Genomic DNA, 288,358 nt, shown 5'->3' on the forward strand with positions numbered 1-288,358 from the left:
TTTGCACCAGTTGCTGGGGAACATGGGCGGGCGGGTGCTGTTGCACCATGTCCTGCCTTGTTGGTCCCTGGCTGATGGCTGGTTGGTCACTGTGTGAACCGAGTGCTGGACTAGGTGGACCATTGGTCTGATCCGGCTATTGGGCAGTATAGAAATGTAATTAATAAATAATATAAATAAATGAATAGGTGGATGAACAGATATTGTGGGTGGCATTATTAGGACCTGTAATAGTGTTGGCAGGGTATTTATGGGGACAGAGTTGGCATCTGATTCTGCATCTCTGCTAGCAACAACAGACCCCACAACAGGGCATAGTTTAACCATGTCCTGTGTGAAGAGGCACTTCCTTTCTCACTCCTGAATCTCCCACTCTTTGGATGGTCCCAAGTTCTAGCCTTATGAAGAGGGAGAGGATTGTATCAAGAGGATCAAAGAATCTCAGCCCAAACCTGCTCAGATTTACCAGGAAGAGGTGATCTCTGTAACAGAAACCCTGCTGCCTATTCCCATATGACTCTCAGGCTGTGGATACTCAGTGGGGTGGGTGATGTGCACTCTGCACATGCTCAGTACTATAGCCAGCATCATCCTTTTACACGTTCTAGTAACTGAACAAATGATTCATTGTTCTGGGGTTGTGTTTATTGGTTCCTGGGCAGCCGTAATCATAAATCATAGAATAGCAGAGTTGGAAGGGGCCTACAATGCCATCAAGTCCAACCCCCTGCTCAATTGTGATGTAAAGTGCTTTCGAACGGAAGATCCTTCTTCTCTTTTATTTCCAAGGGCAAAGGACCTGACAGCTGGTTGTACACTTCTTCTGCTGCTGCTGGAACAAACAGGCTGGAGGCAAGGACGGGCCCAAGGTGAGCCCCTGACAAAGGTCGGACTTAAATCCCAAGCGCTCTTCCATGGTCCGATGAAGGGTTGTCAAAGCTGCAGGCCTAACCATAATTACCCCAGGGAGGAAGGATGTTCCTAGCAGTGGCACACCTCTCGTGTGGCTGACTTCTGAGTAAATATGTTTAGGATTGGGGTGCTGCTGAGTCTTTTCCTCTCACCTTGGCCCTGTAGCAACCTCAAGGGCCTCCTGCTAGATCATCTCAGGGATTCAGCGTCCCGGAAGTCCACATGCGTGTACACACACAGCACACACACACACACACACACACACACTTCCCCAATCCATCTATCTCAGTATTGTTGACACTGGCCTTCAGCAAAGATTCACCAGGATTTCAGGCAGTTTCGTTTTTCCCTCCTTTCCCTCCGCAGCTTTACCTGGAGCTGCTGGCACCTGAGAGCCTCCGCAGGTAAAGCAGGTGTTCTACCGCTGAGCTATGGCCCTTTCCCTAAAAACATTGCAAGAGTCTGGTGCTCACGGTTCTGGCTAGATGAAGCATTTAAATGGGAGCCAGGAAAGCTGCCTTATTCAGCGTCAGACCCTTGATCTGATCCTATCCCAGTACTGCCGGCTCTGACTGGCAGCCGCGGCTCTGCAGGGTACTAGGGCGGGATTCCTTCCTAGTCCTTCCTGGAGATGCGGGGGGGGGGGGAGAGCGGATCGCACCTGGAACCCTCTGCGTACAAATGCAGCTGCGACGCCCCCTCCCAAACTTCTGCAAGTCCCCCCACCTTTACTCCAGGTGAACAGCAAAGACGCGGGGGGGGCATCTCTCGTTCTGCCTCCCCCCCTTAAAAAAAATAGCAAGTCGAGCCGACCCCTCGGGCTCCGTCTTTTGCCGCCCCCGCCAGCCAGCCGGCCCCGGTTCCTGGGCAGACAGCAGGGGGAGACCCCGGCCGGCCTCGGCCCGCTCCTGCTGCCTCCCGCCCCCCGCGACGGACGGACGGACGGCCCTGCCCGGCCCCTCCTCCCCGCTGCCTCCCTCCCTCCCTGCCTGCCTGCCTGCCTCCAGCGGGGGAGGGCGAAGCAGGCAGCCAGGCAATGAAGCGGAGCGCCGAGGCGCGCCCGGCCCTTTAAGGGCTGCCGGTTCCGGCACAGCCTCAGCTGCAGCCCGGGCGCGCGGGAGAAGGTCGCGTGGCCGACGGAGGGGTCGCCGCGCCGCCGCCGCCGCTGCCGCCGGGAAAGAGACGCTCCCCCGGCCGGGCCGGGACAACCCCGCCCGGCGCCCCGCAGCGCTCCCGAGTCCTCGCCGCGGCGGAGAGAAACTTCGGCGGACGACTCGCGCTGCCAACCCCCCCCCGGCCGAGATCGGCCCCTGCCTTCGGGGACCCGCGCACCGCTCCGCACCGCCCCCCCCCCCGTAACGCCTTGGAAGCCCGCGGCTGCTCCGACTCCCCCCCCCCGATGTAGTTGCGCCCCCCGCTCCGTCCCTCCCTGGGCTTTGATCTCTTCCCCCGCCCTCCAGAGGCTGCGACCCCCCCCCCGGGCCCCGATCCTCGACGGCTCCCACCGCCCCCAAGAGCCGGGCGAGGATGGCCCCCGCGCTGCTGCTGCTGGCGGCGCTGGCGGTGCTGGCGGCGCCGGGGGCCGGAGAGGCGTGGGCCTGCCCCCCGGGGCCCGGGCCGGAGCCCCCCTTCGACGCGCTGTACGCGGCCGGCGTGGAGGCGCACTCGCGGGCGGACTTCGCGGGCGCCGCGCGCTGCCTGGAGCGGGCGCTGAGCGCCGAGCGCCGCCTGCGGGACGCGCGCCTGGGCTGCGGGCTGCGCTGCCGTCGGGAGGCGCCGCTGACGCCCGCCGATGCCCGCGCTCACGCCCACGGCCGGCCCGCCTGGGACCTGCCCTCCGCCGGCGCGCTGCTGCGCCGGGCGCGCTGCCTGCGCTCCTGCCGGCGGGCCGCGCCCGGCCTCGGCGCCGACTCCCGGCACCTGGCCAGCGACGAGGTCCGCGCCGATTTCCAGCGCCGCCTGCCCTACAGCTACCTCCAGAACGCCTACATCCAGGTAAGGCGCCCCCCCCCCCCCGCGCCCGCGGTGGGTCGGCTTCCTTAGACCCTGCCCGAGGGAGGGGGGAGAAGCCCTCTGGGGTGATGCCTTCAGCCAGCCACCTGCCGGCCCTCCGGCTGCCCTCCTCCCTCCAGCTGCCGGGGAGGGGGGGGGGAGAGTGAAACCGCCTCCCTCGGCGTCCCCGGGCCGGCTCTTAGCTCCCTGTAGACCCCAGCTGCCCACTCCTGCCTCTCCCGCAGCAGCCCTCCCTCCACCGCCACGAGTTCTCGGCAAATCGACGGAGCTTGACCACGAGGAAGAGAGAGATGCCCCTGGCCCAGTATTCCTGTCCAGGTGAAGGACTCCTTCTCTGTGCCCTCACTGCTACACTGGAACCCCAAGTCTCTCCTCCCCTCCCCCTCCCAGGGTCCCCACACCTACTTGCAGGAGGCCTCCATCCATCCCACCCCATTCAGCCCCCCACCTGCCCTGCCCCACCCCCCTGATGATCCAGGAACATTGCTCTTCTCTCACCCAGCCCTGTCCTTCCTCCTTATGGACATTTTCTCAAGCCCCTCGTCTGTGGTCACCACCGTCCCTCTGTTGGGCAAAACAGCTCCCTTGATGTCCCTGTGTTCACCTACTGGGCACCTAGGAGGTACACCTGTCATCCATATGCCTCTCCCCTGCCTTCGAGGGCCTGTGCACTGCCCCCCCCCCCCGCTATCCCCTCTAATCATCCTGAGAACCAGGGACTCCGTTACTATGCATAAGAAAGTGAAGATTCCCCATCATTCTTTCCCCCAGGGTAGGTTGCACTGAAGTTACCTGCAACCAGAGGGGCCCTGGCTGTGCCCCCTGATTGGCTCTCCAAAGCTGGTGTGGCGGCATGGCCCACCCTCGACCCTGGGGTTGTATCTCTTCCTGGAGGCATCCTTTGCCCCGGGTCCTCCCATCCATCTGTTTTGCAGAAACACTGGTCACCGTGACTCTGCAGTGTGTCTTGATCTATCACGCGCCTGGGCTGAGGATGAAAAGTTAATGCACTGTACAGTAATTTGAACTGTGAACGGTCTGTCTGAGGAGAGAACCTGAACATTGCCATGCTGGGAACTCTCTGTTCTGTGTCCTTCATGGTTGCTTGTGTCGCTGCTGCTGCTGCACTTTCTCCGCTGCCAGACGCGGGACCTTGCTAAAGAGATTCCTGTCTTGTTCAAAAGGAGGGGTGTGTGGTGGGAAAGGCAGCAGGGTGGAGGCAGGACGGAGGATCAAACCGCGGAAGCGTGCGGTGTTAACTCAGAAATTTAGGGACTCCCTATCTGTGCCCTCGCTCAGATAAGGCAACAAGACAGCCGTGCTGCTTTAAGTGCAGCTAAGCTTTAAGTTAAAGAACAGAACACAGAGAGTAGGAATAAATGGTGAATTCTCACAATAGAGGGATGTAAACAATGGGGTCCCACAGGGGTCTGTATTGGTTTTCAACTTGTTCACAAATGATCTGGAATTAGGAGTGAGCAGTGAGGTAGCCAGGTTTGCTGATCACACCAAATTATTTAAGGTGGTTAAATCTAGGGCTGTGCACGGACCCCCCGATCCGCCCCGCCACGATCCGCCTGTGGCCTGGTCTACTTCGTTACGGAGCTCCAGATCCAAATCGGAGCTCCGTTTCCCCCCACACACACCCATAGACTTACCTGGCTGCACCACCGTTGCCACATGAACTGCGGCAGCAGCGGCAGGGCCAGGTAAGCCCCCCCTCGCGCACACCACTTACCTGGTCCGTCGCAGCCCGTCGCCGGCTTCACTTCAGCCCGCAGCTCAACCCAGGGCCTACACTTCCGGGTTGAGCCACGGGCTGAAGTGAAGCCGGCGACGGGCCGCGACGGACCAGGTAAGATCCCCCCCTGTCCCCTTACCTGGCTTTGCTGCCATCACCGCACGGGTGGCAGCAGAGCCAGGTAAGGCCCCCTTACCTTTTTTTCGGAGCTCCGGATCGAGGCAAAGGATCTTCCTTCATCTCGATCCGCTCCTTGATGCTCCGCTGCCCCCCCCGATCCTCTTCGCCTCCACCTTAAGGGGAGGTAAAGCACCCCGATCCGCTTCTGCTTCTCCGACCCGAAGAGAAGCGGAGCACAGCCCTAGTTAAAACAAAAAAGGATTGAGAACAGCTCCAAAAAATCTTTCCAAACTGGGAGAATGGGCATCAAAACGGCAAATGCGGTTCAGCATTAACAAGTGTAAAGTGATCTATGTTGGCAAAACCCGATTTCATGTTTAAATGGATGTGATCTTAGTGGTGACTAATCGAGACAGAGATCTCTGGGTTGTGGCGGATGGTTCGATGGAAATGTCAACCCAGGGTGTAGCTGCTGTGAAAAGGGCATAATTACAAAAGGAGGTGGAAAACCAAAACAGAACCCTGCCACAATCACACGGCCCTTATTTAAATCTATGGAGTAGCCCCACTTGGAATACTGCGTACAGTTCTCATCACCACACCTAAAAAAGGATGTTCAAAGTATCCACTCAAGACGACTCATTAAGAAATCTGCTGCCAATGACTCAAGGACCTCAGTCTCGGCTAGCCCAACTCTGACACTAAGCACTACGTGGCCCCATGGAATCTTCCATTCATGACTGGACTTGAGTGAAATGTATACCTCGTCAGCAGATGTTCAAAATGGGCAGGCTTGGGCAGAAAGGATAACCAAAATGATCACAGAATCATAGAATCATAGAATAGCAGAGTTGGAAGGGTCCTCTAAGGCCATCAAGTCCAACCCCCTGCTCAATGCATGAATCCACCCTAAAGCATCCCTGACAGAGGGTTGTCCAGCTGCCTCTTGAAGGCCTCTAGTGTGGGAGAGCCCACCACCTCCCTAGGGAACTGACTCCATCAGTGAGCTGGAGCAACTCTGCTGTGGGGAATGGTTATAATGTGTGGGTCTGTTTAGATTAGGAAAAAAACCCATTAAGGGGAGACCTGATAGAGGTGTACAAAATTATGTGTGGTGTGGAGAAAGTGGATAGAAAGACATTTTTCTCCCTCTTTCATAATACCAGAACCCAACAGGAGCTGATTAGAGGGAGATTCAGGACAGATAAAAGGAAGGACTCCTCCACACACAGTGCATAATTATTATTATTATTATTATTATTATTATTATTTATATAGCACCATCAATGTACATGGTGCTGTACAGAGTAAAACAGTAAATAGCAAGACCCTGCCGCATAGGCTTAAACCATAGAATTTGCTACTGCAAGATGTAGTGATGGCCACCAATTTGGATGGCTTTAAAAAGGGGGTTGGATAAATTCCATGAGGAGGAGAAGGCTATCAATGGCTACTAGCCGTGATGGCTATGTGCTATCCCCAGAATCAGAGAATGGGCCTGTTCAGACAACATGCTAAGCTATGGTTAGGGCACTAACCCTTTTGCAGCAAAGGGTTAGTGAGCATGTTTAAACCATGGTTATGTAGCCTCCATGATTAGGAATGGTTCACATGACACGTGAAGCCATAACGTTTAGCTCAAAATACTTATCCATTTGGCTTAGCATGTCTTCTGGGCCAGATCTACACTAAGCAGGATATGACACTTTGAAAATAGTTTGAAAACTGTATATGCAGTGTGTCCTGGGCCCGAACAGTTGTCAAAACTGTTATAAACTGTTATAAAGCAGTAGTGTAGATCCTGCCCTGGACAGGGTTGCAGTAAGCCTGTATACACCAGTTTCTGGGGAACAATAGTGGGAGTGGATTCTTGACCTCCAGTCCTGCTCAAGGGCTTCCCATTGGGGCATGTGCTTGGCCACTGTGTGAACAGAATGGTGGACTAGAGAGGTCTTTGGTCTGATCCATCAGGGCTCATCTTATGTTCTTGAAGTGCACTAAACTCGTAGTTATTATGATGTCATCTTTCAGAGTTGCATAGGCAAAATAGACAATTGGGAAAGTAAGGCAGGGAACGGATTGCTAAGCACGGGTCGTGAGTGTGGACAGATGCCATCTCATGGACTTCAAGCTTGCTTTGGAAATGTTGAACTTGTCGTGCTGTTGTTTGAGGGAAACAGAGAATAATTCAGCCCTGAAGGGAGATGGATGCATTTGGCATTACAGTTGCAAGTTGGAGTGTTTCAGGATTGTGCTCAGTCTGCATTTCAAAATGAGCCAACCTCATCTGTACCTTCTGGACTAATGTGAGAATCAGAATGCAGCCCTCCTTTGGATTTCACACTTCTCTGGACTACAATTTTTGGCTCAAAAAAAGTACCAAAAATGCATATAAAATCTGTGTTTTGGGATAAACTATATTTAGAAAAGCATGACTTGTTGGAGAACATGTACAAATACATTTATATTTAAATCGACATGAACTTTTGTGCAGATGTTTATGAAATTTGCAGATTAATGCAGAAACTGGATTGAACAGATTTATGAATGAACACATCTGAATCTGACATAGACCAGAAATAGATTGTCCTGTCCATCTCTAGTTGCACAGGGTAACCTCTGCTCCTACGGCTGCAGTGCCATGAACAACCACGCCCCAGGAACACCGCGTGAGATGGACTTCTTTTAGAGTTGGATTAATATAGTCTTTAGAGTACTGCCAATGAATGGAAAGATCCCAGTTCAAGTCTTACATTAGCCATGAATTTCCTAGGTGGCCTCAGACAAACCACTGTCTAACTTGATAGAGGGTAATGCCTGCCTACTTTACAGGGTTGTTTAAAGGGTGTTGGAATAAGGTATGGCAAGAGTTTTGAACCTTTAGGAAAGGTACTCTGGCACAATTAAGTTATTCTCATCACCACTAGTGAATGCAAACCTTTTGGCTCCAAAGAGGAATACCTTTTATACAAGAAATGTTTCCTATCTAGTTTGAGCAGCTATTTTTCATTTAGATGATAGTTCCTAGAAAAGAGGCGATTCAGTTTGATTTCAGCTGGGCCGTATGTTCCACCCAGGCAAATTCCGTGGCTTTTGTTGGTCGTTCTGGAGGAGGAAAAACTCTCCTGTGGGGAAGGGCAGATGTTCAGATGTGTGGAGAAATGCTTGGTTGATAGTGGTCACCCAAGAGCGTCTTAATTTCCTCCTTTTTTCCTAGCATTTAAAAGTTCTTTGGAGATATGGCCACCAAGGCCCCTGGGAAGAAGTTCCATGATGAAACATTGTATAATTCCCAACGTATTGCCTGGGTAAAAATGGGGCAATGGAAGCTAACTGATACTGATTCTGACCCTTGGTCCATGTAGTCCAGTATTGTCAACATGGATTCATAGCAGCTTTCCAGAGTTTCAGGTGGGATTCTTTCCTAGTCCAACCTGGAAATGGCAGGAGATGAAACCTGGAACCTTCTTCATGCAGAGCAGGTGCCCTTCCCTGGCTGCTTGGATAGGCATTTCTAAAGTACATGAGAGTTATAACTCTTCATTGCAGGTGCTCAGCCAAGCTGCAGTGATGCTTTTAAAGGATAGAAAAGGGGTTGTTATATAAGAACACAAGAAGAGCCCTGATGCTGGATCAGACCAAGGGTCCATCTAGTCCAGCACTCTGTTCACACAGGGGCCAACCAGCCATTGGCCAGGGACCCACAAGGCAGGACATGGTGCAACAGCACCCTCCGACCCATGTTCCCCAGCAACTGGTGCACACAGGCTTACTGCCTCGAATACTGGAGGTAGCACACAACCATCAGGGCTAGTAGCCATGGATAGCCTTCGCCTCCAGGAATTGACCCAACCCCCTTTTAAAGCCATCCAAATTGGTGGCTGTCACTACATCTTGTGGTAGTGAGTTCCATAATTTAACTCTGCACTGTGTGAAGAAGTCCTTCCTTTTATTTGTCCTGGATCTCCCACCAATCAGCTTCATGGGGTGACCTCGTTGGGTTCTAGTATTTTGAGAGAGGGAGAAAACTGTCTCCCTCTCCACATTCTTCACACCAGGCATAATTGTGTACACCTCTATCATGTCTCCCCTTAGCCTCCTTTTGTTGTTCTGTTGTTGTTGTTTACCCAACTTTGCAGAGTTCTTCATATTTGGAAGGGAAAGAACTTGAGATTTTAAAAAATCTGAATGTGGGAGAAAGCAGAACTGTCCGGTTCATCTGTCCTTATCAGAAAGCTCAAAAGCAAAACATAAAGTCTGTTGCCTTCTCCAGCCTAGTGTCCTCCATAGAATCATAGAATCATAGAATAGCAGAGTTGGAAGGGGCCTACAAGGCCATCGAGTTTGTGCTGGGCATCCATTTGTGCTGGGCATCCATATTGGCTGGGAATGCTGGGTGTTGTTGTCTAACGCATTTGCAGGGAACGAGGTTGTGGGAGGCTCCCGTAGTGTCTCCCTGTTCTGGTTTGCCGAAATGGACTTCCTTTGAGCAGAGAGGTTCTGTTTAGCGTTGATGGCGAATCACAACTGATAGATCCCCTCCATGGATTTGTCTAGCCGTTTGCAATAACCGCTAAGACAGCGGACGAACATCTCTTGCAAAAAAAGGGCGAAGAGACAACATGTTCTGGAACGCTTTACAAAACCCACAGGGGACATTTGCACCGGGATCATCTCATTTCCGTTATTCACATTGCAGATGATCCCTTTGCAGAGAAAGGGATTATGACTTTATTTTCCCTGTAACCGACCTGCAGCAATACACCCGCTATTGCACAGAGCATGCAAGCTGCATCTCGACCCGGGGTTTAACTTCTGGAAAGCTGTAAAGGAAATGAGGTTAGGCCAGACTTCCTGTCCTGTATCCTGAACTGTCGTTCCCGAAGGGGTGGGGGTGGGGGGGCACTGTGTGTCTGCACTTTTGCTTTCTTTGTCTTGTAGGAGAGAGGATTGGATTTTGAAGTCACCAGCGTCCCCGCCCCCCACCCGAGGGGAAGGGACTGTGTGGAATGTACTTTCTTACCCTTCCTTGCACTGACCTTTCCCCCGCTCACTTACTTCCAGGGTTGGCCAGACTACACGAGAAAGCCCGCTGGCTGCTTGGGATGGCAAATAGGAGAGAGAGAGAGAGAGAAATTAAACCCGGGCCTTCCTGCTTTGAGCTGTCATGAATAACTGAGACTGATTTCTGCTCCTAAAGCCAGTGCCACGTAGGCTGAAAGCATGTATGCATTTACCTGGGAGTAAGTGTCATTGCATTCAATGGAGCCTATGTCCAAGTAGACATACCTAGGTTTGCTTTGTCCGTTGCAGTTAAGTGTCAGGATTGCAGAAGTATTCTCAGACGAATGTTGGTGGTAGTGGGCTGGGGAATGAGGTATGATGTGCCATAACTATCTGGTTTAGCGGTTTGAATGGCAGGACACGGAATAATAGGCTCAAGTTAAAGGAAGCCAGATTCCGGCTGGATATCAGGAAAAACTTCCTGACTGTTAGAGCAGTACGACAATGGAACCAGTTACCTAGGGAGGTGGTGGGCTCTCCCACACTAGAGGCCTTCAAGAGGCAGCTGGACAAGCATCTGTCAGGGATGCTTTAGGGTGGATTCCTGCATTGAGCAGGGGGTTGGACTCGATGGCCTTGTAGGCCCCTTCCAACTCTGCTATTCTATGATTCTATGATTCTATGGTTGTCCACCATGTGAACCGAGTGCTGGACTGGATGGACTCTTGGGCTGATCCAGCATCAGGGCTCTTCCGATGTTCTCATGTTCTTAATAGCCTGTCATGATGTAGAATAGCCAGTTTATGATTTGAACAGGAAAGGCTAAGCAAGAATGAAAAGCTCACATTATCGGTGAGAATTGGCCTAAATGCACAAGGCCAGTATTTACGAAGGCAGAACCATCTGCAAGAGAAAAGCGAACAGGCTTTTTTTGCACCTCTGCGCCCGTTATCCAAAAGTAAGTGGTGGCAACTCTCTGGTCTGCATTTCTCTTTCCTGAAAGCCACACCCGTGGGTTTGATCCCCAGGCATCGCTGTATTGTGGGATTAGCTGTGCTTCTCATTTATTGGGGTCCCTTTTAAGAGTGGGCGGATTTGGAAGGAGATGAGACTCGCCCAGTGCCCACATCAGTGACGCAGCTGCAACGTGGGCAGTTCTACCCTGTGCTTTTGAAAATTAAAGGGCAGCTGAGGAAAATCTCTTGAAGGAGATGTGTCTTCAACATCCCTGCAAAAGAGCTTCTGCTTCCTCCCCCCCCCCCCCCCGGGCATCATGCAGGCTCCAGACAGGGCCAAAGCAGCTGGCCAGGCGCTCTCTGCCTGGGCATTGTGGCGCTGCTGCGGGGTTCAGTTGTCCGTGTCAGCTTGAGTGAAGAACTGGGTATGCAAGGCCATGCGTCGCAAAATGGCCACCGGGCCGGGAGACCACCGCCTGGAACACGCCAACGGTGACTAAGGCTGTTTCTGCACCAGCCGCCAAATGCGGGCTGGTCACGGCTGAGTCCCTGGGCATTCCAAATGATGCACAGGGACTCCCAGGAGGAAGGAGGGACAAAAACGGGTTTTCTCAGGGATAAGTACTCCCTGGGAAAATCCGATTCTTCCCACGGTCTCGGGATCGTCCTGAGACTGTGGGAGGTGTGGCTGCCTGTCCCGGCTTCTTCCCTCCTCTCCACGAGTATTTGATTAAACGGACTGTTCGTTGGAGCGCACATGCGCTCATCTCCTTTAAAAAAATTTTTTTAAAAAAATGGCGGGCCACCACCCTCCTTCCTCCTGGGATGTTGTGCAGCGAGAGAAAAGTTTGCCATCGCTAGTAGTAGTATATTTCCTGTTTTGAAGGCAGGAGTTAAGTTTATATGCTTTGAAAAATATATATAAAAATAAAGTTTTTATATTTATGTTTGTTCTTGTCTGACCTCTCATAGGGAGAGCACACACACACCCCAATTTCACGTCATTAGAGAAGACAGTCAAGGAATGCAGCAGATCTCTATTTTTATAAACTGAAGAAGCACAACTGTGCATCAGCAAAGTAAAGGATAAAAGGTCCTGCACAGTTTTGGATATGTGTGTGTATGTGTGCATGGGGGGAGGGGGGAGAGCATAGAATCATAGAATAGCAGAGTTGGAAGGGGCCTACAAGGCCATCGAGTCCAACCCCCTGCTCAATGCAGCAATCCACCCTAAAGCATCCCTGACAGATGCTTGTCCAGCTGCCTCTTGAAGGCCTCTAGTGTGGGAGAGCCCACCACCTCCCTAGGTAACTGGTTCCATTGTCGTACTGCTCTAACAGTCAGGAAGTTTTTCCTGATGTCCAGCCGAAATCTGGCTTCCTGTAACTTGAGCCCGTTATTCCGTGTCCTGTACTCTGGGAGGATGGAGAAGAGATCCTGGCCCTCCTCTGTGTGACAACCTTTCAAGTATTTGAAGAGTGCTCTCATGTCTCCCCTCCATCTTCTCTTCTCCAGGCTAAACATGCCCAGTTCTTTCAGTCTCTCTTCATAGGGCTTTGTTTCCAGATGCATTTTCCCCTTTTCTCAAAGGTTGAAATGCTGGTCCCAAGGCTTAGTCATTGGCAGTAAGAGCTTTAAGCTAAAATATGCTGGTGTTTTGGCTCCTCCCCTTTTGCCTTTGGCTCCACCCACCACTAGAACACGACCCTCTAAGAGCTTCTCCAAAGTGGAACGTGGCCCCTGGTTCAACACCCACAGAGTAAGGCTTCAAGACAGATCGGAATACCAGCAACTCTGACCAGATGCCAGATTCCAGCTGGACATCAGGAAAAACTTCCTGACTGTTAGAGCAGTGCGACAATGGAATCAGTTGCCTAGGGAGGTTGTGGGCTCTCCCACACTAGAGGCCTTCAAGAGGCAGCTGGACAACCATCTGTCAGGGATGCTTTAGGGTGGATTCCTGCATTGAGCAGGGGGTTGGACTCGATGGCCTTGTAGGCTCCTTCCAACTCTGCTATTCTATGACCTTAAGAATCAGATGCAGTCCTTAGTTGTTTCTTTCTAATCCCAGATGCTGTCCAAATTTGAGCCCCCCCTCCCCCCCGCTTGTTCTGCCTGTCATTCCAAATCACAGGCTATGCTTGAAATAAAGAAAGCCAAGGAGTAATTGCTGTCGGAATAAGGAATCTGAGCTATTTGTTGGCATCTAGTTCTTGAATAATTAGGTACAAGCAGTGTTTGGGGAGGGTGGGGGGCAGAGTGCAAAGCTTCTGGGTGGCTTTGGGCGGCTTCCTCATTGCAGAGCTGTCACTCGGTGCTCTTGGCCTTGGATAAATATCACCATGTGCAGGATGGTTAAAATTAACAGGGGACCGAAATAAACCGTGAGGGACTAAAGATGCTTTAGCCCGGCTGGATGAATCGAAGAATGTGGGCCAGTTGCGCTGAGCATCCCAAAAGTTCAGAAAATGTGCATTGATCAGATCACACATGAAATTGCCACGGAAACTCTAAGGAAACAAAGCCCTATGAAGAGAGACTGAAAGAACTGGGCATGTTTAGCCTGGAGAAGAGAAGATGGAGGGGAGACATGACAGCACTCTTCAAATGCTTGAAAGGTTGTCACGCAGAGGAGGGCCAGGATCTCTGCTCGATCCTCCCAGAGTGCAGGACACGGAATAACGGGCTCAAGTTACAGGAAGTCAGATTCCAGCTGGACATCAGGAAAAACTTCCTGACTGTTAGAGCAGTACGAAAATGGAACCAGTTACCTAGGGAGGTGGTGGGCTCTCCCACACTAGAGGCCTTCAAGAGGCAGCTGGACAAGCCTCTGTCAGGGATGCTTTAGGGTGGATTCCTGCATTGAGCAGGGGGTTGGACTCGATGGCCTTGTAGGCCTCTTCCAACTCTGCTATTCTATTCTACGCTTCTATGATTTGCATAGCCTAGCTGGATGAGTCAAATGATGCTGGCCAGCTATACTTTGCATCCCTGAAGTTCAGAAATTGTGAATCAGCCAGGCGTCTGACAGGAGACTGCCACAGAAATTCTAAAAAGGTGGCATTTACAACTAGCGGCATGTGGCATTTACTTGCCAGTCACCTGATTCCTCAAAAAATGTCTCTTCTTCCACAGGAATTTTGAAAGCCCCTCATGCACCCATTTCTTGGCACATTCTGCTTCCGAACCAGCTGTCAAGAGAAGCAAATTGGCAGCAATTTAATCCCAAATTATTACTGGGCAGATGTGAACGGCACAACTACCAGTATTAGAAGTGTCTGAAGCCCCTGAATTGTGGGCTGGGGTGGATTTTAGTTGCTTTCTAAAGTAGCGTGCATTGTTTATTTATTTATTTAAAATATTTTTATCCCGCCCTATATCACTAAGATCTCAGGGTGGTGTACAGATAAAAACATAACAGTATAAAACAATATGCACAGTTAAAAACAAATTAAACCATGATCCAAGTTAAAACAATATATAATTTAAAAGCAATAGACAGTTAAAACAATGTGCCAGTGAGTTTAACCATCAAAGGCTTTGTTAAAAAGCCACGTTTTTACTTAGCGTCGAAATGAAATCAACGTTGGCGTCAATCGGGCCTCCAAGGGGAGGGCATGCCACAGTCGGGGTGCCGCCACAGAGAAAGCCCTCTCCCGTGTCCCATCATAACGTATATGTTGCATTGGTGGGATGTGGAGAAGGGCTCCTCCAACAGATCTAAGGTCTCGGGCAGGCGTATATAAGGAGAGGCGTTCTCTCAAGTATCGAGGTCCCAAGCCATTTAGGTCCCTGCATTGAGCAGGGGGTTGGACTCGATGGCCTTGTAGGCCCCTTCCAACTCAGCTATTCTGTGATTCTATGATATGAAATCCAAGCGATTTAGAAAACAAACAAACGCATATTGCCACGGGTGGCAGGCAGGAGTGCCTGAGTACAAGTTTGCACAAGGGGGAAGGGAGCGACAGCAGATTCCTCAGCCGTGCGCCTTTCTGGAACCAAACTCCTCGGCAAGTAAGTCATTAGCAAGCCCCAGGGCAGCACATGGGCAGCAAAGGCTTTTGATGTAGCCACTGAATAATTACAGCGGTTCAGAAGGCGGCCTGCGTCTTCCCTCACTGCCCTGCTGTGCTGCCCAGCTCATAAAACGGCCCTTTTCTCTTCCTACTTCGATGGCCGTGCCAGGAAGCCACACTTTTACCAGCCAAATGTGGCCGAAGGCAACGTCAGTCCATGGAAGGTAGAAGAAGGCAAACGTTTCCCTGGAGCTTCTTGTTCCAAATATATACAGTCAAGCCTGTTCCGCACATCTTCGTAGTAGGATTCCACTTGTGGAATGTGCACACTTGGCCAGATCTTTTGGGAAAGCGAGTTTGTTCTGTTTTTCCTACTCCAATTGGTTTGTTTTTGAGCCTCAATCTTTAATGAGGTGAGGAGGGAAAAAAACCCTCGGGGGTGCGGTGGAGGTTGTTCCTGGGGAGTTGGCCCCCGGCCCCTGCATCATTTGCTTGACGGGGCTTGGGCAAGGCAGCGAGCCATGAACGCAGGGCCGACGCAGGCGGTGGGGGGGGGAGGAAGAAAGAACTGCACATGTCAGCTGTTTGGTGCTGCGCATGACTGAGCATGGTGAAAATATTGGAGCCCGAGTGGAGGCAAATCTTGCAAAGACGTCTTTGGGCAGAACGAGGCAGACAAGAGGTGCTTGAGGGGAAAGGGCCAGGCCTAACCTGGCAGGAACTGAACAAATGGAGGGTTTTAAGGAGTTAGAAAAACACACACACACACACGAGTGGTTGGAACGCCAGCTTTAGAGCGAGGAGTGTTTTACCATGCATGCGCATGCAGAAGGCACATTGTCTTCCTTCTTCTCTCTGCTGTTTGGCCTCCTGCCATGACCGTTGCCAGCTCCCCACCTGCACGGCTGCTCCTGCCTGGTTCACAATTGCCCAACGGGCAGCATTCTAGCAAGTGATGTTTCTGCTGAAGCAAGGAAATCTTCGCCAGCTGAATTTCTACATTGCACGCAGCTACCTATTGCTCCTCCTCTCCAAAGGCAAGGGCCATAACTCATTGACTGAGCCCTTGCTTGGCAGGCAGGAGGTCTCCGATTCGACCCCCAGCATCTCCAGGTAGGGGGAGGAAAGAATTCTGTCTGAAACCCTGAAGAGCAGCTGCTGCCAGTCAGTGTCAACAATACTGGGATAGATGGACCAAGGGTCTCACTCAATATAAAGCACCTTCCTAGTTCCTCTCTTACCAAGGATCAAGGCCCAGGAACACACACGCACCCCGCCAGAAAAATCTGACAAACGGCCCACCCTCCCATGTAGAGGATAGATCAGTAGCTTGATCACGGGAAACCACATCACAATCTTCAGTTGAAGAGCAGGACGTGCTTGAACCCTTTGAGCTTGTCAGTAGCTGCCTGCCTCTCTGTGCCCCCCTTCCTCCTTGTTTTGGGCCCATTAGTTCTCATGGGACACAGCAACTTATAGCCCTCCTCAAGTACATTCCCCCCCTCATCAGTATTCCTATATATAAAGGCGCCTTGTGCTGGATTCAGACCTTTGGTCCATCTGTCTCCACATTCTCTCCACCAGGGGTTGGCCATTGGTCATGCCGGCTTGGACATAGGAGAGGTGTCAGCCAAAATACTCGGAGGACGCTGGTTTTCCCACCCCTGGCCACAACTTTCCAGAGCAGGGTGTTTCTCACCCCTATCTGGAGATGTCTGGGATTGAACCTGGGATTTCTGCCTACAAAGCACGGCCTCCTGAAACTGTTGCTCTATGAGTGACTCTAATAGTCTAACTCAACCTAGTTCATCTTCTAGATCTACAGCATTGTGCCCATACTGGCAGACCTCTTGCTTTGCACCTGCCAGGCTTCCCGGCCCTCTCGGTTTTAATTTTGTTCCTTAAGATTCCTTAAAATTAATTTTCGTTAACTTCGGAGGCTGGCATGCTGCAAAGCCAAGTGCTGCCTTCCAGCGCCATCTTTATTTGGGTTCCAAAGAGAGGTTCTGTGTTTCAGAGCTCAGACCCAACCTCTGCCTTGTCCTTAGATTTTGGGCATTTTGCTTTTCTTTTAGCCTCACCCATTTGTCTTCTGGGAAATGAGTATTTTGAGACGAGCCAAGCCCACTATGACAGCCATTTTATGAATGGGCAACCCCTCCCATGGCAGCCATTTTGTGACAGTACCCATGACATTCTTAAAATTCCAAATGTGTCCACTGATCCCAAAAGGTTGAGGAACTCTGTTCTAGGTCAACTTTTAATAATGATAAGCAAAGCTAGGCTAACCAGACCAGATGCTGGCGTCTTGCTTGTGTAGCCGGCATCAACGAAGCCCTTTCTTTACACCCAATGGGAAAGAGTTTGGTGGGATCCAAAATAGTCAGGGGAGAAGTAGCTGTAGTTCCTTGTGCACCTTTCTTATGTACTTCAGGTTGTGCTCCAAGCAATTCTTGATCTCTTGTTTGCACTATATAAAAGAGGATTTATTGTGAGTATTTGGCAGGGATTCCTGATTGATTAATTGATTGATTGATTGATTAAATACCCCACCTTTCTAATATAGGTGCATTATTCAAGAGCTTTGATCAAACAAATGAACAATTAGGGTAAGATTAATTACGGGAGACAGGAGACAAATTCTGGATCATAAACAGAAGCAGAAAGCCGTGCTCTAACTAATATACCAACTTTGAGATGAAATGTTAGAAGCCTTAAATCAAAGCCTGGCGTTTTAATAATTGCAAGAAGTTCATAATGGTCATATCATGCTTGGAGAGCAAAGTTCTTATCTGTCTCTCAGGGGTTGGAAAAATCTGGTCCTTCCAGATTGAAGCAAAGACATTCCGATCCCCTTGTTAGCTGAAGAAAAATGGCTCTAGGAATTAAAGTTTTATCATGACCCCATGTTAGGGCCGAAGCTGATGCTGCAATCTTTTAAAGCCTTAAGCTTCCAAAGTGCCATTAGGCTCTTTGTTGTGTTTGCCTAACAATTGACAGTTTAGGGAAGACTAATCTCTCTGGCTTTTGAGGGGAAAGAAATGTCATTCCAGAAATCCAATTAGTTATTAACAAGACTAATGGAGGTGCCTGACTGATGGAGGTGCCTGACGGGTGTGTGTGTGTGTGTGTCCAATGTGAGTTGAAAGGGTGAGGAGACAGAACAGGTATGAAGTCCTTTCGGTTAGTGCTGTGCCAAAAAATTCTCTCACATTTTTTTAACCATCCTCACTCAATTTGATAGAAAAGAAATTGCTTTTGAAAAGAAACTCAAAGGAGAAGAAAACATTGGAGAAATCTTTAGGGATTAGGGTTTGGGTTTCTTGAAGGTAGCTCACTTATGAGGTCGTCCAGGAGTGTGCACGGGTCTCCCGTCTTTCGCTGCACGGTCATTTCTTCTTATACAAAAGGCAGGAGCCCCACGACTGCTTTATAGCGGTATTGAAGTGCACTGACAACTGTTGGGGCCCATTGACACATATACCATATACCGCTTTCATACCACTTTCATAGTGCTATATTCTGCTTGGTGTAGATGTGTCATGGGCCCCAACAGTTGTCAGTGTACTTCAGTACCATTATAAAGCCCTATGAGGAGAGACTGAAAGAAATGGGCATGTTTAGCCTGGAGAAGAGAAGGCTGAGGGGAGACACGATAGCACTCTTCAAATACTTGAAAGGTTTTCCACAGAGGAGGGCCAGGATCTCTTCTCGATCCTCCCAGAGTGCAGGACACGGAATAACGGGCTCAAGTAACAGGAAGCCAGATTCCAGCTGGCCATCAGGAAAAACTTCCTGACTGTTAGAGCAGTACGACAATGGAACCAGTGGCCTAGGGAGGTTGTGGGCTCTCCCACACTAGAGGCCTTCAAGGGGCAGCTGGACAACCATCTGTCAGGGATGCTTTAGGGTGGATTCCTGCATTGAGCAGGGGGTTGGACTCGATGGCCTTATAGGGCCCTTCCAACTCTGCTATTCTATGATTCTAAAGCAGTAGTGTAGATCCTGCAGTGCACTTCAATACTGCTATAAAGCAGTATTTATTTATTTTTTATTTATTTATTTATTTATTACATTTTTATACCACCTAATAGCCGAAGCTCTCTGGGCGGTTCACAAAAATTAAAAACCATGAAGCGCATAAAAACAACCAACAAATTTAAAACACACATATGAAACACTATAAAATATTGTATTAGTGGTTCCTGCCTTTTTTTTATACCACTTTCATAGTGAAATATTCTGCTTGGTGTACATGAGCCCCAGGACTTTCTCCTGAGTAGCAGAACTGAGTGGAGCCCCACGGTCCTTCTGCATCGTTATGCCAGATTTTCTTCATTTCAGCAGCGCAATGGGAGGAACCGTTTTGTTGTTCCTGTTAGTCAGACAACCTTGACAATCTGCTGCAAATCACCCACAGATTTGCAGTAGATCCAGAGGTACCTGTACCAGCCCACAACGATCCAATTACAATATATCCAAAGTCAGGCTTTTCTAACATTGCACTTGACTAGTCATTTCAGATTGGAGTTCTGCAGGTTTGGCCAAGTTTTGTATTTCTAACTTTCCCTCCTCCAAGCTTCCATTCCAACCACACCTTGGGTACAGGTTCGGATTTCAGGACCAGTAAAGAACCCGTCATGGCTCAGCTTTGTGCCCCAACATGCCAGGTACCCGGAAAGATTGATGAAGACCCAAGGCGCGGGGTGTGCACCAGCATGTCTGGAAGCTCTTGGCTGCTGAAATGCAGAAACACCTTTGAAGCCCTCTGTCCCTGGTCCACAGATGGCATTACGCAAGGTGTGCACTGAACAGGTTGATGGTTTGATTTATATCAATTGGTGCTTGGCAGACCGAGGATGTACAGTCGGAGGGCGTAGATGGGGAGGCGAGGAGGCGCTCTGGCACGCTCAGGCCGAATGCCAGCCTACGTTTGGAAAGGCCCAAACCTGTCTCCTTTTTGAGAGCACCAGGACAGTTTTCCCCAATCTGGTGCCCTCTAGCTGTGCTGCACTACAACTCCCAGCATTGCAGGGGAGTGCTAGGAATTGTAGTAAAAAATCCTCCTGTTCCTTGTGATATTGAGAGTGAAATGAGTATTTCTTCTGTTTTTTGTTCGAGCTGTATGTGTGTTTTCTTTAAGTGCTATTCAAGTGTTCTTGAGACAGAGACACAATGAAGCCCAGGTCTTGCGGAGCGGCTCAATCTTTGTATGATCTTCACACCTTCAGACTGCAGGTGGGGGTTTGCATGATGAAATGCTTTTCCATATAAACCCCCACCACCTCACTGCAAATAAATCCTTCCCCACAGGAAGCTAGCATGTCTGGGGAAAGGCTAGGAGCTAGCTTTCTACACACAGGGATTTTTAAAATGGGTACATCTTAAATTATGTGAGGTCTAAAGTGGTATGGTACTGACCTAGATTGACCACTACAGTGAAAACGAAGTCTGATATGTTCTGATATAAACCTACTGTGTAAAACCTACTTTATCATGACCTTTTAGGTGCTGGGTGAACACTGTTTTATTTTCCCAAACTTTAAGTTGTACTTGATCGCTAGCTGCCAGGTTTATGCCTTCAGTGCTGGTGCAATTGATTCCTTAGCTGACTTATCCTATGTTAATGTTTTTATTCCATTTGTATGTGTTTGAGTTTGCTCGTACGTCACACAGGACTCTGGGTGCCAAAAGGCGGGGCATATAAATGAATAAATAAATACAGGTCCTGTCCATGTCTGTCCAGAGCCTGGGAATAAAATGTTTGCAGACCAAATTTCCCTGGAATTGGATCCTGAGCGACCCATCTCTAGGGACACATTTCTTCACAGGCTTTGGTCATTCTGCAAAACACACACTGGAAAATAACTTTGCCCTGGAGCACGGGGTTATCCGTGGGCTTGTTTTTAAAACTGCTATTTTAATCAACATATTTCTCTTTTCCATGGCTATTTCCAAAACTCTTCTGTCCTGGATGACTTACAGATCTGCTTTATGAAGCCCTTTGAAGTTTTCTTGGTTCTGAAAGAAAACACACGCATTAAAACTGAGCCCCAAATGACCATTTTGGCTAATTTCTAGCCTCACAAGCAAAGGCATTTGCGTCTAGTCCATTCCTCGTGTATGTAAGTTGTACAAACGGCCACTGTAGACGAAGCCTGAAATGAGAGCCTTGAGATAAGGAATTGATGGTTTCCAAATTTCAGGCGCTTTTTGTTTTGGCTTGCAATCCTTCAAGAGCTACCAGGCATCCGTTCCTCTGCATAAACCCAAGACTGTTCCTGGATCCTTCTTAACCCAGTAGCGTGGTGGGGTGTGTGGTGGGGTGCTGTAATTTGGAGATTGGGTCTGAGAAGAGGTTCGGGTTAATCAAAGGACCTTGCCTTGGGTTAGCTGGGGATGAAAATGAGAGACCAAACCATGTGGGCTAAACGTTTGCATCTCTTAAAATGTTATATATTTCTGCTAATTGCCATTCTCTGGACTGAAAGAAAATCTGTCAGCTATGTAAAAAGGCGAACGTTGGGCCAAGAGGCTGCTTAACCAGATATAAAGTGAGGTTATTGTTATCTTTGTACACAGCTGGTTCACACAGTCACAGCGTTGGATGAGGATTTGCACAAGGAACTCCCGAATTGCCCCCAATTAAAGCAGATCACTGTGCTTGAAGTCGCTCCTCGTTCTGTGCTGCTCAATCTATGCTAGCTGTTCCACACATGCACGGCAACACATTGTCTTTGGAGTTGTCAGCTGAGGAACACGCACGCATGAATTTCTGCAAAATTAGAACAAGGCTGTTCTGGTGTTATGAGAGAGGGAGAAGACGTTATCTCTTGAACAGGAAAAAACATCCACCACCAACAGATGCAAGGGCAGACGTTGCAGGAGGCAAAGTGAGAGCTCAGAATCCCATAAGTGCCACACCAGACTTCCTGGAGCTGAAAGAGGAGAAGGCTCCAGGGTGTAAACCTGAGAAGGCAACGCGGGGACAAGGGAAACAGACCCCCCCCTTTTCTGTGTCTTGTGCATGCCTTCCAAAGAGAGAAAATCAACGGAGGGATGCAGGGGGTGGGGGAAGCAGCCCTCTGCCCAAGAATTTGCTGCCGCTTCTTTTTTCTTTGTTTTTTTAAATGGCCCAGATTGCAAACTTGGGCCAGGCCAAGCACACAAATAAAAGAAAGGTTCGAACACAGTCCAGGGTTTTTAAAGCAGTGCATAGCTTTTGCTCCTTCTTGCTCTCTCCCATCCAGCCGACAATGTCCCGGTTTGCACATCACAACAACCCAGGTTTGTTTGTTTGTTTAAATCCTGTGTTGTTGTAAACAAAGTGGGAATACGCAGACATACTGGTTCCCACCACCCAATTGCTCCTGCTGCAAGCAGGAAGAGCTGAGCAACCCAGTTTAATGTGTGAACTGGGAATTCTGGGTTAAACCATGGCTTCCAACTTGGGGTTGTCTCTTCCTCAGCAACCCAGAATCACACAATAGCCCAGGGAGGGAGCATCCCTGGGGCGTTAAGCCCCAGTGGGAGAGAACGAGTGGTGAGAACCAGCTAGGAGGTCTGGCGTTGCGCTTCTGGGACACTGAGCTTTACTTTGCCTCCCACAATGTTTAGTCTTGCATCAGCTGTTGTTTAGGGTGACCCTATGAAAAGGAGGACTGGGCTCCTGTATCTTTAACAGTTGTATAGAAAAGGGAATTTCACAGGTGACATTTGTATATACGGAGAACCTGGTGAAATTCCCACTTCATCACCACAGTTAAAGCTGCAGGAGCTATACTAGAGTGACCAGATTTAAAAGAGGGCAGGGCTCCTGCAGTTTAACTGGTGTGATGAAGAGGGAATTTCACCAGGTTCCCCATATATACAAATGACACCTACTGAAATTCCCTTTTCTATGCAACTGTTAAACATACAGGAGCCCTGTCCTCCCTTTCATAGGGTCACCCTACTGTTCTTGTTGTTTTCCTGCTCAAGAGATCACTTCTTCTCCTTTTCTCATAACATGGCTGGCTGGGGCAGGCTGGGAGTTGTAGTCCAACGCATGTGGAGGACACCACATGACTAAAGTCAGCCAATGAAATGGACCGGCAGCAGATTCAGAACAGACAAAAGGAAGTAATGTTTCATTGGGCGCATGGCTACCTGATGGAAGGCCCTGCCACAGGATGTGGTGGCAGCTTCTAGTTTAGATCCCTTTTGGAAGGACAGATTCATGCAGGACAACTAGTGTGCCAGTCTGATTTCTCAGCTGCTGTTCTCTAAATGAGGAACACCTGTCCATCAGGTCCACAAGCTAATTCCCATCCACCTGGCGCTCCAACCTGCCCCTCTGGGTTCTGAGTTGGCCGCAGAATTTTCTCCTGACGGCTGATCATTTGGTGGCCTCCTATCTTGGGTGTGTTTTTCCCAAGGAGTTAGTGCTGTGCCATTTCCGTTTCTCTGCCTCTTTTGTTAGGATGTAGAGAATTTTGGGGAAATTTCTCCGTGTGCAGGGCTTCAGCACCTGCCTTACCATAAGGAGGTGGCCAAGGGGTGAATGAGCTCTTTCTTTTGCCATTCTCTCCCACCCACCCCATTCTGTCTGGCTGCTTGAAGTTCTTGGAAAACCCTTGGAGAACTTAGCCGGAACTTCCTCTCTTGGGGCTTCCATGTGCTGCTGCATGAAAGTAGTCCTTCTTCTTCTTGGTCTCCTTCTTGGTCATCTCCTCCTCCTCCTCCTCCTCCTCCTCTTCCTCTTCCTCCTCCTCCTCCTCCCTCCTCCTCCTCCTCCTCCTCCTCCTCCTCTTCTTCTTCTTCTTCTTCTTTCCTCCTCCTCCTCCCTTCTTCTTCCTCCTCCTCTTCTTCTTCCTCTTCTTCTTCTTCTTCTTCTTCTTCTTCTTCTTCTTCTTCTTCTTCTTCTTCTTCTTCCTCCCTCCTCCTCCTCCTCCTCCTCCTCCTCCTCCTCCTCCTCCTCCTCCTCCTCCTCCTCCTCTTCTTCTTCTTCTTCTTCTTCTTCTTCTTCTTCTTCTTCTTCTTCTTCTTCTTCTTCTTCTTCCCTCCTCCTCCTCCTCCTCCTCCTCTTCTTCTTCTTCTTCTTCCCCCCCCTCCTCCTCCTCCTCCTCCTCCTCCTCTTCTTCTTCTTCTTCTTCTTCTTCTTCTTCTTCTTCTTCTTCTTCTTCTTCCTCCCTCCTTCTTCTTCTCCCTCCTCCTCCTCCTCCTCCTCCTCCCTTCTTCTTCTTCTTCTTCTTCCTCCTCCTCCTCCGCCTCCTCCTCCTCCTCCTCCTCTTCTTCTTCTTCTTCTTCTTCTTCTTCTTCTTCTTCTTCTTCCTCCTCCTCCTCCTCCTCTTCTTCTTCCTCTTCTTCTTCTTCCTCCTCCTCCTCCTCCTCCTCCCTTCGTCTTCTTCTTCTCCTCCTCCTCCTCCTCCTCTTCCTCTTCCTCTTCCTTCTAATAACAACAAACCAAAAACAAAAATGCCCCTCTCAGCTTTCAGGGGAGGAAGTCCTGGGTAAATTCCAAGAAGCTCAAGCAACTGGAGAGACCGCAAGGGCAGAAGGGTGGGTGGGGGGACCATAAAAGAAAGAGCACACCCACCTCTTGGCCACCTCCTTCCAGTAAGGGAAGCCCTGAAGCACCCTGAGACACTTCTCCAGAATGCTCACCCTTCCCACAATGTTCAGGTGCAGTTTCTTTTCACTGCTCCCATCTCCATGAATGGTTGAAAATAAATAGATCGAAATATTCAGCACAGTGCTGGCTGCGATGCCTCTCCTAAGGCTGGGGTATTGGCAGAAAGAGCTTTCAGCTGTTGTATGGTGGTGTTTTGACCCCACCACTAGGCTGACCCTATGAAAAGGAGGACAGGGCTCCTGTATCTTTAACAGTTGTATTGAAAAGGGAATTTCAGCAGGTGTCATTTGTATATATGGAGAACCTGGTGAAATTTCCTCTTCGTCACAACAGTTAAAGCTGCAGGTGCCCTGCCCTCTTTTAAATCTGGTCACTCTAGTATAGCTCCTGCAGCTTTAACTGTTGTCATGAAGAGGGAATTTCACCAGGTTCTCCATATACACAAAGGACACCTGCTGAAATTCCCTTTTCTATGCAACTGTTAAAGATACAGGAGCCCTGTCCTCCTTTCCATAGGGTCACCCTACCCATCACACACCATTGGGATGTGGCCCCCAAGAACATCTCTGAAGCAGAATGGGGCCCTCAGGCTGAAGGGGGTTTGACACTCCTGAACTAAGAATTAAAACCATCTCACACTACATGTGGAAAAATTTGGCCAAATAAAAATGTCTTTGCCTGGATTTGAAATGACATCACAGTTGGCACCACGATCTCACAGGCCTGGTTTCTCTATGGAAAACAAGCACCTCTCTGGTCCCCACATGCCTCATTTCAGGACTTGGGGGGGGGGCGGGGGCAGAAGAAGGCTGCAGACTATTAGCAAAATTGCTCCTCCCTATTCTGAGGCAGCATATTTTTGGACGCCAGGTAGTGGGGCCAAGGACCAGTGGAGAGGGTCCCTGGCTTCACACCCTGAATGGTGAACCTTCTGGAGGCATTTGGCTGACCACTGTTGGAAACTGCATGCTGGGGTTGTCTGATCTCATGGGGCTGCTTTTATTGTTTGGGCAAATGTTCTGAAGGGCAGTGTATAAGAGCTTTATCACACCAGCGTTATACTGTGCAATTACTGCGAATTGCATGCAAAAGAAGTTTTTCACCTTATAATCTGCTTTTATTGTGAAGGACTCCCAGTGCTATAAAGCCAAAAGAGTCGCCGTATTTAGCCCCTACTTTTTGAGCGTCTCTTCCGAGCCGCCGCTGGGGTGCAGGAGCAGGATTTTAAACAAATGCTTACATCTGCATAAGCTTTAAAGATAAAGACTCCAAAATTGGCACAGTAATAGATATTAGGGAGAGCTTTAAGTATCCCAAATTTGAATTGAATTGGATCATCCGTTGATTTTTAATGTTTTTTTTACATTTCCCCCCTTCAACTCACTTCCTGGTATGCAAAGGATCGCTGTCGCCCAGTAGCAAAAACAACAACAAACGTGAAAGCTTAGTGCTTCGGGGATAATCCGAGGGAAGTGGATATGTGGGATGAAGCTCTAAATGCCTTAAATGAAAATATTTTTTTAAAAAAACTTGCCATGACCCTCTCTGACCTGGAAATAACATCCGGTGCGGTCAGTGAGGCCTTGGGACTTGTGAATGGCATTGGACAGCAGCTGTGAACGGCCCTGGGGAACTTGGCTTTGACACATGCAAATCGTGGCCGGGGATGAGTGGGTGGAGAGGACATTGGGTAAATCTGCAACAGATTCAAATGAGTTCGGATTTCTCTGAACCCGACCTGTGGATTCTGCAGCGGAGTGGCTTTTCCGAGTCATACAGAATCCACGGTGTTGCGCACAAGTGCAGGGTGGGTGGGGGTGGGGAGTTATTGGCCCTAACCCACATGAATGAAAATGCACTCTTGTGCTAGTGTGCTGTAGCGCTAACGGAAATTAGCACAAGTAGAACGAAATCCTGGTTTAACAGTTCTATCAATGAGCAGATGATGGAACAAACGCCTGATAATCCATGAAACACACAAGGAACGGGTTTGGATCTGTATCCCCTGTAGTCATGTTTCATTGTGGTTTGGATCATCGAGCATCTACAGGGAGCCAGCGGGTTGTCAGCACCCAGTACGCCCTAGGCTTTTGTTTCATTTTTACAAAGAATTGCTGCTGGGTCCAGCCCTGCCTTGCAGGTCACATGCTCCCTTCCCCCAAAATCTGTGCCAGGAGGCTGTGATGAGGCAAATGCACCCTCCGCATGCTCAGAGGCAATGTTGCTTATTAAATCACCCAGAGAGCTTCGGCTATGAGCAGTATAGAAGTGAAATAAATAAATAAATTTGGCATGTGGCCTGGGACCCGGCCCTGGAACCCGGCCCTGGAACCCAAAAGCCACAGCAGAGCCAAACTCTGGCTCCTGTTAACCTCCACCAGTTCTGTGTTTGCACAAATATGCAGAGCTTGCAATCACAGTCAGAAAGAATGTGAATTTTCTTTGTATGCAAATTTGATTTCGAGATGGGGGGGTGCTGATCTGTGCATTTGCAATTGGAATATTTGCATCAAGAAGGATGCAGACAAGCTGGAGCGTGTTCAGAGGAGGGCAACTAGGATGATCAGGGGTCTGGAAACAAAGCCCTATGAAGAGAGACTGAAAGAACTGGGCATATTTAGCCTGGAGAAGAGAAGATGGAGGGGAGACATGACAGCACTCTTCAAAGGCTTAAAAGGTCGCCACACAGAGGAGGGCCAGGATCTCTTCTCGATCCTCCCAGAGTGCAGGACACGGAATAACGGGCTCAAGTTAAAGGAAGCCAGATTCCAGCTGGACATCAGGAAAAACTTCCTGACTGTTAGAGCAGTACGACAATGGAACCAGTTCCCTAGGGAGGTGGTGGGCTCTCCCACACTAGAGGCCTTCAAGAGGCAGCTGGACAACCATCTGTCAGGGATGCTTTAGGGTGGATTCCTGCATTGAGCAGGGGGTTGGACTTGATGGCCTTATAGACCCCTTCCAACTCTACGATTCTATGATTCTATGATTTTATATGTGGATGGGAACAGCCTCTACTTCGTTTAGCGGGGCAACTGTGCTACCGCTTCTTAATGCAAATCTTTTTAAAAGGCAGGTAAATTAATGTCCCAGTTCCCCCCTTCCCTAAAATGCTCCCCCCCCCTTTTGATTGAAAAATCAGATATTCGTCTCGCAATAATTTCAAAACTTGGACGCTGAGACCGGGGCTTCTACACATGCATGAAATATGAGATTTGAATGGAAATTCCAATCCCATCCCTGCTGTTGTTTATTTACTCCCTTGCTTTAAGAAAGGGAACAGTGTGTGATGGGATGTATCTATTCCACGCCAGCCTTCCCCAACCTGGTGCCCTCCAGATGTTTTGTAGTCCAGCACCAGGTTGGGGGAATCTGTTCTGCACACACTATTTTCAGTCCTTATTCCCAGCTTGTTTTGTTGTGCAGTCCCATTAAAACTGAATTGTCAGAAATCAGAGGGAGCACTGACACTTTTCAGGGTTTGGACACACACACTCACACACACACACACACTCACACACACACCCCACTCCTCAAGACCCAAGACTTAATTGCAAAGTTGAGATAAGCGCCGATTCCTGACTTCCCAAATAGAAAACATTGCAAAGATCCCAGGGTTGCTGAATCAAAAGCATGACGCAGCCTGGCATGAGTCAGCTTGCCTTCAGCTTTGCAGGAGGTTGGGAGTCAACACAGCCCCATAAAAGGAGGCTGGTGGGGAGCGCCCTGCTTAAGAGGTGGGCTTGGTGGCCAAACTCTCCAATCCAGAGGAACCGTGGATTGCTTTGCTCTGCCCCCCCCCCCAGCTGTGCCTCTCTCCCAGTCATCATGATGGCAACAGCTGGGTTTCCCAGTGCATTTTCTGGTCCCCAGAAACTCTACAAATGCAGGTTTTTCTGAAACGTAGAGAGACCGTAGTCCCCCGACTGGCGTGTGAGCTGTGGTCACCACCATGGGAAGCAGCAACTGCTGGGCATGATTAAAAGCAGCGAGATGGGCGGGGGGACAGACAGATTTGGCTCATAGGCAACACTGTCTTTCATTGTAATGGGGCCTGGGCAAGAACATGCTTCGATTAGGGATGCCCCGATGAGGGAAGGTGGAGGGTGGGTGTGTCCATTTGGCTCTTCCACCTTGGGCACCAAGACAGCTTGGGTTGGCCCAATTTGGAAGCATCGCATAGTTAAATTATGGAACTCACTACCACAAGATGTAGTGATGGCCACCAAGTGGGATGGCTTTAAAAGGGGGTTGGATCAATTCCTGGAGGCGAAGGCTATCAATTGCTACTAGCCCTGATGGTTGTGTGCTATCTCCAGTATTCGAGGCAGTAAGCCTGTGTGCACCAGTTGCTGGGGAACATGGGTGGGAGGGTGCTGTTGCACCATGTCCTGCCTTGTGGGGCCCTGGCCGATGGCTGGTTGGCCCCTGTGTGAACAGAGTGCTGGACTAGATGGACCCTTGGTCTGATCCAGCATCAGGGCACTGGATCTTAAGTTCTTATGTTTGTCCATTTATTTATTTTTAAATGTTATTTTCTGGATGACGAATGCCCACAGGTGTCAAAAGGAGGACGTGCCGTTCAGCACTCCACTCCCTTGACAAATTTTTCCGCCTAAGCGAAGCAGGATTGCTTCACCTCCGAAACATGCCTGCAAGCCATCCAGCAGCATTGCGCGGCTCTAATTGTTCACAGCCCTCGAGACGTTAGTTCCTTGCAGGAAAATTTCCTCCTGGCAAGCGCTCCGGAGCACTGACAGACGGGCTGTTGTGCATTAGTGCGAAATCAGTTTTTCTCATCAGCAAAACTCTATTAAGACGGTTGTTTGTGTTTCATTTGCCCTCACTTACTCGGCGGAGGTCCTGGACGCTGTTATCGACTTTGCTTATAAAAGGGAACGCTGCTTCTGACGGCTGCATGAGCTGACTGTGCGTGTGGAGGGGGCGAGCAAACGCACGGGAGCCTTTTCGCCGCCACAGTGCTGACCTGCAACAAGCCTGAGCAACTTTCTCATCCCCCTTTGGAAACCCAGGTCAGCTAGGCTTTCATCAATCCTAAAAGTGGGAGACCTGGGCAGGTTCTTCACTACTGCTTGCTAACGGTTTATAATGGTTTTGACCATTGTTCAGGCCCAGGACACATTCCATGTAGCATTTTCAAAACGTCAAAGTGTTATAGAATCATAGAATAGCAGAGTCGGAAGGGGCCTATAAGGCCATCGAGTCCAACTGTTAGCAGAACCACCTCCATTTTTAACAGGAAACTGTAAAATCTCCATTGCACACCAAGCAAAATGTCATAATGCCCTGTATGAGAATGTCTCCTTGTGTGCGTCCTTGCATCCTTGATTACTAATATAAACAAGAGTCCTGGCTCCAGCTGTCTGTGTCGAAGTTAACTCTCTGTAACTTACTGTCAGGCCAAAGGTATTGTTTACAGGACTGTTTAGCATAATTAGCTATGCCTCAGTGTTATGTTCTGATCGGTTAATGCTGCTACTGGGCCCTGCCCCTTGAAAGCTTTAATACTGTACCATATTCCCTATGTCTTTTGTCTGATTGCTCCCTTTGAAGAGACCAGGCCTTGATTACTAATCAATAAAGCGCTTTTGAACCCTCTGTCGTTGGAATGGTGGAGTCGTGCTTAAGGGCTGTTTGGATCTCGTCCTTGGGTGAAAAGAACATTGATCTAACACAACCCCCTGCTCAGGGCAGGAATCCACCCTAAAGCATCCCTGTCAGGTGGTTGTCCAGCTGCCTCCTGAAGGCCTCTAGTGTGGGAGAGCCCACAACCTCCCTAGGGAACTGATTCCATTGTCGTACTGCTCTAACAGTCAGGAAGTTTTTCCTGATGTGCAGCTGGAATCTGGCTTCCTGTAACTTGAGCCCGTTATTCCGTGTCCTGCACTCTGGGAGTATCGAGAAGAGATCCTGGCCCTCCTTTGTGTGACAACCTTTTAAGTATTTGAAGAGTGCTATCCTGTCTCCCCTCAATCTTCTCTTCTCCAGGCTAAACATGCCCAGTTCTTTCAGTCTCTCTTCATAGGGCTTTGTTTCCAGACCCCTGATCATCCTGGTTGCCCTCCTCTGAACACGCTCCAGCTTGTCTGCCTCCTTCTTGAATTGTGGAGCCTAGAACTGGACGCAATAGGGGAGTTCTCCCAGCCATTTGGGTCACCCTTTTCTGCCCAGGCCTGCTCTTTTTGAATGTTCGCTGACAAAGAATACGTTTCACTCAACTTCAGTCATGAATGGTAGATTCCATGGGAGCACTGGGCTGTGGCTTGCGGGCTGTGTGTTCACTCACGCAGTGTTTGGTGTCAGAGTCGGGCTAGCCAATTCCAGCGGCTGCGGCCCCTTGAGTCATTGGTAGCGGATTTCGTAATGGTTTGGATACTTTGCATTCCTTCCGCTTTATGGCATTGTGTGAGTTGCTGCTGGGCTCTCCTTACCTCATTAACCACAGAAGTACAGCTTGCGAGCGAGCGAGCAGGAACGTTTCCCACCAAAGGGTTGGCCTTCGCTCTCCGCTTTTGATTGCAGAGTCCAAATTGAGGTAGCCTAAACACAGGACAGGAATCCAAACGGAGCCGGGGAGTTTCGACAGTAGGCTGGAACAGACCTGATAACTCTGATCATAATAATTAGAAGAGGGAAACGTCGCTTTCTTTTTCAGCAAAAGGGAAAAAAAGAGCTGTGTTTTGCATCAGTGAAGTGGCTCGTGGGAATGTCAGTTGGCCTTTGCAGCTAAGCACAATCCTCCTCCTGAGTAATCACACCTCAGAGACTGACCATGTGGACAACCAGTGCACGTAGGTGGGGTGGACGCATCAGAGCATCAGGGTCTGCCCCCAGCTAGAAACCTTGACTGCCATGTTGGAGCACGGTTGCGTGCCTTGACTATCCACACGGTGAACATCGGATGAGGTTAGGCCTCATCTAGAGTACTGCGTCCAGTTCTGGGCTCCACAATTCAAGAAGGACGCAGACAAGCTGGAGCGTGTTCAGAGGAGGGCGACCAGGATGATCAGGGGTCTGGAAACAAAGCCCTATGAAGAGAGACTGAAAGAACTGGGCATGTTGAGCCTGGAGAAGAGAAGATGGAGGGGAGACATGAGAGCACTCTTCAAATACTTGAAAGGTTTTCTCACAGAGGAAGACCAGGATCTCTTCTCGATCCTCCCAGAGTGTAGGACATGGAATAACAGGCTCAAGTTAAAGGAAGCCAGATTCCAGCTGGACATCAGGAAAAACTTCCTGACTGTTTGAGCAGTACGACAATGGAATCAGTTCCCTAGGGAGGTTGTGGGCTCTCCCACACTAGAGGCCTTCAAGAGGCAGCTGGACAACCCTCTGTCAGGGATGCTTTAGGGTGGATTCCTGCATTGAGCAGGGGGTTGGACTCGATGGCCTTAGAGGCCCCTTCCAACTCTGCTATTCTATGATTCTATGATTCTATGAGGGGTCCGATTCACTCTCCAACCAGCCTGTGAACTGCAGCATCCTAGAAATGCCTCTGAGACGTCCAGGTCTGTTGAACGTAGTACACATTCAGACCAAATGCTTACTCCTCTGCCAGCACAACAGTTGAGTCGTGACTCACGTCTGAGAAAAGAAAGGGAGAACCCCCGGAGAGACAAATAAGTGTATTGTAATGGTAAGAGGCAGTGTGTTGTAGCAGTTAGAGTGTTGGACTAGGACTGGGGAGATCCAGGTTCTAGTCCCCACTCTGCCAAGTGGGGCAGCCTCATAAGGTTGTTGTGAGGATAAACGGAGTGGGGAAGATCATGCTGAACTTCCTGACTGTTAGAGCAGTACGACAATGGAATCAATTACCTAGGGAGGTGGTGGGCTCTCCCACCCTAGAGGCCTTCAAGAGGCAGCTGGACAACCCTCTGTCAGGGATGCTTTTGGGTGGATTCCTGCACTGAGCAGGGGGTTGGACTTGACGGCCTTGCAGGCCCCTTCCAGCTCTGCTATTCTATGATTCTATGCTCACCACCTTAGGCTCCTTGGAGGAAAAAATATATATGGTGGGATTATTATTATTATTATTGTTATTATTATTATTTATTACATTTTTGTACCGCCCAATAGCCGAAGATATAAATGTAACAAATAAGTAAATAAGGGGATTCTCTTTTTGTTAGTCTTTTACCAGGTTATAATAATAACCTTGAGATGTTTCTTTGATGTGCACTGCTGGTCCAGCGGGGCTTGCTTCACGGGCTGTGGTGGCTGGTGACAGCTGGTTGTAATGTGCCCCTCTTAAAGAAAAAGTGTTTGAGTTGAAATCTTCTCTGGCTCTGATTGAAAACACCACTGTGTGCTGCCGCTGTGAGTTGCCGCTTGCCACAAACAGAACTGGCAGTTTGGCACACCGCTCCAAACCTCAGTTCTGGGCTGAGTGGCATAGAAAATTGCAAGTTGCGCGTACAAACCAGGCGCGGGAATCTGCATTCGCAGGCACGAGGGATGGGAAGGCGACCAGGGGTGGGGAGGGGGAGAGAAAAGGGAAGAAACAGGTGCTATGGGCAGGTGGGTGCATGCTAGGCTCAGGTTCCTGACCTGCAACTGTGGAGGTCCCAAACGGGGGGGGGGGGGGCAACATACTTTAGGAAGTTCTGTGCAACTTTGTGGCAGAACTCTGGGAATATATACCCTGTTTTGCTTTTAAGGAGAGCCTCGTGTGGCGCAGAGCGGTAAAGCAGCAGTTTTTGCAGCTGAAATTCTCCCCACGGCCTGAGTTCGATCCCAGCGGAAGCTGGTTTCAGGCAGCCGGCTCGGGTCGACTCAGCCTTCCATCCTCCCAAGGTCGGTAAAATGAGTACCCAGCTAGCTGGGGGAAAGGTAATAACGGCTGGGGAAGGCAACGGCAAACCACCCTGCTATAAGTGGGGAGAATGAAACAACTGGGCATGTTTAGCCTGGAGAAGAGAAGATTGAGGGGAGACATGAGAGCACTCTTCAAATACTTAAAAGGTTGTCACACAGAGGAGGGCCAGGATCTCTTCTCGATCCTCCCAGAGTGCAGGACACGGGCTCAAGTTAAAAGAAGCCAGATTCCGGCTGGACATCAGGAAAAACTTCCTGACTGTTAGAGCAGTATGACAATGGAACCAGTGACCTAGGGAGGTTGTGGGCTCTCCCACACTAGAGTCCTTCAAGAGGCAGCTGGACAGCCATCTGTCAGGGATGCTTTAGGGTGGATTCCTGCCTTGAGCAGGGGGTTGGACTCGATGGCCTTGTAGGCCCCTTCCAAATCTGCTATTCTATGATTCTATGATTCTAAGTCCTGCCATGAAAACGTCAGCGAAAGCTGGCATCCCTCCAAGAGTCAGTAATGACTCAGTGCTTGCTTTCCTTTCCTTCCTTGCTTTTAAGGGGAAAGGGTCCAGCCTTGGGTCACTTTCACCATGGCACGCAGACGATCTTCTTAAGAAAGCAAGAGTCCTTATCGGCTGTGGGGCTGAATGAACGCCCCACCGTCCCATCATTTGGAGAACGTGGGGGGCATCCCTCTCTGTGCGGAAGAACAGACGCTAATTCAGCAGCTGCCCTTGCAGCCTCTGGCGGCATGGGCCAAGGCTAATAATGCATGGGGCAGGGGACGGGGTGGGATAAAAGAGCAGCGCTAGATATCGTTGGATATGTGCGTTAAAATAAAGTAGTCACGAAAGATAAAATGAGGCCTGCCTATTTTAATCGGTTGAATTGGTAGATCAATCATGTAACGCTTTCATGGATTTCAGGCACAATCCTATGTATATTTAGACTGGAAAAATAAGTCGTACAACTCCCAACATGCCCTAATCAGCATGGCTGGCTAAAAGGATGCCAGGAGTTGAAGGACTTTTTATTTCTAATCATGCATAGGATTGTGGCCATGGTGTCACTGAACTGATGGAGGCTTTAGCTGGACCTAAGGTTTAGACCGGGATCGTCCTGGGGTCATCCCTGTTCATGTAAATGACACACAAAGGATCCCAGTCAGGGCCGGCACTGCCATAGAGGCCAGTTAGGCGGCCGCCTAGAGCGCCAAGGTAAGGGGGCGCCGAACGGCGCGCACGGAACTCGCCCTCCCACTCCCAGAGCCACTCTGGCCAAGTGAGGGCAGCTTCCGGGCGCGCCGTTACAAAGCTTTCCGCCCCCCTCCCTCAGCGTCCCTGGCTTGGCTTCAGCTGGGCACCTGCCCAGCAGCCGGGCAACCCAGGACACTGGGGGGCGGGGGGGGGCGGGCGGCTCCACATTCTGACTTCCGGCGTGCGCTGGACATCAGAACGTGGAGCCGTCTGACTGCCCTCCCCCCCCCCAGCATCCCGCCAAGCCAGGAGGACTTCAGGCGAGGGATAGGTAACGTGGCCTCATCCCCACCTGTCTCCGCCTACCTGGGGTGGGGTGGGGGTATGGGGGGGTGGGGGGGTGAAAGCAGCTCACCTTGCCTAGGGCGCAAAAAAGCCCGGCACCGGCCCTGATACCAGGAGCAGGCAGGGTCGACCGCGGGACGATCCTGGGATAAACCTTAGGTCTAGCTAAGGCCGGAGGCTAATTTCAACCAGTAATGTTGAGAATCAAGAGCATAGGACGTATTCTGTTACGTTACTGTAAAAGGTAACTCGGAGCTTTATCGCACCAGCGTTATACTGTGCAATCACTGCGAATTGCATGCAAAGGACTCTGAAGTTTTCCACCTTATAATCTGCTTTGATTGTGAAGTACTCCCAGGCATCCTGCCTTAATTGTGCAATAAAGCCAAAAGATTCGCCGTATTTAGCCCCTGCTTTTTGAGCGTCTCTTCCGAGCCGCTGCTGGGGTGCAGGAGCAGGATTTTAAAGAAATGCTTACACTGCGTAAGCTTTAAAGATAAAGGGCGTTACTAGACGAGGCTCTAGCGCGCGTTACCTTCCGCAGCCACGTCGAGGCTTCCAGATGACGTTCACGAGGATCCGCCGTTATCCTGCGGTGAAGCCTCTTTCTCCCGACTTTAAAAAAGTGAGTTGTAGTGCGCCTTTTCCTGCTGTCCCGCGGTAATTTGGAGTACGTGTGGGAGGATGTGAGGTCACTGCGGTCGGCACTGCTCAGGAAAAGGCGTGCTAAGGGGGAGTGGTCAGCGGCTTCGGTCAAGCCGCCTCCGCCATTTGCGCGCAGTCCGGCAGCTGGGGCAGCGCGGCGGAGCGGCTTTTTTTTTTTATTTCCCCAGTGACAGTTTGCGCAGGAACGGAGGACCGCAAAAGTGGCTGGTGACTCCTTGCGGTGGGCAGCTACCGTGGCCGCATAATGGCGGTGCTGTACGCTGCCTGTTAGTGTGGGTACCAGGCTGGCAGAGGGCAGAGCTGTTTGTGGGCTGCTGCCATGGCTACGGCCAGATGTGGGTTGGCTCCTTGGGATGGGGCACAGGGCACAGAGGCGGTCATCGCCGCCGACACCTCAGAGGCATGATGGGAGATGTAGGCACAGTGGCCATGCAGACGATTGACCTCGGGTCATATGACACCCGCCACGACCCCCATCAGGAAGTGAGCGCATCAATGTTGACCCTCAACAGCACCAGCAGCACTTCAGCTGGCACTGGCACTGCCGCCGCTGCCGCCGCCAGGGCCGGCGGCGGCATCGCTGACGGCTGCGCAAGTTTGCGGTCTTTCGGACGTGCGCAAACCGTGCAGCGAGCGAAAAAAAAAGCCGCGGCAATCAGGCCGGTGTGGCTGCGCAACCGTGCTCGCGGCGGCAGCAGCACAACCGGCGCAAACTTCCGCCATAAATCGAAGGCAGGTGTGGATCATGAGGCGTCACGGCTGAACGGGAAAAGCCGCTTTCACCGCTCCTCAACGACGGAACACCCGGTAGGTCTAGCAACGCCCAAAGACACCAAAATCGGCACAGTAATAGATATTAGGGAGAGCTTTAAGCATACCAAATTTGAATTGGATTGGGTCATCCGTTGATTTTTATATCATTTTTTTTACATTCCCCCCCTTCAACTCAGTTCTTGGTATGCAAAGGATCGCTGTCTCCCGGTAGCAAAAACAACAACCGCGAACGCTTAGCTCTACGGGGATAATCCGAGGGAAGCAGGTAGGCGGGATGAAGCTCAAAGAGAGAAAAATAAAAAATGACCTCTCTGTTTAAGAACAAATGACTGTTCATTTTTCGCTAAGCTCTCTCTCTCTCTCATCCCCCCTTCGCCCCTCTTTTTAATAACGCCTGTTTTGAGGTTTTAGCAATAGTGCAGGACTACGCAGCTGATACAAGTTCTTCACATATTAACAGCTCTCCTCTTTTGCTTTAATTCCAATTAATACTTCTGTGCAGGCAATTTATGTGTGTATCATCATTTGTGAAGTATAGTATAAATATTTTTCCTGCCGTGAAAAATAGAAGATGTTGTTCCAGGGGAACGGGTTCACGACCTCATTCCACTTACAAACCACTTGAAAATTGCTGGATCGTCTTGGCAAACTAATTAACAACCTTTTCGTTCGTTTGTTTGTTTGTTCTACAAATCCAAGCGCACGCAGAACTTGTATTTTTAACCCTTATAACTCGTACAGCAAACCATCTAGCCTGTTGAAGAGTTCTGGAGAACTCAAAAGCTTGCACCTTATTTTGTGACCGAATAAAGGACAATAGACCCTAATAAGTGTTTTGGAAAGTTTTGTTACCTTTGATGTTACATCTGTAGTTAAAAGATGCTTTTCATGGTAACTTTGTTTTAAAGGTTGCATATTAATGTCGGGTAAATAATGTGGGTACATGTGAACATGACATGAACAAGGAAAATTTACAGCTTTGCGTTTTCAGTGTATGCCCTCCGCCTCTTTAAAGGGAAGATTTAATAACACCCCTGTGCACCAAAGACTCTGCATCTGTGAGACCATTTCTAGATGAAGGTTTAGCCTGAGCTGATAGCCGGGCTCACCTCTGTGCGTCCAGATGATGCACAGGGGATCCCGGGGTCACCCCAGGCTAAGCCCTCCCTTGGCCCGGGATAACTGGCACTGGTTGTGGCCCGGTATTTCCGCAGCCCAGGGCTGCGGAAGGTCTAGCTAGTTCCGCAGCTTTTCCCGGCTATGCAGTTTACTCGCGTAGGAGTGCTGTGCCCATCGGGCCGGGGGGGGGAGTCACAGGGGGGGGAGATGGGGGCTGGGGTGGAAGAACAGACCCGGCGGGAGAGATGGGGGTGAAGAGCGGAGCCAGGGGGGGAGATCGCAGCCAGGGGGGGCAGAGGCGGCATCGGACATGGTGGGCGGATGATTGGGCGGGCGGGTGATTGGGCAAGCATGTCGGGCGGGGGTGCGATCGGGCGGGGGGGGCATCGGACATGGCGGATGGGGGAAGAAGAACAGGGCCAGGGTGGGTAGATCGCAGCCGGGGGGAAGGAGAACGGGGCCAGTGGGGAGATCATGGACGGGGTGGGGAGGAGAACGGGGCCAGGGGGGGAGATCGTGGATGGGGGGGAAGGAGATTTTTTTTTAAAAAAAACCACAAACCCACTTACCTTTCCTGGCTCCTGTGCTGCTGCTGCCGCTTTAAAAGTAAAAGAAAATGGTGGGCGCGACGGCTCTCCTCCAGAGCTCGTCGCGGCTCGCGTGTGAACAAGGGCGAGATCTCGCATTCTTCATAACGCGAGGTCTCTCCTCCTCTCCCCCGGATTTCCCACCAGGTCTAGCAAAGGCCTGAGTCAGGGGAAGTGGGGACATTCAACATTATCTGTTGTGATGCCCTTTATATACATCCCCTAGACAAAAAAATCTCGATTTCACTCTTCACGACTTTTCTAACTGACCTTCCCTTGAGCAAATCTGCGTCTTGCTGGCTGGCAATAATGTATTTATTTCTGCTCTGGTTGCAAAATTTGCTTTGGCTGCAAGTAAGTTGAGAGCGAGGCATCAAGACCATTTACAAGTATCGTAATGGGGAGCTGGAGATTTTGCCCTTCTTATATGTGTTAATTTATTTAAATATAAATTAAGCTCTTAATTTATGTAAATGTGATTTTGTATTTTTATATTCTTGTGGTTTTGTTTAGCTTTTTTATTTTATTTTAAATTATCTATTTTTATTCCATTTACTTACAGCTCATCTTTTTTCTTGTATTTTATTTTTCTAATTGTGGCCTTAGCTAGACCTACCTGATAGTCCATGACGGAGGAGGGAAGACCTCGCATTGTGATCAACGCGAGATCCCTCCTCCGTTTACACGTGAGGCGCGGCGACCTCAGGAAGAGAGGCGTCGTGCCCGCCATTTTTGTTTTGTTTTAAAGGAGCAGGAGTGCACGAACGGTCGTGCGCAAAGGTATGTGCTTTTTTAAAATTTAAATTAATTTCCCCGCTCCCCACACCCTGCCCCCGATGGGCGCAGCTCCTGGTCCTGCGCGAGTAATCGCACGGAACCAGGTCAAACCGCGGCAACGGGCCGTATGTTCCAGCCCGAGACCGCAGAAAAACCAGGCCCAAAGGGGAGGGCTTGATCCCAGGGCAAGGGAGAGAAGATCCCTCCCTGATCCTGGGATCCCTTGTGCATCATGTGGACGCACAGGGATGATCCTGGGGTTCGCCTCATGATAAAGCCCTGTCTAGCTAAGGCCTGTGTTAAAGTGTGATGACTTATCGCTCTTAGCAATAAAGATTTCATTCATTTGTTCTCAAGGAAAGAGAAGAATCCTCATCCCTCTCCTGCCTGCTGATTCTTCCCTACAAAGGCCTCCTAAGGCATTAATTCTTTCTGGCTTCCTCCTGCCCACCCTCTACTCCTGCCACTTGCCCTTACAGCTTCGGAGCCCAGTTGGGGAGACAACCTTCTTAAAAGAACTGTCAGGAGAAGGACGTTTGTATGGTAAAACTGGCAGGCAGGAAAAGGGTGTAACTAGTAGTAGAGATGGGGTACACACATACACACGGTCTAGGTTTGGATTGGCCGTGGGTAGTACGATTGAATTCCTCCCAAAATGGAAAAAAAAAAGAGAGGTTGTTCTCATCCCAATATTTTTGTGAACTGCAAAGAGAGTTATGGCTATAGGGCAGCACAGAAATATAATAAATGAATGAATGAATGACGAATATGGACCCGTCCCAGGAACGTTGAGCGTCCTCCATCAACACCCCCCCTCCACCCCAAGTCCAATCCTGCTGCACCATTATCTTTATTATTATTATTATTATTTATTTATTTATTTATTTATATAGCACCATCAATGTACATGGTGCTGTACAGAGTAAAACAGTAAATAGCAGTAGCAGGAACAGTAGCAGCAAGGAGGCCTTTGCCAAATCTCCGTTGCTTCCCTGCAATCTGGGATGGCCCCTGCCTGGCACTGGGGACTCAGGACATGTCACTTCTGGAACATCTGATGGACCTACAAGTTATTCCGGTGCTTGGAAGTCCACGTTGAGCATTCCAAGTGCCAGAGAAGAATGGAGGCTGGGTAGACTTTGCATGGGCCTTTGCCTACCTCTAGGTATGTTCTGTTGGAAGGGATGGGGGTGCCTAGGTTAGGGTGCAATCTTATGTAGGTTTAGGCAGAAATAAGTTCTATAACTCCCAGCATTCCTCAGCCAGCCCTGCTCATTATGAGCCAGGCCTGAACTTCAGGGGAGGTTGGGCTCAGATCATAATAGGTGTGCGGCTACGTGTGTTTGAATGTTTACATCCCCAGTTCAGCTCTCCCAGTTCAGCACCATCATTCATGATCCTTCTGTGCCAAATCCTGCCCGCCTCTGCATCCCACCAGCACAACACATTTGCTATGTTGGGGCAAGGGAGAGGGCTTTCTCTGTGGCGGCACCCTGGCTGTGGAAGGCCCTCCCCTTGGAGGCCCGACTGGCGCCAACGTTGATTGCATTTCGACGCCAAGTAAAAACATGGCTTTTTAACAAAGCCTTTGATGGTTAAACTCACTGGCACATTGTTTTAACTGTTTTAACTGTATCTATTGTTTTTAAATTATATATTGTTTTAACTTGGTTTATGGTTTAATTTGTTTTTAGCTGTGTATATTTACTGTTTTTATACTGTCTGCTTTTATCTGTACGCCGCCCTGAGATCTTATTGATATAGGGCAGGATATAAATGTTTTAAATAAATAAATAAATAAATAAATAAATAAATTAGCCTTATGGGACAAATAGAGGGTGGGGAACCCAGTGTTTCCAGTTTAACGTTTCATTCTGACCAACTACTCTTCCACTGTTAGAATTCACAGACATGTTTTTAAATTTCTGCTTTGGCGGTAGAAGGAATTTTAGGTTCTTTTTCGTGGTCTCTGTGCATCACACTATGGGCTCTGCGCTTGCGCTGAGCTTTGCCTCGGAAATACTTCTTAGCTGAGAAAACGTTAATTTAGGCGGGAACCCTCCCCCACCATCCACTGCGCATGACTGCGCGTGTTCCCGCCTTCCCCTCAGTTCCTTTGCGACCGCCTTAGCTGCTGCCTCGCAGGAATGCTTCTCCTCCTCATCCAAAAAGTTTGAGTAGCTGAGTTACCTATATAAATCTTCTTCTTCTATCGTTCCCTTTCTTCTATCGTTCTCTCTCTTTCTGGACTCTTCCTCTTCCTAAAAAAAAAAAAAAAAAAATCTTGTTAATAATTTCTCTTACTTCTACTTATCTTGTATGGCCCTTAAGGCACCCTTTCGAAAGTGCGTCCGTTGTGGCAACAAACTACCTGCAGCGGACGGCCACTCACTTTGTCTTTTGTGCCTGGGTGAATCCCACATAGTGGAAACGTGCCACTTTTGCCAAGGTTTCTCTAAACAAACCAGAAGGCACAGAGCAGACAGACTAAAAGCTGAACTCTGGAAACAAACACTCCAAAAGGTCCATAATCCAAAAACTATGGCTTCCTCTACTACACCCGTACAAGACGCGATATCGACCGAACCCTCAACATCGGCACCACGCAACAATCCATCGACATCGAAGCGCTCCCTTGCCGTATCAACGGCAAAAAAGCTAGCAAAGAAAGCAAAAACTGCTAAGTCTCCTCCTACCGTACAAGACAAACCAAAGAAAAAGAAACTCAAATCCGCAAAATCGGGCATGCCTCCGCCACGCCCAGCGGCTACAACAGAGAGTTCTAACCCAGCAGAATTCCCGGCTGTTGAACTACTCTCGACAGTTTCAGAAGGGGAAATTCGAGAATTACCGACACCTACTCAGCTATCGAATATTCCCCTAACTCAAAGGGACCCGCCCGACTTAAACACAAGGCGCGGCCGCTCTCCTCCACATCGATCTACATCCCGACCTACATCTAGGGCAAGATCAAGAGAACACAGTGAAACCTGCTCCCGATCGGAACGCTATGAGCGAGATAGACGCCTCTCCAGATCACGGTCTCGATACCGATCACCGTCAGCCTATAGCGATAGATACGCTAACAGACGTCGACACTATTACCGTAGCAGATCCAGATCCCCATATCGTGATCACGATCGCTACTCTGAGTATTCATACCCTCCGAGGCATTATGAATACTATTACAACAGGAGACCATCTCACCATGACGATCGTAACTCACATCGCCCTCTTCAGGCAAAAAACCTGCCAACGACATCGACTAATACAGACGCAGGTCGATTACCAACCCAACCAACACGCGAGGAAACACGCGCAACCTCGCCAAGGTCTCCAATACTCGTTGACGACTATGAGTCTGACGCCTCTTCGACATCGGATCAACAACCTTCTCTGCCCTCACCCGACAATAACCTCGGCCCCAAAGAAAGAGGGTCACCTTCCGAAGAGATGGGCTCTTTCGCAGAACAGATACTCTGTATGGCTCAAGCCCTCGGTGTCGATGCACAGCAACAACAAGAACAACTTACAGACCCTATCTTCGAACCAATATTCACTGAGGCATCAGCCCCAGTAGAAATTCCATTTGCACCTACTCTACTCCAGGCTATTAAACAGACTTGGACCTCTCCCTCTCTAATGACGCCGACATCACGTCGCTTAGAATCAATGTACAGGGTTCAAAAGAAAGATGTAGAATTTCTCTTTACTCACCCACGCCCGAACTCGATAATAGTCGAATCATCCCACTCAAGGTCTCAGAAGCTCCACTCTTCCCCTGTTGACAAAGAGGGTAGAAGATTAGATTTCCTTGGCAGAAGAGCTTACTCCGCATCAGCTCTAGGCTTACGTGTCACAAACTATCAAGCCCTCATGTCTCTGTATCAGTTATTTCTTTGGGACAAAATCGGCTCATTGTGTGATTACTTACCGGAAGACCACAGAGAACTAGCTCGCGTATTCCAATCAGAAGCCTCGCGACTTTCAAAACTACAAATCAATACGACTCGACACCAGACAGATTGCTTTGCAAAACTGATGATGGGCTCTGTAGCCCTTAGACGCCACGCTTGGCTTAGATCGGCAGGAATGGCACCTGAGGCACGTTCTAGAATAGAAGAATTGCCTTTTGATGGCGATGGACTATTTAATGCTTCCACAGATGAAAAAATGGACACAGTCCAAAAAGCCAGAAACAATGCAAAAAAGATGGGATTAGGCCAGCAAAACCAACCCCAACAACAAAAAGGTCGTAAGTGGTTCCGCCAATATCAAATGTACCCTCAAAGACCAACGGACAAAACACCAAGATTCCAATCTTCACAATCTTTTCAACGGAAACCATATCCTCCAACCAACCGTTTCCGACCTCAACAGAAACCGGACAACTCACACAAGCGGCGTCTTTGACTCACCCATACACAACGACCAATACCTTGCATTCAGCGATCGTCTATCCAAATTTTACCACGCCTGGGAAACCATCACCACAGACACCTGGGTACTCCAAATCATCCTCCACGGATACAAAATCGAATTCGAGACCCTCCCTCCTCTCGGTACAGTAAAGATTACAACCCCCTCTGTCACACTCACCCAAGAAACTACCGCTCTTCTCTCAAAAGGAGCTATAGAACGCACTCCACTCGAATCCAGCCACACGGGGTTTTTCTCCAGATATTTCACCGTACCGAAAAAGGATGGGGGTCTCCGACCCATATTAGACTTAAGAAATCTAAACAGCTTTATTCGCCCCAAAAAGTTCAAAATGACGACGCTAAACAACATCTTACAACTTCTAAGAAGGAATGCATGGTTTGCGGTCATAGACCTAAAAGACGCTTATTTTCATATTTCCATTGCCGAGACACACCGCCACTACCTCCGATTCGCCATCAGAGAAGACATTTATCAATTCTGCGTACTTCCCTTCGGACTCAGCACGGCCCCACGAGTATTCACCAAATGCATGGCCGTAGTCTGCGCCCATCTCCGCCTATCCAATGTCGAGGTATATCCATACCTAGACGATTGGTTACTGACATCGGATTCAAAGGAAACTCTGTACCACAACATTTCCCTCATGCTTCAAACTCTAAACACTCTAGGACTTTATGTAAACATCGAAAAGTCAATCCTACAACCAACTCAATCCATAAAATTCATAGGAGCAAGACTAGAATCTCCTTCAGGAAGAGCATACTTACCTCAAGATCGAGCGTACCATCTAATCTACAAAACAAAAGCTCTCATCATGAAACCACGCACATCAGCTCACAAGATCCAACGCCTCCTCGGTTACATAGCATCAACTACCACAGTCGTACAATGGGCCAGGTTCCACATGCGCCCTCTACAACTCTGGTTTCTTCAGCACTACGACAAAGATCGCGATTCAAAAACACACTTCCTCAATGTCCCTCCCATCGTTATCAACAGCCTACAATGGTGGACAAAGCCACATCACCTTTTAGGTGGAGTTCCTTTCCAACAACCGGCCCCATCCAGAATACTTACCACCGACGCATCCACAACAGGATGGGGAGCCCATTGCGGATCATTACAAATCCAAGGCCAATGGACGGCCAAAGAGGCTACCAACCACATCAACTTCTTAGAACTAGAAGCAGTCCGGAAAGCCCTCAAAGCATTCGAGCCATACATCAAAGATCACCATGTCCAAGTACTCACCGACAACACTACAGTGTTATGGCACATCAACAAGCAAGGGGGCACAAGATCCCCAAAACTAGTCGACCTCACTCTTCAAATCCTCAAATGGTCCATCCCCAAGAACATTTACCTGTCCGCTCTTCACATAGCAGGAACCGACAACACTCTCGCAGACTCCCTCAGTCGCACATTAACTCTTCACCATGAATGGCAGATGTCAAATGCCATACTGCATCAAATCTTTCAAACCTGGGGTCAACCAACAGTAGACCTATTTGCTACAGCAGAGAACGCTGTATGCGAACGGTTCTGCTCCAGAGGAGGACTAGGTCACAAATCCATGGGAGACGCATTCATACACAAGTGGACCAGCACCCTCTTCTATATATTCCCACCTTTCCCACTATTAAACAGAGTAATCACAAAAATCATACAAGACGAAACGAACTGCATTCTAATCGCACCGTGGTGGCCCAGACAAACATGGTTCTCACAGCTGATGCGCCTTGCCAACGGTCACGCCTATCGACTACCTCTGACTCCATCACTTCTATCATGCAACCACGGCCAAATCCTCCACCCCGATCTACACAGACTCAAACTGACGGCATGGAGGATCAACCACAATCACATCTAGACAACAACACGCTACCCCTACCACCTGAAGTCCAACACGTTCTATCCGCATGTGTAAAACAATCCACCAAGACATCTTATGCCAAAAAATGGGCATCCTTCCGTACATTTGCAATGGCAAACTCCTTTCAATCTGATCAGTGCTCCATCGCTGACATATTAACTTTCCTACGACAACTTTACGACAAAGGACTAAAATATTCCTCGATTCGTGTCTACCTAGCCGCTATATCTGCACATCGAGGAGAGATTCAGCATAGATCCATCTTCTCCACTCCAATAATAAAGAGATTCTTAAGGGGTCTCAAAAACTTAATACCTCCAGTTAAACCTATTACCCCCAACTGGAGTCTATCTGTAATTCTGAATGCATTGACAAAAAGACCATTTGAACCTCTTGCTACGGCTCCTATACACCTTCTCTCTTGGAAGGTAGCATTCCTAGTAGCAATAACGTCAGGAAGAAGAGCAAGTGAGCTCTCAGCCCTTCGCATCGACCCTCCCTTCACCATTTTCCATAAAGATAAAGTTGTCCTAAGACCAGACATCGCTTTCTTACCTAAGATAGTGTCGGATTTCCATATCAACCAGAACATTGTCCTCCCAACATTCTTCCCTTCTCCATTGACGAATCTAGAGAAAACATTACATTGTCTCGATGTCAGGAGAGCACTGGCATTCTACAAAGATAGAACAAAGACATTTCGAAAGTCCCAAAACCTCTTCATATGCTATGGGGGCAAACAAAAAGGACAAACACTCTCCACTCAAAGACTTGCTCAGTGGATAGTGCAGACTATCTCTCTAGCTTACCGTCTAGCTAAACTACATCTCCCACAGGGAGTGCGTGCACACTCCACCAGGAGCCTAGCCACTTCCACTGCCTTCGCAAGAGGAATTTCACTAGAGGACATCTGCAAAGCAGCGACATGGTCACGTCCTCTAACTTTCGTCAAGCACTACAGCATTGACATCCGCTCTCGCAGAGACTCTTCATTCGGCAGAGCAGTGTTATCAGCTGTACTCCAGTGACACCTCCCCACCACCGGTGAGTGTTAGCTTGGTAATCGCCCATAGTGTGATGCACAGAGACCACGAAAAAGAAATGCATGTTGCTTACCTGTAACTGTAGTTCTTTGAGTGGTCATCTGTGCAGTCACACAACCCTCCCACCATCCCCACTTCGGTGTCATACACTGAAGGATTATCCTCTCGGTACCAAGATCGTTAGTCGGTCTCAAAGGAACTGAGGGGAAGGCGGGAACACGCGCAGTCATGCGCAGTGGATGGTGGGGGAGGGTTCCCGCCAAAATTAACGTTTTCTCAGCTAAGAAGTATTTCCGAGGCAAAGCTCAGCGCAAGCGCAGAGCCCATAATGTGACTGCACAGATGACCACTCAAAGAACTACAGTTACAGGTAAGCAACATGCATTTTTTCATTAATTTCTTCCTTCCTTTCCCTGAAAAGCATTTATTTGATGTGTCTCATTTCCCAGAAACAAAACTATCCCACATTTGTCGTTAACCCTTAATGTGGGACTCCTCCTTCTCCTCCTCTTCTTCTTCTTCTACCCCCCCAAACCAAAAACTTCCTGACTTGTTATTATGCAGCAAATTGCCATAATTGTGGAGCTACTTGTATGTTGCTGTTTTCATTAAAAGAGAGGTGGGAAAGTATGGTAACTATAGTAGCTGCTCTGAATTAGCATGGAACTTGAATACAGAAAGGCCTCAAGGTGCTCTATCACCTTGTAATAGTCAGGGGAAGGTTCTTCCCCTGGCACCAGTTTAAGGGGCTATTCCGCACTATAAAGCCATGACGCTCTAGCCGAGGAAGCCGGCCATCCCTTCACGTTTAGGCAGGAGGAATGGGGTAAGCCTTGGGGCTGTATTTTTAAGGCTCCATTAAAAGTGCACAAGTTGTAAGCCTGAGGTCAGGACTTGCCACATTATTAATCGTTATAATTCTTGAGACTTTTAGAGCTGAAGAACAGGATAAAAATATTGTAAATAAATAAGAAGGCCAATTGAACTCCCCAGGGACTTACTTCCGAGGAAGATCGCATAAGCTGGCACTGGGGCATTGCAAGGCCCTTAAAAGATTCAGAGCCCGGGCACACAGGACGCATATCTGCAAATGCTAATTTTTTTAAAAAATGCTAATTTATACATAATAGCACTCTTCAAGGACTTGAAAGATTATCACACGGGAGGGCCAGGATCTCTTCTCGATCCTCCCAGAGTGCAGGACACGGAATAACGGGCTCAAGTTAAAGGAAGCCAGATTCCAGCTGGACATCAGGAAAAACTTCCTGACTGTTAGAGCAGTACGACAATGGAAACAGTGACCTAGGGAGGTTGTGGGCTCTCCCACACTAGAGGCCTTCAAGAGGCAGCTGGACAACCATCTGTCAGGGATGGTTTAGGGTGGATTCCTGCATTGAGCAGGGGGTTGGACTCGACGGCCTTGTAGGCCCCTTCCAACTCTGCTATTCTATGATTCCATGATTCTATGATTGAGCAGGAGGTTGGACTCAATGAACTTAGAGGCTCCTTCCAACTCTACTATTCTATGATTCTACGATACTGTCTCTGATAGTGGTGTTATAATATGTAGCCAACATGAGCAGTAGCCATTGATAGCATTAGGCTGTGTGGATTTGTCAAATCCCCTTTTAAAACCATCGAAGTCGATGGCCATAACTACTTCTTGTGGCATCAAACTCCATTGTTTCATTACGTACATCGTCATTATTTTTGACTCTAGTTCTGCAGGTAGTGTCAGGATTGAGCATCTCCTGGTTCAGCCAAACCACTTGCTGAAGGTTTCTGAGGATATGTTGAGTTTAGCAGCAATCTGGTTATGTGTTAGTTTATTGACCAGGGCCACATCCAACCCTCTTCCTCCTGTCCTCCAGCAGTCAACTCCTGGTGATGTCACCATCTATGCACCGTATTAAAAAGTGTTCATGTTCCTTGGCTAAACATCTCTTACATGTACATTTTAAAAGCTCTCTGATGAAATGTCCTGGCTTCGGGAAGTCTTGGGCACTTTTCCCATTGACTTCACTCTCAAACTCCAACTTAGAAACGCACGCAATGATGTTCCCAGTGCATCCTGGGACAATAAAGGTTGCTGTCCAACCCACAGCGCTTATAAATCAAGACACTCTTAGGCAACGACAGAGGCAGGGACTGCTTGAAACTGGTCAGGTGCGAGATGTCAAGGAAGCAGGTGGCCATGTTGCCACTACAATTGGAGAGAGAACAAGCCAGTGGGGGAACGCCCCCGAATCACTAGTAGTACCCAGAAGAGAGATTTGTTTCAGAAGACTCCTTTCACAACCTTGGCGAGAGCACAGGCATTGTCTGGATTTATAGTTGGTCTGCATGACGGATGCTTGGAGGCCTCGTCCAAATGCTGACCTCTGGAAAACACAGAGGAATGATACAGCTTCCTGTTCCAAGGTCTAGTCCTCTCTGCTCTGCATCCGGTAGTTTGCTCCCTTCTTTAGTAAAGGCCCACACGTGGACGAAGAACCATTCCTATCAGCTAGAACAGGGGTGGGCAACTTGTGGGCCTCCAGATGTTTTGGCCTCCAGCTCCCATCAGCCTTTGCCACCACGGCCAATGGTGAGGGAGGATGGGGGGTTATAAGCCCAAACATCTGCAGGGCCACAAGTTGCTCAACCCTGTTAACATTCTGCACATCTGCAAGGCTGTCTGTCTGGTGGTGTCTCCATCCTCTGCACCCTCCTAATCGTGATTTACTAGTAGAAAGCTTGAAACCTAGGAAGCTCTTTGGTCTTCCTAGCCCAGGACTGTCAACACTGACTGGCAACAAAGGTTTCAGGCAGGAGTTTTCCAGCCCTCCCTAGAGAAGCCGGGGACTGAACCCGGAATCTTCTGCATGCAACGTGGGGGCTCTTACCCCACTGAGCTACAATCGTTCCCCTAAGCTAAGAAAGTCCAGATGGCCCCATTCACAACTATTGGACCAGGTGGCCGTTTTTCATAGTGGAGGATGACACACACGCGGCACATGCTGGTTCCAGGTAGGAGTTACTTAGGCCTTAGCTAGACCTAAGGTTTATCCCGGGATCGTCCCAGGGTCATCCCTGTTCATGTAAATGACACACAGGATATCCCGGGAGCAGGCAGGGACGACTCCGGGATAAACCTTAGGTCTAGCTAAGGCCTTAGAGAAAGGGTGGCATTTTGGACTAAGGAGATCTGAGCCAATTTCCTGCATGGCAGTGAAACCCTCTCGATGGTTTAGGGCAAGGCCCTTTCTCTTATTCTTGCCAACCTCAAAGGACTGTTGTAAGACAGGCTTCCCCAACTTGGCTATGCTGGCTGGAGAGTGGTGGGAGTTGTAGTATAGCTCTTTGGGTGATTTGGAGAAGGTCCTGTAAGTTTAAACTGGGGCCTCATCTACACCAAGCAGGATGAATGTGTTATATAAAAGGCAGGAGCCACATCAAGCAGGATATAGCAGTATGAAAGTGGTATGTGGTATATGTGTCAATGGGCCCCCACAGTTGTCAGTGCACTTCAATTCTGCTATAAAGCAGTCATGGGGCTCCTGCCTTTTCGTATATACCGCTTTCATACTGTTTTCATAGTGAAATATCCTGTTTGGTTTAGATAAGGCCTGGGAGTTAGGGGTAAATATAGTAAATTAAAATAAAGTCGCTTCACGTTATCATAAGACAAATGCTTGTCTACATGGATCCTAGACAGGGTTTCCTTTTAGGATGTGTGTGTATGTGTGTGTGTGTGTGTGTGTGTGTGTGTTGGGGCTGGGGGGGAGGGGGAGGGAGAGCTGGCCTTCTGAGGGCTGGGGATGTATGAGAATTGCATTTGTGGGGATGAAAACCCGACGGATTTCCCCCCCCCTCTGATTTGGCCATTCCCCCCACTGCTTCTGTGGTGAATCAAACAAATACACAGATTCCTTTTTTCCTTTTTCTTTTTAATGGCAGCAACTTGTGCAATTTTGGGGAAAGGGCCTTGATGCCAGAAATGATGAGGCGGCACTATAAAAATGCTTTAAATAAATAAATAAATAAATAAATGCTTTAAATAAATAAATAATAATAAATAAACTTGAAATTTGTGCAAATCGTGTTGTCATTCCGTTTTGTTTTTTATGAATCGTGATGTTGTGCAGTTGCACATGACCGCAAGTCTGACAGTCCATCAGGGAGCCCCCCTAGAGGCATATTCTCGCCTTGTCAATATCTTTGCCAGTTTCACCATCTCCACACACTACTTTGTTTAGCCCAGCAGAGCTATATTCCATATGTGTCAAAGAACTTGTCAATGGAAAGGATGAAACTGACATGGAGACTGAAAAGAGAGGAATATGTCCTCTTGTGTGGCTGCAGAGTGGACAGGCGGACTTGCGATTGTGCACACTTGTGCAAGATTGCCATTTTTAAATTAAAAAAAAAGACACCATTTGCACAAATTTCAAGACCCCTAAATTAAAAATATTTGCGCAAATTACAATTTGTGCTAATGGACGAACACCCCAAACTTGTGTAAAATATTTCCAGATTTGGGGTGGGGGGTGGAATCCACTGCAGTACACTGCTGCTTACTGGGCTTAAACAGAATGGAATTCCCAGCATTGTGTATCCCTACCAAGGACACTTATTTTTAAAATTGTTCTTGGCATAGCGTTAGAAAAGTTTACAACCCGTGTGTGGAAAAACCTGGCGGTCAGGGAGCGGATTAATCTCTTTAATGCACTTTTTAACTGTCTGAGCATGAATGCAGTCCAGATGTGTCAAAAGTAAAAGAGGGGACTTCATTTTCGAAAATTGCTGAGCTCTTGGTTTTTTGAAACTGGGCTCGATTTAAGCATCGCACATTGAGCGCCCAGATGTGGAGATTTCCAGGAGACTCTGGCATTGGCTGGTGCCACACTCTGAAACCAAGACAGCCTACTTGGAAGCAAGATTCCCAGGGAACATACTTCAAAGTAATTGTGCTTAGTCGTGCTGCCTTAGCTATTTAAATACTTCTTCCTCTTTTAGGCTGTTCACACAACCAGGAACTATGGGTGTTTTTTGAATATATATATATATATATATATATATATATATATATATATATATATATTATTATTAATTATTGCATTTATATCCCAACTTTTTCCCTCTTGCAAGTTACCCAAAGTGGCTTACATGGTCTTCCTCCTCTCTATTTTATCCTCACATCAACCCTGTGAGGTAGGGTAGGTGGAGAGTCAATGACTGGCCCAAAGTCACCCAGTGGGCTTGATGGGTGAGCAGGAACTTGAACCCAGATCTCCCGAGTCCCAGTGTGCAGCATTCTCCCTGCTGCACACACTGGCTCTCGGTTATATCGGTGTTGTTACCCTGACAACTCTGCTTTGACCAGGTCCGGGTGGGCGGACGATGAAGCAATGGAGGGTCCCTCTTTCACAAGTTGTCCTTTGCTTTCCCTTGTAATGATACATACAAAGAACGTAGGAAGCAGCTGCATTATTGAGTCAGACCAGCGATTCATTCAGCCCCTTTGCTTTTCACCCTGACTGACCCGGTCTCCAAAGTGCCGCACCTCAGCCTTATGTATATATGTATTCATAGAATCATAGAATAGTAGAGTTGGAAGGGGCCTAGAAGGCTATTGAGTCCAACCCCACATTATACATACCCCACATTCCTATCTGATAGTGCCAGATATTGACTGCTAGTATTTTAGGTTATAATGTAATCACTGAAATTAACCTTGTGACTTAGGCATGTATGTTACTGTTGCGATAGCAAAGGGTAGGTGCTACAAATAAATGGTGCACCCCTAGAGTGACCCACTGACTGACTCCTTGGTTGAGCAAGGACTGTACCTTGAATATTTTGAATATTTCAAATAATGTGTGTTGCTATATGTGAGCAATTCTGTATTTTGTAATGGTTTTTTGTGCTACAAACAAATAAACTATTCATTCATACCCCACATTTTTACCCTCCCCCCGAAAATGGTGTTCGAGGCAGCTAACAGTAATAAAACAAAGAATAAAATAAATGCAGCTAAAACAATCATAAAAACTAATAGATTAAAACAATTACAAACACAACAGTAAATATAATATAAAAGTAGCAACCAGCCCAAAAGAACAACGTTACATGAACAGAACAGCTTACATGCCCAAAGCTTGTGTAAATAGAAATATATTTGCCAGCTGGCAGAAGGGGCGAAGCACCACCTAGGTTCCCTCGGCCTGGAGTTCCAGAGCCTGGGAGCAATCACCGAGAAGGCCCTGTCTCTGATGGCAGTGGAACCGAGAGAAGGAACTCCCTAGAAGATCCTAAAACTGGGCGGGCTCATATGGGAGAATGTAGTCTTTCAGGTATTCTGGTCCCAAATGTTTCCTATCTAGCTGGCAATGGAGACCCCTGAAAGTACTGGCAATACTGGAGATGGCAGAGACTGAACTTGGGACTTTCTCCGTGAAAAACAGGTGCTCTGCCATGGAGCCATGGGGCTCGTTTACACCAAGCAGGATATTCCACTATGAAAGAGGTGTCAAAGCAGTATAAAAGTGTTGGGGCCCATGACACATAACATATACCACTTTTATACCACTTTCATAGTGTTATATCCTGCTTGGTGTAGATGTGTCATGGGCCCCAACAATTGTCAGTGCACTTCAGTACCACTATAAAGCAGCAGTGTGGCTCCTGCCTTTTACGTACCGCTTTCATACCATTTTCATAGTGGAATATCCTGCTTGGTGTAGATAAGCCCATGGCCTCTCCCTGCTTCAGCTGTGACATCGAATATTAGAGCAGTACGACAATGGAATCAGTTGCCTGGTGAGGTTGTGGGCTCTCCCACACTAGAGGCCTTCAAGAGGCAGCTGGACAACCCTCTGCCAGGGATGCTTTAGGGTGGATTCCTGCCTTGAGCAGGGGCTTGGACTCGATGCCCTTGTAGGCCCCTTCCAACTCTGCTATTCTATGATTCTATGATTCTACTGGAGTGGAGGGAAGACCATGATGTGGGTGGAGCAATTGGACACGGCAACCGTTGACTTGTGATTTGGCCCAGCACTCCTTTCAAAGCGGCCTGTCTGTGAACCTAGTTGCTGACCAGGAAGGCTGTTTTCAAATGTAAATGGCTCATGAAAATATGGCGATAGATATCTGGACAAGGCAGCCCATTCAGTCTCATTCTCCCTATGTAGCAAAGAGTGGTTTTGCACATGATACCTGCAGCACTTTTGATGTTCTTTGTCTATAGTGATTCAGTTTGACGTGTTCCTCTTTCAACTCCACATTGAGAGCAATCACTCATGTGCACCACAAGTAGCCACAGAGAGGTTCAGAAGCCTCTTTCAGCCCATCCTGGGGAACCCTGTTATGTCCTTTAATTGAGGAGGAGGCAGCGGCGGTGGCCAGGGAAGCTGTTCTCCATGTAGAGAAGCGCAAAGTGCCCATTTGTTGCCAATGTCCTGCCGAACGCATGGAACTCAGACTTCACTCAGAGCCGAGGCTGATGGAACATTTCCTGCTGTTCGACTTCCAGTGGAAATCCCCTGGAAATGAGAGAAAGGCCCAATGATCATACTATGTTCCCACTGAACGCCAGTCGGTAGCAGACTTTTAAAACACTGCTGGGCAAAGAAACGGATGGATTTCCAGAAGGAGGTGGTGGTGGAAGAGATGGAGAGACAGATGAGATTCCAAAAAGCCGGCGAGAATTCAGCGCTGCTTTGCCAGGCCTCAGTGCCCAGCAGTGGCATGAGATGAAGTCTGGATCAAGCCAAGCCTCATGACATCACCGAGGCTGGGCTGGTTAATGTGCAAAAAGGCCCAGAGCTCCAGAGAGAGACAGTAGCTGCGGTTGAAAACCGGGGACTGTGAAACGCCGTGCCAAAGCTGCTTGCTGTGTCCAACACAAGCAAAAACTCCAAGCGAGAAGGATCCGTCTCTGGGAAACCTCTTCTTGTTTTGAGGTAGCTCCTCCGATTCTTTGGAAGCGCAACTTCTTTGTTTATGGAACGAGAACCCCAGGATGACTCCTGCTCTTGAATGGTCAGGCCCTTTGCCAAAGTCCGATGTAGTCAGTGGAAAGAAACGTGTGTGTGTGCGCGCGTGCGTGTGGTTTGAATTTGATCTGTTCTTCCTACAGAGCCAGTTCCCTTTCTGCCAGCATCCAGATGGGGTGATCAGCCTGTCTGTCTCTGTATATTCCCTCGACACCTTCAAATATCAACACGGCATGGCCAAGCAGCCCCCTCCTCACTACCTGGGACGGCTCTGCCAGTAAGAACCACTCGCTGAGCAGCGCAAGGGTCCTCAGGTCCTGGGAGTGTAGTTCTCCTCCCCTCCCAAAGTGCAGGACTTCATTTATTTCTCCTACAAATATATATACATATATTTGAAAAGTCTGGACTCAGGTCACCTTGGAGAGGGAGCCTTGTTGGCCTCCCACCGCTGAAGTTCTAGGCTGGTCTTCAGAAACCGTCCTCTGGAGGGGGCTTTGAAAGCAGAACACACAGCCAGGGCAGCTAGAAACATAGAAAGTTGCCTTACACGGACTCAGGGCCTCACGCTACCATTTCCAACACTGACTGGCAGCGGATCTCCAAGATTTTAGGCAGGATTCTTTCCTAGCCTGACCTGAGGGTTGCTGACCTGAGATGCTGAGAGTTGAAGCCAGGATCTTCTGCATGTAACGCAGGCGTCCCACCCCCGTGCTACGGCCCTCTGTCACACTGTATGGGGCCATAGCTAGACCTCAGGTTTATCCCTGGATTATCCAGGGGTCAAACCTGTTCATCTAGGTGACGCACAGGGGATCCAGTGCTCAGGCAGGGGCGAACCCTGGATGATCCCAGGATAAACCTTAGGTCTAGCTGTGGCCACAATGTAACGTGCATTGTTGGTAAGAATTCATTGTATTTCATAGGAATGTCATTCCTAATTGGCTGTGTATGCTGACTATAAGTGATCAGCAACAGATGTGATGAGTTCTGTGTGCGTGCTGAGATAACCGAGTAGTGGAATGCGTTCTTGGAAATAAGAGAAAACATTCTCGGAGCAAGGCCGCCACAAGCGGGTTGGTCAAGTACTGGAACCAGAAAGCCTCTTAGCTTGGCAGGGATAATAATAATAATAATAAATTATTATTATTATTATTATTATTATTATTATTATTATTATTATTACCCGCCTCTCCACTTTGATCGAGGGGCGGGGAACAACAGTAAGTATAAAATACATAATTTTATACTGTATTTCAAAATTGTGTTTTTAACCTGTTGGATGTTTTTTGTGGTTTTAATTTTTGTGAACCGCCCAGAGAGCTTCGGCTATTGGGCGGTATAAAAATGTAATAAATAAATAAATAAATAAAATATAAAATGCCTTCATCCAGGTGTTACTGGTGTCAGTGGTACACCTGGCTACATTGAGGCCTTAGCTAGACCTAAGGTTTATCCCGGGATCATCCCTGTTCATGCAAATGACACACAGGATATCCTGGGAGCAGGCAGGGACCACCCCGGGACGATCCCGGGATAAACCTTAGGTCTAGCTAAGGCCTGAGAGTAATAGGAGTAGTGGTGAAACTACCTCTTCTTCTTCCTGCTCCATCCGACTGGCTAGCTTCCCAAATTTGGATGGGTGTATCTGCGATTCACCATATCACCATATCAAGAGACACTACAGTGGTTTTAAGGACAGACCCCACTCGGTGATAGATTTGCAAATCTTTACTGAGTGTTTTGGGCTTCAAAACAAGGGTGCTTGGCTGGAGGACGTGGTCTTGCACGTACTCTGAGGCGGTGTCGAAAACGTTCAGCCTGAGGGCCAAATTCTGTTTCGCAGATGCTCACGGGTGCTGTGTTCCAATAGTGGGCGGGGCTGAAGTCACTAGAGGTGGAGCGAACCCACCCCTTACCCCCAAATACCAGCATATTTTAGCTTGAAGCTCTTAGTGACAGGGCTTAAGCCTTAGGGGAGACATTTCAACCATTTAGGATTTGTGGTGGGGGAGCTGTGCAAAAGCCGGGGAACTACCAAATGCTTGGAGTCATGGCAAAAGGGTGTAGCCACCTGGGGAATACCCAGAGGGCAGACTTGTGGGCCCAGGTGGGCTGACTTTGACCCCAGGCCTGAACCCTTGAGCTGTAGCATGGGAGATTTCCCCTGACAACGCCGAAGCCAAGAATGCGATGAGAACTGTTTTGTGATATTGGGATCCACTGAACCTCATTTAAGAACATCTTTTGTGCACCAGTTGGCTTAGCTTTTTTATTTCTGGACAGGCCAGTGAGTCCCTCCATTTGGTGGCGGTTTTTCATTCCGATGTTTTGATCTTGACAAGGGGTGCTAGATATATACCAATGGCACCTCCTGATCTCACAACCTGCATGTAGTGAAACCAGCTCTACTAACACCACGTTTTGCCTGGTGTACCACCTTGTCTACACCCCTTTAAGCCAAGCTTTTGGATAACAAAGCCCTATGAAGAGAGACTGAAAGAACTGGGCCTGTTTAGCCTGGAGAAGAGAAGGCCGAGGGGAGACATGAGAGCACTCTTCAAAGACTTAAAAGGTTGTCACACAGAGGAGGGCCAGGATCTCTTCTCGATCCTCCCAGAGTGCAGGACACGGAATAACGGGCTCAAGTTAAAGGAAGCCAGATTCCAGCTGGACATCAGGAAAAACTTCCTGACTGTTAGAGCAGTGCGACAATGGAACTAGTGACCTAGGGAGGTTGTGGGCTCTCCCACACTAGAGGCCTTCAAGAGGCAGCTGGACAACCCTCTGCCAGGGATGCTTTAGGGTGGATTCCTGCATTGAGCAGGGGGTTGGGCTCGATGGCCTTGTAGGCCCCTTCCAACCCTGCTATTCTATGATTCTGTGATAGTCTGAACATGCTCTGGGTTGCTCTCCTTGAAGCAGGCTTTGGTTCCTCTTCTTTTATGTCCGGAGCATTGATGGCCCAGCTTTCGAACATGGGGGTTTCCTTTACAAGCATTGCTTCCAGTTTCCATTAATTCTGGGAATAATGCCATGGCCAATAAGAAATGTAGCCAAATGACCCAAATGTCATTGGCCAGCTTGAGAAAGTTGGCACTTGAAAGCTCTCTCTCTATGCCTTTGCTGGTTTGTAAGTTTATATGTTATTTTACCCTGTAGTATTCTGAGGAATATATGGAGTAGCGCCTGAGGAAGGGTCTTTGAATTGGATCATGTTGTTGGGCTATAATATTAAAAGCATCTGGTTCGCTACAAGAGCACGTCTTTTCCAGGGACCAAACTAGATGAGATACTAGCGCACAACTTTATGATGTAAGTCACAGTTTCAGGGGAGTAGCATTGGGCCACAACGGGCCGGGGGTGGGGGGGAGAGTTTATTTAATTTTAAACCCACCATTCCAGAGAGAGAGAGAAAATACTGCCATGTTTCTTACAAAAAGCATCTGGCCAGCACAAGATGTATTGATTGGTTGATTTGTACCCTGCCTGTGTCTACCAAGAAAAAGGTCACTCAAGGCAGTTTAGGGTTATAAATAAAACAATTAAAAGAATAATAAGACAAATGCATTAAAATCCGATTAAAAACACAGCAACAACAGAGTAAAAACAGCATACAGCTCAGCAGATCTGCTTGCTCACCAAAGGCCTGCTGAATATGAGCCAACAGTGCGATATGGCTGCAAGAAAGGCAAATGCTAGTTTGGGCTGCATTAATAGAAGTATAGCTTCCAAATCATGTGAGGTACTGGTTCCTCTCTCTTCGGCCCTGGTTAGGCCTCATCTAGAATATTGCGTCCAGTTCTGGGCTCCACAATTCAAGAAGGACGCAGACATGCTGGAGCGTGTTCAGAGGAGGGCAGCCAGGATGATCAGGGGTCTGGAAACAAAGCCCTATGAAGAGAGACTGAAAGAACTGGGCATGTTTCGCCTGGAGAAGAGAAGATTGAGGGGAGACATGATAGCACTCTTCAAATACTTAAAAGGTTGTGACGCAGAGGAGGGCCAGGATCTCTTCTCGATCCTCCCAGAGTGCAGGACACGGAATAACGGGCTCAAGTTAAAGGAAGCCAGATTCCAGCTGGACATCAGGAAAAACGTCTTGACTGTTAGAGCAGTACGACAATGGAATCAGTTACCTAGGGAGGTGGTGGGCTCTCCCACACTAGAGGCCTTCAAGAGGCAGCTGGACAACCATCTGTCAGGGATGCTTTAGGCCAGGATTCCTGCACTGAGCAGGGGTTGGACTCAATGACCTTGTAGGCCCCTTCCAACTTTGCTATTCTATGATTCTATGACAGCAGAGAGGAAGCCAATCTCTCACCAGGGAGACCCTCAACTGGGGAAGCCTCCCTTGGCCATCGTCTAAAACAGGGCGCTGGATCAAATGGATTTTTTGGTCTGATCCAGCAGGGTAGGCCGCCTCTTGTGAGAAGGGCCAGATCTACGCCTTGTGTCAAATCATTACAGATGTGGAATGAAAAGCAGGATATAACACTTACAAAAGCGGTATATGGCGTGTGTCCTGTGTCCCAACAGTTATCAGTGCAATTTAATACTGCTATAAAGTAGGGCTGTGCACACCCTCCCCGAACCACTTCAGATCCTGATCCAGACCTCCCATGATCTGCTCCAGAACTGGATCCGGAGCGAAATCCTGAGGTCCGGATCGATATTCTGACGCCATTTTGCCCCCTTCCCCACTTGTCTCCACGGTGGGCAGTGGAGGCAGGTAAGTGGGGAAGGGGGGACAAAATGGGGGCCAAATAAGCCCCCCTCCCCCACTTAACTGGCTCTGCTACTGTCGCTGCACGCACCGTGGCAGAGGCAGGTAAGCTCACCTCCCCATTTACCTGGCTCTGAAGCTTTGGAATGGTCCAAATGGCTTCGGACCGTTCCAAACCGCTTCGGGCCGATCCAGACCTCTCCCGCTCAGCTTCGGAACTGGGCTTGGGAGGTCCAGTTCAGCCCACTCCGCTTCGGATCTGGGGATCCGTAACAGAGCAGAGCACACCCCTACTATAAAGCAGTAATGTACTGTGGGTCTAGCCCTGGTCTCCCATACAGTTTGATTCTGATCCTGACAAGTGTTTGTTCCTAGGCAGGGATTGGAGCGAGAACAGCCAAGGCCACTCCAAGCAAAACATGTCAGACAAGGGGAATCAATGGAGGCGAGGGAGGGATTATCTTTAGCTGAAAAAAACTGTGTGTGGTACCCTGCAGTAGGCACCAATAAGGACTTGTTTGTTGCTATTGTCTGTACTGGAACTTGGAAATAGCCAGAGCTGGAATTCTCTCTCTCTCTCTCTCTCTCTCTTGTGGATTGGGAAATGTTCCATTAATGGCCATCCCTAAAACATTTGCATTATGTAAATCCTCCAAGGCCATATGTTGATGAAGAACAGATCCATGTCTTTGCTCTATGCATCTGGATTTTGGTAGCTGTAGTGGAGAAGATGTCTTCGTATAGTATTTGAGTTGGAACTGGTTGGGTCTCGCTTCAGCTTTGAGTCAGAAGCCAAGTGAGCCCCGTCGTCGGTCTTCCATGGCTTCCATGCTCTTGCCCGGCCCCCAGAGGTGGGAGGAGAGACCCCCAGTGGGGTGGGGCTGCGGTAATTACTGTCAAGCTCCACGGTAATTAATGACAAGGCTGTTTACATGTCAGGATTCCTTGTTTATATCCCTGGGATCTTCTACGTGCAGTGAACTGCCAGTGGACAGCCCTGCCAGCGCTTTCTGACTTGTGACACTGAGCAGATGTGAGGGGGATCTTTTAAAACAAAGTCATTACATAGTTTGTATTGCTTAATTAATGGAGCTTTGAGGCCGTTCCTGCTCCGCCTCCCCTGGCCTTTGCAGAAGGGCCATGCGGAGAGCTCTCTGATTAGACCTTTGCTGAAGCCCTTTGCTTTGAACTCTAGTTGAGGGTTTGGGAGTTCCCTGCTTGTGGAGGGGGCGGGTGTGGGACGTTTGGAATTGAAAGGGACACGCGGCGGCCCCATTCTATGCATGCTTACGTGGGGGCCAGTCGCACAGCGCTCCGTGGTGCTTACGTCCAAGTAGGTGTGCACAGGACTGCAGTCTGAGAGAGAGAGAGAGAGAGAGAGAGAGAGAGAGCGCAGGCATCAGAACTGATTTCCGGAGCAAAGCTGCAGTTTGGTTCTGTGAATAAGTGGGGTTTTCCAAAATTTCAAACCTTGCCATTCAAATTTTGCATAGCAAAACCGTATAGCAAAAATCCAAAAAAAAACTGTATCGTAAAACGGCAAACTTTGCACATTTTATATTTCAGAACTCTTTGAGAATTTTCTTCCCCAAACTTGCTTCAGTTAAAATATTGGGGTATCTAGCTGATGGGAGTGGAAGTCCAGAACACCTGGAGGCCGCCAGTTTGGGAAAGCTGACACCAAAAGGTCTTTCCCCTCCCCTCCCCTCCCCCCACCCCGCCACTCTTTAGGAACAAGGCAGTGGAGTCCGATATCAGTGGATTTGCTCTGGGTCTCAGTCACCTTGGATCACTCTTTTGGAGTTCTGACCGATTTTGACTGAAACCCAGGCCTTAACTAGACTGGGCTTTATCAGAGGGCAAACCCTGGGATCATCCCTGTGCGTCCACATGACGCACAGGGGATCCCGGGATCAGGGAGGGATGATCCCTTCCTTGCCCCGGGATAGAGCCCTCCCCTTTGGGCCTGCTTTTTCCGCAGTCCTGGGCTGAGCCGGACACCATGGAACATGTGGCCCGTTGCCGCGGAGCCAGGAGCCGCGCACGGGGCGCAGCGCTCCTCAGGAGCACTGCGCCCATTGGGGTTAGGGTGGGGAGAGCGGGATAAGTAATGAAAATTAAAAAAAACCTTACCTTTAGCGCACAAGCGTTCGTGCGCTCCCTCCTCTTTAAGAAAAAAAATGGCAGGCGCGACGCCTCTCCGCCTGAGCTCGTCGTGTCTCATGTGAAAACGGAGGAGGGATCTTGCGTTAAACACAATGTGAGATCTTCCCTGCCTCATCCTGGATCGAAACGTAGGTCTAGCTAAGGCCCCAGAGTGGATTTACTGCCCCACTGGTATCGGAGACAGCAGCCCTCGCTGGAAATAAAAGCATAATTCTTTGTGCTTTCTGGGAATATTAGAATGGCAGAAAATCTATTTGTGGTTCCAATTCATGTACTGGACAAGTCCAAAACTCAACGCCCAAATCCTTGTCAAAACCTGAGATCTGACATATATGCAGACTCGACCGGCGGCTGGCAGTTTTCCTCCAAGCCTCCCACGGAAAACTTGACATGCCACATTTCAATACAGCGGTGAGAACCCTTCCACTACTTTCAGCTGCTCAGCTTTGGTATTTCAAGGTTTTTGGCCTCGTGGGCCCCTGGAATGCAACGCTCCCCCCCTCCCCATGGGTCTTTAGGCATTTCTCTCCCTCTCCTGTGGAAGGATCCCCTTTGCCTCTCTTAGCTCATGCAATGCTCACCACGCAGACTTCACGATTCTTCAACAAGGTAAAATCTTCCATCCAAAACATCCCTTAATCCACTTCTTATTAAAGAGCTTTGCCAGTAGGAGCATAATAAATTAATATAAAGAATTGTACAGGGCTGAAACCTGGGACAAAGTGATGAAGAGTCAGGCCACTGTGCAGGCCAGGTTGTTTCCAACGTCTGTCTTGGCCTGAGATATTTCGTAAAGGGAAGAGGCAGCCTGGCTGGCAGAAGGCCAGGGCCGGTGCCAGGCTTTTTTGCGCCCTAGGCAAGGTGAGCTGCTTTCACCCCCACCCCCACCCCAGGTAGGAGGAGACAGGCGGGGATGAGGCCATGTTACGTATCCCTCGCCTGAAGTCCTCCTGGCTTGGCGGGACGCTGGGGGAGGAGGACAGTCAGACGGCTCCACGTTCTGACTTCCGGCGCGCACCGGAAGTCAGAACGTGGAGCCGTCCGTTCGCCTCCCCAACCCCAGCGTCCCAGCTTGGCTTTGGCTGGGAGCGCCCAGCCGAAGCCAAGCCAGGAAGCTGGGGGAGGGCGGTCAGACGGCTCCACGTTCTGACGTCTGGCGTGCGCCGGAAGTCAGAACGTGGAGCCGTCCACCCACCCCCGCCCCCCAGTGTCCTGGGTTGGCTTCGGCTGCTGGGTGGGTGCCCAGCTGAAGCCAAGCCAGGGACGCTGGGGGGGGGGCAGAAGGCTTCGGAATGGCGCGCTTGGAAGCTGCCCTCACTCGGCCAGAGCGGCTCTGGGAGTGGGAGGGCGACTTCCGGGCGCGCCGTTCGGTGCCCCCTTACCTTGGCGCTCTAGGCGGCCACCTAACTGGCCTCTATGGCAGCGCCGGCCTTACAGAAGGCGACAACAGCCACCAACCCCAAGTAGCATAGAAACAAAATGATTAGCCCTGAAGACCAATGAACAAATGTGAAATGGAGCCTCCACTTTGAGTGGTAGTCTATTAGCTTCATCCCACGTACCTGTTTCCCTCGAATTATCCCTACAGCGCTAAGCTGTCGGTGTTGTTGTTGTTGTTGCTACCAGGCGGCAAGACCCTTTGCATACCAGGAAGTGGGTTTAAGGGGGGAAATGTAAAAAAAAATCATTAAAAAATCCACAGATGACCCAATCCAGTTCAAATTTGCTATGCTTAAAGCTCTCCTTAATATCTATTACTGTGCCGATTTTGATGTCTTTATCTTTAAAGCTTATGCAGATGTAAGCATTTGTTTAATTTTTCTTCAAATCCTGCTCCTGCGCCCCAGTGGCCGCTGGGATGATACGCTCGAAAACTAGTATCAAAATACGGCGAGTCTTTTGCTTTTATAGCACAATTAAAGCAGGGTGCATGGGAAAACTTCGGAGTCCTTTGCATGCAATTCGCAGTGATTGCACAATATAACGCTGGTGTGATGAAGCTCCATCTCTGGCCGCAGCTAGACCTAAGGTTTATCCTGGGATCATCTGGGGTTCGCCCCTGCCTGAGCACTGGATCCCCTGTGTGTCATCTAGATGAACAGGTCTGACCCCTGGACGATCCAGGGATAAACCTTAGGTCTAGCGATGGCCTTGTCTGCATCCAAGCTTCTGGGGAAGGAGAGCTGTTGCCTTCGATCCCTACCTGTGAGCCGAGCAGGTCAGAAACAGAGTGCTGGGTTTGGTGGACCCGGTAGGGCTGTGCCTTCCCTTTGGATCACTAAGGCTGGGAGAATGCATCGCCCACCGCTAATGATTTTGTACGCCACTCTGGTCATTTCAGCCGTGACTCTGGTGAAATTGTTTCAAACCGAGTCTAGGAATGGTGTCAAATTGAGTCTAGGAATGCCCGGGGGTGGGGGTGGGGGTTGGAACCAGGAGGCGGAGCTGAGCTCAGAGTAATCCGGATTAGCTTGGAAGCGGGGCAGCACTTGATATGCTGAGGCCTCGCTTCCACTTCAAGTCGTGGAGAAGAGGCCAGGCAGGGGCGGTTGACCACAGGGGTTCGAGAACAATAACTGTGCCTATTTTTCCAGCTGTCAGCTATTTAATGCTATTTAACGTCTCCTTCGCCTCTCCCTCCCCCTGCTTCCACAGCTGTAAGGGAGCCAGTTCCTGGGCCAGATTCATGGCTGTGGCTTCCCAGCGGATGGAGGGGGGTGTTTTGGGGGTCTCTTTGGCCTTTTTTCAGCAAGGAAGCAAAGGGCGGTGTGTGCGGTGGTGGTGGGGCTGGGCTGGGCTGGGGGTCTGGACGGGACACTGAACAGCCATCCTTGCAAAAAAAAGACAGGAGAGTGGAAAGCCACAGTGCGTCACTGCTGCCTGCGACTATCTTCAACAGGCTGTTTTGCTCCCTTTTCCGATGGAGAATAAGATTTTGGATTATGGGGGGGGGGGGGGGCGGGGGGGAGGAGAGGGTTGCTGCTTTGGGGTGTAACTCTTCTTTGTCCTGCTCAGAGCCAACCTCAGATTGCACCTTCTCTCCCCTTTCCTAATGCATTAACAGCCTCACGTGCAATACGATATCCCGCCCCCTGGGTCGTGCAGAAGATCGAAAGGTTTGGGGGGTTTTGTCTGGAGAAACCCTTGGGGATTCCATGTCGTTCTTAGCTATGCTCAACCAAATGTGCTCCATCACGGCACCAGCGAGTCCTGCCTTCCACCCAGAGATCAGTTTGTGGTGATACACTTTGGGCCCATGGCTTCCTGGCTGGGGGATACAGGGACCACGTGGGAACACGTGGCATCTCACAGCGGAGTTTTATGGGGTCATCTTGGTCTGAGTCAGCCAGGTCCCCTCTGCCCCGCTACCGTTTCTCCTCCACCTCTGCTTTCTGGGACCGATCCCTCCACTTTATTTTATTTTTTATTTTATTTTATTTATTACATTTTTATACCGCCCAATAGCCAAAGCTCTCTGGGCGGTTCACAAAAATTAGAACCATAATAAAACAACCAACAGGTTAAAAGCGCAAATACAAAATACAGTATAAAAAGCACAACCAGGATAAAACCACGCAGCAAAATTGATATAAGATTAAAATACAGTTAGAACAGTAAAATTTAAATTTAAGTTAAAATTAAGTGTTAAAATACTGAGAGAATAAAAAGGTCTTCAGCTGGCGACGAAAAGAATCCTCTCTGGGGAGCTCATTCCACAGCTGGGGCGCCACAGCAGAGAAGGCCCTGCTCATAGTAGCCACCTGCCTCACTTCCTTTGGCAGGGGCTCACGGAGAAGGGCCCCTGTGGATGATCTTAAGGTCCCGGCAGGCACATATGGGAGGAGGCATTCCTTCAAATAACCTGGCCCCAAACTGTTTAGGGCTTTAAATGTCAACACCAGCACTTTGAATCGGGCCTAGACCTGGACAGGCAGCCAATAAAGTTTTAAAAGGACTGGCGTAATGTGATCTCGCCAGCCAGTCCCTGTTAGTAAACGGGCTGCCCTGTTTTGTACCAGCTGAAGCTTCCGGACCGTTTTCAAAGGCAGCCCCACGTATAACGCATTGCAGTAATCCAAACGAGAGGTTATCAGAGCATGGATAACTGTAGCTAGGCTATCTCTGTCCAGATAAGGGCGCAGTTGGTATATCAGCCTAAGCTGATAAAAGGTGCTCTTTGCCACTGAGTTCACCTGTACCTCAAGTGACAGTTCTGGATCCAGGAGCACCCCCAAACTACGGACCCGATCCTTTAGGGAGAGTGCAACCCCGTCCAGGACAGGGCAAACATCACTCGCCGGACAGATGAACCACCCGCTAACAGTACCTCCGTCTTGTCTGGATTGAGTCTCAGTTTGTTAGCCCTCATCCAGTCCATTACCGTGCCCAGGCACTGGTTCAGAACAGCCACTGCCTCACCTGGGTTTGATGAAAAGGAAAGGTAGAGCTGGGTGTCATCCGCATATTGATGACACCTCAGTCCACATCCCCGGATAACCTCCCCCAGCGGCTTCATGTATATGTTAAACAGCATAGGGGATAAGATAGAGCCCTGTGGAACCCCATGGATCTCCATTTACCTGGCTTGAGTGACATCACATTTTCCAAAACTCATTTCATAGCCTTCCTCGAGCGAACAGGGGAGGAGAAGAGGGCTGGACGCATATTTGCAAGAACGCTTAAACTTAGTCCAAACATCCTCCTGTACTTTTCGCTGGAGCCATCGCTCCGTGACGGAGCACATGCACTGCCTGCAGAAGGCCCCAGCTTTTATTCCTGATCACTTCCGTGCAAGGAATCTCAGCTAGAGGGGCCGGAGAAGATCCCTGCATGGGGTCTTGGAGAACTGACGGTAGTCAGAGTAGACCATAGTGGACTGGACGATATTGAGCTAGGCGGACCAATGCCGTGACTTACTACAAGGCAGCTTCATATGCTAAATGTTTCTTTAGAAGTCAGTGCACCAAAGTGCACCAGGTTGCAGGAGACCCTAAGCTAGGCATGTACAAGGATTTTGGTTCTGCTCACAAAGCGTGCCTTATTTGCACCCCCGAATGCAAGTGTGCAAGCAGGAAAAGGTGCCCACTGAAAATGACTGCAGATTCTTAAACATGTGCTCACATTTGATTTGTGCAAATTTCCCCGTTTGATTTTGCGCAAATTTCAAAAATTGCCAGAAGCCGACACTAACATACACACACACACACACACACACACACACACACACACTGATATGGTGCCTTGGTGAATTCAAGCAGAGGCATCTATCCTGTGAGGTCATCTCTGTACAGAGCTCCGTTAGCAGTCTGCTTTTGAGAACATCCTGACTTCCTCGTCTGTTATGAAGAGGAGAGCAGATTCCTCCTTGTTTCTGTGCAGTGGGCGGTATGGCATCGTCTTTCTAGGACCTTTCTCTTACACATAGAGGAAACGTCTGTTCAGTGTAAGCCTTACATGCTTGCTGGCCGCAGGTTGCTGGGAATTGTAGTCCAACACATCCAGAGGACATCAGGTTGGAGCATCAGCCTCGTCCAGTGCACGCATGTCTGCCTGAATCCCTCTTCGGGCCAGAGAGCGCAGCGCTGGCAGTGTGGGCGCTCCACCGTCAACTCTGGTGAGGCCTTGCGGCTGTCTTTGGGGCCGCCGTAGAGACCGATTTCCACAGCAGCAGGCCAAGATGACGATATCGTGTATCACTGCTGCAGCCCTCTAAATCGAGCCTTGGCAAAAGGGGCTTGCAATCCATCACTCCCAAGGAAACCTTGTGGGAGGACGGAGGAATAAGATGAGAATATTGTAATCATAACATTTAGGGCCTGGAGCAAAGCTGACCTTTTCCAAGACTTTGAAATCTAACCCTTTCCACGAGACAATGGCCGGCCTGTCAGGCGAAAAGCAAACGAGGCCGTTGCAAGGGTCCCGGGGGAGGCTCCCGCACACCCGGCCAGCTCATCGGCGGCTGTCAGAGTCCGTCTGAACAGCCAGCCAGTCCTTGCGTGGAGACCGAATAAGAAACGTCGGGGTCTTTCGGCCGCAGGTATCGCTTCGCGGCCACGTAGTGTTTTGAAACGGAACTCTTGAAATGGGACTCAACCGGTGCCGCTCGGCCTTGATTAAGGATGAATGAGAAACTAGTTTCAGTTTGCTTTAGACCAGGATTGACCCAATTCACAGCTCCAGAACCTGCAGTTTGCACATTTCCCAGCCTTGCAAGGCGATCCTGTGGCCTGAAAAAAAAAAGGTGCGTTTGATATGGACTCGATGGCCTTGTAAGCCCCTTTCAACTCTGCTATTCTATGATTCGAAGACAAACCCCTGAAACTCACATCTCAGCAAAGAGTTTCATAGGTTTGCATCTGAACTCCAGGTTTCTCTGCCATCGCTGGTTCTCTCCAGCCCCGTGTTTCATACATATCCCCCATCCCGAGTAGACATCAAGTAGATCAGCCTTCCCCAACCTGGTATCCCCATGCTGGCTGGGCATGATGGGAGTTGCACTCCAACACATTTGGAGGGCCTCAGGCTGGCGATAGTTGATGTAGCTCCATCGACAAGGCGAGCCAGCCTCCACAGGCGCCGTTTCCTCCCAGGGTTCCTGGACGTTGCAGTTCTTCTCACGTTCTGATGGAGAGCAGAAGCTCACAACAGCCAAAGTAAGAAGAGGCCCTAGTTTCTCTCTCCCCCTGCACCCCCCCTCCACCACTTCTAATTTAAACCTTCCTGTCCGTTCCTTGATCCAGCACTACTTCTTTGGCAGAGAGCGGGGAATGAGTCATGGCCGGCCTGTGCATTCACCCCCCTCTCTGTTCCCAAGAGGCTGAACGGTCCAAGTCCTTTTCAGAGTCCCGGCGAGCTCTAAACAAAGCGTCCGCTTTGTCAGCCGGCCTCCTCCTATCTGCTGTTTGTCAGGGTCAATTGAAAGCAGTTGGCCTGATGGGTACAGTTAATTCACGGACTAATTAGATGCCAACGGTGCAGGGCACGGAAGCGGCCTCCGCTGCTGCCGAATGGGATCCGGAGCTCTCCCTGCTTCGGGGCGGAGGTGTTTTGTGAGCTCTCAGGTCCTACGCCATCGGGGGCAGGGGAAGAACATCCTTGAAGAAGCTCAAGGAAGGAAGGAAAGAAGCTGGGTGGAAATGCAACGTGAAATGGGGTTTTTCCATGTAGAAGCGTTTTGGTGGGTTGGACTCAGATCTCTGGGATCAAATGACCTATGACCCTGAATGTGGATGTTGCCAACCATCGTCCTTTCCCATGCTGATAATGTCTAGTTGTAGGATTGTAGGAATGTATGGGCTAGATGTCATCATCACTGCTTCACTCCACTCCACTACTTGGTCCTCACAGTAACAGCATGTCAGGTGGCTTCTTTAATGAAACAACATAGAATCATAGAATAGCAGAGTTGGAAGGAGCCTGCAAGGCCATCGAGTCCAACCCCCTGCTCAGTGCAGGAATCCACCCTAAAGTATCCCTGACAGATGGTTGTCCAGCTGCCTCTTGAAGGCCTCTAGTGTGGGAGAGCCCACAACCTCCCTGGGTAACTGGTTCCATTGTCTTACTGCTCTAACAGTCAGGAAGTTTTTCCTGATCTCTAGCTGGACATCATCATCATCATCATCATTATATTTATTTATATCCCGCCTTTTCCCCAGTACTGGGACTCAAGGCAGTTTACAAGATTAAAACATGTAGAATTAAAACATATAAATATAAATTACAAGCGTTAAAATAGAATAAGGAAAAGAAAGGAACCTCTCATGCAAGCACTGAGTCATTACTGACTCTTGGAGGGACGCCAGCTTTCGCTGACGTTTTCTTGGCAGGCCTTATAGTGGGGTGATTCGCCGTTGCCTTCCCCGGCCATTATTACCTTTCCCCCAGCTAGCTGGGTACTCATTTTACCGACCTCGGGAGGATGGAAGGCTGAGTTGACCCGAGCCGGCTGCCTGAAACCAGCTTCCGCTGGGATCGAACTCAGGCCTTGGGGAGAGTTTCAGCTGTAGAAACTGCTGCTTTACCGCTCTGCGCCACATGAGGCTCTTATAAAATAGAATAAAACCTACAGTAAAATTAAAAATATGTTTTAAAAATTAAAAACTGTAACAGGTTAAAAGGGGGGGGGATCCAATACATTAACACAGGTCCAGTATAGTTCCGAAAACCTGCTGAAACCAAAAAGTTTTTGCCTGCTTCCGAAAGTGTAGCACAGAGGGAGCCAGCCTAGCCTCCCTGAGAAGGGAGTTCCAGAGCCTTGGAGCAGCCACCAAGAAGGCCCTCTCCCGCATACCTGTCAGGCGTGCCTGGGATGTTGGTGGGACTGAGAGAAAGGCCTCCCTAGAAGATCTCAGAGCACTGGCAGGCTCATAGGGGAGAATATGGTCTTTCAGATAACCTGGACCCAAGCCATAGAGGGCTTTATAGGTGATAACCAGCACTTTGAATTGTGCACATAATGAAAGAGATACTATGTGGTGGTGGCAGTGACATGGTCATGGTAACGTCTCATTTGGATCTCAGATAAGTGGGCTCCTGCGTATTAGAATCCTAGAATAGTAGAGTTGGAAGGGGCCTACAAGGCCATCGAGTCCAACCCCCTGCTCAATGCAGGAATCCACCTTAAAGCTTCCCTGACAGATGGTTGTCCAGCTGCCTCTTGAAGGCCTCTAGTGTGGGAGAGCCCACAACCTCACCAGGCAACTGGTTCTATTGTCGTACTGCTCTAACAGTCAGGAATTTTTTCCTGACGTCCAGCCGGAATCTGGCTTCCTTTAACTTGGGCCCGTTATTCCGTGTCCTGCACTCTGGGAGGATCAAGAAGAGATCCTGGCCCTCCTCTGTGTGACAACCTTTTAAGTATTTGAAGAGTGCTTCACCTATGAGAGCCTTCCCTTTTCCAAACAAGCCTGTGAGGTCAAGCGCTGGTTCCCATTTTACAGATAGGAAGAGTGAGGCCAAGAGAGTGCATGAATTGTCCAAGGCCACTCCGACAGTGGTTATGGATGGCTGAGGATTTCATTTTTGATTGCAAAACTTGCGAGTATGCCTCGTTCGAAGCTCCAAACGTGGGCACGACCGTGTCCGCCGAAAATATTCGTAAAATATCAAACATATGTTTGTGTCCAACCCGTTCCTGATTCCTAGTTCGATTTTTGCACCTCTCGTCCGTGGACTGAATCAACCGCATTTTAGTCTGTGTGAAAGTTGCATCTGCAAATTTCCCACTTGATCGCTGCTTGGTTTGTGCAAGTTTCCTGTTTACTCAGCGTGGACAGCAATCTCAAACGCAAACCAGAATTGTGTACAAGACGAGCAGTAAGACAATGTACAGGATCCTGGCGGTCTTGAGCATTGTTCATTTGCCCATCCCTAGGTATGACTAAGCAGGAACCTGGATCGTGCCATCATGGGTTCAGATGTGGTGGCTCACGATACGGAGTCACTGTTTTTGTCAGGATTAAAGCCTTGTGTAGCCATGGATGGACAAGCGTCGTGGATGCAATGCAGTGGTGGATTGCTGTTATTCCAGGTTTCGTACCATGGCTATTTCTGAAGGCTGTTGGGGATTCTAGTTTGGCAACCATGCTGAGAAGTTTCTCTTGGCAATCACCCTCCCCCCTTTTCAGGATTTCATGGGGAGAAGGGACCTGTTAACCAGTCCAAAGTTTCTAGTCCCTTAGTTATGCTCTTAGTCCCCATCTGAAAAATGTGAATATTAATGATGACCCAGAATCCAATACCGTAGGGTGACTGTGTGTCCTAGGTTCAGTCTCCAGCATCTCTAGGTAAACATTTCTTAGGAAACAGAGCTAATAAGGAGAATTGCTCTTAGAGCTTGCTGCCAATCAGGGAAGCAGTAGCCAATAATTTATTTATTTTATTTATTATTGCATTTATATCCGACCTTTTTCCTCCAAAGAACCCAAGGCGGCGTACACAATCCTCCTCCTCGCCATGTTATCCTCACAACAACAACCCTGTGAGGTGGGTTGGGCTGAGAGTCTGTGACTGGCCCAAAGTCGCCCAGTGAGTTTCCATGGCCGAGCAGGGACTAGAACCCGGGTCTCCCGACTCCCAGCCCAACACTTTAGCCACTAAACTACAATGGGGTGGATGGAACCAATGGGCTGACTTAATTGAGTACAAGCAATTCCCCTTCTTTAAACATCCCTCCCTGCTTCCGGGATCCCCTGTGCGTCATCTGGATGCACAGGGATGATCCTGGGATGATCCTTGGGATCACGTCTGGTCTAGACATGCCCAGTGTCAGCAGCACTCCAAGAGTGGCTGGGAGCTGCCATTTTCATTTCCTAGAATGCCCTGGAGCCCCTGATGTGTGTCATTGTGGAAAATTAAAATGGACCCTCTCAGACCTAGCTGCCTGATGTGGAGGGTTTGAGGCAGTGCTGATGCTGTTTCAATAAATGAACAATCTTTACTAATTTGCTATGCGCAGGGGTCCAGAAATTTTCCCTTAAAGTGGGAATTCTGCTGTGATGATATTCCATTCTTTTCTAATAGTAAAGCTGCCATTCTTTAGAGACATGTCTAGTCTTAAACTAGACATGTTTAATCTTCTCTTCTCTGGGCATGTTTAGCCTGGAGAAGAGAAGATTGAGGGGAGACATGATAGCACTCTTCAAATACTTGAAAGGTTGTCACACAGAGGAGGGCCAGGATCTCTTCTCGATCCTCCCAGAGTGCAGGACACGGAAGAACGGGCTCAAGTTAAAGGAAGCCAGATTCCGGCTGGACATCAGGAAAAACTTCCTGACTGTTAGAGCAGTGCGACAATGGAATCAGCTACCTAGGGAGGTTGTGGGTTCTTCCACACTAGAGGCCTTCAAGAGGCAGCTGGACAAGCATCTGTCAGGGATGCTGTAGGGTGGATTCCTGCATTGAGCAGGGGGTTGGACTCTATGGCCTTGTAGGCCCCTTCCAACTCTGCTATTCTATGATTCTATGATATAAACGTGCCTTGTACTGAGTCACATAGCTCAGCATTTCCTAGCCCAACAAACACTTCGTAGTCTCTCTTGATCTGAAATTATATGGAGGTTCTGGGGACCTTCTGCATGCGGGGGGCCCGCCTTGATCTGGAGGGAGAGGCGGGTAATAAATTGTTGTTGTTGTTGTTGTTGTTGTTGTTGTTATTATTATTATTAATCTGCTCTACCACCGAGTGATGGTCCCTCTCTTTCTTTCTCAGCCATTCAACTTAACTTTCTATGACCAATGTACATTTGTGACTCCATTGCTTTTGACTTCATGTCATCTGTTAAATATCTTTTTTAATGGATAAAAAAAAAATCCCCTGAGTTTCCCTTGCTTGTCTGCACACCCCGTCCACAGCGGCCAGTTGAGTGGGAGGAGGCTGGATTTCTCCCTCATTCCTCTGAACCAACCAGCCAGATAGTTGGCCGTGAGTCTAGACCAGCTTGATTCTCTGCCATGAGAAATGGGAGGTTATTTTCCAGAAGTTGCAGTGCCATCCATCCTGGTCATGTGAATCCACAGGAACAGAGCCGTTGGCTTGTGGTGCCAAGCAGTTGCTAGCCTTGGTCCTCATTTCTGTCCAATAATAATAATAATAATAATAATAATAATAATAATAATAATAATAATAATAATAATTAAAAAAAATACCCTAAGCAAACTCCAAGCTCAACCCTGTCCATGTTATCCGAGTGATGCTCTTTTCATATGACAAGATCCTTCCCCAACCTGAATGCAACTCCCAGCATTCCAAGCTAGCCTGGCCATTCTCTTGCTGGCTGGGAATGAATGAAGTTGCAGTCCCACACAACTGGAGGGCACCAGGTTGGACGAGGCTCAACCAAGGCCATAGCTAGACCTAATGTTTATCCCTGGACCATCCAGGGGTCAAACCTGTTCATCTAGGTGACACACACCAGTGCTCAGGCAGGGGCGAATGCTGGATGATCCCAGGATAAACCTTAGGTCTAGCTGTGGCCCAACTCACATTTCCCTGTATGCCCCATGTAGAACATGCTGTGATGTCACAGAGGGCATCACCAGTGGGACTCATAGGGCTGGTCCCACGACAAGGGGAGGGCTGAGCAACAGGATCTTTGCTTGCTCTCTCCATTATTCCATGGCCTAACATCGGAGGTTGCGCTGGGGACCATCAGTGGCTCCCACGAACAAATAACATCTGGTGAAGCAAATACCCCCTGGTACCTCTAAAAACAAAAACAAAAAAAACTCTGAAGGTGAAAGAAGAAAGTGCAAAAGCTGGTTGCAGTTAAACCTCCAAAAAACCAAGATTATGGCAACCACCTTGATTGATAACTGGCAAATAGAGGGAGAAAACGTGGAGGCAGTGACAGACTTTGTATTTCTGGGCGCAAAGATTACTGCAGACGCTGACTGCAGCCAGGAAATCAGAAGACGTTTACTTCTTGCAAGGAGAGCAATGACAAATCTTGATCAAATAGTTCAGAGCAGAGACACCACACTGACAACAAAGGTCCGCATAGTGAAAGCAATGGTACTCCCCGTAGTAACCTATGGCTGCGAGAGCTGGACCATAAGGAAGGCTGAGCGAAGGAAGAGAGATGCTTTTGAACTGTGGTGTTGGAGGAAAATTCTGAGAGTGCCGTGGACTGCAAGAAGATCAAACCAGTCCATACTCCAGGAAATAAAGCCAGACTGCTCACTGGAGGGAATGGTATTAAAGGCAAAACTGAAGTACTTTGGCCACATAATGAGAAGACAGGATACCCTGGGGAAGAGGCTGATGCTAGGGAAAGTGGAAGGCAAAAGGAAGAGGGGCCGACCAAGGGCAAGATGGAGGGATGATATTCTGGAGGTGACAGACTTGACCTTGGGGGAGCTAGGGGTGGCAACGGCCGACAGAAAACTCTGGCGTGGGCTGGTCCATGAAGTCACGAAGAGTCGGAAGCGACTGAACGAATAAACAACAAAAGGATTAAGTCAATGAACACAGCAACCTTGTTTGCATTGACCAGATGGATACTGGTTATGAAGCAAGAGATGTGGGAAGTCAGACGTTTGCATCCACTCGGGAGTCTATCTCAACTCCATTGACATCCAACCTCTTCCCTCTGTTGTTAGCTTTAGATCCAGCACTGTAAATTCAGAGGTTTTAGAGACCCTCCAAGTTAAACACGGGGGTGGGCACAGCACCAAAAGCCCATTTTGGTGTGACGGCATTTGTTTTTCCTCATGGTGAGAACGATTGTCTCTTCATTTCCTCCACTTTCTCTGCGGCGTGGTTCTCTGCGGCTTGGATGTTTATAGAACCAGCTTTGTTGCCTTAGCAGCCCTTGGGCCAACCTGGCAAGTCCCCTTCTACATCCTGACCAACCGGAGCAGATGGGAAGAGCCAAGGAGTGTTTCCTGGTGCCGTCATGACTGGCCGAGGGAGATGAGACATGCTGTTAAGTGCCTGGATGTCAGACTCAGATAAAGATGGATCCTGGTGGCAGACCCAAACTTCCTGTAAACCAGTTTTCCTAACCCAGTTCCTGTTGTGAATGAAGACTGGTGTGAAGAATCCAGCGCACAAAAGTGTGCATTTGGGAAGAGAATAGGATCATACACTATAGCTCTCCTTTGATCTCCATGTGTTACAAGATGGGGGATACTTGGCTCAGCAATACTACAAACAAACGAGAAGGATCTTGGAATGGTTGTAGATCACAAGCTGAATAGGAGCCAACAGTGCGATATGGCTGCAAGAAAGGCAAATGCTATTTTGGGCTGCATTAATAGAAGTAGAGCTTCCAAATCACGTGAGGTACTGGTTCCTCTCTCTTCGGCCCTGGTTAGGCCTCATCTAGAGGATTGCGTCCAGTTCTGGGCTCCACAATTCAAGAAGGATGCAGACAAGCTGGAGCGTGTTCAGAGGAGGGCAACCAGGATGATCAGGGGTCTGGAAACAAAGCCCTATGAAGAGATACTGAAAGAACTGGGCATGTTTAGCCTGGAGAAGAGAAGATTGAGGGGAGACAGGATAGCACTCTTCAAATACTTAAAAGGTTGTCACACAGAGGAGGGCCAGGATCTCTTCTCGATCCTCCCAGAGTGCAGGACACGGAATAATAGGCTCAAGTTAAAGGAAGCCAGATTCCAGCTGGACATCAGGAAAAACTTCCTGACTGTTAGAGCAGTACGACAATGGAACCAGTTACCTAGGGAGGTGGTGGGCTCTCCCACCTAGCTGGACAGCCATCTGTCAGGGATGCTTTCGGGTGGATTCCTGCATTGAGCAGGGGGTTGGACTCGATGGCCTTGTAGGCCCCTTCCAACTCTGCTATTCTATGATTCTAAGTTTGTCTTTCTTTTCTGGCTCCGTTGTGAACTTTGTCTAGGTGTGAGATGGGCACATGCTAGAAAAGGGGTAGCCATAGGGTTGGATCCAATAGGAGCCTTGCACTGGTGTCCTAGGCCTGCCGGGAGTGGCGCATGCGCGCCCATTCCCACCAGCAGCAGCCACATGCAGCCTCTGCCTCTGGTGACCCACAGTATAGCACTTCTGTGGCCAAGAGGCGAAATGAACAGACATGCTCATTTCTGAAAGGGCGGATGGCATCCCTTCCAGAAACAAACATTTCTCTTCATTTTGACCCTTGGCTGCGGAAGCACTATACTGTGGCCACCAGTGGGAGGCGCTGTGCGTGCATCACGGCCAGTAGGCCTGGGCACCAGTGCAAGGGTCCTATTGAATTCAACTGATGTTGAATTCTACTTTTGGGCCTATCCTGATTCACCAAAGATAGGCCCAAAACAATGGTCCTGAACTTTATATGACGGGAAGGTACATTGAAGGCTTATGTGCATTTATTTTACTTTATTTATTACATATTTATATTATTTATTATTATTATTTACAATATTTATATACCATTCCCCTTTCAAAATTTTGGAGCAGGGTACTGGGTAAAATAAAATAAAACCAGAATAAAACACTTTAAAATAGATTTTTAAAGAAGCAAAATGTAAAGTGAACCGTGGCTGGTCATTAAGGAAAGTCTTCCTGGAATAATGACATTTTCAGGAGGCGCTGAAAGGTATACAAAGTTGGCGCCTGCCTGACCTCCAAAGGCAGGGAATTCCATAGGAGGGGGGCCACCACCGTGAAGGCTCTTCCACTGGTGGACTCCAATCAGAGGATGGGTCTATGTGGAACCACCAGGAGTGTGCCCTCGGATGACCTCAGTGACCGGGCAGGTTGGTAAGGGAGAAGGCGCTCTCTCAGGTATCCTGGTCCCAAGTTGTTTAGGGCTTTGTACACAAGTACAAGAGCCTTAAACCTGGCCTGGTAGTGAATAGGCAGGCAGTGCAGCTCCCTCAGCAGAGGAGTATACAGCCCAACAGCCAATTTGGGCAGCTTACAATTAAAAACATAATACACAAAAATCAAGGTTTAAAACTTTAAAACAAATTTAAAATGCCATATAAAACCAGAATCCATTACAGTCCAGGGAAAGCTTGTCTAAAAAGATACGTTGGAAAGACAAAAAATAGGGCACCCGTTGAATAAGAACCGAAAAATAAATAAATGCTACAGAGCATACAACTGCACAAAAATATATAATGATGAGCGACAAACCAATACAACAGAAAATAAGTATATGGCAATGTACAAAGTGAGCAAAAGTAGGCTGAGCGTCGCACAGGCAATTGAACAGAAAACACACGTGCTAGAAAACGAGAAGGTTTTACAGGAACCCAGTTCTGCAAAATTTACCGCCATTGAAGCTGACTGATTGAGTCGCCGGGGATTTGGGCCAAACTTCCTTTGGGGGAAATTGATAAGAGATCCTGGCTCAGAGAGACTGCCTATGTGTTCAGCTCTCTGTGTTCACACAGTGGTTGGCCACCGTGTGAACAGAGTGCTGGACTAGATGGACCCTCCTTACGTACTCCCACGGCGTTATCCATTAGTGGTGTCTGATAGATAAAATATCACTTTCCTGAAGAAGCCGGACATGGTGGAAGAGGACTGAACCGGGTTCCTGTAAAAAAACACACACACACAAAAAAAAACACTTTGCGATCTGAAAAACTTTCTCATTTCTGCTTTTGTGTTTCTCTAGTACAGTGGTTCTCAACCTGGGGCGCTCCAGATGTGTTGGACTGCATCTCCCAGAATGCCCCAGCCTGGCTGGGGCATTCTGGGAGATGCAGTCCAACACATCTGGAGCGCCCCAGGTTGAGAAAGGCTGCTCTAGTACATGGGTTTTCTGTTCAGTTACCTGGGCGACACTCTGCCTGTTTTTGCGTACTCTGTACGTTAAAAAGATATGTTTTCAGGAGGCGTTTGAAGTATGTTACATTTTCCACCTCCCAAACCGCACGCCAAGCTTAGAATAACGCTGATCAGTTGTCTACCGATTGAAGTGTCATGACTTCCCCCAAGGATAGGCTGATCCTATGAAAAGGAGGACAGGGCTCCTGTATCTTTAACAGTTGTGATCAAGAGGGAATTTCAGCCGGTGTCATTTGTATGCATGCAGCACCTTGGGAAATTCCCTCTTCATCACAACATTTAAAGCTGCAGGCACTATACTAGACTGACTAGAAACAAAAGAGGGCAGGGCTCCTGCGGCTTTAACTGTTGTGATGAAGAGGGAATTTCACCAGGTGCTGCATGCATACAAATGACACCTGCTGAAATTCCCTTTTCTATGTAACTGTTAAAGATAGCAGAGCCCTGTCCTCCTTTTCATAGGGTCAGCCTACCCAAAGAATTCAGGGAGTCATAGCTTCGTGAATGGAATCCTCTGTTATAATCCTTAGCGCACACACACACACACACACACCCCGAACTACAGCTTCCCAAGTTCCTTGAGTGTAAGAGAATGACTGTTAAACCCCAATTAGGATTGGGCTTAACTAGGTGGGTACGTCAGAGCGGCCACTTAGGCATAACCAAAATAGAGGACTGAAGAGGACACAGATTTGCATAATATTTGCATATGCTAATTTATAGATAGATAGATAGATAGATAGATAGATGCAGACTTAGAAATACTATAATTTAAATAGAAATACAATACATCTCACCATAGTGTGGGGGGCTGTGACCAGGTGACCTATGTGCCTTACTCAGTCTGCTGCCCAGGTGCTGTTGGTGGGCATCTTCAGGGCCCTGTAGCTCTTCCTCCTGAGGGTTCTTGATCTTTATACTGGACTTGGACAAAAGTTAGGACAGCCCTCCAAACAGAGGACACCTTCAAACAGAGAACTGTCCTCTAACAGCCCTTCAAAGGAAGGATGGTGAAGTAGGACACCTGGACATCCCAAGGCACGTCCTCTTCAGATTCCTTACCTGGACTAGCTCCAAGTCTCTGCTTCTTGCATGGCTTCACTGCAGCCACTTGGCCATTTCCATGAACTCGTGTAAATTGAGTCTGCTGCAAGGGTAAGGAAGACAACTGAGTCTTCCTTACCCAAGCCCGTTCATTGAACACGTGAAGACTGCCTGCCGGTTTAGTAGCAATGGCTGCCTTGCCTCCCCAGCTTCACATCAAAGGGAACCATGGAAACTAAAACCAGTTTGGGGCTTCTTCTTTTTTTAATGGAAATGGAACTTAAATCCTAGTTCAGTCCACTCTCCCCTGCCCTCATTTTCCTGGGAAGGATGAATTACTTTGCTTCCTAGAAGTCTGGCCCAATATGTGTTTTGCATTAATCCCAACAATGAACATAACATGTTTTTCTCTGTGTGGCATCCGGATTTATGGGTTCCTTAACTGACTGTAAAAGAGTCGTCTCGGGCTTCGGACGCTCTGTTTGCAAGAGCCGGAGACAGCCGGCCACATCCCGTAAAGCCTCCCTTTACAATAGAGCCGATGCTGCACAGCGAATGAAGCAAGCAATCTTGTTTTACAAGATGGAGGCTTCAAGCTTCTGAAGAAAGACTTGTTAATTATCGCCAGGTTTCTTTTTTAAAACAACAACAACACCTGACTAATCAACTGTAGGCATTTTGTAATGTGTGAAGCAGCCCTAAATAGAAGGTATCCCTGTAGAGTTCCCCTGAATTCTATCCCTTTCCTAAAAATCTTTTGTGGAATAGTGGTCGCCACTGCTGTACTACGGATGAGGCCATCGCCACAACAACTACAGCAGCAGAGATTTAAGGAGCTGCCTTACGCTGGGGTGGACCATTGGCTTTTTAGCTTGGTACTGTATAAGTCAGAGCTTTCCAAACGGTGTGTCGCGACACGTTAGTGTGTCGGCTGCAGTGTGTAGGTGTGTCGCGCGAACGTATTACAATTTATGTATGTGTCCGTATCTCTTATAAGGGGTTAGTTTAACCTCCGGTTTGCTAGTAAAACTGAATTACTGTGTCGCGAAATGATGCACGTCTAAAAAGTGTGTCATCAACATGAAAAGTTTGGAAAGCTCTAATATAAGTGATCGCTATTTTTAAGGGCCCTTCATGATATCTGAGTACTCTCCTTGTTTTGGCTTATGTGGATTTTTGGTGGGTGGGAGGGGGACGTAAGGGTTCAGATTTCTGCTCAACCTTGAAAATGTCTGAACAGCTTTGGGGTGGGTTTCATTAACTCACTCTAGCTTTATTTATAACATAGAGGGGGCATTAATGACCTGGCTTACACAATTGTGGGAATGGTGAATAATACACTTGGCATCTTAGAAATAGGCAACCCCAAGTAGCAGCCATTTTGTGAGAGTGCCCATGACACTCTCTCTCAAAATTCAGTGTATGCCCACCAATCCCAAATGTAGTGCCGTTATTTAGTTTGGGCTCTTTCTTAAATGTAGTGGGAACTGTATTTTTACACTGCTGTTGCTGCCATTCATTTTTATTTGATAGTTGATATTTTGTAGTTGATGTCTTTGGTGGCTTTAACTTATGAACTTGTTAATTTGTTTGATTTTAAAAAGTGGGGTATTTTATGTATTTATTTGATAGGCTTCTGTATCGCTAAAGAGATTTAAAAATAAATCTAAGCAATATAAATGTATGTAATAAGAATAAGAACAGGAAGTAGTACATAATGATTTATTTACCTTAAATATTTTTACCCCACCTTTCAGCAAAAGCTTCCAAGGTGGATGCAAACAAAATGACATTTAACATTAAAGAATTCATATGAAATTTAAATAATAAAGATATCACAAAGCAGCAGTGAAAGCAGCAATAGAGGTGGAGAAACGCTCACAATGAAATTAGAGCAGCCTTCCTAAACCTAGGGCGCTCCAGATGTGTTGGAGTACAACTCCCAGAATGCCCCAGCCAGCTCTGCTGGGGCATTCTGGGAGATGCAGTCCAACACATCTGGGGCGCCCCAGGTTGAGGAAGGCTGTATTAGAGGCTCTAGGGAAGAAAATTGGTATCACCTTTTGACAATTATCTAATATAGTGAGCACCAGCCGAGCATCTCAGGAGACATTATTCCACAACTGGCGTGCCGCCACCACAAAGGCCTTTTCTCTATTCTAGGGTGACCATATGAAAAGGAGGACCGGGCTCCTGTATCTTTAATAGTTTTATTGAAAAGGAAATTTCAGCAGGTGTCATTTGTATGCAGGCAGCACCTGGTGAAATTCCCTCTTCATCACAACAGTTAAAGTTGCAGGAGCCCTGCCCTCTTTTAAATCTGGTCACTCTAGTATAGCTCCTGCACCTTTAACTCTTGTGATGAAGAGGGAATTTCACCAGGTTCTCCATATATACAAATGACACCTGCTAAAATTCCCTTTTCTATGCAACTGTTAAAGCTGAGTTGCAGTTAAACCTCAAAAAAACCAATATTATGGCAACCAGCTTGATTGATAACTGGCAAATAGAGGGAGAAAACGTGGAGGCAGTGACAGACTTTGTATTTCTGGGCGCAAAGATTACTGCAGACGCTGACTGCAGCCAGGAAATCAGAAGACGTTTACTTCTTGCGAGGAGAGCAATGACAAATCTTGATAAAATAGTTCAGAGCAGAGACACCACACTGACAACAAAGGTCCTCATAGTTAAAGCAATGGTATTCCCCGTAGTAACATTTGGCTGTGAGAGCTGGACCATGAGGAAAGCTGAGCGAAGGAAGATAGATGCTTTTGAACTGTGGTGTTGGAGGAGAATTCTGAGAGTGCCTTAGACTGCAAGAAGATCAAACCAGTCCATACTCCAGGAAATAAAGCCAGACTGCTCACTGGAGGGAATGGTATTAAAGGCAAAACTGAAGTACTTTGGCCACATAATGAGAAGACAGGACACCCTGGAGAAGATGCTGATGCTAGGGAAAGTGGAAGGCAAAAGGAAGAGGGGCCGACCAAGGGCAAGATGGATGGATGATATTCTGGAGGTGACAGACTTGACCTTGGGGGAGCTAGGGGTGGCAACAGCCGACAGAAAGCTCTGGTGTGGGCTGGTCCATGAAGTCATGAAGAGTCGGAAGCGACTGAACGAATTTTCACCAGGTACTGCATGCATACAATTGACACCTGCTGAAATTCCCTTTTCTATGTAACTGTTAAAGATATAGGAGCCCTGTCCTCCTTTCCATATGGTCACCCTATTTATTCGCCACCCATTTAACATGAGAAAACTAGATCACCTGGATTCATCAGCTGGTCCTGGCCACCTGGAAGGAACATATCTCTTCCCAGGGCCGGTGCTACCATAGAGGCCACGCAGGCGGCCACCTAGAGCGCCAAGCTAAGAGGGGCGCCGGGCACAGCACAGCACTCACGCGCATTGGCTGTGAGCCGGCCCAGCCCGAGGATTCAGCTGGGCCTGGGTGGGTGAGATGGCGCCCTGCGCCCGCCCAGCCGAAACAAAGCCAGGGACGCCTTACCTCTGATAAGGTTATCGTGGAAATGGGTCAGCTCACATGGGAGCAGGTGGTTCTTCAGATACCACCATGCTTTATAAGTCAAGAAAAAAAAGCACTTGAGTGGTACCCAGAAATGAACTGGAAGCCAGTGAAGCTCTTTTTATATGGAAGAGACAGGGCCGGTGCCAGACTATTTTGCGCCCTAGGCAAGGTGAGCTACTTTCACACACACACACACACACAAAGCCAACTTTGATTTTTAAAGAACATACGTTTCCTGGAAAAAACAAGAAGCACAAAACTTGAAACTGCTAAATTTATTTTAAAGTGCAAGAAATACGTCATGCAAATTATAGCAAACAAACTGGAAAGGACCATCTATGGGTCTAAAATGCATCATTTAATGGGAATATCACCTCCAAATCATCCCCAACTCACATACGTGCGCGTGCGTACACACACACTCAGCATCACTCACTCCAAACAAACACACGCATGAACACATGCATTAATTCAAAGACCCCATGCACCCCATTCACCCATACATTCTCTCTCTCTCTGTCTCTCTTCCGGGCGCGTTCCGGAAGTCCGAACGTGGAGCCACCCCACCCTCACCCCAGCGTCCCTGGCTTTGCTTCGGCTGGGTGGGCGCAGGGAGCCATTTCGCCCGCCCAGGCCCAGCTGAATCCTCGGGCCGGGCCGGCTCACAGCCAATGCATGTGAGTGCTGCGCTGTGCCCGGCGCCCCTCTTGGCTTGGCGCTCTAGGTGGCCGCCTGCGTGGCCTCTATGGTAGCACCGGCCCTGGGAAGAGACATGTTCCTTCCAGGTGGCCAGGACCAGCTGATGATTTGGCTGCCGTAATCTGAACCAGCTCAAGAGTCCATGTTTCCAAGGGCAGGCCCATGTAAAACACCTTGCAGTAGTAGTAGGGTGACCATATGGAAAGGAGGACCGGGCTCCTGTATCTTTAACAGTTGTAGAGAAAAGGGAATTTCAGCAGGAGTCAGTTGTACGCATGCAGTACCTGGTGGAATCCCCTCTTCATCGCAACAGTTAAAGCTGCAGGTTCCCTGCCTAGGATGACCAGATACAAAAAGGGGCAGGGTTCCTGCAGCTTTAACTGTTGTCATGAAGAGGGTATTTGTATGCTGCATGCATACAAAGGACACCTGCTGAAATTCCCTTTTCTATGCAACTGTTAAAGATACAGGAGCCCTGTCCTCCTTTCCATAGGGTCCTGCATTGAGCAGGGGGTTGGACTCGATGGCCTTGTAGGCCCCTTCCAACTCTGCGATTCTATGACTCTATGAAGTAGTAGTCAAACATGGATGTTACCAGAGAATGGACAACCATGGCAAGACTATCTCCATCCAAGAGGAGCCATTGCTAGCGCACCTGCTTACGATGGTATTCAGATGTAAGTTTTAAATGTGATGGAATACATGAAGACTTGGATAATTGCCTGGGAGCAAAAAAGGCATAAAAAGATCTCAAATTATATTATTATTATTATTATTATTATTATTATTATTATTATTATTATTATTATTATTATTATTGGGACGAAAAGGAAGGACACTTGTTCTTGCCTGCAACTTTCATTTTTGTTTTGGTCATTCCCATGAGAGCTTCCCCCTTTTTTATTTATTTCTATTCAGGAAGCTCTGTGTTTAAGGTCAGGGAGATCCAGTCCCCCACCCCACCCTACTGGAGGCTGAGCAAAGGCAGACCCTTGTCAGCCAGGAAGTACAGACATAGGCAACCATCCTTGCTGGCCAGCTTTCAAAGGGAGGCAGCGACATAACCAGACATGACCCGACGTGACTCTTCTCTTTATAGCATTTCCGAGTCTCCGTAAAGAGCGCTTTACAGAATGAGGCGTGTTTGACTTTCAAAGGAGGACTCGGGTGTGGACAGACTGAAGGAACAGCAACAAAGGGGTGCTTGTGACCAAGGGAGGAATTCTTGCGGGGCGGGGGAGCCGGGCGGGGGAACGCCGCAGCATGGCAAGGCCCTGAAAAGAGCATTACTCAAGCCTCTGCTGTGCAGCCCTTCGCTCCCACAAGACTCCTGGCGTGTGGCTTTCCTTCTGACCAAATTAGCAGCGAGGGAAACGGAGTTGCAAAGAAGTGGGATGAGAAATCACATTCCTAACATGGAATTCCCCGAGCAGGCAGAGAACGACGGTGTCGTGAGCGTAGTGTAATGTCTCTCTCCTCGTCGTTTTCAGTAGCGGTGTCATCATTTGGGGTAAGGTGGTCGACGGCAGAGACCGGGGGCCGAAAGGACAGAGGGGCAAGCCTTGCAGGCCAAAGACAGCTGAACTGTACAGAGGGAATAATGGTGTATTTAGGATAATAAATAAGAGCGTTCTTTCCAGGCGTGGGCACAGGGAGTGCCCGCCCGGGTGACATTTAGAGACACACTGAGCAAGCGTTGTTTTACCACTTGGCTCCGTCGGGCTGTTTGTACAGCTAAGGTTGCTCTCCACATTGGGCTCCTGTATGGGAAGGTGGCTGGTGTAGAAGGCAACGCCTACGGGAGAATTTGCCGCCTTCGATCAGCCGCAACCCATCTGGGCCTGGCCTTCTAGCCTCTGGCCTGATCCATACACTCGGCTCAAGCAAGGGCGGCTCTGATCAGGGAACGCTGATCAAATTTGCAGATGACACCAAATTGGGTGGGATAGCTAATACCCTGGAAGACAGAAACAAACTTCAAAGGGATCTTGATAGGCTGGAGTGCTGGGCTGAAAACAACAGGATGAAATTTAATAGGGATAAATGCCAAGTTCTACATTTAGGAAATAGAAACCAAAGGCACAGTTACAAGATGGGGGATACTTGGCTCAGCAATACTACAAACGAGAAGGATCTTGGAATTGTTGTAGATCGCAAGCTGAATATGAGCCAACAGTGCGATATGGCTGCAAGAAAGGCAAATGCTATTTTGGGCTGCATTAATAGAAGTATAGCTTCCAAATCACGTGAGGTACTGGTTCCTCTCTATTCGGCCCTGGTGAGGCCTCATCTAGAGTACTGTGTCCATTTCTGGGCTCCACAATTCAAGAAGGATGCAGACAAGCTGGAGCGTGTTCAGAGGAGGGCAACCAGGATGATCAGAGGTCTAGAAACAAAGCCCTATGAAGAGAGACTGAAAGAACTGGGCATGTTTAGCCTGGAGAAGAGAAGATTGAGGGGAGACATGATAGCACTCCTTAAACGCTTAAAAGGTTGTCACACAGAGGAGGGCCAGGATCTCTTCTCGATCCTCCCAGAGTGCAGGACACAGAATAACGGGCTCAAGTTAAAGGAAGCCAGATTCCAGCTGGACATCAGGAAAAACTTCCTGTTAGAGCAGTACGACAATGGAATCAGTTGCCTAGGGAGGTTGTGGGCTCTCCCACACTAGAGGCCTTCAAGAGGCAGCTGGACAACCACCTGTCAGGGATGCTTTAGGGTGGATTCCTGCATTGAGCAGGGGGTTGGACTCGATGACCTTGTAGGCCCCTTCCAACTCTGCTATGCTATGATTCTATGATCTTCAGTTTAAAAGATCCAGTAGGAGAAGATGGCATCTCACACACACACACACACACACGAAACCTTGGAGATCTTCTGCCAGTCGGAGCAGACATTAGCAGATAGTCTGACCTAGTCCAAGGTAGCTTCCTATGAACTTCAATGACTATATTGACTCTTCTTGTTCAGTTAGATCTAGAAAGTTCAGTGGTGGGAGAGATATTCAGACAGAAGGGAGGTCTTCTTCACAAACAACCTAGAGTGAAATGATGGAATTTCTTACTACAAGTTGTAGTGATTACATTTATACCGATTTTGGAAAATTCATTCCACCTGCGTTTCACAAATTGTTTGGTGTCTTTTGTTCTGTCACCCGCTCATTGATGGAATCACATTTATGAAAATAAGCATATCTCCCCAAAATGTGAATGTTCATACTTTACTCTATGGGGGAAATGTGCCTTTTCGGTCAGTGTTTTTTCTTTTCACATTTTTCATATTTTTCTTCGACCGTATTTGCATAAAACCCTAGAGAGTAAACAACAACAATAACAACACACCGGCCCACAAGTCGGGACTCATTTGGTTCCATTGTAGATCTGTCCAACATATCTAGTAGTGGTGACCGCCAAGTTAGATGACATTAAAAGGGGGTTTCATGGAGCAGAAGGCTATCAATGGCTACTAGTCTTCATGGCCATGTGCTACTTTCGGTATCAGAGGCAGTATGCCTTTCAATCCCAGTTGCTATTTGACTGCTCCTTGTAGGTTTCCCATTGGAGCATCTGGTTGGAATAAGTGGGCCTTTGGTTTGATCCTGCAGGGTTCTTCGTTTGTTCTTAAATAAGTATTCTTCGTCCACACCTCTTACGTTTTTATGAACCATACTAAAGAGTGCTCTCTGGGCATACTGTTAGGAGCTTTTCTACAGGAGGCATTTATTGTGCACTCGTCATTCCCTACTCAAAGGTGTTATGAGTCCTTCGGATGTTGTTGTGCCCCTCCATTTTCGCTTCTGTTTGTAAACAGCACTTTTCAGCGAGAGTTTTTATAGCAGGGATAATGGGGTGCTATTTCTGAAAGCGAAAGAAAATGCTGTTCCCCTTGTGAGTTGCATTGTTCCGCTATATCAAAGTGCCACCTAGAGGTTATGAACTGGAAAAGCAGGAAAGGAAATGCTACTCAGGTAGTGCTTGAATCTCAATTCTGTGATGAAATTGAGAGTAGATGCAGTGGGTTAAGAGCTCTAGCTTCAGTTGGGATAGTTGTGCTCTCCGGGTCAAGAAAGAACAGCCCTGGGGTGAATCTTACAAAAGAAATTGGGCCTCGTTCTGCAGAAATCATTGCTGGGTTAGCTCCATCCTTTGAAAACATCTCAACAGTTTGAGAAAAACAAGTTTATAGCATGGGCACCTGTCCACATCCCCAGCCCACACGCACCTCGTGCCTTGTGGCTTTGCGATGCAGACTAGCACAGCATTGCACTGGCAGAGTTGGTGGAAGAGATGCTTGGCCTCATGCTTGGTATGGAAATTCACGTCGGCATTGCTTGGAGAAGTCTTGCAGCTGCTGGCAGAGATGCCGTCTGTGAAGAGAGGGATTTCCGTTGCGCTGTGTCATCTACAGCCTTCTGGATTCCGGCAGATTCCTGACACCCATAACTTGCGAGCGTTCTGGCTGTGGAAAATAATTTCCCAAACATTGCCTCTTCTTAGGCTGTTCCTAATTTTTTCAGATTCGGAGCATGAGAATAATTGGAGCCACATTTTTCGGGGAGCTGTTAAAGTACTGTATCTCAACATTTCACTGCATAATATTGTTGGGACCTGTTGTAGTGTAGTGTTAAAGTACATGAGCCATTCGCTGGAAAATCTGGAGGTCAACTAGAGTTGGCCCATCTGACAAAGTGTTGGGAAAGCTGCCAAAAAGGACGGCCAAAATGATCAGGGAGCTCAAGTTGGACTCGATGGCCTTGTAGGCCCCTTCCAACTCTACTATTCTATGATACTATGAGTCTAAGTAACTTCCCCGCAAAGGTTTGGGTCTTTCTCATTTCAGAGAAAGAGAGGTAAGTGGAAGGTTTGTAAAATTCTGCGTGATGTTGGAAGTGTGGATAGAGAGAACGTTTTCTCCCTCTTTCTTAATACTGGAACTCGAGGCCACCCAGGCCATAGCTAGACGAGGGCTTATCCCGGGGGTCGCCCCGGGATCATCCCTGTGCATCCACATGACGCACAGGGAATCCTGGGAGCAGAGAGGGATGATCCCTCCATTTCCCTGGGATTTTGCCCAACCCTTGCAGCCTGGTTTTTCCATGGTCCTGGGCTGATCCCGAGACTGCGGAACATGTGGCTGGGCATCACGGTTTGACCCAGCTCCTTGCATTTACTCGCGAGGAGCCAGGAACCGCTCACAGGCCACAGAGCTCCTCAGGAGCTCTGCACCCATTTTGGGTGGGGTGGGGTGAGCGGGAAATTATTATTATTATTATTATTATTATTATTATTATTTTAAAAAAACTACCTTTGAGTGCACGAGCGCTCGTGCGCTTCTTCTGTGTGTTTTTCAAAAAAGAAAATGGCGGGTGCGACGTCCTCTCCCTCCCAGGTTGTCACGCGCCACATGTGAACGGAGGGGGAGATCTCGTGATAAAAATATCGTGAGTTCCTCACCCCTCTGTCGCACTGGACCAGGTAGGTCTAGCTGAGGCCCCAGTCAAATAGACTGGCCTTAGATTTAGGACAGAGAAATTGGGTTCCAGTGCTTTGAGAGAGGGAAGCACAGTGCTTAATACAGCGCTCTCTTGTCCCATGTAGGCCTGTCATCCTGGCCAACTTCCCACTATATGTTTATTCAGAAGTAAGCCTTGCTCAGCGAAGGTCCCCTGCAACTTTAATTAGAACCTTCCTCCTCTTGCCTTCTGCCTCTAGTTTCTTATTTATTTAATTTAAAATATTCCTTGGCTGCTTTTCAGGGTAGGATCCCTCCCAAGGCTGCATACAGCAATAAAGTGCACAGTCAAAAGAGCAACAGTAGTAACAGCAGTATCAATAATAATAATAATAATAATAATAATAATAATAATAATAATATCAGATACAAAAGAGGGAAGGGTTCCTGCAGCTTTAACTGTTATGATGAAGAAGGAATTTCACCAGGTGCTGCATACATATGAATGCTGAAATTCCCTTTTCAGTACAACTGTTAAAGATACAGGAGCCCTGTCCTCCTTTCCATCGGATCACCCTAACTCTTACAGACAACTGGAGCTACAACCCAGACTGATAAAACATCATCAGGGGAAGGCCAGAGTAAAACATCATGTTTTCAGGGCCTTACTATTTTACTTCCCATTTGGTACAGACGGTCCCAGCATTGCTGATAAACTGTCCCTTAATTAGTCCATTCCTGGTCTTCTCAGGGGGTGGGGTGGGGTTTGCCATTATTATTGTTGCTGTTGCAAAATAGGATTCTGCTATTACTTTGTAAGATATTTTATTGCTTACATCGTTGTTTGTTTATTACATTTCTATACCACCCAATAGCAGAAGCTGTCTGGACTCCGCCCCCCCAGATTTAGGACAGGTGACCATTACCTGGCAGGCCAAAACGCATGGCTTATGGCTGCATTCAGTGTTGGTGTCACAGGTTGTGCCGGCCCTTGTGCATCAGTTCACAAGAAAGCAACGTTTGCTTGACGTTTTCACAACAGTAGGGTGACCCTATGAAAAGGAGGACAGGGCTCTGGTATCTTTAACAGTTACATAGAAAAGGGAATTTCAGCAGGAGTCAGTTGTATGCAGGCAGCACCTGGTGAAATATTATTATTATTATTATTATTATTATTATTATTATTATTATTATTATTATCCCGCCTTTTGCCCAATGCTGGGCCTCAAGGTGGCCTTACAAAGTTTAAAATACACATGGGGGGGGGAGGGGAATAAAACCATAAACAATTAAAAAATACACAACAAAATTATAAGACATTAACATAGATGGAGGGCCAGATTATTCTCCAAAGGCCTGCTGGAACAAACAAGTTTTAGCCTGCTTCCGAAAGCCCATCAAGGAGGGAGCCAGCCTAGCTTCCCTGGGAAGAGAGTTCCAGAGCACCGGAGCAGCCACCGAGAAGGCCCTCTCCCATGTTCCCACCAAGCGCGCCTGTGAAGAAGGTGGGACTGAAAGAAGGGCTTCTCCAGAAGATCTCAAAGCACGGGCAGGCTCATAAGGGAGAATACATTCTTTCAAATAACCTGGACCCGAACCATATAGAGCTTTATAAGTCATAACCAGCACTTTGAATTGTGCCCGGAAACAGACTGGAAGCTGTCATTTGTACGCATGAAGCACCTGGTGAAATCCCCTCTTCATCACAACAGTTAAAGCTACAGGAGCCCTGTCCTCTTTTGTATCTGGTGGGGTGGATTCCTGCATTGAGCAGGGGGTTGGACTCAATGGCCTTGTAGGTCCCTTCCAACTCTGCTATTCTATGATTCTATGAATAGGGCAGGGTTCCTGCAGCTTTAACTGTGGTGATGAAGAGAGAATTTCACCAGGTGCTTCATGTGTACAAATACCTGCTGAAATCCCCCATTCTATGCAACTGTTAAAGATACAGGAGCCCAGTCCTCCTTTTCATAGGGTCACCCTACACAACAGTGCCCGTTTGGAACTCGGGGTTCCACCCCGCGCTCAGTCAGGCCCCCGCTCCCCACCTGACTACAGCAGAGTTTGATTCATTGCACAGAATCCCAGGGGAGGAGAGAGTCTCTGCAACGGAGCGAGCGGACTGGCGTAATTGGATCCAGGTGCCGTCAGGAAATGAAGGCCGTCTATTTGGTAGTTGTTACCAAGAAGAACAGCTAGGAGGAGGGAGCCGAACGCTTTGGTTTCAGAAGCAGGGTTTGTGGTTTGTGAGGCGGCCAAGCTGCAACTCAGCTGGCGGAGTCATGGCCATCCCATGGAGGTTAGAGGAGCTGCTCCAGAGGTGCGATTGGGCCACCGCCTGCAATACGGGATCAGGCTTGAGAGACAAGGGCTGAGTTCGGATGACACGCTAATCAACTGGTGTGTGTGTGTGTGTGTAAGAGGAACAGAACGGGAAACAACCGTAGATTACTGTGTCGTCCGAACTCAGCCAAGGTGTGCTTCTAGGGCTCCTAGCTCAAGGTTGATTGATTGATTATATTTCTGTACTGCCCAATAGCTGAAGCTGTCTGGGCTGTTCACAACAATTACACCCACTAAATACATCACGATAAAATATAGTAGTTTAAAACTACGGTACAAACTAGGTCTCCTGACTGACTGACTGTTAGAGCAGGGATCTGTCAGGGATGCTTTAGGGTGGATTCCTGCACTGAGCAGGGGGTTGGACTCGATGGCCTTGTAGGCCCCTTCCAACTCTGCTATTCTATGATTCTGTGATTCCTGCGTGCTGCTGTGCTTCTACATACAGTACAGCCACACTCTCTTCCATGGCGCTGTAACCTGTAAGGGGCTCAAACAGGCCAATTTGCACCCCAACATTCAGTCCTCATTAGGCTGGGGAGGGATGGTTTCAGCTGGGAGGGGGGAAGGCTGCCCCTTTCATTTTTCTAAAATATGCGTTGTTCTTTTGCATCCTGCCCCCCCCCCCCGGGTTCAGCTGATCATGTTGCCCACGCCCCCCCACTCCCTCTTGTTTCTTATTGGCCTGTTTCGGCTCCAATCCCCTCAACACTCAAGCATTTGAGCTCACTGTTACATGGGATGATAGTTAAACCAGAACCCAGGAGGAGTGGAATACAGGGTTGAGCGAACCAAAGGCACAAGAAAGGAACGGATCTGGGAATATCCTCTTGTCCCTAGGATTCAGGGGTGGTGAGAAGGCTAAGACCTGATTCACAAACCATACTGAGACATTTTTGGTATCTGTGTTTTCCTCCCTGGAAGGATTTAAGTTGTATTTCTCCTATTCTAGCTTAAATTCTGTTTATTTCCTATGGGACAAAACTGGGAGGGAAGAAGCAGCGTGTGACTTGATGAAACAACTGCGCAAGCTATAAGATCTCTCTATTGTTGGGATGGCCCATAAAATGTTTGGCACGTGGCAGGTGTGATTGAGTTAAGATGGGATCCAACTTCTGCTAAGTCAATTATGAAGACTCAAAAGCTAAGGCACTTAAACCTGTTTCCGTAAAGACTGTCCAGGGATGGGTGGGTGTATTTGGGGAAAACATCTCCTTCCTCCTTGAGATTTATAGGTTTTATTCATTCTTCTGTCTTTGTCCCTTCCCAAGATTAATTTTGTTTTCCGGATGGCACTATCCCATTCCCTGCCTGCCCTCAGATCTTTCGGGTAACAAACTGCTAGTGTAGTTAATAAAAATTATAATACCTCTGGTCACTATTAAAGTCAGTATCCAGCAGGGACAAATCCAGGCACTTGTGAGCCAATCCTTTCTAAAGCAGTTCAGACTTTCCTAAAGAGGAATCAAAGCCGCTAGCTGTTGAATTCAATCCTTTGCCCGAGATCAGTGGTTCCCAAAGTTGGTGGTACCACCCCCTTGGGGGCAATAGGATTGTATAGGGGGTGTTAAGAGGCAAGAGGGTGGCAGGGGGGCACTAAGAGGCAAAGGGGTAGCAGGGGGGCGCTCGAGGTGGTCTTTTCCGAGATGCGCCTCTCCAGAAGGTCTTAACACCCAGGGACATTTTTGTGGGAGAAGGTAGTTTGGTCCCAAGCCATGTAGGGGAAGGATCCACACATGTATTAATACCGTTTAAGAAGAGTCCTTTTAACAATGAATTGAAATATTTCAAAAGCACCAAAATGCTAATGAAGAGACATCCCTGGCTTGGTGTGCCCCGTCATGCCGGCTGCAAAACAGAGGCGTTCGCTGATCATAGAATCATAGAATAGCAGAGTTGGAAGGGGCCTACAAGGCCATCGAGTCCAACCCCCTGCTCAATGCAGGAATCCACCCTAAAGCATCCCTGACAGATGCTTGTCCAGCTGCCTCTTGAAGGCCTCTAGTGTGGGAGAGCCCACAACCTCCCTAGGTGACTGATTCCACCATCGCACTGCTCTAACAGTCAGGAAGTTTTTCCTGATGTCCAGCCGGAATCTGGCTTCCTTTAACTTGAGCCCACTATTCCGTGTCCTGCACTCTGGGAGGATCAAGAGAGATCCTGGCCCTCCTCTGTGTGACAACCTTTCAAGTATTTGAAGAGTGCTCTCATGTCTCCCCTCCATCTTCTCTTCTCCAGGCTAAACCTGCCCAGTTCTTTCAGTCTCTCTTCATAGGGCTTTGTTTCCAGACCCCTGATCATCCTGGTTGATTCAGTTTTATGTATTTTATCACTTATTATTGTTCCCCGTCTCGATCAAAATGGAGAGGCGGGTAAGAAATAATTTATTATTATTATTATTATTATTATTATTATTATTATTATTATTAAAACCACATTCATAACAACTTTGGTTCCATTGTCGTTTGCTGGGAACCAAAGGGAATGGGTCTGATCCAGAATGGATTTAGGGAGCAGGTTCTACACATCTTGTGCCCATTCTCCTCCTCCCCCCTGCTCCCCGGCTGTCTTTCGGCATTCAGGCCATTGCTAGCTTTAATTATGTTCCACTTAGAGCAGCCTGACACCTTCCAAGCAGTGACAGTCCGGCCGCAGGGGCAACCCTCTTCAGGCCGCCGTGCTCTTTTGGGCTCCGGCCTTTGGAATGAGATGACCTTTGGCTCGCATGCCCCACCTTAAACCTTCTGCTTTCCCCCCAGGTATTTCCTATGGGAGGCTTTTCCAAAGGAAACATTTTGAAGAGCTGTTTGAAGTGGCCTCCAGAAATGCAAAGCACTTGTAGGAGTAAAGGAAGGTGTGAGGTTTCAAGGAAGGGGGGGAACGGCGTGTTTGCGCCTGGAAGGTACAAGGTGGGGAGACTGCTCGACTCTGACGATTGTTTGTTCACCTTGCTGGGACGTGCTTTGCACGGAACACCAAGTACGATGCTTCATAAATGCCAGCTGGAGAGGACGGCCGGGCCGTTGCCGTCCAGAGACGCCATTCTGCCACTGATAACCCCCAGGGTGCTCTTAGCGGCGGTGGCTGCCCGGTGCTCTGCCGAGGTGACCAACCTCTTTTAAGTGCTGCCGGAGAAACTCGCTGACCTTCTCCAAGTTTCAAGATGAGAAATTTAGGATTATATGGAGGCTTTCCCCCTCTCCTCTGGACAGAGAGATGTGCCCATGCAGCAGGGCATTCCACTATCCCCAGGCAAAGTTGACTGGGTGAAAGGCCTGAGGGCGAAGGAGTCAAAATCCTGTTGGGCAAAATGACATGTCTGCAACAACACTCACCCTTGTGTCCCGTCACCTCAGACTTCCCAGCTCATGGGTGCAGGGTTCATAGAATCATAGACTCAGAACGGCAGAGTTGGAAGGGGCCTGCAAGGCCATCGAGTCCAACCCCCTGCTCAATGCAGGAATCTACTCTAAAGCATCCCCGACAGATGCTTGTCCAGCTGCCTCTTGAAGGCCTCTAGTGTGGGAGAGCCCACAACCTCCCTAGGTAACTGGTTCCATTGTCGTACTGCTCTAACAGTCAGGAAGGTTTTCCTGATGTCCAGCTGGAATCTGGCTTCCTTTAACTTGAGCCCGTTATTCCGTGTCCTGCACTCTGGGAGGATCGAGAAGAAATCCTGGCCCTCCTCTGTGTGACAACCTTTTAAGTATTTGAAGAGTGCTCTCATGTCTCCCCTCTGTCTTCTCTTCTCCAGGCTAAACAGGCCCAGTTCTTGCAGTCTCTCTTCATAGGGCTTGCTAGTTTGCCCTGCCCTTTGCTCCTTTGCCAGCGAATTCCAAGAGGTTCCTGCCTCGATGTCCCACCTGTTGCTCTGACTAAGTGCCCTGGGAAGGGCTTCTGCAGTTGTTCTCATCCACCTGGTTCCTGACCATTTCCCCAAGGACAGGAAGGAGCTTCCTCTTTTTATCCATAGGAACTTGGCATTAGCTCTTCTCTTTCAGGCTGCTGTGGCACTTGGAATGTCCACTTCAAAGAGCCCTTGAATTCTTTTTTTCATCAGGAACCTAATCTGCAGGAAACAACTGGCTGGAGCTGTGTGTGTGTGTGTGTGTGTGTGTGTGTGGTGTGTGTAAGAGAGGGAGGGAGGGAGGGAGGGAGGGAGGGAGGGAGGGAGACAGAAATATGTAGGGGTGGCACATTCAACCTTCACTGTAGCTGGTGTGATGTTGTAGCCAGTTAACTTTCCCTGGCATGACTGGGTGGATTCGTTTTGGGATGAAAGCGTTTTGCTTTGGGGCAGTACGATCCCTGGCCGTTTTATTCTCAATTCCTTTTCTTATAATGCCTAACATGGAGTTTCCCTTCTTTACAGCGGCCGCACACTGGGTGGACCTTTTCATCGAGCTGTCCACCACAACCCCAAGATCTCTTTCTTGTTCGGTCACCACCAGCTCAGATCCCATTAGGTTATACCTGAAGTTGGGTTTTTTTGGCCCAACGTGCATCACTTTACACTTGCTTCCATTGAACCGCATCTGCCATTTGGATGCCCACTCTCCCAGTTTGGAGGGATCCCTTTGGAGCTCTTCACAATCCCTTTGTGTTTTAACAACCCACACTAGAGGCCTTCAAGAGGCAGCTGGACACAATCCTTTTCTGTTTTAACAACCCACACTAGAGGCCTTCAAGAGGCAGCTGGACAACCATCTGTCAGGGATGCTTTAGGGTGGATTCCTGCGTTGAGCAGGGGTTTGGACTCGATGGCCTTGTAGGCCCCTTCCAACTCTGCTGTTCAATGATTCTATGATAATTGGGTGTCGTCAGCAAACTTGGCCACCAGGGCTAAGAGATCCTTATGTGATCTCTTAGCCCTGGCTTGCCATGAGGTTGCTGCCTCCCTTGCCCAGCAGAACCATTGAATATTCTCACAGTTACTGCCCCCGAGGACATCCCACTTGATTGATTAAGATCTCACTGCTTTTCAGACTTTCATCCTGATAGAGAAGGTTCTCAGCCAAAATATATCTCGGATTCTCAGCCAAAATATATGACCATGTAGGAGAAAGCATAGCCGTTTGTCTCTTTCTTCCTTTCCCTGCAAGGCTCTGCTGAAGCTTGTGTACACTATAAGAAGAGAACTCTCACTGCTAATTAAGCAAACAGCCAGTTTTATGAGCGCTGGCCACAGCTGTTTCCATCCAGGTTCCAAAAATGAATAGAAACACTTGCAGGAACATTTTCATGGCACCAGGGTTGCGAGAGAATCCACATCACTTCTGGCATCCAAGGCTGTCTAAGGCCCAACCAGCCGCCGTGCCTTCAGTCATGGACAACAGGGGTAGACAACCACACACACACACACACACACACACATACACATACCCCAGCCACCAGCTTCTGCCACCTCTCAGTGCAGCCCTGCCCCCCTGGTGCCCCCTGCCCCTGGGGAAAAAACTGTTTCTAAAAGGTGGAGATTGGGTGGAAATGGTGTCTGCAGAATTACAGAACACCAAAAAGGGTTTAAATTGGAGAAAGGGATAAGAAGGCAATAGATCAAGCAAACAAACAAATACATTGTTATTAATATCTGTATTAATATCTGTGTAGAATCTAGACAACAGATTCTCCCAAACTGTCAGAAATCCTCCTCCAGGTGCCCAGCCTTCAAGGGCCAGAAAGTTTTTCAAGCAAATAAAAGGGGCTTTTTACAGCAGTGATACCTCAGTTGTGCAATGTTCTTCTCAGCCAGGTTCAAATGGCAGATTTTAAGTAAAGCTTTATTGTTTTAGTCAATGGTTACAACAAGCATGTTTAAAGTATGACTGCTTTCTGAATGTTGGTGTGGATGTATTTTGGTAGGCCCAATTTCTGAAGGTTTTCTGTATAGTTTTTTGATGTGATGCTAGTTACTGATGTGACAAACGGAATAATTGTGACCTTTTCCTGTTGCCGTAGTCCTTTGACCTCCATGGCCAGTGGTGTATATTTCTCTCTCTTTTCCTCTTCCTTTTCAATAACATTTTTGTCATTCGGTATTGCTATGTCAATGAGGTATTTGTTTTGTTTTGTTTTGTTTTGTCTATGACCATTACGTCTGGTCGGTTGCAAGGTATTGTTTTGTCAATATGAATTGTTCTGTCTCAGGCCACAGCTAGACCTAAGGTTTATCCTGGGATCCTCCAGGGTTCGCCCCTGCCTGAGCACTAGATCCCCTGTGTGTCACCTAGATGAACAGGTTTGACCCCTGGACGGTCCAGGGATAACCATTAGGTCTAGCTATGGCCCCAGTATATTTTATGATATGTATTGTTTAACGTGAGTATGTATAATATGGTGTAGGTTGTTTGATAAGGTTGAATTTGTTGGCCAGTTGTTGGTGAATTATTTTTGCACCTGCCAGAACTTTACATCCTCCTGTTACATGGTTTATTTTTTCTTGGAATTGATGGCTTTTCCTGTATAGGTCTGTTGTTACATTGTTATCTTTTATGATGTATTTTTGGTAGTTCTTGGTTGCTGTAACTTGATCCTGTATAGCTATTAGGAATCCTTCTGTTTCTGGAAATAGCTCACTCTTCCTGGGCCACTTGTACGATGGTTTATTTGTGGGTTCTGTGTTATGTTCGAGTGCTTTTTGTGCCCATTTTTCTTTTTTCTCTATGAGTGAGAGTGGTCGTGTTTGGTCTTCATGTTGTTGTTGTTGTTGTTGTTGTTATTATTATTATTATTCAAAATCTTGAATGGGCAATTGGCACCAGCAGGTTGTCTTGGTCTACTTTTAATTACACTTTTTGCTGCTTTTTCTTGATGCCGGACTGTTCTATCGTGTTTTTATAGTTCCATGGTGGGTGTTTTTTTTACTGTAAACTGTTTTGGCTATTTTGGTATTTTGATGATGATGATGGTGATGATGATGTAGGCTTTGCTGTGAAACAGACACACCTTTTACTTTTGACTTAGTAACTTTCTTTCTTTCTTTCCTTCTTTCCAGTTAAACCAGCTGGACAAGGCAGCTGATGCTGCACACACCTTCTTTTTGGCCAACCCAGAACACATGGAAGTTCAGCAGGACATTGAGAATTACAAGACGATGGCAGCAGGGAAGGTGGATTTAGTGGACCGAGAGGCGAGGCCACACATGGTAAACTCAGAAAGGGGCAGTCATGGCGAGGGGCTGTTGGGTGCCGCGGCATTCATGTCCTGCTGGTGGGTTTCCCCATGGGCAGCTGGACTAGATGGACCTTGCTCTGATCTAGCGGGGCTCGTCTTCCTTTCTTAGAATTGGTCCTGTCTACAGAGCCTTCAGAGGCCTTTCTCTGGGTGTTCCTGCTGAATGAGTTTGGATGGGTGACTATTAAGGAGAGATCCTTCTCAGTGGTGGCATCCCAGCTGGTGGGGGCTTGCATTGTATGCAGAACGTTCAAACCATGGCTGTGAAAGGTGGTCAAGAAAATAACATGATCAAGAACATCAGAAGAGCCATGCCGGATCAGGCCAAAGGCCTCTCTAGTCCAGCATTCTGTCCATGTAGTGGACAAGCAGATGTCCCAGTGGGAAGCCCATGAGTAGTGCCTGCAGTTGAGGGCCTTCTGTGTTGATGGATTCTCTGGTCATCTCAATCATTGTCCTCCAGACGGGCACCCGCCTAATTCCCATTTTTGGTTTTACAGGAGGACTATCTTTCAGGAGTTAGGCACTATGACAAAGAAGAGTACCACCTGGCCATTGATTTCTTGGAGCGGGCACTAACCGAGTACAGTGTGGCTGATTTGGAGTGCCGAGTCTTGTGTGAGGGACCACAGAGATTTGAAGAATACACGTATCTGGACTATAAAGCCACCCTCTATGAAGCAATTGCAGGTAGGCTACCTGGGGAAAGAAGAGTGTGGCTCCCCCGCCCTGCCCTTCTGGCCTAGACTGAGGTCCAGCCAGGAGTAATTGGGTTATCCCAAATGCATTGTCCTTTGTCTCCCAGCAGCCCTTGCAAAAAGGAAGTAGGTCATCCCTTTTTCACTCTGAGAAGCTGAACTCCTCACAAATGGAGCAGCCACTCCTTTAGGAAAAGCCAGGTGGCAGATCTTGGGTATCCCTCACACAAGATTCGTCATTGCCTGAGTTAATGGCAGGCAACGCAAGGAACTTCCTGGGATGCCCGGCTGAGAGTGGTACTGGGCTCAAGGTGACCCTGTCATGGGCTACCAACTCAACTATCCCTGCAGCAGCTGGAACAAAGAGCGCGGACAGTTCACATGGCACCAATACAGGCAGATCTACAGATCCCAGTGTGCAAGTTTGTCATCTTCTATAAGATGTGGAAACATCAACCCTGTACCCTTGGAGTGGGCTACAGGTGCAGTAAAAGTGAGGTGTTCAGAAGCTGAACGAATGAAGAAACTCCTTGTCTTGAGGTGCCATTTGTACCCTAAGACTGGGTGCGCGTGGTTGGCAGGCAGCATGAGGCCTTTGGATTGGACAGGCCAGATATAAATCCTGGGAGTGTGACTTCCTGCCTGTTTGAGAACCTTCTGCTCTCTAGGCTCCTGGTTCCACCTCCGAATCCCCAACTCCAGCAACTGCCTGAAGTGACCCTGGGTTGGAGAAAACACTCATGCCAGGCCTGTGTTCGCGCACAGTGGCATCTGCTTGGGCTTCACGCTGTCTAAGGGCTTTGCTAGACCTACCTGATAATCCGGTGGGGAGTAAGGGCGACGCCGCGCTACAGCTAGCGCGGGCCGTCACCCTTTTCTACACGTAACGTGATGGGATAAGGGAAAGCCCCGTTGCGTCCTCCATTTTTTTTTTTTACTTAAAGGGCCATGGGCACAGGAGCGCACTCACGGAAAAGTAAGTGTTTTTTTTAAAAAAAATATATATAAAGGGTTCCCCGCTCCCCTGCCCCTGATTTCCCCCCCACAATGCCTGATGCCCCCCTGCCCGCTCGCTCGCCCATCCTCCCCCCGCTCGCCATGCCCGTCCCCCGCTCGCCATGCCCGTCCCCCGCTTGCCATGCCCATCCCCCGCTCGCCATGCCCATCCCCGTTCGCCATGCCCTGGCCCCATTCTTCTCCCCCCCGTCCGCCATGTCTGATGCCCCCCCTGCCCGCTCGCCAGCCCACTCACCATGCCCACCCGAACACCTGCCTGCCATGTCTGATGGCAGGCAGGTGTTCCGCCATCAGACATGATGGCAGAACACCCGCGCCTCCCCACATCTCCGCGCCTCCCCGTCCGTGATCTCCCCACCCTGGCTCCGCTCTCCCCCCCCCCCATTTCTCCTGCCGGGTCCGCTCTTTCCCCCAGCCCCCATCTCCCCCCCACCGTGATTTCCCCTCCCCGGCCCAATGGGCACAGTGCTCCTATGGAATGCTGTGCCCAGTGCGTGGCTTCTACTGGCTACTCGCGAGTAAGCGAGCAGCCGGGAAAAGCCACAGAATTAGCTAGACCTTCCGCAGCCCCGGCCTTAGCCCAGGGCTGCGGAAAAGCCGGGCCATAAGCGGATCCGGTTATCCCGGGTCAAGGGAGGACTTATCCTGGCCTGACCCCGGGATCCCCTGTGCGTCATCTGGATGCACAGCAGGGAGCCCGGGCCTCACACCGCGCTTACTCCTCGTTTAGCAATGGCCTAAGCCTTCTTACCTGTTCTTTCGGTCTTTTATGCTCTGGATCTGATTCCATCCCAGGCTGCTGCCACCCAGCCAATCCAGAGCCCTTATACTGCCTGTCGATCTTAGGGATTGATGGTGCCTAGGAAGACCCACCTTCTTCTTCAGACTATTCCTGAAAATGCCACTCCTGCCCTAGCGAGCCCCTGGGAGGGGCCTGAGGCTTGAGTTCAACATCTGCAAGGTCCCGGCTGCTGGTAAAGAGGGGGAATGAGAAATGTGCTGTGAGAGACGAATGTTGGATTTAGCCCTTCCTCGTTTCTGACTTGGCCCTCAGCCTGGCCGGGTTAAAGTTGGAGAACATCATAAATGGCCTGATGGGCCATTGGGGGAAATGTTGGCGGTAAATCAGAGCGTGTTTGGCTGCAGGAGGCTTCCTTAGCGGAACCGGGCAGAGGACCGAGGTTTATTTCTGCTGCCATTCTGCTACTATGGAAAATAAATATTGCCCTTCAGAGAAACAAAAAAACCACAGGGGTTCAAAAATCCAGGTTCCCATGAGCCACTGGCACCTCAAAGGCAACACCTGGGGGCTGGCATCTGTGTGCCCGAGGGGGGGCCCAGGGAGGCGCGCTGCCCGTGCAGCAAGGCTGAACTGGACGGCGCTTATGGGGGGGCCTCCATCCGCCCTCTCCGCTTTCCCCACGCTTAGTCCCACAGGGGCCCTGCAACAGCGGCTGCAAGAGAGCGCCCAGGGGCTGGATGGTGACTGTTCTTGAGTCCCTCCGGCACCGAGGGCTCGAAATGGCTCTTCCAGGTGGTGGGGTTGGGAGGACAGGTGGGGTGTCAGCGCTGGGGCCCCATCTTCAGCTGTGGCTCAATGCTGTTGCCATCGAGGCACCAGTTAAAGGCCTGTCTGCTGGTGCAGGCTTTGGGAGTGTAGACAAGTGCTCTCTTTGACTGATTGAGTTGGTGGGTTTATTGTATTTTATGATATATGGGTGAACTTATTTTTAATGTTGTCTATGTAGTGCTGTGTCCTGGGCTCCTTGTGAGGACGGGCAGGATCTAAACTAAATAAAACCAGTCAATCTGTAATCCAACAGTACCTCCACTGGCCTTTGACTGGCCGTAGGATTACACTTCTCATGTTCATCCCTCATTCTCTGGATTTCTCCCCTCACCCCTCTCTTCTTGGTTTTGCTGGCATGGCATCTTTTCCTCCATCTGTTCACATGACCTCAGACTTGTACCTCCATTCCGCCATTTTACTTGGTTTGACTTTTACACAGAGTGCTGAGCACAGTCCTTTTCCAGGAAGTTTTCATGCATACAGTTCCCTCATGCCTTCCCCATCAATGCGCATGTGAGCAAGTAGAATCATAGAACCATAGGCCATTGCTAGACCAGGGTTTAGCCTGGTGTGAGCCCCGGGCTCACCCCTGTGCATCCAGATGACCCTCCCTTGGCCCGGGGTAACTGGAACCGCTTGTGGCCCTGTATTTCCCGTGGTCTCAGGCTGAGCTCAAGACTGCGGGCGTGTAGACCGGTCCGCCGCTTTTCCCGGCTACTACAATTACTCGCGAGTAGCTGAGAAAAGTGGCGGACGGGGCACAGCGCTGCGCAGGATTGCTGGGCCCATCGGGGCAGGGGGAGAGATTGGGAGTGGGGAGATCGCGGGGGTGGGGAAGTGGAGATCACGGGGTGGGGAAGTGGAGATCGCAGGGGGGAAGTGGAGATCGGGGGGAATCGCGGCCAGGGTGGGGAAATCGGGGTCCGGGGGGGGGAGTAGGGAACCCTTTTTTAAAAACAACAACAACCACTTACCTTTGTCGTTGGTGCGCCCCTGCGCACTCGGCCCTTTAAGACAAAAAAAATGGCGGCCGCAACAGGGCTTTCCTTTAGCCTGTCGCATCTGACGTGTAGACTGGGGCTCGCCCCTTCTCCCACATGGATCACCAGGTACGTCTAGCAATGGCCATAGAATAGTAGAGTTGGAAGGGGCCTATAAAGCCATCGAGTCCAAGCGATAAAGTACTCTTTCCTAAAAGGTCGTCCTGATGTAACTGCATTCAGATTCTTTTTGTGTGGCGTTTTATCGATGTGCACGGGGGACTGTTTACATTAGTAATAACACTGCAGGAAAGCAAACTTGATTTGGTTGTATGTTCAGTATATCAAGATTCTGTTGTGAGGTTTTCATTCAATACGGAGCAGGGAAGTCTACAGAGGCTGAAAAAACTGAAAGTTGGGCATACAAAACTACGCACGCGGCAAATTTTGCATGCCCAAAATTTATTTTAGAATTGTTCCTAGGTAATCTGGAATGGAGGAGGAGTGGAACAGAATGAAAGGAATCCTCTTGCGCCTAATTATCACGAATGCAAGACCCACAGCCACCATTCCAGTTAACAATTCAGCTGAGTTCTTACCTAATCCTGTCTGCATGGTGCCGTGTTTTAGGGACCGTATGGAAAAGTGACTTCATATCCGTGGGCAGGTCTCCAAATCTCCCGTTGGTTAAAAGAAAATATTTTTTAAAAAGGAGAACAGGGATGTGTTTTTGCTTGATGGTGATGCACATTTTTAAAAAGAAAAATGCAGCCCAGGAATGCCCTGGGATTACTAAACACAGGTTCTAACTTTTGTTTGAAGCCCGTGTTTGTTCCTTGAAAGTTTAAACATCTTCAGAGAAGAGGCAATTGAGATCAAGCTGCAAGTTCATTGACTGGAGAGGCAGCTGCTGTGATGGAATTGCTGACCTTGGCTCAAGTACATGGTAGCTGACACGGTCTGTCTGTTAGCTTTCCATTTTCCATCCACTGAAAATGCTCTATTAACCTGGGTGCTTGCCATTCAATTCAATCAGCGAGAGAGGCAAATAGCAGCGGCGTTGCTGTTCTCTCTTCATTCGGAACAGTCTGATAGTTTCGCTTGAAATCACGACTGCAGCAAACAAGCGAGAACCACAAACCATAATTCTGTACCACAAAGGAGAAGATCTTCCTGACAGAAAAAAAACAACACATACTGTATAGGCGTGAAATCTGGTACATTGCTGGCACTTCGTAAATGGCAGAAAGCGCAAATAATCAGAAGGGCTGGAAGCTTACGAAAGTGTGGGGAAACTCTATTCAGGCAGCCGACAAAGTTGCAGGAGAGTTAGACTGCTACGAGAGTACAGCTGCAGTGAGCGAAAGCAGAGAGTTTAAATGCGCACAACTTCTTACTTTTGGCCCACCTTAACATAGGTCATAGCTGTTGGAAGTTAAACTCTGTTCCAGAGATAAGCAGAATGAGCAGCGTCTCTCAGCGTAGAACACAGCAAAGACACAAATGAGGCTCAGGATTCTTTGCTTAGTTAAAACAAAGCCTTTTACTGGCTGTGGGATAACTTAGTTACAGCATCACACATACTCACAAACGATCACAATAGTTTACGCAGCAGCAGCATTACAGATGGAGTGGATAAAGGATAATGGGCACAAAACACAGGCATTTATATAGAGAAAAAACTGTACAGTCCTGGAATCACTAATTGACTAATTGAAAAACTTCTCAAGCCAATAATTCAATAATTGTCCAGCTGAGGCCTTGACATTTAGAAAATACATTTCTGCTGATTTCTTCATATTCCTTCAAGCCTCCAGGCACTTGTAAAACAGTGGTAAAAGTAAAACCAGATCCAATCCAGGATCCAACAATAGCTAGACGGGGCGAAATCCCGGGGTGATCCCCGGGATCGTCCCTGTGCGTCCACATGATGCACAGGGGATCCCGGGATCAGGGAGGGATGATTCCTCCCTTGCCCTGGGATCTTGCCCCCCCCCTTTAGCCCTGGGGAGGCTAAAGGGGAGGGTGAGCCCGAGACCGTGGAATGTGTGGCAGGGGGCCACGGGTTGTCCTGGCTCCTCGCAAGGAGCTGGGAGCTGCACATGGGGTGCAGCGCTCCTCAGGAGCACTGTGCCAATCGGAGATAGGATGGGGGAGCGGGGAAAATAATTTAAATTTAAAAAATTACTTACCTTTTGCGCACAAGCATTTGTGTGCTTCTGGCCCTTTAATAATAATAAAAATGGCGGGCGCAACGCCTCTCCTGAGGTCATCACCATCGTGTGTAAACAGAGGAAGGATCTCGCGATAAACATATTGCGAGATCTTCCCCCCTCCGTCTCGTGCTAACAGGTAGGTCTAGCTCAGGACACAGTAAAAGCTTTAGGTCTTCATTGATTTGGCTGAGTTGCTAATGACGAAGGAGGCACCAAACTCCAGTGCTCAAAGGAAGGAAGACACTTTATTGTGCTCTACACGTTTCAGAGAAGAAGTCTCCATCTTCAGGAGCTGTTTTTAGTTCATTTGAAATTCCTTAACTATGAGAATGACAATATTTTCTACTAAACCAACTCTTATTAAACCAAATCCAGGAAAACCTAAATCAGAAACTCTCAAAAGCCCATTCAAGACTCCCAGGTAGCAGGTGAAGGAGGCTGGTTGCATGTGTGGCCATCTGTCTTCTAAGCAGCTACTGTGAATATAGACTTTGTAGAAAGAGTCCTTTACTCTCAGGCCTTAGCTAGACCTAAGGTTTATCCCGGGGTCGTCCCTGCCTGCTCCCGAGATATCCTGTGTGACAGAAACAAACAAGACAGAAACAAACTTCAAAGTGATCTTGATAGGCTGGAGTGCTGGGCTGAAAACAACAGAATGAAATTGAATAGGGATCAATGCCAAGTTCTACATTTAGGGAATAGAAACCAAAGGCACAGTTACAAGATGGGGGATACTTGGCTCAGCAATACTACAAACGAGAAGGATCTTGGAATTGTTGTAGATCGCAAGCTGAATAAGAGCCAACAGGGCGATATGGCTGCAAGAAAGGCAAATGCTATTTTGGGCTGCATTAATAGAAGTATAGCTTCCAAATCACGTGAGGTCCTGGTTCCTCTCTATTCGGCCCTGGTTAGGCCTCATCTAGAGTACTGTGTCCAGTTCTGGGCTCCACAATTCAAGAAGGATGCAGATAAGATGGAGCGTGTTCAGAGGAGGGCAACCAGGATGATCAGGGGTCTAGAAACAAAGCCCTCTGAAGAGAGACTGAAAGATCTGGGCATGTTTAGCCTGGAGAAGAGAAGATGGAGGGGAGACATGAGAGCACTCTTCAAATACTTCAAAGGTTGACACACAGAGGAGGGCCAGGATCTCTTCTCGATCCTCCCAGAGTGCAGGACATGGAATTACGGGCTCAAGTTACAGGAAGCCAGATTCCAGCTGGACATCAGGAAAAACTTCCTGACTGTTAGAGCAGTACGACAATGGAATCAGTTCCCTAGGGAGGTTGTGGGATCTCCCACACTCGAGGCCTTCAAGAGGCAGCTGGTCAACCATCTGTCAGGGATGCTTTAGGGTGGATCCCTGCATTGAGCAGGGCGTTGGATTCGATGGCCTTGCAGGCCCCTTCCAACTCTGGTTTTCTATGATTCTATGATTCATTGACATGAACAGGGATGAACCTGGGACGATCCTGGGATAAACCCTAGGTCAAGATAAGGCCTCAGAGAACAAGCGAGCTTCCTGTAGGCCAGATCAGAAGGTGGGAGAACTACAACAAAAGATGCTATATCCATGTGCATCATTTGATTTCTCTACACTTGGGGCCTTCCTAGACGGGGCTTTAGCCTGGTGCGAGCCCCGGGCTCACTCCTGCGCCTCCAGATGATGCACAGGGTATCCCGGGCTCAGGCAGGGGTGAACCCTCCCTGGGCACCACTTCAGGCCTGGTTTTTCCTGCGGTGTCGGGCTGATCCCGAGACCACAGGCGTGTAGCCAGGTCCACCGCTTTTCCTGGCTACCGGATTTACTCCTGAGTAGCCGGGAAAAGCGGCGGATGGGCCGCAGCGCTCATCAGGGCTACGGTGGGGACATGGGGGGGGGGGGAACGGAGGCCGGGGAGATAGGGGGGGAATCGCGGCCCAGGGGACATTGGGGGGGGGGGAATTGCAGGCGGGGGATCGGACATCGCAGGCAGGAGGAAGAAGAATGGGCCCGGGGGGGGGGGGAATCGCGGATGAGGGGAACGAGAATTAAAAACAACAACAATCCCTGCTTACGTTTCTTGGCTCCTGCGCTGCTGCTGTCGCTTTAAAAATAAAAAAATGGCGGCCGCAACGGCTTTCCGCCAGAGCTCGTCACAGCTTGCATGTGAATAGGGGCGAGATCTTGCGTTATTCATAACACGAGGTCTCTCCTCCTCTCCCCCGGATTTTCCACCAGGTCTAGCAAGGCCCTTGGCTACTATACACTTTACAGCAGTCAGCTGGAATTAAGGATGTACAGATTTTGTATAAACTATTCCATCAGTTTTTTGCCATTTGTCAGGTGCCTTTTGTTCTACTGTCCACTCATGGACAGAATCAGATTTTTATTTTTATTTTCAGTTTCCCAAATTTGTGCAAATTCACATTTGCACAAATTTGCGCTTGCACGAATCCCCCACAACATGCACATTTCCATGCTTTGGCTTATGGGAGAAATGCACATTTTGGGCTGGTGTTTTTTTTATTTTATGTATTTTTCTATGAAATTTGTGTAAAATTCCACAAAGTAAAATAAAATATAATAAGGGGAGAGTCTGCAAATCTCCAGAATCGATGTGAAAAGCCGGTCTGCTTAGGAATCCACAGGTCAGATTCATAGAAATTGGAACTCATATGTTTCCGTTATGGATTTCTCTGACACCCCGAGATGAATGAGTGAATGGACTCCATTGGAAAGGATTCCATTTGAGATGATGTGAAGGGATATGAGAATTATATTTCTGATTCGTTACGCTTATCAACTGATAATTGGAGCTAGGCAATGGAATCTCTGCAAATGTTTGTGAGAAGAGCAATGCAGCTGGTGTTCTTGCTGCTGGTGCCACACCTTCAGTGACACCTGTACAGGTAGTCACTTGTGGTGACTCTCTGAGCAGGCGCTTGTCTCCCTGCTGGATGTGCTCCATGGCTTCAGCCTCAACCAGCAGCATCCAGAAATGACTTAATTTGTGGGGCCAACTGGCCACACAGGAAGCTGATGCTGAAGGAAGAGGTGTCAGGGCTGGGTGGATGCCCCCCGCCCCAAGAACTGGGCCAGTTGAGAGGTGAACAGTGGTGGCCCAAGAGTGGGTGAATTTCTTCAAGGTGGTGTATCACAGGAGAACTAAACTCAGCCTATTATTCCCCCTCTTTCTGAGATTTCAGCAAGATCCTCTTTGGTCTGAGTTGGTTTTTGGAGAGGTGGACCCGGTAGAGAAGAGAGTCCAGCCCTAGGCACGTTTACTTGAAAGTTAATCCCAATTAGTGTAATAGCACTTATTCCCTCGTTTACTAGATAGAGAAAATGGATTGGGAATGTGACACACGTAAATATTTACAGATATGGCCGGGAATGAGATAAACGATGCCGCCTCCCCAGAGAACACAGGGCTGAGATAAGAAAGATTTTAATCTCAGAGACCCCACTCCAAGTAACACACTTCCATTTCTGTGTGTCTGGCTCATTCTGATTTATGGGTTGATTTCTGACCTTCAACTCAAGGAATTGTGACACTTCATCTCATTCCCATCTCAAACCCTTCTGTAGAAAGCAGGCTGCTCACAATCTCTTTCATGTCATGTTTCCCAAATGGGTCAAAATGCTGTTTTGCCAAAAACCAAGCTTGTTCTGCTCAGCCAAGGAAAGCATCTGGTCTGAGGACAGAACCCCCACTCCAACAAACACTCCCCCCCTCTCCAATTTGAACACTTCCACTAAATCCTGTTTTCATTTTATTGGAAGTGCTCGGGGAGCGGGGAGAGATGGACCAGATAAAAGCGACATTCCTGGAACTCTCCCCATTTCTCCGTCTCAATGCCCAGGTTCCCTGTGCCTACACCGTGAGCCGTCACTCCAAAACATGAACAAGGCTCAAATACATGTTACGTCATGCGCAGACATCTCCAGTGGAGAGCCAGTGTGGTGTAGTGGTTAGAACTGGGAGACAATTTGCCATGGGGCTCACTGGGTGGCTTTGGGCCACGCACAGTGAAAGAACTGGGCATGTTTAGCCTGGAGAAGAGAAGATTGAGGGGAGACATGAGAGCACTCTTCAAAGACTTAAAAGGTTGTCACAGAGAGGAGGGCCAGGATCTCTTCTCGATCCTCCCAGAGTGCAGGACACGGAATAACGGGCTCAAGAATAATAGAGTTGGAAGGGGCCTACAAGGCCATCCAGTCCAACCCCCTGCTCAATGCAGGAATCAACCCTAAAGCATCCCTGACAGAAGGTTGTCCAGCTGCCTCTTGAAGGCCTCTAGTGTGGGAGAGCCTACAACCTCCCTAGGTCACTGCTTCCATCATCGTACTGCTCTAACAGTCAGGCAGTTTTTCCTGATGTCCAGCCGGAATCTGGCTTCCTGTAACTTGAGCCCGTTATTCCACGTCCTGCACTCTGGGATGATCGAGAAAAGAGCCTGGCCCTCCTCTGTGTGAATGTCTTCCTTAGGGCAAGAACCAGGCCTTATGCTGCTTAGGTTGTTCTGATGAAACTGACAGGCAGGATTTTCAGGACAGGCAAAAGAAAGCCCTTTGCACAACGCACGGAAGTGGGGAGAAGCTCTTTGCACCCACGAGAGGGAGGAAGGTGCCTCTCAGGAGCAGTTGCTAGAGGCAAACTTTGGGGAAAGGGCTTTTGTAGGTTATGCCCTTCCTGGAGGTGAGGTATGAAGCTGGATTAGATAGACTAGGGGACCTCAACCCTTTGGGCTAGTAGGCACATTGGGATTTTGAAAGAGTGTTGTGAGCCCTCTCACAAAATGGCTGCCATAGAGGGGGCCCATTCATAAAACGTCAGCCATAACGGTTGTGGCCCACTCACAAAACACCATTTTCCCAGAAGGCAAACTGGTGGGACTAATAGAAAACTAAGGCCATAGCTTAGGTTCTTCGGCAACTTAGGCCACAGCTAGACCTAAGGTTTATCCTTGGATCATCCAGGGGTCAAACCTGTTCATCTAGGTGACACACAGGGGATCCAGTGCTCAGGCAGGGGCGAACCCTGGATGATCCCAGGATAAACCTTAGGTCTAGCTGTGGCCTAAGTTGCCGAAGAACCTAAGTACAAAGTCGAGGAGGAGTCTGAGCTCCAAAACATAAAACCAAATCCTTATGAAACCAAATTAAGATGGCACTAGAGGGCTTCCCAGTTAAAACAAAACAAACTTTTTTTGTTTTTGTTTTTAAATGAAGAAAATCTTAAGAAATAAGATAAAAAGCAGAAGGGTCAGGGAGCCAAGAGAGGTCATGCTGGAGACCACCCCGCCCCGTGGTCGACGCTTGGTGTGTCAGAGCATAGGCAGTTCTTAGGTGTGAATTATTCTTTCCTCCTCCCTCCCCTCCCCTTTTTCCTTTAGTATCATGTCTAATAAATTGCAAGCCTCTGGTCAGCGGCCTCATCTACACCAAGCAGGATATTCCACTTTGAAAGCAGTATGAAAGCGGTATATAAAAGGCAGGAGCCACACGACTGCTTTATAGTGATATTGAAGTGCACTGCAGGATCTACACTACTGCTTTATAGTGGTACTGAAATGCACTGACAACTGTTGGGGACCATTGACACATCTACACCAAGCAGGATATAACACTATGAAAGTGGTATGAAAGCGGTATGTGGTATGTGTCAATGGGCCCCAAGAGCTGTCAGGGCACTTCAATATCGCTATGAAGCAGTAGTGTGGCTCCTGGCTTTTATATACCGCTTTCATCGTGTTATATCCTGCTTGGTGTAGATGTGTCAGGGGCCCCAACAGTTGTCAGTGCACTTTAGTACCACTATAAAGCAGTAGTGTAGATCCTGCAATGCATTTCCATACCATTATAAAGCAGCAGTGTGGCTCCTGCCTTTTATATACTGCTTTCATACCACTTTCATAGTGTTATATCCTGCTAGGTGTAGATGTGCCCAGGGCCTTTTAAAAACCTTTACACAGTGCCTAGAGGGGAAAAAATTGCTTCCTACATGATTGTGGTTGTTTTGTTATATTATTCTTTAGTAATACGGAATATTCGCATGCATTATGAGTGTGGTTAACCGTGCCGCAAACTGAAATGAAGTTTTGCACACACACACACACACACACACACATATATATATATATATATATATATATATATATATATATATATATAAAAGCTTGGGTTTCACCCTGGGTCTTTTCATTTCTTTTCTTTTGCTTCCCTCACAGATCACTACATGCAAGTCTTGGTGTGTCAACACGAGTGCGTGAGGGAGCTGGCAACGCGGCCCGGGCGACTCTCACCCATTGACAACTACCTCCCCTTGCATTACGATTTCTTGCAGTTCGCCTATTACAGAGGTAACCCTTGTTTTTCCAGACATTTTAGCCCAGGTCAGATGTTAACTGAGTGATGGGATTGATGCTCGGAACTTGGCAAATCAGGGTTGACCAAGGCCTTAGCTAGACCAGGCTATATCCCGGGGCGAACTCCGGGATCATCCCTGTGCGCCCACATGTTCGTGTTCAGAGGAGGGCAACCAGGATAGGGTTGCCATACGTCCCGGAAAACCGGGAATGTCCCGGTTTCCAAGCATTCCCAAAATGTCCCGGCCAGTCAGTCAAGAATCCCGGATTCCTGTTCCAGCTGGCCGGAGAAATTCCACCCTCCGAAATGGTGCCTTGAGCCTGCTCAGTGGAGTGTAAGTCTCCATACTGAAGTCTCCTCTAGCTTTTGAGAACTAGTGGAGAAATGTAATTTAGTGCCATTTTTTCTGTTTGTTTGCCTAAACTGTTCTTTGCCTATTATTTATTTGCAGGTGCTTAAGTACTTCAGGCTGCAATCCTATGCATACTTACCTGGGAATAAGTCCTATTTAACTTAATAGGATTTGTTTCTGAGTAGACACACATAGGATTGCAGTGTTAGGCCATGGCTAGACCAGGCCTATATACCGGGATCATCCCTGAACGTCCAAATGTAGGGTGAGCATATGAAAAGGAGGACAGGGCTCCTGTATCTTTAACAGTTGCATAGAAAAGGGAATTTCAGCAGTTGTCATTTGTATATATGGAGAACCTGGTGAAATTCCCTCTTCATCACAACAGTTAAAGCTGCAGGAGCTATACTAGAGTGACCAGATTTAAAAGAGGGCAGGGCACCTGCAGCTTTAACTGTTGTGATGAAGAGGAAATTTCAACAGGTGAAATGACACCTGCTGAAATTCCCATTTTCAATACAAGTGTTAAAGATACAGGAGCCCTGTCCTCCTTTTCATAGGGTCACCTTATCAAATGACACACAGGAGCAGGCAGGGATGACCCCCACATTTGCCTGGGATAATCCTTAGGTCTAACTAAGGCCTTAGATAACCAAAGCTTAGATAGCTTTCTTTTTTTCCCTAGACCGTTACATATTGCTCAGGTGTTTTTTTTAAAAAAACCTAGCCGCCCCCCCCATTCCCCCCAAAAATTGTCCTGATTTTGTGGATTCATAATATGGCAACCCTGAACCAGGATGATCAGGGGTCTGGAAACAAAGCCCTCTGAAGAGAGACTGAAAGAACTGGGCATGTTTAGCCTGGAGAAGAGAAGATGGAGGGGAGACATGAGAGCACTCTTCAAATACTTCAAAGGTTGTCACACAGAGGAGGGCCAGGATCTCTTCTCGATCCTCCCAGAGTGCAGGACACGGAATAACGGGCTCAAGTTAAAGGAAGCCAGATTCCGGCTGGACCTCAGGAAAAACTTCCTGACTGTTAGAGCAGTACGACAATGGAATCAGTTCCCTAGGGAGGTTGTGGGCTCTCCCCCACTAGAGGCCTTCAAGAGGCAGCTGGACAACCCTCTGTCAGGGATGCTGTAGTGTAGATTCCTACATTGAGCAGGGAGTTGGACTCGATGGCCTTGTAGGCCCCTTCCAACTCTGCTATTCTATGATTTTATGATGCACAGGGGATCCCGGGATCAAGGAGGAATCATCCCTCCCTTGCCCCAGGATATAGCCCTCCCCTTTGGGCCTGGTTTTTCCACGGTCCCGGGCTGAGCGTGAGACCGCAGAAAGTCTGGCCCGTTTCTACGGCTTGACCCCACTCCGCGCTATTACTCACGTGGAGCCGGGAGCCGCGCATGAGGCGCAGTGCTCCTCAGGAGCGCTGCGTCCATCGGAGTTAGGGTGGGGGGAGTAGGAAAACAAATGAAATTTTTAAAAGCACCTACCTTCAGCGCATGAGCGTTGAAGGTACCCTTTAAAAATAAAAAATGGCGGGCGTGACACCTCTCTTCCTGAAGTCGTCACGCCTTACGTGTAAAAGGGGGCAAGATCGCACGTTAATCCAAGACCCTCTTCCCCAGAACAAAAGGTAGGTCTAGCTAAGGCCCAAGACTATGACATTCCAAGTATGGGTGTTTGTATGTACTTTTGCACATATGGTGAGATTAGAAAGACTCCAGTTAAATCCTAGTTTAAAAACAAATCATTCCCTAGTTTATATGATCACCCAAAGGACAGTTGTCCTAACCAAACAAATCAGCATTAAATCTTTGATGGTTGGGAATGAGCCGTGCCGCACCTTAAACTGGAATGTGCCTCTCACCTTCCTTTGCACACATGAGGCGAAATGTGAGAACAAACCACATTTCCATGTTCTATATGAACTCGGGGGGACTGAGACTTATTCGGACCATAGTTAACAAATTAGGATCTGAAACTATGGTTTCATGCTGGTTTGTTTTCACTAATTTTGGTTAGGGCAAACTGTAGTTCCCTGAGTTTGATGCAAAACTATGGTCTGTCCTAACGTGAAAGCAGATGTTTCTTTCTACTCACTTTCAAGGCCAGTTTGCTCTAATTTCATGTAACAAATATAAATCTAATATAACAAGTACATGATTGCAGTAAAGATTATTATTATGTAGGGATGAGCTTGTAATCTCCCCCAGGGATGAATCATGTGGGGTCTCAGAGACCTTACTTATGCACTCCTGGAGTATGATTAAACAACAGCAACGGCAATTTTGTGAATAACACTTTCTGACAGAGGGCTGCCCAGCTGCCTCTTGAAGGCCTCTAGTGTAGGAGAGCCCACAACCTCCCTAGCGAATTGGTTCCATTGTCATACTGCTCTAACAGTCAGGAGGTTTTTCCTGATGTCCACCCGGAATCTGGCTTCCTGTAACTTGAGCCCATTCTTCCATGTCCTGCACTCTGGGATGATCGAGTAGAGATCCTAAAATACAATATAAAAGCACAACCGGGATAAAATCAGCAGCAGGGCAGAAATACAAATTTAAAATACAAATTGAAAACATATGCCTTTGGTTGTGTAGAGCTAGAACCCCTCCTTCTGGAAGGACCCAGAGTTGATCTTCCATGGCAGCGCGTCCACTCCCCACAAGACTCATGTGCAATGGACTCCAGGTTGTGGTAGCTGCCTGCCAGTCAACTGGGCTGGCAAGGCTGGAGTGTGAAGCCAGCCCAGGCTAGGCAATTTGTATGTTTTGCCTCCCCTGGCGAGGGGCGGGTGTTCTGCCTCTTCTTGGGACATTCCCCAAAGCTTCTGTTGGCCTGCGTATTTTCTTCTGACCCATGCACTCAGTGCAATGCAAATGTCTGCCATTCTCCAAGAGTGATAGACACGTCTAGAATGACCATCCTATACTAATCGAGACCTTGGGGTTGTGGTGGACAGCTCCATGAAAGTGTCCACCCAGTGTGCGGCCGCTGTAAAGAAGGCAAACTCCATGTTAGGCATTATAAGAAAAGGAATTGAGAATAAAACGGCCAGGATCGTACTGCCCTTAGACAAATCTATGGTGCAAACACACTTAGAATACCGTGTCCAGTTCTGGTCACCACACCTAAAAAAGGAAATTGTAGAGCTGGAAAAAGTGCAGAAAGGGGCAACTCAAATGATTAAGGGTCTGGAGCATCTCTGCTACGAGGGAAGGTGACATCAACTGGGATTGTTTAGCTTGGAGAAAAGGAGGCTAAGGGGAGACATGACAGAGGTGCACAAAATTATGCCTGGTGTGGAGAATGTGGACAGGGAGACATTTTTCTCCCTTTCATGGGATGACCCTGGGTCATCCCATGAAACTGACTGGTGGGAGATCCAGGACAAATAAAAGGAAGGACTTCTTCACACAGTGCAGAGTTAAATTATGGAACTCACTACCACAAGATGTAGTGATGGCCACCAATCTGGATGGCTTCAAAAGGGGGTTGGATAAATTCCTGGAGGGGAAGGCTATCCATGGCTACTAGCCCTGATGGTTGTGTGCTATCTCCAGTATTTGAGACAATAAGCCTGCGTGCGCCAGTTGCTGGGGAACATGGGCGGGAGGGTGCTGTTGCTCCGTGTCCTGCTTGTGGGTCCCTGGTCGACAGCTGGTTGGCCCCTGTGTGAACCGAGTGCTGGAGTAGGTGGACCCTTCGTCTGATCCAGCATCAGGACACTTATTATGTTCTTATGACTGTTGAGTACATACATGGAGCAAAGAATCATCAGTAGGCTTTGGGGAACCAAGCTGGGACTTGCAGAAGTACAAAAACCCCAAACCTTTAGATACAAAAGGCTAACAAGAGCCCCCAAAATAGCTTAGTGAAGACAACATACTTGGGGGTGCAGGTGGGGGGAGATGGAATAGAGTATTCTGAAAGAGGTCATGGCTGGCTGGAATCTTGGACAGGAGCACATATGCTAATACCAAACTCAAGTGGCCAAGAGCACTTAGAGTGTAGAATCCAGCAGTGCTACCACTGGAAAGAAACGGAGGAACATGTCCTGCATTTATTTTTGTACGCAATTTCCCCTAATTTCCGTACACATTTTTTCCTAATACAGGCCTTTTTGTGCAGAACATTTGAGCTAAGAAATGCTTTGCAAAACTCAGACCAGTGTGCATTCCGAAGGCGAACTCTGTTCCAATCCACATATTAGTCTGGGAAGTGCAAATTAAAAGGTCTACCAAGAAAAATGGTCTCCCATCCCTAGTTGGGACAAGTTGTGCTCTATGCATCGCCCAGGGCAACTTCAGATGCCCGGTTCTCGAGATTTCCAGAGGCAGCAAAACCTCACGTTGTGCCTGTGGGATTTCTTCTCCTTCACTCTTTCAGTTGGCGATTATGTCAAAGCCCTGGAGTGTACCAGGTCGTATCTCCTGTTCCACCCGGAAGATGAATATGTCTTAGATAATGAGAGCTATTATGAAAGTCTCCTAGAAGGATCTGTTGACCTGGGCAGCATCAAACCCAGAGAGGTAAGAATCTCATGTGGACTGGGTCCTTGGCTGTGATTTGGTGAACTGCAGGAAATCCCCTTTCTTGGTAGTCTAAAGCATCTGCACCACGCAGACCCAACCGATGCGCAAGGGGCCTCGTGCGAAAGATGCCCCTCCAACTCTAGGCGTGGATTCAGGCAGCTTGCCCGACACCCGGACGTGTACGCTGGTGGCTCCCTTCGGCCCCAGATGGATGATATAATCAGGGCATTCGAGGGGGGAGATGGTTTCTGCCAGCTAGGAGCTCCCAAACGTATACAAAAAGAGGGGAAGGAAATGCTGATGCTGCAAATGGCGACCCACATCCGGGTTCCAACCTGCCGGCGGCTTCAGCAGTGTGGCAGCAACAGCAGAAGGGCCCCCCAAAGACCCTGCCGCTGCCACCCCCATTGCCAGCAAAGCTGACTGGGGAAAAAAAAAAAGAAATTGTAAAAATGGGTTAAAAGGAAGGATGAAAAAGGGTTAGCAGAAGTAAGAAGCCCGGCGCCCCCTGCCCCGAATTGTAAGCCTGCCGAGGTGGCATGGCGACCCCTAAAATGGAACTAAGAAGACTGCCCTCAGTTAGCCACCAGCAAATGGGGGTGGGGGTGGGCCATTTGGGGCAGTGCCCTACAGGTCCGATACATCCTTGCCTGTGACTTTACTCCATCCCCACCAGTCTCAGATGTCCGAAGGTTTCTTGCTCCCTCAAGGGACTCCCTCCTTTCTCTCTCGCTGTTGCCTGGAACTGCTGCCGTGGACACCCACGGGATGCCACCTTCGTCCTTCTGCAGTGGAGGCTGGTGGCGGTGAATCCGCTCTGGGTTTCAGGCAGAAGTAGCCAGAACAGTAAAGGAGTTATCCCAAGTGTGGGTTCTGACTGAAACCCGGAGCAGATTCACCGCCCCACTGCCATTTGAGCCACCAGCTTCCATGTTCCTTATGTCCTTCAGATGCCTCCTGAAAATTCACCTGTGGGGCCTTTAACTCAACTGCGCAGTCCGCATTCCGGGCTTTAACTAAGCCCAAACACCTGCTACTGAAACAACTGCAAATTCTTTCCCCGTTTTCCCCTGCAGCTTCCTCCTCCCTCTCCTTCTTCTGGTGTTGGTTGAATTTGATTGTAAGCTCCTAGGGGCAGGGATCAATGCTCTCTTTTACTCGGCAAGGCATTGAGAGTCAATGGCAAGGCTGCCATCCAGGCTGGGTGTGGTGGATTCAGAGGCCTGTGGGAGGGCCAACAGTGCTTCTCTGCAAGGATTGCGGCAGGGCCGGACACCCAGTCCACCTCCCAGCCTCCCAGTTTGGACATCCCAGTCTCCATATTTCTATCTCCTGATCCGGACATCCAGCAAACCCTTAGAATTGGATTGAGGGGGGTGTCCTTCCATCAGTGCATCCATACCTGCTTCTTCATAGACTCTGGGAATGTGGGAGTGGCTGCACCCAACACCCAGTCCCAGAAACACACATGAGAAAAATAATGTGTGAAACGGCGCTGTGGTTCTGCGTGTATCCTGGAAAGCGGCTGCATTTTATTGCCCCCTAGAGGTGGGAAAGTGTGCTGCACACCCGGATTTCCAGAGGAAGCGTTCTGTAGCTGCTGAAAGCACAATCAGGGGTTCTGTGATGCCCCTGATGCTTCCATGGCCAGCATGGCTTTAGGACTTTCTCTTGCTTATTTAGGAAGCTGTGATGTTCCTGAGGCGGCATAAGCTGGAAGCATACCTCCTGCAGACAGGAGCAGCTGGCCTGGGCTTCTTGTACACCGAGCCGGTAAGAACATGGCGCTGTGAGACAGGCGTGCCACATGTCGGACCGAGGCGATTCCGGCATCGATTCGTACAATGCCATCAAGCTCCCGGGGGTGGTCTGGATCAAGTCCCTCTCTCTCAGCTTTGCAAATTGTTCCGGGAACAGCTTTGCATACCGTTCCGAGTCCTGGAAAATTAATTTGCGTATCGTAGACATCACCGTAAATGGTGTTTTATCTGGGGCAACCCTGCAAACGGCACCCAGCCAAATGCCGCCAGAATCTCATAAGCCTGGGATCTCCAGTGTGGTGCACGAGGGCAACCAGTGTGCCCATGGGCACCCGTCTCTCCCCCTCCAAACTGCCTGCCCCTCCTGATTTTACTTTTATTTCTTTTCTTTTTTCCCAATTAATACTTTTATTTATTTCCCACAAAAAACAGACACATAAGGAAAGGTACAAAACAAAAACAAAAATGGATGTTTGCCGTCTGACATGAAGATGGCTTTAGAATTATAGAATCATAGAATCATAGAATAGTAGAATTGGAAGGGGCCTAAAAGGCCATCGAGTCCAACCCCCTGCTCAATGCAGGAATCCACCCTAAAGCATCCCTGACAGATGGTTGTCCAGCTGCCTCTTGAAGGCCTCCAGCGTGGGAGAGCCCACAACCTCCCTAGGTAACTGGTTCCATTGTCGTACTGCTCTAACAGTCAGGAAGTTTTTCCTGATGTCCAGCTGGAATCTGGCTTCCTTTAACTTGAGCCCGTTATTCCGTGTCCTGCACTCTGGGAGGATCGAGAAGAGATCCTGGCCCTCCTCTGTGTGACAATGAAATTTAATGAAATTAAATTAAATGAAATATAGCCTGATTTTACTTTTATTTCTTAAGTTCTTTTAAGAACAGAGTGCTGGACTAGATGGACCCTTGGTCTTAGCCAGGATGGCACTGCTTATGTCCTTATGTCCTTAATTTATTGATTTTGGAACTGAGGATGCCAGCATGCTGCGAAGCAAAATGCTGCCCTCCAGTGTTGTCTTCATTTGGGTTCAAAAGGGTGCTTTTGTGTCTTGGCACTCCGGACCCACCCCCTGCCTTGTCCTTAGCTTCTTGGGCAAGTTGCTTTTCTTCCAGTCCTGCCAGTTGCCTTTGGGTTAATGAGCATTTTATTACTGGTCATGCCCACCATGACACCCTTTTTTATTATTTATTTATTATATTTATATACCCAAAGCTCTTTGGGAGGTTAACAAAAGTTTAAAACAATGAACCTTAAAAACAAATACACAAAAATTTTAAAGCATAAAAACACCAATACCCATTTTATGAATGGGAAAGCTTCCCCATTTTGTGAGAGCGACCACAACACTCAAAATTCCAACTGTGCCCACCGTGCCAAAGAGGTTGAGGGAACCATCAGCAAAATGTAGTGGAGATGTCAGCCCCCTTCTTAGTTATATATTGCCTCTGAACAAGAAGGTTCCATTTAGCTATAAGTAGACCTGTGGTCCAGGGCGTTGCCTGATCCATTTTTTAACACCCCATAAAACAGTGGTGACACATCTTCTAAGTCAGCCTTCCTCAACCTGGGGCGCTCCAGATGTGTTGGACTGCATCTCCCAGAATGCCCCAGCCAGCTGGCTGGGGCATTCTGGGAGTTGTAGTCCAACACTTCTGGAGCGCCCCAGGTTGAGGAAGGTCTTGAGGGGTATTATTTTTTATAAACCCTTTATTCACTATACCAGTGAATTAGCAGAGTAACAGCGGTTCTTAACTATGAAAGTCAGCAAAGACCAAATTAATTTCAAGACAGAGTCTGTTTTGTTTGGTACAAAAATAAAGTATTTTTACTGATAGAAAATAACACAGTTTATGGCAATACAAATTTACACCAACATACTCACACACTTGGTCATATATACACGTCACAGCAGGGCTCACAGCAGCAGAGAGAGAATATTTTAATCTGGTTACAAAGTTCCAAAACTCTCTTTATATACACTTCCCTGAACAAATGATGAAACCACTAATTGGCAATGGCAAAACAATTAGACTTTTGCATCATCCCAATAATTCAATAAAGTCCACCTGCAAACTTGACCTTTAAGCTGATTGACTGATGCTGAGTCTTCAGTTTCTTCCAGGTTTTGCAGACTTGTACAGAAATATGGAAATCACAAAAACCAGTCCTAATCCAGGACTTCAACAGAAGGCTGTTCTAAGTGAACTACGGTTGCTTCCACGCTGGAGCCCTGGCTTCCCGAAATCAGCTGGAAACAAAATTGAAACAGTGGCTCCAACCAGCGAAGTGACCTAATGTCATATCATGCAGCACTGCTTTTGGTGGCCAAGATATTTTGATAACGTTTACTCCCGATTTCAATCCAGCAAAGGAACCCTGCAAGTTGTGTAGTGGTGGTGATCTTAAGAGAGAAAGAAATCCAGTCCGCATGACGTGGTGGGTCATTATGGGTTATTTAACCTACGACGAGGTGCCGTGCGCGCCGTGTGCATGTGGCTACCGTTTTGAATATGTCGCTCCCAAATGGGGTGATCTGGGATGCCAGTGGGGTAACTGAGGGCCAAACCACACACATATTCAAAATGGCAGCGGCACATACGCTGCCCTCTTAAATAACCCACGATGCCCTGTTGGTGTCTTGCAAACTGGCCCAGAGAGTCTGTGGCTTGGCTCCAGCCTCACCCACCCCTGGACTGATGCCCTGATAGATGATCCCCAGGGAAAAAGGTTCCACACCTGGGTTCTAAGTCACCCTTAGAGGCCTCAATAGCACTTGGGCTGCACACGCTGGACTGGCTGGCACCGTAACTGCATTTTATTTTATTGTTTAAATACTAAAAGGCTGGTCTTAAAAAAAAATAAGGGGAGGGGGATGATATAAAAAATGGTGGAAAGCAACAATTTGCCCACAGTGCCATCTGGGCTCTGCATCAAAAGTGAATAAGCCAAGGATGGCGATTCCAGACTAAATTGCTAGTGTAAAAGCAACCTACGGGTCCCTTGGCAATATGTTCAGGGCAGATCAAAGAATCCGCTTGTTCGGTCCATTTGTTGGGTGAGCGAGAAAGAGAAGGACTTTCCCCTCTTAACAGGAGACATCAGCCTCTCTCCTTCTCATTGCAGACTTACTGGAGCATCTCTGGGTCTCGTCAAGACGAACACAGGTAGGCAGTCACGTGCCAAGCACTTTTCCGTGGCCAAAGCTCTGGGTAAAATGCCCCCATTGTGCTGTGAGAACGCGTTTTTATCCTGCGCAGTCAAACTGCCAAAGTTTCTAGGTTCCTGGTGGAAAACTCAACCAGCATATCTTGTTTCTCTTTTCCTTCCTTGAGTCACTCAAACATCCTCCGCCTTTCTGCCACATTGAAATGATGGAGAGTTGAATGAGGGCACCTCCAGGCGCAGGGGGGCAGCTGGGGTTGGACCGCGGGGCCAAAGTCCAGAGCCCTGCAGCCCAACGGGGCCCCAAGTGACCACTGAGCAGCGGGGGTTTCAGCTGGGCTGTAGCCATAGCTGACACTCGCCCCATATGATCATTAAGCCCAGGGTCTCAAGTTACCTACCTACACAACTGAGCACCTCAACCACACTTCTAAGGGCAGGAATGGGGAACGGCTAAGGGGAGCCCTGACAGAGGTGTCCAAGATTATGCCTGGTGTGGAGAATGCGGATTGGGAGACATTTTTCTCCCTCTCAAAATACTAGAACCCAACAGGGTCATCCCATGAAGCTGATCGGTGGGAGATCCAGGACAAATAAAAGGAAGGACTTCTTCACACAGCGCATAGTTAAACTATGGAACTCACTACCACAAGATGTGGTGATGGCCACCAATTTGGATGGCTTTAAAAGGGGGTTGGATAAATTCCCAGAGGAGAAGGCTACTAATGGTTACTGTCCCGATGGCTATGTGCTCCCTCCAATATCAGAGGCAGGAAGCCTGTGTGCACCTATTCAACCCAAAGGCTGAATTCAATTCCAGAGACATTCCCAGGAGGGCAAAAGAAGTGGGGGGCACAAGGCAAAATGGGGTGGACTAAAATGCAGGGAAATACAAAGATAGGCCACTATCTTTTAGCTTCGAGCTCTTACTGCCGGTAACTAAGCCTTAGGAATGGGAGTGCAGAAAAGCCAGGAACCCCCCCTGCAACTGGTGTTTGGGGGAAATGGAGGTGGGGCTAGGGGAAGGGGGTGGTGCCACCAGGAGCACCTCGGAGGGCCGCGTTTGGCCTCCGGGCCTTAGGTTCCCCAGCTCCGCCTTAGAGCGCTCCACACACGCATAGGTTTAGGGCCTGGCATTCCCCTTGCTTGGGAGATGCCGCTTCTATCCAAGGGGGCTTCAGGTGGAGAGATTTCAGTACGGATGTTAAATCCATTCCATCCGCGTTTCCTGGGTCGTTTGCCGTCATCCATTCTGTCATCCACTCTTTGACGGAATCTGTCAGAATTTCATTCCACTTGCACCAATGTGCACCAAATTAACGCAAAATGAAAACCAGGTCTGCAAAATCCATGTGGCTCAGAAAAATTTGGTCTGTTGCAGAATCTCGGATTCATATAATCCCGAACTCCTTTGAATCCATTGCAGATTTCATCAACCTGCCTTAGCTTTTAGCGCTACCAATCAAATCACACTGTATGGCTTTACCTACTTAACGAATTTTCTGTGGTAAGGAAAAGGCAGACGCAGCACTGGGAACACACAGGAGGGTCGCCAATGGAAGACCACGGTCTCTGAACGAGGCAGGGCGATAGCACCGTAAAAGCTTCGCCTAGAAGCTCCCAATGTCTCGAAGAAGAGGGGAGACAGTGATTCATTTCTCACATACTTTGAAGCATGGTTGTGTTGAGGGCGGTATGAGAATTTTGGTTTTCCTTGCGAACGATGGTGAGAATGGCCCCGTATCAAGACCCAAGAGGGAGCGCAAGCACGTTTCGGCTGAAAATATTCACAAATTGTAGAACACATGCTCATGTTTGTCCCGTGCCTGCTTCTCAATTCAAGTTGTGCACATTCCCTAATTTGCACAAATTTCTCTAATCACATAATAATAATAATAATAATAATAATAATAATAATAATAATAATAGTAATAATAATAGTAATAATAGTAATAATAATAATTTATTTCTTCCCCGCCTCTCCACTTGGATCAAGGCGGGGAACATCACAATACTCATTAAAAACATAGTATACATGATTAAATACATGATTTACATGATTAAAACATTCTTGTTTGATTCTTGTTTTTTCATGGATCTGTGGATCGCAATAAAGAAGTTTTTTTTTTAAAAAAAAACCATTCTAAAAACATTCTGAATCAGCCCTACTTTACCCTATGGAGGAAAGTTACGCAAATTCCTCGAAATTTGTGTAAACATGGGCTGCTTTGCGCAACTCTCACATTCGATCACTGCTCGATTTGTGCAAGTTTTCTAATTGGTGCAGGGTGAGCGGTGATCACAAACACAAGTGGGAATTGGGACGAGGCATCCCTTGCTCACCCATCCTGAGATGGTGCTCCTACCATCTTCTTGGCCTGACTAGAGATACTGTTCCTTGGAGTTGTTCCTCTCATTCAGAAATGGTGGGGAGAGTACCACCGTTTATAAGTATTCAGGCGATGCACCATGGTTAATTCACCCCACACATATAACTTTTCTGGACTTCTGTTCCACAGGGTTCCTTCAGGTGTTCAAAGTGACCAAGCAGATGGGTCTGGGAGGCCGCTAGGAAGAAAGAGCGTGCCAAAGGTGGATCATGAACTGCGGGAAGGTAAGCCGCTGTCAGCAGATGAGTTGTAGCTGACTTTTCAGACGATTGCTCCGCTGAACTGACACCCCCCCCCCCAGGGCAGAACAATCACTTTGTAGTCATTTGACCCTGTAATTTTTAAACAAAATGAAACTTCGGGCATCCACCTGCTTGCTGTCCCCTGCTGAGGCCTGGTCACAAAGCCTGGTGCACCCAAGAATGACTTCTTACAACAGCCTTCCCCAACCTGGTGCCCTCAAAATGGTTTGGGTACCAGTTTCCACCATCCCCAGCCATTGGCCATGTTGGCTGGTTCCAGTGGGACAGACAGTGCAGATAGGTGGAGGAAGACTGGCAGAGAAGAACCAAAACGTCAGCTAGCAGAAGTAAGAAATGGACGATGGAGCAGAAGCCAGACACTAGAGCTTCCTTGGCCCAAGTCGGGGTTTCACCCATCCCAGGGCAAGAAGCAGATGATGGGGTGATGGAAGAAGTTGATGGCCACCAGAGCAAGGTGGAGAGAAATAATAGACCAAGCTCCACTCTCCCTTAATCATAGAATCATAGAATAGCAGAGTTGGAAGGGGCCTATAAGGCCATCGAGTCCAACCCTCTGCTCAATGCAGGAATCCACCCTAAAGCATCCCTGACAGAATAAAGAGATTCCCTTTAAAGAAAACAAAAAACAAAGCAATATATTATAGAGGTAAAAAGGTAGACCCCATTCGTGTGAAGCATAAGCCTTCTTCGCGGACAAAATCCAGAGCCAGCTAGAGGCCAAAGGGTGGTGGGCCTTCAGACAGAAATTGCCCTGCAAAAGCCAAACCAGCGTTAACAGAAATGTTCCAAAGAGTCCCCGCTGAAGCCGATGGATTCCTCTTTATTTCTACCCCCTCCACCCCTTTACAAAGAAAACTCTTGACATTTTGCAAGCGTGGATACATTTCATATGACCGAGTGGCATTTCACCTCCTTCTTCCCGTCTAGTTTCATAGAATCATAGAATCATAGAATAGCAGAGTTGGAAGGGGCCTACAAGGCCATCGAGTCCAACCCCTTGCTCAGTGCAGGAATCCACCCTAAAGCATCCCTGACAGAGGGTTGTCCAGCTGCCTCTTGAAGGCCTCTTGTGTGGGAGAGCTATTTATTTATTGTTTATTTATTTATTACATTTCTATACCGCCCAATAGCCGAAGCTCTCTGGGCAGTTCACAAAAATTAAAACCATAGTAAGACAACCAACAGGTTAAAAGCACAAATGCACAATTAAATACACAAAGCTAGTTTGCTTTGTGTCTGCTCCGTTCCATCACATGAGGCTGAGCGTTTCCAAACAGCCTGGCTTTTGTCTTCATCTCTCAAATGTATTTTTTCTTTTATTTTTTCTTGTTGCTGCTGCTATCAAACTGGAGCAAAGAGGAAGCACTGCTTCATATCCCTGAGAAATGCGCAAAGGCCCCAAGACGGCTTGGTGCCAAGGAGGGAAATAGTTTGACACCCACAACGTTTTGGGTATCACTTGCTGATGCCCTCAATTAAACATGGGAGATCCCGGCCCAAGCTATGAAAAATGCCAGTACCAACCTCTGGATTCCCACAAGTGGTTCAGAAAAACACAGGGTTGGTTCCTTTCCAGACACAGGCCTGTTATTATCTACAACGATTGGGGGTTAACCAGTTATCTTGAAGTCCATCTAGACCAAAGGGCCTTGGCTCGTTCCAGAACCCACGGGAACTCTGTCAAGGCTCTTTCCACTTCTAGAAATGTTGCCTGGGATTTCCTGGCTGTGTTGGAAGGAGATGTCATCCTCTTTCTGTTGGGATGCTGCACTGTATCACTGAGGACATTTGCTCAGCTGGAATCAATTTACAGGACTTCTTAACAACCCAGAAAACTGGCAAAGCCAACCAACCAGAGCTGTGCTATAAGAGAAACAGGCAGGAGACATCTGAACCTAGCGAGCAACCAGCCAGCCAACCAACCTAATCCCAGTCCTGGTGTTGAACAGCCAAATTCCGACCCGTCTTGGTTTGAGAAATCTCCGTGGGTGATGTGCTGGCGAGACTTTTCCAGATAAACCAGGAAGATGGAACAGCCAGACGCCTCCAGATTAAATGGCCCATTTGTTGAGGCTCTGAAATGTGTCATCATTTCAGAGTTTACAAGGCTCATTATCCAAGGATGGATGAGTCTGGTCAATTTCTCGTTTTTCCATCATTAAGTTCGTGCCATCCTGTTTTCTCATCCCTTTGAGATTTTTTTTAAAAGCCTGCCCAAAATTCTGCGTTCAGTTTTGTGTGTGTTTCTCTAATATGCACTCCTAAAAAGTGGATTTTGGGACACACTTTTCCAAAGATACGCTTTTTTGTGTGCAACTTTACCTAATATAATGTTTTTGTGTGTGCACAGTTTCCACTAACAAGTTAATTTTTGTGTGCACCTTCCCCTGTTTTGCATATTTTTGTGCACATTTTATGATTCGCAAACTGCATCCCAAAATGTGGGAAATTGCAGATATCAACATATAACTGCATTCGGGGTCATGTGTAGGTTCAAGAAGTATCCATTTGGTAAGCTTCCATTATAATGCAGAGGCAACTAATTTCTTGCCCAATCCTATACTTATCTTGCTCTTTCAACTGGAGATATTTTGCCCCAGAGAACTGTGCCCCAGACTCTCTCGAAGTACCCCAGAGGATACTGGGATCCAGATTTATTCTATCGTAAGCAGCTAAGAAACAAAGCATTGCATGCATGAGAAGGATTTTGCATAGAAATAAATAAATAGATGGGCAATGACAGATGGGCGGAGCCAAAGGCCTGCTGCCAATGGGCAGAGCTTCTGGTTCCCACATGGCTCAGCCTTCTGGTGTCTTCCTTCTTCCTCACTGTCATGACTAGGCCTGTTCCCCTTAGGCTGGGGGCAGGAGTTTCAGAAGATCAACCAGAATCAGATTCTGAAGCAGAAGAGACAGTGCCAGAAATGTGCCAGTTTACACGGAGAGTAGAGGAGGTGACTCTCATGGGCTCTTTACCAGCTGGGGATGAACCTTCACCAGACCTTATCTCTGAAAGTGTATACAACACACAGTCTGTGGGAAATCCGTATTCTTCCGCGGGGGAGGACACTTCAGGACTGGCTGATCCTAGAGTCCGCCGCAGACTCAAATGGGCAGAGCTAAAGGAAGGCAAAAGAAGGTCGACCCAGCTAGCTTCTCGCCAACGCCTTCTTCAGAACCATCCTCCTTGAAGTTAAAGCGTTCTGGGAAAAGGCTTTCCGTTCTTCTTGAAAGGACAATTGCCTCACTTAGTTGGCATAGTTTTGCCTAGAGGAAAGTTCCTAAAGGTTGGACTCTATTCAGGTGGAAAGAGATGTTTATTGCCTGAATAAAGCTTTGTGGATTACGTGGCAGGCTTCTTTATTGTCTCCCAATAAGGCAGGAGGTTTTGGGAAACACGACACTCACTGCCTGGTGGCCCTTGCACCTGTATCTGGTCCTTGGGCAAGGTGGCAAACATGCCATCTTCGAGCTTGTTGGGGTTCTCCAAATGCCTCCTCCAAGTTGAGTTTGTCATGTTTGCATTCCCAAACATGATTGTGTCATGTCTCTCAGAAGGGCTCCTGCTTTCGATGGGAGGCAAATGACGAGGCTTGCTAAGTAATCTACAAAGCTTTTATTAAGCAACAAACGTCTCTTTAACCTGAATAGAGTCTACCTCTTTGAAATGACCCCCTAGGCAACACTATGCAAACTAAGCAAGACAATTGTCCGTTCAAGAAGAGAAAGAAGTTAATTCTCAAAGGCCCGTGACTTCAAAGCTCCTGGTCTGGTGGTAGGTTCTGGCATAACCTCTCCGACTTTCTCACGGCTTCTTTACGCGCTGTGTGTTTTAGCTTCTGGCGGATCCTAGCATCAGTTAGTGTTTCTGAATGCTCACCTCCGGAAGCACCCTCATCCCCCAGAGAGTGTGTAGAATTTGGCTTTGAGGAGATAAGCTCTGGAGGGGGCTGATTTCCAGCTGAGGAATCTCCCGTGAGAGCTTCCTCCCCCACTGGTACGGGCTGGCTGGTGTCTGGCGCTGCGTCTTCGCGATCTGAATCTGATTCTGATTGATTACCTGAAACACCTTCTCCCGAAACAGGGGCAGTAGGGTTAGACATGACAGATGGTATTTTTTTCCCAGTCAGGAAAAATACACTTTTTGCCCCCTCCCACCCAGGTTAAAGTGTGACGATGCAGATTGGGGGATCGGGGAGGGGGGAAGGTGCACTTACACACTTTTGAATATGAACTCAAGTTCAGGAAATAGCAAGGAATTCTTAAGAATTGTGTTCCCACTTGCATTTGCATTTGGGAGTCAGGAACAAAACACGTTGCATGGTTTGCAAAACAGGAACAAAATTCCTGTACATCCCTAATTGTGTGTGTGTGTGTGCTGGGGGGGGGAGAGTTAATATTTCTCCGATTGCACAGTTTTTTATTGATACCCCAAACCATATTACCACCGAAAACAACTGCTCAGCTTGGCTGTGGAGTTGGGCCGCCCATCCATCCGTCCGTCCGTCGTCTCAACCACACACAAGAATCCTTGGTGGCTCCTGCATGACCACAGGGAACATTCTACAGACCCACAGCAACGCTGACGGCTATTTCAGGCAACGCTGGTTTCTTCCTCCGAATTCCCAATGCGTGCGTGTGCGCGCGCACACACACACACACACACACACAAACACGCCGTAGTAGAAACATGCAGCCAAGACTTAAGATGGTTTATTTTGGCTGGGCTGCAAAATGTCCATTAGCTGGGGTCAGGGAGGTGGGTTCAGCCTCCCCTAGGATTCTGGGATGAGCATTTCAGAATGCAGCCCATCTGTTTTCTGAAAGGGCCAGAGGGAAACGGAAAACCCCAAATCTCTTACATGAGAACTCATTCCACCTCCAAAGGTTATTGCTGCTGCTGCTGCTGCCACCGCCTCTGGAGTTTGGCTGCATTTCCAAGCTCTTTTGGCACAAAGCCGGGTTTTGGGGAAAGGCTGACGTCATTTTTTTTCCAGGCCTCTGATGTGCTGATTTAGCAGGCTTGTTAGGCAATCCATGAAAGCCAAATGGCCTCGCCTCTACTTACCTGAGTTAGTTGTTGTTGGGTTTTCTGTAGCTTTTTAAAAACAACCGCCACACTTTTTGTAATGATGCTGTGCCTGATTTCCTGGACATAAATCAGAGTTTTCAGGTAAGCCTGTGATTTAGTCTGTGGAAGCCTGTGGAAGCCTGGTCCCCTCGCAGTCTGACTCCTCATGAAGGAAGTGAATCTGGAGCACCAGAGGCTCAGGGTGGCTGAAACACTTAACAGAATCCAGTGGTACAGGTTTTCCTGGATTACGCCGTTTTCTGCTTGGTGGAGGAGGGGGGGTTGAAATTGCAAGTTGGAATACTCACTCATTGAAATAACCCCCCTGCACATGCAAAGCTATCCTTATCCCTGGGAGAAAAGGTTTAGTCCAAACTCATCTTTGACATGGGCATGTTTAGCCTGGAGAAGAGAGGATTGAGGGGAGACATGATAGCGCTCTTCAAATACTGGAAAGGTTGTCACACAGGAGGGCCAGGATCTCTTCTCGATCCTCCCAGAGTGCAGGACACGGAATAAGGGGCTCAAGTTAAAGGAAGCCAGATTCCAGCTGGACATCAGGAAAAACTTCCTGACTGTTAGAGCAGTACGACAATGGAACCAGTTACCTAGGGAGGTTGTGGGCTCTCCCATACTAGAGTCATTCAAGAGGCAGCTGGACAACCATCTGTCAGGGATGCTTTAGGGTGGATTCCTGCATTGAGCAGGGGGTTGGACTCGATGGCCTTGTAGGCCCCTTCCAACTCTGCTATTCTATGATTCTATGATTCTCTTTTTTTTATGCACAGAGAAAATGTACTGGTGTGTGTGTTTTCAGACAAGCAAGCACCCCACCCCCAAAGACAATCACATGTAGCCTAAAATGGAACTGTCCTATGAAAAGGCTTTGACATTTGATGATTTAAACCTGGTCGCCCTTTCTCTCTCTCTCTCTCTCTCTCTCTCTCTCTCTCTCTCTCTCTCTCTCACACACACACACACACACACACACACACACGGTAACACACTAGCAACCAATATTGTCATGACCACACATAGCGTAATTTGCTTGCTTTTTGAAGAAGAGGCTATAGCTCATCCTTCTCCAACTTCGTGCCTCCAAGTTGTGTTGGAATACAATTCCCACCACCCCCAGCCAGAGTGCAGTCCAACACATCTGGCTGGTCCAGGAACACTGGAGCCTCATGGGCAAATATCCCCATGGGTCACCACCAGGGAGAACTTATGAAAGATGGTTCCTTTCCATCTCCCTCCTCTCTTTCTAGGGGGTCCTCTCCTCTTCAGCAACGTGAAGTTTGTCTATAACTCAGAGCAGCTCAACGGGACTCAGCGCGTGCTGTTGGACAATGTGATGTCAGAGGAGGAGTGCCGGGAACTGCACCGGGTTGCCAACGTGAGTAGCTGGTGACTCACAAGTTGCCCAAGAGAACAGTGCAGGCATCGGGATGAGGGTAATTCCTACTGTCCTGACTTCCAGAGGGGCAGCCAAGTTAGTGTAGGGCAGCAAAGACAACAGAGAGCCCTCCGGAACCTTAAAGGCCAAGGACTGAGAGACTGAAAGAACTGGGCATGTTTAGCCTGGAGAAGAGAAGATTGAGGGGAGACATGAGAGCACTCTTCAAATACTTGAAAGGTTGTCACACAGAGGAGGGCCAGGATCTTTTCTCGATCATCCCAGAGTCCAGGACACGGAATAACGGGCTCAAGTTAAAGGAAGCCAGATTCCAGCTGGACATCAGGAAAAACTTCCTGACTGTTAGAGCGGTACGACAATGGAACCAGTTACCTAGGGAGGTTGTGGGCTCTCCCACACTAGAGGCCTTCAAGAGGCAGCTGGACAAGCATCTGTCAGGGATGCTTTAGGGTGGATTCCTGCATTGAGCAGGGGGTTGGACTTGATGGCCTTGTGGGCCCCTTCCAACTCTGCTTTTCTAAGATTCTATGACTGATCCAGGGTGTTTGCAGCTTGAGCTGCAGCAGACTAACAAGGCGGCCGACCTGGGAACAGTTCCATTTTAGGAGATTCCTATTTGGACCCCCTGACATTCTCACTGCTCATAGTAGGCTAAGATCCACTGATTTTCCATTCGGCTCCAAGCAGGAATAGTCTTTGCCCTGCCTTTAGCATGGAGTTAAAGTGAAGCGGCCCTTTCTTCATCAGCTGCCTTGGCAGCTCAGATCTCAGGTCTGGCAACGGTTTGGGAAAATTATCCTACCGAAATAAGTTGTGAGGATTACTTGTTTCCAGACTGAGGTTCTGTGACCACTCAGGTGATCTTGCCCTCATTTGCAAGCTCATGGCATGAATGCATTCCGGCACTGCTTAATTTAGGCTAATGTTGCCCCTTCACATGAAGAATTCAGGATCTGATGTCTCCTCTTTGCCCTTAAGCTGTGAGTGACCAAGGCCTGGCAGCTGAGGCAACAGTGCATGAATCTGTCCATTTTGCTTTCTTCAGCTTTTGCTTTCTTACAACTTCATCCTGTCCCATTTCTGCATCAGTTTGCAGATCCTCTGATAAAACATCCGCACAAAAATCTGTGCACAATTTCCCCCCAAAATATGCATTTTTGCAAGTGATTTCATAGACTTTTTTTCTATGCAATTTTCTGTAATGTACACTTTTTTCTTCTTTTTTCTTTTTTTTGGAGTGGAGAACTCCATTACAAAATTTGGAGAAGTCCACAAACTGAAGGGTAACATCCCAGTCCATGTATTCGTTTAGAGAGGGCGAATTAGGTAGGTTCACATTAAAATGCGAACCAAATTTCACTCCCCTGCCCCCAGCCAAAGGCAGTCAGAGGGGCTGCAAGCCAAAGAAAACTCGTTGGCCCAGTTTAACCATGGTCACTAAGGCAAAAAGCCTCAGTTAAAGCTGTGGTTTAAAGTGTCTTCTGAACACAGTCTGGCTTCTTGGCTTAACCATCGTGGTTAAAGCCATGGTCTAAGGTGTCTTCTGAACGGGCCCATTCTCTGGCAAGAGGCATCACCCAGCAAGTAAAGGCATTGATGGAGGCTGCAGTGAGAATTTCCAGATAGCGAAGTTTGTTGCAATAATAATAATAACAACAACAACAACAACACAACAACAACAATGACAGAGTCTTGTGGCATCTTCAAAACTAGCAGATTTATCATGGCAGACACATTTGTGGACAAGAGCCGACTTTATGAAATGCCAGGTGGTGGCAGAGACAGATGCATTCATGGGTCTGGAGGGGGAACACTGTAACAGTGAAAAGGGCAAGAAATGCAACGGGGTGATCTGTTGATGTCATTTACACCGAACCAAATGTGTACAAGATACTGATAGAGCAGCCTGCCCCAACAGCAGTCACTGCCTGCCTGTGACAAAACCGTCGGTCTTCCAAGCTTATTCAGAGAGGGAGAAGAATCTCCCGGTTCCAGTTTAGTCCAAATGGAATAGAACCGAATTTGCTAGCACTGAGAAGCCAACCATCAGGAGAGATGAAGGAGAGTGCAGAACCATTAAGCCAGTGCTGAAGAGATATTGGGCACCACCAGTAGCCCGTCATGCAGGTAGTCTGCAGCTATGTGCTCCATACACCTTCCTCAGTGCCAGTGGAGGCTGGTGGAGCTGTGAATCCATTCTAGGTTTCAGTCAAAACGGGTTTTACTCGATGGCATTGAGCAGGGGGTTGGACTCGATGGCCTTGTAGGCCCTTTCCAACTCTGCTATTCTATGATTCTAAGGTATCTGTGGTGCTGAACCCAATCCCCCAAATGGGTTCAGTATCTTGGGTAGCTCCTTTAGAGTTCTGGCTTCTAGCTTCTGCCATCTTAACTTGCCATGAATGCCTCCTTGTCCATTATGGTTAGCCATGCCCAGCCATAGCAGCCGTTTTATGGTCGCACCCCCAAGAGTTTCTCCGATTTCTAGGTGTGCCCATGGGCCCCAAAGGTTGCCCACCCCCTGCCTTAGCTAGGCACAAGACTAAAAATAAAGCCTGGCCTACAAAACCACACTGGAAAGAACAGCAGCGCTGCTCTTCTGCAGCGCCCTTCACTTCAGCTGGGTTTGTGTTGAGAAACATCAGCTTCTTTAAAGGCACACATTCATACAGGGAGGGAAAAAAAACACCTCCTGCCACTGCTGGCTGGGAATTGCTGGGAGCTGTAGGACTTTCTTCCTATATGAAGACGCATAGGGTTGCATCCTCAGTGTCCTACTTTCAGTTCTAGAGGTGGAAAGCCGGCTGTTGAGTCGTCGGGAGTCCTCCTTAACTGTGGCCCGTTGTCCTTCTCTTCCAGGGTATTCTGTTGGCTGGAGATGGCTACAGGGGGAAGATGTCACCTCACACCCCCAATGAGAGGTTCGAAGGGGCCACCGTCCTCAAAGCCCTCAAGGTGTGCCGTTTACTGGACAGCTGGTTGTCGGGTTTCTTCTCGTCTTCCCCCGTCTCTCTGCATTCCTGTTTTTGCGCTTTTGATCTGATCTCATTGCCGTGTTGTTCAGCAGGGATGAGGGAGGAATCTCTCGGCTGGGTGGGGGGGGGGTAAGGAGCTTTATCACACGTACCTGCTTCCCTCGGATTATCCCCATAGCACTTCGCTTTCGCGGTTGTTGTTGTTTAGCTACCGGGCGACAGCAATCCTTTGCATACCAGGAAGCGAGTTTAAGCGGGGAAATGTAAAAAAATCATAAAAAATAAATGGATGACCCAATCCAATTCAAATTTGGTATGCTTAAAGCTCTCCCTAATATCTATTACTTTGCCAATTTTGGTGTCTTTATCTTTAAAGCTTACGCAGATGTAAGCATTTGTTTAAAATCCTGCTCCTGCGCCCCAGCGGCGGCTTGGAAGAGACGCTCAAAAAGTAGGGGCTAAATACGGCGACTCTTTTGGCTTTATTGCACAATTAAGGCAGGATGCATGGGGGTACTTCACAATCAAAGCAGACTATAAGGTGGAAAACTTCTGGGTCCTTTGCATGCAATTTGCAGTGATTGCACAGTATAACGCTGGTGTGATAAAGCTCTAAGGTCTTCGCTAGTCCTACCTGAAAGTCCGGTTGGGAGGAGGGGCGAGCCCGCACTGCAGCTAGTGCAGGCTGTCGCCCCAGTCTATACATCAGATGCGACGGGGTAAAGGAAAGCCCTGTTACGTCTGCCACTTTTTATTTTTAAAGGGCCGGGTGCGCAGAAGTGCACAAGTGCCAAAGTTACGTTGTTGGTTTTTTTAAAAAAATAGAGGTTTCCCTGCTCCCCCCTGGCTCCGATCTCCCCCTCCTGGCTGCGATCTCCCCCCGGCTGCGATCTTCCCCACTGGCCGTGATCTCTCCCCCTGCCCTGTGCGCGGCTTCTCCTGGCTATGCGCTAGTAAGCCACGTAGCCAGGAAAAGCCGCGGAATGGGTTAGACATTCCATGGTCCCAGGCTCAGGCTGGGACTGCAGAAATACCGGGCTACAAGTGGAGCCCATTGCTCCGGGCCAAGGGAGGGTTGACCCCTGCCTAAACCCGAGATCCCCTGTGCATCAGCTGGACGCACAGGGGCGATCCTGGGTATCAGTCCAGGCTAACCCCTCGTCTAGCAAAGCCCTAAGTCTGCCAAGCTTTTAGCAGCTCACCTCTCTCTCACACACACACACACACCGGACTCCAGTTCGCTTGTCCATGAGGTGGCCCAACTCGATTCGTATTGTGTTGGGCTCGCTTGCAGGTCTTTGCAGAGGGCAAGAGGTCTGTAAAAAAAGGCCATTTCATAGAATCATAGAATAGCGGAGTTATTCACTTACACAACTTCCAGCCATAATTTGTGCAAGTAATGCAAAGTCCTGCGAAAAATAGCATCACCTCTGCATCTTATGGCCTCAGCTTGCACAAATGACATTTTTTTACAGGGGGGGAAAAAAACCCTGCAAACCCTCCTCCACCCCCGCATCGGCTAGCTCACTAACACAAGCCAAGCCCGGAGGCTTTGGGAGAACCAGCGAGGAATTAATGGGCCGGATTCCCCCACAACAACCATCCCTCTTGTTCAGTGGGGGTGAGGTGGGGAGGGAGGTTCACATGTCAGGGTAGCTAAGCTCTAGAGGGCCCGCTTACAGCATTAAGAACCGAAGCAGAGCTGTGCTGGATCAGGCCAACAGCCACAGATGCCCCACTGAGAAGCCCACAAGTAGGATATGAGCACAACAGTGTCCTTCTCCTCATATTCCTGGTACTGAGAGGCACACTAGTGGGCGCATGTAGCTAGTCCTCATTTGTAGCTTTCATGAATAGCTGGGAACAAGGAGGACCTGCAACAGAGTGGGGCACCTTTTCCTCCGTTGTAAGCAGAATATGCCCTTGTTCAGGGGACCAGCAGACGTTCCTTCCCTAGCCGGTCTCCCGCTCTTGCCCTCCCTACACCGTGTCCCATTTTCATTTCTAGTGGTCTCGCTACATTCCAAGCCTATTGAACACACTCCCTTACGTTGCCCCCCCTCCTGCTTCTCAGTGCCCCCCCCCCCCGGCCCCTTGGCTACAAGCCAGGCAACGCTCACCTGCTGAGTTTGCTATTAGAAGGAGCACTCTTCAGTCCTTCCTATCCAGCGCCGTGGCAGAAGCGCAACGTCTTCTTGAAGGCTGGGGGCGGCAGGGTCAAAATAACAACAACAACAACAACAATAATAATACATTTCTTACCTGCCTCTCCGATTGGATCAAGGCGGGGAATAACAGCAAGCATAAAATACATAAAATACTGATTAAAAACATAGCATACACTGTTAAAAGCATCCTAAAAGTATCCTAAAATTCCCCTGGATAGGCCTGCCAGGAGAGATCAGTCTTGATAGCTTTCTTGAATGCTAACAGACTACTAAGTTAATGATTCTCCTCCGGCAGGCCATTCCACAGTCTGGGAGCAGCAGAAGAGAAGGTCCTCTGGGTAACAGTTGTCAGCCTAGCCTTTGCTGACTGAAGTAGATTCTTCCAAGAGGACCTGAGTGTGTGGGGCGGACTGTACGGGAGAAGGCGATCCCGCAGGTAGCCTGGACCCAAACCATGCAGGGCTTATTTAAAGGTGATAAACAACACTTTATACTTTGCTCGGAAACTAATTGGCAGCCGGTATAGCGATTTGAAAGCTGGTGTAATGTGGTCCCCCCTAGGTGTATCAGTGACCAGCCTGGCTGCCCTATTTTGAACTAGTTGAAGTTTCCAGACTAGGCACAAAGGTAGCCCTATGTAGAGCGTATTGCAGAAGTCGAGACCTCAAGTTACCAGCACGTGCACGGCCGTCTTTAGGTCTTCTAAGTCTAGGAAGGGGCGCAGCTGGCGTATCAGCCAAAGCTGATAGGAGGCATTCCTGGCTGTCGCATCTATCTGGGCTGTCATTTGGGAACAATGCAATCGTAACCGTGCGGTTTGCCTGCAGTTCGGCTACGAGGGGCGAGTTCCTCTGAAGGGCGCCCGCCTCTTTTACGACATCAGCGAGAAAGCCCGCAAGATTGTCGAGTCCTACTTCCTGCTCAACTCCACCCTCTACTTCTCCTACACACACCTGGTGTGCCGGACGGCTCTGTCAGGTAAGGCGGGGCTGAGAGGGGACTGCCGGAGCTGACGCTCTCTTCGCAGCCTCTGGAGGTCCTTGCGGGACTAGCGCCCGCCCGCCCCGAATCCATCATCAGAGCAACACACCCAGGGATTTCAGGGAGCAAAAAAATAGGGGGTGGGCACCAGAATGAGCCCTGGAGATGGGAAGTTCCTTTATTTTGACCCCAACGCAAAATGTGCCATGGGGTGCCCCCCTCACACACACACGCACACGTTACTCCCGCAAATTGAGTAGCAGGTAGCCCCATGAGAATGTCTGGCTCTGGCACTCTCTCTGCCTCCAGGCGTGTGTCAGCCTTTAAGGCGCCACAAGGGTCTTTGTGGGTTACGTTGTAAGAGACGACCCTCAGCTGAAAGTTGTCTTCCTCTGTAGGCCAGCAGGAGCGGAGGAATGACCTGAGCCACCCCATCCATGCGGACAATTGCCTGCTGGACCCCGAAGCCAACGAGTGTTGGAAAGAGCCCCCTGCTTACACCTTCCGAGATTACAGGTAGGTCTGGGCACCCGCGTCCTAGGAGGCCCTGGAGGGCCCGCTCACCTGGAAATCCCCTGTGGCTGCTGCTGCAGCATCTCGTCTCTGGATCCATGCTTGCCCCAGCACCGGCAGTTCCATCCTTGGAATGGGTGCTGAGCTGGGCCAGATTCTTGCAATGGTCCGTGCTTGTTGTGAAAGGCGCCATTTCAGAGGTACAGAAATGTTTGGAGGGAAAACCTAGAACTTTCCCTCTGTATTGCTGCTGCTACTTCTTCTTCCTCCTCCTCCTCTTCCTCCCCCTCTCCTTCTTCTTCCCCCTCCTCCTCCTCCTCCTTCTCTCCCTCCTCCTCCTTCTCTCCTTCCTCCTCCTCCTTCTCTTCTCCTCCTCCTCCCTCCTCCTCCTCTTCCTCCTCCTCTTCTCCTCCTCCTCCTCCTCTTCTTCCTCCTCCTCCTCTTCTTCCTCCTCCTCTTCTTCTCCTCTTCCTCCTTCTCCTCCTCCTCTTCCTCCTCCTCTTCCTCCTCCTCCTTCTCTTCCTCCTCTTCTTCTTCCTCTTCCTCCTCCTCCTCCTCCTCCTCCTCTTCTTCTCCTCCTCCTCTTTTTCTCCTTCCTCCTCCTCCTCCTTTTTCTTCTTCTTTCACCTGTCTGGGGGTGGGGCAGAGAACTACTTCTGTGGCCAAGGCCAGTGGTGTGCATTCTTTAAAAAAATGTGTATTGGGTTGCACATCCTTAGGCAAAAGGGCCCAGATTCTTCAGCCACCTCTTTCCCCCTTAAGAACCCCTTCATGCCAGAATTAAAACAGACACGTTCTGTTAATGCACCACTACATTTACCAGGGTGAAACTCAAAACGACTCAACCTCACTTGGTAGCTCTGACCTTGTTCTTCTAGCCATGGCAAGGAACTTGGTTGGCGTTGTTTTCAGGGGCCCGTTGTGTCAGGCCCTGTCATAAGTATAGAAATAATCTAAAAGTCACCAGAACACACAGTGGAAATCAACTGAGCTCTCCCATCCCCATAGAAACGGCAGCGTAGAAGGACATGAGGTAATGGGGCTATTGCCCCATTTCGCCATCAGCAGCTTCTGGAGTGCCAGGATAAACCACTCCATCGGCCCGCCGTGACAGCTGATGGCAAAGAATTCAGCCTGGCCATGGAAAAGGCTCTTCCCTAATTGGGAAAAGTTGATGTTGCCAAGTCCCTTGCAGGCCACAAATTGGCCTTCGTTGCAAACCATGAAATGTTCGCAAGCAAATCCCTTTTGCCAAAGCAACAAAATTTGGGAAATCCATAGTCATCGTTATGGTGACCCCATAAGGTACGTCTGCATCGCTGTCCTACTGACCCCGTATGTATGTGGGGAGGGGGGGGGAAGCAGGGGAGTCCCCCACTCAATTCATGGAAGGAGCAAAATTTGAACTCGGTGCTTCCTCATTTCCTGCTCAGTCTCTTAGGTTGCTTTGTTAAGTGCAATTTTCTTGGAGTGAATCTGGTGCACGTCATGGCACTTTCTCCAGAGTAAGCCTGTGTTGGATGAGGCCGCTCTGTCAGGCCCTGTGAGTAACCTGTTCCTGCCTCTTCTGGTCTTAGTGCTCTCCTGTACATGAACAGTGATTTTGAAGGTGGCGAATTCATCTTCACCGAGATGGATGCCAAGACAGTTACGGTGAGCAGCCCGATTTCCTGATTTGAGCCAGTTAACCTGTACAGGGAGTTGGTTAGACTGTTAGAGCAGTACGACAATGGAACCAGTGACCTAGGGAGGTGGTGGGCTCTCCCACCATAGAGGCCTTCAAGAGGCAGCTGGACAACCCTCTGTCAGGGATGCTTTAGGGTGGATTCCTGCATTGAGCAGGGGGTTGGACTCGATGGCCTTGTAGGCCCCTTCCAACTCTGCTATTCGATGATTCTATTCTAATATGTTTAATTATTCCCCAGTCCGGGTGCCTTGCCCATCATAACAAAAGTGCCCAGACTGAATGAGCAATTGTGTCAAGTCCACTTTCATTCAGTGCATTAAATTTTCCACAACTGTTTGTTCTGCCCTGTTTCCGCTGAAATTTGCAGATTTTGACTGTAAAGGTCCACACAAAAATGTGTACATTTTTTGTGCATGTTTCTCCTAATATCTGCATTTTGTGCACTTTTTCAACAATATGCATTCCTCCTCATAGCACATAGCGATTTTGTGTGCATTTTCTGATATCTGACCCTGTTCAGATGATACGCCACGGTGGTTAAGCATTTTGAGCTAAACATTATGGCTTAGGGTGTCATAGAATCATAAAATCATAGAATAGCAGAGTTGGAAGGGGCCTACAAGGCCATCGAGTCCAACCCCCTGCTCAAGGCAAGAATCCCCCTTAAAGCATCCCTGACAGATGGTTGTCCAGCTGCCTCTTGAAGGCCTCTAGTGTGGGAGAGCCCACAACCTCCCTAGGGAACTGGTTCCATTGTTGTACTGCTCTGTCAGGAAGTTTTTCCTGATGTCCAGCCGGAATCTGACTTCCTGTAACTTGAGCCCATTATTCCATTTCCTGCACTTTGGGAGGATTGAGAAGTGATCCTGGCCCTCCTCTGTGTGACAACCTTTTAAGTATTTGAAGAGTGCTCTCATGTCTCCCCTCAATCTTCTCTTCTCCAGGCTAAACATGCCCAGTTCTTTCAGTCTCTCTTCATAGGGCTTTGTTTCCAGACCCCTGATCATCCTGGTTGCCCTCCTCTGAACACGCTTCAGCTTGTCTGCCTCCTTCTTGAATTGTGAACCATTCCTATCCACGGTGGCTACATAACCATGGTTTATAGCTTCGGCTGTTGGGCGGTATAGAAATGCAATAAATAAATAATAAATTAATAAATAAAAACGCTCACTAAACATTTGCTCCTAAAGGGTTAGTGGCCCAACCATGGCTAAGTGTGTTGTCTGAACAGGCCCTATACATTTTGTGCACATTTCCCCCTAATATACATATTCTTCATGTGCTTTTTAAAAAATCCATGAACTTCCTTGCAATGTTCAGAAAAGTGCAGATTTTGGAACGTGACTGTGTGCAGTTCCATGGAGATATTCTGAGGAGGGTGAGCCTGGGGAAATCCTCACCATCCCTGGCCCAAACCGCTGGAGTGTTCAGCCTGGTAGACGAAGTTTCCAGATTTGGGCCCTGAGTTCTCCTGCAGAGATTGCTGGAAAGTGCCTTATCAAGAATATCACCTACCTCTTTGGAAAGGTTACCGGAGCTCAATGATCCAGCTTGATAAACTATTCAAACAGGAGAGGAATGTGATGGTTTGGAAAATCCTCCTAGTAAGTGGAGCCAAAGCGGAGAACTTTTAAGAAGAACTTTTCAGCTGAACATCAGCAACGCTAATGGAGAGGAATTCTCCAGCCTTTTCCTCCCACCTGCTGGCCATGTCTGGAAATAACACCTTATTAGTATAGAAAAGTCTTTTCCAAACTAGTGCGCTAGAGATCATAGAATCATAGAATAGCAGAGTTGGAAGGGGCCTACAAGGCCATCGAGTCCAACCCCCTGCTCAATGCAGGAATCCACCCTAAAGCATCCCTGACAGATGGTTGTCCAGCTGCCTCTTGAAGGCCTCGAGTGTGGGAGAGCCCACCACCTCCCTAGGTAACTGATTCCACCGTCGTACTGCTCTAACAGTCAGGAAGTTTTTCCTGATGTCCAGCTGGAATCTGGCTTCCTTTAACTTGAGCCCATTATTCCGTGTCCTGCACTCTGGGAGGATCGAGAAGAGATCCTGGCCCTCCTCTGTGTGACAACCTTTTAAGTATTTGAAGAGTGCTCTCATGTCTCCCCTCAATCTTCTCTTCTCCAGGCTAAACCTGCCCAGTTCTTTCAGTCTCTCCTCATAGGGCTTTGTTTCCAGACCCCTGAACATCCTGGTTGCCCTCCTCTGAAGGAGGGCACTCCCCTGAAGTGTTATATCCTGCTTGGTGTAGATGTGTCACGGGCCCCAACAGTTGTCAGTGCACTTCAGTACCACTATAAAGCAGTCGTGTAGATCCTGCAGTGCACTTCAATACCGCGGTCATGTGGCTCCTGCCTTTTGTATACCGCTTTCATATCGCTTTCATAGTGGAATATCCTGCTTGGTGTAGATGAGCCCTCAGTGTCATCCAGTGAAACTGGCAGGATATTTCGGACAAGCAAAAGAAAATAAATCATCACACAAAGATGTTCTTTGCTTATGGAATTTGCACCCCAAATCGTGGTGGTTTTAGAGGGGGGGGGGATTAGACAAATGTCTGGAGGAGGGGGCATCCCAGCTCCATATGCAACGGAAGACTACCTCTGAATATGCTGGGAGAAAGACAACATGGTTTTTTCCCCCCATATATTTGCATTTATGTTCTTCTTGTGGACTTCCGAAAACAGCCTCCCACCATCGGACATAGAAATACAAGGAGGGTTTCTTTGCGCACTGTGGTGTGAAACTATGGAATTAGCTACCACAGGAGATGGTGATGTCTGCCAACTTGGAGGGTGTTAAAAGGGAATTAGACAATTTACGGAGGAGAATTTATGGAGGAGGCTGAGGGGAGATGTGATAGAGGTGTACAAAATGATGCATGGTGTGGAGAATGTGGACAGGGAGACATTTTTCTCCCTCTCTCAAAATACTCGAACCCAACGGGGTCATCCCATGAAGCTGATGGGTGGGAAATCCAGAACAAATAAGAGGAAGTCCTTCTTCACACAGCGCATAGTTAAATTATGGAACTCACTACCATGAGATGTAGTGATGGCCACCCATTTGGATGGCTTTAAAAGGGGGTTGGATAAATTCCTGGAGGCAAAGGCTATCCATGGCTACTAGCCCTGAGGGTTGTGTGCTATCTCCAGTATTCAAGGCAGTAAGCCTGTGTGCATCCGTTGCTGGGGAACATGGGTGGGAAGTTGCTGTTGCACCATGACCTTCTTGTTGGTTGGCCACTGTGTGAACAGAGTGCTGGACTAGACGGACCCTTGGTCTGATCCAGCATGGCACGTCTTATGTTCTTAATGGCTACTAGCCCTGATTGGCGCATATATATATATATATATATATATATATATATATATATATGATATCCCATATCGAAGAGTTGATGAGGAACTTATCTGTGTGTGGGGTGGTGGAGAGGTGGGTGCTATTCACCTCTTGTTCTTCTTGTGGGCTTTTCAAAGACAACTGGTTGGCTACTGTGGACTCATCTCCTCCTCCTCCACCCTCCTATAATTATTATTAATATCTTTTATTTATTTATTTATTTATTTATTTCAAAAACAGGCTTCAATAAAACCCAAATGTGGGCGCATGGTCAGCTTTTCATCTGGCGGGGAAAACCCTCACGGCGTGAAGGCGGTCACCCAAGGCCAGCGTTGTGCAGTTGCCCTATGGTTCACTCTCAACCCGCTTTACCGGGAAGTGGTGAGTTTTATCGCCTGACCTCCTCCGTCTTGATATTTCAGAGCCCATTTTGGAAGACCGTCTTACCAAGGCAGCCTTTAAGTGCTCCTCTCTCTCTCTCTCTATTGATCGTTTATCTGCTCCTGGTTGTTTGCTTTTCCAATGCACTAATTAGGGAGGTACGCGGGTTTTGCTCCTGCTGGTAAATCTTGCAAATACATGCCATTCATAACCCTGAACGCTAGTAGGAACACAATCCTCAAGAGATTTTTGCAGTTTCCTGAAGGTGTGTTCCCATTCAAAATGAGCCTATGGGGAGAAATACACATTTTTGATTAAGAAAGATGTGCATTTTAAAAAATGTGCATTTTTTTAAATTGGGAAAACATGCACACGTTTTAAAATGCATTTTTTTCCTGATGTGAAATGTGCATTTTCCCCAATCAAAAAACAAACGGCCGGAAAACCAGACTCTCACATTTGGGAACACAAGCAAAGCCAAACAAACTTCAAAGAAGAATTCAGGGAGTCTCAATAAAGCTCAAACGTTGCCTGTTTGTCCATCGCTAGCTCTGATATCTACCTGACAGTTAGGATTGAATTTTGTTTGTATTGCAAACTGCATGCCACTTTCGGGGCATTTGTATAGAATCATAGAATAGCAGAGTTGGAAGGGACCTACAAGGCCATCGAGTCCAACCCCCTGCTCAATGCAGGAATCCACCCTAAAGCATCCCTGACAGACGGTTGTCCAGCTGCCTCTTGAAGGCCTCTAGTGTGGGAGAGCCCACCACCTCCCTAGGGAACTGATTCCATTGTCGTACTGCTCTAACAGTCAGGAAGTTTTTCCTGATGTCCAGCTGGAATCTGGCTTCCTGTAACTTGAGCCCGTTATTCCGTGTTCTGCACTCTGGGAGGATCGAGAAGAGATCCTGGCCCTCCTCTGTGTGATAACCTTTCAAGTATTTGAAGAGTGCTCTCATGTCTCCCCTCCATCGTCTCTTCTCCAGGCTAAACATGCCCAGTTCTTTCAGTCTCTCCTCATAGGGCTTTGTTTCCAGACCCCTGATCATCCTGGTTGCCCTCCTCTGAACACGCTCCAGCTTGACTGCGTCCTTCTTGAATATATATATATGCCCCAAAGTAGCATCTATCCATTTTACCAATGAATGAATGAATGAATGAGGACAGGTCTGGATAAATAGTTCTGCATGTAGCAAAAGCGTTCCTGGACTGTACCACTTCATTATGTTGTAAAATTGTTTCTGGAGGACACAAAAAAATCATTCATGGACCTGCTAGGCTGGGACCCTCTGCTGGAGTCTCAGCCTTGATCAGATATTCTAGCCTCCAGGTGAGGAGGAGAGAGGAAAACACACACACACACACACACACACACACACACACACACACACACACACACACACCTCTGATTGGATCCCCGTTCCCTGGCCCCACTGCTGTCCAGATTTTTGGGATGGGGGAGGTCTTTCGAGGAAGCCTGTTCCAGGGGCACCGCAAGCAAATTAGAACCCTGCATTTTTTGAGCACGCTTGGACAGACAGGACAGTGAGGACTGAAACACCGCAACAGGGCGGTAAGTTGGGTATGCGTGTGGATTTTTTAAAAAATGGGAGAAATTGGTACAGTGAACCGCCACCCACAGGCTGAAGAGGTCTTGCCCAGGAACAGTTTTAGCTTGTGATGAATTATGTGTTTAGCCTAAAATGAAAAGTAAATGGTTTAAGCTACAGGAAGGTGGAGTTTTTAAGCAGCTTGGGAGCCCTCCTTAATAGAACTCTCCAGTTATAATGGAATAGGTTGTCTGGGGTCGCTACAGCATTTACTTTTCCAGAAAAAATAATCTGTTGCAGAGATTTTGCCATGGCTGAAAATCTCTATGTTATTAGAGTCAAGAGACCCTAAAAGGGCTGGATTTTTGTTTTTTTATGTCCCAAACGTTTCCCATTTCTATTTAGGTATGAACAATGCAGTGTTAGGGTAATGCTTTTGACCAACAAAACCTCTCCTAAAAGTTTGAGAGGCATCACGAAATGACAGGAGCTCAGTGTGCAACTGCAAAACTGCCTTAATATATTTTAGAGAAAGCATCGCTTAGAGTAGAGCGGTACTGCCGCCTTGTGGTAAAGCTGGGGAATTCACTAGGACAATGCCCCCGAATGTATCCCATACTTCTCTTCTGAAAGAAAATACGGAAGTAGCTGTAATGGGTTGGACCAACTCTAATTGATGGAAGCATATGCAAGCTTTTGAGTCACACAGAGCTCTTTGACAAACTGCATGGAAGAGTTTTAAGTTTAACCCTCAGCTCTATAAAAAGATGTATGCTACACTCATACTACACAGAGGAGGGCCAGGATCTCTTCTCAATCCTTCCAGAGTGCAGGACATGGAATAACGGGCTCAAGTTAAAGGAAGCCAGATTCCGGCTGGACATCAGGAAAAATTTCCTGACTGTTAGAGCAGTACGACAATGGAATCAGTGACCTAGGGAGGTGGTGGGCTCTCCCACACTAGAGGCCTTCAAGAGGCAGCTGGACAACCATCTGTCAGGGATGCTTTAGGGTGGATTCCTGCATTGAGCAGGGGGTTGGACTCGACAGCCTTGTAGGCCCTTTCCAACTCTGCTATTCTACGATTCTATGATTCTACATAAATAGTGGCCTAATCGCTGTCAGTCTCAACAAGACAGTCATATACCTGCCTGAATCCGTTAGCATTATTGTTTTAGCAGACAACCTACAGGTCTGGTCTGAAAACCCATTTATAATGCCCAATGCACTTATATTTCTCCAGATAAGTTGCAAAAATCCTTCCAATGTTTCTTCTGCCTTAAAGAAGCGTTGGAAATATTTTTCTCTTCTGTTTTGGGACAATTAACTAGCTAGCCATGCGTTGCTGGCCAGGCCAAACCCTGCAAATAAGAACTTGGCCACATCAAGAAGTGTCTGAGGCCGCCACCCCCCACCCCCACCCCTGTTCCACATCCTCCCCACTCTTCGGTGCTCATTGCTTCCCTTTCGCCTTTCCTCCAGGAGCGAATCCAAGCGGACGAGGTCGTCGCAGCCTTAGACCAGGAGCGCCTCGGACCCCACGAACTCAGCATCAACCCCAAGGATGAGCTATGATCCAGGCCAAGGACACGCAAATTAAAACGTTTATTTAATATTTGTTTTAAATCTTATCAGAACCCTTTATTTTTGTACAAAGCCTCGGTATAAATTAATGGACGGGTCTCACGGAAACGAACGATGGAGGGGTTCCCTTGCAGCCCCCTCCTCCTCCTGCCACGTTAGGCACGGCTCACCCCCTGCTCCCGCACGTGACTCAAGCGTGAATCTCCTGCTGGTCCTTCGAGGTCGTCATTTCTGGGCGCCCGATCTAAGCTGTAGCTCACTTATAGCCATAACTGAGCAGTTCCAGGAGCAACCTAGAGGCCTGTATTTCCCCCAAGCTGCCTCCTTCGTCTTGGAACACCATGCCTGTGATCTCAGGTTTAGTGGGGCTGGTGGTGCATTTTTGCTAGCGAGGACAGCTCTTTTTCGCAAATGCATTGCTTGCTCTGACGCGTGCCAGGTCTGAGCCCCCTGGCATGGAAGCTCAATCACCCGTAGCTTCTGTCCCAGTCTTGCTCTGCAGTATAGGCCTTCATTGCACTAGCAGCAAGAGAAACCTCTTTCAGTCTTTTCGTTCGCGCATGCAAATTCATCCCTTTGAATCGCTTGCAGCAGGATGTGAGATCAACCTTCTCGACATCCAGAATTTTTCTCCCTTTGGGTTTCTTTGTCCCTGGTGAAGAAGGAGGATTTGGCTCTGAACGTCAGAGCAGCTGTGCTGGGTCAGGCAGAAGACCTGACCCAGTACACTGTCCCCACCCGTTGTCAGCCCTAAGTCCTGCGGAAGTGCATAAGAACGGCAACTTTCATAGGGCAGTGGCCATTTTTTGCACGCAGAAGCCCCCAGGTTCCGTCTCCGGTGTCTCCAGTTAAAAGCATCAAGCATGGGTGATGGGGAAGCCCCTTCCCTCCCACGGACCCTAGAGCTGCTGGTCAGAGGAGACGGACAACTAGTCTGACCCCAGCATCAGGAAGCTTCCTATCACTGTGAAGGCAGTCATCCTTGAAGCAGTTGGTACTTAGATAGATATTCCGCCTCTCAGAACATGGCGATTCCAGCTGTGCCCATTATTCGATCCAGGCCCCGTGAATTTATCACATCCATTTACAAAGCCATAATGTCCTTCGTGCGGCAGTGAGTTCCATAAGTTCATAACGCAGCAGTGTTCCTTTGTCTTCCTACTGAACATAGTGCTGACATCTCATTGGATGAGTCACAAATTAATAGGGCTGTGCAGGGACCCCTCGATCTGCCTCGGGGATTCCCAACCCGCCTCGGCACGAAGCTGAAGCGAACTTCGGGCCAACCGAGGTGACTCAGAGTTTTCTGAGTGCCAGCTGCACAGCCAGTACCCAGAAAACTCTCCTCACTTACCTGGTGCCTCCGCGGATGGCGGAGGCACCAGGTAAGCCCTCCTCCCCCACTTCCCCACTTACCTGCTCCACCAATGGCGGAGGCAGGTAAGGAGACTGGGGTGGGTGAAGAGTGGGGCCACCTCCAAAGCGCCGAGGCTGCCTGAAGCTAATGAGCCAATTGGCTTTGGCTTCAGGCTGCCGCGGACTTTGCCCGAACCACCTTGGATCCAGTTCAGGAGGGTCCGAATCACCTCGATCCACTTCGGATTCGGGGTTCGGGTCCGAGGTGATGCACAGCCCTACAAATTAACCTTGACTCTCCAGTGGTTTTGCAGGGGGAAAGCAATGAATTATGGAGGGGAGAGAGAGAGAGAGAGAATACCTATCCTTGTGGTGGGTATAGCTCATCTCTTCCTTTGGTTGCGTGAGTAACCACCATTTGGGAACTCCTGGTGCTGTAGGATAGCTGGAGTTAAGCAGGTAGTGGCCTCATCATTGCCCAGATGGGAGACCACAGGAACCCTCATGTCAACTGTACTGAGCCCCCAAAAGTAGAGTGGGAGAGAGAACAGGAATTAACAACAATATTAAAACTGACATCTCTCATCCGTCGCTTGATGTGGGCACACATCCATGTCCCTTGCAAATTCGCACACAGCACAATCCCACCAGGATGGCTCCATGGAAATGAATGGGAGACACGCAAGAGCATAGCCATATGTATACGCGGCTCCTGTGCATTTCTGTGCAGCTTGCACAAGAGAACGTTTGTTGGTGCCTGGGATTGTGCTTCCTGGGACATCTCTTTGTGTGTCTTACTCATACTTGCCCCCAAACCTGACCACCTGATGATCGGGATGTATTTGCCTTTTCAACCTCTGTGAGTTGGCTCACCAGTGTAAATGTGCTGAAAATTCCTGGTCTTAATTGCCCCTGTCTTAAAAAGAAAGCTGTAATCAGCCATCTGCACTAACTCCACCATTCTCAGAAATGGGTTGCCCCGAGCCAGGGAAACTAACCGGAACCTTGTCTGCACTGCAGGGAAGCTGAGGGGATATGATGTTAACCACAGAGATGTGTCTAAACCCAGGAGGAATAAACTAAACTCAGAAAACAGATTGGTGTGTTTTTCCTCTGTTTTATTTTGTCCACTTGGTTCTCTGAAAAGCAACAAAGTGGGAGGGCCAACAAACCTGTTTTAGGGCGGTGTAACATTTCCTGTGTTTGCAACAGAAAAGAATTCTTCTAAACCAAATTTCCCACTGGATTTTGGAGTTTGCCCAGGAAATGAGATTGTGCTTCCAGGCTCATCTCTTTGTGTCTTCTCCCTGGATGTGTGTTACACAATTTGCCACAGTTTTTTATAGAATCATAGAATCATAGAATAGCAGAGTTGGAAGGGGCCTACAAGGCCATCGAGTCCAACCCCCTGCTCAGTGCAGGAATCCACCCTAAAGCATCCCTGACAGATGGTTGTCCAGCTGCCTCTTGAAGGCCTCTCGTGTGGGAGAGCCCACCACCTCCCTAGGTAACTGATTCCATTGTCGTACTGCTCTAACAGGAAGTTTTTCCTGATGTCCAGCTGGAATCTGGCTTCCTTTAACTTGAGCCCGTTATTCCGTGTCCTGCACTCTGGGAGGATTGAGAAGAGATCCTGGCCCTCCTCTGTGTGACAACCTTTGAAGTATTTGAAGAGTGCTATCATGTCTCTCCTCCATCTTCTCTTCTCCAGGCTAAACATGCCCAGTTCTTTCAGTCTCTCTTCATAGGGCTTTGTTTCCAGACCCCTGATCATCCTGGTTGCCCTCCTCTGAACACACTCCAGCTTGTCTTTTAATTCCTTCAACCCAATTAGTTCTTCCCCTATTAATCCAGAGCAGCACCGGAGCAGCCTGTGTTGCCCTGAGGCCAAAGCAGATGAGCCCCAAAGCCTCGTGACACCTCGGTCTGATTCAAGGTGGTGCACGGCCACTCCCCCATGCCATGCAGGAAAGCCGGCACAAAGCCCGCCATGAGTCCATTAGACTCACTGGACTCACTTCCCTCTCCCTCCCCACCCTCCATGGCCAACTGCTGCCACCGCTGCCCACCAATGCCACCCACCCACCGCCGCCACCATAGTTTGTGGCCATAGATCTACTAAAAGCAAAGAGCCCCCACAAATACTTTAATTCATGGCCTGGCTCTCAGGAAGAGGACAAATTTGCAGGTAGCTCTCGGTTGGGGATGAGGGGGGGTGGCAAGGGAGGAGTGGAGAGTCAGGAGTCCAATAGACTCCTGGTCAACCTTGCTCCTAGCTTTCCTTGTTCCTTCCACCCAGGAACCTACGAAGCTGACCCACTTCGAGGGGTCTGAATCTTGCCTCGACTTCAGCCCTTGAAGTACCCCAAGTCAAATCGGAGGCTCTGTATGGCCTCTGAGGTGAATCAGTGGTGGGTGTGTCTGTGCACAGCACTAATGTTTCTCTTTCATGGAGCTTATCTGATTTTTTTTGAGGGGGGGGGCGTTAAATCTGGAGAAAATACTTAACATTTTTCTGCCAAGCTCCCTGACACCTCTTTAATTCAGTACCCTATTTATCACTCTACTATCACAGTGACTGCCATATTATTGAATTACTAGTGTAAACCTCATGTCACCATGGGGCTAGTAGTCTGAGAAAACAAAACAACAATTAGCTTAATTGCTCTGATACACAAAAATGCTATCTTCTCAACAGTGAAAACAAAAGAAAAATCAGCAATATCTGTCTGAATGACAAATAAACTGATGAAAACAAACAAACGTGCTTTTTAAAAACCATCATTTAGCATTTCTTTAAATTTCAGATGGAAAACACCTGATCAGACCAGATTCTGTTTGGTGCAAAGGAAATAAACCAGCCCTGAACCACAAAGTAATAGGAGACTGCACAGAGCAATAACAATAATAATTACAACAACAAAAACAACAAACCATGAAACAGGAGGATATAAAATTCTGGCAGGAATGGATTAGACAGACAGACACAATACAGCTGCAAAAAGAATTCTCCAACAACTGGCCATCAAATTCAACCTTATCAAACAACCTACACCGTACTATACATACTCACCTGAAACAATCTTGGAAAATTCAGACATAAAATATACTGGGACAGAACAATTCATACTGACAAAACAATACCTTGCAACTGTCCAGACATAATAGTCATAGACAAAAAAGAGAAAAACACACATACTTCATTGACATAGCAATACCGAATGACAAAAATGTTGTTGAAAAGGAAGAGAAAAAGAGAGAAAAATATACACCACTGTCCATGAAAGTCAAAGGAAAAGGAAAAGGTCACAATTATTCCATTAGTCACAACAGTCACCTGTGTCACATCAAAGAACTAAACAGAAAACCTTCAGAAAATGGGCATACCAAAATACATCCACACCAGTATTCAGAAAGCAGTCATAATTACATGCTCAATTGTCAGGAAATTCCTGAATCTGTAAAAGTCAACATGTCTTGGCAAAGCCCATCATATTTGTCTAGAAAAACCACCATGAGCGAGAAAGAGATTAATAATAATAATAATAATAATAATAATAATAATAATGTTTTGCTATTAAAGCTCAAGCTTTGATTTTTTAAAAAAGTTTCTAAATTTTCTGCACATCACTGTTCAAGCTTCAGTTTAAAACAAAAATGAGCAAAATTGGTCTGGTAGCTCTTGAGTAATAAGCCTTACACCGCCGCATTCGTATATAAGATTCCATGATTAAATATTATTCAAAAGTGGGTTTGACTTTGCAAACAGTTAAACAGATGTGATAAGGTGGATTCCTGTCATGGGCTGTAAGTCTGAGCAGTAGCACCAATACCAACACCAAAAGAAGCAGTGCATTACAGTTGAGTGAGCAACACTGGAGTGTATTGAAGTGCATTATGGAATTATTCCATTTATAGTCAGCAGGTGGTGCTATTGCTGTATTTCATACAGTAAGGAATACTGTGACTAGGTGAATGGCAATACCTGTTGTGCGGTGTGTGTGTGTGTGTGTCCCATAAGTCAGCAACAGTGCGATCAGAGGACTCTGAGCAGCTGTACAGCTATGCTATCTGATTAACTGAGCCTGAAGGATGAAAAGCACTAACCCAAACCTATGAAGCTTCAGGGTGAGGAAAGGAACCTTCACTGTGGGGTTGGGAAGGGTGCTGAATCGTCTACCACACCTTGAGAGGATGAAAGATTTATTTACAATACAGTGCATTGAGTTTGAAGCAAACGGATTATTAAATCTATCCCTGGGAGGTAAGCCACAGAGTGCTGCAGGAATCTGGCTTAGCCCACACATTGCCCCACCCTGGGCTGAAAATGGGGCAGGGCAGGACCCAGACTGGTTTGGTAACTTTATCACACAGCTACTGTGTGGCTGAAAACCACAATGTTTTGGAAGCTTGGGAACAGAACCCCAAAATGGCTGAGCGTACTGGTGAGACAGATCCCCGTCGCTGTGTAACAGTGCTGGAGTGAGCTGCTGGCGAAACCTTTGCCCATAATATTGCCGTCTTGTGAAGCTTCTGCCCTTCTCTGTAAGTCTGTTAACAATTTTTTGCCTGGGACATTATCATTACTATACGACAAGGCCTCCTCCCCACTTCCATTCAGTATCTAATCACCCAAGTTTGCTTTGCTGCACTGCTGCACCTTTACTGATGCACCGTAAAAAAATATTGACAAGACAATCTTTTGTGTGTGTGTGTGTGTGTGTGCAAAAATGTCAACTCTCCTGCAAGCTAATTAAAACAAGTCCTGCGGAATCCGAATGGAGATTTGCAAACGGCTTTGCTGCACCTTATGGTTGACTTTTATTTATTTATTTAGTTAGTTATTTAATTACATTTATATACTGCCCCACAGCCGAAGCTCCCTGGGCGGTTCACAAAAGTTAAAAATGGTAAACATTAAAAAGTACACAAAATTTAAAAGTACACAACAGTATAAAAACAACAGTATCCATTTAAAAACAACAATTGTGGGGTCCATTAAAAACAAACTTAACGTTGTTAAATGCTGTTAAAATGCCTGGGAGAAGAGAAAAGTCTTGACCTGGCGCCTGAAAGATAACAGTGTTGGTGCCAGGCGAGCCTCATCGGGGAGATCATTCCACAGTCGGGGGGGGGGGGGGCACCACCGAGAAGGCCCTCTCTCTTGTTGCCATCCTCCGAGCTTCCCTCAGAGTAGGCACTCGGAGGAGGACCTTAGATGTTGAGCGCAGTGTACGGGTAGGTTCATGTCAGGAGAGGCGTTCCATCAGGTATTGTGGTCTCAAGCCATGTAGGGCTTTATAGGTTAAAACCAGCACCTTGAATTGGGCTCGGAAACGTATAGGCAGCCAATGCAAGCAGGCCAGAATCAGTGTTATATGCTCAAACCTCCCTGTTCCAGCTATCAATCTGGCTGCCGCATTTTGCACAAGCTGCAGCTTCCGGACTGTCTTCAAAGGTTGCCCCATGTAGAGGGCATTGCAGTAATCTAATTTGGAAGTTACCAGAGTATGGACAACTGAAGCTAGGTTATCCCTGTCCAGATAGGGGCGTAGCTGGGCCACCAACCGGAGTTGGTAGAAAGCACTCTGTGCCACCGAAGCCACCTGAGCCTTAAGTGACAGAGATGGTTCTAGGAGAACCCCCAAGCTACGAACCTGCTCCTTCGGGTGGGGGGGGGGAGTGCAACCCCATCCAGAACTGGTTGAATGCCCCCCATCCGATTGCCAGACCTGAGCTACAAGACCGTGCAAGACCACAGCTCTTTCCAAAGGAAGGATTTGGTTTGACTGCACAGTTGCAACCTCTCGTAGACACAGTAGATCTGGCCCAGTTACCTGAACTTTCACACTGTCTTGCCTGGCCTGAGCAGAAGCTGTTTCTCGTCTGTCCCAATTCCGTGATGGGAGAACAGGTGATGAGGTGACGTTTGACGGAAGGAAAACATCGCTGAAAGGGTGGGAGGATAACAGTGCCAGATGCAGCCAAGGGAAACAGGTTGGTTCACTTCAGCAAGAGATGAGCATCGCGTTCCCTCCTAGTCTTTCCAGCCTGACCAGGAACATTTTCTCCTGGGAAATCTGCCCCCATCATCTGCAGATTTGGCCCCGAGAGATGGGCCAAATCCTCACATGATTTGAATGTCAAGCTGCATCTGTCATGCTTTTCAAATCCCAAGTTGAAACTTTGGCCTTCTCACAGTCTCTGCTGTCAAATCCCCTGACAAGAGTAGAAGCAAGCCCTCCGTGACAGAAGTATTTCCTTCACCCTACTAGTGCCGCCATCTTGAAACCCGGAGACATCACTTTTGTTATCTCGAAGAGGGCCAACGGGGGGATCCCATGAGGCACGTTTCTCTCACACGCCCTCGTCACCATAGGGCTGGGGTTAACCCAGTGAAGAACCAGTCGAGAGTCTAATGCAGCAAGAACGCCAGTCCCAACTGATGAACGAACCACTTCCATGGAAAAGTCCCAGCCATAAGTCCCAGCCATTTCAAGGCATTGTGCAGCTTGCTGTGGCATCCCCACCTAGGGTGACCCTATGGGACGGAGGACAGGGCTCTTGTATCTTTAACAGTTCCATAGAAAAGGGAATTTCAGCAGGTGTCCTCTGTATGCATGCAACACCTGGTAAAATTTCCTCTTCATCGCAACAGTTAAAGCTGCAGGAGCTCTACTAGAGTGACCAGCTACAAAAGAGGGCAGGGCTCCAGCAGCTTTAACTGTTGTGATGAAGAGGGAATTTCACCAGGTGCTGCATGCATCCCAAGGACACTTACTGAAATTCCCTTTTCTATGGAACTGTTAAAGATACAGGAGCCCTGTCCTCCTTTCCATAGGGTCACCACAGTTGTGCATTGGGGAGGAGAGGGTGATAGGATGGTTTCTTCCCTACAGCAGTATGTAGGCTGAGATAGCACAAGCGTGTGTTGGACAGAAAGCCATCCCACCACCTCCACCTCGAGAACTTCTTTCTATAAAGGGACTCAGATAGGTAAAGGTGGAGCCAAAGGTATGTTGTTGACAGAAGACCACCCAATTTTCGGGAAGGGACCATTGTTTTGGGATGAATGGATTTTGTTTAATTCATTCTGTGCGTGTCTTGTGGATTGTCGGGTGTCTTTCGCTCCACCATCCGTTCATTGACAAAATTGGTGGGTTCTTTTCCTATTTGGGGTGGGGAGGGGAGAACGCCACTGAAATTTATGTAACTTTTTCTGGCACGTACCATTTTGTGTATCTTCAGAGAGCGCACATAAAAAGGGTGCTACTCAGTGAGACATCAAAGATGTATAAAACATTGTGTGGTGTATTGTGTTTTTTTTTAACGGCGTCTATGAGCTTCATCAGGCAAGCGTTTTATTGCACGCTCGTTGCTGGGCACTCATGGATTTTCACGGGTCCTTCTCATGATGCATCTGCCTCCCACATGCCTCTGGCCCCTTCCAGCCTGACAAAGTCCAACTTATTTTTAAAGACAGACGTTGCCGCTATCTCCTACTGTGTGCAGGAGAAGCCGCGGGATCAAAACGCCCCCCTGAATGGGCCACAGGCACGATGTTTACTTCCTCTTTCAAAAGAGGAAGTAATGAGGGACAAATGCGTGGGCGGAGAAGCGACGGAAGGGAACTGCGATTCCCCCACCGACTCACCCATGAGACGACACTCTATGTTAGCATATTTTCTGGTAACTTCCTTATTTTGTACAATTAAATTTGCATACAATTCTAGACAGAAAAAACCCAGCTCGCAAATCCATGGAATCTGCACAGTCTGGAAGATGCCATTCTGTAGACATCCAAAGTCATTTGAATTCATTCCAGGTTTCCTCTGGCCTCCCTGCTGTGGCTCACTGGTTGATCGTGACACACTTTGCAGGCAAAAGGTCCCAGGTTCAATCTCCAGTTAAAAGAATCAAGTGTCAGGGATTGCAAGGACCATTCTCTGCCTGAGTCTCTGCAGAGGAGATGTGGGTAAAAGGAAATAATTCTCGGCTGGGTGGGCAAGAAGTCCAACCTGGGATGAGGCTGCTTCTAAAGTTCTCTACTGACATGTATGCAACAGTTGGCTTTGAAAAAGCTTGGATAATGCAGTTTGCAAAGCAGGTGCTCTGTAAGGACCAGAGATAAGGTGTAGCCAGAGATGGCAACCTCTTGACCCAGAGAATGTCATCCGTGGGCAGAAATGGTTTCCTGAGCTTTCGTCAGGTCACTGTGTGTTGAGTTGGAAGGAATCACCCACAGCCCGGAACTCAGTCAACCGCGTGTGATGCATTGAAATGCAAGATCGAGTGGCTGAATTATACCAGCAACAGAATGATTGTTCCATCAAGCAGCTCAACTTTGTCAAGTTGCACAGATGCCACAGTCCATGCAAGTCAACCTATGTGTGAAGCATCTTGAGCATGCGTGCATGATACGGGTGGCACTGCCCTGATGCAAGAGCTTTAGGCCATTCAATGAGAGGCTGGGCTAGGAATTGACAGAGGAGGGACCTTTGGGGAAATTAAGAGAGAAAGGGACACTTGGAGAAGAGCCAGGAGAACATAAGAACATAAGAAGTGAAATTCAGAAACTTTCTCCTCTTTGGCCTGGGTGTTTTTTTCAGGAAGATAATTTTGTAAACGGGTGGCTGTTAAGAACATAAGAACATAAGAAGTGCCATGCGGCATCAGACCAAGGGTCCATCTAGTCCAGCACTTGGTTCACACCGTGGCCGACCAGCTATCGGCCAGGGACCAACAGGCAGGACAGGATGCAACAGCACCCTCCCACCCATGTTCCCCAGCAACTGGTGCACACAGGCTTACTGCCTCGAATACTGGAGATAGCACACACCCATCATGGCTAGTAGCCATGGATAGCCTTCTCCTCCAGGAATTCATCCAACCCCCTTTTAAAGCCATCCAAATTGGTGGCCATCACTACATCTTGTGGTAGTGAGTTCCATAATTTAACTCTGCGCTGTGTGAAGAAGGACTTCCTTTGATCTGTCCTGGATCTCCCACCAGTCAGCTTCATGGGATGACCCCTTGGGGTTCTAGTATTTTGAGAGAGGGAGAAAAATGTCTCCCTGTCCACATTCTCCGTGCCCATTCCTGTGGGAGCTGTGGTGAGAATAAGAAGACCTTATGGAGATGCTTGGATAGGGTGACCGTATGGAAAGGAGGACAGGGCTCCTGTATCTTTAACAGTTGTATAAAAAAGGGAATTTCAGCAGGTGTCATTTGTATGCAGGCAGCACCTGGTGAAATTCCCTCTTCATCACAACAGTTAAAGCTGCGGGAGCCCTGCCCTCTTTTATATCCAGTCAGTCTAGTTTAGTTCCTGAGAGAGATTTTTCCAAGCAGGAAGGTGCAGGAACAATAAAATCTAGCTCCTTGGTCAATATTGGTCAGTTAATTTTTCGTTTTGTTTTAAATGTGCAGAGTGATTTAAGCGCATAAGAACATCAGAAGAGCCCTGATGCTGGATCAGACCCTTGATCCATCTACTTGGGCTGTGGTAGCTTCTGCGGAGAGAGGAAACCCCTGTTCTGTTCTCCATCCAGTGATCAGAGATAAGACTGATGCCGAAGGAAGTGAGGCAGGTGGCTACTAGGAGGAGGGCCTTCTCCGCTGTGGCACCCTGGCTGTGGAAGGAGCTCCCCAGAGAGGTCCGCTTGGCGCCTGCACTGTACTCCTTTCGTCGCCAGCTGAAGACCTTTTCATTTTCTCGGTATTATAACACCTAATTTAATTTAAATTTAAACTCTGTGTTTTAATCTCATATTTTACCCTATATCAATTTCTGCTGTGTGGTTTTATCCTGGCTGTGCTTTTTATATTGTATTTTGTAGTTGTGTTTTTAAATTGTTGGTTGTTTTATTATGCTCTTCATGGTTTTAATTGTTGTGAACTGCCCAGAAAGCTTCGGCTATTGGGCGGTATAGAAATGAAATAAATAAATAAATAAATAAAATAAAATAAAATAAGACTGGGCTTTCCTCTTCAGACCAGACTAGACCTGCAAGCCAGAGATTTCTCATTTCTGTGTTTTATGGGGTATAAGAAAGTAAGGGCTTCCAGAGCTCTTAAAATAAACTGGTCTCTCTGCAGATTAACCACGAGCAAGAAATCTTCCTGAAATCTGAAAAGAAAGAAATCACAGCCCTCCTCTTGACTGGATGTGCCTGGGGGTTACTCCAAGGGAAGCTTCTGGGGAATCCCCAGTTTCACAATTCAGTATTACTTTCTCTTAGAAATTGGCTCCCAATGTCAGTTCTTATTGACGTTTGCTGCAAACAAATTTGCATTGTCTCAATGAATCTTCAGCAGGGCAGATCTGCCAAGCGATTAATCTTCAGCAGGGCAGATCTGTCAAGCTTCATCTTGTTGAGGTTCTTGGTTTTCAGCTGCAAAGGTTGATCCATCTTGGTTCCATTCACATGGGGGATTCACACACACACACACACACACACACACACACACACAAATCTGCATAGATTTTTGTCTGCATTCTTCAAGTGTATGCATTTTTGCATACACGTTGGTGCGTATTTTAGGGGTGCATTTTTCTTTGCACATTCTTCAATTGTGTGCACGTCTTATTCTTTTGGGGAGTTCACTGCGAGCACAGAAAGGTAGCGATTTCTGACCACAAATTGTGTTTAATTCTGCATTTAGTTCCAGGAAGTGTGGATTGGGTGGATCTGAAAGAAAAGAAAGGAAGAAAGAACCCAATGGGGTGAATTTCTCACCTGTTCCCCTGCTGTTTCTCCTCTTCGTCTTTGACCTCACAATCTCTGGTCTGCTTTGTTCCCAGTGAAATTTAATCTGATTGGCTGTGGCAAACTAAGACGTGTGATTTTCATCAATATCGTCATGATGACATAGCTGACATTGTGCCATCATGTGCACCCACAAACAAAAACATGTTCATTATGTCCCATCCAGTCAGATTACATGGCAATAAAGGCATTTATATAAGGGCAAGTAAGGGCCAATGAGGCTCCAAGGACAGTGAAGGCAATGAGAAAATGGATTCCAAAGAGCATTAACTCCTCCAAAGGTTTGGCAAGCTGAGTATTGTTTTCAATAACGTTTTCGGTCAAGTTAAAAATGCTAATTTTGAAGTAGTAATCTAAATGAATGCACTCTTCAAATACTTAAAAGGTTGTCACACAGAGGAGGGCCAGGATCTCTTCTCGATCCTCCCAGAGTGCAGGACACGGAAGAACGGGCTTCAGTTACAGGAAGCCAGATTCCGGCTGGACATCAGGAAAAACGTCCTGACTGTTGGAGCAGTACGACAATGGAATCAGTTCCCTAGGGAGGTGGTGGGCTCTCCCACACTAGAGGCCTTCAAGAGGCAGCTGGACAACCCTCTGTCAGGGATGCTTTAGGGTGGATTCCTGCATTGAGCAGGGGGTTGGACTCGATGGCCTTGTAGGCCCCTTCCAACTCTGCTATTCTATGACTCTATAAGACTTCCTGGACCTGCCGCCCGGCCCTCGCCTGACAGCCGGTGTCACCTGCACCCAAGAGGCAGAAGTTCCCAGACTGTGGAGCGCTGCTGCTTTCAAGTGTCCTCCGCCCAAAAGGTAGACTCCAAGTTCCCATGGCGATAAACAACCAGTAGAGGAAAATAACAGCTTGACTCAGGTATAGCTCATCTCCTAAGGGAGCAGGTGGAGTCACCTAGCCTGTCTGGGCTCTCCTTTGCTTGCTGCCTCTCTAGGACAGGAGTTACCAAAATCTGACCCAAAAACTGATTGCCTGCCAGCCCATGACTAAGCTCTCATGGAGATAAGAAGAACGTCACGGGAGCTCTGTCCCGACATCCTGCTTGACGAAATGTCCTTCAGGAGGAGCCAGTGGTGTGGGGATTTTTGTAGCAGTTTGGAGCTGTGGGCTGCAAAACCAGACTCAGCCTAGGACTAGGCTACTACTTTATATTGGTATTAAAATGCATTGTTAACTGTTGGGGTACAATCCACATTCCACATACCACTATTGTAGTGTTATTCCTGCTTTTTATTCCACATTTGCAATCATAGAATCATAGAATAGCAGAGTTGGAAGGGGCCTACAAGGCCATCGAGTCCAACCCCCTGCTCAGTGCAGGAATCCACCCGAAAGCATCCCTGACAGATGGTTGTCCAGCTGCCTCTTGAAGGCCTCTAGTGTGGGAGAGCCCACAACCTCCCTAGGTAACTGGTTCCATTGTCGTACTGCTCCAACAGGTAGGAAGTTTTTCCTGATGTCCAGCTGGAATCTGGCTTCCTTTCTTGAGCCCATTATTCCGTGTCCTGCACTCTGGGAGGATCGAGAAGAGATTTTGGCCCTCCTCTGTGTGACAATCATTTAAGTATTTGAAGAGTGCTATCATGTCTCCCCTCAATCTTCTCTTCTCCAGGATAAACATGCCCAGTTCTTTCAGTCTCTCTTCATACAGCTTTCTTTCCAGACCCCTGATCATCCTGGTTGCCCTCCTCTGAACACGCTCCAGCTTGTCTGCGTCCTTCTTGAATTGTGGAGCCCAGAACTGGACACAAAACCCTAGATGAGGCCTAACCAGGGCTGAATAGAGAGGAACCAGTACCTCACGTGATTTGGAAGCTATACTTCTATTAATGCAGCCCAAAATAGCATTTGCCTTTCTTGCAGCCACATCGCACTTGTTGGCTCATATTCAGCTTGCGATCTACAACAGTTCCAAGATCCTTCTTGTTTGTAGTATTGCTGAGTCAAGTATCCCCCATCTTGTAACTGTGCATTTGGTTTCTATTTCCTAAATGTAGAACTTGGCATGAAAGAGAAGCCAAGGCTGGATGGCCACAATGCAGACTCCTGTCTGCCCCAGAAATTAAACTCACTGAAGATCAGCCTAGTTTTTATCTGGATTTACAGTGATTTTTGCAAGATTGATGATTCTGTTCAGATAGCTAAATTTGCCTCCTCCTCCTCCTTCTCCTCCTCCTCCTGTGTGAAGTAGCCCTCCATGCATCCACCTGGACAGAACCCCAAGGGGGAATTGGGGATATATTACACACAACGGCTAGACATTTCTCCATAGTTGCTCATTGTTGCACCATATTGCACCATGCCCTGCTTGTTCATCCCTGTCCGATGGCTGCCTGGCTACTGTGTGAACAGAGTGCTGGACTAGATGGACCCTTGGTCTGATCCAGCATCAGGGCTCTTCTGATGTTCTTATGGAATAGAACCTTCTCCTGGCCTGGCCTGGAGACGTCACACCCTGTACAGAACTGGAAGGAGAAGGCACAGATTCTCCAAGCCCAGCCCAGCCATTTTGTTTAATCTCTTCTGCCCCTGGCGTGGCAAGGAGAGGGAGGAGACCAGGGTTGGCAAATGGCTGCCTAAACCATGCCAACTCTTGGGCTTTGTTTGACTTGATTCATACTTTGGATGGGTGGAGGTTTCCCATTTGCTTCTTGATGTCCTGGCAGAGTTGGCCTTTGTTTCTATTCTCAAAAAAGAAAAAAGAAGGAAGAAAAGGCCTTTGGGCTTTTGGGTGTGAGGAAGGGAAGGGCCCCGTGGTTTGCATGTCTGTCTCTCTCCACTCTGACAGTTCATGTGCCTACAAGCGGTTGGCCTGCCAATCACCATGCCAAGTGGGTGGGTGGCGCTATTGGGATCCCACCCACCCACCGGCACAACAAGGCTAGCTCGGTATTCGTTTTTATTTTAAAGTTGAGCCAAAACTATCTACTTTGATTCATGTACCATTTAGTGGGGAGGGTCTCCAAAGCACCTCCTGCTTTTGATGGTTTTTCTAGACTTGTTACTACTAGGGTGACCAGATGACCCGAAAAACCCTGGAGACCTCCAGAAAAATGGGGATCATAGAATCAAAGAATAGCAGAGTTGGAAGGGACCTACAAGGCCATCGAGTCCAACCCCCTGCTCAATGCAGGAATCCACCCTAAAGCATCCCTGACAGATGGTTGTCCAGCTGCCTCTTGAATGCCTTTAGTGTGGGAGAGCCCACAACCTCCCTAGGTCACTGGTTCCATTGTCGTACTGTTTTTCCTGATGTCCAACTGGAATCTGGCTTCCTTTAACTTGAGCTCATTATTCCGTGTCCTGCATTCTGGGAGGATCGAGAAGAGATCCTGGCCCTCCTCTGTGTGACAACCTTTCAAGTAGGGAAAAGGCCCGGAAGATGTGTCCCAGGACTTCCGGTAACGCATCCTCCAGCCCCCAGCCCCAGTGCCAATCTAGCCTTCTCCTTGGCTGGCGTGATTGCACCGGCCAAGGAGAAGGCCTGGATCAGCCAGGGTGGGTTGGGGAAGAGGACACATTCCTGGAAGTCCAGGAACGTGCAATCGCACCAACCAAGGAGAAGGCTAGATCAGTGCTGGGGGCGGGACCTGGAGGATGTGTTCACGGAAGTCCGGGGATGCATCTTCTGGGCCTTTTCCCCGGTAAATTGGGTCCAAGCTGGAGGAAGAAGCTGGAGGACGAAGTAAGAAGCAAGAGGAAGAAGCAAGAGAAGAAGCAATTTGTTTGATATAATTGGCATGACGTATGTTTTATAAAAAAATGCTGATAATTGTTCATCCTTCTTAAAAGCTTTTAAAACAACAACAGGGTTACCATTGTTATTATTATTATCATCATCATTATTTATCTCTCTTTTCTTGCTCGTGGTGGTTTTTGTAGATGAACATGATGGGCTTTGCCAAGTCATGCTGTCTTTTACTGATTTCAGAAATTTCCTGACTATTGAACATGTTTTAAGTATGACTGCTTTCTGGATGTTGGCGTACATGTATTTTGGTAGGCCTAATTTCTGAAGATTTTCTGTAAAAAAATAATAATGATGTGATGCTGGTGACTGTTGTTACTAACAGAATAATTATAACCTTTTCCTGTTGCCATAGTTCTTTAACTTCTATAGGCAGTGGTGTATATTTTTTTCTCTTGTCCTCTTCCTTTTCTGCAACATTTTTGTCATTAAGTATTGCTATGTCAATGAGGTAGGTGTGTTTTTCTTTGTTGTTTTTGACTGTTATGTCTGGTTGAAGTTGAAACATGCTAAGAGGTGCTAGCCTTTAGTCTATTTTGTTCCATGGCTAATGTTTGCAGGGTAATAGTATTTTATACTATTTCTGAATGCTTGGTTGCTTGTTTGTTGTACTAGATTTTTCTGTACTTGTCAACTGCTTAATTTGTTCAGTGGTAGCAGTATGCTGAACGTGCAAATATGGATATGAGAAAGGTGATGGGGAAAGAGTGTTCAATGTTAGGAAAGGTGGGACTATGGTCATCCAGTGAAGGATTTTGGGGAAGGGAAGACTGTATCACACAAAGTACAGCAAAAGCTTCAAAGTACAGCAAAAGCTTCAAAGTACAGCAAAAGCTACAAAAGTAGGAATGAGTGAAGTTAATTTCAGATACATTGAATGTCTCATTTGTTCTTTATTCCAGTGATTTTAACATTAAGATGTTATGCAGAACAGGTTTGTCTTAATTGTGTGCTGTGAAATCAGACATGTGACCAAGGCCATGTTTGGGTGGGCACACCCCCTTGGGGGCTGGGCATGTTGGTGGACACGCCCCTTTGGGGGCAGCTATGTTGTCCTCCTTTTTGGTTTCCAAAATATGGTCACCCTAGTTACTACAAGTGTGTGTGTGTGTGTGTGTTGTAATACTGTTCTTTTCCACCTTCTTTTCTTTCTTCTTTAAATACCAACATCAGAAAATATTTGGCACAACACTGATATATCTCTTTAAAATGTAATATTTCAGCTATTTTTGCAAGTCTCGTTGACCTGCAAGAAAGCCCCCGCTCCGACCCACATACACAAGTAATAGAATAACTGCCTAAATCCCATTCTTGGAAACAGTATCAAAAATACCAATCAAAATTTGACATTCCAGATTAAAAGCCTTCATAATCATAGAGGACTTCTCTGTTTGGCTTGGGGAGATGATGATCTATGAGCAGCCTAGGTCCAAGGATAGGTGGCCACTGTGGAGAGGGCCTGAGTCCCAGCGCCTTTCTTATCCTATGGTGCCAGATTGGTACCTTTCTCTCAGGAAATGACTGCATTTAATTACCCTGCATCATGGCTCCTTAGAAGGAAGGAAGGAAGGAAGGAAGGAAGGAAGGAAGGAAGGAAGGAAGGAAGGAAGGTGGTGGGCTCTCCCACACTGGAGGCCTTCAAGAGGCAGCTGGACAACCATCTGTCAGGGATGCTTTAGGGTAGATTCCTGCATTGAGCAGGGGGTTGGACTTGATGGCCTTGTAGGCCCCTTCCAACTCTGCTATTCTATGATTCTATGATTCTATGATAGATCTTCTCTAAGGCCATAACTAGACGGGGCGATATACCAGGGCGATTCCCCGGGATTGTCCCTGTGCGTCCACATGCTGCACAGGGAATCCTAGGAGCAGGGAGGGATGGCCACCCTTTTGAGCCCGCTTTTTCCATGGTCTTGGGCTGATCCCGAGACCGTGGAACATGTGTGTGGGTGCCGCGGTTTGTCCCAGCTCCTTGCGGTTCCTCGCGAGGAGCCTGGACCCCGCACGGGGTGCAGAACTCCTCAGGAGCTCTGCGCCCATTGAGGGTGGGGTGGGGTGAGCGGGGAAATTGTTAAAAATAACAAACCTACCTTTTGTGCATGAGCGCTCGTGCGTTCGTCTCCTTTAAGGAAACAAAATGGCGGGCACGATATCCTCTCCCTCTGAGGTCATCGCGCTCCATGTGTAAATAGAGGGGGAGATCTCGCAATAAAAATATCACGAGATCCTCACCGCTCCATCGCGCTAGACCTAGCTGAGGCCTAAGATTCTTATGAAAGACAATCCAGTATTTGGATGTTCCTTTGAACTCAGAAGGTGTTTCCAGTGTTAATGATCCCAATACATTTTATTGATTGATTGACTGTTATGTACCCACTGTTCCACCATGAAAAATAGCATTCAAGGCCGTTTCAGGGCATCAAGACTAGAGAACAAAACCAATGACATCTTTTTGTATCCACCCATGGCTATTAACCATGGCAAGGTGAGAACTTAATTAAACCAACCCCAGCATTTGAGCGCCTGCCCATGTTTGAATGCCAGAGATCGCCTCGAATATCATAGAATCATAGACTCATAGAATAGCAGAGTTGGAAGGGGCCTACAAGGCCACCGAGTCCAACTCCCTGCTCAATCCAGGAATCCACCCTAAAGCATGCCAAAGCTCTGTGAGATCTGAACTCTTGCCCATGGTACTTTGCATAATTACGATGGATGGTGAAATGTTTAGGCTCACCTGGAAAAGGTGGGAAACATTAGTTCAAGTTTTTTTAAAAACAGGCTTGAATTATGTCACTACCTTTGACTTCAAGCTGCCCAGCCCTGATGAGTTAGCGACAGCCCTTTGCTCTCGAAGAGGCAGGGCACCCGGTTCGTACGGGAGAGGTTGAATCTGCAAGGCTCAAGATGCTTTGGGGGCATATTCCAAAGGAATACAAGGGGTTGATGAGTTGTTTTTAATTAGCCTCTTTCCCCCTCCAGCAAAACTGTTTCAGTTTAAACAACATCCTCTGGCAGTTGAGTGTGGTGGGGTCACAGCAGTTTGTGGTATGAGTCCTTCTGGGACACTTCAGGGGGAGGGCATCTATCATCCCCCCCTTCCCCAATTAAGACACAATCTCTTGGTAATGACTCACAATCGCTAAGGGGGAAGGTTGTCCTTGGCACCCAAGCTTGACGCCATGTTCTGCCTGCCTGCCGTTAAGAGCTCCAGTAACATGGGAGCCATATGTTATCCGGTGCCAGACCATTTGATTTTAGGGTGTTTTTAGGATGTTTTAATAATGTGTACGATGTTTTTAATCAATTTTATGTATTTATACTTTTTGTTGTTCCCTGCCTCGATCCAAACGGCGAGGCGGGTAAGAAATAATAATAATAATAATAATAATAATAATAATAATAATAATAATAATAATAATAATAATTTCATCAGTAGGGGTGTGCTCTCCACCCCGGAATTATCTGGTAACCGCGAACATCGATCTTCCAGAGCAGAGATTGGTCACTTCCAAACCCATTGATAAATATCAGAGTGGAGACGTGCCCAATTGGAGCTTCTAAAGTCCCCAGAATTATTCTTCTCTCTCTCTCTCTCTCTCTCTCTCTCTCTCTCTCTCTCTCTCTCTCTCTGTGTGTGTGTGTGTGTGTGTGTAAATTGAATATCTCCTAGCTTTGATATTGACATCTGTGGCTAACCAATTAGGAATAGCCACAGTGCTGTCCCTGACTGTGTTCTCCTCCAATTGCAGTGTTCGGAGGAGTGGGAAATGTGAACTGGCTGCTGATTCTGGCCATGGGGCAGGGGGGGAGGGGGGAGTGAGCACATTTTTGCTCAGATTCATAGAAGTCAATCATCCACATTTCCACAGTGTGAAAGTGCTGCTGGGCTGGCTGGCATGGTGAGTGAGAAAGCTTCTACACCTGAGTCAGGCACAAGCAGGCTCTTTATTTCAGTGGCTGAGTGCAAAGGGAGTGGGCTCCATCCAATAGATCTGGAGGGCACCAGGTTGGAAGAGGCTGGAGTGGAGAAATGTTTTTTTAAAAAATTCTTAAAAATCAAGACATGAATGGAACTGATTCAAACTTGGCATGTCCAAAACCCTCCATAAGAGCTATCACCTTGTCATGTTTCATCTCTTTATCTATAAAAAAATACACAGATGTAAGCATTTTTTTATTAATTTCTATTTAAAAATTCATAAAAAATCAAAGCACGGACCGATTTGATTCAAATTTAGTGGAGCTAAAGCCCTCATGAAGATCTATCACTGTGTCAAGTTCATCTTTTTATCTTTAAAAATGAGGGAGCTGTAAGCATTTCAGTTAATACCAGTTACCCGAATACTGAACGGTTCTTCAACGGGTAATTCAAAGAGGCAGAGAGAGGGGGAGGGGGGGGGTCGAGGCAGAGAATCACTTCTGTGAAGTTCCAGTTTGAATTTCGAGGCAGAGAAGAACCAGTTTGCACATGCCTACTTATCAGTGCCCATAGGGCGTATGAGAAATTCATTTCAGTTCATCGATTATCTGAATTTGCATCTTCTGAACCAAGCGTGAAAATCGGTTGCTATCTGCCCATTTCGAAGCTTGCAGTGTGAATCATGGACCTCCAAAAATGCATTCGGCAACATGAGTACCTTTCAAAAACGTGCATGAAAAATGCATACCTTTGAAAAACGCACACAAAATACGCACGGGAGAAGAATACATACATTTCAAAGATGCACACAATTGATGCATACTTTTGGGAAAACATGTGGATTTTCATACAAGAAGGGGGGGGGGGAAATAGCTTGAAACCATATCAGCTCGAGTTGGAAAAAGCTTAGAGATGGAATTCAGAGAACTTTGGTGAACTTGCGTTTTGCTGATTTGTGCATCCCTAAGGACCAGATTGTGCCATGACCCTCATGCAGGCAAAGCTATGGATTCTAGTCAATGTACTGGAATATTCCCCTCCCTCGCCTCTGGTACCGTCCCTTCTCCTGAGCACCATTGATTTGCTCACAAGCTGAATATGAGCCAACAGTGTGATATGGCTGCAAGAAAGGCCAATGCTATTTTGGGCTGCATTAATAGAAGTATAGCTTCCAAATCACGTGAGGTACTGGTTCCTCTCTCTTCGGCCCTGGTTAGGCCTCATCTAGAGTATTGCGTCCAGTTCTGGGCTCCACAATTCAAGAAGGATGCAGACAAGCTGGAGCGTGTTCAGAGGAGGGCAACCAGGGGGGGATCTACACTACTGCTTTAAAGAGCTTTAAAGCGCTTTATCAGTTTTGACAACAGTTTGGGCCCAGGACACACTGCATATACAGTTTTCAAAACGTTTTCAAAGTGCTTTAAAGCGCTTTAAAAGCAGTTGTGTAGATCTCCCCTAGGATGATCAGGGGTCTGGAAACAAAGCCCTATGATGAGAGACTGAAAGAACTGGGCCTGTTTAGCCTGGAGGAGAGAAGATTGAGGGGAGACATGAGAGCACTCTTCAAATACTTAAAAGGTTGTTACACAGAGGAGGGCCAGGATCTCTTCTGGATCCTCCCAGAGTGCAGGACACGGAATAATGGGCTCAAGTTACAAGAAGCCAGATTCCAGCTGGACATCAGGAAAAACTTCCTGACTGTTAGAGCAGTACGACAATGGAACCAGTGACCTAGGGAGGTCGTGGGCTCTCCCACACTAGAGGCCTTCAAGAGGCAGCTGGACAACCATCTGTCAGGGATGCTTTAGGGTGGATTCCTGCACTGAGCAGGGGGTTGGACTCGATGGCCTTGTAGGCCCCTTCCAACTCTACTATTCTATGGTTCTATGATGGTTACCTGCCTTTGGGCAGCAACAGTGATAGGGGGGAAATATGCCCAATTAAATGCAAAATTCCAGAAGAGATAAGGAATTATTTTTAAACAAGCAATGTGTGGAAGTGGAAGAAGACAATAGAATTGGAAGGACAAGAGACCTTTTCCAGAAAATTAGAAACATCGGAGGTAAATTCCAGGCAAAAATGGGTATGATCAAAAACAAAGATGGCAAGGACCTAACAGAAACAGAAGAGATCAAGGAAAGGTGGCAAGAATATATGGAAGATCTGTATAGGAAGGATAATAATATTGGGGATAGCTCAGACGGTGTGGTCAGTGAGTTAGAGCCAGACATCTTGAAGAGTGAGGTTGAATGGGCCTTAAGAAGCATTGCTAATAACATGGCAGCAGGAGACGACGGTATCCCAGGTGAACTGTTTAAAATATTGCAAGATGATGCTGTCAAGGTGATGCATGCCGTATGCCAGCAAATCTGGAAAACACAAGAATGGCCATCAGACTGGAAAAAATCAACTTATATCCCCATACCAAAAAAGGGAAACACTAAAGAATGTTCAAAACTATCAGACAGTGGCACTTATTTCACATGCCAGTAAGGTAATGCTCAAGATCCTGCAAGGTAGACTCCAGCAATTCATGGAGCGAGAATTGCCAGACGTACAAGCTGGGTTTAGAAAAGGCAGAGGAACTAGAGACCAAATTGCCAATATCCGCTGGATAATGGAGAAAGCCAGGGAGTTCCAGAAAAAACATCTATTTCTGTTTTATTGACTATTCTAAAGCCTTTGACTGTGTGGATCATAACAAACTGTGGCAAGTTCTTGGTGGTATGGGGATACCAAGTCATCTTGTCTGCCTCCTGAGGAATCTGTATAACGAACAAGTAGCAACGGTAAGAACAGACCACGGAACAACGGACTGGTTTAAGATTGGGAAAGGAGTACGGCAGGGTTGTATACTCTCACCTTACCTATTCAACTTGTATGCAGAACACATCATGCGACGTGCTGGGCTTGACGAATCCAAGGCTGGAGTTAAAATCGCAGGAAGGAACATTAACAACCTCAGATATGCAGATGACACCACTTTGATGGCTGAAAGCGAGGAGGAGCTGAGGAGCCTTATGACAAAGGTGAAAGAAGAAAGTGCAAAAGCTGGGTTGCAGTTAAACCTCAAAAAAACCAAGATTATGGCAACCAGCTTGATTGATAACTGGCAAATAGAGGGAGAAAACGTGGAGGCAGTGACAGACTTTGTATTTCTGGGTGCCAAGATTACTGCAGACGCTGACTGCAGCCAGGAAATCAGAAGACGTTTACTTCTTGGGAGGAGAGCAATGACAAATCTCGATAAAATAGTTCAGAGCAGAGACGCCACACTGACAACAAAGGTCTGCATAGTTAAAGCAATGGTATTCCCCGTAGTAACCTATGGCTGCGAGAGCTGGACCATAAGGAAGGCTGAGCGAAGGAAGATAGATGCTTTTGAACTGTGGTGTTGGAGGAAAATTCTGAGAGTGCCGTGGACTGCAAGAAGATCAAACCAGTCCATACTCCAGGAAATAAAGCCAGACTGCTCACTGGAGGGAATGGTATTAAAGGCAAAACTGAAGTACTTTGGCCACCTAATGAGAAGACAGGACACCTGGAGAAGATGCTGATGCTAGGGAAAGTGGAAGGCAAAAGGAAGAGGGGCTGACCAAGGGCAAGATGGATGGAGGATATTCTGGAGGTGACAGACTCAGGCCCGGTGCTGCCATAGAGGCAACTCAGGCCTAGAGCGCCAAGCAAATGAGGGCGCCGAACAGCGTACCCGGAAGCTGCTCTCCTACAGCGGCTTCCGGGTGTGCTGTTCCAAAGCCGCCGCCCCAGCCTCCGCCCAACCCCAGCGTCCTGGCTCCTTCGAAGCCAAGATGCTGGGGTTGGAGGCGGAGCCTTCAGTACGGCGCCCCAGGAAGCCACTTCCAGGCGTGGCGCATCAAAGCCTCTGCCCCGCCCCCCAACCCCAGCGTCCTGGCTTCAAAGCCGGGAGCGGGCGGTGAGTGGGCGAGCAAGGGAGGAGCTGGAGCGGTGATCGAGTGAGCGGGGGCAGCGGGCGAGCGATGGCAGGAGCTGGAGCGTGTGTGCGAGGGGGGAGCTGGAGTGGCAAGCGGGCGGGGGCGGCGGGCGAGCGGGCGGGGGGGGCGAGCGGACGGGTGGAACAGTGAGTGAGCAAGCAAGCGGGTGGGCAGGCGAGTGAGGCGGCGGTGAGTGAGCGAGCGTGGGGGGGCTTCAGAACGCGCCTGCCTAGGGCGCAATATAGTCTGGTGCCGGCCCTGGACAGACTCGACCTTGGGGGAGCTAGGGGTAGCAACAGCCGACAGAAAGCTCTGGCATGGGCTGGTCCATGAAGTCATGAAGAGTCGGAAGCGACTGAACGAATAAACAACAGTGCCTGTTCTAACAGGCTGAAATGCAACATAACAACAACAACAACAACAACAACAACAACAACAACAACAACAACTGATGATGACTGATGATTGATGATATTGATATTTTTGCCCTCCCACTACTGGAATGCACCCCAGAGAGCTTCTTGAAATTGGAATTCATCCCTTGTGCTGAAGGAGGTCCAACCCCAGTGCCTTACAGAATTTAGAAACTTTCTTGAATTGCTTGCTGTGTGGGATTCACTTATTCCTCCACCCACCCACTCACCCCATCACAGTGGGGGAGTGTCGCCATGTGCATCTAACACCAGTGACATTATTACTGAATTCACCTCCCCAGAACCTCTGCTTTCCAGTCGTTCGGGCCTCCGGATGGAAGCCCTCTGAAGCATCAAGCTCCTTCTGTCTAGGGCTGGCCCCAGGTTTCAGAGGGATGGGCTGCAAATGTACAGAGCCTCAGTCCAGGTTCCCATGAACAGGAATCCGGCCCAGAAGACATCAGCCTCTCCAGGTCTACTCTGAGCCAATTCTTTCCAGCTATGGGCTGGCAACTCAATGGAGATGCTCCCCAGGTGGACAGGTGCATCTTGGAAGAGTGTGATGCAGCATCTGTCAGTCCATGCACAATCCCACACTCTGACGAGGGAAGACTTTGAGGATGAAACTGGCATTCTGGAACCGTGAGCATTTTTAAATCTACCAGGTCCATTTTGTGCGTTATCCAACCCTATCACTGGGGCCAGTTACAGGGAGCATGTGTCTCTCTTGTTTGTAACAGCTTCATGGGCTACCAATCTGTTCCAGGCACAACTGTACTGGCTATGACTTGGGAATGTTCTACCTAAAAGACTCCCTTCCCCCATACAAACATGCCTGAGTTTTAAGATCTTTGGAAGACTCCCTTATTCTGGTACCACCACCATCAGAGGCACATTGGGTGGCCTTCTCAGTGACTGCTCCCACTGTCGAGGGAGGCAGAGTTGGGCCCCTCTCTGCTTCCTGTCCGCCAGCAGGAAGAGACACATCTATTCAAGCAGGCTGTCGGCATGGAAGCAGATCTGTTGGGCTGGGTGCTGTTTTTCTTCTGTACCTGTGTTTTTACTTGTGCTTTTGACATATTTGACGTATTTTAAATTTGTAATTTTGCATTGCTGCTGTTTTTATCTGGTTGAGCTTTAATATTGTATTTTATATTATGGTTTTATACTGTTGTTTTATGCTTTGAATGTTTTTAATTTTTGTGAACTGCCCAGAGAGCTCCGGCTATTGGGCGGTATAGAAATGTAATAAATAAATAAATAAATAAATAAATAAATTTGTTTTGTTACTGTTTTAATAAAAAAATTATTTATGGTTGTAAGCTGCCTTTAGTGCCATTTTCATGGTAGAAAGGAAAGGTACAAATCAAACCAAATCAATTAAAATACTGCTTTTTCAAACTAGTGCACTTCCTTGGGTACCGTGGTTTTAGAAAGGGAACTTTAAAAAGACACACACAAAAAAAAAAAACTCATACCAGAAATGCCTTGCTGATCCACACAATTAGGAACTCTGCTACTAATAGGAATCCTGATGTCATGGGCAGAATTAGACACATGCGTCTGTGTTCAGGTGCTCAGTGACCACCCATGGCAGAGCAAGGTGGAGACTGCCACTTCCCGTCAACAAGTATCCGCTGAAATAGCACCAAGGTGTCTTCACAAAAAGATGGTGGCTTTCCTCCATGAATGCATCTAATCCATCCTTATCCAACAAGATACCCTCCAGGTGTTTTATTTATTTATTTATTTATTTATTTATTTATTTATTTATTTACCACCATCAATGTACATGGTGCTGTACATAGTAATGGCTGCTCTACATCTCCCAGCATTATCAAGCTGGCATGGATGACTGGGGATGCTGGGATTTGTAGTCCAGCACAAATGGAGGACGCCTAGCTCAGGAAGGCAGATGTAATCTTTTTTTTAAAAAAAAAAGCTAATCCTTCTGGGGCCAGGATGAACATCCTATGACAATATCTCCCGGAGGGTTGATTATGCATGTTGTCCACCAGGACTCCTATCTGTCATCTTAGCTCTGCTGCCTCAGTCAGCAGATCATAGAATCATAGCGTTGGAAGGCCATCGAGTCCAACCCCCTGCTCAATGCAGGAATCCACCTTAAAGCATCCCTGCCAGGTGGTTGTCCAGCTGCCTCTTGAAGGCCTCTAGTGTGGGAGAGCCCACAACCTCCCTAGGTCACTGGTACCATTGTCGTACTGCTCTAACAGTCAGGAAGTTTTTCCTGACGTCCAGCTGAAATCTGGCTTCCTTTAACTTGAGCCTGTTATTCCGTGTCCTGCACTCTGGGAGGATCGAGAAGAGATCCTGGCCCTCCTCTGTGTGACAACCTTTCAAGTATTTGAAGAGTGCTCTCATGTCTCCCCTCCATCTTCTCTTCTCCAGGCTAAACCTGCCCAGTTCTTTCAGTCTCTCCTCATAGGGCTTTGTTTCCAGACCCCTGATCACCCTGAGGTGCCTTGAGAGAACCATATTCTCCTGCTCATTCACAGCCCTCACCATTGCAGTGTCTTGGCTAGGTTTTATTATGGTTTTAATTTTTGTGAACCACCCAGAGAGCTTCGGCTATTGGGCGGTATAGAAATGTAATAAATAAATAAATAAATAAATAAATAAATAAAAATAAATAGGTGTTCAATCAATCATTTCCCTCCTTTAACCGAAAGGGATGGATGGGCATCCTAAAAATGGAATTTGTATCACACTGTTTTACCTTGCTTATGAAATCTTGGTGTTGCAGTTGTATCACGTCAACTCTTCTGAAGCATGTGCTGCAAGCCAAATTCCTGTACATGGCAGAGGGTACGCACCACACCCAGGGAGTTGCCAGCCAAACACCAGCTCTCCAGGAGCTTTTCACGCGGGAACGCCATGCTTTTGGCATGAATAAGTCCCTAAATCTTTATTGAATTTCTAGCACCTAGTTTCTCAAGTGCCTCTATTGCTTCATGGAAAAGCTGCTTGTTAGTTACTTGGTTCCCAAGAGGATCAGGCCCGATCTACCAAACAAGGAACTTGGTGTGGTGTTTGGCTCCACTACAAGAAAGTTCTAATGTTTTTCCCTCAGGGAAACCAAAATGGGCAACGTTTGTGGGAGTCGGGCGTGTCAGAAGCTTTACCACAGAAAGGTAAAATATCCTGGGAAGCGATAGGTGGTCAAGGGCCAGCAGTAAACGTTGCCCATTGATGAGGGGATGTACGATGGAAAAGCGTTTAGAGGGCTAGAAACTGGGGGGGGAAAGTGGCCAACACCTTCATTTTCTTTTGCAGGAGCAGCGATGGAGTTTCTCAACCTTTTAGCCCTAGGACTTCTATATCTAGGATACAGGGGTGTTTGTTTTTCTGACTCCAAATTGGGAGGGGAGGGGACAGAGAGAGAGAGAGAGAGAGATTTTTTCTCCATCAGTTCCATGGGGCAGACTTCCTCCTTTGCCACTGCAGGAATTGTCTTGCCTCTAAAAATCACACCATTTTCTTAGCCTGATGCTATCAAGGCTCAGGCAATGTATCAGGGATTTCATTTCTTGTAAGAACATCAGAACAGCCATGCTGGATGAAACCCAGGGTCCATCTAGTCCAGCACTCTGTTCACCCAGCGGCCAACCAGCTGTCAACTAGGGACCCACAAGCATGACATGCTGCAACAGCACCCTCCCACCCATATTCCCCAGCAACTGGTGCACACAGGCTTACTGCCTCTGATACTGGAGGCAGAACGTAGCCATCAGGGCTAGTAGCCATGGATAGCCTTCTCTTCCATGAATTGATCCACCTCCCTTTTAAAGCCATCCAAATTGTTGGCCATCACTACATCTTGTGACAGTGAATTTCATAGTTTAGCTTGCTTGATATAGTGTATCTCATGTAGTATGGGCTGTGTTAGGAATCACAGAATAGCAGAGTTGGAAGGGGCCTACAAGGCCATCGAGTCCAACCCCCTGCTCAATGCAGGAATCCACCTGAAAGCATCCCTGACAGGTGGTTGTCCAGCTGCCTCTTCAATGCCTCTAGGGTGGGAGAGCCCACAACCTCCCTAGGGAACTGATTCCATTGTCGTACTGCTCTAACAGTCAGGAAGTTTTTCCTGATGTCCAGCTGGAATCTGGCTTCCTTTAACTTGAGCCTGTTATTCCGTGTCCTGCACGGAAAGGAGATTTCAATGCATCTGTACTCCTGATGTCACTGCCCATATATTGGTAGAACTTGTTGTTGTTGTTGTTGTTGTTGTTGTTATTTATTTGTATACTGCCTTTTGCCCAATACTGGGCCTCAAGGCAGCCTTACAAAATTTAAAACATTTACATTTCAAAACCTATGAAAAGAATCATAGAATCATAGAATCATAGAATAGCAGAGTTAGAAGGGGCCTACAAGGCCATCGAGTCCAACCCCCTGCTCAATGCAGGAATCCACCCTAAAGCATCCCTGACAGATGGTTGTCCAGCTGCCTCTTGAAGGCCTCTAGTGTGGGAGAGCCCACAACCTCACCAGGCAACTGGTTCCATTGTCGTACTGCTCTAACAGTCAGGAAGTTTTTCCTGATGTCCAGCTGGAATCTGACTTCCTTTAACTTGAGCCCGTTATTCCATGTCCTGCACTCTGGCAGGATCGAGAAGAGATCCTGGCCCTCCTCTGTGTGACAACCTTTCAAGTATTTGAAGAGTACAATCATGTCTCTCCTCAATCTGAAAAGCTCCCCATGATCCTTTGTGAACTCCTTGGTGGGGGTGGCGACGCCAAACCCCCAGAGCCCTCAGTCTTGTAGAGGGGACCCTGTTATTTCAAAGCCAGCCATGTCCTCTCTCTAAAATTAACCATCAAAATGTTGCCCCACACCAAAAACCAATGCAACTATCCACGATGCTAGAAAAACATCCGATACTGTTTTTGTAATGTGGTTTTATTTACACTGGCATTGACAACAGAGCATTTTCCATCAAATTAATACTTCTTACAAGTCATGAATAACCTGTGGATGTCTGCCACTTGAATTGAACAAATGAACTTCTTTTGAAATCTAGGACTCTTGAAGTCAACCTTCCCCAAACCCCTGCCATCCTCTCCCCGCAAGAGAGGTTTTGCAATCATTCCCCCCTCCCGCCCGCTGTGTTTCAGTAATGCAGACACTGCATTAACGTGAACATCACCAGCATTTTGCAAGTCTTAATGCAGATATAGCCTTTCCCATAAAAAAACAATAAACACAATTTTTTTTAAAAAAAAATACTAACAAAAATGTGGTTCTGAAAGGCCCAATATCCCAAGGAGAAATAACAATTATTATTATTTTTTAAAAAAGAAGGAATCAAAGAACGGTTGCTCCAGGAAATGACAAAACAATAATACATACAACACAATTCTATACTTACAAACTTTACAGGGAAATATGTCTCAGATCACACTCCACACATGTGCAGAACTTGTGCAGAAAGATGTGTCTGCAGAAGGTTACAGTATGTTCGCCAGTAAAAAGCAGTGGGGCGTAGGGCAGTGAAGGCAGTGCGTGGTAAAAGAGTAAAAAAAATAAAACACACACACACACACACACACACACCAGAAGGCTTACTGCTTTGGATATTCAGAGCGTCGATCAACAATTCCCCCCTAAAGACCATTGAATTTTGCAGTCAGCATGCAATAGAGGTCAAAGGGGAATTTGTTTCCCAGCAGGATTGAAAATGCCGCGGAAAAGTGAAAAAAGTAAAGGAAAACTGTTTGTTGGAAGCCAGCCTTGGAAGCCATTCCGAGTGCAATGATGTGGAAATATTATCCGTGAAACTCTGGCAGCAGGGAGAAGCAGGAGTTGCTCAGAATCGCAAAGTTCTGTCTCGGAGAATCTCCCATTGAAATGGTAAGTGAAAACCCACGTGGTTGCAGCTTTTCAAAGGGAAGAGGCCTTGCAGGCACCACGCAGAATGGAGATCCGTGGCCACCTCCCGCAGAACGGTGTAACCATGCTACCTGGTTACAAACTGCCCCCATGGGCAGACTTCTCAAGACGCCGCTTAAGGAGTTTTCCTGTCAAGAGGTTCTTTGGATCGACTTCTTAAAGCTGAATCAGGACCAAACTAAAGTAGAACGAATCCTCCTATCACAGACCCAAGAATACAGGAGCTTGAACTAAAAATGCCAACTAACTCCCTATTATTATTATTATTATTATTATTATTATTGTTGTTGTTGTTGTTGCTATTTTTAAGAGGAAAATAGTTACCAGGATGTGATAGGGTTGGGCAATTTATCATGGAGGAACCTTTGGAAGAGACATCCATGAAAAACTGGTGACCTAAATGGCCGCCATGACGCTTAAGGTTGAGTTCTCCTTCCTATTTCTTCCTTGTGAAGGGCCTCTCCATAGCGGTGGTGTGAGACGGGGAAGAAGCTGAAGAGTTAGAAAGCGGAAAGCCACGATACGTACGCAAGACAGCCACGGCAGAGGTAAAAGCCATCATTTACAGGCTGATTTCAAATGCTCACCCGGAATAAGAGTACCACCCCAACCCTGGGAATTAGATGCTGCGCAGCATAACAGAGAGGAGAACATTTGCCACCAATCTGGTTTAAACCCCTTAATGTTTCCATCACTGTCTCCATAAGCCAGCCTTCCCTAATCTGGTGCCCACCAGATGTCTCGGACTGCAATTCCTATCATTTCCAGTGACAGGAGTTGCGGTCTAACGCATCTGGGGAGAACCTCCGGAAAGCTGGGGGAGGCTAGCTTAAGCAATCTCCCCACGGACTCAAGGGGTATAATCATGACAAAGTCAGGCAGACCCGAGTCATGCTGGATCTGCGCATATCCAGGAAAGTGCTTAAATCCCATTGTTTTCAATAGGGCTCGTGTGCACTTCATTTTCTCAGAACTGCACAGGTACCTCTTAACGGTCTGCAAAAGGGCCCAAAGGCAGATTATTCTGGTGCAAAACGGGAGTGCAGAGGGTCTGCAGGCAACAAAGCAAATTCGACATGACATCTTGCAACCGCAAGGTGACCCCGGAATAGATGCCTGTGGCTTCATGCCACGGAGACAGGCCATTCCCAAAACCTGTCCAAGAATGAGCCCAAAAGCCACCCCTGCATCTTCAGCCCTCTCTCACAGACCACTTGAGGAGAATCCCCACGTGTGGCCATGGGGAGGGGGGGAACTCTGTTCTTCTGACTGCACTGGTTCCAGCAGGGAAGCTGTGGAGCACAGCGCAGGGCGGCCACATTCACCGTAGGGCCCAATGCACAACCGCCCCTCCCTTGGCATCCAATCCTCATTCAACTTTACAGCTGTCAAATCCACCACCATGGCGCCAGGCAGCCACGGATCACAGGCTGCCCAAGGCCTTAAATTCTACACATCCTCAAAACATATATTCAGAAAGGAATCCATACAGAAGTTTGCAAGCGATATTGGATCCGGCTGCAACGGCACGTTGTGCATGAAAGCTAAAGTTACACACCGCAGGCGGCGAGTCGCCTCGCACGGAAGCGTGCTTGGTTCAGCGGAAGCGTGAGGAATTAAGTGCCCCAGTTGTGGGAAGCCATCGCTCCACAGACATCCACCCCCTCCCCACTATGCACAGTCTTTATTGGACAAAAAGCCATCAAGCCCCGGCCCCTGCCTCCCTCGCAACAAGAAGCTATGGCTTATGAGAAGATACAAAATGGCCGCCCTGCCGGCAAAGGTGGGAGGCCCCAAGCGCCAGAAGGCAGACGGGCCGGCGGGAAAGCCCTCCTCACGCCCCTCACACACCGTCTAAGGGTTGCGGAACAGGCCGGAAGCAGCCAGGAGGTCCATGGGTGTGGGTGAGGGGCGGGAGGGAACGCCGGGCTCTTTCACTCGCCCTCCTCCTTGATGCGCTGCTGCTTGTTGCGGCGGGCGTCCAGGTCGAAGTTGAAGTCGTTCCACTCGTCGCGGGGAGGGAAGGAGATGGTCTGGCGCAAGGTGAAGCGCACGGCGTCGATGACCCGCTCCCCGCGGGTCTCGCTGGAGCCCACGCTGACGGTGGATGCTCCGCTGGGCGTGCGCAGGAGGTGGGGCGGGGAGGAGTAGTCGTGGAGCTGCCGGTGGTCCATGAGGCCTTTCCAAATGGCATGGCGGAACTGCTCCGGGATTTTCAGGCTCACCAGATCCTGGAGGACAAAGGGGAGCCGGGCTCAGCAAAAAACAGCAGCAGCAGCAGCGTCGGCACAGACGCCAAAGGTTTCCATCACGCACACGGGGTCTGGCTGGGTGGCAACGCGCTTCGAAAGCAAAAGAACCTCGGCCAGAGTCAGTGAGGAAAGGCAGAGATCCTCAGCCCCATCGGACCATGGAGCCCTCAGGCTAACCCCCAAGCAGCAGCAGCAGCAGCAGCCCCATAGCACAGCCCCAGCAAAGCAAGACGCCTGCAGGTTCAAGGGCGCAGAGGTAGAAGCCAGTGGGCGGGGAAGGAACCGGGGAAGGCCCACGGCCCACCACTTCCATTTCAGGTGGCCGCTTGCAGACCGTGCCAGGCGCTTCTGAAACCTCAGAACAGAAACCTGCAGGCCAGAGCAGCGGTGGATTTCGGAGCCCAGCTAGGCTGAGCTGCCCCTAGCTGGGTTGGAAGACTTTTTTTTGGAGAGGGGGGCAAATGACAGCTTGCGGTGCAGCCCCAACATCCACTTCTCACTTACAAAGTGCCCTTGGGGTGGGGGAAGTTTGAACTGATGGAAGGGGAGGGGTGCTTAACCCTTCCTTCTGCCATGTCCATTCTGCCCCTGAAACTGCTTTCACCCCCCACTGGTGTTCCTGACCCATCCACCGTGCCACTGTTGGACTGGGACACTCCGGGGCTAAAGGCGGCTGGGTGGGGCGGGCTGACGTCTCAGCAGGAAAGCAGCTGGCAGGAGAAGGATCAAGTCCTTGTTTCTCGCCGCCCCCTTCTCCAGCTCAAACTCTCCCCTCCCAAAGGCTCCTGGGTCTTTGTGAACACCTGGCTGCAGTGTGGTGTGTGTAGCTTGCCCCTAAAACCAAGACGCTGCATTGCAACTGGCCCTCCCCCCCACCCCCACCCCGCCCCACTGGCCCCAGGCTGAGAGGGTCCGTCCTGCCCCTCCCCTTTGAAGCGAAAGGGTGAGACAGTTACTTACATCCATGGAGTAGTGTTCAATCTGATAGATGTTGGTCAGCCCTTGTGCCGTGAAATAATCCACACAGGAGGAGCAGCCCAGCCTGGCTAAGAAACTGCAGGAGGACGAGGGGGAGAGGACAGAAAGAAGGAGAGAGAGAACGGCGGAGGGAGGGAGGGAGGGAGGGAGAGAGAGAGAGAGAGAAAGAGAGAGAAATTGAGATCAGAAGATCACCCAGACTGCCACAGCCCAAACATGGCAAGAACCACACCAGGCGCTCTGCTATGCGAAAGCCTTGATTCAGGGGAGTGCGGGGGGACGGGGGGGGGATGACAAAGACGACGACGACGACACACAGACCCCCACACACGCCACCTTCTCCCCATTTATGGCCTCATCTGTCTCCAGCAGGAAAACGGGAGTTAGGAGCCAATACTACCCCAGCAGGGCACAGAGGTCAAGGAAGGAAAAAGGGGCAGCGCAATAAATGGGCACAGCAGTGGGGCGGGCTATGTGACTGGAGGGGGGAATTCTATGGCGCCGACAGTACACGCCTTGAATCACCCGCCAAGCGAGGAGCTGGCAACGCAAGTCCTAAGAAAGGAAAACCCCGGGAAGGATGCGGCCTCGATAATGAAGAAAGCCAATTAACTCATCAGGGGTGGAGGACACAACGGCCTGCTCTCCTGCCTCGTGGGCAGTGTCCTGGGAAGCCTCAGCTGCCGTGTTTACTGCGCTTGTTTGGATGTGGCTTTCTAGAAGCTCGAAGCAATGCACGTAAGAGCAAGATAAAACAAAACAAGACACCCCATCGCCCTCTAAAAAGTAAAAATGCAGGAACGTAAACGAGAGAAGGAGAAACCCTGTTTCTTTTGGAGGCGGCCCCCAAAGAAAGCCAGTCAGCTGAATGACCTCCAGACAAATGGCACCCGCCACATCGGAGGCTCCGGGGCTTGCGACCGATATTTCCATTTCACATAGCTAAGGTGCACAGGACAGGCATAGGCGTGCGCGAGGGGTGTGCCCGGTGTGCCCAGGCACATCCTAATGTCTCTCAAGCAATAAGCAGCAAATTGAGGGGACCGTTGAACAGGGATACAGATGGGGATCCAGGTGCAGTGGGAACGGGCCTGCAGCTGCCCTCCAGCAGCACCACTGCCTCTGAGGGAGCGCCGTTGCTCCTGGCAGCAGGGGTGAAAGGGCACCGCTGTGCTGGGAGCCAGGCTTCAAAGAGGCCAGGAGCAGCCCCCCGCCCCCCAAAGGCTAACATGGCCTCCGAAGGCCCTCCTCCAGCCAGTGTCAACACAAAGCCCCATCGAATGCTGTTGCTTGAGGAGAGCCTCCGCATTCCCCACCACCTCCAATGGCCCTCTTGAAGGCAGGCAAGCCGAATGCGGACGAGGGCATCAGAGTCTGCAGTGTTTAATAAATAAATAATAAAAATAATGTCCTTCATGATTGACTATGATTGAGTGTGTTCCGAGGAGGGCAACCAGGATGATCAGGGGTCTGGAAACAAAGCCCTATGAGGAGAGACTGAAAGAACTGGGCATGTTTAGCCAGGAGAAGGGAAGATGGAGGGGAGACATGAGAGCACTCTTCAAATACTTCAAAGGTTGTCACACAGAGGAGGGCCAGGATCTCTTCTCGATCCTCCCAGAGTGCAGGACACGGAATAACGGGCTCAAGTTACAGGAAGCCAGATTCCAGCTGGACGTCAGGAAAAACTTCCTGACTGTTAGAGCAGTACGACAATGGAACCAGTTGCCTAGGGAGGTGGTGGGCTCTCCCACACTAGAGGCCTTCAAGAGGCAGGTGGACAACCATCTGTCAGGGATGCTTTAGGGTGGATTCCTGCATTGAGCAGGGGGTTGGACTCGATGGCCTTGTAGGCCCCTTCCAACTCTGATATTCTACGATTCTATGATTCCTCCTACGTGGTTTTAATTATTTTGTGACTCAGAGGGTTGCCCCTTTTGCTCTCAGAGCAGCCAACATAAGGAAAAAAGAATTACAAAAATGGCTTAATAAGTAGATTTTATTAAATCTCACAACACAAGGGGTTTTATTAACTGTTAGTCTTAAATAATATTTCATATAGGAACTGCATCTTGTTTTAAATTGTAAATTTTAATTAATACCTATATGTTTTTAACAATGATGTGATCTTTTGAAATTGTCGGAAGACTTATTCAATAAAGTTTCGTTCATTCATCAATAAAACCTCTTCATGGTTTTAATTTTTGTGAACCGCCCAGAGAGCTTCGGCTATTGGGTGGTATAATAATGTAATAAATAAATAAATGTTCACCTTAAAGATAGTAAGGAATCCCCCACAACATTGTTATCTTTTCAGCGCCAGTTACCGACTTTTCTCTTCTCCCAGGCATTTTAAAGCATTTAACAACGTTAAGTTTGTTTTTAATGGGCCCCAGAACTGTTGCTTTTAAATGGGTACTGTTGTTTTTATACTGTTGTTTTTATGTTTCTGATGTTTTTTTAAAATTTTGTATACTTTTTAATGTTTACCATTTTTAACTGTTGCAAACTGCCCAGAGAGCTTCGGCTGTGGGGTGATATATAAATGTAATATTTTATTTATTTATTTATTTATTTATTTATTTTATTTTATTACATTTATCTACCGCCCCACAGCCGAAACTCTCTGGGTAGTTTACAACAATTTAAAATAGTAAACATTAAAAGTATACAAATTTTAAAAACCATCAAAAACATAAAAACAACAGTATAAAAACAACATTTATTTATTTATTAAATAAATAATAAATAAATAAAATTCCCTGAGTGCACACTCTAATGAAATGTGCTGCGCACGCCTATGAGAACAGGGCCTGAGTGAAGATGAAGAGGGGCACCTTGTGCTGGACGCAGAAGCAAACAGGCAGCCAGTGCGGTGGGCATTCACCTCATGATATTCATCAGGCGCCAGGCATTCTGCACCCCATGCAGCTTCTAACCAGTCTTCAAGGGCAGACCCATGCAGAGCATTACAGTAGTCAGTCTTGGAGATTGAGGAAGCGTTTCCTCTTGGAAGCAATGCAACCAAAGCAGTCCTGGGCTATCACTGGTCCAGGTGCAAGGTGGCTCTAAACCAGGTCAGATGGGGGCACACCCACCCCCACCCACACCCACCCACCCATTGCATGCCTGATGAACTCCTCTAGAGAGTTGGGATGGCTCACCTGCATCACCCCCATCTTACCTGGATTCACCTTTTAGAAAGTGCAAGCAGGTGGGACTGGCGGTAGGGAAAGCTTATGGGGAAAGGAAGGCAGAGGCAGCTCATTCCGCCAGTTGGAAGTTGCCTGGCAGGCCTTCCACGACCTGCAAACGGCTTCGTGAAGAGTTCAGCCCCCAATAAAAGACTCGACGGAACGGAGAAGGGTGCCCCCACCACCCGAGCTGTCAGTGTGCGTGTGCGTGTGTGTGTGTGTGTGGCGGCGGAGGGTGGCGGGGGGTGAAAGCCTGCACGACCTGCCATTCACTCACCTGACAATGCTGCAGTCTGTGGGGTAAGGCGGCGGCGGCGTGCAGTGAGATGTCGATGGCATGGTGAGGGCGGGGGGCAGCGTCTGCGTCGGGCTGAGCCCGTTCATGTCACCAGCCATGGCCATGTGAGCCCCCATCATCGGAACTGTACGCAAGAAGGGAGCAAAAACAAGAGTCACGGGAATGGGAACACCGAGAATCATAGAACCGTAGAGGGGGAAGGGGCCTAGAAGGCCATTGAGTCCAACCAGCACGCCTTCCTCCTCCCTGTTGATCTGTTTGCCTCCATTCCAATACCTGCACTCAAAACACAGATACCCCAACTCATTAATCTGCTGTCTGCTAAGCTGAAAGGGACACAGAAGAAGAGGAGGGATAGCGACAAGGACCAAAGGACTGGGAGCTTGCTATGCTCACTAACCCTACGTCGTCTTGAGCTTCTTCAGTCAAAACATATCCTTTCCCTCACAGTAAGAACATAAGAAGAGTCCTGCTGGATCAGACCAAGGGTCCATCTAGTCCAGTGGTTCCCAAAGTGGGCGGTGGGATTGCATAGGGGGGCGCTAAGAGGCAAAGGGGCGGCAGGGGGGCACTCGAGGTGGTCTTTTCTGAGAAGCGCCTCTCCAGAAGATCTTAAAACCCTTTTTATGGGAGAAGGTAGTTTGGTCCCAAGCCATATAGGGGAAGAATCCACACATGTATTAATACCGTTTAAGAAGAGTCCTTTTAACGGTGAATTGAAATGTTTCAAAAGCACCAAAACGCTAATGAAGAGACATACCCTGCTTGGTGTGCCCCGCCACGCTGGCTGCAAAACAGAGGCATTCGCTCTCTTTTCCCTCGGCAAGCCTGTGGCGGGTGCTTCCCATTTAAAGGAACCACGTGCAGCACAGGCCCTTTTTCATTCTCAGCTCCTCCGCCTGGCATGTGATACCGGAGGTAACATATAGCCATCAGGGCTAGTAGGCATTTGAGAACTACAAGTTCAACCGCAGCTTTTAAAGCTCAACTAAAAACTTTTCTTTTTCCTAAAGCTTTTAACACTTGATGTTGTGCAGACTTCTACTGTTACTTTCTACTGTTAGTTTTACCCTACCCTGTGCCTGCTTACCCTACCCTGTACCTGTTTGCATTCTCTTCCCCTCCTTATTGTTTTACTATGATTTTATTAGATTGTAAGCCTATGCGGCAGGGTCTTGCTATTTACTGTTTTACTCTGTACAGCACCATGTACATTGCTGGTGCTATATAAATAAATAAATAAATAAATAAATAAATAATAATAATAATAACCCCCTTTTAAAGCCATCCAGATTGGTGGCCTTCACTACGTCTTTTGTTAGCTTGACTGGGTGGAGAAGTCCTTTATTTTATCTATCCGATCAGCTTCATGGGATGACCCCATTGGGTTCTAGCATTATGAGAGAGGGAGAAAAATGTCTGGATTTTACCCCCATGGCCCACTAAGGCAATAAAAGAGCCTTGCCTAACTTTTGCCTTCCCCATATGTTGGCCTGAAACTCCCATAATTCCCAGCATGGGTGGCTCAATATGGATGGAGCAAAGACACATTTTTGTGCATTTCCAACTGCATGTCAAAGCGGGAACGTTTGAGATGGGAGAACCTTTGAACACCTCAGAAAATCTTGGGGCTGATTTAGGGTTTGCATAGTTCCCTGAAGCCGCAAGAACAGGCATTTTGGGACTTTTGCACCCTCTGCCTTGAGAGGGTCTCACCCTCAAAGGCGGCCTAAAAATCAATTTAAATATACAACATCATCAAGAACAAAAAAAATCATTCTAGTGTCCAGAACATGGTCAAAACAATAGACAAAGAGCTCCATCAGACGGGGGAAAGTCGTGGTTCCCTACCGTCGCTTTTCCACCCTTGCTTTTTTCCCTCACTACTTCCTCTTTCTTCCCAGAGAAAAGTGGGATTTTGGGGGGTCTATTTCGCATGGGAAGAAGGCAAGAAGGAGTGGGAGGCATGTGGGAGGCGTTGTCTAAAGGACACACGAAAAACCGTGAGTGCGCAGCAGTGAGCGTGCGATAAAACACTCATCTGATGAACCACAAAATTTCGAGGGAACAGTAAAAAAAGAGAAAAAAAGAAGGCTCTTTTCAGTAATAAAGAAATCGGAAACAAGAGCGAAGGAGTCCACTTTGGCTAAACTCTACACCTTCATGTGTACCAGTGACATCACTGGGTCTGGAAACCTCTAGGCAGCCTGCAATGGGGACCCAACGGACTCCAGGAATGGCTCCATGGGCACCCCCTAACCTCGGGAACAATCCTCCCCAAGGTTCTGTTGGGGCAGACTATCCTGTGAGCTCTTGAGCCTGTGCTCACTGCTGGTGTTACAAGCTATCCATCAATCCGCCCCTAAACTCCTTCTCCGGGCCAACGGCAAGTGACAGAGGGCAAGTATCTTCCTTACTGTTGGCTCCCATGCTGTCGGGGATCGTGGTGGGCGTCAGGGCATTGCGCTGCTGTGGGTTAATGAGCTGGCTGACCGAAGGCAGCTTGTTCAATTTGCCGAGCGGAGGAGAGTTGGACCCGTACGAAGACTGGGACTGGATGGAGTTTCTGCAAAACACACAAAGGAGGAGAAATCAAGCACAAGGTGGAAGGAGAAAGGGCTGATTGAAAATGACCGGCAGTTCAGAATTAGGGCAAGAAGGTGAGATGTATTTCAGCTAAGGGCAGATCCAGAAGGCTCTAACCATGTGTGTGTGTGTTGTGAAGATACAAGGACACAACCTTGTATTATGTTTTGCCCTGTCTTGGACGGGGTTGCACTCTCCCTAAAGGATTGGGTCCGTAGTCTGGGGGTGCTCATGGATCCAGAACTGTCACTTGAGACGCAGGTGAACTCAGTGGCAAAGAGCACCTTTTATCAGCTTAGGCTGATATACCAACTGCACCCTTATCTGGACAGAGATAGCCTAGCTACAGTGATCCATGCTCTGATAACCTCTCGTTTCGTTTACTGCAATGTGTTATATGTGGGGCTGCCTTTGAAAACGGTCTGGAAACTTCAACTGGTACAAAACAGGGCAGCCCACCTACTAACAGGGACTGGCTGACGAGACCACATCACGCCAGTCCTTTTCCAGCTTCACTGGCTGCCAGTCCAGGTCCAGGCCCGATTCAAAGTGCTGGTATTAACATTTAAAGCCCTAAACGGCTTGGGGCCAGGTTATCTGAAGGAACGCCTCCTCCCATATGTACCTGCCCGGACCCTAAGGTCATCCTCAGGGGCCCTTCTCCGCGAACCCCTGCCAAAGGAAGTGAGGCAGGTGGCTACCAGGAGGAGGGCCTTCTCTGCTGTGGCACCCTGGCTGTGGAAGGAGCTCCCTAAGGAGGTTCGCTTGGCACCTACATTATATGCCTTTAGACGCCAGGTGAAGACCTTTTTATTCTCCCAGCATTTTAACAGTCTATAAATAAATATTAACTTGGTGTTTAAAATTTGTAATTTTGCATTGCTGCTGTTTTTATCTGTTTGAGCTTTTCTATTGTATTTTATATTATGGTTTTATACTGTTGTTTTATACTTTGAATGTTTTTAATTTTTGTGAACCGCCCAGAGAGCTCCAGCTATTGGGCGGTATAGAAATGTAATAAATAAATAAATAAACCTCACAGAGCAGACACAGAACAGTCAAGAAGGCTGGCTGTCCATACATGAGCCTAACTGTCCGTGAGTTGGCCAAGACTACTGAATAGTTGTTTTAAATGGATATTGCTGTTTTTGTGTTTTTGATGGTTTAAAATTTCTGTATATTTGTTTTAAATGTTCACTGTTTTTAACTTTTGTAAACCACCCAGAGAGCTTTGGCTATGGAGCGGTATATAAGTGTAATTAATAAATAAATAAATAAATAAATAAATAAATAAATACTGCAGATTGTATGTAGGGACGAGGGGGGTGGGCAGACATGACAGACTGCTTCTCCAGACAAAAACGATTTCTTTCACACAAGGATGGGGGAGAAATACCTAATCTTGTGCTTTCAAACCAATAAGACTCAGCTATCCTTTGAAAATCTGCATTTCTCCAAATTTTGCAATGGTCAAAAACAGGTATACAAAAATGCACATAAGTACAGGAAAGTGCAGACAAAAATATGGTGCGTTCGTGAAAATCACAACAAAATGTGTTATATTAGGAAAAATTGCTAGCAAAACCTGTCTCTATTAGGCAAATTGCATATAAAATGAAAGTATTAGGGGAAAATGTTTATTGATTTTCACATGAACACGTTTTTTTGGGGGGGAAATTCAATCATAGAATCATAGAATAGCAGAGTTGGAAGGGGCCTACAAGGCCATCGAGTCCAACCCCCTGCTCAATGCAGGAATCCACCCTAAAGCATCCCTGACAGATGGTTGTCCAGCTGCCTCTTGAAGGCCCCTACTGTGGGGGAGGCCACAACCTCCCTAGGTCACTGGTTCCATTGTCGTACTGCTCTAACAGTCAGGAAGTTTTTCCTGATGTCCAGCTGGGATCTGGCTTCCTTTAACTTGAGCCCGTTATTCCGTGTCCTGCACTCTGGGAGGATCGAGAAGAGAATATTTGGGACAAATACAATTTGAGTTTGGAAAAGTGAGAAACAAAACAAAGCCAACATTGCCAGGCTTATTCATCCCTTACCTCCAGATAGAAAAGTAGACTTTCAGGGAGAAAGCCAGGCTAGAACCCTTCTCCACAACATGCTGGTTTTCTACCCTGGGAGAATCGTTTTGTACAGAGGAGACGCCTGTCAATGGCTGTCTGGAGCAGAACTGCCCAGAGGCACAGGGAGCTACTGTACAGTGAAAAGGGTCGGCCCCTGAGTGAGCCTAACATTGCTGCAGCATCTTTGGGCCTGTTCAGCCCACATGCTAAACCATGGTTAGGCCGCTAACCCTTTTGCAGCCAATGGTTAGTGAGCGTGTTCAAACCACCCCGCTATAAGGCCTGCCAAGAAAACGTCAGCGAAAGCTGGCGTCCCTCCAAGAGTCAGAAACGACTCAGTGCTTGCACGAGAGGTTCCTTTCCTTTCCTATGTAGCCACCATGGTTAGGAACGGTTCGCACGACACGCTAAGCCATAATGTTTAGCTCAAAATGCTTAATCCCCATGGTTTAGCATGTTGTCTGAACAGGGTCATTTTTTAGCTAAATGCTTTGCAATCCTCCTGTTATTTACTCTCCCATTTGTGGCCGAGAGTGGTGTGTGTGTGTGTGTGTGTGTGTGTGTGTGTGTGTGTGTGTGTGCTTATCCATGACCAACAACAGCTGCAGGACTTCAAGAACTTAATACTAGATTGTTTTGTGGCAACTGTCAGAATATTATGGTAAGCTTCTTTCCCATGGCTTGCCTTATGAGAAGGGGAAGACGCCCTGAGGGCAATTACTCAGGGCCGGTGCTACCATAGTGGCCACTCAGGCTGCCACCTAGAGTGCCAAGCTAAGAGGGGCGCTGGGCACAGTGCAGCACTCACGCGTGTTGGCTGTGAGCCGGCCCGGCCCGAGGATTCAGCTGGGCCTGGGTAGGTGAGGTGGCACCCCGCGCCCGCCCAGCCGAAGTGAAGCCAGGGACACTGGGGTGGGGCGGCTCCATGTTCAGACTTCCGGAACGCACCCGGAAGAGAGAGAGAGAGAATGTATGGGTGAATGGGGTGCATGGGGTCTTTGAGTGAATGCATAGAATCATAGAATAGCAGAGTTGGAAGGGGCCTACAAGGCCATCGAGTCCAACCCCCTGCTCAATGCAGGAATCCACCCTAAAGCATCCCTGACAGATGGTTGTCCAGATGCCTCATGAAGGCCTCTAGTGTGGGAGAGCCCACCACCTCACCAGGCAACAGATTCCATTGTCATACTGCTCTAACAGTCAGGAAAATTTTCCTGATGTCCAGCCGGAATCCAGCTTAACTTGAGCCTGTTATTCTGTGTCCTGCCCTCTGGGAGGATCGAGAAGAGATCCTGGCCCTCCTCTGTGTGACAACCTTTTAAGTATTTGAAGGGTGCTCTCATGTCTCCCCTCCATCTTCTCTTCTCCAGGCTAAACATGCCCAGTTCTTTCAGTCTTTCTTCATAGGGCTTTGTTTCCAGAACACATGCATGCGTTCATGCATGTGTTTGTTTGGAGTGAGTGATACTGAGTGTGCGCACGCACACTTATGTGAGTTGGGGGGGGGGATGATTGGAGGTGATATTCCTATTAAATAATGCATTTTAGAGCCATAGACGTTCCTTTCCAATTTGTTTGCTATAATTGGCATGACGTATTTCTTGCACTTTAAAACTAATTTAGCAGTTTCAAGTTTTGTGCTTCTTACTTTTTCCCAGGAAACATATGTTCTTAAAAATCAAAGTTGGCATTTGGGGCGGGAGGGATGAAAGTAGATCACCTTGCCTGGGGCGCAAAATAGTCTGGCACCGGCCCTGCAATCACTTGCTATCTATCACCTCAGAAAGTCTGGCAAGTTGCTGGGTGACCTAGGCCATAGCTAGACCTAAGGTTTATCCCTGGATTGTCCAGGGGTCAGACCTGTTCATCTAGGTGACACACAGGGGATCCACACACACACACACACACACACACACACACACACACACACACCACACTTCAGAACGGGCTGTAGATGGCCAGGGTAATGTACAGAAGTATATAGCAGAGACCACTGTTGCAGCAACAGAGTCCTACATATGAAGCTGCATTGTATGGGATCCAACCTTTGGTCCATCTCGCCCGGACCTTTGGTCCAGTCATAGAATCATAGAATAGTAGAGTTGGAAGGGGCCTCTAAGGCCATCAAGTCCAACCCCCTGCTCAGTGCAGGAATCCTTTTAATGCAGTCATTTTAATCCATCTCATCCATTGCTATCTACTCTGGATTGCACCCTCAACTCTTTGCTGAGATTCTTGAAGATGCCGGAGACTGAACCTGAGCTCTTCTGCACGCAAAGCTGCTGCTGAAGCCAGTGAGCTGCGGCTCTCCTGAGCTGTGGTTCACCCAGCTGGTGTTACTTTTCCAATTTAGGTGCTCCCCACCCCCATGTATCAGCTTTATAAGAACAGTTGGATGACGTTAATTTATACATACTGTTCATACTCACGTCACATACAGGATTCTATCCCTTACACTACCACGGAAAGAGGGCATTCCAGAGTTTTTTTCTCTAAGAATGGCAGGGCTTCGAAATGCAGGACAGCCCACACACCAGCCCCTCTCAGATCAACGTATGCCACACTGGCCACGATGTTCTACACAGAGGTAACGGACTACAGAAAGCGGCCACCAAAGCACTTGTTTTGGAAGACTCAAGCAAGCGAGTCAAGGTGCTGGAGGGCGAATATTACTATTAATGAGTCACATTTACGTGGACTTTTGAGTGTTCAGTGCGTGTTCATGGACAGCATCTCAGCAATCTTTACAACAGCCCTGGGAGGTAGGCCTGCCCACATTGTAGAGAGAGGCTGTGCAGCTGAGAGATGGTGGCTTTCCTGATGGACCCTTCATGAACTCAGAGATGAGAGGAGATTTGCACTGGGTCCATCAGCTTGCGTTCTTTGACACTGTAGCTTCCTGGGAAAGGAGCCATCTTCCCTAGGGTGTAGAAAAAACCTGCAAGCAGGATCCGGCTCACTGCCACCACTTCTTCCTGTGCCCAGGCACCGACCTCGCGGCAGGGGGAGGCAGCACAGGGCGCTTCCCAAGGTCCTAGCGGATGGTCTTTCCCACTAGGAACTGAGACAGTCCCAGAATCTCCTGTGGAACGCCAATGCTGCAGATGTGTCGTTTCCATGGGGAATGCCCCCGGAAGTCCTGGGAGCGGCGTCTCCCCGGCAATAACAACCCACGCAGCAGCACTTTCCCCATTGGTAGCCCCCACCCAAGAATCTAGTGAGAAAAGATGCACAACTGGGGTCTGGAGAGCACTCAATGCCAACTTCTCCTGCCTTGCCCCTGTGTCAGCTTATGGGTCCTTGGAAGAAGGAGGAGGCAGAGGGTGCTTCACAAACACTCAGTGAGACCTTTGGCTAGCGCTCGCATAGAATGGCTGCAAAGCCCCGGAGACTTAGAATGATAGAATAGTAGATTTGGAAGGTGGCTTCTAAGGCCATCAAGTCCTACCCCCTGCTCAATGCAGGAATCCACCCTAAAGCATCCTTGACAGATGGTTGTCCAGCTGCCTCTTGAAGGCCTCTAGTGTGGGAGAGCCCACAACCTCCTTAGGTAACTGGTTCCATTGTCATACTGCTCTAACTGTCAGGAAGTTTTTCCTGATGTCCAGCTGGAATCTGGCTTCCTGTAACTTGAGCCCATTAGTCCATGTTCTGCACTTCATAGAATCATAGAAGAGTTGAGTTGGAAGGGGCCTCCAAAGTCATTGAGTCCCACCCCCTGCTCAATGCAGGAATCCACCTTAAAGTATCCCTGACAGGTGGTTGTCCAGCTGCCTCTTGAAGGCCTCCAGTGTGGGAGAGCCCACAACATCCCCACGTAACTGGTTCCACTGTTGTACTGCTCTAACAGTCAGGAAGTTTTTCCTGATGTCCAGCCGGAATCCGGCTTCCTGTCACTTGAGCCCATTCGTCCACGTCTTGCACTTCACGAGCCCTCCCTGAGAATCGCCTTCCCCCACTGTGTGCCCTCCAGAGGTGTCAGGCTGCAATTCCCAAAATCTCCCAGCTGTCATGGGAGACAAGAGTGAATAGCGAGTGTGTAGCAAGGACATTGCATTTCTTTTTGCAAGAGGATACGGAAAAGAAAGAACAAGGAAGAGACAGGCAGGAAAGACAAGGAAAGCCAATCAAGGTAAAATCAAGATGCAAAAGTTTATTGAAAATCAGCACCACACGTTCAGAGAGGAAGACAAAAAGAGAGAGAGGGAAGAATTGTTCTCGGTATGAAACCTTCCGCGGCTGATTAGAGGGAACTCACGGATTCCCACCAAAGGAAATCGATCTCAGTTCTTCCCAGAGTTCCCAGAGTACGCAAAATGTGCAAGCAGGAGCAATTGACGACTAATGAGCTCCAAGGGAGATTAAGCCGAGGATTCACTTTGAACCCGCGCCAAATCATTGCACTTTGCATTCCTAAGGTCTAATGAGGTTGATGAACAACACGCACCTATACATACACTCGTCTCTTGGGAGTGTCGGACACAGGACAGAGAAAGGCCTATGTGGTGGGAGATGACGAGGGCGGCTCCTTCCGGAAGGACCCCTGGCGCGCCCGCGTAATTATGGCAAGACGACACGGGAGCGAGAAGAGCAAGGCCTCCACTTCACGGTGCCGTATCAGCTACTGAAGAAGGAAACTGGCTACTTCTGTTGTACATGTTGGTTTGGTGCAGCACAGAACCAGTTCTTTGAACCGGCCCAGCAAACTGGCACATTTCTGCTTTCTGGACCGAATTCTAGGCTGGGTCTAGCTGATGGTTTCCACAATGTCTCTTCATGATTTAGCTGTAAAGAAGAGGGGCAGGAAGAGCAAGCCAGGAAAACAGGCCCAAAGTTGCCCAAGATTTTGCTCATCCAACTCTTCACCTTGGACCGTCACCTGGGCTCTTCCACTACATTTTTAAATGAATTTCTGCCCCTCTGTATCAGGGGCATGCAGCACCTGAGACGGAGCTCCCTGGGGTTGCCCTATCCAGGTATCCATCAGGTCTTTCGCTGCTTAGCTTCACTGGTCCCAACTGACCACACACCCCAGGCACCAGCAGAGTCAGCCAGGGGATTATCACAACCTCTGTGTGGGTTTGAAGCTGCACTGAACTGGTACATACTCCTTTAACCTAACACCCTCCAGATGTGTGCAACTACAGTCCAGAGCATTTGAAAAGCACCAAGTCCGGGAAGAAATAACTCCTACATTTGCATCCACCCACTCCGCTGTGGCCAGTCTTTCATCTTGAAGGGCCCCTAATAGACTGAGGTAGGCTGAGCGATAACGGTGAACTAATACTACGCAAGGTTGCAGCTGGTTGTTGCTCCCCCCACAATGGCAATACACAAAGCAGTCACTTGTAAGGTTGCAAAAAATGTAATCCATGAATGAAACACACACGGAGGATTCACAGCCACAAGAATGCAGTTTAGAATCCATTTCATAGAATCATAGAATAGCAGAGTTGGAAGGGGCCTACAAGGCCATCGAGTCCAACCCCCTGCTCAATGCAGGAATCCACCCTAAAGCATCCCTGACAGATGGTTGTCCAGCTGCCTCTTGAAGGCTTCTAGTGTGGGAGAGCCCACAACCTCCCTAGGGAACTGATTCCATTGTCGTACTGCTCTAACAGTCAGGAGGTTTTTCCTGATGTCCACCTGGGGGGATTCTACACGTTGTACTGAGGGCGCTTGCATGCGCCCCCAGTGCACCCCCAAAGTGATTGTGTAGCTTGCCTGTTCGAAGAGACGAGGAAGAGGCGGAGCAGGAGGCAGCTGGGGAATCTGGCCGCGTCCTTGCCACCGCCGCCCACCTACCTCCTCGCCGGCCGGGTCGGAGAGCTCGGCGGAAGAAGGCGGGGTGGAGAGCGGAAGAAGCTCTCCGACCCGGCTGGCTCTTTTGCCGGCAGCAGGAGGCCGGCGGGGAGGTGGGCGGCAGCGGCGGCGGCAAGGACGCAGCCGGATTCCCCAGCTGCCTCCTGCTCCGCCTCTTCCTCGTCTGTTCGAACAGGCAAGCTACACGATCGCTTTGGGGGCGCACTGGGGGCGTATGCAAGCGCCCTCAGTACGACGTGTAGAATCTCCCCTGGAATCTGGCTTCCTTTAACTTGAACCCGTTATTCCGTGTCCTGCACTCTGGGAGGATCGAGAAGAGATCCTGGCCCTCCTCTGTGTGACAACCTTTTACGTATTTGAAGAGTGCTCTCATGTCTCCCCTCAGTCTTCTCTTCTCCAGGCTAAACATGCCCAGTTCTTTCGGTCTCTCTTCATAGGGCTTTGTTTCCAGACCCCTGATCATCCTGGTTGCCCTCCTCTGAACACGCTCCAGCTTGTCTGCGTCCTTCTTGAATTGTGGAGCCCAGAACTGGACGCAATACTCTAGATGAGACCTAAGCAGGGCCGAATAGAGAGGAACCAGTACCTCACGCGATTTGGAAGCTATACTTCTATTAATGCAGCCCAAAATAGCATTTGACTTTCTTGCAGCCATATCGCACTGTTGGCTCATAGTCAGCTTGCGATCTACAAACTGAATATGAGCCAAGTACGTGGACCAGATTGCAGGCAGATCTATGCTGATTCTGGCCTTCCAGGTTGCTCCAGGCGGGCGCGTCCCCTTCTCATGGCCCCAAGCAGTACCTGACTAGTGATTTCCTAGCTTTTGTGCAGTTTCCCCCCATTCTTACTGGCTTGAAGCTAAAATATGCTGGTATTTTTTTTATTATTATTCTGACCCACAGCACCCATGCCCCATTGCAAAGCAGCTCCTGAGAGCTTCTCCGAAATGGAATTCAGTCCTCAGGCTGAAAAAGGTTCAACACCTGTGATCTATGTGATTCCAGTTCACATTACATATTTCCGTAGCTATGCCAAGCTCAAAACAACTCCCAGTAGGGTGCTTACAGAGTACTCCTGCTCCAGATTTCTGCCTGGACCCTGATTTGCCTACTCTTCTTTCAAGAGTGGTACCAACGCATCAGGACTCTGCTATCCATACTGCTATGCGCGTGTGGCTCAAAGAAATACATATTGATTGAACCACAGCACGAAAGGGAATGTGACTGTAGACCCAGTCTGTTTATTATTTTTTAAATGTGGAAGGTCAGGGTCAAAACTGGAATCCACCATGGCTCCAAGAATGTAACTGAGCAGGGTACCCGCCTCTGGGACCAACTGCCCTCATCATCTGCATCCTGCTGTCTCCCAAGAATTGCAGACAAGGCTGTGATCAATTTTTTGCTACAGCGAAGGCAAAAATGGGAACTTTAGGGCATCCAAAGGTTGCCGGAAACCCACACAATGGTCAAAGACAAGTTATTTCCCCGCTAATTCCAAAGTTTTCCATACGGTCTCTTTTGCAAACAGGGTAGAAAAGTTGTGAAGTGCGTGCAAAGGCAACATCCACTATATAGGGAAAACAATTTACCTGACCCCCGCCCCCCAACGTGCTCGTCACGTCTGTCTGCGCAGCAGAAACACGTTATCTCAATTCTATACATATGACTAGTCTCTGACCAGCATTAAAAGCACCTCCAGATTTACAACTGAAATAAGCTCTCAGTCAAAAGTTGCATTTCTTTCTTAACACATAAACACACATCTTTAAGTTACGGTTGAATGGCTGAGACCGGCTCAGAGAAAACAGTTTAGAGGTGTTCTTTTCAAACACGTAGAGCAAAAGCAGAGAAAAAGAAGAGAAGCAGCGTATTTTACAATGCAAGAGGACGGCGAGGCGGTTCCAGACCTGCGATGCTAAGTCTACGGCTAAAGTGAGTGGCTCTTCCTTGCAAGAGTCTGCTGCCATTTTGCTCGGCGATCGCTCTCATGACCAGGGAGCGGGACAAAACCTCCCCACCCTCCAGTTCGGTTTACGAGTAGACTGAAGGGTTGGGGGGGCTGGAATGTTTGAGAAGGGCTTCATTTCTCTTGGGGGGCTCCCTCCTCATTTCTGAGAGCTCACTCCTGAGGCACGCCGAGAGGAGACTGTAGAGAGGAACCGGAGAGAGGAAAGAAAATGAAAAACGATGACGAACTGTGAGCAGCGGCAAAGAAAGAAATACCTTCATGATCACTTTGGAAGGAACTGGGGAAAAGAGAGGGCAAGGGCGCATGGTGTCCAGTCTGCCCAGTCCATAAGCAGAGGAAGATGTTCCTTGAAAGGACTGCTGTGAAGCCCAATCTTTTGGAGGAAGTGGAGAGGGAGACATTTTCCTCCTTCTCTCATAATCGTAGAACCCAACGGGGTCATCCCATGAAGCTGATTGGTGGGTACGTGGGGTCCAGCATGGTGGGTCCCAACTGGCTAATGGCTGCTGTAGCATTTTTCTCTACTAGCTATTCAAAAGACTTCCAAACGCATCACCCAGCACACGAGTTTGGGATTCCTGCAGCCATACAAGGGCCATTTCTGATCCCAGCCGCCGCTAGAGTCAGGGCTCCTGCACATTCTGCACCAGCAGAAACCATCTTTAATGGATTGAAACCGAGCAAAGGAAAACCATTGGTGGACTCTTAAAGGCAGTCCTGATGGGGCTATCTTAAAAGGGTGCGTGTCTCTCCCCACTCCAGGGCAGTGGCAGAATTCCAGCGGCAGAAGTCATTGGCGACTGCGTTCAGCTGACACCAGACAGCAGCAGCCAAGGAAGTTCTAACTCTGCCTCTCAAAACTTGATGGGAAGCCATTAAACTGTAACTTAAGGTAATGAGATGAAAATAGCCCCCCTTAGGTATTCATTTTATAAGAACCGGAGCCTACTGCCTTTAAAGATGGAAAATCGTCTAGTTTCAGAGTCCCTGTGATCATGAAGGTAGTCAACATGGAAAGATTCAGAAGACCATGCAGGAGAGATCAAGTACATAAAAAGAACGCCAGCCAGGCAAACAGAGGAAGGGGCAAAAAAGGAGATGCTGGACACTGAGGAGCAGAGCGCACACTTCACATGCTCAAGCGCCCACATCTCCACTTAAGACACAGCAAACCCGTGATGTCCGTCCACGGCACTTGCCAACACACAGATGCAACACGCGATGTCCAACGGTCTGAAATGTTAATTGCATGGAAGTCTGGCACACATTCACAGTGCAATCCTATACACCTCTACTCAAAAGTAAGACCCACTGGGTTCAGTGGGGCTAAATCCCAGGTACGTGGGTATAGGACTGCAGCCATGCATCGTGCATGCACCCAGATTGACCTTCTGAGACGAAGCGCCCCTGGGCAGGACAGCTGTTGCTTTCTTTTGCTGTACAACACGTGCCAATTGTAAAAGAAAATAAGAATAATTCTAATTCCCATAATGGCTGAACGTCTAACACTGGCATCAACCACAAACCTTCTGTCCCAGATATCATAGTAGGTCACATGGATTAAAACTACTTTCTTGGGGAAAAATTACATTCCTAAAATTACCTACCACATCAGTTAATTCTAAACATGCTTTATCTGGCAGGACAGCTAAAGGGTGTTAGCATGCATTTATGTGGGGACCTACTTATAATCCTACGATTTTTCTAAGCTACTTCATATTTGCTGACTTTGACAGGGGTGAAGAGGGGCTTCTTTTGCATGAAATACAAACCACCCAGTTCTTTTTTTTAAAAAAAAATCTTGCAAAAGGAGTTGTCAGTATAAAATAAGAGAAATCTTACTTTTTGGAAATGTTTCAGTTCTCCTTAAAAAAAAAAAAAAGTTCACCTATTCATTTATATTGCCTAGACTTGCCCTCACTTTCAGTTGAATTCTGCAGCCTGCAATGACGTCACCAAACAGTTTTAATTTGGTTGGCTATGTCACTGGTCCAGGGAAGAGACAGCAGGAGCAGAAATGGGGTGGGGGCGGAGAGTCAGGGTGAGGCTAACCAGTACCAAAGTAGCTAGCTAATAAAATTGAGCTAGTTGTTAAAGAAGTGAATTTTCACTATTTTTGGCCTGAAAACTGAAATGTGAGAATATTCAAAAGAAATTGAGCATAATTTGAGATTTTCATTGGATCTCATCACCTAGAACAGCCTTCCTCAACCTGGGGCGCTCCAGATGTGTTGGACTGCATCTCCCAGAATGCCCCAGCCTGGGGCATTCTGGGAGTTGTAGTCCAACACATCTGGAGCGCCCCAGGTTGAGGAAGGCTGACCTAGAAAGTTTAGGTTGGTGGGTACACAAGATGGGGCCTTTCCTGTAGTGGCACCTCAACTCGCAAGGGAGGTCAGAATGGATCCATTCCTAATGAGTTTTAGACAGGCAGTAAAAACTATATTGTTTTACTAGGCCTTCGCTTTTATGCTACATCACTTTGAGGGTCCTGGTAGAATAGCAATATATAAATACTATAAATAAATAAATAAATAAATAAATAAATAAATCTGAATTTAGTACAGAAATATAATGAATTAGGCCAAATTTCCTCTCAGCTGCCTAAACCTCGGACAAGTCTTCCAGTCTTCCAGAATCCTAGGGGTGGGTGGGATCTACATCCTAGAATCCTGGGGGGTGGGCGGGATCTACATTATAAGGGGGGGATCTACATTAGAACCCCTGGGAGGGATTGCTGTGCCAGTACTTTTTCAAAACTCAGTTGTTGCCTGGGGGAAACATGATCCGAATACAATGTAGTCACCACCGGGTTTAGAACATGACTGAGAGCTGCGCATAAATGCATGATGTTCCAATTGTAGGAGAAATAGGTGGAGTTTGAAAGGTCATGTGTGTTCTCTCATTTGTGTTTGTAGACACAAGCCTCAGTTTAGTGCTGTAATTGTGGAGAAATGGGAGCAGTCACCTGCCATTTGAGTTTCCTCTCTCTCTCTCTTTCTCTCTCTCTCTCTGTGGATCTGTTCAGACAACACATTTCTCAATGGTGGTTTTTCCCAACTCCACCCCATGGTGGAGGTTTCTTTTTAAGAAAACACTCCACCCTGAATATCCACGGAGTGCAGAGGACAGCTCCTGCACAACCACGGTGTCCCGTGTTGTCTGGTGGGCCCCGTGGAGTTTCTTGCTGCATTGAGTGGAGTTTCCGCACTGGCTTCCTTGGCTAGAGTGGCCAAAGTAGGACGTGCCGCTCTTGGAGAGCTGCTGGGATTGTTGTTGTTTTTTCCACAGCAATGGCTGATGGGATAGCATCAGGAGGATTGGGGGAGGAGAGAGGGTGGAGGAACTGTCAATCAAATGTTGTGTTAAGTTTTACTCTACTCCACGGGAGCCCACAGTCACACAACGGTGGAGTTGGAACGTGTTGCGTGGTGAGTTCCTCCAAAAAACTCAGCCGTTGAGTGGCGTTTTTGCACTGCGTAGAGAAAAGTGTTGCGTGAACTGAGCCTGTGTGTGTCTCTCTTTGGAGTCCATTGGCTGCAGGCACATCTTCAATGGTGTGCAGTAAATGGAAGTTTAAAAATAAATTGCATGGTCATTCACAGCTGCGCGGCTCTGTGTGTACAGTGCACAATACACACACACACACACACATCTTGGAGGAGGAAGACAGGGTGGGGTGGAGTGAAGGGCAGAGAAGATAGGGAGGTCATGGTGCCATTTTGGGTATTTGTTTGCTTTTATGCTGCCTGAAAATCCCATAAAAATCAGTGTGAAGAAAGAGCAGAGAACAAAAGGAAGAGGAGAAAGACATTGGGGGCGGGGGGGCGGTGTAGGAAGAAGGTAGGGAAAAATGTTGCAAAACAGCTTCTACAGCTTGAAATCTGCTCCTCCCAGTAAGAGCTGTAACACCTCTAGACTGGAAAACACACGGGCCTTTTGTAGCACATGGAAATCACAACCACTGTGTGTGTGGGGGCGGGGGGGAAACGCCATGAAAGTGGTTTGGGAACAAAGCAATATGGGTGAAGAAATGGCATCAGCGCCACAGGTTGGGGTATGCGCCGTGTGGCCCATGCACGAGCCACACCGTAGAGTATCAAGATAAAATGCTTCTGTATAGCAGCCCTTAGCTTAATTTTGCAACGTGCCTTCTGAAAAAGAACGCCTAGTAGGAGATTTTCTGAAAGAAGCTTTGTGAACTAAGCAGAGGCGCTCATCCACGGTACACAACGTTGGTGGTTTGGTTCCCCCCCACCTCCTTTTTTTTAAAAAAAAAATCACAAACCCTAAAAATATCAGCTTTGTCTACTTGGAGAGCAAAAAAACAGTAATTAACCCAAAGCAATTTTGTCAGCAGCACCAGAAGCAAACCCCTTCATTTACTTCCAAGCAGGCTCTGCTTATGAGAACACTTCCCCCCTCCCCACTTATTGAAAGGTCCCAGTGATTTGGGGGAAAATTTCCAGACCAGAAGCAACCTTTCAAAGCCCCCACACTGAGAGAGGGCGGACTGAGCATCTCTTGGGAAACTTGGGGCAGAGGGTTAAAGTCTCCAGAGGGAACTGCCCTGGGTGCCTACTGGGCCAAATTTAAGGTTCTTGTACTATTATTTATTTATTTATTTATTTATTTAGCACCATCAGTGAACAAAGCTCTGAACAACTTGGGACCAGGATACCTGAGAGAGCGCCTTCTCCCCTACCAACCTGCCTGGTCACTGAGGTCATCGGAAGGCATAGAATCATAGAATAGCAGAGTTGGAAGGGGCCTACAAGGCCATCGAGTCCAACCCCCTGCTCAAGGCAGGAATCCACCCTAAAGCATCCCTGACAGGTGGTTGTCCAGCTGCCTCTTGAAGGCCTCTAGTGTGGGAGAGCCCACCACCTCCCTAGGTAACTGATTCCATTGTCGTACTGCTGTAACAGTCAGGACGTTTTTCCTGATGTCCAGCCGGAATCTAGCTTCCTGTAACTTGAGCCCATTATTGCGTGTCCTGCACTCAGGGAGGATTGAGAAGAGATCCTGGACCTCCTCTGTGTGACAGCCTTTTAAGTATTTGAAGAGTGCTCTCAGGTCTCCCCTCCATGTGGAACCAGCATGGTCCTGCTGGTTCCACACGGGCCTACGGGCCGACTGGAATCCACCGCGAGAAGAGCCTTTAGTGTAGTGGCCCCTTCTCTGTGGAATGAGGCTGCTTCCGTTGCCTCTTGAAAACAACTCTGTTTCGAGAAGTCTTCCTCAACTGACTAGCCCGTTTTTCTGCTTCCTTTGTTCTAAACTGAACGTTTTTAATACGCTTTTTACTGTTTATACCTATGTTCCCCGCTTCAGAATCTGTTTTAGATATTGAGCGGTATATAAATAATACTAAATAATGAATAGAATCCCTTGCTTTAAGGCTAAACTAGGAATATTAGGATTATTATTAGAACTACTACACCAGTGCACATCCATCCACTCCCGAGTACATTGTATGTATGTATGTAAGTATTATTGCATTTATATCTCGCCTGTTTTCCTCCAAGGAACCCCAAGGCAGCGTACATAATCCTCCTCCTCTCCGTTTTATCCTCACAACAACAACCCTGTGAGGTAGGTTGGGCTGTGAGTTTGTGACTGACCCAAAGTCGCCCAGTGGGGACTAGAAACCAGATCTCCCGATGGCCAGCAGCATCTCCAGGTTAGAAGAACTTGGGCAGCGAGGTGGACCAATGCTCCGACTTTGTCTAAGCCAACTTTATCTGTACAGCACCATGTACATTGATGGTGCTATATAAATAAATAAATAATAATAATAATAATAATAACTTCCTGTGACCCTAAATGGAGAAGCCTCGTTGTTTCTCTGGAGATCTGCAATAATTTCCCGTGAAAGCAACTTGCAATAAACATGCCGGCAGTGCTACCGCTTGCTCAAGATTGGTGGGCCGCCGGTGATTTCAAGTCTGTTTTCAGGAGATCCCCCCCATCCCAGTGAAAACAGGAGTGAAAACGTTGATGAACAGAAGGCTTCACTGTCATGCAACAGCTTTTTAACAACTGTGCGACTGGTTTGATTTTTACTTTGATTTTATTTCTTCTTGGCGGAGTCTAAACTTTTTTAGATTTTGTAATTTTCTAGTATTGTAAAAGCTGTGTGCGTGTGTGCGTGCATGCACTCGCGTGCCCTTTCGACCAACAAACACTCAAGCCACACTTTCCCCACCAAATGCAGAAGAGGCTACCGATCTTGAAGGCAACGGTTGAGTTTTAATAGAGGCGCGTTCAAGCTTCTGCCCAAAAGAGATGCCAGCCCACACATCACAGGCAATCCAGGCCGGCCATGCTCAATCGATCAAAACTTAAGAATCCCAACGCTGGTGCAGGTGGCGCTATTGTCATGCAGCGTAGGAGGGGTGGGGCCACCCAGGCATGCGGCCAGCCCCCTGCCCACGCCCGCCTCGTGTTCTCCTGAGACCCCTCCCACGTGGCATCTCCCAATCCGCGTGGTTTGCCCCCGGACTCACTGTTTCTGCAGCAAGTGCTGGTGCTGCTGCTGTTGCTGCTGCTGCTGCCGGTATGTCTCAATCGTGTGCTGGGGAAGGTACTGCATGAGCTCCAAAGATTCTTTGATCTTCAGCAGCATTTCGTAGGTCTCCCGGCCTCGCACCTGAACACAGGGGACAGCAAAACAAACGCGTTAAGGAGAGAAAGAGAACGGATTTTAAGACTAGCAGAACCAATTAAAAAAGGCAGCCTACTCAGGAACTAAAGGGTTGCCCATGCTGGGTCAAGGTCCACCTAGCCACAAACTTGAAGGGCTTTAAAAACTAATTAAATGCATAGAGGATACAGCCATCAATGGCCAGGAGTGCCTCCTATCAGCTTCGGCTGATACGCCAGCTGCACCCCTTTCTAGAGTCATAGAATCATAGAATAGCAGAGCTGGAAGGAGCCTACAAGGCCATCGAGTCCAACCTTGTACTCAAGGCAGGAATCCACCCTAAAGCATCCCTGACAGAGGGTTGTCCAGCTGCCTCTTGAAGGCCTCGAGTGTGGGAAGACCTAAAGATGGTTGTGCACGCGCTGGTAACTTTGGCCGTAGCTAGACCTAAGGTTTATCCCAGGATCATCCCGGGTTCATCCCTGCCTGAGCGCTGGATGCCCTGTGTGGCACTTAGGTTTGACCCCAGGACAATCATGGGATAAACATTAGGTCTAGCTACGGCCTTAGTTTCTGGGCAAAGTATAAAGCGAAGTATAAAGCCCTACAATGGTTTGGGTCCAAGTTACTTGAGGGACTGCCTTCTTCTGTACAATCCGCCCTGCACACTCAGGTCCTCCGGGAAGAATTTACTCCAGTCAGCAAAAACTAGGCTGACAACTATTACCCAGAGGACTTTCTTCTGCCACTCCTAGACTGTGGAATGGCCTGCCAGGAAAGATTCGTCAGCTTAACAGTCTTGCTGAGTTTAAGAAAGCCATAAAGACTGATCTCTTCCGGCGGGCCAACCCAGACGTATTTTAACATGTCCAATTGTTATTTTAATATTGTATCAGTTTTACATGTTTTTAACCAGTTTTGTGCATTTTATGGTGATTTTGTATTTAACGTTGTTCCCCGCCTCGATCCAGAGGGAGAGGCGGGTAAGAAATATTCTATTCTGTTCTGTTCTGTTCTGTTGCGTTATAGTCAGGATGGCTATGAATTACAACCAGAACCAATGTGCTGTAGCGATGAAGACTCAGGTTCTAGTCCCCACTCAGCCATGAAGCTCAATGAGTGACTTGGGGCCAGTTTCTGATTCTACGCCTAGCCTACCGCACAGGGCTGTTGTGAGGATAAAATGGAGAAGAGGAGGACTATGTGAGCCTGCTTGGGCTCTTTGCAGGAAGGAAAAGAAAAAGGTAATAATATATAAATATTTCCTGCAGGAACAGGGGCAATAGGCCTGTGTATATCTGGGGAGCAGAACTGGGAGGGTGCCATCTTCTTGGCCACTGTGAGAACGTAACGGGCCTTTGGTCTGATTCAGACGGGCTGTTCTTATGTTCTGGATCTGTCCTATCTTCATAGAATCATAGAATAGCAGAGTTGGAAGGGGCCTATAAGGCCATCGAGTCCAACCCCCTGCTCAATGCAGGAATCCACCCTAAAGCATCCCTGACAGATGGCTGTCCAGCTGCCTCTTGAAGGCCTCTAGTGTGGGAGAGCCCACAACCTCCTAGGTCACTGATTCCATTGTCGGACTGCTCTAATAGGAAGTTTTTCCTGATGTCCAGCCAGAATCAGGCTTCCTGTCACTTGAGCCTGTTATTCCACGTCCTGCACTCTGGGATGATTGAGAAGAGATCCTGGCCCTCCTCTGTGTGACAACCATTCAAGTATTTGAAGAGTGCTCTCATGTCTCCCCTCCATCTTCTCTTCTTCAGGCTAAACATGCCCAGTTCCTTCAGTCTCTCCTCATAGGGCTTTGTTTCCAGACCCTTGATCATCCTGGTTGCCCTCCTCTATTGTCTTGTTCTCCAAATCTGCCAGACCTGTGAGGATGTACTTTTAATTCGCTTTGCTGAATGGAGGTTTGTGTGTCTGATTTTAACTTTCCTAAATTGTTTTAATAAATGTTTTTAAAGTGATAACAGTTTCATTGCGTAGTGAGTCTGAGTGAAATCCATCGTTCTGGATGTCTTTCTCCGGATCTGCTTTACACCCACTCTAGTGGGGAATTTAAGGAGTCCTATTGCAAGGTGTTGCAGGAACCTGCGCCTACGTTCAGTACCTCTTAAAAAGACCACCAGAAAATCCCCCCTACACACTGCTTCTGAGTGTTGCCAAACAGCATCCTGGTGCAAAGTGAGTCCAAGCTATCTCTGCGCACACCAAAGAACCAGGCGGAGCCACACCTACCGGCAGGTATAACAGCTCATCGTCCGGAGTGCGCCGCTTCTTGACCGATGTCATTTGAATGCCGTGCGTGCTCTGCCGGAAAGCTGCCAGGAGAGGAAAGGCAAAGGGGCCACATTAAATTGAGCAAGCGGCGTTGGCAGCGGAGATCGCTAGAATTACTGCTATCAACTCCCTATAGGCAATTTTCAACTTGCAAAGTGATTTACAGTCTTTTGTTATGGGATTGGGGTGGGGCTGGATTTAGGGTCTGAGCGGGAGAGACGTAAATGGAACCAGGGGGATTGCTGGGGATTACTCTGGAAGGGTGAGCTTGGCTGGCGGGACAAATGCCTTCCCTTTCGTAAGCAGGAAAGCGATTGCCGGAGAATACTCTGAGAGGGGGGTGGGAGAAAAAGCGTGCGGCCTCCAACTTGAGGCAGACGGAGAGAGATCATAGAAGCATAGAATAGCAGAGTTGGAAGGGGCCTACAAGGCCATCGAGTCCAACCTCCTGCTCAATGCAGGAATCCACCTTAAAGCATCCCTGACAGATGCTTGTCCAGCTGCCTCTTGAAGGCCTCCAGTGTGGTAGAGCCCACAACCTCCCTAGGTAACTGATTCCATTGTCGTACTGCTCTAACAGTCAGGAAGTTTTTCCTGATGTCCAGCTGGAATCCGGCTTCCTGTAACTTGAGCCCGTTATTCCGTGTTCTGCACTCTGGGAGGATCGAGAAGAGATCCTGGCCCTCCTCTGTGTGACAACACTGGAAATACATCTCTACACAGATCCCTTCAACAGCTTGGTGCAACACCAGGAACATTTTGAAGCACTCTTTACTTATTTTTTAAGCACTCTTTACAGGTCTAAAATCACTTTGTTGCTTTAGGATAGCTTCTCCACAACCAGGTTCCCTCTAGGTATTTTGGACTTCAGCTCCTATGAGCCTCAGGCAGCAATGGTCAGGAATGCTGGGCACTGTAGTCCAAAAACATTCAGACCGCGCTAGATTGGGGACAACCGCTTTAGGAACATAAAACAGCCTTTCTATAAAAGTGTTCTTATTACAAAGTTTTTTAGAAACCTAGGTAGTAAAATCTGGGTATATTGTTACTCAGCTTTAGCAAAAACTGGGTAACAATATATAAATACTTCGTCTTAAATTCTAAAATTAAACATTTCATGATCCAAAGCTGTTCAATTTTTCCAGTTTGTGTGTGTGGGGAGGGGGGGGGATGGTCCTTAGAAAAAACCTTTTTTCTCCCCCTAATTTTTCCATTTTTTTTCTGGACCTTCTCATCTCTAGTTCAGTGTAACTCCAAAGCTTGCACATTCCTAAACAGCCCTGCTAAACAGTCTCCTTAATTTGTTTTCCCCCTCTTCCCTCCTCATACCCTTTTCCTCATGTGTCATGTCTTTTTTATTCTAGAATGTAAGCCTGAGGGCAGGGACTGTCTTCTTTACTGATTTATTGTAAGCCGCTCCCGGAGCCTTTTGGGCTGAGGCGTGGGATAAAAATACTCTAAATAATTAAATAAACACCACAAAAGGTACTCCAGGCTTGGAGCTACGCAACTGAGCTCAAGTTAAAGGAAGCCAGATTCCGGCTGGACATCAGGAAAAACTTCCTGACTGTTAGAGCAGTATGACAATGGAACCAGTGACCTAGGGAGGTTGTGGGCTCTCCCGCCCTAGAGGCCTTCAAGAGGCAGCTGGACGACCATCTGTCAGGGATGCTGTAGGGTGGATCCCTGCCTTGAGCAGGGGGTTGGACTCGATGGCCTTGTAGGCCCCTTCCAACTCTGCTATTCTATGATTCTATGATTCTACGAGTCCCCATCATCCAGCCAGAGCTCTGAGCGGCATCTGCTCCTGGCTACTTACGGCGCTTCGTACCATCACCGTTCTTTGTGCTGTCGGAGACCTGTTGCTTCCGGATGCTGTCTTCATCGGCTTTGCGGTCCCGGCCTGGACAAGCGCAGATCCGAGCCTCAAAGCACCGACGGCCCAGGACTTGCCCACTGAAGAAGGGCGAAGAAAATGGAGACCAGTTAGCTCACAACCATGAAGAGGGTTGGCACAAAGATAAATGCAGGTGAAATGAAAACAGCTGTGTCATGTGGACTGCAGCCCTGTGCAGAAGCTTTCATCAGTGTGAATTTATATGTGTGGTGCTGGGGCTCAGGGTCACAACTGATGGTGCTCTCTCTAAATGGCTTGGGACCTCGATACTTGAGGGAGCGCATCTCTCCCTATACCTGCCTGCCCAAGACCTGAGATCAGTTGGAGGAGCCCTTCTCCGTGCTCCACCAACGCGAGACATACGCTATAGTGGGATGTGGGAGAGGGCCTTCTCTGTGGTGGCACCCCGGCTGTGGAAAGCCCTCCCCCTGGAGGCCCAACTGGCACCGGCACTGGCTTCATTTCAGCACCAGGTTAAGACACGGCTTTTTAACAGAGCCTTTGATGGCTAAATCCACCAAGCCTGCACACCGTCTTGTTTTAATCAGCTTTTACTGTTTTAAAACTTCATATTGGTTTTAACATATTAATGGTTTGATTTGTATATTTATTGTTCTATGATTTTATTTTAAATAAATAATAAATAAAATTTCCATGTATTTGAGATCCCACCTATACAGGGGCCTATGCTATGTGCTATCTGCATCCACCATTCTTTTTAAGATTACATTGTGCATGTGTATGTGTGTGCGTGTTTGGATCCTGTGCACGTGGAACTCTGAAAGTCTAGATATTGGCTGCAATTCAGGCCCAGGGCCAGTGGGCATGATTCTGGCCCCAGACGCTGCTGTCTGCCAGCTGAGAAACAGAAAACAATGTGACGAAGCGAAATACGGTTTACTGATTTTGGTATGTATGCAAGGTCTTAATTTTGTATTGACTTCCTGGAATGTTAAAAAAGTATAATGTTATGCAACGGCACAGACCTTTGCCTGTTTAGGAAAAATAAAGCTAATTAGCTTTTTGTATACTGTGTAGTTATAATACCGGAAGATGGTCTCACCTTGAAAAACTTAATAAAGAGAGATTGTGTGAGCTTTCCACTGCCTGTTGGCGGTAAGTTGTCTGAATAAAGCAATTCGCGGTGTTCTTATCTTGTGAACCAGCCAAAAGAATAAGAAGTAAATGAGAGTTGTTACTGTGGAGTAACTCTAACACTCTTCCAGAACATTTGAGAACTATAAGCTCAACCGCAGCTTTTAAAGCTCAGCTAAAAACTTTTCTTTTTCCTAAAGCTTTTAAAACTTGATTTTGTTCTGACTTTATACTGTTAGTTTTACCCTACCCAGTGCCTGTTTACCCTACCCTGTGCCTGTTTTCATTCTCTTCCCCTCCTTATTGTTTTATCATGGTTTTATTGGAATGTAAGCCTATGCGGCAGGGTCTCGCTGTTTACTGTTTTACTCTGTACAGCACCATGTACATTGATGGTGCTATATAAATAAATAAATAAATAATAATAATAATAATTGTTATTTTTTACAGAGTACTAAGACCGACGTTTTTGAAGAAGATACTTCGAAACCAGGAATAACATGAACCTTGTTGACTAAATTTGGTCTTAATATACTGTTGATGTGATTAGATGAAAGTGTTTGATATCTATGGGTCGGATTTTCATGCAATGACTGTTTAAATCTGGTTTGAAATGATTGTTAAGTACAATTGAATGCTACTGATATGTAATGAAACGCTACACTGATGTGTTGTAGACTTGTATTAGTATTGGATTGTAAATAAGTGTATAAATAAGTGTGTAAATTTTTTTTTTTTGAATGACGATTTAATTCATTGGGTTTATTTTGTTTCTACGGTGGTCGCCTTCTGGGTTCCTTTTGTTCACATTTTCGCCACCACCGCCTCCCTTACTATGATTACCCAAAGCTGCATGGGCAGGTCAAATATAAGCCCAGTGTTTCAGGAACCCTACAGCCTTCTGACCCGTGACTATGACTTCAGCCAATGGGTATTAAAGTTCTGGGATGTACATTTTAGAAATCAAATAAATAAATTATGGCCCACCGTTAATAAGTAAATATTAATGGCCTTGGTGGCTCTGATTGACGACCTATTCGGGGTGAAAGACAGGGGGAGGGCTACCCTGTTGATCTTCCTGGATCTCTTGGCGGCTTTTGATACCATTGATCATGGTATCGGATTGGGTCGGCTCTGCGAGATGGGAGTAGGAGGCGCCGTGTTACAGTGGTTCCGCTCCTACTTGCGGGACTGATCCCACAGAGTGGTATTGGGGGATTCCTGTTCCGCCCCACGGCAATTAAGATGTTGGGTGCCACAGAGTTCTATTCTGTCCCCCATGCTGTTCAACATCTATATGAAGCCGTTGGGTGAGGTCATTAGGGGTTTTGGGGTTGGGTGCCATCAGTATGCTGATGATACTCAGCTCTACTTCTCCTTGTCGTCGGAGCCAGCTGGAGCGGTGAAGGTGCTGGACCAGTGCCTGGAGGCTGTAATGGGCTGGATGAGGGCCAATAAACTGAAGCTGAATCCTGATAAGACGGAAGCTCTGTGGATTGGTGGTTCCCGAGTCTGGGAAGTGGGTAAGCGGCCTGTTCTGGATGAGGTGGCGCTCCCTCTGGAGGAGCAGGTGCATAGCTTGGGAGTACTCCTAGACCCATCATTATCACTGGATGCCCAGGTGGACTCTGTGGCACGGAGTACTTGGGGTCAGCTTCGGCTGATCCGCCAGCTACGGCCTTTCCTGGACAGGGACAACCTAGCCACAGTGGTGCATGCACTGGTAATTTCCCGATTAGACTACTGCAATGCACTCTACATGGAGCTGCCCTTGAAGACGATGTGGAAGTTGCAGCTAGTGCAAAATGCAGCAAACAAATTGGACCTCTGGCAGGTTAGAAGCAATGTTCTTTCTGATTTGCACATAGGCAAGGAAAACATGGACAGCATAAAAGTACGGCTCCCTGTTGCAAACTGTCCCTAATAGAAGGTTTATAATGCTCATGTTGCTGTTCATGTGAGCAGACCCTTCGCAGGGCCTGCTGTAACATGGTCTTGAACACCTCTCAGGTATATTAAGTTAACCAAGCCTGAGCCTACATCACATAATTGGTCCCATTAGACAGAAGGAATGGCACCCAGTGGAAAGGTGGAGGGATCAGCATTGGGCAAAGGCTTGGGCTACTGGAAGCCCTGAGCCAGAGAACACGGATGCAGATTTGGAGGGGGCTGGGCATTCTCCAAGAACAGCCAGCTGGTATAACTCAGCAAAACATAACTCCTGTCACTGTGACTTGGGAACTGCCATGTACAGTACATGAGCCCTGGTATGCCAAAAAAGCAGAGAGCTCAGTTTGTGTTTCAAATTCCTTGGCTTAGGCCCCACGTCCCCGACTTCCAAGATGCGCAACACCTTCCAAGTCAGGCATGGCGGAGACAGGCCGTCACTTGCTACAGCGACCTCCCACCGCAGCGACTTACTCTCTAGTTTCAAGCGTCACAATGATAAGAATCGGACGCCTGTTCATGCCTCCGACGCAGCTGCTGTTGCACATGAAGTTGTACAACACGGTTGTGAATTCTGTGCCGACCTGGATGGAAAGTAAAGTGGGAATTAGTTTGGTTGAACTCTGAGTCACCCAGGAGGCTCAACCCTAGTCCTATAATTGATGCGTTAGCTGAATGATGATACAAGACCGGAAAAAGGAACTTTGCCAATTCACCACCCCGTCCCCCTTTTCCCAAGGGCTCTGAGAGAGACGCCCTTGCACAATTCAGATGTGACATTCATATGAACCTAAGAAACTGCCTTATACTGAGTTAGACTATTAGTCTATCTGGCCCTTTGGTTCCACCTACCACTGGAATGATGCCTCCGAGAGCATCTCTGAAATTGAAGAAGGCCGTTTGCTTGAAATAATTTCAACCCCCTCCCTGATCTTGCCAAGCAGTAGATCTCCAGGCCTTTCATAGAACCATAGAATAGTAGAGTTGGAAGAGGCCTGCAAGGCCATCGAGTCCAACCCCCTGCTCATTGCAGGAATCCATCTTAAAGCATCCCTGACAGATGGCTGTCCAGCTGCCTCTTTCAGTTCCCCTGCACCCTGATTCCTTGAACTGGCGAAGCCGGGGACTGAATTTGGGGTTCTCTGCATGCAACGCAGGTGCTCTGAGTTACGGCCAATCCCATCATCCACTTCCCCAAACCAGGGATAGGAACATTATGTCCGAACCAGAGCACATATACGCACTACTGCTCAGCTTCCGCTTTCACGGAAAACATACGTTTTGCACATACAACTTTATCTCTGGAGATCTTTGAAATCTCATGGTTGTGTCTTGCTTGTGCAGCTGCAGCATTTAGTAAATTAATTGGTTAGATGAATTGACCAAAAGCTTTTGGATCAAATTAAGAAGATATTCTCAACTAACTGGGCTTTTAAAAAACAGATTTTAGCGCAAATACATATAATACATGGCTGAAAGTGGCAACGCCCCTTTATTATTTGTTTAATTTAGGGCTGTGCATGGACTCCCCGATCTGCAACTTCTGGATTGGGTCCGCTCCGCCCCGCGTTGATTCGCCTATGGTCCGCTCCGCTCTGCTGCGGGGCTCCGGATCTGGATCGGAACTCCATGTGTCCCCCCCCCTAGACTTACATTGAAAAGGCCTCCCTCCCCACTTACCTGCCTCCGTCGTGGTCCGGCGGTGGCTTCAACTGGGCCGCAGTTGAAGTTGCCGCCGGACCACAATGGAGGCAGGTAAGCCCCCTTACCTGGCTCTCTCGCCGTTGCCGCATGGACTGTAGCACCGCCAAGTAAGCCCCCCTCCCGCCACACTGACCTTTTTTTTGGAGCTCCGGATCGAGGTGAAGGATCCGCTTGGTCTCGATCCGCAGCTCCCCCAACCCGGTCCGTCTCCGTCGGAGGCGGGTCAGGCCGCTCCACTATCGGTTCTAAGAACCGAAGCGGAGCACAGCCCTAGTTTATTTATTTGACTTCATTGCATGGGCTCACAGTGGCTTACAGCAGGGAACACAAGATGGTGTTTGCTATGACGTGTGTGAAACATCTAAAAATAAAGTATGTCTTCCCCCCCCCCAAAAAAGTCTGACTTTTTATTATTATGTAAATTTATGCAGGTTCAATTGATCAATCTATTAAACTTCATACAATGAATCAGGGCTTCTTAAAAAAAAATGGCTGATAGCTGTCGTGTTTTTTTAAAAACCTCCCGCCTGATAGGGAGACAATAAAGAGGCTGGCCACGTAATCCACAAAGCTTTATTCAGGCAATAAACATCTCTTCCCACCTGAAGGGAGTCTAACCTCTAGGAACTTTCCTCTAGGCAAAACTATGCCAACTAAGTGAGACAATTGTCCTTTCAAGAAGAATGGAAAGCCATTTCCCAGAATGCTTTAACTTCAAGGAGGCTGGTTCTGAAGAAGCTTTTGGCGAGAAGCTAGCCGGGCTGACCTTCTCTCACCTTCCTTGAGTCTGCGGCATACTCTAGGATCAGCCAGCCCTGAAGCACCCTCCCCCTCTGAAGAACACTGATTTCCCACAGACTGCGTGTTGTTAACATTTTCAGTGACAAGGTCTGGCGAAGGTTCATTCCCAGCGGGTGAAGAGCCCGTGAGAGTCACCTCCTCCACTCCTCGTGTAGGCTGGTACATTTCTGGTGCAGTCTCTTCTGCTTCCGAATCTGATTCTGATTGATCATCTGAAACTCCTGCCCCCAGCCTAAGGGGAATAGGCCTACTCACGACAGTAGCCCTACATGCTCGTAATCAGTCTCTATTCCTTGAGACTTAAAACTCTGCAGCCGTGAGACACGAAGACGTACAGCACGACCTCCCACTGAAACGTTAATTTCCCCTTCCTTGAATGCCTAGCTTGCAGAAGCGTCCTACGTGACTCAGTTTGCACCCCTCATTTGAAACGGTAGCTGGCGCCTTCATTTTTCAGGATATACCACTAGCAAGCTGGGTCATACGCTATGGTGCTGAGCCCCAGAGTGGACCATCTCATTATCCCAAACGTTGTGCTGCATCAGGAGAGACTAAGGCCTCAGCTAGACCTAGCAGTCTAGCGGGACGGAGGGGTGAAGATCTCGCGATATTTTTATCATGAGATCTCCCCCGCTGTTTACATGCGGCGTGCGACAACCTCGGAGGCCGAGGACATTGCGGCTGCCATTTTTTAAACTTTTCTTAAAGAAGTGCGCATGAACACTCGTGCGCAGAAAGGTAGCTTTTTAAAAAATTAAACTTAATTTCCCCCGTCCCCCACCCTCAATGGGCACAGATTCTGCACCCCGTACATGTGTCCCGGCTCCTCACGAGGAACTGCAAGGAACCAGGACAACCTGCAATGCCCGCCCACATGGCCTCAGGATCATCCCAAGGCCGTGGAAAAACCGGGCTCAAAGGCGAGGGCAAGATCCCGGGGCAAGGGAGGGATCGTCCCGCCCTGATCCCGGGATCCCCTGGGTGTCATGTGGATGCACAGGGACAATCCCGGGGATTGCTGAGGCCAGTGTGGCGTCACCGCTGACAAGATCCCCCCACTCTCCCTCCTCACCTGGGGTGGTTCATAAGGCACAAGCACACTCTGCCTCCCGGTGATGGGGTCTTCCACATACTGGGCATGGCTGTTTCCTTCAACCCTGATTAGGTGACTGGGAGGAGCCATCTGACCTGCAAAACCAGGCAGAAAAGCAATGAGGTCAGCCGAAGAATCACGGTATTGCAAAAAGGTAAATCTGTGGAAGACAAGTGGGTTTCACAGTCCTAAAACCGGGGGGGGGGGAGGGAGGGAGGAGGGGCACATAGCGTTTCTTCCCCCGAAGCATCTTTGTCTACAAGGCATATTTTGATTCCACCTTGAACAGCCTCCCTGGCTAAGCTGATTTTTAAGAACTCACACTGTGTTCATGCTTACTGCCATCTATTGGAGCTCCAACGGACGAGCGTTTTATTTCACGCTCGTTACCAGGCGCTCACGGATTTTCGTGGGTCCCTCTCACGACGTCGTCTGCCTCCTGCACGCCTCCCGCCCCTTCTGGCCTTCTTCGAGCGACAAAAAAACACCCCAGTAAGTCCGACTTATTTTTAAAGACAGAAGTTGCCGCTATTTCCTGCTGTGTGCAAGAGAAGCAGCGGGATCAAAACGCCCCACCGGATGGGCCATGTGCACGTTGTTTACTTCCTCTTTCAAAAGAGGAAGTAATGAGGGACAAACGCGCGGGTGGAGAAGTGACAGCAAGGAAACGCAAGTTTCCCCCACGTGATGATGCTCTTGATCGATTGGACAGTGTCCAACCCATGGCGACCAATCAAGGGGTGCCATGGGCTGTGACGAGACTCCCCTGCCCAAAAAGTCGGGGTAAGTGCCGGACCTTTTTTCAGCGGAGTTTCTAGGGTTTGCCCCTGCGTCCTGTCGATGGCACTACTGTGAAGCCACCCCAGGGCAAACCCTTCGTGTAGAGGATGTCTGACTCACCCTCATTGAATTCCCGGCTGAGCTCGTGATTGGGGCAGCGCTTCACCACTTCCGTGACGTGCTCCGCTTTCTTATACACGGGCATGGCACGGATGACGGCGCCCTGGGGCGGCGGAGTCATCACCTTGATCTGAATGGGACACGTCTTGGCGATCTGGCAGTAGAGTTTCTTCAGTTCAGTGGAGTACTATAAAAAAGAAAAACGGAAGAGGAGCGAAGTCAGACAGCAGCCACAAAACAGGAAAGGCTGAAGCCTGACATATTTTCAAAGGGGAGTGACACCCTATACCACACCATTGTGGGAATTGTAAAGTTAGCCCCAGTAAATCCTCAGGGAGCACACAGCAGTCCGTATTGGCCACTGACGAAGACCCTTTGTCGAAACATGTTTGGCCTCTTTCTACGTGGTTTTAGCTACACATTGGTCTGTGCATATGTTATTGCACTTTTTTTATTATTATTATTATTATTATTATTATTATTATTATTATTTATTTATTTATATAGCACCATCAATGTACATGGTGCTGTACAGAGTAAAACAGTAAATAGCAAGACCCTGCCGCATAGGCTTACATTCTAATAAAACCATAATAAAACAATAAGGAGGGGAAGAGAAAGCAAACAGGCACAGGGTAGGGTAAACAGGCACTGGGTAGGGTAAAACTAACAGTATAAAGTCAGAACAAAATCAAGTTTTAAAAGCTTTAGGAAAAAGAAAAGTTTTTAGCTGAGCTTTAAAAGCTGCGGTTGAACTTGTAGTTCTCAAATATTCTGGAAGAGCGTTCCAGGCATAAGGGGCAGCAGAAGAGAATGGACGAAGCCGAGCAAGGGAAGTAGAGGCCCTTGGGCAGGCGAGAAACATGGCATCAGAGGAGCGAAGAGCACGAGCGGGGCAATAGTGTGAGATGAGAGAGGAGAGATAGGAAGGAGCTAGATAGTGAAAAGCTTTGTAGGTCAACAGGAGAAGTTTATATTGGATTCTGAAGTGAATTGGAAGCCAATGAAGAGATTTCAGAAGTGGAGTGACATGGTCAGAGCGGCGAGCCAAGAAGATGATCTTTGCGGCAGAGTGGTGAACAGAAACCAATGGACTGATGTGAGAAGAAGGAAGGCCAGTGAGAAGAAGGTTGCAGTAGTCCAACCGAGAAATAACCAATGCATGAACAAGAGTCTTGGCAGAAGAGACAGACAAAAATGATCGAATCCTGGCAATATTATACAGGAAAAAACGACAGGATTTAGCTACTGCCTCAATATGAGGAATAAAGGAGAGCGAGGAGTCAAATATAAAGCCAAGACTACGAGCTTCCTTGACCGGAGTAAGCGTAACATCATTGGCAGTAAGAGGGAATGAGAGATGAGGAGAAGGTTTAGGAGGAAAAACAAGCAATTCAGTCTTTGCCATATTAAGTTTCAAACGACGATGAAGCAACCAATTTTTGTATATTAAACATTATGGTTTCTTTTTTTTATTATATTTTTGTATATTAAACATTATGGTTTCTTTTTTATTATTATTTATTTATTTATACTACAATAACAACAATAAAGAACAAAGAAAAAAACCCTGCTTAATACAATAATCTAATAATGATAACAACAACAACAACAACAACAACAACAACAACAATAATAACCATAATAAAAATGATAATAATAAAAGGTGCAACCCACCCCCTGGGACCATTATTCTCCACTCCAAAATAGTAACACATCTTGTGACGGTTTACACCCTTTCCCGTTTCCTAATACAAATTTGACAAACGGTTTCCAAATCTCCTCAAAATCATTCCGCTTTAATATTCCTTTCTTAACTTTCATACACCCCGTTAGCCTATCATTAATAGCAATATCCCAGACTTCTTTATACCATTCTTCTATTTTATATTCTCTTTGTTCTTTCCAAACATTATGGTTTCACTGTATATATATTGTTAACTTTTTGCTGAGTGTTGGTTCTGAACGACCGCCTCACTGATGTCGGAGCCACCAGCCTCCACTGATCCATGCTGTATATGAAACGTGGAGGTGATGCAAGATGAGGAAGCAGAAATGCCTTTCTCCACAGCAGCTGCCTCTGTAAAGGCACTCACGGATTTTACCTAGTTACCTAGGGAGGTTGTGGACTCTCCCACCCTAGAGGCCTTCAAGAGGCAGCTGGACAACCATCTGTCAGGGATGCTTTAGGGTGGATTCTTGCATTGAGCAGGGGGTTGGACTAGATGGCCTTGTAGGCCCCTTCCAACTCTGCTATTCTATGATTCTATGATTCTATGCCTGCACCCACAGTGAAGAGTGGGCAACTTCAGAGAATCCGGGACCTATTTTCAACCTTCAGGCACCCACCCCTGTGCAGGCCGCACAAAGCCAGGTGCTGCCGGATGCCTGAAAAACAATCTCATACTTCCTAAAAGAAAATGGCAGCCTTAGCGCTGCAGAGTGTTAGATGGGTGCTCAGCTTCTTCCATAGCATTAACGCTAAAAAGGCCATACAGTGGGGCATGGGGCGAAATCGGGTAGTCAGGTGTATCGTGCCTCCAAAAATGGAGCTTGGTTTAGTTTTATTTTATTTTTAGGTAGCCCAGGTGACATGAATGTGCGTCACCCCATTTAAAAAGCCACTAATCTTGTGGCAAGGGATGACATAGGTTACTCATGCACTGCGTGGAGAAAAACTACTCCCTGCTGCTGAAACTGGGTTTGGACATCATCTCCTTCAGTGCCCCAAGTAACTTAACTAAGATGAATCTACCCCACTCCTGGATGTAAAGTGTGCAACATTTTAAAAGCTAGCTTCACAAGGACTAGACACTTGATTTTAAAAACACACACGCACACACACAACAACATTCTGGCTCCGGTATTATGTTTTCTTAGTTGTGCAAAATTACAGACTATATGGGCTTTATCCCACGTACACGTTTCCCTCGAATTATCCCCATAGCATAAAGTTGTCGTTGTTGTTGTTGTTAGCTAAATCACACGCTGGACGGCAGCGCTCCTAAAATCCTTTGCATACCAGGGAAAGGGTTTAAGGGGGGGAAATGTAAAAAATCATTAAAAATCAACGGATGACCCAATCCGATTCAAATTTGGTATGCTTAAAGCCCTCCTTAATATCTATTACTGTGCCAATTTTGATGTCTTTATCTTTAAAACTTTCGCAGACGTAAGCATTTGTTTAATTTATCCTTTAAACATATCAAATCGTCCTCCTGCGTCCCCAGTGGCCGCTCGGGGAACAACAAAAGATTCGCTCCTAAAGAGGTAGCAAAATACGACGGTTCTTTATTTTATTATTTATTTATTTTAGTTATTACATTTTTATACCGCCCAATAGCCGAAGCTCTCTGGGCAGTTCACAAAAATTAAAACCATAGTAAAACAACCAACAGGTTAAAAGCACAAATACAGAATACAGTATAATTACAGTATTAATTGTGCTTCTTTTGGCTAAGAAGCACAATTAAAGCAGGTTGCATGGGAGTGCTTCACAGTTAAAGCAGATTATAAGCTGGAAAACTTTGGAGTCCTTTGCATGCAATTCGCAGTGCAATTCGCAGTATAACCCTGGTGTGATGAAGCTATATATCCACCTTGGTCATAATGAGCCTCAATTCAAGGACTCATAGACAACCGTTGCCACCTCCAGGCACGTTTAGCCTGGAGAAGAGAAGATTGAGGAGAGACATGAGAGCCCTCTTCAAATACTTAAAAGGTTGTCACACAGAGGAGGGCCAGGATCTCTTCTCGATCCTCCCAGAGTGCAGGACACGGAATAACGGGCTCAAGTTAAAGGAAGCCAGATTCCGGCTGGACATCAGGAAAAACATCCTGACTGTTAGAGCAGTACGACAATGGAACCAGTGACGTAGGGAGGTGGTGGGCTCTCCCACACTAGAGGCCTTCAAGAGGCAGCTGGACAACCCTCTGTCAGGGATGCTTTAGGGTGGGTTCCTGCATTGAGCAGGGGGTTGGACTCGATGGCCTTGTAGGCCCCTTCCAACTCTGCTATTCTATGATTCTATGATCCTTTACCATATACATGTGCTTGGAAGATTCCGTAGCACGGAAACCCCCTGGCCATGACAAGCAGAGACTCTGTTGACACCCCTCCTCCCAGACATTCATTTGTTCCACGCACGACAGTCACAGCGCACGAGTTGCCTGTTTGCTTTTGAAATGGCCCATAAGAATGTCTGCTGCTGGGCACAATCCCAACTGCTCAAACAAAGGATCTACAGGAACGCACACGTTACCGAGGCAGAATTTGCCCATCATATCCTGTCCGGATAATAAGCTCCTGGCAAGAGAAGCTAGGCAGGTGGGTGGTTATGTGGTACTGGAAGGATTAATGGTGGATATTGAAGGAGAGCAAAGTTTTCTTGTGCCAGAGGTTATTCAGTGGCATGGGTGGGAAATCATGAAATAGGAAAATTAAAAGAATTAAGCAATTGGGGGGGGGGGATCGTGAGGTTGATTTGCTGATTTCAACAAAGACTCCCCCCCCTGCCCCACCCACAAAAACCACACAGGCACCCCTTCCTGCCCAACGGCCCCAAAATCTAGGCCATCCATGTAAAGATCTCAAGTCTTAAACCCTCTTCTAAATGTGACAGTGTCAGATTGCGCAATCGCTCTCCTTTCTCGTGCCTGCAGGCGAAGGATTATGCACACAAAGGATTTACACAGCCTGCGGAAAGAGGAGCGTGCCAAGCCAGCCCATTTAGAGAAGAAGAAAAAAGGAAAGAAAGAAAAGAAAACCAGATTATTGCAACACTCCAAGAGAAGAGCAAGTTGTTTGAAAACCGTTCATCTTAAAAGAATAGGATTCCCAGAGATTTCTCATTAGAAAGCTGCCTTAATTAATACAAACCCTGTCGATAAAACCCAAGGCTGACGTTTTAATGAACAAACCTGGCAGAACAAGGCAGCGATAGTTACAAGCAGACTGCTTTGGTGTTTTTTTTTAAGCATCTCAGGCCAAAATAGACTTGAGGTGAGAGATCCGTGATAAAGATCTTTTCGCTGATTAAAAACACACAAAAACGCAGCAACTCCCGGGGCAGGAAGAGATCGGATTGGGACCAAAGTGCTAGAGAGTTAATGCTTTCATCGGTGCCCTTTGCACAATTAAATGAGCCTCCCCAGCAACCAAGAGAAGCTATTTGCTACACAGAGGAAAACTGAACAGTACTTGTATGGTATCTGTAAGCTTTTTCCTACAAGGCGACCAGCAGCTGAGGAGTTTAGGGGTGGGTGGGATTTAAATCAGGAAAATGTTGTACAGGGAAAGGGTGAAGCCTCTTACACAGTGCCACTTGTTCGTTCACTCACTCACACTCACACTCACACACACACACCCTTGCAGCTGCTACTGCTTTGTAAAACACTCTCACACAAAAGCTCCTAATCACAGCCTGGCTCTGCACATCACTTCCAGTTGTGTGCCCTGTTCCCAGGTGCGGCCAGGCGGAAGGTTTTGGGGACCCCATCAAGAAGGTCTGAAGGCAAGAGAGCTCTCATACTGCTCTCGTCCCCACAGCAGGGACGTTGAACCTCAGGCCTGCCCACCCACTCCCTAGATGGCTAAGCACATCATAGAATGGCAGAGTTGGAAGGAGCCTACAAGGCCATCGAGTCCAATGCAGGAATCCACCTTGAAGCATCCCTGACAGAAGGCTGTCCAGCTGCCTCTCCCTGCATTCCCGTCTTCTTCCCCATCCTGAAAGGTTGAAATTCCTCTCCTGAGGGTTAGTTACTGGGAGTAAGAGCTTGAAGCTGAAAGATGCTGGCATTGTTTTGACTTTGGCTCTAGACACCATGGCAGGCTCCTCTGAAATTCGGCCACTGGGCCAGAAGACGCTCTGCACCGCTGTCCCATCAGAGCCACAACACCAAAGCCACGCAGCAGGGAAAACCAGATGAACTAATGATAGGCATCAAAGGAGGCCGTGTACAGAGTTAAACCAATGAACCCGCTAGCACAAGATGTAAAATGCACTGGTAATTTCCCGATTAGACTACTGCAATGCACTCTATGTGGGGCTGCCCTTGAAGACGACACGGAAGTTGCAGCTAGTGCAAAACAGAGCAGCTAGACTGCTGGCGGGTTCTTCTTACAGAGACCACACAACACCGGTCTTAAAGGAACTGCACTGGCTGCCTATATGCTTCCGGTTGGAATTCAAGGTGTTGGTAATGACGTTTAAAGCCCTAAATGGCTTGGGACCTTGATACTTGAGGGAGCGCCTCTCCTTATATATGCCTGTCCGAGACTTGAGATCTGTTGGAGGAGCCCTTCTCCGCATCCCACCAGCACAACACATTCGCTATGTTGGGACACGGGAGAGGAACACTTTCTCTGTGGTGGCACCCCGACTGTGGAATGCCCTCCCCTTGGAGGCCCGACTGGCGCCAACGCTGATTTTATTCTGGTGCCAAGTGAAAAGATGGCGTTTTAACAAAGCCTTTGATGGTTAAACTCACTGGCACATTGTTTTAACTGCTTTTAAGTTATATATTGTTTTAACTTGGTTCATGGTTTAATTTGTTTTTAACTGTGTATATTTATTGTTTTATACTGTATGTTTTTTTCTGTATGCCGCCCTGAGATCTTAATGATATAGGGCATGGTACAAATGTTTTAAAGAAATAAATAGTGATGGCCACCAATTGGACGGCTTCAAAAGGAGATTAGAAGGATTCCTGGAGGAGAAGGCCATCAATGGCTACTAGCCCTGGTGGCTATGTGCTTCCTCCAGTATTGTTCTCGATTCCAGTTGCATGGGAACAAGAACAGAAGGGTACTATTGCACCGGGTCCTTCTTCTGGGCTTCCCAGAGACATCCAGTTCACCACCGTGTGAGGAGAACGCCGGACTTAGACAGGCCTTTGGTCTGATTCAGCACAGCTCTCCTCATGACGTGAAACGTCCACGAAGCCACTGCCCGAAGGAAGGGAAAGGGATATGATTCACACCAGACCGGAAGAATAAACACTGAAAAAACAAGATGACAAGGGGAGGTCAGCCACCTCCCTCACAGAGGTCCAGTCAAGGAGGACGGAAGGGTGGCTTAGAGATCTCCTCAGGGCAGAGTGTGTAAAAGATAGCATCTGTTGCTGAGGACTCTAGCCGCGCCACATGGCTCAATTTCACCTCGGCGCTTGAGGAGGGGAGAAGAGATGAGGAGAGATAGAGGTGTAACTCCGGAATCACTCAGAGGCCATGGCCAGCCGAAGCCTCGTGTAAATCTGTCCACACAGGGCCCTGCTGTTGTGCAATAAATAAATAATAATTAAAAAAAAGATGGGCGAAGAGACACCGGCGGTTCCATTCCTGCCATTCCAGCGGCCAACTGAAGGCCGGCAGATGTATTTATGCAAGAAGCAGTTCAGCTACGCCCAATGTAAAATTACACACACACACATGTGTACAATAATAAGCTGCTGAGGGAATAACAAGGTCCTGGAATCTGACTTGGAGGCAGCTCCCATCAAAGACCACGTATACCGTATTTCTTCGATTGTAAGACGCCATCGATTGTAAGACACACACTAATTTCAGTACCACCACAGGAAAAAAACACCCTAAGACACACCCGCGATTCTAAGACGCACCCCGTTTTTAGAGATGTTTATATGGGGAAAAAAGCGTGTCTTAGAATTGAAGAAATACGGTATGTCTTTCTAACACCGGGTGCGTCTGAGTTGGGTTAGCAACTGGGGATATGTCTTACATGACCTGAAACACTCAAAACCACCATTTTAAATTCAAATCACTGCCTGAGAAACAGGTCCATTTCATTTCGTGATCTGAGGGACAAAAATATTATTTATTTATTTATTTATTTATTTGTTGCATTTATATCCCACCTTCTTTCCTCCAAGGAACCCAAGGCAGCGTATTATTATTATTATTATTATTATTATTATTATTATTATTATTTATTTATTTATTTATTTATTTATATAGCACCATCAATGTACATGGTGCTGTACAGAGTAAAACAGTAAATAGCAAGACCCTGCCGCATAGGCTTACAATCTACATACATAATCTACGTACATAATTTCCTCTCCATTTTCATCCTCCCAACAACAGCCCTGTGAGGTAGGTTGGGCTGAGAGTCTGTGACTGGCCCAAAGTTACCCAGTGGGTTTCCATGGCCGAGTGGGGACTAGAACCCGGATCTCCCGACTCCCAGTCCAACAATCTAACTACTACACCACACTGGCTCTCAAAGACACCACATGGCTCTTGTGAGCAGATACAGCCTTGAAAGAATTGCAGCTTGGACAGGCACAGAAAGACGGCTTGCTTATCTGTAACTGTAGTTCTTCGAGTGGTCATCTGTGCAGTCACACATATGGGGCTCTGCAACTGCGCGGAGCCCCCCACGTGTGATGCACAGAGACCACGAAGAAGAAATAAGTGATCTAAACACACACAGAGAGTGTGCGAGGGGAGCCTAGAGCATTAGGTTTGTTTACATAATGCCAAGCCATACAAGCCAACCTATAGAAAAAAGGAGAACCATAAAACAGAGGAGGAGACCAGATGCAAAGGACTTATGGGCTGCTGGGCCGTCTGTGGTTGTGCAGAGGAGAGAATTTCAGCAGGTGGCTGGCAGATTCCAGCTGGACGTCAGGAAAAACTTCCTGACTGTTAGAGCAGTACGACAATGGAATCAGTTGCCTGGTGAGGTTGTGGCTCTCCCACACTAGAGGCCTTCAAGAGGCAGCTGGACAACCCTCTGTCAAGGATGCTTTAAGGTGGATTCCTGCATTGAGCAGGGGGTTGGACTCGATGGCCTTGTAGGCCCCTTCCAACTCTGCTATTCCATGATTCTATGATCATTCTTTTGCAACTCTTGTACATACTCTATCAGTGTTTTCCAATCCAATACAAATGAGGCTGTCGATTTTTCTCTTACTAATGCCGTAAGTTTACCCAACTCCACCAGCTCCAAAACTTTAAGCGCCCATTCCTCCGCTGATGGTACTTGTGTCTTTTTCCAGTTTTGTGCATAGAGGAGTCTAGCAGCTGTTGTTATATACAAAAACAACATTCCTCCTTTTTCTTTAAGTTGATCATCCATAATTCCCAGCAAAAACGCTTCTGGTTTCATTTTAATATCTGTCTTGCAGATTTTTTGCATTGACAAATGAATCTGTGTCCAAAAAGATTTTGCTTTTTTACATGTCCACCTCATATGGTAAAAGGTTCCTTCTTGTTCTTCACATTTCCAACAGTCTCCCAAACAACCGGGTTCTAGTATTTTGAGAGAGGGAGAAAAATGTCTCCCGATCCACATTCTTGGGGGAAACCCATATCCTGGAGGCCTTGAAGTTGCCCTAGCTCTGGAGTTCGTACTTCAAGCCAGGCTTTGTGCTAGATCAGCCTTCCTCAACCTGGGGTGCTCCAGATGTGTTGGACTGCATCTGGGGCATTCTGGGAGTTGTAGACCAACACATCTGGAGCGCCCCAAGTTGAGGAAGGCTGTGCTAGATGGTATGCAAGGCTCTGTGATTCTGTTATATGATTCTACTTAGATCAACCGCTATTGGCCAACGAGAATTGAAGCATTGTGGCAGTGTACCTAACTGGACATACCAACTTGTGCCATTCAATGGTGGGTGCGTGGGTGGGTGGGTATGTCCTGCAGCTCTTCAGATTTATGCGAGGCAGATAAAAGCCGTTCTTGTAAGGCCAATGCAGGTGGATCCCTTTGCAGAATTAGACCTGCCCTTTCCAGGTGCCCCCTTTCACTGCCATATTGTCAGCACTCAGCACTGGGAGCATGGTTTCGTTGGCAGTTCTCTCCTTAAACAAAACAAAAACCCAACTAATAATAATTGTTGTCCGTGTGGGTCTTTTAAAAGCATTTGTCAACATACCATAAGGAGAAGCCTGGATGGAAGGAAGGGGCGGTTTGTTGAGAAATCAGACAGGTGTTAGCTGAGGGTGGTGAGCGCGGGTGTGCGTGCGTGCATGCGCACAGAGAGGCTGGATTACTCACTCGGATGCCAAGAGTATGTAATAGGGTCTCTTTCCGTGGGCAGGTGGTGAGGGCAGGGCAGCAGGCACTGGAATGCTATTTTTTGTGTGTGTTTCTTGCAAACCATAGTATTAGAAACATAGAATAGTAGAGTTGAAAGGGGCCTACAAGGCCATCGTATCCAACCCCCTGCTCAATGCAGGAATCCACCCTAAAGCATCCCTCACAGATGGTTGTCCAGCTGCCTCTTGAAGGCCTCTAGTGTGGGAGAGCCCACAACCTCACCAGGCAACTGATTCCATTGTCGTACTGCTCTAACAGTCAGGAAGTTTTTCCTGATGTCCAGCTGGAAACTGGCTTCCTTTAACTTGAGCCCGTTATTCCGTGTCCTGCACTCTGGGAGGATCGAGAAGAGATCCTGGCCCTCCTCTGTGCGACAACCTTTTAAGCATTTGAAGAGTGCTCTCATGTCTCCCCTCAATCTTCTCTTCTCCAGGCTAAACCTGCCCAGTTCTTTCAGTCTCTCTTCATAGGGCTTTGTTTCCAGACCCCTGAACATCCTGGTTGCCCTCCTCTGAACACGCTCCAGCTTGTCTGTGTCCTTCTTGAATTGTGGAGCCCAGAACTGGATGCAATACTCTAGATGAGGTCTAACCAGGCAAACACCATGTCTAAAAACACCTGTACAACTGTTTCAGAGGTACTCGTCCCTCACACCTGGTCTCTGGCCATTGCCACAGATTCCTGGATGGCAAAGCGATGGCATGAAGTTGTAGGCAGAATTATACTACATGAATTTACTCAGGATCACATTGCAGCCAAAATATTACTACGGGAATTAAAAGACCAAATAGATTACCAACACACTGTGGTCAGTTCCAGCCCAGCCATCAGTTTTCAGTGAGTGGAGATTATGTAAAGCCCTATGAAGAGAGACTGAAAGAACTGGGCATGTTTAGCCTGGAGAAGAGAAGATGGAGGGGAGACACGACAGCACTCTTCAAATACTTCAAAGGTTATCACACAGAGGAGGGCCAGGATCTCTTCTCGATCCTCCCAGAGGGCAGGACATGGAATTACGGGCTCAAGATAAAGGAAGCCAGATTCCGGCTGGACATCAGGAAAAACGTCCTGACTGTTAGAGCAGTACGACAATGGAACCAGTGACCTAGGGAGGTTGTGGGCTCTCCCACCCTAGAGGCCTTCAAGAGGCAGCTGGACAACCATCTGTCAGGGATGCTTTAGGGTGGATTCCTGCATTGAGCAGGGCGTTGGACTCGATGGCCTTGTAGGCCCCTTCCAACGCTGCTATTCTATGATTCTATGATTCTATGTAGATAGATTAGATAGTTTGGTAGATTGATAGATCTATGGTAACGAGGAACTGGGCTACACCTCAGTGATAACTAGGCTACAGTTACCAGGAAGGAGCTGTGAACCAGTCAGAAGTCCCTAGTTCGAGTCCTAACTTATCTACATAGTACTCTGTAGGAGGCTTTAAGCAAGATGTGGTTTTCGCAGCCTCCTCATTTGCATTATATTTGAACACGTACACGTGAACTGCCCAGAAAGTTTCAGCTATTGGGCGGTATAAAAATGCAATGAAATAAATAAATAAATAAATAAAAGTATTGTTGCTATGTTATTCATTTATTTGAAATATTTATGCTCCATCTTTCCATTTTTTAAAAAAATACTCGAAGTGGCTTACAACAAACATAAAAGAACAGCACACAGCAAAAGAGAACAAGCATTTTAAAAGAAAAAAAAAAGAGACAGGTATTCAGCAGGTTAAAGGAACATACAAATATTGTATGGGGGAGGCAGACAAATATTGTCTGGCTGGCTGGGGTATTGTGGCTAGGGAATTATATGAGCTGTAGTCCAATACATCTGAAGAGCAGCAGCTGGGGGAAGGCTTCTCCAGAGAGTGGACAAAGTGCTCATCAGTCCGGCAGGCCAAAGACCTGCTGGAAAAATAGGTCTCTGCAAGAAAAAAAAAAACCCATCAGAGATGGACTGTGGTGAGCATCATAAGCAGGGAATTCCAAGGTGCCACCACAGAGAAGGCTCCGTCCTGGGTCTCTGCCAAATGTGGCCCAGATATTGGAAGGATGCAAAGGAGAGTACCTTTGGTTGACCATGAGCAGGCAAACTCCTCTGAGAGAAGCAGTTCTTCTCAGACATCATGGGTGCCCCTTGCCTGTTTAGAGCTTCCCTGGCACTGACAACCGTGACCCAGAGGACCTTCCCTTCTGCCACTCCCAGACTGTGGAATTAATTAATTATGCCCTGCCGGGAGAGATTCGCCAACTTAACTCTCTCTCCGGGACTCTTCCAGCAGGCCTACCCAGTCGAATTTTAAGATATTTGACTGTTATCTTAATACTGTATTAGTTTTATGTGTTTTAATCAGTTTTATATATTTTATGGTATTTGTATCTAATGCTGTTGCAGAGGGAGAGGCAGGTAAGAAATTATTATTATTATTATTATTATTATTATTATTATTATTATTATTATTATTTATTAGACACTCACGTCAATAGTCTGGCATGGAACTGCACCCTGCACTAAAGCAGCTCTGTGAATTTTATCGTTTGTTTCATAGAATCACAGAATAGCAGAGTTGGAAGGGGCCTACAAGGCCATTGAGTCCCACCCCCTGCTCAATGCAGGAATCCACCCTGAAGCATCCCTGACAAATGGTTGTCCAGCTGCCTCTTGAAGGCCTCTAGTGTGGGAGAAGAGCCCACAACCTCACCAGGCAACTGATTCCATTGTCGTACTGCTCTAACAGTCAGGAAGTTTTTCCTGATGTCCAGCCGGAATCTGGCTTCCTTTAACTTGAGCCTGTTATTCCGTGTCCTGCACTCTGGGAGGATCGAGAAGAGATCCTGGCCCTCCTCTGTGTGACAACCTTTTAAGTATTTGAAGAGTGCTCTCATGTCTCCCCTCAATCTTCTCTTCTCCAGGCTAAGCATTGCCCATTGTTTTCATGGTTTCTGTTTTGAGCAGCCCGAAGGCCCACCGGCCATCACTCAAGTGTAATAAATGACTCAAAGCCACTTAAGAGCAGATTGAGGTGGAACACTGCTTGTAGGAAAAGGTCCCACGAAGCGGTGCATCTGGATTCGTTTAGGTGCAGCTAAAACTCGTACAACTGAGCCAAGGAGACGGTGGCAGCTTCAGACCATTTTCAGACTCAGCTCTCTCAGAGCACCCAAACACAAAGGGATCCCAACGCAGACCCACTCCAGGCCTTTGGGTTTACTGGGGCCTGCTTAGAAAACACTGTTCCAGAGTGCTCAATGCAGGGTGGATTCCTGCATTGAGCAGGGGGTTGGACTTGATGGCCTTGTAGGCCCCTTCCAACTCTGCTATTCTATGATCCTATGATCGCTCCCCGCCTTCTCTCGCTTTCCAGGCGACATCTCTCCAGACCTCTCCAAGAAATAGTGCCGCCGATGAGCTCCCCAAATCCTCCCTCGGAGCGCTCCACCGCGAGCCCCAGCCGTGGGCCGCCTGTTGCCACCTGTCAGTTGCGGGGATTAATTACCTGAGCAAGAGTTGGGAGCGGCACATTCCTCCCCCGGCCGCGCCCACAGAAGATGTTGACATCAGGCATGCTGGGGGGTGGGAGGGAGGCGTATCCGCGCCAGCACGAACCGCAGGAGGGGAGGCTGAGGGTGGAAGCACTCCGTGGCGGAGGGCTAGGAAGGGGAAACGTTTACACTGCAGAAACCGCAGGCAAGCAGACTCAAGGAATGTCACACAGTTCCCTTTGTTCCTTCTGGGCAGGGGCACGGCTCGTAACGCCGGGCCGGACCAAGACGGCAGCTGGTGGTTGTACCTTTCCAAGGGCTCCTTAACGGTGTCAGTAAATGGGCCAAGGAGGGGTGGCAGGGGAGGCGGCCAAGAAGGATGAAGAAATGTAGCCTCAGGCAGCAATTCAAGGGAAGAGAGCGTGCCGGTTCTTTGTGCTCCGTGTCCCCCCCCCCGCCTCCACGAGCAACTCGAGCGCACTGTAGCCCTCGTTTATAGCTTACAGCTGAAGAGATATTTGTGATTCCCCCCCCCTTTACACTAATTACAATTCATTTTAGCATTGTCACTCACAAAAAAAGCAACTAAATGCAGAAAACGGGCACATGAAAAGCAAAGAGATAACGAACTCAGTTAAGCAACCTAAGATCTGCCATCATGTTGGATATTGTATGGCGGAGCTGGGAAAAGTGCAGAAAAGGGGCAATGAAAATGATGGAGCGGGGTGGGTGGGTGGGGGGGCTGGAGCATCACCCCTATAAGGGAAGGTTACAACAGCTGGGATTGTTTAGCTTGGAGAAAAAGGAGGCTAAGGAGAGACATGATAGAGGTGGACAAAATTATGCATGGGGTGGGGAACGTGAATAGGGAGACATTTTTCTCCCTCTCTCCAAATACTAGAAGCCAATGGGGTCATCTCATGAAGCTGATGGGTGGGAGGTTCAAGACAGAAGAACTTCTTCACACAGCACATAGTTAAAGTATGGAACTCACTACCACAAGATGTAGTGATGGCCACCAATCTGGATGGCTTTAAAAGGGGGTTGGATAAATTCCTGGAGGCGAAGGCTATCAATAGCTGCTAGCCCTGATGGTTGTGTGCTGTCTCCAGTATTCGAGGAAGTAAGCCTGTGTGCACCAGATGCTGGGGAACATGGGTGGGAGAGTGCTGTTGCACTGTGTCCTGCTTGTCCTGCTTAGTCGACAGCTGTTTGGCCACAGAGTGCTGGAGCAGATAGACCCTTCATAGAATCATAGAACAGCAGAGTTGGAAGGGGCCTACAAGGCCATCGAGTCCAACCCCCTGCTCAAGGCAGGAATTCCCCCTAAAGCATCCCTGGCAGATGGTTGCTTTAGGGTGGCAGCTGGACAACTCTGGTGGCAGAGACAGAGTTCTGGAAAGCTCTGCCTCTGGATCAGCCTTGATCTGATCCAGCATGGCTCTTCTTATGTTATAGCAATTATATGTATTTTATGGTATTTTGTATTTGTGTTGTACCCCACCTCGATCCAGAGGCGGGTAAGAAATAAATAAATTTATTATTATTATTATTATTATTATTATTATTATTATTATTATTATTGATTAAGAAGATCAAAGATTTTTGTGAACCACCCAGAGAGCTTCAGCTATTGGGCGGTATAAAAATGTAATAAATAAATAAATAAATAAGATAAGAAAGGGCAGAACATCTGTCTGGGGCTTGTACTGTTTCTGACTGTAGGTGGCAAATCACTTGCTGTAATGTCCCAAAGAAAACACACACACACACACACACACACACACACACACACACACACACCCTCGTGCTTAGAAAAGTAGCATATCAAGGAGACATTTGGAAAAGGTATTTTTGGATGAAAGAAAATTTGGTGGAAATACCCCTCCCCTATTAGCAGCCTTCAGTATCAGAAGAACTTTCTGAACACAGAGGCTACACTTGAGGCTATCGCGCCTAACAGCCGGCAACAGATGCATTTGCTATGTATTGATCAGAGGGGGCGTGGCAATGGAGTGTCCGTGGCTCAGTGACAAAACACCTGCGCTAGGTCCCAGTTCGATCCTCAGCATCTCCAGGTAGGGCGAGGAAAGACTTCTGCCTGAAACCTGGAAAGCGGTTGCTGCCAGTCAGTGTTGACAATACTGGGTTAGATGAACCAAGGGTCATAGAATCATAGAATAGCAGAGTTGGAAGGGGCCTACAAGGCCATCAAGTCCAACCCCCTGCTCAATGCAGGAATCCACCCTAAAGCATCCCTGACAGAGGGCTGTCCAGCTGCCTCTTAAAGGCCTCCAGTGTAGGAGAACCCACAAAATTTGGAGGCGCTCTCAGAGCCTGCAAAAGGGTGGGGGCGAAAGGCAAAACAGATGTGGGTGACCCACCCTCCCAACCGCCCCTCACCAAATAGCAAGTCCTTTCAGCGTATTTTAGCTAAAAGGACTTGCTGTCAGCAATTTAAGCGTTAGGAGAGGCATTTTCACCGTTTAGAAAGTGGGGAAAACAGCCCCAAAGCTGGGAAGGGACCGAACGGTGGGTGCTCGGGGAAAAGGGTGCAGCCACCTGGGAGAACCCGGAGAGTGGATTGGGACGCCAGGTCAGACGCTCTGTGCCCCTGGATCTGAAAGCATTAAAACTGTTCCTCCAGTGCTTGGGGAAATAATAAAAGCGGTCTTCACCTGGTGCCAAAAGGTTCTGACGACATTTTATTTCACAAAGATTTTTTATGAATGGTTTTTGGTTGGCTTTCCTACGCATTGGTGAACATCATATGCTTATTTTTGTAGTTGAACTATTGTTGATTTTACTGTATAGTCTCCCTTTGGAGGAGGAGGAGGAGGAGGAGGAGGAGGAGGATTTAAAAAAAAGTTAGATGTAAGCGGCTAAAATAAACTAGACAGAATTTGGAATCTCAAGAACGCCCTAGAAAAGTTATACATCTTGAAGAGACTAAATGAAGATTGAACCAAGTCTGCCATCGGACTAAAAATGCAAGTTATTTATGTGCAAGGTTTTGGTTTCTGCGTGGATCTTTCTTTCTTAAATTGGAAGATTTGGCTTTTGGTATCAGAATTTGCATTCCAAATATGAACATAAAGCTATTCCCTCTGCATTGCAGCAAAAATATTGCCATTAAAAGCCATTTCACGCATTAAACTTCTGGACTGGGCTTCTTCAGGCAGGGGGACAATTTTAAATGCTCCCCCCCCATGTTCAGAGGAGGGCAACCAGGATGATCTGGGGTCTGGAAACAAAGCCCTATGAAGAGAGACTGAAAGAACTGGGCCTGTTTAGCCTGGAGAAGAGAAGATGGAGGGGAAACATGAGAGCACTCTTCAAATACTTCAAAGGTTGTCACACAGAGGAGGGCCAGGATCTCTTCTCGATCCTCCCAGAGTGCAGGACACGGAAGAACGGGCTCAAGTTAAAGGAAGCCAGATTCCAGCTGGACATCAGGAAAAACTTCCTGGCTGTTAGAGCAGTACAACAATGGAACCAGTTACCTAGGGAGGTGGTGGGCTCTCCCACACTAGAGGCCTTCAAGAGGCAGCTGGACAACCCTCTGTCAGGGATGCTTTAGGGTGGATTCCTGCATTGAGCAGGGGGTTGGACTCGATGGCCTTGTTGGCCCCTTCCAACTCTGCTGTTCTATGATTCTATGTTAATGAAAGGAAGTAAATATCTCACTACCGGCAGAAAACAACCTCATCTGGAAGGAAGGCCCTACTCTGATGCAGCCTTCTCCAACATTGCAGCCTCTAGATCTGTTGCACTACAGCTCCCATTATCCCCAGCCAGAATGGGCAGTGGTTGTGTTGGCTGGGATGATGGGAATTGTGCCGGTCATTCCACTGATCAGGAATGGGAGACTTTAAAAGGACCATCCCGTCCTACACAATCCTACCTGCCTACTCAGGTTACCCGAAGATGTAGTTTTGGGCATCCTTCCACCATCGGAAGGCCAAATGGCAGGAGCACACAACAGGGCCTCCTTGGTTGCTGCACCTAGGTGGTAGAGCTCCCAGTTCCTGGAGATGCATCTGGCCATTTCCCTAACCATGTTTCGCTGCTGATTAAAGACCTTTCTTTTCCAGCAGGCCTTTGACGCGGTTAGTTTTATTTTCCCTGAGCTTTTCGGGGGGTTGGGAAGAAGCTTTGACTGTATTTAGTTCCTGTTCTGTTTTTGTTGCTGTTTGTACTTTGGTTGATTGCTTTAAAACTTTTGATGTAAACCACTTTCAGCATCTCTAGCATGACAGAAAGGTGGGATGGGAATAGTTTTTTTTCACAGGTATAATTATCTTCTGCATAGCAGCTCTGGGCGGGGGTGGGTGGGGTGGGGGGTGGAACAGCACTCACAGCTCTGGAGAAGAGCGGGGTTAACCCTGTGCCTCCACCATGTCCAGCAATTAAAATCCCCCTTAAAGTACAATTCACCCTGGGATTAACAGAGAATCATAGAGTTGGAAGGGGCCTACAAGGCCATCAAGTCCAACCCCCTGCTCAATGCGGGAATCCACCATAAAGCATCCCTCACAGAGGGTTGTCCAGCTGAACTCTTGAAGGCCTCTAGTGTGGGAGAGCCCACACCCTCACCAGGCAACTGATTCCATTGTCGTACTGCTCTAACAGTCAGGAAGTTTTTCCTGATGTCCAGCTGGAAACTGGCTTCCTTTAACTTGAGCCCATTATTCCGTGTCCTGCACTCTGGGAGGATCGAGAAGAGATCCTGGCCCTCCTCTGGGTGACAACCTTTTAAGTATTTGAAGAGTGCTCTCATGTCTCCCCTCAATCTTTTCTTCTCCAGGCTAAACATGCCTAGTTCTTTTGGTCTCTCTTCACAGGGCTTTGTTTCCAGACCCCTGATCATCCTGGTTGCCCTCCTCTGAACACGCTATTGGGCGGTATAGAAATGAAATAAATAAAATAAAATAAATAAATAAATAAATAAAGATGAAAATGATGTTTAAAAATGCTTATTTAGAAAATTGCTTGCAGTATATAATTAGGAGGGAACATTTGTACAAAAAAGTATGCATTTAGGGTAATTGCACACAAAATATATCCTATTTTTCATGGAGACTTTAAGAGAGAAAAAAATCTCAGAGTTTGATTAAGACTGGAATAATTTTGAGATTTGGGGATGAACCAAATGTAAGACTGGAAGAAATTAGGAACTTAGAGAAACCGAAAGTAACAAATTTCTCCTTCTGTAGGGTGAGGGAAGGGTTAACCCCCTGATCCAATAATCCCTGATATGTTTTTAAATATATATTATTTTTTAAAAATATTATTTATCACCGTTAATAACTGTATCACTTCATAATAGGTAGCAAAATGTCCAGTGAAATTGAAGGTAGCTTTTCTATATTAATTTGTTCTCTCTTTCCCCCAGATAGGAAGTTACGGAGATATCTAAAGTTAACTTGAAAAGAGCATCATGAAAAACCCAGCTTCACTCTGGAACTAAAAATCAAGGCTGAAATCCTAGGCAGGCTTACCTGGGAAGGACACCCATTCACTACAGCAAGATTTAGTTCTGCGTAAACATGCATATAAGGATTGCGACATATGAAGTCGATTCTTTCAGTACATGAACGGAAAAGGACTGACAAGGCGAAGGGTGAGATATCGTATTTTCCCCCCTTTTTTTAAAAAAACCCCACATCTAGCACACCCTAGACTTCACCACCACTCCTTTCAACATGTCAAACTGTTGCTCGCAGATTAAAATATAAAAAACATAAAATATAAAATATAAATTTAAAAACAAAAATGCATTTAAATTTAAAGTCAGGGCTCGTTTGAGCAGAACCCACCCTGTGGAATTAGTACCTTATGCTCAGGAAAATAAAGAGAAAATGCACACGATTGGGTTAAATTAAGCAGACTTGTTCTGTTTGAGCACCCAGGGGGTCAAGCATTGCAGGCTGTGGTCTGTAACCTATATTCGGATTCTACTAAACCTTCACCAAATTCACTTCCATGTAAACACGGTTAGTTTCTTTTTCAATCTGGACAACTCCGGTGCGCTTTGTGTTCCTAGTCCACAGAATGGGGGAAGAAGCACCCTTCTCACTCCTGGTTCATTGCACGCAACGGACTTTTTCCAGTCCAAGATCAGATATGGGGCTCTCGTGATATCCAGAGGAACCACTTGAGTCTTTCTCGAAGACATCTGATAGATTTAGAGAACATGCCAGGAGAGCAGCAAAGGCAAAACTAGCACAACAAAATGAGCATGTGTCCTACAAACCTCAATTAGGGACAATTCACACGTTTCACAGTGACAAACCTGTATGTGCTTTCAAGTGCAGGCAGGTATCACGAAGGGCATCCTCACCTCTCTAGCAAGTGAAACCTGTATGATCCGTGTGGGTTCAAAAACCTCTTTGCCATGTTTTTACGTCACATTTTCAGGCGTCTGCTAAAATAGCACCGCTCACAAACTGCAGATGAGGCAGCGTGTTGGATCTCAACCGCACCACTTCAGACCACAGGGGAATCTCAACTGAAGAAATGCTCTCCCCACCAGCCAAAAGGTCTCTATGCACAGAAAACCAGCATGTCAGGGGAAAGGCTGAGTAAGAGCTCTTTTCCCCTGCCACACTAGTTTTCTGAGTGCAGGGAATATTATGATTTTTGCACGGAGGAACATTCCGCCCTGCGAGTCTACAGCGCTGCTATCCAGACACAGGTTTACCACTTTCATTTGTCTGGGAGAACTAGACCTTAAGTGTTCCCTTGAACGACGCACCGTGGAAAAGGCCATTAGAGCCAAACCATCCAACTGGACTGCTGAGTTGCCTGAGAGACGTACAACTCTTGGCCGGAGAGGCCCCAGCGTAGCGCCCGAGTCCGTAATTTGCAGCATTTGAGCCAGTAAATTTCCTGTCGACTTCAAAGGTGTTAACCCTTCCTTCCACCGCCCCCCTCCGCTTTCCGCCCCCATGCTAAGGCGAGGGCAGGTCCCGTCAGGCTCAGCTTCGGAGCGAGTGGCAGCGTCCCCAATTTCCTCACCAGCCCCGCAGGCTATAGCGGAGAGGCAAGTCCCAACCCAGCACAAAACAGCTTTCAAGCACTCGGCGCCTCTGGTCTTGTCTTCGCACATACTTTGCAAGTAGCATCATGCCGTCTTTCCTCCAGCCCAATCCATCTGCCGTGCAAGCGAGGCACAGACACCTTGAGCCCTTCTGCTTTGATTTCGTGAAACAGACTCAAGCGTTGCGTGGGGCTGGTGGGACGTGGAGGGGGGGGGAACCTGCAAGGTATACGAGCAAGCAGTGTTATGTTTTTCTCTCCGGCTGCTGTTCTTGTTCGGGTTTCTAAACCTTCTCAAGTCACCAAGGGGATCGGATTCCGGCATCAATTCTCTCTCTTCCTCATAGGAAAAAAGTGACACGATGGAGCCTCACGCCCAAGTGTCCCCCCACCATCACCACTCTCAGCTGACCATTGTTGGTTGGTGGGAGGCAAAGCAGATCCAACGACTCGATGGCCTTATAGGCCCCTTCCAATTCTACTGTTCTATGATTCTTTGTTTCTACAGGCACAGCAAGCCCCCAGCACACCGTCCCCAGCAAAGTGCCCGCTGCCGCGTCAGCTTGTGCCCATTTCCCAGAATCTTCTGTATGCAAATCTTTTCCTCAGAAGTTCCCTTTCCGCTTCAGATGCTGATAAAACAAAAACTCCGACACAGGAGCGTAGGCGAGCCTATAAACGGACAAACCCTTTTCCTCTCAAGGAAAGCATTCACACACCACATTCACAAACCCTGGAAGGGGATGGGGGGTGGAGAGGGCTGGACCCGACAAACCTGGGTTCAAATCCCAGTTCTGCAATGGGCTTCAAAATGGGTCCAGACAATTCATTAGTATTTAAGTTATTCCATTTTTTATGCTGCCCTTCAGGGCGGATTTGATTTAAATCAACTTGATTTAAATCATGATTTCAATGACAATTTAAACCACTACTCAGAAAGACTCGATTTAATCATGTGACTTCCCCCCCTCAAAAAAGTGCACTTCATTCATTGAATTTTTTGAAACTTAGCACTTAAGAGGTAAGAAGTTGATTTGCAAAGGCACAATGGGGTTGTGATCTCTGCAGACACAAATTCACAGTTTTGAGAACTGTAAAACCAAGCATCTGTGTTAATAATATCTTCTAGATAGAAAAAAATTGCCCAATAATCTTACAGAAACCTCTAAAAGAGAATGACGTTGTGAATGGATTAATGGAATTCATTTACCCAAAAATGTAAACATTGCATGAATATACAGCCTCATGCTGCATAATTAAAAACTAATCCTTATTTCATGATGAATAACCTTTGGACTATAATGTATCTTAAATAGAAAACTATCTTTAGATAGATTTTTCTTCAAAAAGCATTTTATTAAAAAAATCCAATTTGAATTTAAAAAAATCCATTTTTTTAAATTTATTTTTTTAAAAAAACATTGATTTTTATCCACCCTGCTGCCCTTCAGCAGAAGTGCTGTCAGGGCATCTAACAAATCCAAATGGTTCTTCCACACCCTGTTTATTCTCACAACAGCCCTGTGGGGTAGGCAACGTGGAGTGAAAACAGCCAAGGAGAAGGGGAAAAAACCCACACAGCCAGGATGGAAGAGCCACCTAGTGGTGACTTTGACACATCTTCAGATTGCACATCCCATAATAATAGCGAGAGAGAGAGAGAGAGAGAGAGAGAGAGAGAGAGAGAGAGAGAGAACGAGAACTAGAAAGTTCCGGAATCCAAGATTTCCTGATGTGAGCACGCTGGGTGGCCTGAGGTACACAAAGGGGAGAAGCTGAGGGAGGGGATTTTTCCAAATGTTCTCAAAGGGCTGAGCTGAAATTCTCCAACGGCTTTGTTTTGGGGGAGCAACACTGAATAAGAACATTTCTGAGAAATGTCAGCCCAGCTCTAAATACATCTACCTGCCTACCTATCTCCCTGTGGAGGCAGGTGACTCCGATGTCAGTGCAAAGCACCCTGGACAGCTCCTTTAGAGTTCTGACCGGATCTGACCGAAACCCGGAGCGGTCTCATTGCCCCACTGACATCATAGCCACCACTCTCCACTGGTTCTCGGCTATCACATCAGCCCTCTTCCGGAATTCAATTCTGCCCCCTCGATGATGGCCTGTGCACCGGCAATGCAGACGTACAATTAGCCAAGTTTGAAGGTGCCACTTTCATTGTCCGTCCTGTTTCCAACGAGGAGACAGCAAGCCTGATTGGTTAGCCAATGGCGCATTTGCTCAGGAGCATCACCTGTGTATGGGGCACGATCGAGAAGAGATCCTGGCCCTTGTCACACAGAGGAGGGCCAGGATCTCTTCTCGATCCTCCCAGAGTGCAGGACGCGGAATAACGGGCTCAAGTTAAAGGAAGCCAGATTCCGGCTGGACATAAGGAAAAACTTCTTGACTGTTAGAGCAGTATGACAATGGAATCAGTGACCTAGGGCTCTCCCACACTAGAGGCCTTCAAGAGGCAGCTGGACAAGCATCTGTCAGGGATGCTATAGGGTGGATGCCTGCATTGAGCAGGGGGTTGGACTCGATGGCCTTAGAGGCCCCTTCCACTATTCTATGATTCTATGAAGGGGGCAGAACTCGCTCCATGCATTCCCACAGCCCCTTCACAGAGGGCAAAGGAGTCAATTTGGAGTACTGCCTTACACTGATGTAGACCTTGGTTCACCTCGCCCGGTATTGTTGACGCTGACCGGAAAGAGCTCTCTGGAGTTTCAGGCAGGAGTTTTCTTCAGCTCTACCTGGGGACGCTGGAGTGGTTGAACCTGGGACCTTCTGAAGGTAAAGCAGGTCGCTCTCCCACTGAGCTATGGCTTTTCCCCAAATCGGTCTAAGTGCATACGTGGAAGCTCAGTTCATACATCCTCTGGAAAATTGGTTTTCCAGTCAGGACTCCACATGGTCATGGGAACTTCACCTACCCTTTACTGTACAGTAATTAGGTTTTTAGATTAAGACAAAGAGAGATAAGCTTAAAACACACACACACACACACACACACACACACACACACCTATTTTTTCTAAGTTTAGGGAGAAAACAAAACAGCAGCACTTTTTCAGAAGAGGAAACAAGCAGGCACAGTACTGTCAGTGCAGGAGAGATGAATTGTTCACCTGGTTTCCACCATCCAGAAGACTTTGGCCTTCTATGGTGAAAAGGAAGGGCTTCCAGGCGACCAGGCAGGGGAGACTTTGGTAAATGTTTTGTGTGTATGTGTGTATGCTACAAATGTTAGTACAGGTATGGCTGAGAAATATCTATTTTTCTTCCCAGGATAGTAACTCTTCTGGGCAAATATGCAAGCTTGCTCTGATGTTCAAATATGCAAGCCTTTTCAACAGAGACATCCCAGAAAACCATGCTTGGGACTTTCCAAGCAAACCATGGTTTAGTGTTGCTGACATGCGTGCTTTTCTTGGCCTCTTAACATTTGGTTTCTTAAACTGACTCCTGTGTCTACGGTACAGCAAACCTCTGGAAGCAGAGAACACCCCTAAATATGGTTTGTCAATTCAAAATCCACCTCAAGCCATGGTTTTCAGGCCTACTTTAAAGTTTTTTTCAATTATTTATTTATTTATTTTATTTATTTATTACTTTTATATACCACCCCACAGATGAAGCTCTCTGGGCAGTTTACAATGGTTTGTCAGACAATTTGCAAACCATGGTTTGTACCAAAAGCACAGCTAAGCTTTCTTAATCATGGATTAGCCCAATTCCTCAGTTGTGCCAAATTGTCCACTGGCTCTATATAATGCTGGCTTTGCACTCTCTCTCTCCCTGTAAATACTACACAATTGTCTAAATATTTTGGATATAAAGTAAGATGCTCTCTCATTTCTATACACAGAATCATAGAATAGCAGAGTGGGAAGGGGCCTACAAGGCCATCAAGTCCAACCCCCTGCTCAAGGCAGGAATCCACCCTACAGCATCCCTGACAGATGGTTGTCCAGCTGCCTCTTGAAGGCCTCTAGTGTGGGAGAGCCCACAACCTCCCTAGGTCACTGGTTCCAGTGTCATACTGCTCTAACAGTCAGGGCATTTTTCCTGATGTCCAGCTGGAATCTGGCTTCCTTTAACTTGAGCCCGTTATTCCGTGTCCTGCACTTTGGGAGGATCGAGAAGAAATCCTGGCCCTCCTCTGTGTGACAACCTTTTAAGTCTTTGAAGAGTGCTCTCATGTCTCCCCTCCATCTTCTCTTCTCCAGGCTAAACCTGCCCAGTTCTTTCAGTCTCTCTTCATAGGGCTTTGTTTCCAGACCCCTGATCATCCTGGTTGCCTTCGTCTGAACACGCTCCAGCTTGTCTGCGTCCTTCTTGAATTGTGGAGCCCAGAACTGGACACAATACTCATGAAATGTTTGGGGAGCGAATCTAAATTTATTCTATCTACCACAAGCATCCATCTTTCCAGATGTCCTTTAATACACCTCTGCTAACCTGCAATCATAAGGATAGCATCCGCGCTGCCTTGTCTCCTTAACGTAACCTATGGTGTTCAGCCCGGGGCCTTGGATTCCGTGAATTTGCCTCCAGTGCCTGATGCCCAGAGAAGGCCCACAGCACAAACCTATTGAGTTATATGTTACACTGCCTCCACTTTAACTGCAACCCATCTTTAAAAATGAAAAGGGATAACAAATTAGACAAGGGAAGAAAGTCAAACAGAAGCAGCAACAGCAGCATTAAACAGAACACTGTCTGGGACAGTGGGTACAAAGTTCTGGCTTCCACCCCCCTCCAAAACCCCCACAAAAAACACCAAAACTAGTTGGTGACTCATTTCAAATACATGATTTCCACACAACTAGGACATCACAAAGGTCTTCAAATTATTTGGGCTTGGCAAAATGTGGGGATGGGATGGGATGGGGGGAGATTTTGCCAAATGTTCCTTGAGTAAGGTGGAATTCTCCAGTACTTCGGGGGCAGGCAGAAGGAAATGGCACATGAAGGAAATTTGGCTCACTTAACATTGAATGAAACTCTACCGTTCGTTCACACTGGTGGATGAAAAGAAGGAAGAAGGCCTGGGGGGCACAGGCAGCCAAGCGCATGGCTTCCTCGAACGGGATTAAAACAACATGGAACAGTAGAAACGGACCCACAGTTGCACCTGCACTTCTCTACCTTATGCATGGATGAAACTGGGGAGGCCATTCTGCTGAATATTCCCCAAGGGAGGACAGAAATCCTCCAGCATTCAGGAGGGGCTCAAAAATAATACCGTATTTCTTCGATTCTAAGACACCATCGATTGTAAGACGCACGCTAATTTCAGTACCACCAACAGAAAAAAAGCTTTGATTCTAAGGAATAATAAATGCACCTGTGATTCTAAGACGCACCCCGTTTTTAGAGATGTTTATAGGGTGGGGGGGAAGTGTGTCTTAGAATCGAAGAAATACAGTACTAAAAAAATGTATTAAGAAAATTCTCTTTGGAGAAATTTGGGCTGAACCTTATGGACACAACCACCTCTCCTTTTTGCCTCTGCCTCTTTAGCTTCTATAATCCCTGAGGTTCATCTGTCCATCCCAAATAGAGCCATCCTACCCACAGGCCTTGTCCACAGCCCCGTCCTTTTGGCTCGGGACTTTGTTTCTCTGCTCTCTTGGACTTCAATTCCCCACTTCAATTCCCAACTCTTCAACATAAGAACACAAGAACTGCCCTGATGCTGGATCAGACCAAGGGTCCATCTAGTCCAGCACTCTGTGCATACTGTGGCCAACCGGCCATTGTCCAGGGATGAACAAGCAGGACATGGTGCAACAGCACCCTCCCACCCATGTTCCCCAGCAACAGGTGCACACAGGCTTATTGCCTTGAATACTGGAGATAGCACACAACCATCAGGGCTAGTAGCTATGGATAGCCGTTACCTCCAGGAAGCAGCAGCCAGGCACCTCTCCACCGTGCCTGGGTCCAGCTCCAGCTAAGAGCCCCCTCCCTCCTGCTACCAACTGTCTCTGCAGAGGCCACCAGTGAGGGAGGAAGCAGCAGCCAGGCACCTCTCCACCATGCCTGGGTCCAGCTCCAGCTGAGAGCCCCCTACCTCCTGCTGTCAACTGTAACTGCTGAACTTTCCAACTAAGATTGTAGTGCCTGAATTTGCTTTCCTTTCCCCCCTCCTCCTCCTCCCTCCCAATCCCCTTTCCTTTTGTGTCATGTCTTTTAGATTGTAAGCCTGTGGGCAGGGACTGTCAAGAAATACTTTTGTAAGCTGCCGTGAGAGCCTTTTTTGGCTGAATGGCGGCATAAAAATCCTTAAATAAATAAAATAAATAAATTTATCCAGCCCCCTTTTAAAGCCATCCAGATTGGTGGCCATCACTACATCTTGTGGTAGTGAGTTCCATTATTTAACTATGCGCTGTGTGAAGAAGTCCTTCCTTTTATTTGTCCTGGATCTCCCACTAATTTGTCCTGGATCTCTCACCAACCTCCACAAAATTTCTTCTGGCGTCACCCCTTTCTGCCAAGAACCCACGGCTCCTCCAGGCCCCTGTGCTTTATGGGAACATTCCATGACATGGAAGTAGCGTAACCAATGAGGGGCGGTGAAGGCAGGCAGGCGGCAGGCAGCCGACAGACTGTAGCTAAAGGAACTTTTCAACTGACTGACATCAACTGTGTGTCTTCAAATTATCTGTTGTCTAGACTGCAACTCCTGTCACCATTTCCTGTGCAAATCAGAGACATCAGGCGGACATGTTGTGTTCTTTCTGAGGTTGGGCTGCCACGAAGAATAGGCACAAGTCCATAATCAACAATTTTCCAAGTAAAAACGGGCCTCTTTCACTGAGCAGCAGCTACGGGGGCAGGACAACCACTCCCTCTTGGATACACAGCCTAATCTGATTTCTCAATTAAGCACCTCCCAAATTATGCGCTATGATTAGGGATGGTTATCGCAATCGCATCCCTCCGGCTTTCAAATCTTGGTTGATGTCGGTTCTTCCTTTCCCTCAACCCACCCGGTTGTTCATGTTGTTTTGGCTGCAAGGCATGAGGAATCCAACCCAACACCTCCACCAAAAGAGACCAACCCTCTGCCGCCCCGTACGTGGTCCTTCCCCCCATGTTCCCTTGCGTGCAGCGCAGAGAACGCCTCACACTTGGTGGCGCTGACGGAAAGACGGAAAAACACAAACACCTTCTTCAGAACCCCAAACCCCGGGCTTCAAAGGCACCTTATACAACTGGCACAGAGCTGGGAAGGAGGGCTGCCATGATGGGCAGCACAAATTGGGCCACCTCAGGTCCTTTCCACAAGACTGAATGGCAGCACTCCAAGTTCAAGTTCCTCCTCCTTCTTCCCCATAACATCTAGCAAAATCGCCATATGGCCTGAACTGCACACACTGCAGGTTCCTCTGTCTCTGCTCCACATAAGGTCCCACCATTGGTCCATCCGACAATGGTTCTCCAGGGCTTCAGGCACATCACCTACAACTTGATCCTTTCTGGAACACCAGAAGCCACTTTACACTGTCAAGGCATTGGTCAACCTAGCTCAGCATTGCACTGACGGGTAGCAGAGAGCTCCCTAAGTTTTCCGAGAGGACGTTTCCCCCACCCAACCTGGAGATGCTGGTGACTGAACCTGTTACTTTCTGCACGAAAAGCAGTCGGTTGTCCACTGAGCTACGGCCCTATTGAGGAGACTCCACAGCATCACAACTTCATGACAAATGGTGAGTTTTGTTCAACACTCCAAGAGAGATATTGTCATGCCATGTGGACTACCTTAGGGAGACACACACACACACACACACAGAGAGAGAGAGAGAGAGAGAGAGAGAGAGAGAGCGCTCTGGCAATGCCTTGGCTACCAATATCGTCACATTTCTATACCTCCCAATAACCAAAGCCCTCTGATTGGTTTCCAAAACTGTTCTCTTGGAAATTGACAGCACCATTTGTCAGGTGTCCTGACATTTATGCCAGTAATACTACTACTACTACTACTAATAATAATAATAATAATGCTCATATTCTCATCACGGATGGACCAACACCCAGAGAGGTTTGTATAACTGTGCTAGCAAGCCATGAAGTTCAGACGTCAGGCCTGTGTGATCCGTCTTAGAGAAGTGTTAGGTGCCGGGTAATTCCATGCCAAGTCTCCCGAAGCCAAACGGAAGCTCATTTCTATTTGCTAATGGGGGGATTTCAAATCCTCTTCCAGGTCTCCTGTTTTAGCACACACAGCCTCTAAGTTCCCTTGACTTGCTGCTTTATTAGGCTTTTCTTAAACCCTTCTCCATTCCAAATGTATTAATTTAAAAATAAGCCTCCATATGGATGGCATCTCTCTCCTGGGCCAGACTGTGCCTATGGCCGAAGGAACGCCAACTTCTCCATGTGGAATAGAATGCGCCAACGTGCACATAAGTTGCATTCTTTGCCTGATTAGTTTTGCTAGCAATTTGGACCAAGGTAGCCAAGCTGTGTGTACGATACTCTGCCCTTGACCCTCAGGAGCTGTGCTGCTCACCCACCCGAGTCTTCCAAGATTTCTCCTGCCACAGCTGTTGCATTTCAGGCACCTCCAAAGTCACTTGAGGCCTAGAAGCACAGTTAAGGATGAAAGCCAAGCAAACTGGACATCAGGCACATATAAATAAGCAAACAAAAAGACAACAGCAAACCAAACATTGGTTTGCTGGACCAGTCCATGGGTCTGTCCAGTCCACTACAGTGTTTCCAGCAACAGCCAGAGAAGATCTCAGAAGCTGGACATTGAAGCGTTGGCCATCAATTGTGCAGATCAGTTACAGACTGATGTGCAAAACCTGACCTGCTTTTTTCAGATATTTCTGCCATGTTAGGGGCACATATTTCTATGTGGGGCTGCCTTTGAAGACGGTTCGGAAGCTGCAGCTTGTGCAAAATGCAACGGCTAGATTGATAACCGGGACGAGAAGGTTCGAGCATATAAGACCCACTCTGGCCTGCTTGCATTGGCTGCCTGTATGTTTCCGAGCCCGATTCAAGGTGCTGGTTTTAACCTATAAAGCCTTACATGGCTTGGGACCACAATACCTGACGGAATGCCTCTCCCAACATGAACCTACCCAAATACTACGTTCAACATCTAAGGTCCTCCTCCGGGTGCCAACTCCGAGAGAAGCTTGGAGGATGGCAACAAGAGGGCCTTCTCTGTGGTGGCCCCCCAACTGTGGAACAATCTCCCCGACAAGGCCCGCCTAGCGCCAACATTGTCATCTTTTCAGTGCCAGGTCAAGACTTTTCTCTTCTTCTAGATATTTAACAATATGCCTGGGTCTGTTCTTTGGCTCATCGTTTGTAAAATATGTTATAGTGGTTTTAAATGTATGTGCACTTCGCATGTTTTTGTGGTTTTTAATTTTTGTATATTGTTTTTCTAAGTGTTTTTATCTTATGGGAACCACCCAGAGAGCTTCAGCTACGGGGCGGTATACAAATGCAATAAATAAAATAAATAAAATAAATACCTGCACAAGCAGAAACGCAATGCAAATCTGAATCATTGTTACGCATCTCTTGCACATTAATGCCTTTTGTTGCCTTAAGTGAACACTGTGTTCCCTAATGACATAGAATCATAGAATAGCAGAGTGGGAAGGGTCCTACAAGGCCATCTAGTCCAACCCCTGCTCAATACCCACCCTTTCCCCTCTCACACACCAGACCAGACAACCCTTCTGAATACGCAACTTCAATACTAGTCTAACATATATATGGGGGCCTATACTAACTAAACAATGTACAATTGGATTTTGCACGGGGACATTCAGGGAGCCAGCATACTTCAACTGGGTTCAAACCCCCAACATGCCATCAACACCACCGGGTGTGTCGGGGGCAGCCGTTCGTTCTCCCTCAGCCTAGCTTACCTGCCCTGATTGAGATGAAGTGAAGATTAAATGGGAGGTTCTGTCTGGAGGACCTTGGAGGGAGGATGAGAAATGTGAAACATGTACAGCATCCCCCATTACAGAAAATATGTTCAGCACTAGGCATTGCACTGGTTAAGTTCACTGAGAAAGAAATCCTAATAAGAGACGGGGGGGGGGGGTATTTAAAGCTTTTGTTGGGAAGGGAATCTGGATCTCGTACAGAACAGAGAGGTTTAATGTGCAAATTCCAGGAGGGTGGAGACATCTGGGATGGGCAGCCGGAGATTTAAATGCACACACATACACACAAACACACACACACACACACACACAGAGCAGAAAGAAGAATAAAAAGAAGAAGAAACCAACCCTATAATTTTAGCAGATTCAGTGGAGGATTTCTTGCTCAAGACATCTATCACTTTAATGTAATTTTAAAGGATTCTCCAAGCAAGAGAAAGAGTACCTGCCTATTTTTGGGACCCCAATCAACAAAGATTTCTTGAGCGATAGGAAGCTCAATTGCTCAAGGCAGCCACATCAAAACACGGCCGTAGATGAGGTGCAGGTGGTGTTAAAAGGGTTGTGCAACAGGGTGGGTAGACAAACAAACACACAGTCCAACAAACTCAGGCTGTAAAGTGTTGTTCGCGAAACAACCACACTTTACACCGCCTGAGGAGTGGGTCACTCCTTCTAGCTTTTCTCAAAGACATATCTCTACGGACATCTAGAAATCCACAGAGCCTGTCTGGCGATGTTCTTACGACATCCAATCTTAGCACCACATCAAAACCCTTTGGACTGGGACGTAAGAACAAACGAGAAGGATCTTGGAATTGTTGTGGATTGCAAGCTGAATATGAGCCAACAGTGCGATATGGCTGCAAGAAAGGCAAATGCTATTTTGGGCTGCATTAATAGAAGCATAGCTTCCAAATCACGTGAGGTACTGGTTCCTCTCTATTCAGCCCTGGTTAGGCCTCATCTAGAATATTGCGTCCAGTTCTGGGCTCCACAATTCAAGAAGGATGCAGACAAGCTGTAGCGTGTTCAGAGGAGGGCAACCAGGATGATCAGGGGTCTGGAAACAAAGCCCTATGAAGAGAGACTGAAAGAACTGGGCATGTTTAGCCTGGAGAGAGAAGATTGAGGGGAGACATGAGAGCACTCTTCAAATACTTGAAAGGTTGTCACATAGAAGAGGGTCAGGATCTCTTCTCAATCCTCCCAGAGTGCAGGACATGGAATAACGGGCTCAAGTTACAGGAAGCCAGATTCCAGCTGGACATCAGGAAAAACTTCCTGACTGTTAGAGCAGTACGACAATGGAACCAGTGACTTAGGGAGGTTGTGGGCTCTCCCACACTAGAGGCCTTCAAGAGGCAGCTGGACAACCATCTGTCAGGGATGCTTTAGGGTGGATTCCTGCATTGAGCAGGGGGTTGGACTTGATGGCCTTGTAGGCCCCTTCCAACTCTGCTATTCTACGATTCTATGATCCCAACCCTTCCGTGGCTAAACAGAAACTTTTCCGTGGCTTTTCTGTAACCTATTCCACACATCACAAAAAGCGCCGGTTCAGACGACGTGTCAACTCACCGTGGACTGCTCAGAAACGTTATCCACAGTGGAGTAGGGGGTGTATGTTGTGTGTGGCCACACACCTTCGGCGGCAGGGCTAGCAGGAATCTGTGGTGGTTCCTGTGTCAACTGGCGTGAACTCCATTGGTTTTTGGGCTCATTCCACAGGAAAAAGCAAAAAAAGAAAAAGCCACAACCCTAGGGCATGTCTACACCAGACAATCTCAAGGGGATCATCCCAGGACAGTCTCTGTGTGTCTACACGACGCTCAGGGGATCCCAGGAGCAGGGAGGGATGATCCCTCCATTTACCCAGGATATTGCCATACACTTTTTTCACGTTTTTCCCCGCGGTCCTGGGACAATCCCGAGGACCGCGGGTGGTGTGGCCACCCATCCCAGCTTTTTCCTTCTTCCCTGCAAGTAGCAGGAGTCATCAGAGGGAATGAGCCAGGCTTGGGAGAGTCCAGGGCCATCGGGGGTGGGGGGAGCGAGGTCGGGGGCTTTTTAAACACCACTTACTTTTTTGCTGGAGTGCAGGTGTGCTCCAGTTCCTGCCTTTAAAAAAAAATGGCGGACGCGACATCCTGCTTCCTCCCTGGACGTCATGCGCCGCGTGTGAACCCAGGGGGAGGATCTCGTGATCAGCATATCGTGAGATCCTCCCCCTTCCCTCCCTTGGTGTAGACGTGCCCATGGAGTCCACCAGATGAGTTCCAGAGATGCTTTTGCTAGTGCTGACATTTTCTATGGTTGCGCGGCCCACTGGACGGCTGGGGAGACTGCCGTGGCCTGATTTGTGCTGCAGCGTCCACTGGGATACACGGGCACAGTGGCGGGAGGCCACGAAAGTATCCACGGAGTGGCAAGGGGGTATATAAGCCACGTGTCGTGGTTTCCCTACCTCTCCCCGTTCCGTGGATATTTTACCCTTTCTTCCCCTGTGATCATGTGAACAGGGCCAAAGTCGAAGCTGCCTTTGCCCAAGAACTATAGCAGGGCTGGAATGCAGCCAAAACCATTCTGATGAAGCTACTGTAGAACTAACGAATGGAGCATCTTTCTAAATTCAGGAAAAAGCTGTTTTGGGTGGTGGCGGTGATCTTTGAGGAGAGAAGGGGAAAGAGAGACTCAGTAATAAGCTAAGGGCCATGCATGGTGCATGAGTTCAAGAACGGTATGTCCTGTTGGAAAGGAATGGGGGAAACAAGGCCATACTGTGCCATTGGCAACAGAACCTCTTCTGAACCCTTGAACAAACTCAGAGTGGGACTACGCCCGGACTGTCCCAAGGCATGGGCAAAGGCCAGCAATCTTCCTGGACTATGCCATTTCTGATTCAAGAAGTGAATGAATGAATTTGAGCTGATGGACACAATGATGTTACAGGGTAGATTCCAAGGTATTCCATCAAAAGGTAGACTATGCATATGTGGCAACCCTGAAATAGAAGATTTAGCCCACTATTTACTTGAATGTTGTTTATATTCAAAATGTAGAGAACATTAACTATCTATGTTTTTAATACGCATGAGAGACTGGACAGCCAAGGATAAAGTGTCCTTTCTCTTACGTGGTTCTAACTATATTGTGACCCAGAGGGTTGCTCTCTTCGCTCTTAAAGCAGCCAGCATAAGGGGAAAAGAATGAGAAAAAAATGGATCAATTAATAAGTTTTTATCAAATGTTGTAATACACGAGGGGTCTTATTAACTGTTAGTCATATATAATATATCATATATGAACTGTATATTGTTTTAAAAAATTAAATCATAAATTTTAAGTAATGTCTGTTTGTTTTTAATGATTATGTGATTTTTTGAAATGGTCAGAAGACTTATTCAATAAAGGTATTCATTCAAGAGGTGCTACAGCACACACCAAGCCTGCATCGCTGGATGTGCGTGAGCTACTAGCATAGGCAAAGTGTTACTGGGCGTCAGAGGAGGGCCAGGATCTCTTCTCGATCCTCCCAGAGTGCAGGACACAGAATAACGGGCTCAAGTTAAAGGAAGCCAGATTCCAGCTGGACATCAGGAAAAACTTCTTGACTGTTAGAGCAGTACGACAATGGAACCAGTGACCTAGGGAGGTGGTGGGCTCTCCCACACTAGAGGCCTTCAAGAGGCAGCTGGACAACCCTCTGTTAGGGATGCTTTAGAGGGGATTCCTCCCTTGAGCAGGGGGTTGGACTCGATGGCCTTGTAGGCCCCTTCCGGCTCTGCTATTCTATGATTCTATGACTCGGCGTTTCCGAAGCTTGCTGACAGAATGCAGGTGACGCTATGAGGAACAGACCCCATGTTGCCTTTTTGCCTAAACCCATTTCGACTTTTTCCCGTCTCACTGCCACACAAATAAATAAATACCGTGTGTGTCTGTCTGTGTGTGTATGTATGTATGTATATATATATATAGCAATCCAACTCCCTATATTCCGTTTTCTTTAAAAATAATAATAATAATAACCAAGAGAAACAGTTCCTTGGAGTTTTTGAAAGTAAAATCACTGCTATTAAGCCAAGTTTGAGCTCATTCTTTTCCCCGCTTAGACATTTTTGCTGCTGCTGCCGCCGCACCACAACATGTTTGAGCAAGCACCGGGACACAAACACGTCCCATACAGAACGGATTGGTTGCAGATGTTCCCCGGCAAGCTCCGTCTTGCCTCTTGCAAGAACATTCATCTCCAAAACACACCGTTTCACCTATATCGCCCGCAGCCCAAACGCAGAGGATTTTTTTTTTAAAGAAATAAATAAATAAAAATTAAATCAATTTTTTTTTTAACTCTTGATGAACCCACAAGGTGTGGGAGGAAGGAAAAGAAAATGCACCAGGTTATTCAAGACAAACAAGCAATGACAATTATTTTGGAACACGCCTTGAAAAGCGGTGAATCTATCGCATAAATAAAGAATGAACACACCGGCAACAAAATAGCCCCCAAAGAAAGAGGACATGTGCCCTTAATCTACAGCCTAGGTCAGCCTTCCTCAACTGGGTAATGTGGCAGACCACAAGTGCCACCACCAGCACCACTATCTCCAAGGTCATGCTAGCTGGGGATGATTGGGGTGGTAGTCCAGCACATCTGCAGGACACTCGCTTGGGGAAGGCCGACCTAGTGATTAAAAATGCCAAAATGAACTCAAATTAGCCCCACCAGTCAATCAATAGAAGCTTTGGTAGATTGATCATAGAGCTGGAAGGGAATTCAAAGGTCACCTAATCCAACCCCCCTGTAGATGCAGGGAAACAAGTTACAGGAAGCCAGATTCCGGCTGGACATCAGGAAAAGCTTCCTGACTGTTAGAGCAGTACGGCAATGGAACCAGTTACCTAGGGAGGTTGTGGGCTCTCCCACACTGGAGGCCTTCAAGAGGCAGCTGGACAGCCATCTGTCAGGGATGCTTTAGGGTGGATTCCTGCATTGAGCAGGGGGTTGGACTCAATGGCCTTGTAGGCCCTTTCCAACTCTGCTACTCTATGATTCTATGATCAATTACAGCCAGACAGTTGACTGGAGAAGACTTGGAGGATACTGGCTGGTTGCTGGGCATTTAATTAGTTTTATAATGATAAATTGAGATAGTTCTGCCTTTAAAGGTGGCCTAAACTTTTTCTTAAATAAATAAATATTGTGTATTGTGACCCACCCTGCGGTCACTTTGAAATGAAGGGCTGGGCATATGCCTTTTATAAGATCCCCCACCATCCTCATCAGGATTAGGGCACCAGCGGAAGCCAGGAGTTGCAAGTTCAGAGGAGCAGTGAAAGTCCCAAGGGCGCATTTCAAGGAGTGGAAGGTGAACTGTATCAAGTAACACCGCTGAATGTAGCATGTGAACATCACAGGCCTCCCCAATACGCTGCTCCACTCCCTCTGGGTAGGTACAGGAGACAGACATTAGCTCATCAAAGGGACAGGTGAGTCAGGGGCCAAATGGAACACGGTCTTCGTTCTCACAGCTTTCAGAAAAGGGGAATAGTTAAGGTGTCACAATGATGCAGCTGAGACCAACGGGAAATGACACGGCAAGGCTGCCATCATCCACCTGACAAGATTACTTTAGCCCTATACTCTAAACCCTCGGTAAGCCACCTTTACTTCTGCCAGAAAGAACAGTGAATGGAAAACCTAAAACGAACTGTCAGGCATTCTTTGCTGAATTTGGGATGGACAAATCAGTCTATTTCTGGTCCATGGCATGCAAGTCCATTATGTCCCATTTTCCATGATTTTTACGTAATAAACAAAACAAAACACATGAACCCTTTCATTTCAGTCGCTTGCATTTCCCCCTAAAATATGCCTTTCCCTCCAATTTACACATTTTTGTATGGACAATTGAGAACTGTGCGATCCAATCCATCAATGCATCCTGGTCCACATTACCAGTCCAGGAAGTGTGAATTAGATCAGTTCGTTTAAAAAGGCAGAATGAACAAAACCCTCCAGGATTCCTCATTAGAACCGGGGGCAGGTGAACATGGGATGCTAGAGTTCATTGAGCGCCTCCAAATTCCTTCCCGAAGCTCGATTCGTGATGTTCATGTTCCCAAATGACTTTTTATTCAATTGAAGAAAATGCTCATTTTTAAAAGTGTGCACTTTCCCCAGCTGAAACAGTGTGTGTGTCTGTGTGTGTTTCCAATAAAAAATCCACGCTCCCCACCCCCCAGGATAAAGCATGAAAATGCTGATGGGAGTTGGGGATGTACATGTGCACAAGTGTTCATATTCAAACACTGATGCAAAGTTTGGGAAATTGTGAACATTTCCTGAGAACTGTGTTCCAGCTTGCATTCAGGATTGCAGGTAGGATATGTTTGGATGCTTCACTAACAGAACAAAATTCTTGTACATCTCTATAATGGGCATTCATTATACCGTATAATGAAACTAGTTTAACTAACATCTCGATTTCAGCAAAGCTTTTGACAAGGTTCCACATCAGGAAAAATGTCCTGACTGTTAGAGCAGTACAACAATGGAACCAATTCCCTAGGGAGGTTGTGGGCTCTCCCACCCTAGAGGCCTTCAAGAGGCAGCTGGACATGCATCTGTCAGGGATGCTTTAGGGTGGATTCCTGCATTGAGCAGGGGGTTGGACTCGATGGCCTTGTAGGCCCCTTTCAACTCTACTATTCTATGATTCTATGACAGAAGCTGCTAAAGTTTGGCTTGGATGGCACCACTGTAGGGTGGGTCCACAAATGGCTAGCTCACCATTATTTATGGTCAGCATTATTGGCTCTACATTGAGTTGCAGAGCAGTAACCAGCACTGTCTTCAGGCCTGATGGGATTGATGGGCTTCTTATCAAATTTGCAGATGACACAAAACTGGGAGGTCTGGTTAACACTCATGAGGACAGAATGAGGCTGCAATCTGTTTTTGGACAGATTGGAAGACTGGGCTGAGAGGAACAAGATGTCCTTGAAAGGGGAGAAATGTAAGGTATTACATTTAGGGAGAAAAATGTAGGGTACGCATACAAGATGGGGGATTTATGGCTTAGAAGCACTATATCAGAGAAGGATTTGGGTGTGGTGGTCGACAGCAGTCTGAACATGAGTCAGCAGTGTGAGATAGCTGCTAGAAGGGCTAACACAGTTCTGCGCTGCATTAGAAGAAGCATTGGACAACCATCTGTCAGGGATGCTTTAGGGTGGATTCCTGCATTGAGCAGGGGGTTGGACTCAATGACCTTGTAGGCCCCTTCCAACTCTGCTATTCTATGATTCTATGAAAGATGCATGAAGTCCTTATTCCTCTCTACTTGGCACTAGTAAGACCACACCTGGAGTATTGTATACGATTCTGGGCACCACATTTCCTGAAGGACATCGACAGGTTAGAACAGGTTTAGAGGAGGGCAACAAAGATGATGCAGGGACTTGAGGACCAGCCCTGTGAGGACAGGCTGAAGGAATTTGTTCAGTCTGGTGAAAAGAAGACTGAGGGGAGACATGTTAGACAAGTACATAAAAGGCTGCCTTTTTTCCTTGGCCACAGAAATTAGAAACTGAAATAATGGGTATAAGTTATACCTACCCAGAGAGCTTCGGCTATTGGGCGGTATAAAAATGTAATAAATAAATAAATAAATAAATACCTAGATTGTGATTAAATATAAGGAAAAACTTCCTGACTGTAAGATCCGTACAATAGTGGAGCAGTCTACCTATGGAGGTTGTGGGTTCTCAATCTTCGGATGTTTTTAAGAAGAGGCTGGACAGCTACTTCTAATGGATGGTTTAATTGTTTTTCATGCACACTGTAGAGGGTTGGACTACATGATCCTTGTGGTCCCTTCAGACTCAACAATTCTAAGACTCTATGATTCTTTCAACCCCTGCCCCCAAAAGCGCTGGGTTCTATAAACTGTGAGATTGCTGAAAACTCTTTGACAGAGATCACCTTCCTCCTCACAAAGCCAAAATTGCTGCAATCCTTTTGCTTGGGAGTCATGATAGATAAACTGATTTGAATCTGTTTTCTGTTTGTAGGGCCGACATGCTTTCAGAAGACATGCGGACAATTCCAAAATTTATTTTCTGTTCAAAACGCTTGTGAACAATTTCAAAAAAAATATTTTCTGTTTAAAATGATTGCATCGGAATATGTAATTCAGATTTTTTTAAAACACAACATTTCCCTCATAGGCAAAAGCATGAAAATGAGGATTTGGGCAGGCGGATTATCAGAAATGCAAACGATTTCGAGCACAAACAGAAGTAGATAAAAATTTCCAGAGAATTGTGTTCCTGCTTGCGTTTGGGACTGCAAATGCGACGTGTTCGCATGATTTGTGAGCAGGAACAAAATACTCATACATCCCTACACTAAGAACATAAGAAGAACCATGCTTGATCATGGTTCAAGATCATGAAGTTTGTTTCTGTCTTCCAGGGTATTAGCTATCCCACCCAATTTGCAGATGACACCAAATTGGGTGGGATAGCTAATACCCTGGAAGACAGAAACAAACTTCAAAGTGATCTTGATAGGCTGGAGTGCTGGGCTGAAAACAACAGAATGAAATTTAATAGGGATAAATGCCAAGTTCTACATTTAGGGAATAGAAACCAAATGCACAGTTACAAGATGGGGGACACTTGGCTCAGCAATACTACAAATGAGAAAGATCTTGGAATTGTTGTAGATCACAAGCTGAATATGAGCCAACAGTGCGATATGGCTGCAAGAAAGGCAAATGCTATTTTGGGCTGCATTAATAGAAGTATAGCTTCCAAATCACGTGAGGTACTGGTTCCTCTCTATTCGGCCCTGGTTAGGCCTCATCTAGAGTATTGCGTCCAGTTCTGGGCTCCACAATTCAAGAAGGACGCAGACAAGCTGGAGCGTGTTCAGAAGAGGGCAACGAGGATGATCAGAGGTCTAGAAACAAAGCCCTATGAAGAGAGACTGAAAGAACTGGGCATGTTTAGCCTGGAGAAGAGAAGATTGAGGGGAGACATGATAGCACTCTTCAAATACTTAAAAGGTTGTCACACAGAGGAGGGCCAGGATCTCTTCTCGATTCTCCCAGAGTGCAGGACACGGAATAACGGGCTCAAGTTAAAGGAATCCAGATTCCGGCTGGACATCAGGAAAAACTTCCTGACTGTTAGAGCAGTGCGACAGTGGAATCAGCTACCTAGGGAGGTTGTGGGCTCTCCCACACTAGAGGCATTCAAGAGGCAGCTGGACAAGCATCTGTCAGGGATGCTTTAGGGTGGATTCCTGCATTGAGCAGGGGGTTGGACTCGATGGCCTTGTAGGCCCCTTCCAGCTCTGCTATTCTATGATTCTATGATTCTATGATTGATCAGACCAAGGCTCCGTCTAGTCCAGGATTCGGTTCACACAGTGGCCAAACGGCATGACATGAAACATACCAACAGATCTTCAACCTGAGTTATGGTCTAAAATGCTCAGGTGAAGAGACATTTCCTAGCTCTGAAGCACAGGCTAACAGAAACGCTGATTTTTCTCGCCAAGTAATGGCAACGTGCGTGAACCAATCGACGCACAACCACCAGCTATTATTTTGAGTACAGACATCCTGCAATTAAGAGCCTTTTGGATGTGACTCACCTGAGAAGCGGCATGTGAAAAATTGTTACAAAATGCCGCTAACAGGACTCCTTGGGCCTGTCATGTAAACATGGACTGATGCACTCAGATAACCCCCACTCCAGGTCCACTGAGGCTAAAGTGCTCCTCTGAGATTAAGGTGAGAAAAGCCCTGGTTTCCTACTGCTTTCCAGGATGAAATCAAGCCATGGGTTTCACAGCTTGGCCCCAACAAACTTTGGGAGACACACACACCCCTCATCTTCTCCTATTGCAACCTTGAGAGTCCCACCTGACTATTCCAATCACACATCGAGCCTATATCCACAAAGAGCAGTTCTTGGTGGCTCTTCCACCAAGCTGAGACTCTGATCACTTTCCAGAATTCTTAGAAAAGACTCATCATTTTATGGTGCCATGAGCTTTTGCGGGCTAGAGCCAGCTCTGGTCCACAAAAGGTTCTGCTGTCATGAATCCATCACTCCTTAAAAGTGCCACGTGATCCTTTCATGTCTTTGCTGCAATGGAGTAATGTGGTTCAACTCCCCTGGAGCACTTTTTAATGCATTTATTCATTTTGTTGGGTCCACTGGGTTGTTTCAATGTTCCTCCAATAAATTAGGAATCTAAAGAAAATAAAGCCAGGCTTAAACAAGAAGAATGTGGTACTGGGAGGTCCAAAGACACATTTGCAGCAACGTAATCCTGAGTCCTGGGAGGGCTAAGAATGCATTTCACCTGATGGGCAGATGCAGTGACATACCAAACCTAACGTTAGGTGGATCTCTCATCTTTTGAAGGAAAATGAAGGAGGAGGAGGAGGAGGAGGACATTCACTGTCCCGTAAGAATCATAAATAGCAGGCTTATGCCCTAACAAAGGCCAAGAACCAACACAGTCAAAGTCTCGTTTCATATAACTCAGCCTGACCCATGGACACTTTCACATGGACATGGTGATGCACTATGTGGACACTCTACAGATAGACATACAGCTACCCAAAAGCAATTTCTGGGATCCCAGAGGCTTAAGAAGTTGCAGAAATAAAACTAAAAAAATGTTTAGCTTTTAGAGAGAACTTGAGCATGGATTTCTTTTGATTAGTAGATTAGTCTCTTAGGCCACAGCTAGACCTAAGGCTTCATATTATTAATTCTTCTCTGTCCTCTGGCTCATTTCCTTCTGCTTTTAAACATGCTACAGTCTCTCCCATTCTCAAGAAACCTACTCTTGATAGACTATCTCTGTCTAACTACCGACCTGTCTCTCTGTTGCGTCTTGTCTCAAAGATCCTGGAACGTGTGGTCTACTCTCGTTGTCTTGACTTTCTGTCTAGTAACTCTGCTCTGGACCCTTTTCAATCTGGATTCCGTCCTTTACATTCCACTGAAACAGCCCTTACTAAGATCACCAATGATCTCCTTACTGCCAAGTCTAAAGGCCATTATTCCGTTCTTATTCTCCTTGATCTAACTGCAGCCTTTGACACGGTTGATCATGATCTTCTCTTAGACTCCCTTCATGACCTTGGACTTTGTGGCTCTGTCTATAACTGGTTTGCCTCCTATCTAGCGGGTCGCTCTTTCAGCGTGTTGGCTAATGGCAGCTCGTCTTCCTCTTTTCCCCTTTCAGTAGGGGTCCCGCAAGGCTCGGTGCTTGGCCCGTTGTTGTTTTCCTTATACATGTTGCCCTTGGGTAAGCTTATTCAATCTCACGGCCTCCAATATCATCTGTATGCCGATGATACACAATTATATCTCTCATCTCCGGAACTTTCTCCTGATGTTCACGATCGTATCTCGGCATGGTTTTCAGATATCTCAGCTTGGCTGCTTCATCGTCGTTTGAAACTTAATATGGCAAAGACTGAATTGCTTGTTTTTCCTCCTAAACCTTCCCCTCATCTCTCATTCTCTCTTACTGTCAATGATGTTACGCTTACTCCAGTCAAGGAAGCTCGTAGCCTTGGCTTTATATTTGATTCCTCGCTCTCCTTTATTCCTCATATTGAGGCAGTAGCTAAATCCTGTCGTTTTTTCCTGTATAATATTGCCAGGATTCGATCATTTCTGTCTGTCTCTTCTACCAAGACGCTTGTTCATGCACTGGTTATTTCTCGGTTGGACTACTGCAACCTTCTTCTCACTGGCCTTCCTTCTTCTCACATCAGTCCGTTGGTCTCGGTCCACTCTATACTGTTAGTTTTACCCTACCCTGTGCCTGCTTACCCTACCCTCTGCCTGCTTGCATTCTCTTCCCCTCCTTATTGCTTTACTATGATTTTATTAAAATGTAAGCCTATGCGGCAGGGTCTTGCTATTTACTGTTTTACTCTGTACAGCACCATGTACATTGATGGTGCTATATAAATAAATAATAATAATAATAATAAATAATAATTATCCTGGGATCATCCAGGGTTCGCCCCTGCCTGAGCACTGGATCCCCTGTGTGTCACCTAGATGAACAGGTTTGACCCCTGGACGATCCAGGGATAAACCTTAGGTCTAGCTATGGCCCAAGTCTCCATTCACACTAACAGAGCTGTATCTGGAGAACTCAGACAACATGTTACATTCCCCATATGTCTCCCCAGACCATCATAGAAACTGACTCTAGAAACAAATTTAGGCTAACCATCGAGTACACACACTATTAAGGGACTACAACCCTGTAATAAGTATGCCTGTAATGTATGATACACGTGTTTTGTAGCATTCACACTTCCGCCATTTTAGGTGTTCACTTAATTGGTGTTCACCTAAAAGATGTTTTGGGGTCCAGCATTTTCTTGGGAGATAATAAAGACAGGCATCCAATTTGAATATGTGTGTGTGTGGTGGTGGGTGAGGGTTCTCCTGCTTCTCAGTGTTGAAAAATGCCCCTCTTTCTGTTCATGACACTTCCCAATTAATTTCCCTAGTATTTTTCTTTCTGCCTTTGATAAAAACAATTCTAACTATCAACAAAAAATGCTGTAATTGTTGCACTGTTGAAAACAGCAACATAGATAGGTCTTGCATACGTAGCCTTTTTTCCCTTTTGATTTGGCCCCATAATTGCTACACTGGCAGGTTACGCTAGTCACTACTGTACTGGGTCAGAGCTCTGTGGTTGGCGAACCTGCTTCTCCTGCAGAAGGTCCCAGGTTCAACCCGTGGTGGCATCTCTGGTGAGAAGGTTCTCAGGTCCCAGGGTGGACGATGCCATTGCCTGGGAGAGCCACCGCGACTCAAGAATAGAGTTTGTTTAGCTTAGAAGCACGAAGGGCCGCACTCCGTAAGGGCAAATCCACAGGGTCATGATGGCCTTGTAGGCCCCTTCCAACTCTGCTATTCTATGATTCTATGAGTGAATCTGCTGCCCCTTTACAGGTCTGGAGTAGGGGTGTATGAGAATTCTATTTCTGTTCACAAATCACGTGAACCAGCCCTAGTCACAATACTGAAGCTGAATGCAAATGTTTGCAAATTCCCAAATTTGCGATTGTGTTACAATGTGCACTTGGAAAGGTGCATTTAAAAATATGCATTTTCATGCTTCCGTCAATGAGGGGAAAGGAGGCGTTTGAACGAGCCCAAAAATGGGTCGGAAATGATAGTGGGGCAACGTTAAATGCTGAATGCTAAATGCTGGACTAGATGGGCCTGTGGTCTGATCCATCACGGCTCTTCTTAAATAGCCAGAGTTTGCAAAATCTACTGAGCAGATCGCGGACGCTGAAGAAGGGTAAATAGCTCCAGGCAACTTGGGGAAGGCGAACCAAGTCAGCAGAGTACAGCAGAGGAAGCATTCACCCTTTTAACCTTTGCGGGATGGTAGTGGGCCTGGGGGAGTACTTCTGATCCTATATATGGAGCGCTATCAGCTCCTCAGCACCAGAAAAACCCTTCCCACCCAATGTCCCCAAAAGAAAATGGGGAGGACTGCGCACCACCCACAAAAGCCTTTCTCAACACAGCTGGAGGCCACAGCTGGAGAACCATGAGCGAGCTGTTCCCAAGGTCCCCCAAAGATGCCATATAACAATAGGGCTGACACATTTGCAGCCGAAATAGGGTAAGACGAGCCACTCTGGAGTACAGATAATCTGGATGGGTGTGTGCGCGGGTCCGTGAAGGAAGTGCTTTGCAAACGTCCGCCAGTTCCCGACTCTGGTTCTGTATAGGAGGTTGCAGTGAACTCCGTGCTGGAATGAGTCAGTTTGACAACCTAGTGCCAAATCTTACTTGCTCTCCCTTTGACAAGAAAACTCTCGCTGACCTCTTTGCACCAACACCCCTTCCACGCTCTTCCTTGTCAAAACTGGCTCGTTCTACAAGGGAGCAGGGCCAGCGCACCGAGTCCATAGAAGGCTTGTTTTTGTGGCAGGGCAGCAGGGTGAAGGAACGACTGAACTTCCTTGAACTTTGAGATGAGCACATCAGGAGATCTCGAAGCTCAATCCAATTCAAATCCGTTCTCAGATTGTGACCCTGGTGGTTGTTTTTTTGCCCTTTTCGTATGAAAATCTCATACATCCTACGTGAAATCCCACCACAAAACTTCTCAACAAGAAAGGTGGCCACGAGTAGATCTACAAAGGTGCTGAGATTAGGGATGGGTAAATTTCTGATCCATATCCCTTTCATAGAATCATAGAATAGCAGAGTCGGAAGGGGCCTACAAGGCCATCAAGTCCAACCCCCTGCTCAAGGGAGGAATCCCCTCTAAAGCATCCCTAACAGAGGGTTGTCCAGCTGCCTCTTGAAGGCCTCTAGTGTGGGAGAGCCCACAACCTCCCTAGGTAACTGATTCCATTGTCGTACTGCTCTAACAGTCAGGAAGTTTTTCCTGATATCCAGCTGGAATCTGGCTTCCTGTAACTTGAGCCCGTTATTCCGTGTCCTGCACTCTGGGAGGATCGAGAAGAGATCCTGGCCCTCCTCTGTGTGACAACCTTTTAAGTATTTGAAGAGTGCTCTCATGTCTCCCCTCAATCTTCTCTTCTCCAGGCTAAACATGCCCAGTTCTTTCAGTCTCTCTTCATAGGGCTTTGTTTCCAGACTCCTGATCTCTTTCTACATTACTCTACAATATATCCTTCCCAAACATATATTTAGATAAATTTCTAAGGGCGTAATTGAGGAGTAGGCAAATTGGTGCTCTCCAGATGTTTTTTTATTATTATTATTATGGCCAGTCCAGCAGAGGGGGATTATCCTTATACCAAATCCTACACCCTTACAATCTACGGTCAATGGCACAACTTTACACAGGGCCCAAACCTGGGAAGGGGGGAATTAAAAAAAAAGAATATAAAGTGTTTGTTATTATCTTTAAAGCCCTACATGGTTTGGGTTCAGGCTACCTGTGGGATCGCCTTCTCCTGCACACTCAGGTCCTCTGGGAAGAATCTACTTCAGCCAGCCAAGATTAGGCTGACAAGTATTACCCAGAGGATATCTGATCAGGATGATCAGGGGTCTGGAAACAGAGCCCTATGAAGAGAGACTGAAACAACTGGGCAGGTTTAGCCTGGAGAAGAGAAGATTGAGGGGAGACATGAGAGCACTCGTCAAATACTTAAAAGGTTGTCCCACAGAGGAGGGCCAGGATCTCTTCTCGATCCTCCCAGAGTGCAGGACGCGGAATAACGGGCTCAAGTTAAAGGAAGCCAGATTCCAGCTGGACATCAGGAAAAACTTCCTGACTGTTGGAGTGGTACGACAATGGAACCAGTTACCTAGGGAGGTGGTGGGCTCTCCCACCCTAGAGGCCTTCAAGAGGCAGCTGGACAACCCTCTGTCAGGGATGATTTAGGGTGGATTCCTGCATTGAGCAGGGGGTTAGACTCGATGGCCTTGTAGGCCCCTTCCAACTCTGCTATTCTATGATTCTATGATTCTCTTCTGCTGCTTCCAGACTGTGGAACGGCCTGCCGGAGGAGACTCGTCAACTTGACAGTATTTTAGCATTTAAGAAAGCCATAAAAACTGATCTCTTCTGGCAGGCCTATCCAGTGGAATTTTAGGATGTTTTTAGGATGTTTTAATAATGTATACTATGTTTTTAATTCATTTATGTATTTTATACTTTTTGTTGTTCCCTGCCTTGATCCAATCGGAGAAGGGGGTAAGAATTATTATTATTATTATTATTATTATTATTATTATTAAAATTGCGGCCTGTACGTCAACAACCACTCTACCCATGTTGTCACGAGAGAATATGGGATATGGTGCAATTCAACGCCCAAATCATAGTACACCGCCACCAATATAAAAACTCCGCACAATTCAAGTGATAGGGTCTATGGCTTGGGGCTGTTCTCTCTCTGGACTCATGACATGCATGCTTAAGAGCTTACAAGAGATGGGGACTTTGGTAACGAAAAACTAAGCGGAAGGGGCCCTTGGCACTAACAGCCTGACTCCAGAACCTCACAGAAACTTAAACACATTCCTAACATCTTCCTTCCTAGAAACCTAACCGGTATATGTCATATTGTGATTCCAGCCACAACCACACAACACCCAGTTCCATTCCGACGATGAGGGGTGCTCCGCGGGACAGAGCAGCACACAGAGCCACATCTGGAGAGCATGTTACTGCAAAAGATTTTTCAGAAACGAAGTCTTTGCATTGCTCCAAAAAAAATGTGGGAACTCAATTTAGCATAACCTAAAAACCCAAAATAGACTGACTAGACCCCTCCTGAACTGGTTTTCACCAGACTAGCCGGCACTAAATTTAACTGTTTCCTTGAAGGGGGAGAAAATTAAGATATTTTCGTTAAAAAAAAACAAAAACCCACCCCTACAAATTAGCTTTTCCAGTCTTTCCAGGTAGTCATGTTTTAGAACGGCAACAGAGAAATCTTGTAGACCTCAAAGCAGTCCGCAAACTTGATGCACGATTTGGTGACGATTTTAGCATGGACAGGCATTTTCAGTGCAGTGTGAAACCAGTTTGGATGGGACAGATCCTCCAGCCTCCGTGATATTTACCACGTTGCTTCCCTTACCTCTTTAGACATCAACACCCTTAAGAGTTTTCTTCCATCCGCCACACCTTACTTTGAACTCCCTAGTCTGCCCCCCTCTGCTGTGACTTCTGCTAACCGTTCTAACCATTGCTACTTAATTGTCAACAACCTCAAAACTATCAGCACCAGGCCTCATGGGCAGGAAATATATTAAGAGTGTATTTTCTCCTGGCTTCAAAAATGTATTTTATATGCTTGAATTGATTGGCTTGATAATGGTTTCATCTGCTGCTTTCCATTTTGTTACAACACGGGTTTGTTCATTTCTCTTGGCCTTTTAGGTTATTGATGGCTTTATTGGTGCATTTGGTAACCGTTATTTGAAAAGGCAGGGTAGAACTGTCTCCATGAAATAAATGCATAAAAGCAGACCTGCTGGATCAGGCCAACAGCCATGGCATCCTAGTCCAACCCCGCCCTCAGCCTCTCGAGGGACAGCATCAAATAATTTGGGTTGCCACAATGGAAAAGTCATAGAATCATAGAATAGTAGAGTTGGAAGGGTCCTATAAGGCCATCAAGTCCAACCCCCTGCTCAATGCAGGAATCCACCCTAAAGCATCCCTGACAGAGGGTTGCCCAACTGCCTCTAGGATGGGAGATCCCACAACCTCCCCAGGTAACTGATTTCATTGTCGTACTGCTCTAACAGTCAGGAAGTTTTTCCTGTCCAGCCAGAATCTGACTTCCTGTAACTTGAGCCCATTATTTCATGTCCTTCACTCTGGGAGGATCGAGAAGAGAACCTGGCCCTCCTCTGTGCGACAACCTTTCAAGTATTTGAAGAGTGCTCTCATGTCTCCCCTCCCTCTGTAGTATCCAACTGCCTTTAAGGCAGCAACACAGAACAAGTCTTAAAGGAAAAGCCTCAAAGTTAAGTTCTTAAATAACTCAACTGTGAAATTTCTGGACTTCTAACAAAAAATACGTAACCTGTCCCTAAGATCGGCCCTTGTGCCAGAGGACTGGAAAGTGATCAACTGTGGATGTTTTGTATTTTAAATTTTTATTTTGGGCCGGTTCAGATAACACATGAAGCCAGGAATACTTTTGCAGCAAATGGTTGGCATGGTTAAACCACAGTTATGCAGCCACTAAGCTTAGGAATGGTTCACATGACACTCTAAGTCCAGTAGTCCAATTTTTACCATAGGTGTTTACAATTTTGGTGCAACAGCAACAAAAGAAAGCCAACAGCAGAGAAAGAAAGAAAGAAAGAAAGAAAGAAAGAAAGAAAGAAAGAAAGAAAGAAAGAAAGAGTTGAACAGTCCACTCAAATCATTTCATCATGTGTACAATCTATAGCGACAGTTTTCAGGAGCCTTTCTCTATTATTTTTAGCAGCCATTGCAAATAAGGCTACTTGATCAGTTATGTAAGGGTCCGTATCTTCTAGTAGTTTACACATCTGCTCAGCTGAAGTTCTGTCAGACATTCCTCGAAGCAAGGGTACAAGAAATCTTTTCCTGGGGCTGCCATACAGTTTGCAGAAGAAGTTATAATGAATTATATCCTCCCAGAGTGCAGGACACGGAATAATGGGCTCAAGTTAAAGGAAGCCAGATTCTGGCTGGACATCAGGAAAAACTTCCTGAATGTTAGAGCAGTGCGACGGTGGAATCAGTGACCTAGGGAAGTTGTGGGCTCTCCCACACTAGAGGCCTTCAAGAGGCAGCTGGACAACCATCCGTCAGGGATGCTTTAGGGTGGATTCCTGCCTTGAGCAGGGGGTTGGACTAGATGGCCTTGTAGGCCCCTTCCAATTCTGCTATTCTATGATTCTATGAAATCAAATGCTGATGAAAGATCAACAAAAGACGTGCTAAGTCATGGTTCACATGGCATGCTAACCTTAACCACCGTGGTTTCATGTGTCATCGGAACAGGGTCATTGTAAACCACTGTGAAATGTCTTTTTAAGATAGGATTAAGCAGTATATCAATTGACTAAATAATAATAACAACAACAAGAACAACAACAATTTTTAAAAAGGGATCCAGGAGATTATAGGCCAGTTAGTTCAATGTAAATTAGTGGCTAGTGTTATTAATTTTATCAAGCAACTCTAGTTGAGGAAGAATCAACGTGTTTTTTAGAGTGTCAACTAGCATGTGGATTGGAGTGATTCAACAGATGTAATCAATATATCTACAAAGCCAACTTATGTGTGATATATAATATTTCTGTGCCAGATTCTCTGCTGCAAGCAATACTCAAAGTGACGCTCATATTTTATCTTTATTGTTTGGTGTTTTAACCAGTTCCCTTACTCGGCTTCGTCCTTTTTCTTCTGCTGCCCCTTACGCCTGGAACGCTCTTCCAGAACACTTGAGAACTGCAAACTCAATCACTGCTTTTAAAACTCAGCTAAAAACTTTTCTTTTCCCTATAGCCTTCAGATATTGAGTTTGTTCTGACTCTATACTGTTAGCTTCACCCTACCCGGTGCCTGTTTACACTTCCCAGTGCCTGTTTGCATTCTCCTTTCATCTTTATTGTTTACTACAACTTATTAGATTGTAAGCCTATGCGGCAGGGTCTTGCTATGTACTGTGTTATCTGTACAGCACCATGTACATTGATGGTGCTATATAAATAAATAAATAAATAAATAAATAAATAATAATAAAAGCAGACGATCAAACCAACAACAGCCAAAATGAGGAGTGTTACTTAACACACATGTAACCCCTTGCAGATATTACTGGATCAGCTGACCACTGGGACTCACACTCAAATAAGCACATTTACGCACACGTATGAAAGCTCGTTCAAACAAGGATCAAAGAAGAGGCAAAGTGGCAGCAGGGGGGCGCTAAGAGGCAAAGGGGCGGCAGGGGGCGCTCGAGGTGGTCTTTTCCAAGAAGCGCCTCTCCAGAAGGTCTTAAAACCCAGGGACATTTTTATGGGAAAAGGTAGTTTGGTCCCAACTGTTGTAAGGACATGCTCTGGAGTGTACACTATGAAAGGGAAGACAGTAGGCCACCACTAGAAGAAAGAAGTGCAAAGCAGTTTTTCTCTTGACTTCAGTCTGCATCTCGCCATCATCCTGAAGGAAAAAGCTACATGTGTGGATGGTTGCTGGAAACCAGGGGCGAACAGAAGGTAAATCTCCAGACGTTTGGACTTCAGTTCCCAGAAGCCTCTGCCAGCATGGACAATAGTCAAGAATGCTGCTGAAGTCTAGAACATCTGGAGATCTACTTTCCGTCCATGCCGTAAACCAGTGGTTCCCAAAGTGCGCAGTACTGCCCCCTTGGGGGTGGGTGGGATTGCATAGGGGGGCATTAAGAGGCAAGGGGGAGGCAGGGGGCGCTCGAGGTGGTCTTTTCCAAGAAGCACCTCTCCAGAAGGTCTTAAAACCCAGGGACATTTTTATGGGAGAAGGTAGTTTGGTCCCAAGCCATACAGGGGAAGAATCCACACATGTATTAATACCGTTTAAGAAGAGTCCTTTTAACGGTGAATTTAAATGTTTCAAAAGCACAAAAACGCGAATGAAGAGACATACTCTGCTTGGTGTGCCCCGCCACGCTGGCTGCAAAACAGAGGCGTTTGCTCTCTTTTCCCTCCCTCCCTTGGCAAGCCTGTGGCGGGTGCTTCGGATTTTGAATAAATATTCAATTAACTGTTACTGTTTTGAATTTTATTGTTATTATCTTCCTTAATGGGTCATTGAAAACCGCTATTCTGAATAATGATTTTTATAGTGTAGGATAGGGGGCGCTGGGCATGAGTTTGTGGAACCAAGGGGGCGGTGACCTGAAAAAGTTTGGGAACCACTGCTGTAAACTATAAGTTATCTGTGGCAGGACAGTCCTATTGCTCCTGTGCAGTCATCACATGCTGGACTAATTCCTTTGTAAGAAGAAGGGAACAAACTTGAGTCCAACTCATGGGTGCTCAATCAATCGTCAATTGTAGTAACCAGTTACGACACCACATTAATTATCCTCTACTTTATTCCATTTTCCACTAACCGCCCAATATTGACAAGGGCGATTTCCACCCTGCAGCCTAATGAGTTTAACTACCATTTCCCTTCACTGTTCAAGAAATCCTGGGAGCAGCCATTCTTCAAAGGGCCTTGAGCTTTAAACAACAACAACAGACAACATGACTTGGTAAAGCTTGTCATGTTCACAAGGAAAAAACGCCACAAGCAAGAAAAGAGAGATAATAATATTAACAATAATAATAATAATAATTCTTGAGCTCTCTCTCAGTACCTACAAAACAGCAGCCATTTTGTGTACCATTACACGGAAACACAACTCCGAAGCTAGGTCAGGGTGCAGCAAATGCAAATTTTAAAATTAATCCTGTGGCTGCTTTGTTGTGCTGATCAAAGCTGCAACACTCCCACGGCAACAGCGGCACCAACCACGCTCTCGACACATGATCTGGTGCTCTGCCGGGCCACTGTTAACCCTCGCAAAAGTCTCCCGGTGTGCACTTTCACCTAAGCAATGCCCACATGCGTGCCAGGGATTCGTCAATCTCAGATGGGGCAAATTCTGTGAGCCCCCTTCTGAAGCGCTTGTTGAAGGTCATGGAACTGGCCGTGGTGGATCTCTGAGGTCATCACCAACATGGAGGCTGTGAAGAAATTTGCATGGCCCAATAGAGCAGAAACCTGAAACAATCATTCTCAAACTGTTATGTTGGTAGCACTAAAGTATAAGGCTGCAGTGAACCTGAGACATCTAGGTTAAGTGCTTGAAGTGTCTTAGCATGATCTACCATTACTCTGGCCTGGCCTCCTTCCAAGGAGCTTCTGCTGGGGGATGAGCAACTCTACGGTATCTTTGCATAAAGGCAACTGGGATTCTAGTTGCTGAGCAAAAATCCCCCGCCCCCCCCCCCCCAAAAAATTCACTACCCATTTGCAAGAGACAAGGGATTTATTTCAGCCAATGGGGTTGCTAAATTTGTGGGAGCTAAATTTGCGAAGGAACAAGCTCAGTGTCGCTGACCAGAGCTCCAAAGAGTCTCCATCTTTTTCCTTTCCCAAAATGGGAGCTGCCAATATTTCTTCCCAGAAGCCTCTGGGGGTGAAATTAAGTTATCACACTGTGTTGCTTCTGGGTTCATTTGAGAAAGGAAAATGGGAGCAACCAGGAATATCTCTGCATAGCGGCAATAAATCTCGCCACTCCAAAAACTGCAAATTAGTTCCAGAAGCTCTCATTTATTTATTTTTATTTATTTATTTATTTATTTATTTATTTATTTATTTATTACATTTCTATACCGCCCAATAGCTGGAGCTCTCTGGACGGTTCACAAAAGTTAAAAACATTCAAAGTATAAAACAACAGTATAAAACCATAATATAAAATACAATATCAAAGCTCAACCAGATAAAAACAGCAGCAATGCAAAATTACAAGTTTAAAACACCAAATTAAAATTTATTTATAGACTGTTAAAATGCTGGGAGAATAAAAAGGTCTTCACCTGGCATCTAAAAGCATACAATGTAGGTGCCAAGCTAACCTCCTTAGGGAGCTCATTCCACAGCCGGGGGGCCACAGCAGAGAAGGCCCTGCTCCTGGTAGCCGCCTGCCTCACTTCCTTTGGCAAGGGCTCGCAGAGAAGGACCCCTAAGGATGACCTTAGGGTCCGGGCAGGTACATATGGGAGGAGGCATTCCTTCAGATAGCCTGGCCCCAAGCCTGTTTAGGGCTTTCAATGTTAATACCAGCACTTTGAATTGGGCCCGGACCTGGACTGGCAGCCAATGAAGCTGGAAAAGGACTGGCGTGATGTGGTCTCTTCGGCTACAGATAAGACGTTGAGGCTCAGCTTTTAATATGTACCTTCTGACATTGTAGAAGTCAACCATGGGGCTGGGCGGAGAGAGAATGGATGCGTGAAAGGTTAATATTCCAAGGGGAAATTTAGCTCTTCTTTGCAGGGAGGGTGTTTTTCATTTATTTCTGTACTTTTCCTTGCAACTGGTTCTGCCGGCTAGAGGCGATTGCCACATCCCATTCCAAGTGGGTGGAAGCGGGGAGAGAAAGGAGCTACACACGAGTCTTTCCTGTTGCGGAAAACGCAACCCTAGGTGTAACACTTTTGAAATGCCTTGTTTTCTTCCGCTTCGGAGCGGGGGGGGGGGGGGGAGAAGGAAGCAGAAAGAAGGAGGCGGTTGTGCCAACTCCTGGAATATGGGAATCCAGCAAGTCCAAGGATCCCACAATAAAATGACGACACCCTGTTTGGAGCAGATTACAGCCTTGCTTCAAATTAGAAGGGACCTCACACAAAAGCGTTGCGATAGACACAACCTTATCTATTCGTGGCTCGGAGAACATAGCCGAATTCTTTATTCTTCTTTTTTTGTACTGTGTGTGGGGTTTTCAGGGCGATTTTCATTGTGTGTTAGAACAGTGTGTTAAAACACTCTGAACAGTGTTCAGAGGAGGGCAACCAGGATGATCAGGGGTCTGGAAACAAAGCCCTATGAAGAGAGACTGAAAGAACTGGGCCTGTTTAGCCTGGAGAAGAGAAGATTGAGGGGAGACATGAGAGCACTCTTCAAAGACGTAAAAGGTTGTCACACAGAGGAGGGCCAGGATCAATCATTCCAGAGTGCAGGACACGGAATAATGGGCTCAAGTTACAGGAAGCCAAATTCCGGCTGGACATCAGGAAAAACTTCCTGAGTGTTAGAGCAGTACGACAATGGAAACAGTGACCTAGGGAGGTTGTGGGCTCTCCCACACTGGAGGCCTTCAAGAGGCAGCTGGACAACCATCTGTCAGGGATGCTTTCGGGTGGATTCCTGCATTGAGCAGGGGGTTGGACTCGATGGCCTTGTAGGCCCCTTCCAACTCTACTATTCTATGATTCTATCCTTTCCACCGTGGCTTTTGTTTTGTTCTAGTTGTTTAAGTTCTCTGTTTCTCTCTTTGAGAGAAGACATGTGGGTTTGGTTGGCAGCAGGGGTGCACAACCCACAGGCGGCGCCCAAGACCTCAAGCCACCACCAGTAACGTGCAGCTCACACTGTGCTTCCCACGTGTGGCCCACAGCCCATCGTCCAATGCCGGATGTGGCCCTTGGGGGTGAAAAGGTTGTGCACTCCTGACTTACACACTTCCCGCCTCCTTCTCAGCTCTCCCACACTCCATCTCAAAACAGTGATGTCCGCACATACAGTTTGCCTTTACGTCTAACAAACTAGCAAAGTAGGGTTAGCATAAGAACATCCGAAGAGCCCTGCTGGATCAGACCGAGGGTCCGTCTAGTCCAGCATTCCATTCTCACAATGGCCAAACAGCTGTCGACGATGGACCCACAAGCAGACCCTCCCGCCCATGCCCCCCAGCAACTAGTGCACAAAGGCTTGCAGCATAAGCCCTCCAATCTAGATTGCCAACCAGGATCAAAATGTGGCCTGGAATTCTGGTTTGGAGGGATCCGTTTGCTGGTTCAGATGTAATGGCAAACTGGTTTCCATGAAAAAACAGGTTGCTTACCTGTAACTGTAGTTCTTTGAGCGGTCATCTGTGCATTCACACATATGGGGCTCTGTGTCTGCGCGGAGCCCCCCACGTGTGATGCACAGAGACCACGAAGAAGAAGTAAGTGATCTAAACACACACAGAGTGTGCGCGAGGGGAGCCTAGAGCATTAGGTTTGTTTACATAATGCCAAGCCATACAAGCCAACCTATAGAAAAGAGGAGAACCATAAAACAGAGGAGGAGACCAGATGCAAAGGACTTATGGGCTCCTGGGCCTTCTGTGGTTGTGAAGGGAAGAGAATTTCAGCAGTGGCTGGCATTTCTTATCCCTTGAAATGCCAAAAACGCTCTCAGTCGCACGCATATTAGAAAGGCCCACAAGCCCCACCATGGCTCTTGGCCAATTTTCCATGGCATAAGAGTAAGGATGAGTGAAACAGACACATACACACGTGCACACACACGCACACACACATCATCATCATCATTTTCACAGAGTTTTCTCTTTTGCTCCCTGACCTGTCAGATACCAAGAGACTGCCTCGGACATTCTTCCTTTCCAAATATCATCAGCACGCATGGGGGTTCTTGGGTACTTTTTCCTCTGAAAAAACAGGTGAGCAAACTGATGAGCATTGTAGTGGTGAGCTTGCACCAGCACATGAACCCGGTTCAAGTCAGTATCTGTGTCCCACTGAGGGCATTTCAGAGCTGCAAAATACCTTCATTCAAATGCACATTCCAAATCACGTTCTGATGCACGTTCAGCTCCCATTTTAACCCTCTCTTCACCTGGAGTAATATCGGATACAATCAACTTTGAGAAAGTTTGGGATATGTTGTCTACAGCAGCAGAACAAATCAAATCCAAGAGATTACTGCTGCACTGCTAAATCCAGAGCTACTCATGATGCCATCTACTTTCTATGCCTGCTCTCTTGGTCTTTCTCCTACACTGTGATCGGAATTGCAGAAGTTCAGCTGAAAAGTGAAGATGGAGACTGCCCCACCTTGCATGGAGGAGGGTGGACTAGATAATTTCTGCATAATGTCTACTCCAATTATTTTCATTTTTTGAAGGGCCTTAAAGATTTCTGCCAATAAGGTCTCCATCGGTTGTTATACAGGATAGTAAAAGAGTAAACAGCAAAAGGTAAAAATTCCTAGGTTAGAAAATAGCAATGTTCCTTGTCCCCTCCAGCAACGTGCCATCAGGCACACGTGCATACTAGTATCATAGTTGCGTTAAAAAAAAAAAAGTATTCTCACAAATCTAGATTTTTATACCCGACAAAACCGTGGGGAAACTGCAGTCCCATCTCTTTCATTTTGACATAATATACCCAGAAGAAGAACCAAGAACAGAGGGAAACCATTATCTTCCTTGCATTTGAAGCATGCGCCCCCCCCCCCCCCCCGGTTTAATAACAGCCGGCAATTATTTGCAGTCTCCTCCTTTACAGCCCTGGGAGCTAAACATATCATGACTCAGTGATCTCCCAAGATCAGTTTCCCCTTGGCTGTACGGTGCTTGCCAAGAACAAGAACAAGGTGATCCAAGAGCCACGGGACCTTCCAGTTCCCAGGAGTCCGAAGAGACCAACCCCTGCTAACTCACTCGGGGGGGGGGGGGGGGGAGGATCCAGGACAAAAGAGTTGCACCAAAGGTAAACCATTTGTCTCCACTATCAAAGCCTTTGGGAACAACCAGTGAAAGCTGGAAGAGAGCACTTTCAAATTTTGGGACTCTTAGTAAGGGTGGGGCATCACACAATTAAACTTTTAACAGGTCATTGTAACCTAAGAGGCCCTTCCAGTTGGGTTGGTTCCTAAACTGTCATTACGGAGAAAGGGGGATGACAGGTATTCATCAAAGAGCCCTGAAGTCACATGAAGAGGGGAAGGCAAAAGAAAGAGCAGTCTACTTAAGCAACTCAATGATGAGATCTTAATACCTTTTGACTTTGGGCCAAATAAGACAACCCCGAAGAGCCAAGGCTGACTGTGGCAGATGCAAACTGCGAAAAGGTGATTAAGACGGCCATTCGATTTAGTGAAAACCTCTGGAAACATCTAAGACACCGAAACAGGTTGATATTCCATCACCTGCCCAACTGGTGCTGCGAATCGACCCTCAACAGGTTAAGGACAAGACACGGAGCCTCCCCAATTTGAAAGAACGCATTCTCCCTTATGAGCCTACCCGTGCTTTGAGATCTTCTGGAGAAGGCCTTCTTTCAGTCCCACCATCTTCACAGGTGCGCTTGGTGGGAACATGGGAGAGGGCCTTCTCGGTGGCTGCTCCAGTGCTCTGGAACCCTCTTCCCCGGGGAAGCTAGGCTGGCTCCCTCCTTGATGGGCTTTCGGAAGCAGGCGAAAACTTGTTTGTTCCAGCAGGCCTTTGGAGAGTAATTTGGTCCTCCATCTATGTTAATGACTTATAATTTTGTTGTGTATTTTAAACATTTATTTTTTTACATTTATTTTTCTAGGTTTTACAATGTATGTTTTAAACTTTGTAAGGCCGCCTTGAGGCCCAGCATTGGGCAAAAGGCGGGATAAAAATAAATATAATAATAATAATTTTCGAGCGCAGGCGCCCATTGTGACAAATCCCATGGCCACGCCCCCCAAAAAAGAGTCCAAAATCCAGACGGTTCTGTTGATTCAGATCTACAAACCAGTTGTAGCAGTTTTCACCTCCATCAAGAGCAGGTCTTTTCTAACCCCAATGGGTCTTAAGACCAATCCGCACACCAATATTTTGCATTTCAACAGGGATAGCTCGCAGCTACATATAACTGCAAGGGGAAATTAATTTCCCCCAGCTACTGTAAGGATTGTAACTAGTGACGTAAAATTTCTGGAAATTTTGAAGCCAATGGGAGGGGGGGGGAACTGTTTTCTTTCCACGTTTTTTTCCAGGGGAAAATGGAAATTTGGGGGGGGGAATTGAAAAAATGCACTATTAGCACTTTTTACAGATTGAAAGTCACTTTGTTACTTTAGGAACATAAAATACATTTATGTACAAGTTGGTTTGGCATAAAAATATCGCATTTGGTATATTAAAAGTACAGTGTTTTCAAAGAATTATTACAAACTGAATTTACTTTTTAACTTTTTTAAAAAAAATTGGTAACAAATGGAGCTACAAGCTCCTGAACTGTTAGGAACACCTGAACTGTAAAAAAACCCACACCGACCCTCTTTGGTTTTGCCAGTTTTTGAGGAGCAGGCAAAAATCAATTAAAACAACAACAGAAGAAACCATCAACATTAGTAACAAAGAAAATTATTTATGTCTCCACTAGTCCTCCATAGTTTCAAGCAGACATAAAGCCCCCATTCCCATAAAAAGAACTGAGAAAAAAGGGGGGACCAAGATTCAACGAATATGCATGACATTTAATCAGGCTTATTTCCTGAGCTATAGCCATCACTATCAGTTTCAGTCTCTGCTTCAGTGGCAGTGCTGCCCCCTAGAGGCAGAAATACCTCTTGCTCTTGCATTTGAGAGTTGTAGTCTCAGCTTGCAACCTAGGACCTGCTTGTCCTGGGTGCACAGAAATTGTAATAATCTGATACTGCACAAAGTTTTTAGAAATCATTTGGAGAAGTAAATATATGAACACTGTATCTTAAACATTTTATTCATCATTTTATTCCGCAATCCATTTTTCTTCACTTTTTTTTTGGAAAAAACCCTAAAAACGTTTTCGGGGGGAAACCGGGGGAGGGGGGACTGTTTCCACACACACACACACACACACACACACACACACACACACACACACACATTTTTCTGTTTTTTCCCCGGGCTTTCACATCTCTAGCTGTAGCTCAGCTCAGAGAGAACAGGGAAGTCTGACGGCCAGGTGGCTGATCATAGCAGCGTCCCTGCTAATAAAAAAGTGAGGGTGCTGCCTCCCTGTGCGCGCTGCCTTCCCTACACCGCTGCTCGCCAACACCTTCCATCAGAATGGTTAATTCAGACAATGGCCTGGGGTGCATGCTGCTGCGGACCGCCCCCCCCTCCGCCCAGCCTGCTCGGATCCTACTCTGTGCAAAGCCGTCAGCTGCACTTTGGACGCCACCACAAGCCAATCTGAGAAGTGGGCGGCAGAAGTGCAGCCAGCACTAGCGGGGAATGATTTAACACAACCCCTTGCGCAACATTCACAATCTGAATCCGGGGGAAGCAGGAAGCAAGAAAAGGTCACGCAAGAAAAGGGCCGTTTGAGCTGGCTCTGAGCCCGCAGGGATGCTTTTTGAAAAGGAAAGAAGGGCAGGGTGGGCGTGAAACATCTAAGGTCCTCCTCCGGGTGCCTACTCCGAGAGAGGCTCGCAGTGTGGCAACGAGGGACAGGGCCTTTTCGGTGGTGGCCCCCAGACTGTGGAACGATCTCCCTGACGAGGCTCGCCTGGCGCCAACGCTGCTATCTTTCCGGCGCCAGGTTAAGACTTTCCTCTTTGCCCAGGCATATGGCAGCACATCTTAATCACCCGCATGTTTAGTTTTTAACGGTTTTTAATTCTTTATGTGTTTATGTTCTGTGTTTTTAGAATTTTAAATTTTGTATACTTGTTTTTATCTTAATTCTAGAATTTCTGTAAACCGCCCAGAGAGCCCTGGCTATGGGAGTGGTATATAAGTGCAATAAATAAATAAATAAATAAATAAGAGCATTGCAACCCACCCACCCCTTGCCTGCCCACAGGAGAAAACCCATCGTTATCTGCCTCTATTTCCCCACATGTCTCTTCAGTCTTTGTCTCCCTTAAGGCAGCCAGAAACAACTGCTGTTAACCTTAACCGGAATAGTACAGTGGCAAGCAGAAAAGTTAAGGATGAAGAAAATACACAAATTTTAATAGACACACAGAACAATAAACACTAAGCTCTTAAAATGGCCCAAGTTGCTTCTGATCCTCAAGCACTTCTTTTAACGTAACGTCCTTTTGGATCTGTATTTTAAGTGCTTAGTGTTTATTGTTCTATGTGCATATTAAAATGTGGGTATTTTCGACATCCTTAACTTCTCTGCTAGCCACTCCCTTAAGGCAGCAGCGGCTCATGGTTTATGGGTGCTTCCAGATGAAGGGCTCATGGCACTAACGATAAAAAGGCGTTGGGTAGCTATCCCAAGGTCAAAAGCTTTGTGAAAAGGAAGTAGAAGGTGGAAGCAGCAATACGAGGAGGCAAGGGGGAGGGGGTTGAAAGCCCACCCCCACCCCCCTGCTGTAAAATCCTACGTCGGAGGCTGGGCCTCCCCGGGAAGCACATGATCCAATAAAGCAGCTTTGATAGTAGAAATGTTAACCCTTGAATGGGGCCTGAATGGATTGCATCCACATCGGACGTTTAATTAACACTAGAGACAAATGCACGAGAAAGCGTGACTTGGGAGGATAGACAGCTGAACCTTTTCCCTTCCTAACTGGGTTACCATTGCCTTACCTCCTCCCATCCTTCACACATTATGAGTCCGGTGCCCGCCCCACCCCCCCAAACCTGGCCCAGCGCTCCGCAGGAACCCACTTACCGTCCACGTCGCCGACTTTGCAGTGCTGGATTGTTGAAATGAGACGTCAAAGCTGTGAGGTCCTGGGTAGTCTGTGTTGGAGGGGATGGCCGGAGAGGGCGAGAGGGCATCAAAGGTGGAGCTGGGCTGGGCGTAGGGCGAGGGCGCCGTCACGCTGTTCTGGGCGTGCTCCGTGTTGTACGGGCTTGTGGACGAGGAGCCATTTTGGATCTGCTGGTCCATGCTATTTAGAAGCCCCAAGTTTGTATACTGCGGCTAAAATGAGAAAAAAGAGAAAGGAGACATATCAAGAGGGGGGAATGTGCCACACGGCCTTCTACGGAAGTGGAGTTCAGGAGATCTTCTGACATCAAGCAGACTTCACCCATTCAAAGGCGCCACCATCACAAGGAGGACATCCCTGGTTTCTCCTGGCACAGTGATGAACTGCTTCATAAAATACCAGGATCCTAAACCACAGTTTGAAGTTGATTCAGCATCCTGGCTTATTCCAAAGCTGGTAATCCACAGCTCTCTGGCTTGGACACACTTTTGATCAATTTCTAGTTTTAATGACCGAGTTTGCTAAGCCATCATGGGTTGATTAAAAACAAAGGAAAGAAACCCAGAACAAGCTGCGACCCGGAGCAGCTGCCACCCACCTTGCAACAATGCAGGAAATCTGAAGAGTTACCAGCAAATTCAGATTTGCTGCTCTGCCAATGTCATTTCAATTACAACTCCAAAGCTCTATGAAATACTGAAAAATACTACAGAGGTCAATAAGTCATAAAGCCAATTCGGAGCAAGGAACAGGTAACAAGATGGGAAAGAAAGCATCAACAAGCCATAAAGCCAATTTGGAGGAAGGAACAGGTAACAAGACGGGAAAGAAAGCATCAACAAGCCATAAAGCCAATTCGGAGCAAGGAAGAGGTAACCAGAAGGGAAAGAAAGCATCAACAAGCCATAAAGCCAATCTGGAGCAAGGAACAGGTAACAAGATGGGAAAGAAAGCACCAGCAAGCCATAAAGCCAATTCGGAGCAAGGAACAGGTAACAAGATGGGGGGGAAAGCATCAGCAAGCCTTAAAGCCAATTTGGAGCAAGGCACAGGTAACCAGACGGGAAATAAAGCCGGCTGCACTGAGAGAAAACAACCACATTGACATACAGCATGCACCCCAGTAGTGATGCCATGATCAGAAGTGAGCCCTGCGACCTCCCAGCTCCAGGCATGTTCATCTCCAAATGAACCCATTCCCGCCTTGAGGGGCACCTTTGTACCAGCTACACAGCCCAGTTTTACTGGTGGTCCCATGCAAAGCCATGGCGTTTCCTTGATCATCTACAGCAGCCTCCTCCAGTTTGGTACCTGCCCAAATATTTTGAACGACACCTCCTGGCATTCCTGACCATTGGCCATGCTTGGTGGGGGCTGGTGGGAAGTCCAAAACATCTGGAGGGCACCAGGTTTGGGAAGGCTGCTCTAGAGCTTCTCCATGGTCATGGCATTGGTTGGCTTTCCTTTGAGGCCCACCTGGACATCCTAAACAGCTTTACACCAGACCTGTCTGCCCTGACCAGAAGCAACTCTCGCGGGTCCCAGGGAGATGGGGCTCTTTTCTTCTCTTGACCCCCAGTCCTTTTAGCTGGAGATGCTACCAGGGATTGCACTGGAGACCTTCTGTATGCAATGCAATGCAGGAGAGGTAGGGGTGGACACGAGACGGGGGTTGTATGTTTTCAAAGCGGGGTGGTGGCGGCGGTAAGAATGGGGTTCTGGAAGGAGAAAGCAGCACGCCTGAGTGTTGGGGTGTTCACTTCAATCTCGGTCACGGGCTCCAGCGCCTCCCCTCCCAGGGGCTCTCAGCTCAATCAGAACTGGGGAACGGCTTGAAGTCTAGAATTAGACCCCGAGTCGGACACCTGGCAGGCAACTTGTTCACTCAAGGGTCCGCCACAGGCAACGGCATCAGTAGCCTTGAAGAGGCCATTGGCAGCCGCAGCACTGATGAAGGAGACAACCAGGGGGAAGCCAAAACAAACAAACAAAGTGGTGGGGGGGACATGACATGAGGAGAAGGACATGGCTCAGCAATACTACAAACGAGAAGGATCTTGGAATTGTTGTAGATCGCAAGCTGAATAGGAGACAACAGTGCGACATGGCAGCAAAAAAGGCAAATGCTATCTTGGGCAGCATTAATAGAAGTAGAGCTTCCAAATCACGTGAGGTACTGGTTCCTCTCTATTCGGCCCTGGTTAGGCCTCATCTAGAGTACTGCGTCCAGTTCTGGGCTCCACAATTCAAGAAGGACGCAGACAAGCTGGAGCGTGTTCAGAGGAGGGCAACCAGGATGATCAGGGGTCTGGAAACAAAGCCCTATGAAGAGAGACTGAAAGAACTGGGCCTGTTTAGCCTGGAGAAGAGAAGACTGAGGAGAGACATGAGAGCCCTCTTCAAATGCTTAAAAGGCTGTCACACAGAGGAGGGCCAGGATCTCTTTTCGATCCTCCCAGAGTGCAGGACACGGAATAACGGGCTCAAGTTAAAGGAAGCCAGATTCCGGCTGGACATCAGGAAAAACTTCCTGACTGTTAGAGCAGTACGACAATGGAACCAATTGCCTGGTGAAGTTGTGGGCTCTCCCACACTAGAGGCCTTCAAGAGGCAGCTGGACAACCCTCTGTCAGGGAAGCTTTAAGGTGGATTCCTGCATTGAGCAGGGGGTTGGACTCGATGGCCTTGTAGGCCCCTTCCAACTCTGCTATTCTATGATTCTATGACTTTATTTGGGCTGCAAGTGGTTGCCGGAATCTAGCTGGTTTCATGTTTTGTTCATGAATCCTTCCAACAGGAGCCCCCCTTCAAAAGCTCTTGAACACCTACATAGAAACGTTCCGGGGCAAAGCGACGGCACAGAGGGGTCCCCAGCACCAGGATTCCAAACGGGGAACCTGGGGGTGTAGGCATCCCTAAGGGCGTTTGCAAGACCAACAAAACTCCCCAAGGGGATTCGACCCCCCCCCCCTTGCTTTGACCGCCGCGCAGGTTTGCTTTTGCAGCGGTTTTTTCTTAGAATTGTTTCGTCGCCTTTACTCCTTGAATCTGAGCGCCGGGCTCGGCAGCCGTTCACATTTCTCCTGCCTGCTTCTGACAAGTGGCGTTTGATAGAGCAGATTAAGCATCTTAAATAATAGTAAAGAGGAAGGCAAATTGTAAATTCGGCGGCCTTGTCGTTCCAAGCGAGCCAGAGGCCATCTGTCTGAACGGCAAAGACGGGACAGCCAGGCCACCACTGCGTGGGTCCTGCCACATTCCACAGCCCCCCGCCACCTCCCTGTCTGCTATTTAAATAACCATTAATCCTCGCCTTGACATGAGCAGCTGCTTGGCTGCCTTTCTTTCCCTGCTGCTCCTGTGATCCTCTCACCCTTTGCCCCCCAGAGCTCCCCCCTCCCCAGACAGGTGCAGCAAAAAGCCCAGGTGAGGGGAGGTAAGTGCAGAGAGTCCGTCGCGCCCTGGGCTTGGGGGCTGAGCCCCAGGCCGGAAAGGGTCCCTGGAGCCGCTCGCACCCAGAGGTCAGCGTCTGAGGTGCTCACAAGCCCTCGGGGAACCATCAGATAACTCTCTCGGAGGCGTACGCCTCCTGACAAGGGGACAATTAGAAGGGGCAGCCCAGCCGGGGGACAAAAGCCGCTGTGGAATGTGACTGGGCGGCAGCCGCCACCGCTGCCCTCCGCAGCTTCCCAGCAAAACGCCGCTCGCTCTCGGCCGCAGCTCCGCTTCTGAGAACAAAAGAGCTCCAGGTATTTGCTCAACTTATCACGCCATCAAAACACGCGAAGACGGGATTCTGGAAAGTTGTTTGTTTATCTACAAGGCCACGCTTGTGACGCAGGGCAACTTGCAAGCTTCAGCTCCCAATCCCACCCCCATCCCGCCCCAGAGGCACTTGGGCATCCAGAGGAACGGGGGCAACTCGCCTGTGAACTACGACCAAGAACGTCCTCTATTCCCAACACTGCTACGTCCATCCCAACGCAACGGCTCCCCGTGAAGAAACCTGGGTCAAATATGTCTCCCAAACTTTAGGGAAACTTCACCTCTCCTGTTCCTTGTGAATGCCTTTTAAAAAAACCTACTTTTGAAGTGCTGCTCAGTCTCCTTTTGAACCCATCTGCTTAAATGTCCAAGCCGACATTGCACAGGGAACCCTTCACTTTCTTCCTATGGTACTGTTCACATGTTACCTCCAGAGATGCGGTAGCATGGGACATTCCGTGCTTGTCCTCTCGCAACCCTGGGTCATGCAGATGCCTTTCACCCGCACAGTTAGGGCACGTTGCATAAATATACAACCTCACTGACAACACTGTGGATGTATGTGCTCAAGCTGTACTAGGCATGTGCGCAGAACAATGTGCCCACACATCAGGCTCCTCAGCACTCCTGATTTTACTGATTTCTTAACATAACAAAGAGCGTCATCACATGGGGAGGGGGGAATCATGTTTCCTTACAGTCACTTCTCCACCCCCGCTTCTGTCCCTCATTACTTCCTCTTTTACCTGGACTTGAAAGAGGAAGTAAACAAAGACCATGTGGCCCATTCAGGGGCCGTTTTGATCGCGCCACTTTTCCTGCACACAGCAGGAAATCACGACACATTCTGTTTTTTTAAAAAAAGTCAGATTTTGGGGGATGTATTTGGCGACGGAAACACGAACAGGAGGAGGAGGAGGCCTGGGGGAGGCAGACGTCGTTGTCTAAAGGACGCACGCACATCCGTAAGCAGGCAGTAGCGAACGTGCGATAAAACGCTTGTCTGATGATCCTCAAAAACAAACACAAAAAAAATATAGGATGCTTGCTGGCTTGAAAGCAAAGTGCTTGCCCTTCTGCGTCATAGAATCATAGAAGAGTAGAGTTGGAAGGGTCCTGTGAGGCCATCAAGTCCAACCCCCTGCTCAATGCAGGAATCCACCCTAAAGCATCCCTGACAGAGGGTTGTCCAGATGCCTCTTGAAGGCCTCCAGTGTGGGAGAGCCCACAACCTCCCTAGGACATGGGTTCCATTGTGGTACTGCTCTAACAGTCAGGAAGTTTTTCCTGATGTCCAGCTGGAATCTGGCTTCCTTTAACTTGAGCCCATTATTCTGTGTCCTGCACTCTTCATTTGGATTCAAGGAAAGGCTTTTGTGTTACTTTTCTTTTAGTCTCACCAGCTTGCCTTCTGGGAAACGAGCGCTGTGTGACTGGCAGCCATTTTACAACAGGCAAATCCCTCACCCATTCTGTGACTCCGGATAAGGCAGCTTCTTAGGCTCACTCAAGATATCTAATTCTAACACAAATTTCACACTGCCCCACTCTGTGGGCTGCATTAGCACAAGGACTGTGCTAGAGCTTCCGGCCCGCAGCCTGAACTAAGGGTGAAGAGTGGCACATGGGCCCTTCCAGTACTGTTGACTGACTCTCCTATTAGATCAGTCAACTATCCCATGATGCCTTCTTTTGCATATACAAAGAATCAACACATTCTGGTAGAAGGCTTAAAAATGTAGCGTTCACAGCAGTCACTAGAAGCAACATGGAGGGGACTGCCAAGGTTCCTTCCTTTCCCGCAGATGCTGAAGTGACACTGGCAATTCGAGTCCTTAGATATATCAAGAAATAAACAGGAGTTGGATGGGAACAGGCTGTTCCTCAGGAAGTGACACAATGCGGAGTGGGCCTCAAGTTCTGTACGGACCGAAGCACTGTACTATGTCCCATCAAGTTATTCAAAAGCTTGCTGGTTTAGTGGAAATTGAGATTTGGCCTTTGATGTTTGTTGCAAAAGACTGTCAAGGTGGCTTCCAATTCAGATGGCTTTGGAAAGGGGTGAGACAAGCGGATGGAGGAAGTATCTATCAATGTCTACTAGGCAACGGCAGGGTGTGTGTGTTTGTGTGTGTGTGATGCCTTCACGTTTTGTTTGCAAGCTTCCTGGCTGCATCAGCCTGGCTACTGGTGGGGCACAACACTCCCCTAGACCAGCCTTCCTCAACCTGGCACCTTCCAGATGTGTTGAGTACAACTCCCATAATCCTCCATCCAGCTGGCGAGGGGCTTATGGGATTTATAGTCCAACATGTCTGGAAACAAAGCCCTATGAAGAGAGACTGAAACAACTGGGCATGTTTAGCCTGGAGAAGAGAAGATTGAAGGGAGACATGAGAGCACTCTTCAAATACTTGAAAGGTTGTCACACAGAGGAGGGCCAGGATCTCTTCTCGATCCTCCCAGAACGCAGGACACGGAATAATGGGCTCAAGTTACAGGAAGCCGGATTCCGGCTGGACATCAGGAAAAACTTCCTGACTGTTAGAGCAGTACGACAATGGAACCCATGTCCTAGGGAGGTGGTGGGCTCTCCCACACTAGAGGCCTTCAAGAGGCAGCTGGACAACCATCTGTCAGGGATGCTTTAGGGTGGATTCCTGCATTGAGTGGGGGTTTGGACTCGATGGCCTTAGACGCCCCTTTCAACTCTATGATTCTATGATTCTATGAATATGTCGGGTCAGGGATGGCTCTCCTAGATGGAACCACTTTGGTCTGATCTGGCAGAGCCCTTCGCATGGACGCATTCAAAAAGGCTCGTTCAACAGGCCCCAAACCTCCTCAGGAAGTCAGGTTTCCCCTCAGTTCAACGTGAAGGCAAATATCAAAACTATACGAACAACTGGAATTTGGGCCAAGCTGCTTACGAAAACTATAGTTGTTCACTCAGGGATTTAAATGAATTTTTACTTTTAGGTACGCTTCAAAGGCTGCAACAACCTGGATTCCTTCACTTCATTCATGCATGGAGACACATATAAATTGCCTCCCTGAATCTGCCTAAGCTTTGAACGTATCAAATATTTTAAGGCCAGCATGACGCATACTCATCATGGCAAGTGCCAGTAGTTTGATGAATGAACGGAGATATTTCTTGCTTGCACTCTAAAAGCCCAAGTACCATGCAATATCCAACCTATTAGAAAGCAATCCTGTAACTTTAGAAGGCTTCTCTCACTGAAGCGGCACCGATATCCATCAATCTCTTGTACAAACACAGGCGTTAGCGGCAGAAGAACAGGAGTGAAGTTTATCTTTCCAAGATACGCAACTATGCTGAGAGACTCACGAGGTCCAAATACATGGCAAAGAACCACCGAAATGCATGGTTAAGAGCGGGAAGGCTACCTGTTGGGGCTGTTGGTAATTCGAGAAATTGTCCTGGGCACCAGCACAAAATGGCTGCCATAGAAGGTGTGGCAAAGGACAAGTAACTTGCCCAAATGACTGAATACAAGGCAGAGGTACTAAACACACCAAACAACTCATTTCAGCACCAACAGAAACCTATTCCACAGCAATCCCAGCTGCTGGTCAGAAACTGTTAATGTATATATTTTAAAAAACAGTGGGAGGGTCAGGATACGTTTGTGGGCATCAAGAATGTTCTGACTTTATACTGTTAGTTTTACCCTACCCAGTGCCTGTTTACCCTACCCTGTGCCTGTTTGCATTCTCTTCCCCTCCTTATTGTTTTATTATGATTTTATTAGAATGTAAGCCTATGCGGCAGGGTCTTGCTATTTACTGTTTTACTCTGTACAGCACCATGTACATTGATGGTGCTATATAAATAAATAATAATAAAATAATAATAAAGAAAGTGTCCCCCATGGGCACAACGTTGCCTACCCGTGACGTACCAAACTGTTCAGAAGGATCACATGGTACTGCCTTGCTGTGACTGTTCCACTTCAGACTACAGGCAGGGGAAGGTGCCTGCTTAAATGCATCCTCATGTAAGAAAAAACAACCCCTTGCATGTAGAAAACTAGCACACCAGAGGGAAACATTATAGTCTAGCCTTTTCAGTAGCTAAATAGTCTTCTACAACAAAGGAGTGAGGGTGCTGTTGTTGTTTTTAACACTAAAAAATGCAACCCGCAGTCTGAAATAGTTCAATACCAATACAGCAATTTAGGTTGCATTGACAATTGAAACTTCACGCAGTTAAGACTGTATGTCCACCAGAACTCCTACATATCTAAGAACTATGTATTATTTATTTAACGTATATCCCTTGTGCACTCACTGGATCCACACACCCTGGACCCCGCCCCCAATCCCCATTCATTCTTAATTAGTTAATTAATTAATTACATTGCTACACCGCCCAATAGCTGAAGCTCTCTGGGCAGTTCACAAAAATCAAATATACTAAATTCAACATAAACTATCATCCCGGAGTGCAGGACACAGAATAACGGACTGAAGTTACAGGAAATAAGATTATGGCTGGACATCAGGAAAAACTTCCTGACTGTTAGAGCAGTACGACAATGGAACCAATGACCTAGGTCATGGGCTCTCCCATCCTAGAGGCATTCAAGAGGCAGCTGGTCAACCACCTGCCAGGTATGCTTTAGGGTGGATTCCTGCATTGAACAGGGGGTTGGACTTGATGGCCTTATAGACCCCTTCCAACTCCACTATTCTATGATTTAAAATTTAAAAGTATAAAAGTCTTCAACGGGTGGGTTCTTCCCCATCTTTCACTCCATCTGCCTTGTGATTTAACTGGAAGAGTTTCTAAAAGTGATCCTGAAATTGTCACATGTGCAGTTTGCAAGTTTCCATGTCTTATTTTCCCATGCAGGTTACGGACGCACACGAGAAAGTAAAAGCACGTTGATTACAACACTGGGCAAATAAGCAATCTGCATGCAATCATACAAGAGCAACGAGATTCCTTATTTCGCTGGGATTTTTAATCAATGCACCCTTGTGCAAGAGCACGCTGATTAAATCACAGCACAATAAGGGAGCTAGATTGCAGCAAGATTCCTTAACGAGAGATAAGATCTCACATCAATTAAAGTCTACAGGTAATCCAAAATGTAATGAAGGTTGTATAGAAAAAACAGAGCCCAGTTCCAAATTCATAGTATTTTATTATGTTTGTAATTTTGGTGTCTTGGTTTTAATGCTCTTTATATGTTGTCATGTTTTATATGGGTTGTTAGTTGCCCTTCAAGGAAGGTTGGAATTTAGAACAAATAATCGTGATAAATGCCGCTGACTCAGCTAACTGGAAATACAAGGGCCGATCAGATTCCCTTCAATACTTTTTTTCAGAATACAGGATATATATATTTTTACTGAATAATTTCATACATGTATCCAAGCAAACCTTTGCTACAGCTTTTACTCTTGTGATATTTTTCCTTGACATTAGTTAATTTCATAGAATCATAGAAACGCTGCTCTGAAAGACAAATGTAGGTTCCTCGGATTTTGGGGGGAGGTTGGTGGGAGAATAGAATCATAGAATCATAGAATAGTAGAGTTGGAAGGGGCCTACAAGGCCATCGAGTCCAACCCCCTGCTCAATGCAGGAATCCACCCTAAAGCATCCCTGACAGATGCTTGTCCAGCTGCCTCTTGAAGGCCTCTAGTGTGGGAGAGCCCACCACCTCCCTAGGAAACTGATTCCATTGTCGTACTGCTCTAACAGTCAGGACGTTATTCCTGATGTCCAGCTGGAATCTGGCTTCCTTTAACTTGAGCCCGTTATTCCGTGTCCTGCACTCTGGGAGGATCGAGAAGAGATCCTGGCCCTCCTCTGTGTGACAACCTTTCAAGTATTTGAAGAGTGCTATCATGTCTCCCCTCAATCTTCTCTTCTCCAGGCTAAACATGCCCAGTTCTTTCAGTCGCTCTTCATAGGGCTTTGTTTCCAGACCCCTGATCATCGTCACTGCCCTCCTCTGAAATTTAGGATAATGAATTATATAATTCATTATCCTAAATTGCATCCCACGTAAGTGGGTCTTATTTAGTAGAAATATATCATGCAAAGCTTCTAAAATATAAAAGTATTAAAAAACACACCACCCTTTTTGCCTGGTGTTGCATGCACATTGGTGAAGATACACACACACACACACACACACACACACACACACACACACACATGCAAATCAAAAACACCAGCAAACTGCTCATGCCTAAAATTAAAAATTGGAAGAATGACAGCTGTGCTAGTTCGAGATGTGAAAAACATCTTTCCCCTCCCAGGATTTCACAATCGTCCTGCAAACGAAGTTTAGGGAATTTGGAAACTCAGAAACTTTGAAAACATTTTTGCATTGAAAACATTAAGAGCACCACAAAACAGTGAGATTTTTAACATGTTCGCAAGGCGAATAAGGTATCTAACTGAATGGGCACACAAAGGTTCAATTCTTCAGCGGTTCAAATTCACTGGGAAAAGATTAAAAGGCTGTAATAATGCCGAAAAACCAGCAAGGCAGGGAATAGAAGAGGCCCAGTGCCAGAGTGCACCTTTTAAATGCAGTATTGGATGCAGAACGCACGGGACATACTTCACGCTGCCATACAAATGCATTTTCTAGATTCATCCTAACACCGTGACACTTGACACTTACATGTTCTCATAGCTTAAAACTATTACATCCAAGTGCAACACTACAAGGAAGCTGTTACAGGACAATTATAAAAAAGGTCAGGTGAAGAAATTACGTCAGGGAGGGCAGAGGATCAGCCTAGCAAATAGAAGACACACACACACACACACAGAGAGAGAGAGAGAGAGAGAGAGAGTGAGAGCGCTTTGTTTTTGTATGAAAATCCACGCATTTTTTCATCCATATTTTTTTCCAAACGGATGCAACATCTGTGTGCATATTTCAAATGTACTTAGTCTTCTCTCAATGGTTAGAGTGTATTTGTGTACATTTTTCCAATGCACACACGCTGTCGAACACATTTTTGTTTGGTCTGAGAATCCCTTTATAATAAGCTCGGAAATGTAAGGGCTTTGACCACAGATTGCGTCCAAGTCCGTGTTCGGTCTGTAAAGTGCAAACTGGGTAGATCCTGACCAAAAATGAACTGAAATTAATTTCTCATACATCCCTAGAGGTAACTCTTCATCATATCTACCAAGGACAGGATATGTAGATATAATATAAAGAATAGTCAAACTACTGTAACTTCCTCACCAGGATCAAGCTTAGGACAACCACTTCTGTTCACTTTTGGCAGAAGCCGGCTGTGCACAGCACTGACTGGCTGATGTCCGAGTCGTCAAGATCCCACCTCTACTTGGATTTTTTTTTTCTTCTTAAAAAACTAAATAAGCAGAGTGTTCAGGAACAATTCTTTAAATGTTCAACCCAAATGTAATATGAAGGGAAGTGCAAGGCAGACAACTGAGCTAATATTCGATTTGCTAATAAATCTATCCGGTGCTCTGTGAACCATGGGGTTGGGCTGGGGAGATGCACTTAGTCAATGGAAAGAAAGAAGCTCAATGGGTGAGCTCTGTTTAAAAAATTATATTCGTATATGCCCCCAAAGCACATTAGGCAGCAAGATGGAAGATCTCGTGCATGAATGATGCCCCGGACATAAGACATCAACACAGAGATAATCAGCATGGCAGGAGGAAGGGTGGGGCTGTTTTGCTTCGCACAGGAAGGGCCCCTTCCTCTCCACCACCGTGGGGAGCATTCCAACATGTAACTGATTCACACATGCACACAGCCACAAACAGTAAACTGAATGTATAAATTGGCCTCAAGTCATTCCCTTTTATGACCGCTTAAACACCATTTGAAAAACAGGCACTTCCTTAAAACACTCTCCACGTTCCCTCAAAAGTGCCCAAAGCAGCTCTATTCAGATATCAGGCTGAACCCACAGCCTGCACCGACCATAGCTTAGACAACAAACCATAGGTTGAGCTTCTCAGTGTGCAGCAGGCAAAACGTGGCTTAGAGCCGCTTATCCACGTTCAGTCTATGGAGCACTCCCATCTCTGGCTGCAGGGGCTGCTGGAAGCAGAACCATGACTGCAACCATGGCTTGCGTGCACTCAAGACGTCACGCCAAGCTACCATTAAGCGTCCTAGGTTATGGCCTGTGCTGGTTTTAACCTATAAAGCCCTACAAGGCTTGGTACCGCAATACCTGATGGGACGCCCCTCCCGACATGAACCTACCCGTACATTGCGCTCAACATCTAAGGTCCTCCTCCGAGTGCCTACTCCGAGGGAAGCTCGGCGGATGGCAACAAGGGAGAGGGCCTTTTCGGTGGTGGCCCCCCAATTATGGAATGATCTCCCTGATGAGGCTCGCCTGGTGCCAACATTGTTATCTTTCAGGCGCCAGGTTAAGACGTTTCTCTTCTCCCAGACATTTAACAACGCTAAGTTTGTTTTCTAATGGACCCCAGAACGGTTGTTTTTAAATGGATACAGTTGTTTTTATACTGTTGTTTTTATGTTTCTGATGATTTTTTAATTTTGCATGCTTTTTTAACGTTTGCTGTTTTCTAACTTTTGTAAACCGCCCAGAGAGCTTCAGCTATGGGGCGGTATATAAATGTAATAAATAAAACAGAGATAAGTCATGGAGCTGGAGCCAGGTCCCAAAACTGGAAAAGGGGGAAAGAAGATACATCTCCGTTAGCCACACTGGCTGGGGAGGATGGGAGTTGTAGTCTCACATATCTGGAGGGCACCAGGTTGGAGGAGGTTGCTCTAAAATCTCTCCATTAAGGGAGTGGAGCGACTAAGAACGCCTTTGAATAAGACTGTTGTTGTAACAACAACTTCACAAATAAATCCCCAAAGCCCATCGGCCCACAGGTTAACGCTTTGCGGCTTCGACAGGGAGGAACAGTCACACGCCACAGGCAATTCACACTACACACAGGCAGTGGCGTTTACAAGCCCGGTGTACAGAACAGAGAAGAGATATTTAAATGGATTGTTGGTCAAAGCGACTCTTTCTTTCAATTTGCAGACATTTCAGAGTCGTCCGTGAAAACAACCCAAATCACAAGGTCACTTTTGCCTTCCCACCACCACACACGCATGCACACGATCCATTTCTGAACCGCCCAGAGAGCTTCGGCTATTGGGCGGTATAAAAATGAAATAAATAAATAAATAAATTTTATGCAGCCAAATTTTGATCCCTCAAACGTACAACTGTGCTGAATTCAACACTAAACTGACCGTCACAAGACCAGCCCTAACATTGGACAGAGGACAGCAAGGTGCCTCAGGCGGCAGACGTTGGGAGGCAAGGAACAGAGGCAAGGTGCCCTGTGCCCCCTAAGGTCATCTGCTGCCCTCAGGCACGGTCAAGGCCGCTGTCACATTGCCAATGTGGAAGGAAGATTCAACGGCCAACCTGGGTGGCTTCCATACATGGAAAGGGAGGTGTGCACCTTTTTGTCCTTAACCTCAGGCAGCAAAACGTCTTCAGTTGGTCCTGGATCATTATCATGTGATCTTAAGAGTGGAGAATTTGGACATTTGACTGATCAAAAAATGTTGAATGCTGTTAGATAATGGTGAAGTATTTTATCATAGAATCATAGAATAGCAGAGTTGGAAGGGGCCTACAAGGCCATCAAGTCCAACCCCCTACTCAAGGCAGGAATCCACCCTAAAGCATCCCTGACAGAGGGTTGTCCAGCTGCCTCTTGAAGGCCTCTAGTGTGGGAGAGCCCACAACCTCCCTAGGAAGCCCACAACCTCCCTAGGTAGGGAGGTTTTTAAAAGTTTATGCTTTTAAAAGTTTATGCTTTTAAAAGCATAAACTTCATTAGAGCAGCTAAAAAAATCTTTAATATTCAACAACAACACGTACGATATGTATACTGATTATGAAAACAAATTAAGTCCTATTGAAAGAAAATGCAATCAACTTCTTTTTTTTTAAAGGTGTAATGAATTATTATAACTTAATAGTGTTAGGTACAGTTTCTAGAGCAATACATTCTTGAAACTGTTCTTCTTTGGGGCTTTTATCCTGGGACACCAGAATCATCAGCCCGCCATTACATTTTTTTAAATGAAGCTAAAAATATAAAACAACGTAAGAGCAATTATAAAATAAATAAATAAAATTAAAGGCAGATTGGCCAAGCAGGGAGCAGGAGACCAATTTTTCAGTTTTCATGGTTTCTCAAAATATTTGACTGGCCAGTTGACCTGATCCTGTGTGCACTTACTGGGGAGTAAGTCCAAATGAACTCAATGGGATTGACTTCTGAGTAAGCACGCAAAGGACTACAATGGTACTGAAATGCAGAGGCAGAGAAGGTGCTGGAGATGGAACTTTTAAAAGATGAGAACTAGAAGAAAAAGAACAGGGGATGAAGAAGACAAGGGCTCCAGAAAGATGGTGGATTTAGCTGCTTTCCAATGCACCCTTACACCAAAGTAAGGCAGGTGGCTACCAGGAGCAGGGCCTTCTCTGCTGTGGCACCCTGGCTCTGGAACAAGCTCCCTAAGGAGGCTCACCTGGCACCTACACTATATTCTTTCAGACGCCAGGTGAAGACCTTTTTATTCTCTCAGCATTTTAACAGTCTGTAAATTTAATGTTAATTTGGCTGGTTTAAATTTTGTATTTTAAATTCGTATTTCTGCACTGCTGCTGATTTTATCTTGGTTGTGCTTTTATATTGTATTTTATATCGTGTTTTTATACTGTTTGTTTTATACTTTGTTTTTAATTTTTAAAATCAAAGCTTCGGCTATTGGGCGGTATAAAAATGCAATAAATAAATAAGTAAGTAAACTCCATTAGCCTCAATGAGAGATTTCTGAGTCAACATGCATAGGACTGGGCTGTTAAGACTCGACAAATACATTTAAAATGTCTCTCTCTAAAGTGGAAACGCTTGTGGTCATTCAAGGGGCAGCTGGACAACCATCTGTCAAGGATGCTTTAGGGTGGATTCCTGCATTGAGCAGGGGGTTGGGCTCGATGGCCTTGTAGGACCCTTCCAACTCTGCTATTCTATGATTCTATGATTCTACTACACACCTCGATTCCCCTGTGCTTTATTTTCTTAAACTGCAAGGCTCTGTTGCTTGTCATGTCCCATGCGCCTCATCCTCCCTGGGTGTCAATAAACGCACCTCTCCTGGCTTTCATTGTAAACCTCTCGGCAAAAGGAATGTATAAAATAACTCTGGCCAAATTGCTCTTATCCCATCTGAGCCCAGGGCTAGAATAAACTGAACACATTTTTTTTTAGCAGTCACAAAATGAAACAACAGCATAGCGAGGACCCTAAAATTATGCAGGCTTCTCTCAAAAGCTCCAGACAGATTTTCCAAAGTGATCTAACGCAGCTTAACCTGACACTGTCTGAGACGAGAATTACCCACTTTTATGTGTTCTGCAAGGTAAGATAGATTGAGCTTTTTTATTATTATTTCCAGGAGACCCTGTCAGCAGTCAAGCTCCATTTAAGTAAACAGCGCCCCGGGGCCAAATACTTGCCATTTTTTCAGTTTTCCACCACCTGCCTTAGGTCCACAATTTAAAAAGTGCAACTTGTTTAAGGCCAGGATTGTTAGACAACAGAACACACACAGAATTCCCCCAGTCAGAGAAAGATACGGGACAAATAATTATAGCCAAAATGTTTGATGGGCCGTGTGTGTGTGTGTGTGTGTGTGTGTGTGTGTGTGTGTGTGTGTGCAGCTTTTCGCACTTGATTCCTTTTTAGTTTAGCAGGAAATATTTTAAAATAACCAGGCTCTGACAGCAGATCAGCACAAAACAGAAGATGAACAGTTGCCCAGCACAGCAACGTAACGATTTTTTGTTGTTTTGAAATCCTTCCCACATCAACACACAATAAGGAAATTCTTAGAGAGGATTCAATCTTCACTTTTAAACATCAGGTGCAAGAATTTCCCAAGTTTTAGACGCAAGAACGATAAATGCAAACTCCCACATATCCCTGCAATGAAGGTGGAACTGAGAGACCACCATGTTATCAAGATGCTACTTACACATTTATAGGATCTTATTTCCCCACAAATACAAAAAAATAAATAAAAATGCACCGTTCCAAATTGCCCTGTGTGTGTATTTCCCGTTTACACACAAGTACTTTTTGCACTGAAGTGTAAATTAGCTCTGACTACATAGCTGCAATCTCTTTTTTTCTTAAGAGTAATAACAACAACATATAGGACATGTCTATATTACCCCTCCCAAATTCATGCAACAGAATTGGATTTGAATCACAAATAGG

At 47.5% G+C, this 288,358-nt stretch overlaps 2 protein-coding genes across 4 annotated transcripts in view; one reads left to right on the forward strand and one right to left on the reverse strand.

Annotated features, from left to right (window-relative positions):
• The first annotated feature begins 2,439 nt into the window (after positions 1–2,439).
• Positions 2,440–144,416, forward strand: P3H2 (prolyl 3-hydroxylase 2). The gene is made up of 15 exons (XM_063131751.1): positions 2,440–2,907; positions 97,208–97,357; positions 97,887–98,076; positions 110,081–110,212; positions 114,969–115,111; positions 116,798–116,887; positions 120,011–120,051; positions 122,569–122,663; positions 129,039–129,166; positions 132,047–132,142; positions 135,158–135,308; positions 135,710–135,827; positions 137,402–137,477; positions 141,104–141,244; positions 144,280–144,416. Exons 1-15 carry the CDS (start codon positions 2,440–2,442, stop codon positions 144,370–144,372), a joined length of 2,112 nt encoding a protein of 703 aa, XP_062987821.1. The 3' UTR covers positions 144,373–144,416.
• Positions 144,417–176,335: 31,919 nt separating this feature from the next.
• TP63 (tumor protein p63) overlaps positions 176,336–288,358 on the reverse strand; it is a 122,069-nt gene continuing 10,046 nt past the window's right edge. Inside the window, exons 2-12 of one of the 3 annotated variants that reach the window (XM_063131728.1) lie at positions 272,232–272,486; positions 212,019–212,205; positions 211,098–211,213; positions 207,995–208,104; positions 204,413–204,537; positions 202,540–202,622; positions 200,159–200,301; positions 183,612–183,760; positions 181,174–181,318; positions 177,685–177,778; positions 176,336–176,703 (exon numbers count right to left, since the gene is read on the reverse strand). In XM_063131728.1, coding sequence (XP_062987798.1) covers positions 176,407–176,703; positions 177,685–177,778; positions 181,174–181,318; positions 183,612–183,760; positions 200,159–200,301; positions 202,540–202,622; positions 204,413–204,537; positions 207,995–208,104; positions 211,098–211,213; positions 212,019–212,205; positions 272,232–272,486 — 1,704 coding nt within the window. In that variant the 3' untranslated portion in view covers positions 176,336–176,406. Of the gene's footprint in view, positions 176,704–177,684; positions 177,779–181,173; positions 181,319–183,611; positions 183,761–200,158; positions 200,302–202,539; positions 202,623–204,400; positions 204,538–207,994; positions 208,105–211,097; positions 211,214–212,018; positions 212,206–272,231; positions 272,487–288,358 lie in introns of all 3 variants that reach the window. The other 2 variants (XM_063131727.1, XM_063131729.1) reach the window with 2 other exon arrangements.

Source organism: Elgaria multicarinata, chromosome 8, assembly GCF_023053635.1.
Source record: "Elgaria multicarinata webbii isolate HBS135686 ecotype San Diego chromosome 8, rElgMul1.1.pri, whole genome shotgun sequence".
In the NCBI taxonomy this organism is placed as follows: Eukaryota; Metazoa; Chordata; class Lepidosauria; order Squamata; family Anguidae; genus Elgaria; species Elgaria multicarinata.

Coding starts and splice junctions, on each gene's coding strand:
- P3H2 (XM_063131751.1), top strand. CDS start 2,440: ATGGCCCCCGCGCTGCTGCTGCTGGCGGCGCTGGCGGTGCTGGCGGCG. Junction 122,664..129,038: donor GGATCATGAACTGCGGGAAG/GTAAGCCGCTGT, acceptor CTCTCTTTCTAG/GGGGTCCTCTCCTCTTCAGC. Junction 132,143..135,157: donor CCGTCCTCAAAGCCCTCAAG/GTGTGCCGTTTA, acceptor GTTTGCCTGCAG/TTCGGCTACGAGGGGCGAGT.